The sequence below is a fragment of the Meles meles genome, chromosome 8, assembly GCF_922984935.1.
Source record: "Meles meles chromosome 8, mMelMel3.1 paternal haplotype, whole genome shotgun sequence".
NCBI lineage: Eukaryota > Metazoa > Chordata > Mammalia > Carnivora > Mustelidae > Meles > Meles meles.
In genome coordinates this window covers 36204360-36492717 of record NC_060073.1, presented here as the reverse complement: position 1 = coordinate 36492717, position 288358 = coordinate 36204360, and the positions used below count along the sequence as shown (strand labels likewise).

The 288358-nt window shown below is 39.3% G+C and overlaps 3 protein-coding genes across 5 annotated transcripts; all 3 read right to left on the bottom strand.

Moving 5' to 3' along the window:
• Positions 1-89651: 89651 nt before the first annotated feature.
• CCDC34 (coiled-coil domain containing 34) lies at positions 89652-114772 on the bottom strand. 3 transcript variants are annotated; one of them, XM_046016162.1, is made up of 6 exons: positions 114148-114772; positions 108284-108419; positions 100638-100745; positions 92389-92547; positions 91685-91826; positions 89652-90184 (listed from the first exon to the last, which is right to left on the bottom strand). In XM_046016162.1, the coding sequence occupies exons 1-6, from the start codon at positions 114486-114488 to the stop codon at positions 89967-89969; spliced, it is 1104 nt and encodes a 367-aa protein (XP_045872118.1). In that variant the 5' UTR covers positions 114489-114772; the 3' UTR covers positions 89652-89966. The 3 variants fall into 3 exon arrangements, with proteins under 3 accessions (XP_045872118.1, XP_045872119.1, XP_045872120.1); XM_046016163.1 differs by having other exon boundaries at positions 92389-92544; XM_046016164.1 differs by having other exon boundaries at positions 89654-90184; positions 114157-114767.
• A 4015-nt stretch (positions 114773-118787) lies between these two features.
• On the bottom strand, positions 118788-223821 carry LGR4 (leucine rich repeat containing G protein-coupled receptor 4). Its single transcript, XM_046014760.1, has 18 exons — positions 223632-223821; positions 167062-167133; positions 147435-147506; positions 146106-146177; positions 137939-138154; positions 137024-137095; positions 134805-134873; positions 133597-133668; positions 133343-133414; positions 132687-132755; positions 131134-131205; positions 130024-130089; positions 128982-129053; positions 127219-127290; positions 126798-126923; positions 125627-125742; positions 125291-125374; positions 118788-121816 (listed from the first exon to the last, which is right to left on the bottom strand). Exons 1-18 carry the CDS (start codon positions 223814-223816, stop codon positions 120540-120542), a joined length of 2856 nt encoding a protein of 951 aa, XP_045870716.1. The 5' UTR covers positions 223817-223821; the 3' UTR covers positions 118788-120539.
• A 14923-nt stretch (positions 223822-238744) lies between these two features.
• Positions 238745-249594, bottom strand: LIN7C (lin-7 homolog C, crumbs cell polarity complex component). The gene is made up of 5 exons (XM_046016901.1): positions 249540-249594; positions 246072-246190; positions 245473-245544; positions 243176-243385; positions 238745-242573 (listed from the first exon to the last, which is right to left on the bottom strand). Exons 1-5 carry the CDS (start codon positions 249574-249576, stop codon positions 242418-242420), a joined length of 594 nt encoding a protein of 197 aa, XP_045872857.1. The 5' UTR covers positions 249577-249594; the 3' UTR covers positions 238745-242417.
• Between the last annotated feature and the right edge of the window lie 38764 nt (positions 249595-288358).

Below are 288358 nucleotides of genomic sequence, written 5' to 3'. Positions count from 1 at the left end.
AGTCAGAACATACAGGGCTCATGAAGATCCTGCTTTAAACACAGCTGCTTTAAACACAGCATATAGCTGTCCTGAAACATTTCAGGGCTAGGAGTTATCTTCACCAGGTAAAGGAGAGGTCTTCACCAAGTGAAATACCTCCCCCTGACCTTTGGCAGGAATGGGAGAGAGAGACATAATGAAAATACACTAAATACACTAAATACACAAACAGGTCGGCAGAGGAGCGAAATCACAGGGAAAAGAGAGACCACGTGGTCTTTTGTTTGGGTCTGAGCAATGGCACATCTGGCAAGCCCCCTGAATTCTAGGCAGGGCTTACACTGCTGTCACACCCAGACTTTCATCATTAGGTACGAGCAAGGTGGGGCTGATGGTTTAGAATAAGAGCCCTGCGACATCTCACCAGGAAAGGACTGCATCTGAAAGCAAAGGCTAAGTAAGAAGTCACCCAATGACGGCCCCCACTTCTGGTCCATGAGGCCCTTGCCCCCTCACTGGCACCTCAGAATTACATTCCCTTGCCGAGGAGCAGTGTCAAGGGGCACTTGGGTGGCTCAGGCAATTAAGCACCCAACTCTTCATCTCAGTTCATGTCTCAATCTCAGGGTCATGAGTTCAAGCCCCATCTACTTAAAAAAAAAAAAAAAAAAAAGAGCCATGCCCACTACTGCGGAGATGTCTCTCAACTTCAATCCCTTAAAAAGTGTCCTCCTTACCTTTCTGCCATGCTAATCTCCATCACCTGGAGGAAGGCAGTGTTGGCCCTTCATCCAACTTTGAGATATCATGACTCTGAGACAATATGGTTGTCTCTTAACATGGATATCCAGTGATGGGATTTCCTGCAGTATTGTAAGTAACTTACTTTCTTCCTCATTTGACTTTTTATAGTGTCTGCTATAATGCATTTGCTTTAAATTTTTTTTTAATTTTAAAGGATATGGGTAAAGCGACTGGCTTATAATAGGACTTTGATAAAGAGTAATCACTGTTATTTGGGAATTAACCAGGGAGTTCCCTAACATTTCCTGCATTGAAAGCAGGAGTTCTCCACTGTCAAGAGATGACAGATTGACTTCCATTTTCTGGAACTGCCTAGTTTAACAAAAAAGTAAAAATAGAAAAATGGAAAAACAGAATTATAAAACATGATATATTTGAAAAGTTTCACTTAACAAATCAATGTTTTAAACACATGTACACATGTAAAACCACAATACAATAAAATCATGCAATTGATGATATAGATCAAGATTTATGAAAAACAAATTATGTATGGAACATACATTGTGTAGGCAACGTGGCCTAGAAAGGAGACTATGCTGTCAAGCTCTCCATGTACAAAGTCTTTCAGTCATGTCAGTGAAGCTCTGCAAGTCAATGGTATCATTTAGAGATAAAAACAAGTCTAAAATTGGGTTCCATTGCCAAATTGCTTTCCTTGGGCACCTCCTCCCTTTACCAACACCACTACATTCTGATTGCCATCAGCCTTTATTCCTCGTATTGATATCGGCATTTCTCAATGCAAATGTCTGAACTTCCCAACCGGAGGGAAAGGGTCATATAGTCTGCTGTGACTTTTCATGCTTATAACAAACATGTAAACTACAATTGAATTACTGATACTTTTTAAATGTCAAGTTTTTTAAAGTACTAACAGAAATACACTTTGCACTATAAATGCATATTTTTAAAAAGATTTTATTTATTTCCTTGACAGACAGAGATCACAAGTAGGCAGAGAGGCAGGCAGAGAGAGAGAGGAGGAAGGAGGCTCCCCGCGGAGCAGAGATCCCGATGTGGGGCTCAATCCCAGGACCCTGGGATCATGACCTGAGCCGAAGGCAGAGGCTTTAACCCACTGAGCCACCCAGGCACCCTGCATATTTTTTTTATCTTCCAACTTGCACATACCCTGGAGATCCGCATCAACTCTCCAAGTCTACTCTATCATATTAAAAGAGAAAAGCTCAAATCAACTTTTTTTTTTTTTTTTTTTTCTTTCTGTCCAACCCTTTTAAGCAAGGATAGCACCCCTTCTTCCACCTCCCCTCTTTGGAAGGCTAGCAAAGATCTCTTGGCAGCTGTTCTTTTCATCCCTCCAGGGGCAGATACCTCCTTGCATTGTTATTTCAGTTGATCCAATTGTGACTAAGCCATCAAATGCACTTTCTCTGAAAATTCAACTCCTGATCACTGAAAATTAAGAGTTTTGGATGATGGTCTCTGGCTTGAATCTTCTCCCATCTGGTTCTAGTTCAGGGCTGGCCTTTGATGGCCCTTCGTCTCACACCATGGCTCTAGGAGGGTGTGGAGACTGCTTGGCTCTCTTGCAGGTTGAATGGATCCAAGGAGACCTGGTTGTTTTTCCTAAAAAAGAACAAGGAGGGATTTTTTGCACCATGTAGATGTAAGCTAATCAACAATTTCTTCACAACAGGTGTGTCTTATTTGACATAAAGGAAGACCTGTTATCAAACACAAAGGCCTTTTTCATTATAACTTTAAGGGAACAACAGTACTTTTAAAGATAGAAGCAACTGGGGTCTTCATATATCTGTTGAGGATATTACAAAAGGTCCATCCCATCCTCGCCACTTCCTCATCCCACTTCCTTAATTGAAGCCATTACTTCTTGTCTAGAAAACAACAGCTTCGTGGTTGGTCTCCCTGCCTCCTCTCTTGATCTTTGCCATCTTCTCTCTGCTGTAAGCACAACTTGTTTGAAACACAAATATGAGCCCAACCACCCTCCTTGCTCAAATACCTGCAATAGCTCCTCACTGCTTATGGTAGAAAACACACATTCCTTAGCAAGCATGTCTAAGGACAGAGGGAGATAAAACAATAGAAACTTGTGAAAAGTTTTGTGTTTTTGTTTTGTTTTGTTTTAAGAACTCTTTTTTTCTCTCAGTGGAAGCTGAGTCACACCAGGCATAAGCATTATGTACTTTTGGTCTATGATGACAGGTTTAAAATTCTGACTCTGGGTTTTCCCTCATGCCACTCCTGGTGCCTGGAAGGACCCCAGTGCTGCTTGCCACTCCTGCCTCCTCATGTAGCTCAGTATATATCTCATAGAACTCAGGTCCCATGCTGATTCCTCCACGAATCTTTTCCTGGTAGTGGTGAGTCGGAGTTAGATGTCCATCCTCTGGGCTCAAGGTTACCTGTGGTCCCTCAGTGACAGCAGTACCCACACCACTACCTGCCTGACACTGCTGCTTCCCAGACTCCTCCATTATACCAAGACTTCCTTGACAAAAGGAGAATGTCTTTCACCTCGAGTAAGTACACAAAATAAATGTGTATAATAGGCATGCATTTAATCTACCTAGGACCTCCTCTTTCTGTTCTTGGAAATAATGGGTACTACCCTCCTTTTCAAGGAACTTCCCCTTCTCTACTCCTTGTGGTTCAGGCAAGGCTATTAAACCAGTGGACTCCACCACTGTCCTAGGAGGGCTCATGACCCGAGACGAACCTAGCAAATTCTTTTACCCAGGAATGGGCAGGGCCCCAAAAGAATAAAAGGCAACTGAAACTACGTCATCTTCTGGCAGCTCTGCAGAGTAGCCTCACGTGACCCAGGTCTTGGATTCTATTCTTCTCAAGGCTTTTGTATCAGTGAGCTTTTGCTGTATAACAAATAACCTCCAAAATTAGTAGCATAAAATAATAGCCACTTATTTATCTCAAAATTCTCAATATTTATCTCAGCAATTTGTACTTGGCTAAACTGGGCCTCTCTCCTGGTCTTGGAAGGATTCATACATCATCTACATTCAGCATTAGTGAACTGGAAGCTGGCTAATCTAGGGTAACTTCAGGTGGAATTATCTCTGTCCTGCATGGTGTCTCATCTTCCATTGAATTTATTCACATGCAGCTGCACAGAATTCCAGGAGAGAGAGTAGAAGCATATAAGACATCCTGAGGCCTAGGCTCAGACATGGCACACCATCACTTTCACTGCATTCCATCAGCTAAAGCAACCCACAGGACCAAATTCAAGAGGGTGGGAACTAAGACCTACTCCTTGGTGGGAGGAGTGGCAAAGTCACATTGTGAAGGGTGTAGATACACAGAGGGGTAACAAAAATGTGGTCATATGTGCAAACTACCACAACTTTGTTATTTAGTACCCTGTTAATCTTCCAATATATCCCTTTTTTCTTTCTTTTTTTTTTTTTTAAAGATTTATTTATTTGACAGATAGAGATTACAAGTAGGCAGAGAGAGAGGAGGAAGCAGGCTCCCAGCTAAGCAGAGAGCCCGATGCGGGGCTCGATCCCAGCACCCCGGGATCATGACCTGAGCTGAAGGCAGAGGCTTTAACCCGCTGAGCCACCCAGGCGCCCCCCAATATATCCCTTTTTAAATAAACTTAGTCAAACTCAGCTTCTGTTGTTTGTGCTTAAAAAAAAATATTAACTTATAAATGCTTGGAAATGAAGGAGAGGATGTGTTATAATGGGTCAAACTTTTATTCAGGGGAGAGTGGTGAAGGGCTTGTAGAAAAGTGACAGTCATAGAGCTAAAGGAATTGCAGAGTATACTACATACTTGTTGCCTGTGAGCACCCTGGAAATTAGGATATCACTTTCCTTTCCACCTTCCTAAGTCACCCTGTAGTCAGAGCCACCAATCTCTTTAAAATCTCTTTGAAATCTCTTTAAAAGTTAGATATGGAACAATAAGCCATGCACTGGGAACTGCTCTCTTATCACTACCTAAATTGAATTGGCTGAGTGTTTGTTAGGTGACTCTCTGCAGGTGTATATTAATATAGCCATCTGTTATACTCTGGATGGGCTTAAATATCGGACATAATTTTTTAAAGAAAAGATATCTCAAACAAAAGTCAAGTCTTGGGGTACCTGGGTAGCTCAGTGGGTTAAGGCCTCTGCCTTCAGCTCAGGTCATGATCCCAGGGTCCTGGGATCAAGTCCCACATCAGGCTCTCTGCTCAGTGGGGAGCCTGCTTCTTCCTCTCTCTCTGCCTGCCTCTCTGCCTACTTGTGATCTCTGTCTGTCAAATAAATAAATAAAATCTTTTAAAAAAAAAAGTCTTAAGGTTGATAGGAGTCTTAGATATGGTCTAGTGTTCCCCAATCTAAGTCCTTCCCATCTCCATGCTACTATTTTCCAATTAAATCTCCATTTCTTCTTCCCCTCTGTCTTCTTTTTCTTTTTTCTTTCTTCTTCTCCTTCTCTTTGTCATTCTCATTCTCCTTTTCCTTTTAGCAAGGGCAGAGGGGGAGGGAGAAAGAAAATCTTAAGCAGGCTCCATGCCTAGCACAGAGCCCAATGCAGGGCTTAATCTCACAATCCTGAGAGCATGATCTGAGCCAAAATCAAGAGTTGGACACTTAACGCCTGAGCCACACAGGCACCCCAAAATTTCCATTTCTTTAGGTGTTGATGGTGTTGATCAGAAGGACATCAGGAAAAAAGCAAGTTACAGAATTAGAATTAAACAACATTGAAGCATGAACGACTGATGTCTCATGTGCATCAATTTAAAGGATAATATCTAACAGTAGAGAAAAGATTTCTCAACTCAGAATATCTTTCGAAAGTGAAATCCCAGGAAGTATAAAGGAGACATTTTTAGGCGCTACAGGCAGTTTTGTTTTGTTTTGTTGGTTTTGTAGTGGTGGTGGTGGTGGTGGTGGTGGTGATGTAAATAATGAAAAAATAAGTTTCTGGGCGTACAGATGACAGTGGACTTCGGTGATGCTTAGAATTTTCTCTCCTTTGCCAGATGGACATAACAGATACATACAGAACATTCCATCCAAAAACAACAGAATACACATTCTTTTCAAGAGCACATGGAACATTCTCCAGGATAGATCACATGTTAGGCCACAGAACAAGTCTCAATAAATTTAAGAAGATTGAACACAACTTTTCTGACACAAAGGTATGGAACTAGAAATTAATAACAAGAAAAAAACTAGAAAAAACACAAACATATGGAGGCTAAACAACATGCTAGAATTTTCTCTCCTTTGAAAGACATGGTTACCTTGACCTTCAGAACATTCCAGAAGCTAATAATTATTGAAATTTATAATAAAGAAATACTGATGAAAATGGAAAGTTACTCAAAGTTTTTGCAGTATTAAACCCAATATTTAGGGTTTAAACAGCACCCTCAGATTAAATGAGTGCTCCCACAGTTCCATGAGTACTTCTCACCATCTGTAAACCGCAAAACTGTCACTCATAGTGCTGAGATTTACATCTTTGTGGTTGAGACAAGGAGGAGCCATATCTGCTCTCACCATGTCTCAGGCTCGGGACACGTGCCAGGGCAGCCAGACAGGATCTCTAAGGCTGAGTGAGATGGTGTGATGTTCTCTGTGTGGGAGGCCTCCTGGGGAGAGAGAGTGGTGACCTCACTGGGAAAATGAAAACAGTTCAATAAAAAATACTTATCTTGGAATGATCTGCCTGAACTTGAGACCAGTGAAGGGATTGTATTTCCAACACACTTTCAAAAAGAAAAGCCATTTTCCATTAATCCTGTATAGGGAAGAAATCCTACAGTACCTCTTCTTGACTGAGAGATGATGATTCAGGCAAAAAAGAGCTTGACTCTAGCTCTACATAAAGACACAGTAAGAGAATCACCCTTACCCTTAAAGAACCAATTATAAAGTTTTCCTTTTAAAACTAGCGCAGAAATTTTCTCCTTGGAAATTCAGCGTTAGAGAGGATTCAGCCACACAAGTAACCTCAACTTTTGGTCTCTAATATTTTCCTCCCCCAGAGGATTTCTCTCATGATACTTCCATTGCCACCTACAGAGACTAAGTGTGTCCCTGTGTTTGAGGCTTAAATGCAGGCAAAAGGAACAAAGGTATGGACATTTTGAAAGGACCTCTGCCTAAAATGCCAAAACACAATAGGAAGATTAATCAAGAACATGTTAAAACAATGTAGAAGCACTATCAGGCAGACAGTGGCCTTCTGATTCCTCCGAGTTTGACTTGTTCTGTTCTGAGCCCTGTTGCTTGCCTTTAAGGCTTGGAAATTCTTAGTTCTATGGCTCTTGGGTGTGTATCATTCAGGAAATTGGGAGTATCAGCTCTGGGGAAAGCCAGTTTTGCAGGTATTTAACATTCTGCCACCATTAGTACAACATTATCACCTCTTTAAATGATCTTTATAGAAAATTAACCCAGCCAAACACATTATATAGAGCAAGATCAGAGAGCAATCTCTTCTTTGTTTGGCTTATAGCAGGTTTAGACCCATGGCCTTGGTCTAATTAGAAAAGGGCTCTGGCTAGAACCACCCAAGAGAAAATGCAGTTTGGCAAAAAAGCCTGAGAGTCCTTGGTCCCATAGAACCCTAATCCCATAAATTTCTCAGCATCTGAAACTACAGGCACTGTAGCCAATAATTTAACTAATATGTTTCAGGGTCTTCTTTCCCCAATTAAAAAAAGAGACCCAAAGTCTGTTTCAGAATTATCTCTGAATATGACAAATCTTGAGTCCCCTGGTTCCCTCTTTGCTTCAAGAGCTAGAAAGCACATAGTCAAATCTGCTAGCCTTTCTTAGAAGTTGTATAAGATCTCCAGGTATGAATTTCCAAGTCGAACTTTGCCTCTGGATTCACTCTAACCTTACTTTTATCTCTTAAATTTGCCTCATTAACAATTTTGTGCACTTTTCCCAACTATGTAGCTTTGTTAGATACCTCAGATTCATTTTTCAACAACTCAATATCAGAAAAATTATCTAAGACTTGCAAAGGAATTGTTGGATGTTCTCCCAGTACAGTGTTCCTCTTCACAATCTACTGTCTGAACTATTTAGTTTACAGCTCTGCTGGGGCAGAGGGTACCTTGTACATTTGTGTTTGGTTGAGATGGAAATAATTCCCTTCCAGTGGAACACATAATCTCAGAATTTATGGTTTATGGCCCTGTTAAAAAATAACCAGTATTGGGGCACCTGGGTGGCTCAGTGGGTTAAAGCCTCTACGTTTGGCTCAGGTCATGATCTCAGGGTCCTGGGATCCATTCCCGCATCGGGCTCTCTGCTCAGCAGGGAGCTACTTTCCCCTCTCTCTCTGCCTACCTTTCTGCCTACTTGTGATCTCTGTCTGTCAAGTAAATAAAATCTTTAGAAAAAAAAACAGTATTATATCTAATATGTTTAATCTAATATTGGATACTTAGACTCTAAAATACTCTTTGGGGGCACCTGGGTGGCTCAGTTGGTTAAGTGGCCAACTCTTGATTTCAGCTCAGATCATGATGTCAGAGTCCTAGATTCAAGCCCCCAAAACAAAACAGGCTCCATGCTTAGTAGGGAGTCTACTTGAAGGTTCTAATAGTATCACTGCCCTTGCTTGCATGCACTCTCTCTCTCTAAATAAATAAATCCTTAAAAATAAAAAAATTTTAAAAATGCTCTTTGGACTGGTTTAAATATTTTACGGTTTTCTTCAGTGATTAATGAGTTAAATATAATCTTTGATGCATCTAATATTTGTATAAAAGTAATTAAAAAAAAAAACGTCCTGAAAAGTATATCTTAGCTGTAAGTAGAAAACAACAAATGGATAGTACTACATATATGTCAAAAATCTGTAGAGCTTTTCAGAAGAAAGAGTGAACTTAATATGTGCAAATTAAAAATAAATTACTTAGGAGGTCAGGGGAAATCCCAGATGAAATACAGAATGTGATAAAAGACTCTAACTAAGCTGGAAATGCATGAAACAAACCTCAGTAAAAGGGATGGGGGGAAAGGTGCTGACTAAGGGACTTTGGAAACAAGTAGACTCTGTATAACTGAGGGAAAAGGTAATTGTAACTAATGTTGTACTCTAGTTGATAAACCTGTTTCCTATAAGGTTATAGGTCAACAAATTTCTGATCATTATACATGTATACTGGAATTCACAGTTAAGTAAATGAATGGCAGATGGTAGGATCCAGGTTTCTTGTTGTCGGAGAAAGAGTTTAAAATAAGCAGAGAGGAAACTGCATCAGAACTAAAGATATCAGTATGAATTCATGTTTGGCTTAATATAGATACAGATGGTTTAATATAGAAATACTATTAGAAACATGGGTTTTCATAAACATATATTTCCTTGTTCAGTCAGATAAGAGGACATAGAAACAACACTTCATAGCAAGGAGCAGACTTAACCCCAAGATCTTGGTTTCTAATATCATAGAAGAATAAAAGGAACAGTGCTTCTTGGAGAAATGGCAGATTTTAGATTTGGGGCAAGAATTATGTAAAATAAATCTGAAGCATCTTGTAGTGCTCACCAAAATAAGTAAATAAAACAAAATGAGGGGTACCTGGGTGGCTTACTTGGGTAGGCCTCTGACTCTTGGTTTTGGCTCAGGTCACGGTATAAGGGTCATGAGATTGAGCCCTGCTCCAGACCCCACACTCAGCGGGGAGGGTGCTTGAGATTCTCTCCTTCTCCCTCTCCCTCCATCCCCCCACCCCCGCAAATATTCTCTCTCTCTAAAATAAATAAATAAATGTTTAAAAAAATACATAAAACAAAATGATAGAACTATGTCAAATTTGGGGATACAGGAGCCAAGTGACAGAGCTCCCAAACACTAAAGTTGGAATGACTTGAGCAAAAAAATAAGTAAAGTAACATTGGATGATTAGTCAAAATATAAAATAAATATCCAGTCCATACTAACATAAATAAATGTTTAAACACATAAACGGGAGAGAGAAGACAAATTTTACATGCAGAAAAATTCTACGTAATGTATGAAGATACATTGCCCTAAAGGAGGTGGAGAATAACTCCCCACTCCTTAAAGATGGACTGTCCATAGCGAGTTTCTTAAGAAGAGTACAGTATGGATGGGGGAAGTAACTTCATGGTGTAGAAACCTGACAAACACTACTTTAGCCCAAGTAACAAAGTCAATACCAACAGTCATAAATTATGTGATAGTACACATCCTTTATATGATACAATAAGAATGGCACTTTACCTCTATAGTCTTTGCCTAAAAAGGCATAACCCCAGCCTAATTATAAGAAAAAAAAAAAAGTCAGACAAATCCCAATTGAAGGAGAGTCTACAAAATGTCTGACAAGTACTCCTCAAAAGTATCAAGGTCATAAAAAACAAAGAAAGGGCACTTGGGTGGCTCAGTTGCTTAAGCGTCAGCCTTCAGCTTAGGTCATGATCCTGGGGTCCCAGGATTGAGCCCTGCATCAGGCTCCCTGCTCAGCAGGGCATCTGCTTCTCCCTCTGCCCTTCCCCTGCTCATGCTCGCACTCTCTCTCTCTCTAATAAATAAATAAATAAAATCTTTAAAACAACAACAATAAGGAAAGTCTAAGAAACTGCCACAGAGCAGAGAGGCTTAAGGAGACATGACTGCTAAATGTAATTTGGTATCCTGGATAGGATCCTGGAACAGAAAAATGACAGTAGGTCAAAGATAAGGAAATCTGAATAAACAATGGACCTTAGTTAGAAGTAATATATTAATATCAGTTCATTAACTATAAAAATATACCATAATAATGTAAGATATTAATAACAAGAAAAATTGAGTGTGGGATATGTGGAATTGTTCTATCTTTTTGATTTTTGTAAATCTTAAACTACCACAAAATTTAAAAGTTATTTAAATAAATAGGTGTATCAGACAAGCCCAAAGAGAAATAAATTCTGCAAAATATTTGTCAATGTCATGAAAAACAAAGAAAAACTCTGAAACTGCCACAGATCAGAGGAGACTAAGAAACACTACAATTTAAAACAATGTGAAATCCTGGGTTGGATCCTGGAACTTAAAAAAAAGAAGAAGAAGAAGATACTACTGAAAACACCAGTAAAATCTGCCCCCACACCCCCCTCCCCACAACAAAGTCTATGGCTTTGTTGATACCATGGTACTGATGTTAATTTCTTGGTTTTGACAAATGTACCATGATTGTGTAAGATGTTAGGGAAAGTTAGGTGAAGGTGTATAAGAACTATCTGTACTATTTTTGTAACTTTTCTGGTTTTTTTTGTTTTTTTTTTTTTTGTTTTTAATAGGTGAACCATGAGGAAAAACAGATATATGCGGACTAAAAGCATGGTATACCACTTTCAGTTGGCCAATAGAGACATAAAGTTGTGATCACTGGAACTCACATGTTTTCAAGAAGGAAATGATCACTAAGAGCTTAAGGAAGGCTGCCTGAATCAGTGATTCCCTATTGGGGAGGGGAAGTATAATGCTCTGGATAATTAATCTTATGTTAGCATTTGTCTGGGGATAGTTCAGGCCAAAGCTCAGGGAATTCTGATTTTCTTTGAACTCTTGGTGACAAAAACACCTCTCTTAACAATCTCAACAAGAGTGGTCTATTTCAGGAATTGGTGTTAAAAATGGGGAAAACAGTTAATAAGATCTCTTTTCCTACACGATCTAGTCATCTGCTCCTTCCACACACAGCAGGCCCAGGAGATATTCCCTCATGAACTTAAGAAGAACAGGTCTTATCTTACTGGCCATTTAGAAGGCCAACCCCCGCAAGATACCCACAAACAACCAAGATCCTTCTTCAGGCTTTTCCCAAGGTAGCTAGAAAGGGTTTCCTGGAATTGTTTACTAGGATGCCAGGAGGTCAGCCAGAGTTCTCAGTCGCAAAAGTCATTCATTTCTCCTCCCTTCCTAGAGTAACAATACCATATGTTACCCTCACAGAGCTGCTCACAGGCTAAACACCTGTCACATGCTAGCTACAGTACTGGATTCAGGGGAGGAGAGAGCAGATTCTGAAAAAAATGTAACAGTAATGAGGACAAGAAGGACAACACTGATAACAAATTTGTGAGCGCACATATTAATAACAGATCAAGTCTTAGCTATAAGCACCGACTGATTTGATCCTACAGTAACTCGGTAAGATAGGTTATTGTTTCCATTTTACAGGTGAGAAAATGATTTCTTCCTCCAGGAAACTGAAGATTAGAGTAACTTGCCTAAGATCAACCAGTAGTTTAAAAACATCAAAGTAGTTTCCTGTAGACCTAGAATCAAAAACCAGTTCTGATCCTTATTAGCTATGTGACCTTGGACAACTAATGTCATCTCTTTGTCAAGTGGTCAATAAACAGAGGATAAAATCAGCACAAATATATTGAGTGTGTTGGTCCATTAATATTAGTTGTCACCAGGGTGGGGATGGGAGGGACCTCAAGTGTACTCAGAACTTGCCAAACTGTACCAGGTGCCTTACAGGCATGAACTTATTTTATCCTCCCAATGCAACATCAGATAAGGACTTATTGTTTTACTGATGAGGAAATGGGTGTTCAAAGAGGTTCAATTAACTGTCCAAAGGTCACCTGGCAAGTAAGTGGTCTAGCAGCAATTTGAGTTCAATTCTATCTACCCTAGTCCCCTGAGTCAACCATTCTGTCAACCAACTGCCACCCACTCAACATTCCAGAAACTCCAGACAGCTCAGTTTTTTCTAGGTAACATATTTCTCATTTTAACTGAAGGCCTAACCCAAAAGAATTGCTAAACATGTTGTAAATTTATGGCTAAGAGAGTCTCAGTTGAATTAGGTGGACCCTTTCAGCATTGATAGCAAGTACCTTGGAAAGCAGAGAGTCTTCCCTGGGAGGCCAGAGTGCATTCTGAGAAGAGGAATCATGGAAGTAGACAGGAGGGGGGAGAAAGAAGGGGCAAGATATTTGAAGGCTCGGGAAGGAGCTTTTTGGCACGCAGAAGCAAACCTACAATTTATCCAACTAACCTTGCCTTTATCTGAGCCTCTATGGAGAAGACTATGTCTCTGGGCCTCAGAGCAATTTAGGGTAAGGACAAGAATGTTAAGTGGATTCCAGTCACTAAGCCAACCTCAAGTACTGTTAGTAAATGCTGGGGAAGTTGTATTAAGGAGGATCATGGGATTACCTAGGCTCAGCTGACAGGGAAAAAAAGTCTTGGTTCATTAGTAATTTCTGCCACAAGTTTGGGAGTAGAAAGAGCCTCACATGTGCCAAGAATTTGCCATTCATGTTTTAGGGGATACTGCAGCCTGGGCATGCTCTGCAGGAGAAGTTGACTGGGTTCAGGTCCAGGTAGGAAACCAAAATGTCCCAATGGCACCCTGTCCCCACCTATCTACCTTACAAACTATGGCAAAACAGCATTAGCAGCAAGAAAGGACTTAATTTTAATTCTTTTGGTTTTAATTACTTTGAAAATAGAACCAGGCCATCCCTGCCAAGACACTTTAAGAAGTACTAAAAACCAAAGAGATTCAGGCCAGCTAGAGAAGGGGGGGGCAGAGTTCCAGCCAGTTAGCCTCCCTTTGTGACCCGGTCACCATTCACCCCACCCTCCAGATGCCTTAATACTCATCTGTCTCAGGAGAGGGGGAAAAAGTGGTGAGCCAAACCTCAAGAGTGAAGAAGGGGGTTGGGGGTGGAAGCAAAACATGGAATTTCAGCTCAAAGCTCAACCATTGAATGTCTTAACTGCTGTCATTATTTTTTGTAGAGACCTCATGGGCTTTCCTGACCACCAGGAACTCAAGTCTCAGGGCTCGAGGGCCAAGGTTTTCTCTCTGAGGCCTTGCTATTGCCTTGCCAAACATGCTCAACCTACTGTCTCAAAGTCTACAATTTCTACCTCCAACCTCTCCCAGTGGGTCAAACTTTCCATGGCTAGACTATAAAAGGGGAAGCAGTCCTACCATTTCCTTTAATAAGCCATTTTTACAGGGTGCCAAGTACCCTTTAAGGAGCCCAGAAGCCCAAGCAGTCCCCTGGATTCCAGAAACTCCAGCCTAGTCCAGAAGTAGCAGAAGGCAGAGACCCGGACGTAGACCAGTAAAATTAGTCTCCAGGGAATCTGCTTGGTTCAGGCTACCAGGAGAGGTGTGTGATACTGGATTACAATTAGCATTGATTTAAGGCTCTGCTAGGTCCTTGCAGGAATGAGCCCAGTCTCTCCAGGGGAGTGGTCCTAGAAAGGAAATTTCTACCATCTATCTTCTAAGAAAGCTGGAATTTGTAACATAGTCCTATTGCTCTACTGAGCATCTTGATGGATTTGGATTCATAAAGGTGAACATGAAGCAGAGTTCGAAGTGGGAGAAAATTGAATGGTCCTACTTATTAGAAGAAGAAAAATGTGGAATTTGGGAAGACCATACTGACAATGACTGTTCCGGACTGTAGAGCTCCTCCAGTTAGGGGAAGGGAAAAAAGTCTGGCTAAGTAGATTTTTTAAACAAAAGAAAATAAATCTTGTGAATATGTTCTAGTGGTTGCCATTGGACCATGAAGTGAACAGGAAATATACTTTATTATGCTTGTCATTGAGATGGGAAGATTGTTTCTTACTGAACTAGTCTATATGTGCTAATGCAGGCACCATTCCACATGGCCATTCCATAGCCAAGTTTGGTGGAGATCTTAAAATGAAGGATGTTGGTGAGTTGGGTATGAATTTATACCAAGAGACAAGTGAATGATGACCTCTGTGCAAAGTCTTATCAGATCAAATGTGTTACACTTGGCCTTTTCCTCATGTTATCTAATATTTCCCATAACTATGAGGACCCAAGTTTTTCTTCTGGGGAGATATATAATATATATATTATATAATATATCTGGTATATTATATATATCATATATATAGTATATGTTTATAGTACACTCTCACACACACACATACATATATAATCTTTTTCCCAATTTGCATTTAGGTAATTTCTACTTTTCTACCCTTAACAGACTTTTTTGGATAGAAGCATAATTTTTTCAACCTTTATTGAGAAATAAGTGAGAAATAATCTGGTAAGATTAAGGTATACAGTGTGATGATTTGACACACATAGAGAAAATGACCACCACAGTACAGTTAGCACCTTCATACCTCACAAAATTACCATTTCTTTTTAGTGGTGAGAACATTTAAGATCTACTTTCTCTAACTTTCAAGTATATAATATGGTATTGTTAATTATAATCAGTCATGCTGTACACTATATTCTCAGAATTTATCCATCCTATAGCTGAAAGTTTGTATCCTTTGACCAGTATCTCCTCATTTCCCTAACCCTCCTCCACAATTCTCCTGTTTCAATGAGCTCAGCTTTTTTAGATTCCACATATAAGTAACATCACACAGTATTTGTCTTTCCATCAGTCTTATTTCACTTAGCATTATGCCCTCAAGATTCATCCATGTTGTCACAAACTGCAGGATTTCCTTTTTTCTCATGGGTAAATAATACCACACACACACTTCACCTTCTTTATCCATTTATTCATTGATAAACACTCAGGTTGTTTCCATATCTTGACTATTATGAATAATGCTGTAATGAACATGGGAATGCTAATATATATCCAAGATCCTGACTTCATTTCCTTAGATATATACCCAGAAGTGAGGTTACTAGATCATATGGCAGTTGCAGTTTTAAATTTTTGAGAAACCTCTACGCTGTTTCCCAAATGACTACACCAATTTACATTCCCACCAACAGTACACACAGGTTCCTTTTCCCCTACATGTTCACCAACACTTGTTGGTTATCTTTTTGATAAGTCATTGTAACAGGTGTGAGGTGATATTGTAGTTTTGATTTGCATTTTCCTGATGATTAGTGACATTGAATACCTTTTCACGTAGCTCCTGGCTGGGAGAGTCAATTCAGTCCCTGTGCCCATTTTTCAAACCAGATTGGTTTTTTTTTTGTTTGTTTGTTTGTTTGTTTGTTTTTTGCTATTGACTTGGATGTGGTCCTTACATATTTTGGATAGTAACCTCTTATCAGATAAATGGTTTGTATATATTTTCTCCCATTCAGTTGATTGCATTTTTATTTCATTTATCATTTACCTTGCTGTGCAGAAGCTTTTTTTTTTTTTAATATGGTCTTGCTTATTTATCTTGCTTTTGTTCTTTGTGCCTTTTTTTTTTTAAGATTTATTTATTTGACAGATAGAGATCGCAAGTAGGCAGAGAGGCAGGCAGAGAGAGAGAGAGAGGAGGAAGCAGGCTCCCAGCTAAGCAGAGAGCCCGACGTGGGGCTTGATCCCAGGACCCTGGGATCATGACCTGAGCTGAAGGCAGAGGCTTTAACCCACTGAGCCACCCAGGCGCCAGTTCTTTGTGCTTTTGGTGTCACATCTAAAACATGTTGCCAAGACCAATGCCAATGAGATTTCTCCCTACGTTTTCGTCTAAAAATTTTTGGTTTGATTTCTTACACTGATGTATTTTACTCATTTTGAGTTAATTTTTATGAATGGTGTAAGATAAGGGTCTCAGTTTCATTCATCTTCACATGATTATCATTCTCCCAAAACCATTTATTAAAGACACTATCCCTTCCCCCATTTAATATTCTTGGCTTCCTTGTCAAATAATTAGTTCACAATAGCTCCACTGGAACAGAATGCCAGGATCATGAAGTTTTGATTCCTATAACTTTGTAATATAGTTTGAAATAAGAAGTATGATGCTTCCAGCTTTGTTCTTCTTTCTCAGGATTCCTTTAGCTATTCAGGGTCTTTTGTGATTCCATATGAATTTTAGGATTGTTTTTATCTATTTCTGTGAAACATGACATTGGAATTTTGACAGGTATTGCATTAAATCTATGGATGGCTTTGGGTAGTATGGATATTTCAACGATAGTAATCCTCCTGTATGGGATGAGAGAGATAAATGAGCCTCTTTGGTAGAGTTCTGCATAGCTGGGGAAGAAGGGTGCTCATTTACATGCTCTCTTTTTCTCCCAAAGGAGAAGTTATAACTGAGAAAGTCTTTCTTGGCACTGAGCTGTGCTACCTTGGAAGAAAGGTGACACAAGTCAAGTTGAACTATTCCTCTTACCCTCTCCAATACATCCAAACTCATATATATTTTTGCTCCAGTGGTGTGCTGGAATTTCTCCACTGGACTCCTGAATATCCACAAAGACTCTCTTGTCCACGAGTCTAAGAAAGTGTCTTCCAGGGCTCTAGACCATGACCAATAGGGAACAGAGTCAGTTCATGGGACACTGCATGAGCTACATATGGGACTGACTTCTGTATGCCTATTACCCAATGCATGGCTTTTCCTGGGTTTCTTCGTGGTGGATCCCACAGTTCCCACAAAGGCATTTTTGTCTGTGGATTGATGCCAAATTGTTGAGGGGGCATATGAATGAAGGACATTTGCTGACACACAGAGCCATCATTCTGGACCTCTGGCCAGTCTCCTCCCTGACATACACACACTGCACTTCCTCCTCTGGTCCAGCTGCTCCGGCAGAGATTGTTGAATAAAACTTGGTACACAGTTTACTGGTTATCTTTGTCTGGGGCCCACAATTTTATTTTCAGTCTGAAAGATAATACCTCCCCCAAGCTGTAGAAGCCAAAAGGAATTTATTTCCTCGGAAAGGAGTTTTAGGAGATGCTGTATCAGTGGCTTAGACAAATCTAGTTTGATTACATTCTTTGTCTCCTTGTTTCCCCTTACACAATAGTCAGGGTTTTAAATGAGGGTTTAATGTGAAACTGAGTCTTTCCAGTTTCACTTTTCCACACTACTTTCAGTACAAAAGACCTACCTTTGAAAATGAGAGTGAGAATTGTCTCATTAATCATGAGATTTCAGATCTTTTCAGTGGGGCAATAAAAAAGATGAAAAATAGTTATTTTGGCAAAGTCAAGGCTTGAAAACACAAAAGCATACTAAACGGGAAAGTTTCTTGCAGCCATAGGGGGAGAAAAGTCAATTGGCTCAAAAAACTAAAAATGTGACAAACCTTGTTTGATGCAAAAAATAAAAGTTTTTAAAAAATTAAAATAAAAATGCCATATTTCATGGCATGGTTGGTATAACATAGATAAATGTTCTTTTTACTGTCCAAAGTCACTTCTAGGGGATTAGTTTCTTTAAAAATAAATCTACGAGGGGCGCCCAGGTGGCTCAGTCATTAGCATCTGCCTTCTGCTCAGGTCACGATCCCAGGGTCCTGGGATCAAGCTCCGCTCTGGGCTCCCTGCTCAGCAGGAAGCCTGCTTCTCTCTCTCTCACTCCTCCTGCTTATGTTCCCTCTCTCGCTTTGTCTCTCTCTGTCAAATAATAAATGAAATCTTTGAAAAAATAAAAATAAAAACAAATCTGTGAGTATGACAGCATGCTTTTTGCTAGCTACTAATTGTATTATTTATTCTCTCCCCTTTAACTAAGTGGGAAATCTCATTTTGTGCAATGAAATGAAAAACAGCTTTACATCTGACTTGATTTTTGAATCACAACTCTATTATCTAAACTTCTCTAGGTCTTAGTTTCTCCCTATATAAAATAGGGAAAATAATGCCTACATTATAGAGTTATTTGAGGGATTCAATGAGAAATTTTACTTTCTTATCATTACCATAATAAGTAATATACTTATTATTACTATATTACTTATTATATGCAAAGTACTTTATATATAACAATTTGCTTAACCCCTCAACAGTCAGTTCCATGTTCTATATACCAATACTAGCCCTATTTTACAGATAGGAAAATGGAGGTCCAAAACAGTTAAGTAAATTGCATAAAGTCACTCATGGTAATAATTATTCAGAGAGGTAAGTGTATGCAAAGGGAAAACAGAATATTTAATAAAGGTGAAGGCATAATTAAGGGAACTAGTATAATGATGGATCCAGGGACTACCCAAGAGAAAGTCATTATCACCTCTAGGCCTAAAGGGACAGGGGAAGAGATTGATGTGGCTAAAACCAGGTGAGAGCTGTGCATGTGGGAGAGATGGTGATAGATAGTGAAACCCCACCACCCCCAAACCACAGCCTGGCAGGGAAGGATATCCTGATCCCCCTTCTCTCCCATTCTCTCTAATTTTCTGCCAGCCTCCCATACCATTGGTCAAACTCAGATGCAATTCAGAGGTCAGGGGAGTGCAGGTGGCATAGAACACAGAGGTCAGCCACCCGGGGTACAGAATAAAGCTAGGAACAGACAAGAAAGGGCAAATAGAGAAAAACTAAAACTTGGTAGAGCTAGGATTGGAATCCTTATTCTAAACTCGCTCTCTTGCTTCCTGAGCATAAACCAGTAGTTAGCTTTTCTTCTCCCTACCTGAAAAACCAGTGTGTCACCTCTAAGTCCACATTGAAGCCAAATAGCCATTTCACTGGAAAACATGACTCATGATTCTAATAACAATTTGTCAGTGGAGGACTCAGAGCATAAAGAACACAAACGGTTCACTTCAAAGTATCCCTCCTCTTGCTTCTAGTCATAGGTTCCTCTTCCCTCTTCCTCTCTATACAGCAGTTTTTGGACCTTCCATCTTCTCCCTTTTATCCCCACGTGCTAACACCAAGAGCTCTCCTTATTTTTAAACCTGGCACCACCACCACCGACCCCAGGGGCTTCCTTCCACATTTCAGTGGGTTGAAGAAATTTTCTGCTAAAGATGTCTCTCTCCACAAAATATTCTTACATCACCTGCTAAGAAAACATGTGGTTTTTTCACTGCATACATATGTATAGGGCTTGGCACCAAAGAGGACTCCTAACATAGCACATGGTAATAGCAGTAGCAGTGGTAGTAGTATTGTCACTTTGCCCAAATGAGGTTAAACAGAAAGCTTACAGTGACTAGAGAATGGTAAAAATGCAAAGAGCCAAGTTCTAGGCAAAGAAGATAAAGCTTCCGTGAGAGCACCCTGAGATGCTTCCCAGAAGACACACAGCAACCTCACACAGCAAAACACATTTCTACTCAACCTTTTCATTATGGCTTTTGGCAACATTCTTTGCACTATTCTACTCCAGAATCACTCTCCTAGGCACCTTCATCCGCAAGGAGATTTTTTTCAAAACAAGTTATAGATGTTTTTCTTTTCCTTAGAAACACTCCATTGCATTTTATTTTTCAAAATGTTGAGTTTCATGCAATGAACATTTTATTCCTGGCCTTGGGTTAGCAGGATATAAGAAAGTTAAATAACCATGACCAGTGGAGGGATAATCTTTTGTTTTTCGATCTTTAAATAGACATTTTTAAAAATTACCCATAAGTCTTCTACCTTTTTAGATATGCGTCTAAAGCAAAGTACATTTTTCTGTCCAAATATATAGCAAGTTCAAGTTTGTGCAAATTACATCATTTTTGTTTGCCTCTACAATCTATCAAATGTGTTAAACACAGAAGACATATAAGGTGAAAGACATATTGTTTGCATGCTATTAAATCTTCATTCATCAATTTCTTTGTGTTAAATGGTACATGTTGATGCCTACAAAATGGGTAGCTGTGTGAGTGAGAATAAGAGTAGGACTACGAAGTGGAAATATAATGTCACGGATACAAGGTGGAGTGAGATTAGCAGTCTGTTTCACTGTGAAGATATAGGTGTTTCTCTTCTGCTGCATAGTTTCATTAAGTAATTTGGATACAATCCATGGATCTGTCCACATGTCACCACCTTGCTACTGACCTCCAAATCCAAGTTCCCATCATCTCTACTGCACAAGCTTTTGTATCAGGTACCTCTGGAGTATACCTGTCTTCATTATGCCTCAGCTGCTCCACAGAACTCTCGCTCCTGCCGGAACTCTCACTTGGAATGTTTGGGATGACTGCAGGAGCTACTAGTCATTCTGCCTCATGCAAAAACCTGGTAGTGCAGGGGAGTTAACATTCCAATGGGCAACCCTGGATCAATGGGGTCAGAGCTGAACAATTCAGAGGTATATTCCCACCTGGCCTTTTAGAGGTCCCCGGTGACATATACATCCAGTTTTCTATAGAATTTATCAACATCTTCTGTGTAACTGGATTCATTTTGTCCTCTTTGTCATCTAACACTGCCTAGTCTTCCACTTATGTTCCTTGGATCACTTTCCAAGACAAACTACCAATATGCAAGCCCTTGCCTCAGACTCAGATTTATAGAGGAAACCAGACCATGCGACAGCCTCCTAATTTTCCCCAACAACCTCCTTTAACCTTCAATAATCTGTTCTACAGCAGTCAGATCAGGTCTCCTAAAATATCAAGCATCCTATGTCATCCCTCTGTTCAAAAAGTTCTAATGGTTCCCATCACACTCAGAATAAAATCCAAAGTCCTTTCAATGTCTCCCAAAGCTCAGCATGATCCAACCACTTGTCCCCCTCTCAACTCTGTTTCATTTTTCTCCATACCACTTCCACCACATGACATTATATTGTGTATTTATCAATTTATGGAAATTGGAATTGGAAGGTATTGGAATGCAAACTCCATGGCAACAGGGACTTGTCTCTCTTGCTTACTACTACATCCCCAGTGCCTCACCATGTAGGTACCAAAAAATACTTGTTGAATAAATAAAGCGACACATGATTTTCATTATGCACATGGTTGTAATGCTAGAACTAACATTATCTCAGACAAAGAGAAAAAAAGAACTTGCCGTCAGCTGTTTTGTTTGAGTGACTTCAGGATATGTTTATCCAACAATGGGTGAAAATGTGATAAAAATGGCTAAGAAGCCTTGTGTCAATGATAGTCTTGGTGAGGATTGAAAAACAAAGGCCATTACTCTTGATCAAAAGCTAGATATAATCAAGGCTGGATTTTCCCAGGGATGTTTAGCTTTATAACTATAGACTTAAAGCTATAAAAACACCAGTATTATTGAAATGCCTTCAAGCAAAATTATTCTATTATTGTGAGTCTGAATGCTCCAGACCCAAATCCCATATTTGCTTTCTGAAATAATTATTTTTAAAGTGATTTTTTTAATAAAAAGGACTTCATAGGAATGCAACTATAATACTATAGCACAGATCATATCCCTGCTCCCAATGAACACAGAAAAGCCAAATATAATCCTTGAGAAAGCTTTCCTTAACACATAAAGGGGAATCTTATGGCGAAGCCCTCAGAGGTCACAACTATGATCTTAAAAGGAGATAGGCACCCAAAGAAAATATTACCTATTAAAACCATAATTATTAAAATTAAACATGGCTGACAACTCCAGAAGTCAATCTGGCATTTGGTTGGCAGCCACTAGGGTGACTGCCCCAGATTTATAGCCCCAGATTTAATACTATCTAATAGCCCCAGATTTAATACTATCTAATGATGTGAGCCTGAATAAATCACTTAACCTTCATGTCAAATGCTGTTGAGGGCAAATACTTTATCATTCATTATAGATCCTGGTATCCACCTCACACCTGGCACACAGAGGAAGTACCCAATAGATAAGAGCTGAATGAGTAAGTCTGCAGAACTAGGTGAGGCATAATCTGTACTCTTAAAGGCCTCATGTAACTTTTAGCAAGAATTAGTATGAATTATGTCTCTATTCCTTCTGAAGATATCCATTTGTATTTTTGCCAGCACTTTACTCCCTGGACTAAATTAGCTACAAATTTCCATGGACAACATCACTCTCATGAGGTATCCAGATTATCATTTCGAATTAGAAAATAATCATGTCTATTCAACAGAGATTATTGTGTAAGTAGATAAAAAGTGTTATATATAAGAAGTTGGATGTATGGCATGATTTTGGTTGAAAATTCCCTTTAAGCAGAAGACATGAACAGACATTTCTCTGAAGAAGACATCCAGGTGGCCAACAGACACATGAAAAGATGCTCAATATCACTCATCATCAGGGAAATGCAAATCAAAATTACAATGAGATGTCACCTCGTACCTGTCAGAATGGCTAAAATCAAAACACAAGAAACAACAAGAGTTGGTGGGATGTGGAGAAAAGCAAACCCTCTTGCATGAGTGGTGTGAATACAAAGTGGTACACACTCTGAAAAGCAAAACAAATCTGGAGATTCCAAAACATTAAATATAAAACTACCCTATAATCTGGTAATCGCACTACTAGGAATCCACCCCAAAAAATACAAAAAGACTAATTCAAAGGGATACATGTACCCCTATACCTATAGCAGCATTATCTACAATAGCCAAAGGATGGAATCAACCCAAGTGTCTATCAAGAGATGAACGGATAGGAGTGCTTGGGTGGCTCAGTTAGTTAAGCGTCCAGCTCTTGATTTCATGATCTCAGGTTGTGAGATCAAGCCCATGCCAGGCTCTGCACTGGATGTGGAACCTACCTAAGATTCTCTCTCTCCCCCTGCCCCCAGCCCTTCCCCCTTGAACGTGCATGTATTCGTGTCCTCTGTAAAAAAAAAAAAAAAAAAAAGAGAGAGACAGAGAGAGAGAGGTGAATGAGTAAAGATGTGGTATACACATACAATGGAATTTTATTCAGCCATAAAAAAGAATGAAATCTTGCCATTTGAAACAACACAGATGGAGCTAGAGAGTATAATGTTAAGTGAAATAAGGGAGTCAGAGAAAGACAAATACCATATGATTTCACTCATATGTGGAATTTAAGAAACAAAACAAATGAGCAAAGGAAAAAAGAGGGGGACACCAAGAAATAGACTTTTAAGTACAGAGAAAAAACTGACGGTCGCCAGAGGAGAGGTGGGGAGGTAAGTTAAATTGGCGATGGGGATTAAGGACTGCACTTGTGATGAACACCAGCTAATGTATGGAATTGCAGTCTCACTATATTGTACACCTGAAACTAATATAATACTGTGTGTTAACTACATTGGAATTAAAATTTTTAAAAATTCCCTTTGAAACCAAAGATATTACAATTGCTCTTCATGGAAGGAATATCAGATGCTGAATCAGGAGACCTAGACAAGTAACTTATGCTTCTGAGCCTCAGTATTGCGTTTATAAAATGAACACATCTGAGGGGATTAAAAAAAAAAAATCTCTTCCCAGGCTATACAAGGGCTGATCATTGTGAACACACCAATTTATTTTTTAGAGATATATCAAGGGATGTTTCCATTTGGTCTGCCCATGGGTCCTGGAGGAAGGGAGGAAAAAGACTATGTACCCATTATCCATAGTTACATAAAGGAGCCACCCAAATTTAATAGATTAAAATAACAATGTATTATTACCTTTCACAAGGCTGTGGGTTAACTGGGCTGAAGTGGAAGGTTTAGATAAACACTCTTTATAGTGTTGCAGAGATCAGTCAAGTGCTGCATTCAGCTGAGATGGGAATATCTAAATTGGCTCTCATCCTTCAGGGTCTTTCCAAATGGCCTATTATCATCCAGTGGTCTAGCTTGAGCTTCTTTGCAACACAGAGCCTAGATTCTAAAAGGAAGTATTCTAAGAGGACATGCTCCCGTGACCAGTGTTTATCAAGCCTCTGCTTGCATCACGTTTATTAATATCCCATTAGCCAAAGAAAGTCACTTGGCCAAGCCCAGAATCTAGGTGGAGGATAGGGGCTACACAAGAGTATGAATGCCAGGAAATATGGCTCATTGTAAGAGAAAGACGTACAAAATGGAGACAGGAATTTGTAGATCAAAATATTTCTGCAGAACTTAACCACTTTCTCTCAAGAAATCTGTTTCCTTGTTCCCCAAATCCCACCAAGCCACTGGAGGTCATTGCTTTTGGCTGGGGCAGATCAACCTCTTAAGAATCATGAAACATTTTCTCCCCAGAAATACACCCACGACATAATGGCAATTTTGGCATGACAGGAGTTATCTGGCATTCATCATACATGAAACATTTTTGCCACCATTAATCAGATTCATTCAGTAATTCAGTGAATACTGAGGGAGGCTGTATGGTCTGAAGCACTAGAAGAATGAAAGGAATAGATTTTGATTTTGCCTTTGAAAGGGTACAACAAAAACATTTAGTGAGGCCTTGAAATATATTCAGACATGTGTGAGCAATGAGATTGTGACAATAGAGAAGTATGATAAAAAAAAATTTAAAAACGTAAAAAAAAAACTTTAATAGACCAAAATATAACTAGAAGGAGACTTAATCTATGCACTGGATTCTAAAAACAACAATAATGATTATTATGGGGATTACTGATGCTATTCCTATTTTACTTTTTAAAAATCACTATGCTCTTACTTGCGTTAGTTCACTGAATCCATATATAAACTGAATCCATGCACCCCCATTTTAGAGATGGCAAAACTTGGTTTAGGGAGGTCAAGAAGCTTTCCAAGGTCACTCAAGAAATTAGAGGCAAAGGCAGGGTTCAAATCTGTGTGCTAATTCATCCAGCCACCAAACATTTATTGAATTCTTCCTCTGTGCCAGACTCTGAATTTTTATTCTACATTTTCATCCATTACATGTTCAACAATAGCTTCTCAATCATATGCCCAAAGGAGTTGAAAAGAGAATGAATGAATAGATGTTGGGGGAAAAAAAAAGAAAGAAAAAAAATTCAGTGAGATAAGTTTCTCCTTAGTTTAAGAATTGAGTCTCTGGGGGTGCCTGGGGGTGTCTCAGTGGGTTAAACCTCTGCCTTCGGCTCAGGTTATAATCCAGGGTCCTGGGATTAAGCCCCGCATCAGGCTCTCTGCTCAGCAGGGAGCCTGCTTTCCCCTCTCTCTCTCTGCCTGCCTCTTGGCCTACTTGTGATCTCTGTTTGTCAAATACATAAATAAAATCTTAAAAAGAAAAAAAGAATTGAGTCTCTGGGACACAGCACATCAACTTGGGGTTATGAAAGGTTGCACACGATTTACTCTCGTCCTTGGAAGCTCAGTGCATCGGCCTTCTTGATCTGGAGCTGCTGCCCTAATATCCCTCCTAATCACAGGAGGAGTTCCTGCCATGACTTTGAGATGCTCTGCCTCACTGCCATCATTTTTCATCATCACTTTCATTGTCGACTTAGATACCTCAGATGGGGCTGATGACCAAAGGGTCAAGTCTTGGGAATAAAGAATGAGAGAAATGCTGCAAACTTGAATCCTATATATTTTTTTAAAGATTTTATTTATTTATTTAACAGAGAGATCACAAGTAGGGAGAGAGGCAGGCAAAGGTTGGGGGGGAAGCAGGCTCCCTGCTGAGCAGAGAGCCCGATATGGGCCTCGATCCAAGGACTCTGAGACCATGACCTGAGTTGAAGGGAGAAGCTTAACCCACTGAGCCACCCAGGTGCCGGAATCCTTTATTCTTGCTTCAAGAGTTCAATTTTGGCCATAAGAACCCTTTCCCAGAGTGCTGAAACTGCATGTACTTCAAAAAGTATTGGAAAATCTCAGATATTCTCTAGTCTTTATTATGGAACATGAAAGAAGACTGAAATTGTTTTGGATGTATTCTCAGGGGGGAGGGATTCCAGTTAATCTTGATTAATAAATTTACAGTAAAACACACCAGCTCTGAGGTACTCAAGCATTCTGATTAAATGAAATTTTCCTGTGAAAGCCAGAGATCTGGCCCTTGGAGTCATGACTGGATGAAAAGCAGGCTTTCTTCATAAGAAAAACTAAAGAAAAATACAAGGCTGGAAAAAGGCAAGTAGAAGAGATGATAAAATATAATAGAAATTCATCAGAGAAGACTGAGACTAGCTGGGTGGCCTGTCCCTAATAAACATCACTGGGAGTTGGAGAGCTGCCTAGGAGTGGGAAGTGAGGACTGGGATGAGTAAACGAATGAAGAAATAGGGGAAGAGTATTAAGTTGCATCTTCTCCACATGGGATCTTAAGGAGAAGGGGTGCATTTCCAAGAAGGTGGAGTAAGTGCCGCCTTGTAGGTTTCATTTGACGAAAGCAAGAAAATGCTCTGGCAGCTCCATGACAGTAAATAAAACGTCTACCAATAGCCACTCCTTGAAATTCAGGAATATGAAGACTAGTTAGTTTAGAATGAAAAAGAGTAACCACAGGGGAAGAAGGAACTAAGGTATTACCACCCATAAACTCCATAAACCAAATGGATTTCTAATGTATGTTTTTTTATTAAATAGAGGGGCTTTCTCTGGGTGTTTGAGCAGTGGGTGATGGTCTTCTTTATATTTTTCTGACCTTTATAGATTAGGATAATAATTAATATTGCTTTTGGAGTCAAGGATATAACCATAATAGGATAGTGATGGGATATATAAGGAAGTAGTACTCAAGATAGGTAAGGTAAGCTTCAGCATTGGTCAGGAGAGCTGAAGACAGGGTTTGAACTTAAAGAGGTGGCTGTCAGAAGGACACTATGATGTCATTATCTGAGGACAGAGGAAAGGTAAACTAAAAGAGGAATTTTTAAAAACTTTACTTCATATTTTTTCCTAAAAATAAACTTCATAGAGAAACATTATCAGTATCATTCAAAAGACAGAAAGCCACAAACTTAGGAAATGAGATGCAAACATATTTTTAAGCCCTTTGGGTGATTAAGATATTAAAGGGTTGATTCTTCCAATCCCCAAAAGATTGTATGCCTTCTGTTATTTACAGGACATCTCCTAATCCCTATTTCTGTCAGAATAGGAGGTTCCTTAATAGAAAGCACTGATTTTTAGAACAGTAATGTAGTAAAGCCTTTGTATAAATGTATGTTTTTCATTATAAATGTAAAACCACATATTTCGAAAGAGAAGAAAATTTGCTCATAATATAACTTTGCATTGTCCTTTTTCCATTTGCTGTATATCACATAGCTGAATCATTATCTTATGTTTCTCATAGTCTTCAAAACCACCATGTAAGTGGCCAACTATCATATATCATAATTTACAGATCGTTCAAATAGGTTGAGTATATGAAGGCAGCAACACATCCAGTTGGAACGTCATTTAGACAGCTACAGAAAAATGTGTTTCTTGGTTAAAGCATTCAGCTCTTTGCTTTCTATTTAATACAAGGGTCTCTAATTTTTTCCATGGGCTCATTAAGTTATCAGTGCCTAAAGAAAGGACCCTCTCTAGGGACAATCAACATATTTGCTTATGAATTGGAAAAGGACGCAGCTAGCATATTTATCAAATGTGAAAGTGGCCCATGAGATGGAGGCATAACAACTGTGGTAGATGACCAATTCTGAATCCAAAAAGAATCTGATAGGGTGAAAGAATAATAGGATGAATCAAACAGGACAGCATTTCACAGAGTGAGAGAGAGTTAAAACGACTAAGAGTGTTTCTACTAGAGAAAAGAAGCTTAAGAATAAACAAGATCATGGTATGAAATATTTGGGGCCAGACTGGGGGCTGAGGGTCTTTATTATGGAAAGGGAATTTCAAATAGAATTATCATAAAAGATAACCAGGACTTTAAGGCTCAAATTTTAAAAATTACCTCACAACACATAGAGTGGTTAAATAAAAACAAATCTGTCAAACGAAAACAATCCACTGTCATTTGTTAATTCTTTCCATAAATATATATTTTTTAGTCTTTATTTATTTGAGAGTGAGAAAGCATGAGTCAGAGAAGCAGACTCCCTACTGATCAGGGAGCCCAATGCAGGGTTAGGTCCCAGGACCCTGAGATTATGACCTGAACCAAAGGCAGAAGCTTAACCCATTGAGCCACCCAGGCACCTCTCCATAAATATTTATTGAGCACACCTACTAGGTGCGAGCATCTTTCTAGGCACTGAGGATGTGGTGGTGAAGGAGGTGAGCATGATCCCCACCTCAGGGTGGCCCTAAGGGCGCCAAAGAGGGAAGATGAAATAAAACAAAACAATCAAATAAGCTAAAGAAAAAAAAAATTTACAAACTCTGTGTTATAAACAATTAAAGGGCCTGAGATAAAGATTAGTAAGAGGGATGCACTGTAAACAGATGGCCAAGAAAAACCTTCCTATGTACTTGACACTTGAACGGAGACTAAAGCATGAGCAGGAGCCAGTTACATAAACAGTAAAGGAAGGAGTGTTCCAGGCAACTGCTCGGGGGCAAAACAGTGTGTGTGTCTGAAAAAAACAAAAGAAGGCAAATGGTACTGGATCCTGGTGTGCAAGGAGGGGGATGGTGAGTAAGAACCTTTGAGAAATAGGCAGCCAACAGGCTTTGTGGGCATTGTAAGAAGAGTGGGTTTTAACCAAAAGGCAATGAGAAGTCGCTGGAGAGTCTTAAACAGGGACTGCCTTGACTGAGTTTTGTTATTAGAAGAGCACTCTGATGGCAGTGCAGAGCATGGGTTAGAGGGAGGCCGAACCAGAAGCAGCAGACCCGTTAGGAGACTCCTGCAGTTGTCTAGGGGAGAGAAGATGTGGGCTCAGCCCAGAGTGGTGGAAATGCAGATGGAGAGAAGTGAGCAAAGCCAGGACAGCATCCTAGGAGGAAGCGTGCACGAGGTCCCTGGAAGACTTCATTGCTGGAATGACCACTCCTCGATAGGCCATAGAAGGGATTCTAATCTCATAAACCCCCTTCCAACTCTGCAACTCTTCAAGAGACAGATTCTAGGAGAGAGACTGGCATGTGAACAAAGCACTTTGTGGATTCAAGAGCTTCTTCCTATTGATCTTCATGCCCAGGCCCTGTTTTTACAAAAATTTTAGTAATGAAAGACCCCAAGCTGGGCCCAATTCCTCCAAAGAGTTAATTACTGGCCTGGCCCTAGGAGGATCAGAATAAAACATGAGCATGTGGAAGGCATCAAGCTTACAATGTGAACATGAGCAGCACTAATGGGAACACTCCCTTGCCAGGCACCGTCCTCATAATTCTACAAATTAGCCAGAGCCTCTGGAATCCCAGTTCTGCAGCTGCTACACAGATGTGGGCTGAGACTAGGATGGGAGCAGAGAAAGGAGATTGGAGCATAAAGATGATTTATCCAAATCAAACCAGGACTCTTGGCATTTAAGGAAACGACTGCCATTCCTGTCTGTACAGTGTACCTGGAAAGGTCTTTTCGAAATGCAAATCTGATCATGTCCTCATTTCATCCCAACCTTAAAAGGCTGCTTAGCATTGCTTTTAGGATGAAGACCAAAATCCCTAGCATGGTCTTGAAGTAAGGGGAGCATATGTCCTGCTTTGCCCAGGATAGTTGGAACTTATGACTATTGTGGTCATTATCAAAAACCCCTCATTTTACTCTCATCAGTGCTTCCATTTGGACAATAAATCCTGTGTTCCCCCTTACCTACAAGGTCCCATATGCTCTTTTCATCCTCATTTCTTGCCATGCTCTGAGACACAGCCACACTGGACTTCTTTCTGTTCCTCCACCCCTCCCGCATCTCTTTTGCTATGGAGGTGTACATAAGCTGCCCTGCTAGCTGGAAAACTCCTGCACTTCCCTCCCCTCTGCCAGATGAATTTTATTCCCCTCCAGACCTTTCCTGAGCAGGAGAGTTATCCTTCAGCCTCTCTCTAAGCTCCATATATGTTCCTCTCCTCCGTAGCACCTATCATATTAGGTTTCATTTTGTTTACATTTATTTGGGTGGTTACTTTGATTAATGATCGATTATCTCCCATTTGAATGAGGGTAGTGACCATGTCTTCTATACCATTGAAAGTCAAATGCCAACCAGATTTTAACTGAATGAGTGGATGGATTTATTTGTTAATAAATGAGTTAGCAAACAAACTCCTGGTTCTTTACTAACTACTCCTGCCAAAACCAATAAACAAAAACAACAAATTTAAAAAACAGTGTATTAATACACTAGGAAAACAGTAAGAAATGACTTGAGATCTTTGGTACAGATTTATTGCTCTGTGTGTGTATATTCCAAGTAAGTATTGCCTTCCATACTGGTTACCTCTTACAAGATGGACCGTTATCCCAAAGACATAGCAATAATTCAGTGAATTTCTAAAACTCCTCTTTGGAACTTACCTGAAAAGTCTCTGTATATTCTAGTGGATCTCTTCAATAATGGCAAAACTACAACCTTCAGAGGGAAGTTTTGATTGTTGGAAAAGCCAACTGGCATTTTGTATCAAGTCTGATGAACGAGCATGGAGACCAAGCCAAATGGGTGTGATAAGGTCAAAAATGAAGTGAAACTTGACAGAGACCAAATCTCTATGTGTCTCCAAAACTGGCTCAGAAGGTAATTCCAAACATTTTGGTAGCAAATGTGGAAGAAGGAAAAAAGTATCCAATGGGAACTTTGAAAGATAAGCCCTGTTTTTTCATTTGAAAATGTGTAGAAAATCAACCTCCACGAATTCCTCAGAATGACAATCCCTCCTCCAAACTGTGTGGTGCTTTTGAGCTTACAAAGTGCTTTCCCCAAGTTATCCTTTCAATAAGTGACCACTCTAAGAGATTTGCTATGTTCATTTTGAAGAGCAAGGCAAATAGGTTTGAGGAGGTAGGGAGTGGAAAATGAGCTCTCCTGGGGTCATGAGTCATGAAGGCTTTAAAGAAATCTAACACCTTCCAGGACTAAGCACGACTGGAAAAACAAATACAAGTTCCCCAAGACAGCATCACAATATATTCCAGCCAAGTGTGGACACCCCTCAGAGCCCACCTGTTTATGCTCCTTCACCCCAGATCTGCTAGGTCCTGCCCCAGGACTGACAAACAAAACTCAGCTCTGAAATTCCATTAGCACCACCAGAATGTTTGCCTAGTAGCTTCTGGATGGAACAGGAGGAGAAAAAGCAATTTCTGAGCCTCACCTTAAATATGCAGAAGCCAAGAGCAAAGAAGAGTTACAGAGCCTAGAGCTTTGGACCTGCTTTATGTGACCTACTTTATGGCTCTTGAAATGCATTGGGAAGAATTGAGAATTAATATGTTGGGGAGTTCTAGAAAGCTTATGTCTTGATAGCTCTTCATCTTCCCACTCTTAACCATCTGGTGTCAAATCTAGTTTTAGTTTCAGAATTTCAATGAAATAAATTGGTATAAAAATGTTTTTCCTCCTTGCTACCACTAATACATTAGCCTTCTATTTCCAATACAGAGTGCAAGGAATTTCAACCATTTGGAACACGATCTCCTCTATCCTAAGTATGAGTCAGGAGACATTAAGGCCAAAGAAGTCACCAAAGATTCACAGAAATGCACTGTTCATTGTGTTGTGGGTGGCAAGAGAAGGTCGAGGAAGTCAAAAACAAATGATTTGGTCCCAGGTTGAGACAGTATAACAAGAACGACAACCATGACTGGACAAGTCAAAGTTTAGACCAAGCTGACAAAGGATAATCTTGGAAAGAGCACCAATCTTGGAAACTGCTCAAAACATTCCAGGTGACCAAAATGCCTTCAAATATCTAGTGTCTGGGCCATTGATTGAGGGGAAATCTTTTTCCTGGCCTCATGCCTTGGCAACAAATAGAATCTAAGGTGTTTCTCTCTCCAGCTTGTTAGATTCATTTTTAACCAGTCCTTAAGAAAGGTCTGCTCCCCCCTGGGCTAAGTGAAAGTAGATACTATCAATTTAGTGAAAGTGGATACTATCAATTTTTCTGGGAAGCAGGTATTAACTTGGGATGGTCCCAGAAAATCCAGAACTTGCCATCCTTCTTATAACAGATGCATTCTCTGTGGATGACCTCCAACTCACTCCATTTTTCCCAAAAAAAACAAGTGGAATGACGTCCCTTTCTGAGCCAACTGAAACCAACCAACATGTCCTCCAGCTGGTCTCTGAAAACATACAACAGGTCCTGAAACCACAAACCACATCACCCAGCATTCCTTGACAAACAAGAAAAGACCTGATATTTATCAGGACAGCCAGACATTTGCCTCTATGACTAACCATGTTATGTCCAGAGTCCCAGGGAAAGCCACCACCTCCCATTCCAGGCATCCAAGCCCTCACATATATACACCTGCCTCACCTCTAACCCCATCTATTTTCCAAAGAGAGGAGCACCTTCCATGACCATGTTGATGACAGATTTTCAAAGGGCTGTTTGTTTTAAGATGATGAACGCAATAGCAGTGCTTCTCGTACTTCAACGTAGGGTCTTGTTAAAATGCAGAAAGTCTGGCACAGGGTCTAAGAGTCTACAGTCTAAAAAGCTCCCAAGTGATGCTGAGGCTGCTGGCCAATGGGCCACATTTTGAGTACAAAAAGCCTATAGCATGTATTTTAAAGGCTTAATGATATCTTAGATATTTTTAATGCTGACATGAAGGAAAGCTTCCCAATTAAATATGTACCCCAAAAGCAACATGGTGGAAGAAAAAGTAGAAAAAGGGGGGAATAGAGGAGAAAATATAGGGGGATAGACTGAGAGGAAAGTGGAAGGGGAAAGAAAGAAGGGGAAAAGGGAAGAGGAAAAAGAAAAGAGAGAGATAAGAAGGGAAGAATAAAAATGCATTAAGTTAAGTTAGGCTAGAGAAGAAGAAAATAAGTATGGGTTCAATTGCTTTCTTTGGCATAAGTGGGAAGAAGAATTACTATTCAAAGACCCCACTCCTAATGCCATCATAATGGGGATTAGGGCTTCAATATAATGAATGGGGAGTGGACAATAGTCAGTCCATAGCACTATTTAAAAAATTATCCAAAACTTGGTGCCTCAAAATACTTCTTATTAACTCTCTTGGTTGTATGAGTTGACTGGGATCAGGTGGGTGGTTCTTATTTGGGATCTCTCATGCAGATGGAATCATGTGTTAGCTGGATGTCCAAGATGGCCCATTTGCATGCTGACAGTTGATGACAACCATCAGCTGGGAGCACAGCTGGAGCTGTCAACCAAAGTGAATACATGTAGCTTCTCCATGTGATTTGAGCTTCTCATAACATGGCAGCTGGATTCCAAGACAGACTGACCCAAGAACACACATTCCAAAAAGGCCCAGTTGACAGTTAAGTGATTGCTACATTACCTGTACATAGGTAATTAGGTACTGAATCTTGATGAAATTCAGCTTCTATCATTTTGGCAAGAGTTTTTCCCAGGTGACAGTTCCATAGGAGGGATATAATACCTGGTTGTTTGTCTTTTCATGATAATAGTCATTGATGCCTAGAAAAAATAGTTTATCAAGAGTTCAAACTTGCATTTTTCAAAGATCATTCTGGCTATAGTGCAAGTTATCTTTAAAAGGAATAAATGTAACAGCTATGTGCTGCTTCATGAGACTAACAATCAAAACCAAGTCAGAATGACAGGAAGATTTTGGGGTATTTCATCATGGCTTGCTTACCTTAATAGTGTATAAAAATAAGTAAGTTCAGTCCTAGTAATTTTAGGGTGGAGTCTCTTGGGTTTTCCAAATAAAGTATCATGTCATCTACGAAGAAATAGAGTTTGGCTTCTTTTTTGCTAATATTAATACCTTTTATTTCTTTTTGTTGTCTGATTGCTGTTGCTAGGTCTTTTAGTACTATGTTGAACAAGAGTGGCGAGAATGGGCATCCTTGTCGTGTTCCTGATCTTAAGGGAAAGGCTCTCAGCTTTTCCCCATTAAGAATGACATTTGCTGTGGGTTTTTCATAGATGGTTTTCATGAAATTGAGGAATGTTCTCTCTATCCTTACACTCTGAAGAGTTTTAATCAGGAAAGGATACTGCATTTTGTCAAATGCTTTTTCTGCATCAGTTGAGAGGGTCATATGGCTCTTGTCTCTTCTCCTATTAATGTGTTCTATCAGACTGATTGATTTGCGAGTGTTGAACCACCCCATCCCAGGAGTAAATCCCACCTGGTCATGCTAGATAATCCTTTTAATGTACTGTTAGATCCTCTTAGCTAGGATATTATTGAGAATTTTGGCATCATTTTATGAATGACTTTATGATAATTAGCCTTCATGACATGATTTAAACGGGGGCATTATTAGACCCATATTAGAGGTGGAGAAACTATAGACATGGGAAGTTATTTTCCAATCGAAGGCCACCCAAAGTGTCAGGGATGCAAATGAGGTCAAGAACCAAAACCTATGGTTCATCAGCCCTCAGTCTAAGCCAGGAGACATTTTCTATGAAGAATGTTTATGCTCTGATTTGAAAGTCTACATTAAAAGTGAAGGATAGAAGAGCACAAAAGAGCTGGTCTAAGTATTGGTCTATAATTCTCCTTTTTGATGAGGTCTCTGCCTGGTTTGGGGACCAAGGTAATGCTGGCCTCATAGAATGAGTTTGGAAGTTTCCTTCTGATTCTATATTTTTGAAACAGCTTCAGGAGAATAGGTATTATTTCTTCTTTGAATGTTTGGTAGAATTCTCCCGGGAATCCATCAGGACCTGGACTCTTGTTTTGTGGGAGGTTTTTGATCACTATTTCACTTTCATTACTGGTTATTGGTCAATTCAGATTGTCAGTTTCTTCCTGTTTCAATCTTGGTAGTTTACAGATTTCCAGGAAGGCATCCATTTCCCCAGGATGCTTAATTTATCGGTGTATAGTTGTTGATAATAATTTCTAATAATTATTTCTATTTCCTTGGTGTTAGTTGTGATCTCTTCCCTTTCATTCGTAACTTTATTAATTTGGGTCTTTTCTCTTTTCTTTTGGATAAGCCTGGCCAGTAGCTTGTCGGTCTTATTCTTTCAAAGAAATAGCTTCTAGTTTCGTTGATCTGCTCTACTATATTTCTGGTTTCTAGTTCATTGATCTCTCCTCTCATCTTAATTATTTCTCTTCTTCGGCTTGGCTGAAGATTTTGTTGTTCTTTCTCCAGTTCTTTAAGGTGTAAAGTTTATGGTTTCACTTATATGTGGAGCATGAAGGACATTAGGAGAAGGAAGGGAAAAATGAAACGGGGGAAATCAGAGGAGGAGATGAACCATGAGAGACTCTATGGACTACAGGAAACAAACTGAGGGTTTCAGAGGGGAATGGTTTAGCCCAGTGATAGGTATTAAGGGGGGCAAGTATTGCATGGAGCACTGGGTGTTATATGAAAACAATGAATTGTGGAACACTGCATCAAAAACTAATGATGTACTGCATGGTGACTAACATACATAATAAAATAAACGAACTCAAAGGGAAAAAATAAAAGGAATAAATTGTTTTGGCATACACTTTCACTGATACTATTCAATTACTAGAAAAAGATTTCCATTTAAAATTTTTGAAATAAAACGTAAAACATCTACTCTTGAAGATTAACAACAAAAAAATGCATATAACCCACAACTAGGATGGATATGTGTACTATTAAACATTTGGTTTCTTTAAATGCTTTTTTCTTCTCTCCTTTCTCCTCTTTTTCTTTTAAAGATTTTATTTATTTATTTGAGAGAAAGAGGGAGAGAGTGTGTGTGTGAGAGAGAGAGAGAGAGAGAGAGAGAGAGAGAGAACGTGAGAGGGGGGAGGGTCAGAGGGAGAAGCAGACTCCCTGCCAAGCAGGACTCGATCCCAGGAGTCCAGGATCATGACCTGAGCCAAAGGCAGTCGCTAAACCAACTGATCTACCCCGGCACCCTCTTCTTTCTCTTCTTTTCTCTCTCTTTCCTTTCCTTCCTCTACTAATAACCTCCTACCCTCCTTCCCCCGTACCTCTCTCTTACTTTTTGTTTTTTCAGGTAAGGAAATATCTTGAGATTTTTAAAAACTCAAGGCAGCAAATAAACATGTAACAAGACTACAAATACAGTGATAAAAGCTGCTTTTATCAAGACATTTTCTTAATTGAGGAGTGCATACCCCACGGTGGGAGCCATGGTCAGAATTCTTACCAGAAGGTGAGAGTGCATTTCAGCAATAAACCAAACCCTTCCTGCGTGACCTGAGAGTGCACAGAGCAGCCGAGAGGACAGAACGTGAGCAGTGGCGTCTGAAACCTCAGCTGGATTTCCAGCTCCAGCACATACTGTGTCATCACTGCTACTGCTCCAAGCAGGTGGTGCTTCTCATGCTTTCGCAGGCCTTCCACCCATATGTGGATGGTGTTCAAACGCAGAATCTGATTCAGTTAGTGTTGGCATGGGGCCCGAGATACTGCATTTCTGACAAGCTCCCAGGTGACGTATGTGCTGCTAGACTGTGGACCATACATGGAGAAGGAGGCCCTACAATCTACAGGAGCCACTGTCTCTCCACTGAAAGTCAATCCTATGTAAGTTTTTCCTATGTTGAACAGTACTCTCCCCACTGGATCATGAGCATATCAGGTGACATCATCCCTGCCTTAGTGATCCCTATTAGTTGAAAATGGTTCCTGAGTAACTTTATAATAAATGGTATCACTTACTCCTTGACCACAGGGTATTTATGGTAACCTACTTCAAGTAACGCTGCATGTGAGAAAAGAGATCCGGCACTGCCCTGTGCAAAGAGCAGACAGCAAGACAGTTTGCAAGCCCACCAAGAAGCAATACTCTTGTCTCTGTCCAAGAGAAGCCAAGATTTTACCACAGGTCTGAAGTCTGGGTGGCCCTTTGGGTTTCCAGTGCAGATCAGAAGCACACACCGAAAAATGACTTTATGATAATTAGCCTCCACAAACTGCTTTAAAGGGAGGCATTATTAGACCCATATTAGAGGTGGAGAAACTATAGACATGGGAAGTTATTTTCCCACCCAAGGCCACCCAAAGTGTTGGGGACGAAAATGAGGTCAGGAACCAAAACCTATGGTTCATCAGTCCTCAGTCTAAGCCAGGAGACATTTCCTATAAAGAATGTTTATGCTCTGGTTTAGAAGTCTACATTAAAAGTGAAGGATAGAAGAGCACAAAAAAGCTGTAGATTTGTTTCAATTTGGGATGATTTTGACTTTATTTATTGTCAAAAGCATTTTTCACTATCCTCATTTCTTGTTTGTCTTTCATTATTATGCCTGTGCCCATGTGACTTAGACATATTATTTAACCTCTCTGTGCCCCTCTTTCCTCACTGGTGAAAAACTGGAATCCTCACAGAGGATGAGGACATAATGCATGCAGGGAATGTTAGCAGTCTGGCATGTGGTAGGCATTACCTAAGTGTTAGTTATTCCTATACAGATAGCCCAATACATCTCCTCAATCATGATGCAGCTTTGCCCCTGGCTGGAGCCACAAGCTGCTCTGCTTTGTTCTCCTGGATGCCAGAATGGTGCTGAACTTAGAGTAGGCTCAAAAAATGATTTCCTGTCGGAATCCCAAAGACCAACAGCTTCTCTATGTGACTCAATTCCCTTACCAAGTTTCATACTGTATAGACACACCCCTCTGAATTTCCCAGAATATTTACCATTATGTACATGAGATATCTAGTTTCCAAGAACATTTCGTAAGTTAGCATGATTTTCTCAACGTTTTATAATCTTCGAAATGATTTCACAAACACCCTCCCATTTAAACCTTTTAACAGATACTACGAAAAAGACAAAATCTTAATGTGTCCCTTTTACAGATGGGGAAACTGAGCCCTTCTGAAGTAAAGTAATTCCCTTAAGGTCATACTGATTATTGGTAATAATAATAATAGCTACTACTACTGAGATCTTTGAAGACTTAATAGTAGATTAAACACATAAAACTGCTGATATTCTACCATGTTTAACCTACACGAAGAAGGTAACCTCATACTACTTAACCTAAATGAGAAGTGTATCATGTCATTTAATTCTCATATCAATCCTATAAGGTAAGAGAAAACCTCTATTTTAACAACAAGGGGAATGAAGCCCTGGAAGTAAATATGTTTACGCAAGGACAAGCAGTGGAGCTAGGATTCAAACCCAGACCAGATGAGTCCAAAACCCATACTAGTAGGTCTCCCACACCACCCCTCTAGTATACAGCTAGGAAATGGTGGAGCTTGCACTGCTAGCTGGATCTCTATTGATCCAACATTTTTTGTATTAAAAACATAGCATGTTTATACTAAATCTCCATCACAACCACAGAAAGGAAAAGAGATGAGAAAGCTGAGACTCAGAAAGTTTTCATGTCTTGGTCAGTCACACAGCTACTAAATGTTGGGGCTGGGACTCAAATAAGTTATGCACCTTCAAAGTCTGGGCTCATCACCATCAAATCAGTGGTTCCCCAATCACCTGGGGACATTTTAAAATTTCTAATGTCCAGGTGACTCTGCAGACAAATGAAAGCACAGCCCCTTGCGGTGGTACACAAGTTGTGGGCAGTTTTTGAAACTCCTAAGGTGATCCCAATGTGCAGTCAAGCTTGGGAACTACCGTACGACACTCCATCCCTTCCCACCCCAGTCTCATACCTCTTCTACCACATGCACCTACTGGCTGATAAAATCTGACCCTGAGGTCTCTGCCATCAGTGCAGCCACACAGTGTGATCTTTATTGTGCTTTGTACAGAGTGAATGCCTATTTCCCAGACACATTCTGCAGAGAGCTTCCAAGCAGAAACCAAAACAAGCCACAGCAAAGGGCCAATGACAGTACTTTACCACTGACAACAATCAGCTGTCACCAAGGCTGAAATGGAAACCACTTCATCTAGGGAGGCCCTTCACTCTCCTGAGTGCTTAGCTTTGGCTTCAGTAGACAGCCTGAACCAGGATGGCTGAACTTAGCTGGTGTCTGGCTGGGGAGAGAGAGGGGGGTGCTGGTCAGCCTTGCTGAGTGGAACAGCCCTCTGCCTTTCCCATTACTCACATTCGCCATATGCAGGCTCAGGGCCATGCTACCGAAGGTAAGCTGGGAGGCATGCATTCCCACCCACTGTGTCCAGCCACCACCAGTTCAGAATACTTCATCTTTATGAATTTCGCTTATTCTTAAAAATATGCTTCTTTGATTCCTGCAAGCCAAGTCCGTGGAAAAATAACGGAAACCAAATGCCAGGGAAATGGCGCCAAGGCAAACACATGTGAGCTCTGAAATAACAAGAGATACTGTGGTCACATCTGACCTTCTGAACTGTGCTATGGTTCCCTGCTGCTGAAGGGGTGCATGGTAATACTTTATTTGTAATGCAGAAGAGCTTGGTTTTTAAAGAGATGGCCTTTTGAAATTGTTAGGGGCTCAGCTAAGGGGCCAGAAATAATATTTTGAGGAATGACTTTTTTTTAAAGGCCACACTTTACTTTCCATAAGCTCAGAATCTTCTGATTTCTATCTGTCAATGATGAATATGCAAGACCTCCAGAATTTCTACAAGTGTTTGTCTTTTGGTTATACCAATATTTGGGTGCAGTCTAACATAGAAGTAGAAATGCAAGTTCACTTGTTTATTTTAGCAGCCTGCAAAAGATAAATGTGGAAGGACCTAGATGGAAAAGAAAAATGGGGGGTGCCTGGGTGGCACAGTTGGTTGAGAATCTGACTCTTGGTTTCGGCTCAGGTCATGATCTCAAGGTCATGAGATCAAGCCCAACATCCAGCTCTGCACCCAGCACTGAGTCTCCTTGGGATTCTCTCTCCGTCTCCCTCTGCCCCTCCCACTACACATTCTCTCTCTCTCTCTCTCTCTTAAATAAATAAATAAATCTTAAAGAAAAAAAAAGGTAAAGTAAAATGACCCAGGTCAAAAGTGAATTCAGAGAAGTCTGCTGGTTTCCACACTAACCAGTTTGGTTCCCAGCAGTGGGCAGTCTCAGACCTGCTGGGGTGCATGCTGCCAGCAGTTACATTCCTATGAGATGCCAGTAACTACATTCTTGGGCACACAAAACAAGTCACCAGGAAGAATCTGCTCTATGTTAGCATTACCAAGAAAAGACCACAAGCTACAGAGTTTATGCAAATGAAGATTGGTTCCCATGGAAAATATTCCAGTATTAAAATAATAGCCAAGTCTGTCTAAGAGTAAAACACTTATTTTCATACTGTTTTTCAGATAATGTTCTTTTCCTTTAGTTACATTATTTGCTGCCTATCTAGAAAATGTGTGTCTTAAAGAGAAAAAATACACAGTAAGACTAGCTTTATTGCAATTAGTGTGGGGGAATATACTCTATAAAAGAAATAATAGCAAATACTTTGTAGTACTTACTATATGTTCAGGCACACAGTAAAAATCTTACCTGCTTTTCATGTATTAATAGATTTAATCCTCACAAATAGTGATTGCTGTTGTGTCCTGAAGCTTTATTTTTATTTTAATGGCTGACATTTATCAATATTTTCATCTGTCCTTTCTCTTGTTTAGAAATCAAAAAATCAAAACATTAATAGAAAAAAATCCCCCAATCATAGAAATATTTCTCCTGTATTTTCTTTTCTTTTTTTTAAAGGTTTTATTTATTTATTTGACAGACAGAGATCACAAGTAGGCAGAGAAGCAGGCAGAGAGAGAGGAGGAAGCAGGCTCCCTGCTAAGCAGAGAGCCCGATGTGGGGCTCGATCCCAGGACCCTGGGATCATGACCTAAGCTGAAAGCAGAGGCTTTAACCCACTGTGCCACCCAGGCACCCCTCTCCTGTATTTTCTTTTACAAGGTTTAACTATTTATTTTTTTTATTTGAATTTATAATTTATCTGGAATTTATTTTGGATTAAAACATGAGGTAAGAATAAAATATATATTTTTTCCAAACAGAAAACCAGTCTTTCTAGTATCACTTATCCCCAATACTACTATCTTTTCCACACTGATAATGTCACATTCCTCATACGCTGACTTTACATATCTTTGTGAGTTGGGCTATGGGCTCTGTTGTCTATTCCTGCCACAACACCACACAACATTAATTACTCACAGTTTTACAGTAAGTTTATATCTGGTAAAATAATTCCAACACCCCTCCCCACCATCTTGTCTCTCTCTTTTTTTAAATTTATTTTTTTATGTTCAATTAGCCACTGTATAGTACATCATTAGTTTTTGATGTAGTGTTCAATGATTCATTAGTTACATATAACACCCAGTGCACATCACAAGATGTGCCATACACCCTATTACCCACTCCCCCCACTCCCCTCCCCTCTGAAACCCTCAGATTTTTTCCTGGGGCCCACAGTGTTTCATGGTTCATCTCCCTCTCTGATTTCTCCCCCTTCAGATTTCCCTTTCTTCCCCTATGGTCCTCCGTGCTATTGCTTATGTTCCATATAGAGTGAAACCATATGACGTCTCTCTGACTTACTTCACTCAGCATAATCTCCTCCAGTTCCATCCACATCGATGCAAATGGTGGGTATTCATCTTTTCTGATGGCTGAATAATATGCTTTGTATATATGTAGTACCACATCATCTTTATCCATTCAACTGTTGAAGGGCATTTCCTTTTTTTGATAGTGACCTGTGCCCTTTCATATCAAGCTTACAATTACCTGATTAAGTTCTAGGAAAAACTCTACTGAGATTTTTGTTGCAATTTCTAAGTTAACTTGGGAGAACTGATATCTGCTTGATACTGAGTCATCACCTCAATGAAGATGGTATTGTTTCTCTATTTCTATAGCCTTTTTCCTCACCCCCTGCCATTGACAAAAGGAATCTTTGTTTTATTTCTGATTCTTAAGAAAAATATTTTAACAATTCCTCCTTAGAAATATTTACTTGGGTTTTTAGTAGACACCCTTCATTAATTAAGCAAGGTTCCTCTATTCCTATTTTGCTTGGAGCTGGCTACAAGAGTTTTAATTATAAATAGGTATTAAATTTTATCAAACACTATTGAGACAATTACATAGTTTTTCTCCCTAAATCTTTTTAATGCCAAATCATTTTTGCATTCCTCTGATAAATCCAATTTTTTTCTTTAATTTCCTTTATCTATTTCACTCATACCCTCATCAATCTCCCCTCTGGCAGCCACCTGTTTATTCTCTGTATTTAAGAGCGCCCCTTCTTTCTTTGTTTACTCATTTGTTTTGTTTCTTAAATTCTACATATGAGTGAAACACAGTATTTATCTTTCTCTCACTTATTTTCTTAGCATTACACCTTCTAGGTCCATCCATGTTGTAAATGTCAAGATCTCATTATTTTTTATGGCTAAGTAATATTCCATTATTCTAATTTATATATATATATATATATATATATAGGATATATAGATCCTATATATAAATAAAAATTGGAATAATGGGATATTTATTATATATTATATATTATTTTATGTATAATATTTATATATATATAATTGAATATTTATATATATTTATATATTATTTAAATATATTTATATTTATATAATTTATATTTAGTTTATATAATTTATATAAATTTTTATATTTATATATATATATCAACCTTCTTTATCCATTTATCTATGGACACAGTTGCTTCCATATATTGGCAATTGTAAATAATGCTGCAATAAACATAGGAGTCCATGTATCTTTTTGAATTCATGTTTTTGTTTTCTTTGGGTAAATACTCAGTGGCAGAATTACTGAATCATATGGTAATTCTATTTTAATTTTTTTGAGGAACCTCCATACTATTTTCCACAGTGGCTGAATCAGTTTCCATCTCCACCAACAGTGCATGAGAATTCCTTTGTCACCACATCCTCACCAATATTTGTTGTTGCTTGTCTTTTTAATTTTAGCCATTCTGACAGGTGTGAGGTGATATCTCATTGTGGTTTTGATTTGCACTTTCCTGGGTGATTACGGATGTTGAGCATATAGTATTTTGCTTATTTATACACATATATTTATAAATGTGGCTAGTCCATAATCTTTCCTTCTTGTGGTCTCCTTGTATCAGTTGGAAAATATTCCCTATTTTCTGCTCTTTGATAAAGTTGGCATTAGTATATGTTTATCTGTTCCTTGAATGTTTAGCCAAACTAAACATGTTTAGTTTAGCCAATCTGGTTCTATGGAAGGAACAAGGGGTAAACTATTAACAACTGATTCCATTTCTTTAATGATAAAGACTGTACTCCTATTTCTATATCTTCTTGGAATAGTTTTCATAAGTCACGTTTTTCTAAGACATTGATCATTTCTGTCTTTTTAAATCTATTGGCATAATATTATCTTCTTGTTTACCTTTATCACAATCTGTAGTTATGAATCCCTTCTCATTTCTACACTACAGGGTTTTATGAACAATACATGAGAAACCTGTTAAGTCCTAATCACACTACCTGGAACAAAGAAAGTAGCTGTAATCAATAACCCCAAGCAGTAAGACCTATTGTTAGTACTGTTTATGGAGAACAGAACTAGTACCATATAACGAGGAGATAAATGATATGCAGTTGTACTAAGGGGCCCTCCATTTCTTATGGAGGGAGGGATACTAATATATCCTATCTAGTGCCAATTAAAAAGAATTGCACTCCTGAATATATGTGTGTATGTGTGTGTGTGTTTTGTATTGTTCAGGAGAAGAACAGTTTCAGTGACTCTGGCATAAGAAGCAGAGCATGTTCTAATGGGAGTTGGGTAACCAAGGCACCTTGCTGCTATTTATGAGAAAGCAAGATATTGTACTAAGGGAGCCAAAACAATTTCTCATCTGTGATCTTATCATGAAGTCTACCCTCCCCACTAAAAAACTACCACCTAGGGGCCATTGGAAGACATGTGTTTGGATTACAGAATTATTGTGCTGAGACAGGAAAATAAACAAGAGTTTTCTTACACATTACCAAGTATTGTTAAGGGACCAAAACACATTAAGAGACAAGGTCATATTGGATAAAACCAAGAGAATCTTGGTTGAGAGAATCACACACTGGTCAGGTAGGTTTTGGTGAGGAGAAAGGGGAGGGAAGAGGTAGTGAAGGGCCCAAAACATAGGTTGATCCTGCCCGGGGGGAGCCTTACATATCAGGTCAACTGAGGAACATCAAATAGAAAGGTAGAATGGTCCTGAAAGGCGGCATAGGAGAGGAAGACTGGAGTACAAATTTGCCAGTTTTAAATTTTGCTTTAGGTGATAACTAAAGAAAAGATAAATATTTTGGAAATTGGAATCATTTCTAAGATTCCTATGCAATGATGTGGTTGTGTGAAAACTCATGAGTAATCATAAATTCTTATCCTGAATTTCATCGAAGGCTTAAGTCAGCTTGAATATAAGAAAGAAATGCAGGAAATCTCAAGCTCCTGGAATGAAGCAACATAAAGGACTTATGGGCAGTGACTGTCCTGTCTTCTCCTGACTCACGCTCTGGCTGGCAGTGCCACTCTGAGCCTCGCCCCAGGTTTATTCCTCAAGCCAGATGTTGAAGACTGCCCTGCTGCATGAGGAAATTCCAAAGGTACTGGTAACCCCCAAGGGCTGGGCATGAACAAATCAGTTATTCAACAATATGTGTTATATCCATATTCTATTCAAGACAAAGGAATTGCTTCCAGTGAGTAAAACCAGGCAAGTGTGCAAAAGCCACAGAGAGACAACTGTTGACTGAAATTAGGAAAAACTTCCTAACAGAGGTGTTCCAGGATAGAATGTAACATACTAAAATCCCCATCATTAAATGTGTTTCAAGCAGAGGCTGGCTTGTAGAAATTCAGATATTAAGGAGGAGACTGGACCTGACAAGTTTACAATTCACTCCCATTTTCCAGTCCTATAAAACAGAAGAAATGGGGGCGCCTGGGTGGCTCAGTGGGTTAAAGCCTCTGCCTTCAGCTCAGGTCATGATCCCAGAGTCCTGGGATCGAGCCCCGCATCGGGCTTTCTGCTCCGCAGGGAGCCTGCTTCCTCCTCTCTCTCTGCCTGCCTCTCTGCCTACTTGTGATTTCTCTCTGTCAACTAAATAAAATATTAAAAAAAAAAAAAAAAACAGAAGAAATGACCACCAGTTACAATGAATTGACAGTTTAGCCAAGAAAACAGAAATTGTGGAAATAATAGCAGATTCAAAGCAACATAATACACCAAATTAAAGGTCCAAAAACTCAGTAGAGAAGTACCAAAATTAGCTGTCCTGAAAAAATTCGAGAGACACCCCAAATTTCTTCATACAAAGGAAGATTCATCCCTTTGCATAAGCAATAATTAGACAGGATTCCTGGTAGTGAAGATAAAGGTGAAGTATGCAGATGATTCAGAGCCAGAAGAATTGCTACACAAGTTCTCATGTAGTCCCCACCAGATACCTACTTACATGCAGTAGAGAACATGATACTTGCCAATAGATATTAATAATGACCTTAAATAAACAATTGCTTTGCCATCTTATAAGAAAAAGCAGATATGCTTGAATTCTGTTCTCTGCATTTGTGCACACTACAGGTCTTTTCTCAACATTTTTGCATTGCAGTACATTAGAATTCAAAGTCATGGCTTACCAAACTTAATTGTTAATTCAGAAGATAGGATCCATGACCTCATGATTTCCAATGGGCTTAGTATCATTACTTACCCTTTTTTCATTTCTGACAGTGCCTGCAGATCAGATTAGAGGTATTCTTAATCCTACTGACATGAGTCAGCTTGAAACAGGAAAGAGAGATAAAAATTAACGAGGCCTTGTTACTCAGTGTGGTCCAAAGACCAACAGCAATGTTACCACCAAGGAGCTCTGCAACAAAGCAAAACCTCAGCTCTTACCACCCCACTCCCTGAATCAGAATCTGCATTTAAACAAGATTCCCCCATGAAACAAAAGCAAAAATGAAAGATTGGTTACTTCATCAACATAAAAAATTTTAGGGTAAAATAAAATTTAAAAAAAAAAAAAAAAAGCTTCTAGGGGCACCTGGGTGGCTCCATCAATTGACCATTCAACTTTTGGTTTCCATTCAGGTCATGATCTCAGGGTTGCAGGATCGAGCACTGAGTACGGCTCCACACTCAGCACAGAGTATGCTTGAGTTTCTCTCTCCCTCTCCCTCTCCCTCTGCCCCTTCCCTCCCACTCTCTTTCTAAAATAAATAAATAAAAAAAATTAAAAAAGCTTCTACACAGCAAAGGAAACAATCAACAAATTTAAAAGGCGATCTATGGAATGGGAGAGGCTAGTTGCAAACGACATCTCTGATAAAGGGATAGTATCCAAAATCTTAAAGAGCTTATCAAACTCAACACCCAAAAACCAAATAATCCAGTTAAATGGGCAGAAGACATAAATAGACATTTTTTTTCAAAGAAGACAAATAGATGGCCAACAGATATGTGAAAAGATGCTCAACATCACTCATGATCAGGGAAATACAAATCAAACCATGATGAGATACTACCTCACGTCTGTCAGAATGACTAAAATTAAGAACACAGGAAACAATAGATGTTGCCAAGGATGTGGAGAAAGGGGCACCTTCTTACATTACTGGTGGGAATCCAACTGGTGCAGCCACTCTGGAAAACAGTATGGAGGTTCCTCAAAAAGTTAAAAATACATTAAATTTTAAAATCCTCAAAAAAGTTTAAAATACTATCCAATCAGGGCACCTGGGTGGCTCAGTGGGTTGGACCTCTGCCTTCAGCTTGGGTTGTGGTCCCGGGGTCCTGGGATGGAGCCCTACATCGGGCTCTCTGGTCAGCGGGGAGCCTGCTTCCCCCGCCCTCTCTCTGCCTGCTGCTCTGCCTGCTTGTGATCTCTGTCTGTCAAATAAATTTTTTAAAAAATCTTAAAATACTACCCTATTACCCAGCAATTGTACTACTAGGTATTTATCCAAAGGATACAAAAATACTGATTCAAAAGGGCTTATGCTGGATGCCTGGGTGGCTCAGTCAGTTAAGCGGCTGCCTTCGGCTCAGGTCAAGATCCCAGGGTCCTGGGACTGAGTCTCACATCAGGCTCCTTGCTCAGTGGGAAGCCTGCTTTTCCCTCTCCCTCTGCCCCTGCTCATATGCACTCTCTCTCCTTCTCTCTCTGCCAAATAAATAAACTCTTCAAAAGGGCTTATGCACCTCAATGTTTATAGCAGCATTATCTACAATAGCCCAATTCTGGAAAGAGCCCAAACATTCATCAACTGATGAATGGATAAGGAAGATGTGGTTTGTATATATATTCAATGGAATATTTCTCAGCCATCAAAAAGAATGAACTCTTGTTTTTTGCAATAACATGGCTGGATCTAGAGTGTACTTCACTAGGCAAAATACGTCAGTCAGAGAAAAACAAATACTATGTGATTTCACTCATATGTGGAATTTGAGAAACAAAATAGATGAACCTAGGGGAAGCAGAAAAAAAGAGAGAGGAAGGCAAACCCTAGAGAACTAACTGAAGGCTGCTGGAGGGGATATAGGGGACAGGCCAAATGGGTGATGGGTATTAAGGAGGGCATTTGTGATGAGCACTGGATGTTATTTCTAAGTGATGAATCACTGAATTCTACTCCTGAAACCAATATTACTGTATGTGAACTAACTAGAATTTAAACAAAAACTTAAAAAATTAAACAGATTCCCCCATTATTCATATGTGCCTTAAAATTTGAGAAGTGCTAGAGAACAAGGATTCTGTTGCCTACCTTCTGACCTTCACCCCCTAAAAGCTTTAAGAAGAAACAGTAGCATCTGGAAAACAAAAAAGGGAGATAATTACTCAGACTGTATTCATTAATGAAATCACTGATCAAGTGTTTGCATTGCTTTAGAAAATTTCCTACTGCTAACATAGTACAGCTGTGCTTAAAATGGGCTAGCAGACCCTCTGCTTTGTTCTGACCCAAGTCAGCTGATGAGCATCTGTTAGTCATTAGATGTCAAGGAAAAGGAGAAGAGAGACTTCCACAAGTGCCTATACCTGGAGAGGTGGCTGTTTCTCATAACCTACTGTCAACAAGCCTAGCAGGGCCTCATCCCTTATAAACCTGCAACCTCCTGCCTCTTTGTCCACGGAGGCAAAACGTTTCTCCTGGGGTACCTTCTGAGACATCAGTAGTCCCAAAGAAGGCATGGATGTGGTAGGAGAGGGAACTTTTTTCAGCATCCAGATGTGGAAAATGTATAAAACAAAAATAAAGTATTTCCTAGAATACTTCCTCAATTCAAAAAGGCCACTGATCACAGGAAACAACTTAGATTTAAGATAGCTTTTCAGGAGGGGTGGTCAACAGTTCTTTAAATAATCAAACATGATTCCGTTTTTAAAAAGTAAAATTGAGGAGGGGAGTGTTCATGAGAGTATATCCTAGCATCAAGAAAATTTGGTACATCTGTGCTTGATAGTCTCATTGGCCAGTTTTGCTAGCAGGTATTAGCAATTAAGTCTTTACAAGTAAGTGTTTACATGCAAATGCACATGGGAAAAAAATGGTCATTTTCTGCAGTCATCTATTTCACTGCAGGACTGAAATTTAACCCAGAGGGCAAGACGGAAGAGAAATATCAAGACCCCACCTTCTCCAGATACATTTGGCTTGAAAATCAGATAGATACAAGAGCTTTGTGCTCCTACGAACCTGTGTCTGGCCTGATGTGGAGCCTGAATCTGGTCACCTAACGTCCCCTATTTCATGAAGAAAAACCATCTGACCATGGGTGTATATTCATGGGCTCCGGAGGATGTGGTATTAGTCAGAAGCAGAGAGAGAAACTGAGGTCCTACAAGGGGACAAAAATTGCTCCAAAACACATTTTAAGTCAGCGAGATTCTGAGTCCCGTACAAGCTTAGCTTCTTTCCCTCTCTGACACCTCCTCCTTTAAACTGTTCTGGGTCCTCTGGTGTAACAGCCACACTCTTTCCAATAGGGGAGCTCTAATAGGAGAACTGCAGAAAGTGCCATCAGGAAATGCAAATTAACACTAGGCCAAAGGTAGACAATGGACTTCCCCATCCTGCCTGGGTACAAATATCCTCAAACCACCATTGCCACGTGTCATAGAATTTATAATGAATCGTCTTTATTGATGGAAAAGTGCTTTCTTCTTATAGCCTTCTGGAAAGTTGTTGTCTAACCTTTTTTTTTTTTTCCCACCATGGAGAAACTCAGAAGGAATAATGGGCGGGAAAACCCGTGTCACAAGAACTGTGGTTATATTTGCTTTTACACATCGTTCTCTGAAAAACAAAAACAAACAAACAACAACAAAAGAAAAAAAAAACAAAGACAAACCTAAATGGATAGCTATAAAATACAAAAGTTTTTTTTTAAAGAATTCGTCATAGAGAACTTAAACTTTCAAGGAGAGACGCCCCTGGCTTTCTCTCCCCTGAATCCTAAAGCTCCCTCTAGTGACCAAGAACTTAATACCGCTACAGGTATTAAGAGAGTAAACACTTTGTAAGGCTTCTTGTTTTAGATAGTATCCTCAAGTTTCTATAGCATTTGCACGTAGGTCTGAGCATTCAACACAGAAATGTAAAAAATAAAAGTATCCTTTCTCCCGTTTAATGGACAAGAAACTGAGGCTCAAATGGGCCAAGGCATGTAGAGTCACATGGCTGTAACAAGAGTGCTGGAGCTGGAGCCGGGCCTCCCATGTCCTGCTGCACTGCCTCGTGATCTGTGGCCACTGGGCAAAGTCATCCATGACCATTCTATGAAAGCACTCATGGAAGCCTTTTTAAGGGATCTACAGAAGTGATTCTTGACTTTCAGGAGGTCCCTTTGAGAATCTGATGAGAATTGTGGCCCATACGTAAACAGGAAATACATGGATCACCCTGAAGGGTATCTACTGACTCTCTAAATTGCCAAGAACCCCACGTTAAAAAGTTACTGACATCTACTGGATATAATCTTGAGATATCAAGAACTTAGAGCATGAACTTTGAAGTTCTTTACTCTTTCCTTTAATTATGATGTTTTCCATGCTTATCCAGTTACCTCTTCACCCCATTGTTCAGAGTATTTACAAGGATTGAACAAATTAGTATATATTTGCTAACATTTAAGGGAAAGCCTGCGGATATTGCCATCAAGGCATTCTAACTTTCCCACAGGCATGCCTGGGATTAGTGGCAAACTGCGATGTTTCTAGGAAAGTAGTAATTTGAAAGCATTTTTTCAAATGTAAGAGCATACCACAGTCTTCCAAGCTGGCTCTGTAGAGAATCTAAAGAAGCAACGTAGTGCATAATATATAGATGACTTTTTTCAGTGAACAAAAACCAACATTGCCTCTAAATTTTCAGCTCTTTTCATCCTAGCATTTCCAACGACTTTGGAAAAGCCCAAATCAACAATGATGGTTTGCTGGTTCATATAAGTCTCTCCACATGAGCTCCATGGGGGTAGGAACCATGTCTATATGGATCATTGTATTTCCAACATCCAACATAGCCACCAGCACTATAATACACTCAATAGATATTGGACAAATGACTATATGAATGGTCATCTCTGAGTGAGCTCCTCCGGGAAACTGCTCCTTTCCCTCCCTAATTAATTGGTGGCCTCTGGTTACCTGAGACATTGTGCTAAAACACTCCATATAGGCAATCTCAGGTTCCAGATCCTCGAATGTTCTGATGAAAAGTTCTGTCCTCTATTCTGTGACCCACACCCACAGTCTACACTGTGTTATAAACAAACCTAAGCAATGATTACCACTTCCTGCCTTAGCCCTCCCAGAAAGGATGGCACAGTTTTAAAGGGATGTATTAATCTTTGAGTAAAATGCAGCACTCCAGTGACAGGACCACCCAGCCATCAAGGCTATTAGGAAGGAGCGAGGAAGATCCTTCTGGATCATCTCACACAACCTCTACTCATCACACCCTTCCCTCCCTCTGAGCTTTCATACTGTAACTTGCCTCAGCTTCTCATCAACACTGCTCACCTGGTGAAATGTCACCCCAAAGATGTCTTCAGCTCTAGTAGTTAACAACTCTCACCTTTTCCATAGCAGAGTTCAGAACTTTATGACTGTGCTAGATTCTTTAAAATATATGTTGTTGTCCCCTCCTCTTGCATATGCAGCAAGGCCAGCAAGTGGGGTAGGAGCTGCTCAACTCAAGAATGGACTGAGATGTTTCTAGGGAAAGGGAAGTGGGAGAGAATTGGAAAGATGACAGCAGGGGAAGTACTCAGCTGACATTGCTGACTTTGAAGCTGACTTGAAGATGGAAGGGGCCATGAGCCAAGAAATGCAGGCAGGCTCTAGAAGTTGAATAGGCAAGTAGAGGGATTTTCCCCTGATGCTCCCAGAAAAGAAAACACCCTGGCAACATCTTGATCCCAGCCCAAGGAGAGCCATGTCAGACTTCTGACCTCCAGAATTGCAGAATAATACATTTGTGTTGTTTTAAGCCCCAAAAAGGGGGGGTACTGTTTCACCCTGCGGTTTATCCTGCCTACCTTGAGTCTCGCAAATCCAACTTTTTCAGCAGTTACTGACAACATCCCTATGAAAACATGGAGCTTCTCAATAAAGAATTACTGCCTGAGTCACAGCAAAGTTGTGATTTCATATGCAGGTGGAGTCTCAGCATAGCATTGACTTTCCCAGCTGCTCTGTTGGGTATCATATTTAAATCGAAGTTTGTCAAAATTTTGAGCACAGCCTTTGGGATTTTTGTTATATCAAAGTAGCACCTGAGTTAATATTTACTAAATACCCTTCTCTGAGTTGACTCAACTTTAAAACAGTGTTTTGCTTTATAAGTAATATCCATCAAATATTAGGTGTGATGTGCTAATTGCTTTTTATTAATACACATCAAAATAAAAACAAAACTATAAGTGGAGAAAACCTTTACATTAAAATAAATTCATAAGTATCAAAATTTACAAACAACTTTGCCTATGTTCCCAGGAAAATTGCTTCTAGGTATCCTCAGTGATGTGACTGTTCCACTTTGTGAAATATTTTTCTAACATTTTGCTCTCACCCTTCCCATGCCTCTACCCAAACTTACATTTTCACTCTCAGCAGGATATACAATAAGTCCCCAAATGGGAACACACTTGACTTCTCTGTTCTCTGCCCCTGCTTCCTGTTCCACTAAACTCCTACTCCACAATTCTTCTAGGAGAACTATTAGGTTTTGCTAGATGTCTTTGGAAGTTGAATCTGGGTTTTTGTGAGAGAAAAAGGTTCCACCTATTTGTTTACCTAAAAGGGAGTTCTTCCTGGCCATTTTGCCCAGTGATGCTATCTGAAGATCAGGAAGATCAGTTCACTGAAGTGCTAGAATGAAGATCTCCAATATGTAGTTACTAGTCTCATGTGGTTATTTGAATTTAAGTTAACAGAAGTGAAATAAAATGAAAAATTCAGTTCATCAAGATATTAGGCACATTACAAACATTCAGTTACCACATGTGGCAATGGCTGCCATATTGGACAACTCAGATATGGAGCATCATTTTTACATTAGGCAATACTGTTCTCAAATAATTACATATTAATGATATTTTTAGAAAGAGCCCATCAGACTTTAATTCCATCAAGCCTTCCACTTCTCACTCCATACTTCTACCTGAAAGCATACCTGCAACCGTTCTCATCCTTTTGCTTTCTGTGCTGCTCTCAGAATAGGGGTTGCTCTTCTTTCTGTTCAAGAAATGTCTGTTTGCATGTGCTCTGAAGACAACCTGATGTATTGCCTCAAGGATCTTACTCCACGAATTAAGCTCTCTTTAGCTTGATTCTACCTTAATTATTGTAAGTTGGGAAATTCCCCATGCATAAAAGAACATATAAGCACATCTGTTTGGGTTAAATAATCATAGAAATACAAGCCCGTGTGTGCCCAGGTCAACAGAGCACTGTTGTACCTTCAAATGGGGATATTTGGTATACACCTCCATTGTATCTCCCTCCCACCCAAGAGTAAGCGCTAGCCTTTCATTATAGTTTTAACACCTATGTATGGAGACTTAAGCAATGTATTGTTTAGTTTTAAATTTCATGTAAATGAAATTATACTGGTTATATTTTGTGAGGCATTTCTTTTACTCAGTATTATGTTTCTGAGATTTACCTCTTTTGGTGTGTAGATAGTGGCAGTTCCTTTATTTTCACTTCTGTTGAGTATTTCATTTCATGATAACTCACAAGATTCCTTCACTTTTATTTCTGTATAGTATTCTATTACATGACTAATCTACAATTTATTTATATGTTATTACTGTTGGATATCTGAGCTATTTTCAGCTTGTTTTTATCATAAGTAATACTATTTAGACATTCTTATAGTTGTGTCCTAGTACATATTAAGGATTTCTTTTAGGGAAATGGCTTTCAAAAAATTTTTAACACAACTCATAACCAAGAAAATGTTTTACAACATAATCCAACATTATTAATAGAATACAAAACCTTACTATCAGCAATCCAAAAATTAACAAAATAATACACCACCTTATCAGCAATACATCCTGATATTTTCTATTTCTATTCTGTTCTGTTCTATCATATTCTTGTCTACATTTCTTGTTTTTGTTTTTAAGGCTGATTCACCCACCAGTGTGATCTGACTGTAATAAAAATAAAATTAAAATGGCTTTAGGACATAAACCTAGGAATAACACTATTAGGTTGCAAAGCATGTACAGGTTTTAACTGTCCTAGGTAATGTAAACCATGTTCCAAAGGCACTCTCTCAATTTATACTCTCTTCATCAGGACATATAAGCTACATTATTCCAAGACCTTGCTAACTTGGTGACAAATGAACTTTATTATTTTTTTTCAGTGTTCCAAAATTCATTGTTTATGCACCACACCCAGTGCTCCATGCAATATGTGTCCTCCTTAATACCCACCACCAGGCTCATCCAACCCCCACCCCTCCAAACCCTCAGTTTGTTTCTCAAATAAACTTTAAAAAATTTTCTGATTTGTTGATATTACATGGTAGCACTCTAGTTGCATTTCCATAGTTACTAATAAGATAGAGCATATTTTCCTGTTTATGGACCATTTATGTTTCCTCCTCCCTGAAATACCTGTGTATATATTTTGGCCATTTTTCTATTAGGATATCTACATCTTATATATTCACAGAAGTCCTTTAAAATTTTTGAGGTGTTGATCCTTTTTGGAAATGAGTTACAAAATTATGACCCACTTCGTGGCTTGTCCCTTGACTTTGTTCAGTATGGTTTTTACATTTTTTTTTTTTTTTATTTGACAGAGAAAAATCACAACTAGGCAGAGAGGCAGGCAGAGAGAGAGGAGGAAGCAGGCTCCCTGCAGAGCAGAAAGCCCGATGTGGGGCTCGATCCCAGGACCCTGGGATCATGACCTGAGCCGAAGGCAGAGGCTTTAACCCACTGAGCCACCCAGGCACCCTCAGTATGGTTTTTAATGAACTGCAGTTATGTGTAATGTAATATAGTTGAATTGATCAGGCTTTTCCCCTGTGATTTGCATTTTGTTTGTTCTTTAATGTTTTAAAAACTCCTTCTCTATCAGAAGGTTGTATTAAACTGCATAGTCTTCTAAAAGCTCTACGTTTATCCTTTCACAGTTAATTCTTTCATCCACCAAAAATTGATTTTTATGTATGGTACAAGGTAGGGATATAATTTTGTTTTTTAATCTACATGGATCTTGCCAGCACCATTTATTACATGGTTGATCTTTTCTTCAGTGAACTGCAATGACTTCATCATGAATCAAGCTTGCATGCATTGTTTGGTTTGTTTCTATGCCCTCTATTCTGATCCATGGATCCATTTGTCTACCTCTGGATCAATACAATGTCTGAGTCATTATAGCTTTATAATTAGTCCTAGATCTTGGTAAGGCAAGCTCCTCCACACCTTGTTCTTCATAAGTTTCTGGGCTACTTTTGAACTTTCCTTGTGTCTTTTTTTTTTTTTTTTAATTTTAAGACACTATTGAAAGTGCAGTTGAGATTCAATAAACTGCACATATTTAAGATATATAATCTGATAAATTTTGACATATGTATACAACTGTGAAACATCACCACATTCAAAATAATGGACATATGCATTATCACCTCCCACAAATTTTCTCGTTTTTATGAATCCTCCTGAAAGAACTTCCTTCCCAATCCCAAAACCCCTACCCTCAAGCAACCACCACTTTTTGTCAGTATAGATTAGCTTGCATTTTCTAGAAATTTACATAAATGAAATTATATGGTATATATTCTTTTTAGTCTAGCTCCTTTTACTAAGTATAAAATTACATTGAGGTCCATCCATATTGTGTGTCTACAGCATATTATTTGTTCAAATTGCTGAGTAGTATTCCATTGTGTAATACAACTATTTGTTTATCATACAATGATGGACATGGAGTTGTTTCCAGGTTTTGGCTATTAAATATCCTTGAGTCTTCTTATACAGTAAAGTTATTTGGAAACTATTTGATTCTGTTGGTCTTGCTATTAAGGCTTGCTATGTGGGAAAATGGAAGCATTTATTCTCAGACTAATTCTGTCCCACTACTGAGGCAAAGTTCTTCTGAGTACTCCACTGAATGGATTAATGATAATGAGATTTTGGACTCTGGTTGGTGGAAGCAGAAACCATCACTATATGGGCCTTGTGATTGTATCCTGCAATCCTTTTGGGTGTTTTCTTTCCCCCCAGCCTCAGGTAGTTCCCTCTACCTGAAATCTGTGCATCAAGTATGCATGGATCAGTACTTAACTGAAAACTTGAGGGGGACTCTGCAGATCTCCAAAGTCCTCTTTCTGTTCAGTCCTGCCCTCTCTGGTATGCTTCCCTGCAATGTCTGTCACATTTGCTTCCCAAGATTTCCAGCTCCATCTCTTTAATTCAGGCTTGGGTTCTACCCCTGCACATGAGCTAAAAAGCCTCTCCAGGCAGTGAATTAGAGCAATTGTAGGGCTCATGTGGCTTGTTTCCCATCACTCAGAGATCACTGTCCTTCATTGCCTGATCTCCAAAATCTGAAAAATTTGTTGTTTCATGCATTTTTTCTTTTTTTTTTAAGTTATTCCTGGTAAGAGGATATATCTGGTCCCTGTCACTCCATTCCCTCTTGAATGGAAGCAAAAGTCTGGAAGTCTCATTGTGTATTTTGTGACTTTTAACTGTGAGCAGCAAATTTTCCCTAGGACTTTGGAGTAATTCTTTGAAACTTGATCTAGAGTTTATTTCCTTGAGAAAGGATTTATATTTGCTTTTGTCAGTGAGTTGAAAACTCTATCAGTTAAGGACCACTTTAAAATTAAATTCTTCACTTGAGTTGTGCAAACAAGAAATTCTCAAGCAGTATTCCCTGCCTCCACTCAACACCATTGTTGAGACAGAAAAGCTTTCTTACTACCTCCTCCTGCATGGCAAAGTTTATTTCTTTTTCACCTTTATACAGAGCCTTGGGAGTCCCAACTTTGGGCATGTTTCCTCTATTCAAAATACAACATGGGCAGGACCTACATGTTAGGTCTTGTCTCCCTCACTCTACGGAACTAGCAAAAGAAAAGTTCACCATCTCCAGAATTCAGACACACTATTCTGATGCGCTGACAGAATCAGGACTTCATTTGTACCTCTTCTTTTCCACTAACTCCCTCTCAGCAGGCAATAACACATTCAGTAGCTATTGCCATTACATACTCACTTGATTATGGATCTTCTCTTAGCTACAGCCTTCTTTCACATCTGCCAAGTTTTTAAAAGGTGCTGTCTACAGGTGTCTCTGTTTTCTAATCTTTAATTCATGCTCTAACCTACTGAAGTCTGTATCTTCTGCTAGGTCTCCAATAAAACTGGTTTTTAGAAAGCCAACAATGATGACTTCCTTCTCTAAATCCAATGGACACTTCTTATTCTATCTTACTTAAATAATCTGTACTATCTGGCATTTTGATCACTCTTTTCTTTTTGGCTTCTTTTACATCATTCTTTATAATTCTACTTCCATCTCCAATTTCTTTTCACTGGATTCTCTTCTTTTGTTCATTTCTTCTTAATGCTCTATAAAGAGTATCTCCAACTGATGGGAAACAAGCCAGATGAGCCCTACAATTGCTCTAGTTTACTACTTGGAGAGATTTTCCCCTGATTTTCTCTTTGTGGCATTATCTTTCAACACATCTCATGAACCATGTACTACCAGCTGCCAAAACTGGAACCATTCATCCTCTCTTTCTCCCTCCTTATCTTACTTGCATTGGCACAATGATGCCCAGAAGGACCTATACCCCAGACTTCCTAGCATTTAAATAGGAAGTATTTAAACATGACTACCTTACGGCCAACAATGTAGAGATGTTATATGGGGTTTTCAGGAAGACTACTTAAAAAGGAAGCTGATTCATCTGGGAAGGGCCCTTCTCAGAGGTGCTTCTCTCTTTCTTCCATCTTCTGTCCTGCAACATGGACATGATAACTGGAGATCCAGCATCCATCTTGAACAAGACGCGACTTTGAAACCAGAAGCTATGTAGTAAGGTGATAAAGCAGAAATATAGGAGCATGGCTCTCTACTGACCCCAGGGAGCCATATCAGCCTAAACCATCTACCTCTGGACTTCTTTTATGGGAGAAAAGTGAACTTCTGTGTTTAAGTCTCTGTTACTCTGGAGGACAGGAGAGGGTTATAAACAGCAAGTCAAGGCTGAAGTAACACATCTGCCAACTCTCAAACTTCGTCATAGAAGATTCTTTTTCTTCCTTGCCTTCCTCATTAAATAAATCCTGCTGACTTTGACCCCTACGTATCTCTCAAATCTTCTCTTCCCTCTCATTTCATGCTACCCGAGTTTACTTCAAAATCTCAATGTTGTTGTTTTTTTCTAAAAGATTTTATTTCTTTATTTGACAGAGAGAGAGATCACAAGTAGGCAGAGAGTGAGGGGGAAGCAAGCTCCCTGACAAGCAGAGAGCCTGATGCGGGACTTGATCCCAGGACCCTGGGACCATGACCTGAGCCAAAGGCAGAGGCTTTAATCCACTGAGCCACCCAGGCACCCCAAGATCTCAATGTTTTTTGCTTAGACTAACACAGTGACCACTGAAGCAGGTTTTCTTTCTTTTTTTTTTTTAATATATTTTATTCATTTATTTGAGAGAAAGCACAAGTCAGGGGGGAGGGGCAGAGGGGGAAGCAGGCTCCCTCCAGGGAACCTGACATGGGGCTCTACCCCAGGACCCCAGGATCATGACCTGAGCCAAAGGCAGATGTTTAATCAACTGAGACACCCAGGTGCCCTGAAGCAGGTTTTCTAAAACATAAACCTACCTTGTCTTTCAACCATTTAAAACCTATACACACCCATAACCTATGGAATAAAATCTAAAATCCTTAGTATTGCTTCCTCGGCCCTTGCCTATCAGATACCTGCCTTCTTTTCCTTCTCTTCCATTTCAAACCTTATTGCCAATAACATATATTATATGATGGGTTTTTATTAAACATACCAAGTGGTTTCACGCTTCTGTGCCTTTGCACATATTGCCTGTTTTCCACAGGATGTCTTTTTCCTTTTGTTCACCTTTTTGTCCTTTAACTTCCTATTCACATATCAGCTCATTAAGCTAGTCTTCTTTGATGCACCCCATCTCTCTCCCATGTTTCTTTCACTCTGTCATCTCTCTATCGTGTACATATTTACATCACTAAGTTTATTATGCAATAATTTTTGTTTATATTTTTGCCTTCCCTCCTACACAATGAGTTCTGAGAATGGGAAATACCCCACTCATCTCTGCATGCCCAGCAAATAGTGCAGTGGAGTTCCTAGCTAATTACATATGTGTAAAACTGTGAACTGAATAAATGAAAGTATGTTTTATGACGATTATGCATAAATTAATAAGTGAAGCATAATAATCATAATGATTTTCAAGAAAGTGTTTTCTCTAAAAACTGAAGAGTCAGGTAACAGAGTTTTGATAAATTTGATATAGATCAAAAGTCAGCAGAAAAAGGAATATAATAGTAATATCCTCCCAGTGGTAGTATTTAACAAATTCTGCAAGCCTGTTCTCATAAAGGCCTTAGTTAGTAAGGTGCTTGAACATATTTCAATTGTGATTATTATTAATGTGTAATTGTGTCACAGAGCACGCCCAAAAAAGTTATGGATGATGTTAAAGAAATCCTCGTGTGGCAGAAAGATATCTAAACAGTTTTAAAGATTCTGCTGGGAAATTAGTTCACAAAAGTAAAAAAAAAAATTAGGGTTTTCCTTCCTAAAAATGAGTTCAGTACACAGCTTCCTGAAGTGGTAGTTATTGCTTGAGATTGGAAGACAGCCAGTTAGTTGCATGAGCCCATTTCATCACTGAAATTGGAGCCATAAAGCTAGCTGTGTGACCCACCTTTTTTTTTTTTTTAAGATTTTATTTATATATTTGACAGAGACAGACATGGTGAGAGAGGGAACATAAGCAAAGGGAGTGAGAGAGGGAGACGCAGGCTTCCTCCCGAGCAGGGAACCCCATGCGGGACTCCATCCCAGGACCCTGGGATCATGCCCTGAGCTGAAGGCAAACGCTTAATGACGGATTTCTTTTTAACCTGCATGAAAAGCAAAAACTCTGACTCTCCTTCAAGAACTCAAACCAGATTTCCAAGAAGTTGAGCTTGGGTATTTGCTTGCATTTTATATAAATGTATAAACAAAGCAATGTTTTAGAAGAATCTGGGAGGAGTGTGCGTGGGAATTGAAACAACGGACACATTGTCTAGGTTTTCTCTGGTATGAGAGATTAAAGGAATGATCGTAGCTTCACACATACTGCATGTTTGTGCAGTAATTATGCTTTACAATTGGTTCTGGTTTCTCCATTAATGCCAAAGATTCCTTTTTAGAATGTGAGAAATCTTTTTGGCTCCAGCATACCAGTTACAAACATTCTTTGGTCTTTTTATGCTTAATGATAGTGTTTTAAAAGCTATACTTTGTATAAATCTGGTGTGTGTGTGTGTGTGTGTGTGTGTGTGTGTGTGTGTGTGTGTGTTGGGGCCATGGATACAGCTGGGATATAGGGGAAAAAAAGAGCAAATGGGGTTTGGAGGACTATGTTTTAAAAGTAACTCACATGGAAACCATTCACAGTCAAAAAAGAGACAACAAAATGTCAAAAGAAAAACAGTCCCAAAACTAAGTTTAGAATTCTTACTGATGAAATTCATTTAGGTGACAACAAAACCTCATTACACACATGCATGGGGTATATATCTAGCTATAATTGTCTACTGTTCTTCCTGATTTGCCTAAGAACATCCACTTGTCTGGCCCCAATGGTGAAAAAGTAGCAGCATTGTTTTAATGCATCCCACACAACAGAGTTTAAATTGAATTTGCTAAAAATTAGCTTATCCTTTTTTATTTCGTTCTGATAGGATGAAAGGTTTAGAACACTCTAAATGAATCTGGTATCTTTTCTACTTTTGTCCTTTTCCAATATTTATTAGTAAAGGTATCATGAAAAAAATGGACAAATTACTGTTACTCTGATACATTTTCCTTTTTTAATCTTTAATTTTATCTTTCTTTTAGAGAGACAGGAAAGGAAGGGATAGAGGGAGAGGGGGAGAAAGACAATTTTTTTAAGGTTTTTTTTTTTTTTTTTTTTTTTTTTTAATTGGAGAGAGACAGAGAGCAGAGCTATGGAGAGAGAGCACAGTTGCGGGGAAAGGCAAAGGGAGAGAGAAAAGCAGACTCCCCACTGAGCAGGGAGCCCGATGTGGGGCCCAATCTCAGGATCCTGGGATCATGACCTTAGCCAAAGGCAGACACTTAACAAGTGAGCCACCCAGGTGTCCCAGTAGAGAGAATCTTAAGCAGGCTCTACACATAGCATGAAGCCCAGTGCAGAGCCCAATGTTGGAGCTCAATCTCATGACCCCGAGATCATAAGCTGAAATGAAATCAAGAGTCCGACGCTTCACCAACTGAGCCGCCCAGGCACTGCCCCCCCCCGCCACTTTCTTTAGGTAATAATAACATAGCTACTGTTATCAACACCTATTATATGTCAGGTGTTATGCTAGGTATTTTCAAACACAGTTCTATTACTAACTAGCAAATTATGTTCTCCACACTAATATTTCCTTTTTCTTTATTTTTTAGTCAAGTATAATTAACATATAGTGCCATACTAGTTTCAGGTGTACAAGTCTATACGTTTCTCAAGGGTCATCAAGATAAGTATACTCCCTTCATCTGTTTTACCCATCCTCTACCCACCTCCCCTCTGGAAACCACCAGTTTGTTCTCTGACTTTAGAGTCTGGTTTTTCATTTGTCTCTTTTTTTCCTTTTTTGTTCATTTGTTTCTTAAATTCTACATATGAGTGAAATCACTTGGTATCTGTCTTTCTCTTACTTATTTCACTTAGCATTATACCTCTGGGTCCATCCATGTTGTTCTAAATGGCGTGATTTCATTCTTTTTATGGTTGAGTAATATTCCATTACACACACACACACATCTTTATTCATCCAACTGTGGATGGATACTTGGGTTGCTTCCATATTTTGGCTATTGTAAATAAACAATTTACAATAAATGTAATTTTTTTGCAAATTATTTTTGCAAATTCACACTATTATTGCAAATTTACAATAAACTGTTACAATAAACTGTTACAATAAACACATGGGTGCTTATATTTTTCAAATTAGTGTTTAGTTTTCTTCCAATACCCAGTAGTGGAATTACTGGACCATATGGCAATTCTACTTTTAAGTTTTTGAGAAACCTCCATACCATCTTCACAGTGGCTGCACCAATTTATAGTCCCACCAACAGTGCACAAGGGTTCCTTTTCCCTCTGCATCCTTGCCAACACTTGTTATTTCTTGTCTTCTTTATTTTAACCATTCTGACAGGTGTAAAGTGATATCTCATTATGGTTTTAATTTGCATATCCCTGGGGTGCCTGGGTGGCTCAGTGGGTTAAGCCTCTGCCTTCAGCTCAGGTCATGATCTCAGGGTCTTGGGATTGAGTCCCACATTGGACCCTCTGCTCAGCAGGGAGCCTGCTTCCTCCTCTCTCTCTGCTTGCCTCTCTGCCTACTTGTGATCTTTCTCTGTCAAATAAATAAATAAAATCTTTTAAAAAATTTTTGCATTTCCCTGATAATTAGCATTGTTGAGCATTTTTTCACTTTTCTCTTGGCTATCTGTATGTCGTCTTTGGGAAAATGTCTATTTAGGTCCTCTGCCAATTTTTAATTAGATTATTTGTTTTTTTGGTGTTGAGTTCCATAAGTTATTTATATGTTTTGCATATTAACCCCTTATTGGATACATTATTTACAAATATCATCTCCCATTCAGAAGGTTGCTTTTTTGTTGATGGTTTCCTTTGCTATGCAGAACCTTTTTATTTTGGTGAAGTCCAAGTAGATTAATATTGCTTATCTCCCTTGCCAGAGGAGACATCCAGAAAAATGTTTCTATGGCCAATGTCAAAGAAATTGATATGTTTTCTTCTAAGAATTTTATGATTTCAGGTTTCTCATTTGGGTCTTTAATCTATTTGAATTTTTTGGGGCGCCTGGGTGGCTCAGTGGGTTAAAGCCTCTGCCTTCGGCTCAGGTCATGATCCCAGGGTCCTGGGATCAAGCCCCGCATGGGGCTCTCTGCTTCGCAGGGAGCCTGCTTCCTCCTCTCTCTCTGCCTGCCTCTCTGCCTAGTTGTAATTTCTCTCTGTCAAATAAATAAAATATTTTAAAAAAATCTATACGAGTTTTTTTTTTTATGGTATAAGAAAGACATCCAGTTTCATTCTTTTGGAAGTAGCTATCCAGTTTTCCCAGCACCATTTGTTGAAGAGGCTGTCTTTTTCTCATGGCCTATTCTTCCTCCTTTGTCATAGATTAACTGACCATAAAAGCATGGGTTTGTTTCCAGACTACCTATTCTGTTCCACTGATCTATTTTTGTGCCAGTACCATACTATTTTGACGTATGCTAATATTTCCTTGAGCATAAGAATCTATATAATAAAAGTACATACACAATGGAGTTGTAAAAATTAATATAAATTACTTAGAATAATAAGCCTGGTACATAATAAGCACTCGGTAAATGTTCAGTATTATTATTTACTATTATTTAAATTAATCCTCGTAATACATCATAAACACTAGGTAAATGTTTGGTATTACTGTTATTTGCTATTATTTAAATTAATCCTCAGAACCACCTTTTGAAAAAGATATTATGATCCCATTCTACAGATGAGAACATTGAGGCTCAGAGGCTAAGAAAGTCCTCAAAGTTACCCAGCTAATAAGCATCACAGCTAGAATTTGAACCCATTTCTGCGTGTCTTTGAAGGCCATGCTCTACATTATCCTACGGTGCCTTCTCAACGTGCCAGTCTTTCACTGTTACCTTTGGCATGTGTTCTTAACCCCTTTGTGCCTCAGTTTCTTCATTTATAAAATGGAAATAATAATAGTGCCTACTTCCCAGGGTTGTTAGAGTAAGCACTCAAATAAATATTACTATTCTGATGTTTGTCAATGACATTGCTTTCTAAAACTTAGGGCTACCTTGAGAACTCCTATGTAAGATAAGAAAAAAAAAAAAATGACTGGCTATACAGTAAAGTGATGACTAATTTTAACCTCATCTTTCACCCAGTGACATGATTATTATACTAACGGTACTTTTAATCTGCTTAACATTTTATTCCTGAATTTCTCTTTGAACCTCTCTTGGAAGTACCTTAACATCTTTATGTAAAAATAACAGACCCAAACCACCTGAAATAACAAAAGTGGGGATTTTTTTTAAAGGGGATCTGTTTATTCTGGAATACCATAAAAGAAGTCTGCTAATTCAGCAGATTACTAGCTTCAAAGCAGTTCAACTTGACCAACTTGGAAGCCAAAACAGTCTTCTTGGTCAGCATACAAATGTGAATGTAACGACTAGCCTGACAAGTGCATTATAAAAGTTGTATGTAAGAGAAAAGATTAAAGTAGTGGGCAGGGAAAGAGTGACTCTCCATTGTGATGGGAGTCTAGTTCATGATTACAAATTTGTTACATCAAAAGCCATAATTAATATTTTATGTCATCCAATCTGGCTTATGTTCTCACTCCCAACTGGACATCCCTCCTCCTTTTCTTAAACAGCTAAGTATTTCAAATGATATTCTAAAATTCAGACAACTGAACAGGGCATTCTTCAAAAATAGGTGTGTCAAAACTAAAACTCGTAAAAAGAAAACTGAACTCCTACAAGGAATTATACATCAAATCTTCCATTAAAGGATTGCTTATCATGTTATATGTTATATGATAATGATAATGCTTATCATGTGTAGCATCATCAGCTCTTGATTATACACATTAGTAGAGGGGGACCAATGACCTAGATAACCCCAAAATCATTTACATGATTTTGAAATAAATGTATTTTGGTATTTGTATTTGGTCCTGGGTATGTCTGGAGTTCTTGGGATTGGAAATGGACACAACATAATGAGATCACACTGTTTGACTTAAAGAACTAGGTAAAAGTGTCCAGATTCTTGATCTGGAACTTGTCCCAGCTCTTTCTGCCTTCAGTTTTACCAGGAGTTAAGACTTCCTTTGCCAGACTACCAACCTAAGTAGACCTTTCCCTTTTTCATTCAGCTGTGTTTGTGGCTTATACCTCCCATTAAGTTAGGAAGAAACAGGAACAGAAATTGTTCCTTTCCAGTGCCAACAGGACCACACAATGTATGAAATGAGAAAAAACAAACAGATATTGGATATCTTAAATAGGTTACTGTACTCTGTCCTCTCATTTTCCTTTCTGCCCAAGCTGATTCCAGTGAGGTTAAATGTGATGTGTGACAGAATATCAGTCTCGTCCTTGGTACATATTTAGTTCTGTATAATTGACAGCTCTATTTTATTAGCTTGAGGTTGAAAAAAGCTCTGCTACTGCCAAGTCACACAGTGAATTATCAATCTATAGATTTAAATATAACCCCACAAGAAAAATATATGTCGACATCTTTGCAGAATAAATGAAAAATACCATTGCCCTGCTAACCAATCAGGGCCTACAAAAAGTGATAAATTTAAGAAGTGCAAGACGTCAAAAGGTCAGGAGGAAGAAAAGCATTATAATGTTGATGAAAAACACAGCCCCCAAACTCCTGATTTTTTTAACAAAAAGTGTTCACTCAATTTCTCGCCATTATTCCTTTATATTACCTAAAATATAACAAACCTGTTTCATTTCAATTACTTGCTACCAGCAAGCAATGTACTGTGTCACTTTCGTTTGGTGATTGTTTCATTACACTTCTGGATTACTTATTAACGCTGTGTTTATTTAACTCCTAGGACACAAAAGTCTGTATTATCTGAATGCAATACCTTGAAAAGCCTTTGTTCAACACATTCCAGAACTTGTTCATAATAGCAATAAATGATTCAGGATTTTTTTTTTTAAATTTATTTGACAGAGAGAGGTCACAAGTAGGCAGAGAGGCAGACAGAGAGAGAGGGAGAAACAGGCTCCCCACTGAGCAGAGAGCCCGATGCGGGGCCTGATCCCAGGACCCTGAGATCATGACCTGAGCCGAAGGCAGAGGCTTAAACCACTGAGCCACCCAGGCGCCCCTGATGCAGGATTTTTAAAATATCAGTAAACAGTAACTATAATTTGGAGGGTGTCATGCAGTAATTATTTTTCAACTGCATTTGCAGCTTTTGGATGAGAGAGTAGCATTTTGTTATATAATTATGTCCTACAAGTAACTTAAGTGTGAATCATACACAGTTGTGTTTTTAAGTGATTTCATTCTGTTTTACCTCAGCAATTCTCAGGTTAGTTGGGATTTGTTAAATTTCTAGGATTTTAATTCCATACCATTAAAACTATAGCATCAATAACATTCATTTGTAAACTCACATCAAGAAAATTAGCTTCCCAAATATTGAATTAAAGTTATAATTCAATAAATAGGCAATAGATGATAAGAATTAAGAGTACACTTACTGTGATGAGCACTGAGTAACATATAGAATTGTTCAATCACTATATATTGTACACTTGAAACTAATAAAACACTGTACGTTAAAAAAAAAAAGTGTGGTATTGGCAGACAGACGCATACATCAATCAAACAGAACAGAAAACCCAAAGAGACCCACACAAGCATGGCCAACTGGTTTTTGACAGAGGAGCAAAGGCAATTCAATAGACAAAGGGTTGTCTTCTTCACAAATGGTGCAGGAATAACCATAAGCAAAAACAAACAAACAAAAAGAAAAACAAAACAAAACAAAAACCAAAAAAAATGAAACCTAAACCTCATATCTATACAAAATTAACTCAAAATGGATCACAGATATAAATGCAAGACTATGAAACTTTTGAAAGAAGACATAGAAGATTTCAGGAGCTAAGTTTGGTGAAGAGTTCTCAGATATACACCAAAAGCAGGATACAGAAAATTAAAAATTGATAAATGAGACTTCATCAGAACCCAAATCTTTTTTTCTGTGAAAGACCCTGTTAAGATGAAGAAAAAATAAGCTACAAACAGGGAAATATTTGCAAACAACATGCCCAACAAAGGACCTATATCTCATATATATAAAGAACTCCCAAAACAATAGTAAAAATTCCAATTAGAAAAACACACTATATGAACAGAAATTTCAATAAAGAGCACATATATATGGCACATAAGCACACAAAAAATGTTCAACTTCATTAGACATCAGGGAAATGCCTACTTGAACAACTAAAATTAAAAAATAATGACAACACCAAGTGCTGGCAAAGATGTGGAGAAACTGGATCTCTCCTACACTGCTGGTGCAAATATAAAATGTATGGTCACTTTGGTAAAGAGTTTGGCAATTTCTTTTAAAAAATCAACAAGAAACTACTGTACAACTCAGCAAATGTACTCCTGGGCATTTACTCCAGAGAAATGAAAACTTATGGCCACACAAAAACCTGTACACAGTTATTCATAGAAGCTTTACTTGTAATATCCCCAAACTAGAAACAACCCAAATGTCCTTCTATGGGTGAAAGGTTAGACAAAATACAATGCATCTGCACCATGGAATACAACTCAGCAATGCAAAGGAACAAACTATTGATAAAAACAATGTCCTGGATGGATCTCAAAGGCATTATGCTGAATAAGAAAAGCCAGTCTCAAAAGGTCACATACTGCATGATTCCATTTATAAAACATTCTCAAAATGACAAATTATAGCAATGGAGAAAAGATTCATCGTTGCAATGCAGTTGAAAGGGGGTGGGAGTGATCACAAGGGAGTAGCACGACAGAGACCTTTGTGGTGATGGAGCAGTTCTGCATCTTGATGCAGTGGGGTGGGGGTGGTTTTGTGAATCTATACATATGACAAAATGGCACGAAACCATACACACATATCATAGTAATGTCAATTCCCTGCTTCTGGTATTATACTGCAGGATATCTAAGATGGAACCATTAGAAGAAACTGGGTGAGGGGCACACAAGGACCTCTCAGCGCTATTCTTCCTATGAACACATAATTGTTTCAAAATTGTTTCTTAAAAACTAAAAAAAAAAAATTGTAATTTATTAAATATATAATTTTATTGTCCCTATTTTCAACTTAAGTTGAACTTCAATCTACTTGAAATATCCCAAATGAAGGTATTAACATCTTCTCAAAGAATCCCAATGGTTCTTAAAATTTAGAATACATAAGACTACAGGATAGCTTTTTTTTTTTCCTTTTAATTGCAGATTCCTGGGCTCAACCATCAGAATGTATTAACGCATAAATGCATGGGTGGGTTCAAGCATCTTCATTTTCAACCAACACAACAGGAATTCTGATGCAGGCAGTGTGCAACACACATTTTTAGAATCACCAACTTATACTAGTATATTAATTAGATTTGAAAAGGAATTTAGTTACCATAGCTATCACACAAAACTTTTCTTTCCAACTGGCTATTAATCCTAATGACAAGTATTATACTAAAAAAAGAGTTTGAAATAATACTGTAATAATATTATATGGTTGTATGGCCACTTTAGAAAAAAGAGTTTGGCAATTTCTTTAAAAAAAAAAAAATTGGGGGGCGCCTAGGTGGCTCAGTGGTTTAAGCCTCTGCCTTTGGCTCAGGTCATGATCTCAGGGTCCTGGGATGGAGCCCTGCATCAGCCTCTCTGCTGGGTGGGGAGCCTGTTTCTCCCTCTCTCTCTGCCTACTGGTGCCCTCTCTCTTTGTCAAATAAATAAATAAAATATTTTTAAAAATTGGGGTGCCTGGGCTCAGTGGCCTCTGCCTTCAGCTCAGGTCATGATCCCAGGGTCCTGGGATTGAGCCCTGCATCAGGCTCTCTGCTCAGTGGGGAGCCTGCTTCCTCCTCTCTCTCTGCCTGCCTCTCTGCCTACTTGTGATCTCTATCAAATAAATAAATAAAATCTTAAAAAAAAAAACTGACATGACTACCATACGACCCAGCAAATGAACTCCTGGGCATTTACTCCGGGTAGCTATGCTTATCATAATGAGCACTGAGTAATACACAGAACTGTCGAATTGATGTGTTGTACATCTGAAATCCATATAACACTGTATGTTAATTATACTTCAATTAAAAAAACCATACAAAAATGAATATGAACACTTTTAAACTTGCTCAGCTTCATAACACTGAGTAGTTAGATATATTTAAAAGGGCATTATTTTTCTTTTTTTGGTTTGGTGAGTCACTAATGCAAGTATTTATTGCACGCCTGTTATACGTGCTCTGCACTGAAGCATATAAAGAATAAACAAAACTACAGTCTGTTCAGCAGAGCTTTATAATCTAGTTAGGGAGGCTTGATACAACCATAGAGAAGTTAAGTCATATTACTTAGAGTGAATGATTAAATGGCAAATAGGGCAAATCAGAGGAGGAGCAGATAGGATTGAAGTGAAAAAGAGGCCCTCACAAGAGTTCAGCAGCAAGGAGAGGGAGGTAAGACAGACCTTGAGGCCAAGTTAAAGGAAGCCAGAGGAGTGACTTTACATTTGAGTGATTATACTCTTAGACTGCCAGAAATACATGACATCTCAGCAATGCATAATTTCCCTCAGAGTTCAGAGATGCCAACTATAATTAAACCCAGATGCATATATAAAGGCACTGCTTACTACAAAAGGGGCAAAGCTCTATCCCCAATTTTAGATCTTCTAAAACTGCCCAATTTTTAATGTGAAAAATAGAAGAAAATAGAACCATCCTTACCACAATCAATAAATATTGATGTTTATTGATAAATTTGATCAATGATCAAAGTTGAAGAAGAAAAGATAAAGAAATCTAGTGTAGAGGTACATTAAAAAAAACAAAAAACAAAGAAAGGTTTTCATTAATTAGTTCAAGTTCTGTGCTGGAAGAAGGTACGGAAATGGAGGAAATGCATTGCCTGCCCCCATTACATACCAGAAAGCATAAATACAAAAGCCAATGGAAACAGGATGAGAAAAGAAGTAAATAAAGGGTGGGAGGTAATAGGCAATGTCAAGAAGTGTGACTGAAACAACATTAATATCCATAGAAAATGTTAAAAATATGGTATTTATTCAAACAAAACCCTGTACACAGATGTTGATGGCAGCACTATGCGTAAGCTTCAAAAGTGAGAAAGAACCAATTGTCCACAACCTATGAATGGCTAAATAAAAGGCAGTATGTATCCATAACAGTGGCATATTATTTGGCCATACAAGGAAAAAGTACTAGTAAGTTCTCTCTAACACTGATGAACGTTGAAAACGTTATGCTAAGTGAAAGAAGCCAGACACAGAAAGGTCACATATTATACAATTCCATTTATATGAAATATCCAGGACAGGTAAATCCAAAGAGACAGAGAGCAGATAGGTGGGTGCCGGGGCTTCTGGGAGCAGTGGAATGGGGAGTGATTGCTTAATTAGAATGGAGTTTATTTTGGGATGATGAAAAGTTTTGCAGCTAGAGACAATGGTTGAACAACATTGTGAAGGTACTAAATACCACTGAATTGTTCACTTTGAAATAGGTAATTTTACATTATGTAAATTTCACTTCAATTTTTAAAATCTATATACAATAACAATAAAGGAAATGTGGCAAACTAGAAAGGGCACATCTTATAACAAGCATCCATCAGCCAGTCCTTGGCAGGGGCCACCATAGCAGAATGGACACAGAGTGTTGTCGGATCTTACTTTTTGAGAATGAAAACTCAAGTTTTTGTGTAAAAACTCACTATTCTAAAATACTGCCAAAGGACACCTGAGTGGCACAGTCTGTTAAGCATCTGACTCTTGGTTTCTGCTCAGGTCGTGATCTCAGGGTCATGGCATTGAGTCCCAGGTCAATCTCAGGAGGGAGTGTGCTTGAGATAATCTCTCCTGCCCCTCCTGCTCATGCTCTCACACTCTCTCTCTCTTCTCCAAAGTAAATTAATCTTAAAAAATAAATACATACATGTTGACAACTAATTCAAAAAATTTAAACTATGGCAGCCAATGAAAATAAACACACAGCTAAATGCAGCCCACACCCCATGGAATTTGCAAATTCTGGCATAGCCCATTCCAATTTAAATCAGACTATTTTTAACAGTCCATATGCTCACTATATTGTTTCATGATTTTAAATTATTAGAGATATTAGAGATAGATTAATCAAAAGAACAATTTTGTTTGCCTAAGTGCATATATATATATATATATATATATAAAATAGTTGCTATGACAAGAAAAAGGCTGTTTCTCTCCCTCAATGACACCATGAAATTCGTTTCCTTTCATGTATTTAACTCAAAATTACGCATTTTTCTCTGTGGATGATATTCTGTTGGAAACATTCCCAAATGTAAGTTCTTCTCTCATTAGCAAAAGACTTAATATTGAATACTGTGTAGCTGTCTGTGCACATTCATAACCTGACTTGCTTTAGTCTTGATCATTATTCACTTTGACTTTATTCTTTTTTTTCTTTTTAAGATTTTATTTAGTTATTTGACAGACAGAGATTACAAGTAGGGAGAGAGGCAGGCAGAGAGAGAGAGGAAGGGAAGCAGGCTCCCTGCTGAGCAGAGAGCCCGATGCGGGACTCAATCCAAGACCCTGGGATCATGACCTGAGCTGAAGGCAGAGGTTTTAACCCACTGAGCCACCCAGGAACCCCAACTTTATTCTGTTTTTAAGACCTATAATAAAGTAGACTAAAGCCCTTATTTTAAATAAATTCCAGGTATTAATAACTATGTTTAAATGTTCTTCTACCAAATGACAAGTTATCATGTTAGAAGAGAAAAATGGCAAAATACACAGTATTTATAAAAATAAACAAAAACCCCAAAGTTCTGAATTTGTAAGTGTGAACTTCAGGAGCAGCATTTTTTTTTTAACTTTTTATACTAAAGTAACTTCAGATTTACAAAAAAATTGAAAAACACAGTATTAAGACTTTCCATATACCTTTCACCCATCTCGTCTACGGCCATACCACCCTGAACGCGCCCGATCTCGTCTGATCTCGGAAGCTAAGCAGGGTCGGGCCTGGTTAGTACTTGGATGGGAGACCTTTCACCCATCTCTCCCTTAGCTATAACCATGGTGTATTATTAACATTTGTACAACCATGGTACATATATCAAAACTTAGAAATTAACATTGGTACAATACTATTAACGACACTGTAAATGTTTTTCAGGTTTCTATTCCAGGAACCAATCCAGGGTACTTTGTTTAGTTTTTTCTGTAGGTTCAATCTGTGATGCTTCTCAGCCTTTCTTTGTCTTTTCTAACTTCGACTTGTTTTGGAAGGGTAGTGGTTAGGGTTTTTTGTGCCATGTCTCTCCATTCTGTTTTGCCTGATGTTTTCTCATGATTAGACTAAGTTATGTGTTTGAGAGAAGAATCTATAGAGATGAAGTTGCAGTTCCAGTTGTATCATATCAGGAAGTCTATATATCAACCTGTAATATTAACCTTGATCACTTGGTTCAGGCGCCTGTCTGCCAAATTTCTCTATATTCGCTTTCCTAGAAGTGAAACACTAAGTACAGCCGACAGTTAATAGGAGAGGAATTAATTTTCACCTCCTGGATGGGATAATATCAAAACATTTATAACTATGTGAAAATCACTACAGCAGTAAATGATATTTGGAGGGGAGATAGTTTAAAACTATGCAAATACTCTGTTTTTTGTTAAAGCTTCATTGGCTGACTGTGGCATTCATCAAGGGATCTTGCCTATAGCAGTTATTACCATGGTATTCTTTTTTTTTTTAAATTTATTTATTTTTATTTCTTTTCAGTGTAATAGTATTCATTGTTTCTGCACCACACCCAGTGCTCCATGCAATACGTGCCTTCCTTAATACCCGCCACCTTGTTCCCCCAACCTCCCACCCACCGCCCATTCAAGACCCTCAGGTTGTTTTTCAGAGTCCATAGTCTCTCATGGTTCACCTCCCCTTCCAATTTCCCTCAACTCCCTTCTCTCCATCTCCCCATGTCCTCCATGTTATTTGTTATGCTCCACAAATAAGTGAAACCATATGATACTTGACTCTCTCTGCTTGACTTATTTCACTCAGTATAATCTCTTCCAGTCCCGTCCATGTTGCTACAAAAGTTGGGTATTCATCCTTTCTGATAGAGGCATAATACTCCATAGTGTATATGGACCACATCTTCCTTATCCATTCGTCCGTTGAAGGGCATCTTGGTTCTTTCCACAGTTTGGCGACCGTGGCCATTGCTGCTATAAACATTGGGGTACAGATGGCCCTTCTTTTCACTACATCTGTATCTTTGGGGTAAATACCCAGTAGTGCAATTGCAGGGCCATAGGGAAGCTCTATTTTTAATTTCTTGAGGAATCTCCACACTGTTCTCCAAAGTGGCTGCACCAACTTGCATTCCCACCAACAGTGGAAGAGGGTTCCCCTTTCTCCACATCTTCTCCAACACATGTTGTTTCCTGTCTTGCTAATTTTGGCCATTCTAACTGGTGTAAGGTGGTATCTCAATGTGGTTTTAATTTGAATCTCCCTGATGGCTAGTGATGAACATTTTTTCATGTGTCTGATAGTCTGAGACAGGAATCCATCAGAATCCTAGAAGAGAACATAGGCAGTAACCTCTTCGATATCAGCCACAGCAACTTCTTTCAAGATATGTCTCCAAAGGCAAAGGAAACAAAAGTGAAAATGAACTTTTGGGACTTCATCAAGATCAAAAGCTTCTGCACAGCAAAGGAAACAGTCAAAAAAGCAAAGAGGCAACCCACAGAATGGGAGAAGATATTTGCAAATGAAAGTACAGACAAAAGGTTGATATCCAGGATCTATAAAGAATTCCTCAAACTCAACACACACAAAACAGATAATCATATCAAAAAATGGGCAGAAGATATGAACAGACAGTTCTCCAATGAAGACATACAAATGATTACCATGGTATTCAAATGGTGATTTCTACTGATTTCTATTTCCCTCATTCCTTGCAGATAAGATTTGTCCCTCCTCACCCTGTACATTTATTTATTTACTTATTTATTCAATCTATATGGATATGAATTTAGGGATATTTATTTTAGTTTTTAGATTATAGTCCAATGGCTTTTACTTAGTACTCAAATTGATCCAGCTTTGGCCACTAGCAGCTTCTTTTGGTTGGCCCCTGTGTCCTTCTGACATCCCTTCATCCCCCTCTTCCTTTACTCTTTGCTTTCTGATACTGTAAGACACTCCAGGCTTATTTGTCTCTTTCCTATTCCAGTCTTAAAATCAATCAGCCATTTCTCCAAGGAATCCTGGCTCCTTTTATTGAAGACTAGCATTAAGGAAACAAGATCTTGGGTGTGCCTGTCACTACTAGGTGGCATTGCTTCTCAGTCCTTCCAAGGAACAGAGCTGGGAAATATGTACATTATAGTAGCCACTGCAAACACATATATCGACACTTATATCTGTACTGACCTATTCATATAGGAAACCCCCACCCCATCCCATGTATTTGTTACTTTTTTTGTCTGTTAATAAAGAAACTGGCACCTGATTCTTATCATCTACAATGTATTTACATATTTGTTCAACCCTAGCAAATATGTAAAACGGTTTCAGAATTGCTAAACTGTACCTCTGAGAGAAACAAATTTGCGAGTGGTTTTTGACCAGTTCTTTTTGCCTTTATCCTTACAGAAATTAGGCAAAACACTGTTTTCCCAAGTTCTTTGGATCAACTCTTTTCTTTCCCATCCCTTTAGGGATACTAAGCCCTATATTTGTAACACAGTTAGGTTCATTTGTCACAGTCTGCATTCCATCCTGAATTCCCCTGACACCCTGGGTGTTTTGTTTTTTTGCAGGCAGTAAAAGCTATTCTTATGGTATACAATTCTATGAATTTTGAAAAATGTATAGAGTTATGTAATTCAACACCACAGGACCATATAGACCAGGCCTCTCACCCTAAAAATCTCATTGTGCAGGGGGCAGCATTTTTAATTACTTATCCAAACTTGTGGCCCTTTAAAAATCCAATATAAATGACTAAAACAATCACTTCTAGACTAATATTTTTTCATACTATTTACATTTTTTTCATCCAAAGTTCATGTTCCACTTTAAGAAATTGCTATTATTTATCAAAGTCTAAAATTCTCTCTTGAAAAGATATCCAGTTTCCATTACTAACAAGTATAAGTATAGATCAAACAAAGTTCATGTGGTATCCCAGGGCAATTTTCCAACATGTCCACTTCATTCTCATCTAGTTATTGTGAAAACATTTCTCTCTCTCTTTTTTAATATTTTGTTTATTTATTTGAGAAAGTGAGAACACAAGCAGGTGGAGGGGCAGAAGGAAAGGGAGAAGCAGACTCTCCACTAAGCAGGAAGCCCAATGCAGGGCTCGATCCCAGGACCCTAAGATCATGACCTGAGCTGAAGTCCGACACTTAACCGACTGAGCCACCCAGGCATCCCTAGTTATTGTGAAAACAATTCTAAGAAAAGTAGAAAAAACAGGTACAAAAATAACTTTCATAATATAAATCACAAATTTAGTATTTTTAAACTGCCAAGTGCTTTGAATTTTCCATGTCACTGCAATCCTATTAGGCTGAGATTGGTAAAGGTTGACTGTAACTATGCTCTTTCTCATAAAAATTTAAATGACAATTTTCTATTTCTGCGAGCCAGAATGTTTTCACTGCCTCTCTAAATTCTTTAATTTGAAATGGGAATAACTGAGGGCAAGTTATTTAAAAGAAGTGGAAGTCAGAAACCAGACAGGTAGAAATGAGGTAAGTCATGGTCACTGGTTAAAATTCGGAAGGAGGCCTTTTGAAAAGCCCAGGCACAGTGGCTACCAAGCCTAAGTGAGTGACACAGTTAGTCAACAGACAGGAATCCAGGAGAATAGACAATCTGCAGAGTGGGCTGTCATGGAAGCACCTAGGAATACCTCTACTCAGTCTAGTGCTCTTTAGAAGGAAAAAGCAAAACAGAATTTCCAAGGCCTCTATAGGTTTAGTTCACCTAAGATTTAAGCAGGGGGAAATAGTTCTTAATCCTCAAGTATATCGCCTGTCCTCTTCACCCAAGCTTTGGTACCTGACAGCAGAAAAATGTGTGTTAACATGTGGGTCCATGGAGAAGCTTGAGTAGGGTAGTTTGGGGTAGGTAATAGAATGAACTATGAGAAACTGTACATAAAATTGTATGTGTATGTCTGTTTTTACGCATTTTTCTGAGGACAGAGTCAGTAGATTTTATCCAATTGTCAAAAGTCTATGAATCCCAGAAAAAAGGGCAAGAACTACTTAGGTTTAGATTCTGGCTAGAGAGGTAAATTTGTCCTGTCTGATTTCTTGAAGGTTCATATTCTTCCTCAGTAGATATTGCTTCCTAGGAGCAGGCATTATATCCAAAAAGAACTTTATAGGACCCCTGCTATCTGACCCTCTCAGAGTACTGGCCCCACAGTCACTCCCTGCTTCTTAAAATACTCATTTCTCTGGTTTTCATAACACCACACCCATTCTCCTTCTACAATTCTGTCTCCTGAACTGGCATCTCTTAATGGCTTCATGTTTCCTGAAGACAAGTGCAGTCCAATAATAGGTTATCTGTCCTTTGTTTTCTGTCTATGCCCTTTCCCTTGGAGGCTCCATCCACCCTTTTCTGCTGATTTCTCCAGCATGTACTGTAATTTTGTACTCCCAAAATATGTGGGGATTTTCCATTTGGATAAATAGCACTCTTCTTCAATTTATTAAATATAAAATACAAAAAACTTTTGTGATTGAATAAATTACCTTTAAAAGTCCCTTTCAATATTGATATTTTATGATTCTAGCTTCTGTTAATCATAATGCCCTGCTCCAAATTACATTTGTTCAAATTCTCAGAGTAAATGAAATCAAAGAATTATAAAAATCATAATTCTAGAAAAAGAGAACAATCAGTCTAGATCCCTTAAAATAGCTAATGCCAGTGCAACATTGCAAAATTAATAAAACAAGTACACAGGGTCCTTGATAATGAAGAAGGGTCCCAACCTGGCTGGAGTAGTAAGTCAGAGAAGGCTTTGCAGAGGTAACCACAGAGTTGAGACTTAATGGTTGTTTTTAAAACTTCAGATTAGTTCAAAAGGGAAAGCACTGCTAGAGAAGGTAAAAGGCAAGGCAAGATGGGAACAACATCTTTTATACCAGCACCTTTCAGAAGTTTGGAACATAAGTACTAAGTACCAAGGTGAAAGATGAGATCAAAGAGATAGAACAAGATCAAAAAGTGGTCTTGTATTCCACATTAAGGTTAAGGCCCTTAGCAGGAGAGCACATAACAGGAATGGGGGAAGAGGGTAGTGAGAAAAAAGGGTGGTGGAGAAAGTGTTTTTCAAGTTGCCCAGACTATGAATCCTTTCCCAGGGGGAACATAACATGTCCAAATATGTTGAAAATCACCATGTATGATACTCACTGAGGATGTGTGTTATGCTGGTGGACACTGTGGAAGCAGGGGAAAGAAACGGTTGAGTAGCAATGCTTTAGATATGAGGGGGTCTGGGAGAGCTGGAAACAGAATAGTGACATAGTAGATGTACACTTCTGGGAGGTCAATAGGTTTCTGTGAACAGCATAAATATGAGGGGGACAAGATTAGAAGCACAGAGGCTGGTCAATCATCCAACTGAGGAATGACTAGGGCCATGGTAGTTGGGATGGAGAGAAGTCATATTTGGAAATATTTAAGTTGGAAATACTTACGACTTTGGTTTCCAAACTTGTCTGGAATCATTTGGGAAGTTTAAAAAAAAAAAAAAAGCTTGTGATTTAATTAATCTGGATGTGGCCTGGTCTTTGGAATTTTAAAAAGATCCCTAGATGATTCTAAAGTGCAGACACATGGAAGGAATCACTGGTTTAGGGAGTGAAATCAGCAGAACTCAGTTGCTAACTGGCTGCAGTTGAAAATATGAAAGAGGAATGTCGAGGATGGATGAAGCCCATGTTTCTAGCATTGGACAAATCAGTCAGGTATATCTCGATGAAGCATTACATGTTTCTTTTCAATCATTTTGTGACACTAATGCTTGAGGAAAACATTAACTAGGTAGGTCATAAAGCTTTGTAACATGGGCTATGGAAGTACATGGAAGTATGGAAGCCATGGGAATGGGCCCATCAGATTTATTGTCAGAAGCATAACAGACCAAGGGCCCCAGATGCAGTGCTCTGAATCTATCACAGAGTTCTAACCAAGGCCACTCTTCCCACAGGCTGCTCCCAGCTAATGACTGAGTAGCGGAGACTCTAAACCGGATTCATAACTACAAGATGTGGACTCTCTGATGGCTAACATGCGCTGGGGGCCTCATTAGCTCTGTTGAACTTTTCTTAGAATGTCACTGAAACCTAACCCTCTTTCTACCAACCTATCTTCTTTCTTTCTGGCCTCCACATGTAGGTCGGACCTAATCATGGTCTGATAGCTTTCCTGGCTCCTCGGACTCCCTCGCTATTTCTCTTACAGGCTAGTACTCACAATCTCTTGCATAACTAATCCTATCCTGGTGTCTGTTTCTCAGAGGATCAAAACTAACACACGAAGTTTTAACCGTTTTTTTAAATTAATTTTCCTATTTGATTCTTATGAAATATGGGAAACAACTCTCCATAATTTCAGCCAAAGATAACTTAAATGAGCTTCCAAGAAGCACATGAGCAAAGCTTTAGATTGAAAGTCAAAATATGCCTGAATTTCCCTCATCAAATTCATATGGAAGATTTCTGCACAGTCTTAACAAAGAAACCCTTTACATTAAAAGCTCCCATAAAGCATACACCTATCTAAAAACACTACTGCTACTTTCAAAGGCCAAATGTTCTATGAAAAAATTATAAATTGGCATCAAAAACATGATAGTAGCATGAGTAATTCTCCTTAACTGTACAACTTTTTGAAAATGTGTACCCTTATTTAATCTACTGTCAGGAAGTAAAATGTTACTTCCATTATCAAAAAATACTCAAAATGATATATAAAGCATCTTCTATGTGTCACACATTGTGCTGGGTACTTCACATGGTATGTTAATCTTTGCAACCATCTTCTGGAGAAAGTATCATTAAGTCCATTTTTTAGAAGAATAAACTGAGGCTTACAGAGGTAGAGAATTGTCTAATTCCTACAGCTTAGGGAGCAAAGCACATATTCAAACTCAAGAAGTCTACTGCTCCCCTGAGCCAGGCTGCTTCCTGGCAGAACCTGTACATGGACCAGAGGAAGGCATCCTCAAGTAAGTTGTGTTTGTCACTCTCTAAAAGGAGATGATATTGCTCTCACCATCCTTACTAGGGATAAGCAGTGACCAAGTCCTCATTCTACAATTGCAAAAATGAACAACACAGAAAACAGAAACAGTGCAGAAAGGGACTTTCACAATCGCCTTGTCTCATGTCTTCATTGGACAGCTAAATAATGGAGTGCCTGGGTGGCTCAGTCAGTTAGGCGTCTGATTCTTGATCAGATCTTGATCTTGGGATCATGAGTTCAAGTCCCATACTTGGCTTCACAATGGGCATGGCACCTACTTTGAAAAAAAAAAAATGCAATATGGACAGCTAAATAAATTGGTGAGAATTTCCTCTATTTTAACATACACCTTTTAAGATTTGCCTTTTAGATTTACCTATGTGGGCATTTTGCATCTCAGCCCACACCAACAGAGGAAAGCCCTGGGCTGAGGGAGTGGGAGTCACAGACAGGTAGGTGCTGTATGGTTGTTTTGGTAAATTTATTCAAACTAAAGTTGAAAACATTCCACTCCCACGCCACCAAAGAGAAACAAAGATTGCTTCCATCTCCCTCTGGCCCCCAGGTGGTTCCCAGGACCATGAAGCTGGTGGGAAGGGAGAGGCTCTTCTTTTTTTTCCAAGTTCACGTGCTAGTTCTATCAGCTTAGAGCAGGTGAATGAGAAAGGGAAAGGGGGAGGTCCTGTGGTTTCTGGGAAAGAAAAGTGCAGTTGTTCCTTGCCAACTTTTTTCTCCCGCACATAAGGTACAACTTTCTCCCTACTGACAGATAATTGCGTATTTTCCCTTCTCAAGTGTTCCTCTTACCCCTTCCAATTTTAAGAGGAAATTCAAGACCCACTGCCCTTTCTGAAAAATCTCAGGCAGGCTGCCATTATCAACAGTAGGTAAATATTCACTGCAAAGGAACTTAGTGTGTTTTTTTTGCCAGCCCACATATGAATTTAATTTAGAATACTAATGGGTATGGTAAACACTTGAATATTATTTGCTATGTTTCCTTTTTTGAATAAAGAAAAATTAGCTTTTAGTTTAAGTCATAAAGTGCAATTTGTTAGTGTAATGTAAACTACTTTATACTTTGTTCTTCATCTAGGCCCTTGGTATCACACTAAGCAAGTCTGTGAAAGTCCAAACTTTGAATTGCTAATTAGATCACTAGCAATTTGTTTTTTATTTTTTTTTATTTTTTTTTAATATTTTATTTATTTGACAGAGAGAAATCACAACAAGGCAGAGAGGCAGGCAGAGAGAGAGGAGGAAGCAGGCTCCCTGCGGAGCAGAGAGCCCGATGCGGGGCTCGATCCCAGGACCCTGAGATCATGACCTGAGCCGAAGGCAGAGGCTTTAACCCACTGAGCCACCCAGGCGCCCCAGCAATTTGTTTTTTAAATAAATAGTCCATCTGTAATACTTCAGACCCTGAAGCCACAGGTGGTCCATTTTTAATCATCAAACTTCAAGGTTTACTCTCACATAGATTATTTAAGGTTTTTCTGTAGAAATGACTAAGATTCTAGAAATTTCCCTTGTAATGTTGTAGAGGGCATCAATGTATACAATCCATCTGAAAGGCCCTTTGATATTCAAAAGCTGTCATATAACCTAGCCTTGGGTCTTTGAAAGAAAGGTTACCTGTGAGGGGTGCCTGGGTGGCTCGGCTCAGGTCATGATCCCTGGGGTCCTGGGATCAAGTCCCGCATCTCATCAGGCTTCCTGCTCAGCAGGGAGTCTGCCCCTCTCTCTCCCTCTGCTTGTACTCTTTCTGTCTCTCTGCCAAATAAATAAATAAAATTGAAAGGAAGGAAGGAAGGAAGGGAGGGATGGAGGGAAGGTGGGAGGGAGAGGTAGGGAAGTAGGTAGGTTACATGTGGAATCAATGTTCTAGGTCCATTCCTTCCTCTCCAGGCTCCAAAATGATTAAATGCTAAGTTTTGTTTATTCAGGGCCTCAAAACTGGGTCCCAGCTTAATAACTTCCACTTGGAAGTATTTCCTAACAAAGTTAGCTTCCTCCTGATGTGCTTCCATGGCTCATGCTTTAAGGTTGATCCTGGTTTAACTCCACCTCCACCAGAATGTAAGCTCTAACAGATCTAAGACCAGGTCAATCTTGTTGACCATTCTATCCCCAAAATCTAGCACTGTGCTAGAAATTCAATAAATATGAATGGAACAATCAAATAGAAGGCTTCCCTCATTCCATCTGAACCCTCATGTAGCATTTTAAATTATGGAAAATGTCTGTACTCCCTTCTCTAAAATTGCCTCTCAGGTGGGTGCACTCTCCTCTCATGCCCTCTCAACCTTTCCCATTACTCTTCCAGTGGCTTCTTTCCCACTGCCTTATCTTTATGTCAGTTCCCTACACCCCAGCCTAGCCCATCTTCTCCCTGCCAGCACATGATAGGCACTTCATAAGTATGTGTTGAATGAATGAATGCCATGCTTCAAACCCTCCTGGGGAAAGGTTATCCATCTCCATGGCTTCAATAATTATGTTAAACTGAGGAGGTCTAAATATCTAACCCTAAACTAAATTTCTCATCTGGGCAAAAAACCTGTGTCTCCACAAGAACTCTTATGTCAATATGCTCACCACTAAACTTAGGATTTCCAATTAAACAGCAGATGAATCAAATGCAATTATCTCCCGTTCCCTCTCCAACCTCTGCTAAAATGATGGCAAAGGAATTTCTTTTAAAAAAAGAAAAAAGTACAAATCCACAAGGGGAAGGAGAACAGAAGAGAATACAAGAGCTAACTGAAGATTTCAGTACATTGTTAGAAGGCACTGAATGGAGGTGAAATAACCAAATTAGGACAGTGTGGATATGGCATTTTTTAAAATCATCTCTAAGAATACTAATGATAGTTGCATTTCTTTAATTTTCTTTTCTTTCTTTCTTTTTTAATTGTCTGTTTCCTCCAGGTACCTTTTTCCCTTTTCTCTTTTACTGTTTAAAGGTTTCTAAAAACTGAAATAGATACTGGTGCACACAGAGAACTGACTCAGCCTACAGAAATTACACATGGAGACCCCAGGTACCAAGGAGAGCTCATACCCTAGATGGGCTGAAACACCCTGAAGTGATAGTTCACATAATGAACAGGGATATATAGCGCTGCCTTCCCAAACTCTACTCATGAAAACTGGCAGCAGGCTTATATGCCCCAGGAATATCAGCAGATTCTTCTCTTAGAAACTGAATAGCCTAAGGAGAAGACTTCCAAGCATTTGGAGGTTTCCTCAACAACAAATAAAATCTGCCATCAGTAAGACTTGCCCATGCCCACACAGCTTCCATGAAGCCTTTTTTTTTTTTTTAGATTTTATTTATTTATTTGACAGAGAGAGATCACAAGTAGATAGAGAGGCAGGCAGAGAGAGAGGGAAGCAGGCTCCCTGCTGAGCAGAGAGCCCAATGCGGGACTCGATCCCAGGACCCTGAGATCATGACCTGAGCCAAAGGCAGCGGCTCAACCCACTGAGCCACCCAGGCGCCCCCATGAAGCCTTTTTAATGCTCTATTCTTAAGTCAGAACAGATGGGATTCATAGAATGAACATAAATGTCAGACAGGGATTAACAAACATTTGAGGATCGAAAAAGAGAAAATGAAGGAAAAATGGGCACCTGGAGGAAACACAGCCAATTAAGAAGGGGAAAAATGCAATTAATGTCCTTAGATATGTGAAAAGATACTATATCCGTAAAATAAGTACAGGATGCTATGAAAAAGGAATAAACAGGAGAGAGAGAGAGTGTGCTTGGGATTGAAAATGAGGTAGCCATAAAAAACTTGCCCAAGAATCCGAAGATAACATTGAAGAAATCTTGGTCCCTCTCCTGGTGGGGGCAGGGCATGGGGGTGGGACAGAGATTTAAGGGGGGGAACTTAAAAAAAGATTAAGAGAATTGATTCAGAAATGCTAACTGCCTAAACAAACTGAAGAAAAAGGGAACAGAGAATGTTGTGGGGAGGAAATCATCAAAGGAAAAATTCATGTAAATAACCCCCCAGAGAGCAGGACCATGGAGGTAATGAGAAGTGAGGCAAACAGTTTTCCATCAAAAAACTTTCAGTACTTTCAGATTTTTTTTTTTTTTTTTTGAGAAGGGGTAGAAGGGCAGAGGGAGAGAATCTTCAAGCAGACTCCCTACTAAGTGCTGTGCCTGACACAGGGCTCGATCCCTCAACCCTAAGATCATGACCTGAATTGAAATCAAGAGTCAGACACATAACCCACTGAGCCACCCAGGTGCCCCAGCAATTTAATTTTTAAACCATGTGTATATATCATCTTCATTATCAAGTTAGTAGGAGGAAAAAGTCCTCTATTTCTTACCCCTACATCTATCCTACTTTTCTTTATTCCCTTTCTCCGTTAATAGTACCAAATTCAGTTAGGTCTGAAACAACCCTTTCCAATTCTACTCTGGAAAGATTTTTCACACATGCCTCCTCTCTATACCTACTGTCCTTATCTGATCCTGTCACCTCTCTGGGGACTGGTTCCACAATATCATTATTGTCTTTGGTCTCTACTCCCTACCCACCCTGCTCAAGCCATCCTGCTGTTGTCATACTTTTAAAAGCTTTGCATGCCTGCAGTGGACTGACAACGTTCTCTCTTTATAGTCCCTCTCTTTCAGGATACACCTCAAGGCTTGGAGTCAGTGGGTATGTTTTCCCTACCTACCCTGATCCCCATAGCCACTTGCAAACCACTTTACATCTCAACCCTTCAAAACTTACAGCACTTCTGAATATGTCATCTGACCACATTAGCCAACACTGCTCTTTTTGACTGTCATATGGTTAAGTTAAACCAGTTACTGAAATCCTAGCACCAAACTCACCATCTTCTCTCTACCACTACTGTCATAATTCCTGGCAATTTGAACATCCATATAAAAGAAGTCTCCCAAAATCCCGGCCTGTTGTTTTCTTAATTTTCTCAGTTCCATCAATATACTCCATGTAGGCCACCCACGGCCATGGTCATGGTCAGGATCTTGTCATCACCATCAACTGACTGCAAGCTCCTACCTCTCCAGCTTCCCTCAAGAACCTCCAGCCCAACATTCTGCAAGAGCACTGGAAACACTCAACTGAAAACCTCTTCCTCACCATCCACCACCCATGGTTAAATACCATGTTTCGGTGCTATAATCACTCCCTGGAGAATACTCTTTATGAGACTGACATGCTACCTACTGCGCTAATGAGGCACCTGGAAAAAACTCTAAATGATTTGCTCTTTCTCCCTCCATTCTGCTTGCCCTATTTGTCCAAACCTAATAAAGTCTTACTCTGCTCCTAATCCCAAGTAGCTAAACGTCTCCCCAGAAAAGGAGTAAAACATGATGGAGTTCTGTTAATTGGTCCAATTTTGAACCAAAAATATCAAATCACAAACAACACTACCCATCATTAAGTCCCATTAATTTCTCTGGTACATTTGTTTTCCCCTCGGCAAGATGCTCATTCTCTATTACCTCTACTTTTATCTCTCCTGCTTGTGATAACTTCTTGTATCCCTCTACTTGCCTCCCTTTCATGCTTCATTGAGAACCCAGAAACTATGAGACAAGAACTACCTCTCTCATCCTCCTACCATCAATGCTGTCAATCCAACTACATATGAACCAATATACTGTGTTTTCTCCTGTCAGCAGGGAGGAAGATTTCTTGCTTCCACAGGAGCCATTTAAGAACTACATTCCTAAAACCATCCTTGATCTCTCCTCTCTTCAAGCCCCCTCTTTTACCTGGATCATAAACATCAGCAGAGAAACATGTTTAATATCACCCATCTTAAGCAAAACAATGTTCTTGACCTATGTTTTCTGCCAGCTCCGATCCCACTTATCTCCTCTCCACAAAACTTCTCTTAAGAGTTGTCTTGATGTATAATCTCCACATTCTCACTTGCCCTTCTCTCTTCAACTTACTTTGATGTAGTTTCATACTAGTTTTTCTTATTATACATATTATATAGGAAACAGCATATGGTTGTTGGACTTTGACCTCTTGAGTTCCAATCCCTGTTCTGTGATTCACTAGGTAAAAAAGTAGCATAACTTGTCTATGTCTCAATTTCCTTAGCTATAAAATGGGGATAATAAAAGCAACTGTCTCATAGGGTTGTGGTGAGGACTAAAAGAGTTAGCACACATAAAAGCACACAATGCTGTTAGCATACATCAAGCATCCAATATTGAGGTCAATAATGGCCTTCCTTCACCTTATCGTGGCCAATTATGAAAGCTCTTTCCAGCTCTTCCTTATCTCTCAGGCAGCACTGAACAGACTTCATAACTCCTTGCTTCAAACACTTCCCATGGCTTCTGGGACATCACACTCCACTGGGTTTCCTTCAACTTCAATGAATGCTCCTTTGCAGGATCCTTGCTGGCTGTTCAATTTCTAAATATTGGGATATTGAGCCCTCTCTTTTTACTATCCAAACCCTCCCTAGATAACCTGATCCAGTTCTTTTTTTTTTTTTTAAGATTTTATTTATTTATTTGACAGAGAGAGATCACAAGTAGGCAGAGAGGCAGGCAGAGAGAGAGGAGGGGAAACAGGCTCCGTGCTGAGCAGAGAGCCTGACATGGGGCTCGATCCCAGGACCCTGGGCAGAGGCTTTAACCCACTGAGCCACCCAGGCGCCCCACCTGATCCAGTTCTATGCTTTTAAATGCCACCTATATACTGATGCTGCTGAAATTTATATCTTCAATCCTGGCTGTCCCCAAGCATCAGACACAAATATCTAACTGCCATCTCCACCAGGTTATTAAGTTAGTACTATAAAACAGAGATCTAGATCAGAATACTTAAGGACTCCTCTCTCCCCATCTCAGCCATGCATCTACTCCTACCACATCTTCTGATTTTTATAATAGTTATCATCATTCACCCAGCTGATCAGGCCCAAAAACTCGAAGTCATATCTGATGTTTCCTCCTTCCCTCAGCCTGACATCCAAATGTTAGAAGTCCTGCTTGTCTCACCACCAAAATATATCCCAAATCCATCCCTACTTCCTACCATGCTGCTACTGTCACTTTACTCCAAACTACTGTGATATTTTTCCTGGATACAGCAAAATCCTCCCCATGAGTTTCCCTGCCTTAACTTTTTGTCCCCAACAAGCCAGTTTCCCCACAACAGCCAGAATAATCTCTAAGTATATATCTGATCTCATCAATTCCCTCCTTAAAATCTTCCAGAGGCTTCTCAATACAATTAGAATAATCGAACTGGTGAACTCAGGATTATATGTGATCTGACCCTCCAACCTTAACTCCTATTATCTTCCCCATCACTCACTCCACTCCAGACATGCTGGCCTTTTTCAAACATAGGAAACTCATTTTCTAAAAAAATAGATTTATTTAAGAGAGAGAACACAAGCAGGGGGGAGTGGTATGAGGGGTGGGCAGAGGAAGAAGCACACTCCTCACTGAGCAGGGAGCCTGTTGTAGGGCCCAATTCCAGGACCCTGAGATCACAACCTGAGCTGAAGGTAGATGCCCAACTGACTGAGCCACCCAGGCGCCCAGCAAACTCATTTCTGCTCTAGGGCCTCTGTATAGGCTGTTGCCTCTGCCAAGGAATCTCTTTCCCCAGATTTTAGCAAGGCTAACTCAGCTGTATGTTACCATCCCAGAAAAGCCCATCCATCTAAAGTAGTGAACTTTCTCCTCCACCCAGTTACTATGTATCCCAATATTGTCTTATTTTCTTTATAGCATCCAAAGCCAAAGAAAATGCTGTTTGTTTACATGTTTAATTGGTTTCCTTATCTCTGCCATATAAGATCTCAAGAGGGTGAAGGGGGCACCTCTTATTCACAAATGAGCCTCCAGCATCTAGAATACTAATTAGCCCATAGTAGGTATTCAATAAGTATTAATTCAATCAATCTGAGGAAAACAAAAACAGTATTCACTTTTTACTTTTAGCATAGGGGTAAATGAGCATTGAGAAGCACTGACAAGTTAACTTACTGTTAGTATATCCTCAGTCAAGATCAGTATGTTAACCGAAGTCAGTTATTATATAAATCGATTATCACTAAAGAAAAAGAATATTGGTACATCTTATCAGAAATATGATATAAAAAAGAAACTTACTTGTATTTTTAGGTACTTCCACTAATTATTTTGTAACCCCATGATAAGTTTCTAAATTAGATAAGGTATTGAACACTGAAAAACAGAGGCGTCTTCCAGATATGTAGACATACAGTCAGGACTCACAGACTCAGGTCTACAATACCTGTGTTCTTTCTATCAGATCATGATTTTGACATTATAGACTATCTAGATATTTCAGAGCACTTCCAATCACAGTGGTAGTAGAAGTCAGAGATATTTTCAAAACCTCAAAAGTTATAGTTTGTAATGCCTAAAATATCAAGTACCCTGACATCAAAAAAAAATGGATTCACATTTAAAACACTAACATTCTGGTGATCAGGTATGCTAATTCAAGTTTTTGATTAATAAAATGGGATTTTAATAATAAATGAGTTTGGCAGTCAAAATCTATTTATAATGGATCATTGTAGTAGTAAAACAGGACCTCACACATCCATAAGATCAAGTCCAAATTCTGCAGCATAGACAGAGCCTTTTTACTCTGACCCCTGCTTCTCTCCTAGCTACTTTTCACAGCAGGTCCATGAGTATGGCCAGCCTCATGACCATTTGGAAAAATCTCTGCCTATCTTTTACCATCTCAAATGTCACCTCCGCCGTGTAGACTTTCTTAATCTCTTCACAAACTGAACTATCTCTCCTCTATGTTCCCAGATGATCTTTGAACTTGATTTTAAGCAGCATATTACAGTACTTAGTCTGTTACAGGTTTTCCTGACTAGCTTGACTGAATTAAAGAAATATGCTGTTTAAATTCCTAAATCAATATGCAAAATACCTGTCACAGAGTAAATGTTCGATTATAGTAGTCCCCCCCTTATCTGTGGGGATACATTCCAAGACCTCTCTCTGGTAGACACCTGAAACCACAGATAGTACCAAACCCTATTTATATACTGTTTTCCCCTATACATACACACCTATGATGAAGTTTAATTTATAAATTAAGCACAGTAAGAGATTAACAATATAGAACAATTCATTATAATAATAAACTGTAATAAGTTGTATGAATGTGGTCTCTCTCTCAAAATACTTATTATACTGTACTTACCCTTCTTTGGGACTGCAGTTGACCACAGGTAACTAAAACCACAGAAATCAAAGCCACAGATAAGGGGGGACTATTGTAATTTGGTCAAACTAATTGATCGATGATTGAACAAAGAAAGTCTGATCAGAATTACGGTTATAGTTAAAAGTTGCCTAAATAACTTAATCTATGTGTGAAATTGAAGGTTTCTTAAATACAAACATATATTAAACCCCCAAGAATTCAGGCCTCTGTATGCTTTGTTTTTAACACATAAAAAGTTTATTGCTACTCTGGCTAATTGTACATTCTCCCGACACAGGTGAATTTGTTAAAGAATCATCACCTGGAAATATCACTGTGTCTAAGAGGTCATCTTTGTTTACAGAAGGATCATCAAGCCTCTAAATCTCACCAATGACCCAATGAACACTACTGACTCCTCCCAAACTGTTCTCTGCTTAGAAGTTAATTTTCCCAGATCTCTGATGGTGTGAACACCCTTCAAAGATCTTACTCCTGTTTCTTTGTGTTGGTCAGTACCACTGTACATTCATCACCGGAAACGTGACAGATGACTAAACTAGCAGGAACATGGAATATGCTCTAAATAGGTATCACTTTTAAATGAACTTACTGAACTTTACATTGCCACAACAAATCTTCATTTCTTGATGGCTCCTAAAAAAAGATACAGAGTTTTAAAATTTAATAAAAAGTGCTGAGTGTTATTTTTGTAATCCTTTGAACCCTCCTTACTTAATATGTATTTACTAATATGATCTCTGCTTCAATAAAATGCCACTTAAACTTTAACATTAAAAAATAATGTACTGATAATCTTAATTTCAAAATTAGCCACCTAATTATAATTAATGTATAAGTATTTGTATAAAGTTTAGCAAAATATCATTAGTGTTTTAAGATTGCTACATACCAATCTAAGATCCAGAGCATATAACAATGTTTCAAAATTTACCTTTCAAAACTCAACCCTCATTTCTTTGTTACAAAACATGCCTCTAGTGGGTTATTTAAAAACATTTACAAATATTTACAAAGGAAAATACACCAAAAGTTATCAACAAAGACTGTTTTTGATTACTGTAGGAGTCTAACCCATTTAAATTCTTCTAAGAGTTATCTTGAGCATGCAGTTTAGAAATGCTTGTCTGAACAATTTAAGCTTAATCTTACTATGTTCATAAACACAAACACAGAGTATGAAAGAACACAACACAAATTGTTGGTTTTATTGGCATCACAATGTAGTTTTAATACAAGCTAAATGTAAACACAATTGTTAGATACTCAGTCACTTATCCTGGGAAACAAAATGCCAAGATCAACCTTGAAGCACTTACAAAAATGAAAATGTATAAAGGATCTTCAATTAGTTCTAAGGACAACATATATAAATGCAAAAATGGGAAAGTGCCAATAATCACATCAAATGCTGAGCTGTTGACTGAGGAATAAAAACGATTCTACTTTTAAAATTAAATAGCTTCAGGTAAAAGCATGCAATTTCCCACATGCACTATCTTTGTATTCTGCACAGAGTTCCAAGGCAAAGATTGCTTCTGGTTTTCTGAACCACAAGAGAGGATGATGACCTGCGTGGCTGACTTATTACAGGCCTTTTAGTCTTCTTTCCTGATAGGTCCTTAGCTTCTTTGGAAGGAGGCATATGAATGGGTTTCCATGGAATTGGATTATAAAAGGCTGGTTCTGGATAAGAATTTCCACTGTAAAAATCTAAAATTATTAAAAGTCAGAACAAAACAAAACAAGAAAAAACTTCTTGAGATCAAAGAAACTACTTATTTTTAAATTCCTAGAAAAATGTTACAGTACCAAAAGGGCAAAAATATCACTGACAAGCCAATTTAATCCATTTAAAATTTGAACTCTAATATATTTCCAAACAAGTAACATTTTTCAAATACAGTAAGTACTGCAATAAAAATTAAAATATAAGTGATAATTCTAAGTCCAAAGAGTGTTGTCAAAATCTACATAAATCAAAATCTACATAAATAAATAAAAACTCATATAAAAATTTTATTAAGAAATCACTTTTAGTACCCTTAAACTGATCAAAATCTTCATTTTCTTAACTCAGTCTAGGAAACCACTGTTTGTGTACTAGTTTTCCCTAGTCAGACACTTAATTTTAGAGAAAAGAAAGGTATATTGCATTATAGCTAAAGTGAATCAAAACTCTTGTTCAGAATCACTGAAATTCTAAATTATTATCAGTCAAATCTGATTACATATTATCCCTGTAATTTTGATTATGAAGAGTAGTAGAGCATTCGCAGACAAATGTTTATTAGAACTCATTAAAAATGCAAAATTTGATAAAATAATCCGTTATTGTAGCAAACAACTTCTAGTCAATATATATATTCCCACCTGAAGTTTTAACTTTACTAATCAATTGTTCGGTTAAAACCATTGCTTATTCCTCTTTTTTTTTCAAACAGAAAAAGAGAAAGCAAGGAGCAGATCATGCCTAGTGCCTAGTAGCTGTAATGGATGACTTTTGTGACACGTAGGAGAGGCCTAAACCCTGACAGCAGGAATGTGTTGTACAGACACTGGCAACCCACTTTGACTGCATAGATATGTCAACACACACTTCACCAAGATGGTCAAAACAAAGTCTGGAATATGTTCTATTGTGTGAACAGAACAGAATGGGGGTATTTTTAATAATAAATCACTTAAACAAGTGAAGGCAGCTGTCAGCAAGGTATGAGCTTCCAACATGAAGTACAAAGAAAAACATGCACTGCCATTTATAATCTGAGCAAGCCTAAAGGCCAACCGGTTTTGTGTCAGGTTCACGTGCTGCCTAGTATTCCACTCTGCAAAAGGAATGTACCAAAGACATTGGAAGCTCAGCCTCACAGATGGTTAGAAGAAGGGGAGGAAAAATGATCTCTTAAATATCCCTCATGAAGGCTTCAAAAACCAAAAACATAAGAAAGTTCTACGTGTTTCTAACTGGCAGAAATCATTACTTTGCAGTTTTGCAACTACTGCCTTTAAAATATATCTAATTTATAAGAGAATGACAAAAAAATTTATAGTATCTCTATAGGAACATAATGTGTTATAATCTTCCAAAAAATAGTAATTTGAAAGAAAAATGAATTTTACACTTATCTATTTATGTCAAAAGGAAACATAATGTATAATATTTGCTCCTGTAAGCCATATTTATCTAAGCCACATAACATAAAAACCAACCTGTAAGTTTTCCATTGGCATAACCATAGCTCTTTGCAGCTGGACGAGGTTTATTTTTTGCATTTTCCAACCATTCCTTAAACCTTTTCTCTGCTATTTCCTTTTTTTCCTGTAATTCAGCTTGCCGTTGTTTTTCTTTTTCCTTAAAAATGACAAGACCAAAGAATCTCTAGTGATGTTCCGTAACTAAAAATTCCATTCAAATTCCATTGACTCTTCTTTCCCAATAGCTTCCCACCCCAATGGCTTACTGATCATAAATACTAAATCATATTTCTATAAATTGATAAAAAAAATTAAACATGATCAGGGATGTAATCTAAAGGTGGTTGCTTCTACACAAGACATCAAACCCAAGAAGGAAAAATGCAATTCGCAGTTTTAAAATAGAACAGTAACTTACAATGTAATAAGACTTTCATAAAAGTGCGTAAAAAATATTTAAAAGCATAAGCCATGAAAAAAAGTTTGAACCTGACTGAAAATATATCAACAAGCTTATAAATATTCCTCAACCTGAAAAAGCCATAAATGCATATTCATTTCTGAAACTTCTACATAGTATAAAGAAGTAGGAATAGTTTCATGTCTTTGTTTTATGGTAAAGTGGTGCCTATTTTCTATTAGAAATGTTTTATACAATGTAGTTGGCAGATATGAATACTAAAGCCATATATTCCAACTGGTTACTTTAATATAAATACCTTTTCTTTCTTCTTCTTTTCACATTCTTCAGCATTTTTCTTCTTCAACCATTCTTGGTATTTTTCTTTTGCCTTTTCTTGCAAATGTTCTTTCTCCAATTCCTTTGCTGCTTTTTCCTCCATTTCCTTATTAATTTTTTGTTCCCTTTCTTTTCTCTTCTTAAATAAAAAATGAAAGAATTTCAATTTCATTATCTGTAATTATGCTCATATAAGCAAGGAGTTTTATATGCAGTAATTTTCTAAACTTCAGTTATTTCTTAAAAGAGATGGTAAAATAGTGGTTGATACAATGTAGCTTATGAAAATGTATAAGATACCTGCAATCGTCTGGTCAATTGTAGTCTACCAGCTTTGCTATAAATTTCATGAGGACAGTAACAAAGACCTTGCCCACCGAAGTATACTCAGAGTTTGTGACAGTACTAAGTAAACAGTAGGTGCTCAATAAAGATTTGTTGGTTAATGAACAGAAATTACAACCCATTAGACTGTTCTAAATCTTGTATTTTATAGTAGATGTTTACCTTCATTCTAAAATACGAGCCATATATGTACAAAAGTATTTGCCAATACAAATACTTAGATAAAATCTTTGTCATCTGTGAAGTACACAGCACAAAAAAATATAACATTTTGGACCATTAAATACTGTTATAAGGGCACATACAGACAAATCTCTAGCTACATAATTGTTATAAGTTCTACACAGACCAGAGGTAGGCAAACTATGGTCCATAGACCAAATATGGTCCTGTATTTGTAAATAAAGTTTTACTGGAACATGGCCAAACCCATTTATTCATACATTTATTGTCTGTGGCTGCTTTTGCACTACAACAGAGACTGTATGGGCTACAAAGCCTAAACTATTTATCTGGCCCTTTACAGAAAAAATTTGACTATAACTCAATGTTTTTTTCCTTTTCATTCAGAAGGTAATTTAGCAACCCACCTATATTCTAAATAAACCAACAACATGGCTTACTCTCCTTATCAAAGGTTTAGAAGATAATTTTCAAGGCCTAAGTGTATGCAGTACAAATGCCAGATGCATTACCCTTCATGGAGCAAAAGAAATATGATCGAAGAAAAAAATTCTTCCCTTGAAAGCATCTTGTAGAATATGTTAATGTAAGTAATTCAATTAACACCCACGTAACAAACATCAGTTCCATAGAATATACGTCAGATGCCATACAGGAAAGACAGGTTTTAAAATGCAAAGCCCAGTGCACTTGGGTGGCTCAGTCAGTTGAGTGACCAACTCTCAGTTTCGGCTCAGGTCATGATCTCAGGGTCATGAGGTCGAGCCCTATGTCGAGCTCCACTGCTTCTCTCCTTCTCCCTCTGCCCCTCCCCACTGCTTTCTCTCTCTCTCAAATAAATAAATAAATCCTAAAAGAAAAAAAAAAAAATCAAGCGCAAGATGCTATGTGTACTTCTGTCTTGCTGGTCAACCAACAGTTGCAACAAGGAATCCTTTCTTGCTGAGAACACAATTGCCATTAAAACAATACTGGACTTTACTTCATACTGTCAGAAAAGCTACAAGATTAAAAACAATCTTGTAGTATATTTCACTCACTGTCTGACTCATGAGACTCCTCCACAACCCCATCAACAAGGAGTCATCCAGTCCCTACGTCGTCTTCCATTATAACAGCTAACATTTATTGAGTGCTGACTCTTCTTATTACTTTTGTATATACTTTATACATATGTACTATATCAATTCTTATAACCACAATATGAGGTAGGCACTATTATAATCTCAACTTACAAATATGGAAATGAGGCACAAAGAAGGTAAGTCATTTGCGTAAATTCACACAGGTGGTAAATGGCAGATCACAGATCACATAGACATCAAAATGAATGTTAAGAATAATTTTATGTCAATTAATTCAATTTAAATGAAATGCCAAAGTTCCTTAAAATATATAATTTTCCAAAACTGATTCAAAAAGAAAATAGAGTATCTGAATAACGCTCTACTTATAAAAATAATTCAGAATTTAAAACCTTCTCACAAAGAAAACCCCAGGCTCTAATAGCTTCACTGCCAGATTTCATCACACATTTAAGGAAGAAATAATACCAATTACTACACAAAGTATTTCAGAAAATAGAAGAAAAAAGGAATACATCCAAACTCATTTTAAGAATCCAGTATTGTTCTGATATCAAAACAAGGCATGGAAGTCACAATATACGAATAGGGATGAGACAAGATAACTATTCTCATCATCAAAAACTTTAAATTTTTAGAGATACATTTAATGAAAGATACATAATACCACTATACCTTGAAAACTAAAAAAACACTACTGAGAGAAACTAAAGATGACCTAAATAAATAGAAGGAAAAATCATGTTTATAGATTTAAAATTTGATATTACTAAGATGGCAATTTTCTCCAAAATGATCTATATATTTCATGAAATCACAATAGTGTCAGGTATTATTAAAGCAAACATGATCAGAGAAATTCATAAGCTGATTCTAAATTATATATGGAAAGACACAGAATAACTAAAAACAATTCTGAAACAGAAGAAAAAAGATAGAAGATTTACACGATCTGATTAGAATTATAAATTCAATAATTATAAAACTACAGTAACAGAGTAGTGTGATACTGGCACAGGACTAGATCAAAGGGAGAGAAAAGGGTCCAGAAATGGACCCATATTTACATGGCCAATAGATTTTAAACAAAAGTTCCAAGGTAATTAAACAGGTAAAAGAGAATCTTTTCAACAAATAGTGCTAGAACAACTGGACATCCATATGCCAAAAAACAAAACAAAACAACAACAAAACAAACAAACAAACAAAAAAACTTGACCCTTAACTCACACCACACATTAAAATTAACTCAAAATATACATACAGGTAAAACTAAAACTAAAGTTCTACACCTTCCCAAAGAAAACAATGGAGAATATTTTCATACACTTGGTGTAGGCAAATGTTTCTTAAATAGGACACAAAACCCAGAAGCTACACAAAAATTTTTTAAATATGGAACTTTATCAAAATTTAAGACTTCTCTTTAAAAAAAATACTATAAGGAAAATTAAATGGGAAGAAATACTTGCAATACATACATGTGACAGGACTTAAAGGAATTTAAAAGAAAACATGCAACTTAAGAATAAGACATATAATTATTCCACAAAAAATTTAAGCACAAAACAAAAACAGGAAATGAGATGTAAAAATGGTTGGTAGCATTACAGACTGAATTGGGTGCCCCAAAATACTTATGTTGAAGCCTTAACCTTCAAAGTGACTATATTTGGAGATAGGACTTTCAGAGAGGTAATGAAGGTGATTAAAGTCCTAAGGGTAGGGTTCTAATTCCACAGGGCTGGTGTCCTTATAAGAAGAAGAGACATCAGGGATATTCATGCAGAGAGAAGGGCTTGTGAGGGTATGGAGACAAGGCACCCATCTTGCAAACCAAGTAGAGAGGCCTCAGGAGAAACCTTCACTGATAACCTGCATTTTAGACTTACAGCCTCCAGAACTGTAAGAAAATAAATTTCCACTGTTTAAGCCACCCAGTCTGTGGAATTTTTTTATGGCAGCCCTAGCAGATTAATACAACAAGCTTATGAAAAGATGCTAAATATCATTAGATCTCAGGGAAATGAAAATTAAAACAGCAATAACATACCACCACATAGTCACTTAACCGAAAAAGACAGACAATATCAAGTTTGGCAAGGATGTGGTGCAACTGGAACTTTCATACAATAGTGGTGAAAATATAAAATGATACAAGCATATTAAAAAACAGTTTGGCAGTTTCTTTTAAACACATACTTAACATACAACCTGGCAATTCAGTTCTTAAGCATTTAACCAAGAAATGAAAACTAATGTCCACAGCACAACTTGTACATGAGTGGTCATAAAATTTTATTCGTAATATCCCCAAACTGAAACAGCACATTTTTCCATCAACTGGTAAATGGATACACAATTTATGGTTACTGCACAGAATACTCCACAGAATGGTCACGGCTACTCAACAATAAAAATGTACAATCTTAATAGAGCAAATTTTAAAAACAAAAGAGGCCCAATGCAAAAAATATATATTCTACGATTCCATTTAAATGAAATTCTGAATAAGGTAAATCTAATCCACAGGGAAAGAAAGTAGACTAATGGTTTCCTTGGAGCTGGGACTAGTTGCGGGTGGGGAAAAGGGCTTGAATGCCAAGGGGCAGGGGTAAATTTTTGGAGTGACAGAAATATTCTCTATCTTACTGTAGTGATGTTTATTACACAGGTATATAAGTTTGTCAAACCTCATCCAAATTAAGATAGGGTTATTTTACTGTATGTAAATTATAGCTCAATGAAGTTGCTTTTAAAACATCAAAAAGAGGGGTGCCTGGGTGGTTCAGTGGGTTAAAGCCTCTGCCTTCGGCTCAGGTCATGATCTCAGGGTCCTGGGATCGAGCCCCGCATTGGGCTCTCTGCTCCATGGGGAGCCTGCTTCCTCCTCTCTCTCTGCCTGCCTCTCTGCCTAGTTGTGATTTCTCTCTGTCAAGTAAATAAAATATTAAAAAAAAAAAAACAACCATCAAAAAGACTTTCTGTAGAATTTAAGCTGGAGAAGAGAGAAAAGAATGCTTTTAGTTAGCACAAGAAGAGGAGAGCAGGCACTCAGAGGGATGCACTAAGACAGAGCAGCCAGCTACTAAGTGACTTCAGATTTTCTGGCACTCCAGTTCTATACCACACAGAGCACAACAATAAATCTTCCTTTTTAAGACAGGGCCCTGATAGAACCTTTGTTTCTTGTAACTAAAGGAAACTAACAAAATAACTGGGTGCCTAAAGTTTCAAAACCTCTATTTTGGTTCCTTCAGTAGTATCTGGAACATAGTGAAAGGGTTGAATGCATGAATGATGCACTGGATAAGTGTTATCATATGCTTTATCAATCTGAACTTTTTACATTGAAAAATTAGTTCCATGTTTTGAGAACTAAAACTAATTTTATTTTTAACTATTTCTGAAAACAGTGAAGGTAAATAAGGCCCTTTCACAACAAATGTGATAACACACTGTAAAAAAAAAAAAAAAAAAAAAAAACTAGAAAAATGAATTAGTATGGCCACACAAATGTAAGAGTACCAGATAAGATAAGCCATTTATTTGAAAAGGATTTAACAATTTAGTGTCATATTAGAAGAAACCAACTTTGCTAATGGATATATAAATTCTTTCTGTCTGATTGTTTTTGCTAGAACGCAGAGAAAATGACTTAGAGAAAATTATGCCACAGATATACCTAAAATGTGAATGAAGCTAGAGGCAGCAGGGACCACACACCATGAAATGTAAACAAAGATGCCAGACGGGAAGAGAAGAACCAGGAAAGCAGTCTTTACAAAGAGAGGTAAATCTAACTGAGACTGAAAGAGGAAATCTGATAGGTCTAAAAGGAAAAAAAAAAAAATTGAGTAATCAATTATTCCTTAACTTGCACAAGAGGTCTGCAAAATAAATAAATTTAAATTCTCAGAGCTTATTTTGAACCATTCTCACTCATACTTATGGAATCTTGCTTTCAATAATTGACGATTTATGTCAGGACAAACCATTTCCATCCAAAAGAAAAAAAAAACCTTTTTCTCAAGTAACTGGATTAGATCTACTGACACTAATTAAAATAGAGACTATATCATCTCTTAGCAGTATCTTACATTCTTAGACAAATAACAACTATGTTTGACTGGCATGGTAAAATGAGCTTAATGGAGTTAGAAGATAAGAGAAGCTTTTAGAGGAGAGAGCATACTATTCTATACATGTAAAACTGGTTTTATGGCTATAAACTGCACAAAATATCACACAGACCTTGCAAATAGTCACACAGACTTATTCTGATTTGGGCACTGATTCACAAAGAATTTTCTTATTGTATTATGGAATGAAGCAATCTTACAAATAATGATGATTTACTTCTGAAATAACGAACAAATACATTTACAGTTGTAACACAGACACTTCCAGTCAATTTCCTTCTTACAATACCTGGATGATGGAAGCTATGTCATCTTCAACTTACTGAAGTTACTGACCAGGTGCTCCTACTAATTGACCAGGTACTCTTACTGAGCATTAGATTCAATAATGTTAAGGATAATTAGAATTAAAAATTTAAGATTCTGTCTTATACTCTAAACATCTAACTAAACTCATAAAATTGGATCAAATAATAAAATCAATACCATTCTAAATATGTGAAAATCACAAAAGAAACAAACAGATAAAAAGATAGGTATTTTCAAAAATTCTAATTTGTGATCCAATAAAAGAATGTATTAAAACTGAAAGATAATAGATTTATTTACTCATTCCAATAACAAATGTTTACTGCATTATAAAGCATGATGCTAGATCTTACATAAAAAGTATTATATAAAAAATAATTCCTACCCTTAAAAATTCTTAAAATTACAAAGAAATTAAAGATTTTGTGTATACAAAATCCAAAATAGCAACAAAATAGATACAAAATACAAAGTGATATAAACTGAACCAGGATTCAGAGAAGGAAAGGGTTTCTATTTCTAGCATGTGATCAGTGAATGATTCATGTAGGAAATACTTTGAGTTGGATAAAGGTAGGGAGGAGGATATGATGAAATTCCATGCTGATGAAGTATAATATAAAAAAATAAGGAAGTGAGAAACAGAATGGAAATGTTTTCAAAATTTCTCATGAATACATAACCCTGGGGAGTGGGGAACAGTCTATTGCTTGGGATTTCTCTGAAATCTCCTGTGTATCTTAAAAATAACATAAAATTTTTATTCTATTCCCATTAAATATCTATTTTGCTTTAACACGAAAATAACATTTTTCCTCCCAAAAATTTCCAGTAAAACCAATATTCAAAGAAATGGATCATGATTATCCTATGTGCTCCCAAAAGAATGCCAGTAAGAAGCAACAGCATAAGATGAAGAGAACCACAGGTGGAAGAAGACATGGCTCAGAGAGCAGACTAGAAGATCTTTAACCAGCCAGGTCAGAATTGTTAAAACATTATTTGGAGGACTGTAAGGAATCATAAAAAATATATTTTGAACTGGGGAATGACATTTGATTTTTTCAGCAAGATCAGCCTGGCAACGCCACAGAGGACGGATTCATTCACTCAACAAATATTTTGGGGCATCTACTATGTGTGAGCCACTGACCTAGCTGCTGGAGAACTGAATAAAAAAGACAAAAGTCTCTGGTCTTATAGAGCTTACATCCAGTAGGAGAAATAAGCAGTAAATAAGTTGAAAGATATAATGAGACCAGACAGGAAGAGATCATAAACAGGAGAGTGGTGACAATAAAGGAAAGGTGGCATGAGGGGAAGGCATAAACAACAGAATAACTGATAATGCCTAGGTGACTGAGATGACAGTAGTACTCATAACAGAAAATCAAAGGAAAATGGGCAAAAAATGGGTTGTTATAGATTTGCAGGCTCAGAAGTACCTGTCAACCTGGGGCATCTGGGTGGCTCAGTGGGTTAAAGCCTCTGCCTTCAGCTCAGGTCATGATCTCAGGGTCCTGGGATCGAGCCCTGCATTGGGCTATCTGCTCAGCAGGGAGCCTGCCTTCCCCCTCTCTCTCTGCCTGCCTCTCTTCCTGCTTGTGATTTCTGTCTGTCAAACAAATAAAAATAAAATCTTGGGGTGCCTGGGTGGCTCAGTGGGTTAAAGCCTCTGCCTTCAGCTCAGGTCATGATCCCAGTGTCCTGGGATCAAGCCCCGCATCGGGCTCTCTGCTTGGCAGGGAGCCTGCTTCCTCCTCTCTCTCTCTCTCTGCCTGCCTCTCTCCCTACTTGTGATCTCTGTCAAATAAATAAATAAAATCTTAAAAAAAATAAAATAAAATAAAATCTTAAAAAAAAAAAAGAAGTACCTGTCAACCTAAGAGATATAAGTCCAAGACCCCAGGAAGACCGGCCAAGATACAGAATCTGTGACCACTTACAGCAAGAAACAAGAAAGCCACATGAGCGAAAAGGAAAAGAAGAAGAGAATAAAGGGTAAAAGACAGAGACTTGATAAATGTCCACAAATGTAGGGGGAAAAACATCAAGTCGAAGAATGAATCTGAGAGGAAAATAACAAAAACCTTTGTTATGAGGAGTAATGAAAAGAAAGACTGAAAAAGAGTCTTTATGTGGGTGCAGATCTTCCTCCTCCTTACCTGTTCATTCTTTTTCTGAACCCATTCCTTGTGCTTTTCTTCAGCAATTACCTTTCTTTTTTCACGTTCTTCCATTTCTTTTCTTTTTTCTAGCTGTTGATTTAATTCCTATGGATTTTTATTCAAACAAAGGCAGAATTTAATAGAAGTACTCAAATCACATATTAAAAACAAGGCTATATTAACCAAATTAAACAAGAATATAATTTCCTTTAGAGAAAACACACCGTTAGTGACAATAACTTACTTAAGTAACTAGTCTATGATGAAAAGAAAGCATTGGTAAAAACTATAAGTCACTTTTTAAAAATGCAAATAATTGCTTGGCAGCAAAACACTAGTTTCTTAGACTAAACTTCAGCTAAATAACTCTCATTGAAATCAACTTTCCCACACATAAATTTTGGCATCACTGTACGCTATTGGCAGAAGCTCAAGAGAATTGCAACTTTTTTAAGTTATAGAAAGCTTCTAGATTCGTAATGCAGATAAAGGATTGGAGTTAAATAATCCCTAAATTAAAATTTTGAGTCAGGGTTAATCAAAGAAGAAATATAAAGAAACGATTCAATTTTCTTAAAGAAAAAAAAAAAGAATCCAGATTTTTCTTCACTGATTTTATAGCTTCTGGAGTGTAAAACAAAACCACATTCATATCCCAGATTATTTAACTGCCTTGCTGTCACTCGAATCTACACGTTTGGGCATTTCCTCGGGAGAAAGAATGTAGAAGGTATGGCCAAATAAAACTTCGAGCTGAATGCCACCACTCTGTCACTCATCAGTTAAATTACTGCATTAGTTGAGAATGCTGTTCAAACTAGACTCCTAGGACTCTACTGCCATAATTACTGGTTATTTTTCTTCTCTCTCCTTAGATACTAATAATCAGATACTTTTATATATCTTTCATTGGACCTCACTCCTCCTCCCCATCCCTCCCTTTCCCAAAGACTTACTACCTAGCACCTGAAGGTGCTAGTGGGAAAGCCAATTCTTCAACTCTCAGATAATTCCAGTGTGTTAAATGAAATGAAGATAAAACTTGACACCAAGAACAAATCTTTTGGACTTTAGAACAACTGGTCACAGGATACCTATCTTCCATGACCTCTCATCCTAAAATTCTGCTGCACAGATAATAGCTGCCCTAACTTATTCAGAAAGTTTTCCAACTTTTTAAACACTATACACCCCTCAACTCCTCACAAAGTAAAATATTCATCTGGTTTTTAAAGGTATTTTTCATGACCTCTGCAGAGACTATGCCTTGATTATTCACTTAATGCTTTTTAGATGCAGTGTCTACTATAAAGATAGTAAGAACTAGATACAGATGAAATTCCAGACATCTCCAATCTAATGCGATTCTACATACATAAAAGAATTAAAGCACTACATTGTAAGGAGCTGTGTATAACATTTCAGAAAAGGGAAAGGAAGGGAAGATGAGATAAGAAATAGTGTGGACGAGGGCAGTCAGAAATAGATAGGAGGAGATGGCTTGATTAGGCTGGGGGTAGGGGCTGGACAACTAGAAAATCAGAATGTAGTACTAACAAGATGGGAAAAAAATCTTTTTGAGACAGACAGAGTAAACTAAACACTATGAGGCAGGAATACATGGCAAAGGCAATGATTCTGAACACTTAAAGCTGCAGACTGCATTTGAAAGGAGGAAAACATCTCTGAGGGAGCCGACTAGGAGGTTGCCACAGTGTAGGAATTGTGAGGGGAAGGTCTGAGAAGAGGTATGTGTATTTGAAAGGCAAGATACAGTTCTGACAACCAGATACCCAAAATTTTCCCAAAAAGTCTTATTATTAAGGAAAGTGATTAAACATACAACTAATAATGTGATTGATTATACTTATGTACATTTTTAAGATTCTTCATATAATTAAATTCAAAAATCAGGGAAAAAAAGGACACTTTGTGTTCAAAAATTTTAGTTGACATAAGAATTAAAGATGAAAGGTCAAAAGTACCTAGAAAATGCAAAACTGACCCAAACTGTGCTCTACTCTCAGGAAGTCTGGTCAAGTAATTTGCTGTCACAGAATATATATCCCTTTCTGAGACACAAGCCCTGCCCCCCAACACACAAGGCAGTGCCTCTCAGAATTCCCTGTTTACCACCAGGATAGGCCTCTTCCAGACACAGCCAGCACCCTCTCCCACAAGGCCCCCAGTATGTCTTCTGGGAGACCACTGGAGTTTCAACAGGATTATAGCTATTTTCCCACACAGTGAACACTTGATTATGGAAAACCAAAATCCAAAGAGGATCCAAAAATAAAAATATATTTTTATTTCAGTAGCTTTTGCTGACTTTCAAAGAACTTTTTATCACTGAAGGTAACAATCAGGAAAAAGGACAGTTTTGAGTTTCACCAGCTCTAAACCCTGCCCTACTTCTTTGTTAAGGGCTGATGAATGAAATGGCCCCTATGCAGGATTAGGGAAAAAAAAAGAAAAAAGCACCTTCACAAACTAGAATTAACCAAAGATTATAGAGAATTTATGGCAGTCTGCTAGGGAATTTTTTTTTAAATAATAGAAATTTAAATATAAAGGGCGCCTGGGTGGCTCAGTGGGTTGGGCCTCTGCCTTCCTGCTCTGTCATGATCTCAGGGTCCTGGGATTGAGTCCTCCATCAGGCTCTCTGCTAGGCAGGGAGCCTGCTTCCTCCTCTCTCTCTCTCTCTCTGCCTGCCTCTCTGCCTACTTGTGATCTCTCTCTCTGTCAAATAAATAAATAAAATCTTTAAAAAAAAAAGAAATTTAAATATAAAAATGTATATGATCTACAAAATCAATGCTAGTTTTTATAATACTAATGTTCAACATTTACTATATTTGTCATTCAACATTAATTACAAATGTAAAAAATTTTGTAAGCAGGTAATTTTGATGGATTAAAATAATTTTTAAAAGATTTAAAAATATTTTTAAAATAATTTTTAACTCAATGTTACATAGATGTCTGAAACAAATGTCTGTCTAAATGTCTGTTGCTGAAATAAAGTTTATGAGAAGAGATGTCTTTTTAATGACCCAATTATCCTTTAAATTTTCCTTTAAGTTTTCAAGGAAGAAAATAAGACAACCAGGGTAAGTTCAAAATTAAATACTAAGTTTGACCCATTTATTTCTATAATATATCTTGATATTATGGAAAAAAAAAATTAGTACTTGAAAATTGAAGAAGCAGGACCCATCCCAGCTTTGCCAGGAAATGAAATGCTGGCAGTTACTTTCTGGACCTCAATAGGAATCTAAGATGAACTGCTCTTTATGGTTAATAAACTATGCTTTTAATGATATGATTTATAAACAAATTAGAAATGCAGTAAATTAGGACAGAAGAATAAGAAAAGCATCACTTAGAAAATAAAACAAGGAAAAGGCATGAAAAAATGTGAATACCATAAAGGCACAAAATAAACTTAAAAAGTGAGAGTAATTGGCCTATATGTTATGATATCTCTGGCATGACTGATAGGCTAAGATCTTTGCTAAAATATTTTAATTGCTTTAGAGTTAAGTAATGATGTAGCCACAAGAAATTTTAAACTACTAAATACATGAAGAGATTTTAATCTTTCAACTAATTATACTCTGCTACATGCTTAATGATTGCGGCAGGGACTTCATATTCATTATTTTAATCTGTTCTCAAAAACGTATCTTCAATAGTTATTATTATCATCTGCTTTAACATGTAACAACAATGAACTTTCATTGAATGTCCTATATACTAGGCTGTATCCTTATGTTGACTTAACCCTCATTAACAACACTATGAGGTAAATATTATTCTTCCCATTTCATTGATAAAGAAATTGAGGCACAGCAAGTTTAAGGATATGACCAAAATCCATGTTTTGAATTCAGGAAGTACACCTCAAGAATTTCTGCTTTTAGCCACTCTAGGACTGCCTCTCTAAAATCTGGTTTATAAACAGACTGGGGACTCAGAGAAGTGGGTAACTTTCCCAAGGTCACACAGCTAAAATTTCAGCCTTGTTCTGTGTGACTCTGAAGCCCAGGCTCCCTTATGAATTTCTTATAATTTAATTAACTTCTTTTATTGTATGCTAACTTGAAAAATGACTTCAAGTGATTTTCCTTTCCTTAATGTAACAAGTGAATTCTAGTGAGGTCAGAGATAAAGCTAAATACCATAAACCAAACTCCACTTTACCAACGGCTCACTAGATCAGTGTTTTCCAAACTGTGAGTCCAAAACCAATTTAGTGGATTATGACTGGCCTTTAAAAACAAAACAAGGGCGCCTGGGTGGCTCAGTGGATTAAGCCGCTGCCTTCGGCTCAGGTCATGATCTCAGGGTCCTGGGATCGAGCCCCGCATCGGGCTCTCTGCTCCGCAGGGAGCCTGCTTCCTCCTCTCTCTCTGCCTGCCTCTCTGCCTACTTGTGATCTCTCTCTCTGTCAAATAAATAAATAAATAAAAAATAAAAACAAAACAAAACAAAACACAAGAAAGGAAAGAAAGAAAAGCATACCAAGTTTTGCACAAATATATGTATATGTAAATATACATATATGTATGGATTTATATGTGACAAGCAAAGTAGACTTCTCACCATGAACAAAATATTTTGAAAGCTACTGTACTAAATAGTCGAAATTAGTAATGTTAAAACTTGAGGCTGAGATAAGAGTCTGGGGTCTCAATAATACACACTAATCCTGAAAATAAATGAAAAACCTTTAAGAAGGCTATGATTGCAATGATATCAGTAACAACACTACTAAAACAATATCAGTCACAATATTTTGTCTCATTTAAACCAAAAGTCATGTGACAAAGGTATTACTTCTATTCTTATTGTATGGACAGGTAATTGAAGCAAAAAAGTTTGCCTGGCATCAAATCTTAAGGTCTTTCTCAAGCACCTGCCCTTCTAAGAGGAAACAAGTACTACTGTGTACTTTTCCAGGAATAAATTTATTTCTTAGAATACAATTATCATGCAATAGGGAAATAACAGAATGCACTGGTTTCTACAGTCATTTGAATTATGCCAAGCCTCCTGAATATGTGACTGCCTATCTAGTTCAAAATGCATCACGGAAATAATTAGTTTCAAAACTGTATGGAAAATCTATTCCAAGGAAGATCATGGAGGGCAATGCTTCAGATCCAAGGATTTTTATGGCAACATAGTTACTAACAGATTAAACTTAAATATATGATAATAATGAACAAATTAGCTATATTCTTATATCTATATTTTTAAAAGATTTTACTTATTTATTGAGAGCGAGCACACATGCACACGTGCACATGAGGGGAGGGGCAGACAGAAAGGGAGAGAGAGTCTCAAGCCAACTCCACTCCTATTGCACAGTGCAATATGGGACTTAATCTCACACCTGAGATTATGACCTAAGCAATCAAGAGTAGGAACTTAATTGACCAAGCCACCCAGGCACCCTATAGCTAATACATTTAAAATATATTTTAATAATCTTAGCCAGCCATTTAGAAATGATGTTGCAAAAATATTTAATGATATAGAAATATATTAACAGTGTAACAGGGAGAAAAAAAGGTTACAAAGAAGTTTGATCCTGTTTCCCTAGAAACAAGATATACACCTCAAATCTACTTGGGTTCTGTGATCAGACAGGGAGAATTCAGATAGTGAGTCTGGATACTACGGGATGGCAAATCATCCAAATCTCTTTCGTTGCTAGTTTCTCAACAGCAAATAGTAAGAGTTAAAAAAAATGAAGGATTCATGTGAAAATGTATCTCACAACACTTTTTTGAGTTTGGAGAGTGAGAGTTCAGAGACAATCACAAACACAGAGATGTCCAATAAGCAAGGCAGGTTGGCACAGAGAACTGAAAAACCCTGAAAGCCCAGCAGATTCCCATCTCCCCACACTCACTCACTCTAGGGCACATGCTCTGAGTAATATAAGGCTTGATTCCGGTCTCTATTTCATTTTGGCATCTTTTTAAAAAAAATTTTACCAAGTAGGGGCACCTGAGTGGCTCAGTGATTAAGTGTCTGTCTTCAGCTCAGGTCATGATCCCAGAGTCCCAGGATGGAGCTCCACATAGGGCTCCCTGCTCTGTGGGAAGCTTGCTTCTCCCTCTCCCACTCCCCTTGCTTGTGTTGCCTCTCTTGCTGTGTCTCTCTCTGTCAAATAAGTAAAATCTTTAAAAAAAAAATTTACCAAATAAACGCAGTTGCATTTACTTTAGTTAAATGTATATATAGTAAAGCTCTATTGTATGTGTCTTCATTTACACATTTGTAGATTTTTTAAAAATATTTTACTTTTTTATTTGACAGAGAGAGACACAGTGAGAGAGGGAATACAAGTGGGAGACTGGGAGAGGGAGAAGCAGAGCAGGGAGCTTGATGCAGGGCTCAATCCCAGGACCCTGGGATCATGACCTGAGACAAAGGCAGATGCTTAACCACTGAGCCACTTAGGTGCCCAGATTTTTTTTTTAAATATACACAGAAGAAAATCTGGAAAGTTATATGCAATAATATTAAACATGGTTACCTTTAGGTGGTGAAATTAGAGATTTTAATGTTCTTAATTATGCTTAGCTATATTTTCCAAATGTTCTTACGGTGAACATGTATTATTTTTACAATAAGTGTTATCAAAATAGACATAGCAAACTGATACAAATAAATGAAAAAATTTTGTTTTTGAGGATAATCACATTAACATTTTTTAGGGTATTTTTTTTATTGTGTTATTATGTTAGTCACCATAAAATACATCATTAGTTTTTGATGCAGTGTTCCAAGATTCATTGTTTATGTACAACACCCAGTGCTCCAGGCAATATGTGCCCTCCTTAATACCCACCACCAGGCTTGCCCATCCACCCACCCTCCTCCCCTCTAAAACCCTCAGTTTGTTTCTCAGAGTCCATAGTCTCTCATGGTTCGTCTTCCCCTCTGATTTGCCCCAATTCACTTTTCCTTTCCTTCTCGCCCTCCATGTTATTCCTTACATTCCACAAGTAAGTGAAACTCTATGATAATTGACTTTCTCTGACCGACTTATTTAATTCAACATAATCTCCTCCAGTCCTGTCCATGTTGATTCAAAAGTTGGGTATTCATCCTTTCTGATCGCTGAGTAATATCCCATTGTATATGTGGACCACATCTTCTTTATCCATTTGTCTGTTGAAGGGCATCTCGGCTCTTTCTACAGTTTGGCTATTGTGGACATTGCGCTATGAACACTGAGGAACATATGGCCCTTCTTTTCACTACATCTCTATCTTTGGGGTAAATACCCAGTAGTGCAATTACTGGGTCATAGCGTAGCTCTATTTTTAATTTTTTGAGGAATCTCCACACTGTTTTCCAAATTGCACCCCTACCTACAGTGTAAGAGGGTTCCCCTTTCTCCACATCCTCTCCAACATTTGTTGTTTCCTGCCTTGTTAATCTTGACCAGTCTAACTGGTGTAGGTGGTATCTCAATGTGGTTTTGATTTGAATTTCCCTGATGGCCAATGATGACGAACATTTTTTCATTTGTCTGGTATCCATTTAACACTAACATTTTAATTTTGACAGCAGCTCTAATTTGTGAACTCAGATTAAGCAAAAAGGATACTGTATAGTTTTACCTCCAGAGCTTTCTGCTGCAGACGGTCACGTTCTTCTCTTTCTTTGCCAACAAACCACACTTCCCATGGCGTTAGGCTGCTTTCTGGTAGGTGCTCCTGTTTCTGTTCTTCTTGGTGATCTTCTGACTCAACCACACTATTCCAAAAGAGAGAACACATAGCATTTGCACTCAAAACTCTTTGGCTAGGGGCACCTGGGTGGCTCAGTGGGTTAAGCCTCTGCCTTCAGCTCAGGTGATGATCTCAGGGTCCTGGGATCGAGCCCCACATCGGGCTCTCTGCTCAGCAGGGAGCCTGCTTCCCCCTCTCTCTGCCTGCCTCTCTGCCTACTTGTGATCTCTCTCTCTTTCTCTCTCTCTCTGTCAAATAAATAAATAAAATCTTTAAAAAAAAAAAAAAACAAAACAAAACAAAAAAAAAAAACTCTTTGGCTATACATTCACTTAACCATACAGTGAAAGCAGAATTTAATAATATATTTACAATATTGTGATCTTTATAAATGCATATATATGAATTATCTATAAACATACACTTAAAAAATCATGAAATAGAAGTCCAATATTTGAATTAGCTTATCTATCAAACTGCCTTGGAATTCCTTCATCATCTAAAATCACACTATTTAAAAACCCACTGGGAAAACTCAGACCCAGTCCATTTGCCTCAATGACAAGAATTTTTTATTCTTAAAAATCTCTTATCTGGACAACCAATTACAACACATGACCCTAATCATATCGTGGAGCAGACTTTTCCCTTTCCTCCCTTAAATAGTTCAGAGAAAAAAAAGAATATTTGTATATATGTAGAGAAAATGTGTTATGTGTTAACAATTAAGGATTCTGGGTAAAAGGTAAACAGAAATTCTTTTTTAAGATTTGATTAAGAAATTTTTTTTTTATTTAAATATTTTATTTATTTGACAGAGAAAGACATAGTGAGAGAGGGAACACAAGCAGGGGGAATGGAAGAGGGAGAAGCAGGCTTTCTGCCAAGTAGGGAGCCCAATGCAGGGTTCGATCCCAGGACCATGGGACCATGACCTGAGCCAAAGGCAGACACTTAACAACTGAGCCACCTAGGCACCTCTTTTAAGATTTTATTTTTAAATAATCTCTATATCCAACATGGGGCTTGAATTTACAACCCTGAGATTAAGAATTCCCTGCTCTATCGACTGAGTCAGCCAGGTGCCCCAGAAACTCTCAACTTTTTTCTAAGTTTGAAATTGTCTTAAAATAAAGTTACAAAAAAAAATACGGCTCTTGTATTCCTTAATGTTTTAGTTGACTCCCTTTTACCCATTCTTCAAACAGGGTGTCTACAACTCTCCATTTTGGTTAGTGCGTCTCCCGTGCGCACCTCTGTCAATCCGTCTCTTCCAGGTACATGGAAAAGTAACTACTCACACAAGCTCAAGAGAAGAGGTTGGGGAAATACTGGGCCTCAGCCAGATACACAAGCCTCATAAAACTGAGCAAAAGCGGAACCATTAGGACCCAAGGAAAGAAAGGTTGTTCAGAGCCCAGGTGTTTACAGATTCAGCTCCTTTTTCTCTTTAACATTCCTGCTTCAGGCCACCAACTGCCTCTCCCTCCACCCTGCACAACTTTTTCTACCTCATAGCTTCAGTTTACTCATTTTCTTCTGCAGCTTTCTTCATTCATCCATGCCTTCCTGCAGTCGGTATTCTGGTAAGAAAAAGACACTGCTAATGTATTGTTTATTTCTCATACACATCTTTCCTTCTCCAGACTTCATCTGCTTTCACAGTCTCAACTATCACTAGATACTGATGATCTGTCATCCCAGGGTAGATCTTTCTCCTGAGCTCCAGACTTCTTTCCAACCATCTAATAGACTGCCCCACTTAACTATAAATCAGCGACAACTAAGTCTAATCATCTTCTACCCTCTATCCACTACCCGCTCCACCAAGAAAAATTTTACTCCTCGTCTTATAATCTCACATCAGTGAAGAGTACCAATACCCACCCAGCTAGCTATGTCAGCAACCCAGACCTGCGACTCCTCCTGTGCCCTGTCCGGATTTAGTCCTTCGACCACCCACACCCACATGATTACCTAGTCATGTCTATTCTACTTCTTTCCATTTTCTCAAGCCATTCTCCTCTTCTCCAATCTTGCAACCACTGTCTGCATATAACTGACCTTTTTCCCCATTTCAAACCATTTTCTACAACTGTTGTCACATTCATTCTTCAAATGCATCCTTCCATCATGTCACTCTCTACCTCAAAGTTCGTCTGTGGCTCCTTTGCCCACAAGATGAAATCCAAACTCCACAGCCTGACACCTATGAATTACCTGCTGCCTATCTTTCCAGCCTCTTCTTATGTCAATGGCTGATCTGGACTATTTTGGTTTTGTTGAACTTAAGCAGACTGATGAATGTGCCACACCCTTGTGCTCTGTAGCTTTGTCTAAAACCGAAATGCCTCCATCTCCACATGTAGCCATGCAAGAGCTTAGATTTGGGAATAAAACATTTTGGGTGAATCTCTACCTGCTTCCTCCTGGCTAAGTACATTTCTTAGCTTATTTAAACCTCCATTCTCATCTATAAATATAGATGATAGATATAGATAAATATAGAAATATAGAAATAGCAGCAGAAGCTACCTCACGTGGACTACTGAATGAGACAATCTACAGAATGCAGACAGATTCTGGGCACTCAGTAAGTATTTGATACACGTCAGTCAGTAGGAGAAGGAGGAATATGGCTAATTCCTACTCTCCCTTTAAGATTCACCTCAGGCATTAATCTTTATTGCCTCACAGTAAAACTCTGCAAAAAATCTGGACTGAGTACCCTGGGCTTTCTGTCACTTGTCCATCTCTGCCATAGGCTATGAATTCCTTACAAACAGAAAGCATGTTTTAACTCATTTTTTTTATTTCAAGAGTCTAGCTTAGGGCCTAGAATATAGTAACCCCCTAAAAAATGTTTGTTGAAAGAGCACAATTAGAGATTGTTTGTTTGTTTTTCTTAAATGACATTTTAGGGGCACCTGGGTTGTGCAGTTGGTTAAGTGTCTGCCTTGGGCTCAGGTCATTCTCTTGGGGTCCTGGGATTAAGCCACGCATCAGGCTCTCCACTCGGCGGGGAGTCTGTTTCTAACTCTCTACCCCACCCCCTGCTCATGCTCTCTCTAATAAATAAATAAAATCTTCTTAAAATGACATTTTAAATCTTAAATTCCTTGCCTTAATATTTTTAACAAATGATAGCGTATATACTAAAAAAATGTATAGCATATACACTACAGCTTTACCCATAATCAAGAGATGCTCAGTAAACAGCTTTTTATGACTAAAATATTAAGGCATGGTTTTCTTAATGGATAGAATGATATAAAAACCAGGAGAGAGCTGAATGAACAGAAGGCCCAAGGCTTTATTATAAAAGACTCCAAGAAAATACTTGTCATCATCTGAGGTCAGCTGTGAGTTTCATCTCAGTCCTGTCCAACACACTTGAAGGTCCATGCATCCCCTAAGCATGGCTCTAGGTACACATAAACTACCTGGAGCTCATATCACCAGGCACACTTGATACCTGAGTCTATCTCTGTGGCTGATGAACAATGGACAAAAGGCATAAAATCCCAAACAGCTATGGGTTTAATCCCTGCTCTGTGGAGAGAATGCCCATGGCCTGGAACTAGGGATGAGGCCATGGGCATCATCCCCAAACTGCCAAGGGCACCAACTAAAGGTTAGAGGTAGGGAAGATGACTGATGAAATTTTGTAAACATTTATCTTCCTGAAAGGAAATGCTATGTTCTCTGGAGCATTTGAAGACAACCACTGCATCTATCTGTTCTCTAGGAGTGGGAACCAGGCATTCATTCAGCACATATTTATTGAACACCTAATACTCATCTGACACTTGGCATACACAAGGCCTGTCAAATCCTGCATTCCTTCCAGACCATATCCTCTCCCTTAGACTCACAGGGAATGACCTATGATAAGGTTGCGATAAGGAAGACAGCCTTAAGCCTGGGATGCTACCAGCTCATTTGGGCTTTAGCTAAAGTGAGACAAAAAAATATGTCTGGTGGGGCGCCTGGGTGGCTCAGTGGGTTAAAGCCTCTGCCTTCGGCTCAGGTCATGATCTCAGGGTCCTGGGATCGAGCCCCACATCGGGCTCTCTGCTCGGCAGGGAGCCTGCTTCCCTCTAACTCTCTCTGCCTGCCTCTCTGCCTACTTGTGATCTCTCTCTGTCAAATAAATAAATAAAATCTTAAAAAAAAAAAAAAAATATATATATATATATATATATATATATATATATATATGTCTGGCTCTTCTCCTGAGCGCTATTTGGTTAGGAGTTTGACTCCTGGAAGCTAATGCAAGGTCTCAGCAGCTGAGCTGTGATTTTGATAGCCATCATTCCATGGGTTGCTAAACTGTACCTACATTGCTCAGTCCTGTTGATTAGACTCAAAGATATTTTCCAAAGCCTTAAAAATTATTTAAAAAAATCTATGGGACCAACTCAATCCTGAAGAATGCCTACAAAGACCCACATGAAAATGGACTCCTGAAAGTCTATCAACAAGTTCTACTATCAGGTTGATCAGAGGCCTGTTGCTACAACCAGTCTGGACAAGTGGCTTGCTTGGTTACTCTTACTGATCTCCATTCCCATCAACGTACTTACTTTTACTTTTCATTCTTAAGAGACTCATTGCTGTAACTGTGTGTGAGTCATGTCATATGGTTCCATATTCCATTCATTCACTCTGGGTATGAATGCTTTACACTAAAGGGGGCTATGTTGCTGCTTACACATAAACCATAGGTTCTCTGGTCTGTTTCTGAGATCTCCTGTATTGTGCCTTACACAGCTTGACAATCAGAAACTTGTAAATGTTTTTCCGAAGGTGACGTATGAGTGTATTCCAGAAGGGGCCTACATTACTAAGCCTGTCTCAGAAAGTTATTCCGGCAGGGAAAGGCCCTTTGTTCTTATTTCTATATATCCAGTAATAGCCATGTAGCCTAGGGAAGAGAGAACATGATCTGTTTACCTTAGTACTAAACCCAGCTCTGCTAATAACTAGGTATATGCCTTAGAATCAGACTTTTTATCTGCATCCTGAGCCAGTGTTGTTATATGTAAAATGAGTAGCTTAATTTAGGTTTTAATTTCATGAGCAGAGGCCACGTCTATCTTGTTTATGGTCCCCAGTATCTAGACTAATATATGGCACAAACTAGATGTTTGCTGAGTAATTGTAGAAATAAAAAATTCTGGTGATTTTAATAATATATTTGGTTCTAACATTCTCTGATTCAATGATCCAACCTTTTCTGTGGACGCTGAGATTGACATTGCTAAGCTGGGCTGCAGCTCCTCATTTATGACCCAAAATGTATACATACTGCTCACTACAAGCTACTTCACGGGCAATCAGGTTTTTTCAAAACAACTACAGGTACTACCAAGGTGCAGTAATCAATTTTGGTATTCAGATTTTGAACAGGAGTTCTGGTGTCTGCATTCTGACTTTTGAATACTACCAAAATTCCCGAAATGGTAGCAAAATTTTGTGTTTTTGACACTAGGTGCGTTTTTCTGGGGAGTGAGACTGTAGAAATCATATTCTCAGGGGAAAAAAAAAGACTAAGAAACAGAAAATCTGGAGGCATCCGTGTGCATTGGCCCACAACTCTTGATAAGCAAAAAGGAGCAGCACCTCACGAGGAAGTGCCTGCAGAGCCTCTGAGGCAAGGCCAGGAGGGGGCTGGGCCGCCAGAAGGTGCTTAGAAGGGTCTAAGGAATCTTGAGAGGGACTGTACCGGCCGGCGGCCTCGAGTTTACCTGACGTACCCCTGTAACTCCACTCCTCTCAGGCTCGCCACCTTAGCCTGTGAATCATGAGCACCTTCATCCACGTCTTCCTCATCCTCCCCGTCGCCATCGTCGTAGTCGAACGGGAAGCTCTTGCGGCCGAGGGGAGACAACAGCGACATGGTGGAACTGCTGCAGCTCAGCGGGGGCGACGGCGAGCACACAGTCACCGGCTCCAGTCCCTGCCCCCGGGCGCCCGCCATGAGGACGGAGACGGAGCCAGAGGAGGGCCGAGACGTGGGCCCGCAGTCGGCTGAGGACCGCGCGTCGGAAGGTGGCGAATCGGCCACCCACCGCCCAGCCGCCCACATCGTGCCCGCCAAGTTCAAACCGGCGGAGGGGCGGCTGCGACGTGCGCTCCCAGCAGGCCCCGCGCGCGCCGGGCCGGCCTATCCGGTCGGGCACAGACCCCGCGCTGCCATGGCGACGCGTGGAGGCCGCGAGGGCTTTGTCCAGGCCTGCAGCGGCTTGCCTCGCGCGGGCCTCTGTCGGCCCGCCCTCCCCCCTCCCAACCCCGCGGGCCGCTGCTGCCCGAGAGCTTAACTCCGCACTTCAGCTCCCGGCTGACAGCTCCAAGGGCGCGCGTCCCTGTCTGCTGTGGCGCAGCAGTTCTTGTGCTAGAACTGTGCGGTCACTGAGCAAGGCAGAGCAAGAGGCGGAAGCCAAAACTAACCCCGTATCCTTACGAGGTCGGGGTTATAAGGCTCAGTAGTGATTTCTTTCAGCACACAGCGGTGTCTTATGAGGGGAGAGCGAACTTTGTCCAAGTTTCCGAGTGTATTCAAGAATGCACTTCGGGGGGGCGCCTGGGTGGCTCAGTGGATTAAGCCGCTGCCTTCGGCTCAGGTCATGATCTCAGGGTCCTGGGATCGAGCCCCGCATCGGGCTCTCTGCTCTGCAGGGAGACTGCTTCCTCCTCTCTCTCTGCCTACTTGTGATCTCTCTCTCTGTCAAATAAATAAATAAAATCTTTAAAAAAAAAAAAAAAAAGAATGCACTTCGGGGACGATCTTCCGTTGTTCGGTAGCACCTTGTTTGCCTGGCAACTTCAGGTAACTAGCTTGTGCGTGTCAATTTTGAGGTCTTTTGAGCCTCTAGTTTACTAGGGCCTGTGCTAAGCACTAGAGATAGAGGAGAAAAAAACCCTACCGTCACACGTTCATTATTTTGTGGTGTAGCATCATACCATTAAAATATTCTGTGGTAACACATTTTATTCATAACAAAAATGTTTTTGTGGGGCCTCGGAAGGAGCCCTGTCCTCTCAGGGATTGGGAATCGGGATGAAGGTAGCAAGAAAGAGGTGCTGGACAATAAAGCTGGATGCTTTACTCCTGCTGACAAAACTGTACGCTTGTAAATAAATAGAGCTGTTTGTCCTATTTATGTCATAATGCATATTGCTAGTAGAAATATCAGAGTGAAAACTGACAGAGGCCAAAATAGCACACAAATTTTGTTAGTAAACAGAGTGATAGAAAGTCCGTGATGAAATTTAGATCTGCAAAAGTTGACACAGGAGAAGTAGATACGGTAGAAATAATGGCAACCAAGGGCAATTCAGAAGGCAGTAGCTATAGTTAATAAAATACGACATGGTTAAAACTGTTTTAATGCAATGCTAACTTTTGTTAATTTTGTTAAAATTTTCAGTAAGAACAAAGTGAAAATGGAAATGGAAGAAAATTGGATTTTTTAAAAAACTATTTATTTATTTAACAGAGAGACAGAGAGAGTGCAAATAGACAGAGAGGCAGGTAGAGAGAGAGGAAGGGAAAGCAGGCTCCCGCTGAGCAGAGAGCCGGATGTGGGGCTGGATCCCAGGACCCTGAGATCATGCCCTGAGCCGAAGGCAGAGGGTTAACCCACTGAGCCACCCTGGTGCCCCAAAGAAAATTGGATTTAACTGAGTAATAAAATTAATCAAAACATAAAAGTGGCTTAGTAGTTTACATTCTCTACCCCAATTATTCAATTTTAGCATATCTGGTTAAAACCATTTATGAGAACCTCCTTAGAATCAGTAACAGCATCAAAAGGCCTAGGGCCACTTCAGGGCTTCAGAGGAGGTAAATTTAAGCTATTCCCAAAAGACATAATCTGACATACCTGAAGCAAAATAGGAAAAAGCACAAGTCTTAGTTTAAAAAAAAAAAAAAAAAGTGACCTGGATTTGAATCAGTGATTTTTTCTTACTTGGTTTCCTTAAACAAGCTGTTTGGCTTTTGTAAATCCTAACTTATTCCTTCGTAACATAGGGAAATAACCTACCTCCCAGTCATATTATCTCATTAATAATAAAGTTTCTGGCATAGGACCTGACAGAAAAATGGTAAATGATAAATTGTGTCATTTAAACTCCCAAACTTTCCCACTTTAGCCTCTTGGTATAGGAAGCTAAAATGTCATATACTTCTCGGCCTCCTCAAAATGTTTTATGAAACAAATTGTGTCTTTTCCTTGATGCTTCAGAATCCTGATAATAATGACCAACTACTGCATTATGCCATAGCAACACTGGAAATAATGAAGCAAAGAGATGCCTGGTATGGGTGCTGCTACGTGAACATAAATGAGTCCTGTGGTCTCCCTAGTGTCTTGTCATTGCTGAGAGTGAGAAGCCATAATCAAGTTTGGTAGACTTTTTTAAGATTTTTTTTTTTTTTAATTTGAGAGAGAAAGCAGGGGAGGGGAAGGGTGGGGGGAGAAGCAGACTCCCCACTGAGCAGGGAGCCAGACAGTGGGACCCCATCCCAGGACCCTGAGATGGTGACCTGAGCCGAGGGCAGACACTTAACCAACGGAGCCACCCAGGCACCCCTCAAGTTTGGTAGAATTACACATAAAAGTGTGTAAATAAGTTCAAAAGAAGGCCTCTCCCCTTGAGTTTTTGGGTGTTAACTTAATAACTTCTTACTACTCATTTATTTTCACTTTCATGATATATATTCTAGATAACTTTTTTTTTTTTCTGGCTTTGTAACCTTGTTATAAGAGTAACTTTTGCTTAAAAATCCCTGTCTGACTTTGTTACAAAAATAACACCATTACCACTTAGCCTTGTAGCAATATATTAGGCAACTTTAAAAATTTATCCCTGGACATATTGAAATATTTACAAATGAAGTGTCTTAGATTCACTTCAAAGTAATCCAAGGGGCAGGTATCCCTGGATGGCGCAATTGATTTGGCTTCAACTCTTGGTTTTGGCTCAGGCCATGGTGTCAAAGTCGTGGGATTTTGGACTTGGCATTGGGCTTCCCGCTCAGCACAGAGTCTGCTTAAAATTCTCTCTACAATAAATAAATCTTAAGTATATAATACTAATCCAAAGGGCAGATGGATTAGAGGGAGTTAGTAAATAGGTGAATGGGGTGGAGATGAAACAAGATTCACCGTGTGCTGTTGGTAATTGGCACATTTGGGTGATGGGTACCTGGGCTGAAGGCTGAAGGGATGGGAGGAATAATTACACTATTCCACTTTTTGTTGTGGTAATTCTAGACATATACTTAAGTTTAAAACAAATGAACAAAACCAAACAACTAGGTCTCAAGTTAAGAGGAACTGGGTGCTGGTTTGGTTTCTAATTTGTTGTGTGTGTCCTAGGTATTCACTTGAATTTCAAGCCCTCTATTTTCTCATCTGTAAAATGAGGGCTTCATGATGGTGAATATTTATATCTAAACATTTCGGCAACTGACTACATTTGGTATCATGCAGGAATTTAAATCATTTGCTTTTATTTATTTAAGCAATCTCTACATTAAACACAGGGCTAGAACTTTATAACCCTGAGATCAAGAGTTGCATGTTCCATCAACTAAACCAGCCAGGCACCCCAATCATTTGCCTTTTTTTTTTTTTTTTTTTAAAGATCTTATTTCTAAGTAATCTCTTCATCCAATGTAGGGCTCAAACTCATGATCCTGAGATCGAGTCACAAGCACCAGCTACTGAGTCAATTAGGCACCCCACCACCACCACCAATCATTTGCATTTAAATAAAGATCTAATTCATGGTGTTCTCTTAAATTTCACAATTTTTTTCCCATGAGTATGGTTCAGACTTAAGATAGAATAAAATCTTACTTCTAAATATCAGCAGTGTTCTTCGAACATTTCTTCTAATACTCTTCACTTAAACGGGATGAGACCAGAGAGGGAGACAAACCATAAGAGACTCTTAATCTCAGGAAACAAATTGAGGATTGCTAGAGGGGAGGGGGTGGAAGCCGTGGCTGGGTGATGGACATTGGGAAGGGTATGTGCTATGGTGAGTGCTGTGAATTGTTAAGACTGATGAATCACAGACCTGTACCCCTGAAACAAATACATTCTATGTTTTAAAAAAATAGTTTAATTTGCCTACTTTAACATTAAGCAAATTCATTAATATACCTAGTTACAAATTAAGGCAAAATAGATTGCTAGATTTCTAGAACTTTAATAATTCAAAACACAGCTTACAATGGTGTATCTCCCACTAGAAATAAATGTGGTAAATGCATGATTTACCACCTCTTTTAGATACCTACTATTCTATATTTTAAATGAATGCAAAGTTTTCAGTGACTTGAATTTTGGAGAAAAAAAAACTTTTAGCTACATATTTTTACCAAGTTATGATTTAATATTTATCAGATGTGTAAATATACAAACATGATAGCAACTTTAAAAACTTGTGAATAGTTGGCCCTACAAAATTACAACACACTGTAAATAAATCCCTCCCGCATTTTATACAAACTACATGATTTTGATATACAAAGATTCTGTTTTTATTACACTGACAATGTACAACCAAGACTATTTACAATGCAAAAAAGTATATAAACCACAATTTAACATTCTGCTACTGGCAGCCACTATAGTTTAGGAGGTAGCTTTAATTAAACGAAATGAACAGAAGCCACATTTCCCAACTTGTGTTCTAAAAATAATTTACATAAGATAAAAATTCATTATATGCACAGTATATACAGTTTAATTATTAAACTGCAATCTAGCTTAATGTTTTTTAGTATATCCTGAATAACTAATATGGCAGTGGGTTTGCTATTGATTTAGCATATTGTTCAAAAAACACACTGAACATTTATAACTTTAAGACTCCACATAGTGACATGTCAAAAGTCCATAGATAAGAATCAAGTAAAATTTTTAATTGTTAAAGACATAGGCCTAAGCTTTATTCCTTTTTCTTTTTCTTTGACAACAAATTTGTTTTGTCTCACAAGAACAGAATTTCTGAACTGTTGCATAGGCTCTTTTGTGTTTAAATCACAGTAAGGGGGAAATGTATCGAAGCTACCAGATAACAGCAAAGGTTTAGGAGAATCCGGCTCACTAAGAAACCATGATAAGTGCTTTTTGTCAATAATTACTCCCAATTTCTTCCACCTTGACACAATAATTTACCAGTTTATCTTCTGTATAATTCAAACTATCTGTAGATAACATACCAACAAAATTGGGAAATGTTGGTACAGCCAATGTTATTAAAGAACTGTTTATGAATGAGAACATTCCATGGAGCCATCAAATCCCTCAGATGCTTTTCAAACCCCGTATTAGTTAGTAGTTTATCCAAATCTACCAAACCCACACAACAATTAGTCCTTTACTTCTTCCTAGTGTGGTCACAAGACATTGAGGAAAAAAATCACTGTGACTGCACCAAAGAGATGCATAATGTCTGAAAACAAATGTTCAGCTATTCTTTTAAAATCTAACAGTTGTTAATATTGTTTTAAAAACATCTTCAGGTTTTAGATTAATAAGTCACTTAAAATTTATGATGCTATTATGTCAAAGATGGGACCCAAAAATGCAATTGGGTGATAATGCCTACTCTTCTACTCTCACAGTTCTACCTGGGAGACAATCCCTTTTTTGGCCCTGAAGTAAGTTGTCCTGAGATTAATGATGCAACATTAGGTAAAATTAGCAAGACTGTTTCTTAGTTACATAAAATCACATTTTCAAATATTCTTAAAAAAATATTAACAGCTGTTCTTCATCTTGTGCTTAATTCCGAAACAGGTTTAAATTTGCTTCTTACAGATCAGGAAAACCTAACGTTATATTGCTATGATATACATAAAATCTTTTTCAAGTTAAAAATTTGTTCCAAATAGACCACACATTGCTTGGACGTTGCATTTTTCATCGATTGACAGTTTAGGCACTTGTTCTCTGAAAATGTCTGGTTTAAGAAATAAACTGCCACCTTCTCCTCCTTCTAAGTGACACACCAGGCAGTGATCACAGAAGTGCTTCCCAGATGAAAGAGCAGACTAGGGCTCAGTCTATAAATGCTGTGATTTTGGTTGACGGGGGAAAGTTACAAACACGTCAATTCAGTCTTTAACTCTTGGTAGATTGTAAGCATAGCGCACCAAAGGGAATCCTCGACTCTGATAGAAGCAGGCTCGTCCGCAGGCCTGCACCTGGTCAGAGCTGTCGGAGACAAAGGAATCTTCTTCATCTGCATAATCAGAGTGGGCTGATTGTGTGCCACAGTCGGACCAATAGCTGTCTGGTCTTTGGCAAGAACCCACTGCCAATGCAGGACAGCTGTGTGATTTTATTAAGTGTTTGCATGACACTGGCTTTGTCAAAAGAAAGGATTCACAGCAGTCACACACAGTCAGGTTACCCTGCAAATGTGAGTACATGCCACAGTCATAGAAGAAATCCTGTTCTACACAGCCGGCTTGGCTACTGATGGAAACTGAAACCGATCCGCTTTTCTTGGTAATGTGTCGCTTCAGTAACTTCCAGTCTTCTTTAAACTTTGGGTTGAAGAAAACATATAGGACCGGATTCAGGCATGCGGGCAATGGGAAAAATATCAGAGTAACAGACTTCATTATTTCAGGGCTGATGGAGATTGCAGTGATCAGTGGCGCAAATGAGAAAAATGCAACAGGGCAGAAAAAGATGCAGTTGGTGAAGATGAGCCACGCGACATGCTTTATCATGCTAGAATGCGAGTTCTCTGAAAGGTCCTCTTTTTCCAAGTTGCAGTAAAGTTTGGTGTAGATAATGGCCATTAATAAGAATGCTAATGAGTTTAATAGCACTAGGGTTACAGTAAATCCTAACGATGGTGTTTCTCCTGTGGGGAATGGCAAACAAAGGGGTGATGCAGAATATTCCCCTCTATGGAAAAGCGGAAAACAGCCTGCCACTGCGGCTCCCAGAAAAGCAAAAAGGGCAGCAATCCGAAACTGTTTGAGATGATCGCTTTTCCCATTTTTCATTATATCTTTTGCAGATAAGCTTCTTTCGACAGCTGCCAACATTAATAAAAATATGGCACTTTCTGAGGAGAAAATAGCAAGAAACCCAGCTATTCTGCACCCATTGCCAATCTCCCACCAAATGCCAAATTCAGCAAATCTGCCCCAGGACACAGCATCCAGAAAAGTTAAGATGCCGGTATAAGCTCCCATGAATAAGTTGGATACAGAAATCAGGCCTATGAACAATTTGGAGGAAGGCAGCAGTGAACAAGACGCGAATGTTGTTAAAATGACAAGCAGGTTGAAAAACAATGCAACCAAGAAAATGAACCACACAGTAAGACGGATCATCCAACTTCCCAGTAAATATTCGCAGGGCTTAAAAGCACCTAAAACAAGAGAGAGAAATAAAAGGCAATTTAGAAAACACCCTATTCTCATATGCTATGGAGCTGGAGAATAGCTAAAGAAGGTTAATCTAGAATAATTAAATCTGGTACCAAAATTGAATTGAACCAAATTGAAAAGATTTCTATTTCTTAGCTATTTTAGACATTGGACTAGGCTATTTTATTTTATTTTATTTTTTTAATTTTATTTATTTATTTATTTATTTTGACAGATAGAGATTACAAGTAGGCAGAGAGGCAGGCAGAGAGAGAGAGAGAGGAGTAAGCAGGCTCCCAGCCAAGCAGAGAGCCCGATGCGGGGCTCGATCCCAGGACCCTGGGATCATGACCTGAGCCGAAGGCAGAGGCTTTAACCCGCTGAGCCACCCAGGCGCCCCTGGACTAGGCTATTTTAAAAAAACACACTTCAATTTCTTTTATTAAATATCTGGTAAACCCAAACAGTGATATATATATATATATAGATAGATAGATAGACATAGATACAGTATATATATATATATATATAAATTAAGTACAGTGTCTCATACATAAGAGTACTTGATATACTGAAGGCTCGGAATGAGATAAACTATGGTTTTAATTTAGGTTTCATGACTTGCCGTTCCTTGAGAAAGCAGCTTAAACCCATATAAATTTCATTTTCTTGCCTGTGGATATTAATGCCTATTTCATAGCATGGTGTAGCTTAAATAAAATTATATACATGAGGTACCTAAGCAGGTTACTAGGTACATAGCTGGCCTTCAATAAATATAAGGTCCTTATCTTCCTCTTTCCTAGTCCTAATACAGCTTTTGAAAATTATATATGTACATGCATGCATGTATACATCTATTTTTTTAAATGCTACCATTCGCTCATGACAGCCTTATTTTATTTTTTTTAAGATTTTATTTATTTGACAGAGAGAGTGAGATCACAAGTAGGTGGAGAGGCAGGCAGAGAGAGGGGAGAAGCAGGCTCCCAGCTAAGCAGAGAGCCCGATACGGGGCTCGATCCCAGGACCCTGAGATCATGACCCGAGCCGAAGGCAGAGGCTTAACCCACTGAGCCACCCAGGTGCCCCTATACATCTATTTTTTTCCCACATTATGGCTTTTAAGGGCAACCTGATGAAGAAGGCTAAGACAGGTATAATTATACCCACTTTTCATCTAGAGAAACTGAGATGTCAAAGTGTTCGATTGACCTGACAAAGGTTATTCAATAAGATAGTGAAGGGAAAGCAAAACCACATGGATGTTAAATACATACAAAGCTATATCCAATAAAACCCTGTGAAACTTACACTAGGATTGCAACAACTAATTTAGTAACTAAATTGTATGTTCTAATAAGGGGCTTTGACAGGCTAGTTATGTCACAAATGACAACTATTTTATTTTAAAATTAGTAAAGAAAAATAAAATGCTGTTTATAGAGCACAAGAAAACTATGTTATTACAGTTGGCTAAAACACACGTTATGATTTATCCTTCTGAACTGTCATGAAGTTTGATACATCCCATAAAGCATTTTAAATCACTGAGGTATTTGTAGACCTAACAAGTCATCTCTGCAACATTTATGTTTTATAATATCCCAAATATCACAAGAAGTTTAAAAAAAAATTTTAATTAAGTAATTGACTATTTTCATTACCCCCGCTCAGGGAGTGTTAAGAGAAAGCTTTCATGTTTATCTCTGTATCTGAACTCATGCTCCTTTCAAGGAAGAGGGAGTAGTAGCTCATCTGACCTGAGAGAACAGTTCACCCTTTGGGAAGTGTTTGGTAGCTGGAGGTACTTTCCCTCAAAATCCTGGGAAGGAGGCTCCACCCAGCCTCCTCCAGTTTTAACAGAAGGACTCCACTCTCCACTACTTCCTGCTTCTGAGTGAACACCTGGGTGTCTGTGTGTTACTACAACTGAGTGGGGAGGCAGGTCTACAGTATATCTCTTCTGCAGCCTGGGGAGAGGAGCTCAGACCAACCACCAACGTTCCTCCTGGCTGATTAAGGTTTAAATTCAGTGTGGAGGACATAGAATCCCTGCCGGTTCCAGTCTAGTCTCCCCTTTAATAAAGCTGTTCCCTTCTCATTGGGTTGTCAGTTCCTTAGGTCATCCTCCAGCACAAGGACCCCAGGAAGGGCAGTGAGCAAGCTGAACCCCCTTACCTTCCAGTGATTTATTTGGAAACTAGACAACATACATTGCTTAAGGTGAAATGATTCTTTGCCAATTCCATTCACTCACCTGGTCACTTGAGCTCATTCTCTACATGGGCACTGTACTAAGGAGTAAAAGAATATAAACATAGCCCCTTAAAAAGCTCATGATTGGGGCACATGGGTGGCTCAGTCTGTTAAGCGTCTGCCTTTAGCTCCGGTCATGATTCCGGGGTCCTGGGATTGAGCCCCATGATGGGCTCCCTGCTTAGTAGGGAGTCTGCTTCTCCTTCTCCCTCTGGCTCAGCCTGCACCCCTACAGCTTGTGCTTTCTCTCTCAAATGAATAAATACATCTTTAAGAAAACAAGGGGGGGTGCACCTGGGTGGCTCAGGCAGTTAAGCAGTTGTCTTTTGGCTCAGGTCATGATCTCAGAGTCCTGAGACTGAGCCCCACATCAGGCTCCCTCCTCAGTGGGGAGTTGGCTTCTCCTTCTGCCTCTGCTTCTCCCCATTTGTGCTTTCTCACTCATTCTCTAATAAATAAAATCTTTTTTAAAAAATCTACTTCAGGGGCGCCTGGGTGGCACAGTGGGTTAAAGCCTTTGCCTTTCGTTCAGGTCATGATCCCAGGGTCCTGGGATCGAGCCCCACATTGGGCTCTCTGCTCGGTGGGGAGCCTGCTTCCTTCTCTTTCTCTGCCTGCCTCTCTGCCTACTTGTGATCTCTTGTCTGTCAAATAAATAAATAAAATCTTTAAAAAAAAAAAATCTACTTCATAGCACAGAAGTTAGCCAATTATTTTTTCTTTTACAGTAAAATTCCAAATCCAAATTCATCTTAGATCAAGTCTAATCCAACATTACGTCAGAACAAAATATGTGGTCTCATTTTAGTAACTTTCCCAAGTCTACTAAAGTTCAATGAAATAAAGTACAATGAAAAGGAGAAGGAAGGTTCAATTAAAAAAAGGAGGGGGGACACTAAAAATCTTTGCAGATCAGTAACTTCTAGAACTAGTCCTAGAGTTAATGAAGCCCTCAATTTTGCCTCTCAATTTTGAATGCACATAACTGTCTGGGGAGCTGGTTAACACTGATACTGAGTCAATGAGTCTGGGACTGAGATTCTGTAAGAGATGAGTACAGTGTGTGTACACAGACCACACTTTGAGGCATAAGGCCTTATGACATCATCTAGTCCCGCTCCTGTTACCAAAAAAAGCACATTTCCCCACACATTTTAGATATATTTGCCTAATGTTCATTTAAAGCAAGAAACTACAGCAAAATGTGTTGGGCATACCTGTGGAGGGTGTACAGTGGATAATTATTTGACTATGTTCTTCATTCTCCACACTGCTCGTGACACCTGCTGCATCAGTGGGACCTGAATATATAACATAAACTCTGTTTAATTTAAGCTTTGTCCAGTTGAAAAGAACCATACTTTTCTGCAATCTTCTCTCTCATACATGATGTAAATTCAGCTGGCATGAGGCTTCATAACAAAGATGCCAGTAACACAGAAAATGCCATTTTCTCACATATTTCATATTTATCCTTCACAAATGATTACAATAACAGAGACTTGAATTAATGCCATAAAGAGCATTCTATTTTTAGAAGTATATGCACTTGCCTTTATCCTTTGCCACACTGTGGTCTTGGAGGCTGGTATCTTCCGTGTTTGAATGTGCATACGAGTCACAACCCCAAAATGCACAGCACTGATAAGCATATGGTACTGATAAAGACCTGGAAAAAATGGTAAAATCTACATTGAATAACAACTTCACAGATATGCTTTTGTTTTGTAAAAAGTACTTCAATCTTTAAGAGCCCCAGAGTCAGCAAGATCTGACTGTCACATGCTTTAAAAGCTGGTCATTAGTCTCTCTGAGCCTCCGTTTCCTCATTGGTGAAAGGAACTCTCCTATCAGATGTCACCATGACTTTCTCTTTTCATATAAGATATGCTTTTAAAAACTCAATTTAAAACAAACCATATTTAAAATTTAGCAGTAATACTGCAATTTAAAGTGAAGTTTAATCAGACCCCTTTTATACATGAATTAACCATGCCTAATTTATCATATGATACTGGCAGTTTGATTTAAAAATCAATGTCCCTGGGGCACCTGGGTGGCTCAGTGGGTTAAGCCGCTGCCTTCGGCTCAGGTCATGATCTCAGGGTCCTGGGATCGAGTTCTGCATCGGGCTCTCTACTCAGCAGGGGGCCTGCTTCCCTCTCTCTCTCTGCCTGCCTCTCTGCCTGCTTGTGATCTCTTTCTGTCAAGTAAATAAATAAAATCTTTAAGAAAAAAAAAAAATCAATGTCCCAAATCCTTTGTGACTTTATACCACTAAATGAATGTACTTTGTTCACATAACTGTAGTAAACATATTTATTCTCTTCTTCCATGGTACTATCCCCAACGCTATCTCTATGGTATCATGTCTTTATCAAATACTTTTTAAACGTATTAGAGCACTGTGCCAATTTTCTGTAGGTTCACACTTACAGGACTCCTGCCACATTGTTAATGACAAATCTGCTATATGAAAAACCAGTCTGATGAACAGCTATGTTCTCTCTCTGGCAGTCTCAAGGACTCTAATTCATGTTCTCAAAAACTACAGAATAATGCGCATGTTCTATTTTTTACCAAATTTGTGAGGACTGAAGAGAAAATACTCTTAAATTATAACCTCCCAGAGAATCTGGGAATGACAACAAAAAAACTAGCATACTCTATAATTTAGAGGGCCACCACAACTTCAACAAAAAAGAAAAATAAGTAAAAACACACCTGAGATTAACAAAATCCTTTGCTGCTAAGGCTTCTTTCAGCTTGAAGTTGCCAACAAGTTTCAGTTGATTTAGCCCATTCAGGCCTTCCGTAGGAAATGAAGTTAATTCATTGAAACTTATATCTCTGAAATATGAATGAGACTTCAAATTAACTCCTAGGATACAAGTTCACAAAAACATCCATACATGTGTAAACATCACAAATATTAAAGTTGTACAAGGAAGTTAAGGTGTAGTAAAACAATAGATCTGGAATGCTTCTTGCCATCTAAGAAGCCATTTCAATATGAATGCAGCTTAGCATTTACACAAGGGAACAAGTGAACAGAAAAATATTTCCATAGGACAATGCTAAAACACAAGTTTCTGTAGATGGTTCATTTCTTTCAAGATATTACTGCATAAAATCATCAACTTACAGGTTAGTTATTGACCCAAGCTTGGCAAAAGCTCTGTTGTGAATTTCATGGATCAGGTTTCTACTCAGATCTCTGCAATTACAAGAGTAGCATTGTTAATCTTTTCAAATAAATTCAAATTGCAGTTACTTTGACCACACTATGGAATCTGAGGTAGTCACAGTATCCCTGATAAGATAACAAATCTTATTAATCTTGACCAACAACTTCATGTTTATGTTGAAACCCTTCCCTTCACAAAAATCTATTTCTTGGAATGGGTTCCATGGAGCAGTAATTCTAGTTGGCATCTGTTTCAGAACAGTTGTGAATTTTCTCCACCTTATCCTTCTGGTACCAGTTCAAAAATATAAATGATATGATATAACCTTTGGTACTATTAAGTAGGTGAGGAAAAACTCAGCTCCTGACAAAGCTGAAAATAAAAACATGTTTCATAGTATTTGCTTTCTCAAAGGTCAGTGATAAGGCCCTGAGGGAAGACAAATAATCAATAAGTAAACAAGAGCATTCCAGAAGGCTTCAGATATCATTCTTTTCCGAGCAGGAAATAAAAATCCCATCAACACCAAAGCTGTACTATATTCAGAAACACACCCTGAGAAATTCTGATCTTGCAGATTTAATAAAAACGGAGAAATAATCTGCAACCACCCTTAAACGGAGCATTAATGGAAATTTAAAGGCTGGATAAATTCATTCCATTACCCATCTCCCGGATCACAGGACAACTGGACAAATTTGGTTCCAAATCATGAAAAGGCCAGCTTTTCATTGTTGTAGCTTATCAGTGCTCTAGAAGTGATGGCAGCTAGGAGCCAGTCCCCTTCCTCGCTACTGCCCAGACCCTGCACAGTAAGCCTGTCAGGCACAGGGAAAGATTCCAACCTCCAAAAAAATATTTTCCAGTAGAAAACATTTTCAGTGTCTTACTGGGGATCTACTGGAAGACAGGATTCAATATATGTAATTTCACTTCACCTTCAATTTTTTAAATTTGCTGTGTATTTTAAAAGTGGTCACTATTTTAGCATATTGTGTTTTCTGCACTAAAGTTCTGTGAAGGTGGGGACAAGGCCTGTTTTAGCCACCTCTCTATCCCCAAGTGCTTAAGTGAATATTTGGCACAAATACACACTCAAATGCAAATACATTTTTTCTAATGAGTGCTTCTGCTGCACATTAGCTATATTTGTGACAATACATACCACAGCATGAGGTTCAGCACATTTTTTTCTGTAGAGGGCCAGATAGTAAATATTCTCACCTCTAGGTCATATGGTCTCTACTCCCCACTACTCAACTCTGCCATAATATGGTGAAAGCAGCTTTAGACGACACTTATTCAAAAGGGCATGGTTGTGTTCTAGTAAAACCGAATTTACAAAAATCGAGGCAGGTTGGACCTGGCCCATAGGCTATAATTTGCCTAACCCTGCCCTAATGGATAGGCAAACCTCATTAGCATGACAAAAAAACAAGCTCCTTCTCGCAGGTTATATGTGTTATGCTTTTTCACTTACTAACATATAATATCATAAATGAGCTAAGGTAAAGGGTAAAAAATACTAACTAAAAAGCTAAAGTTAAAAAAAAATACTGAGAGTGGAGTATTGATAAAGGACCATGTGGTAAAACTGGAACAGTATTTACACGTCATAAATTGTATCTTTAAATATATCTGTCATGGGAATTATAATGATATATTAATTTGTAACTGGACAAAAGCTGTATTTGTTTCTAATAATCAGAGAGAAACTTACAGAATCCTCAGAGATATCAGGCCTTGAAAAGTACCTTCTTTTATTTGGTGGATCTGATTACGTTGCAAAGAACTAAAAAAGAGAAGAAGAAGAAGAAGAAGGAGGAGGAGAAGGAAGAGGAAGGGTGATGAAAGAAAAAAGAAAAAAAAGAAAATTATTTTCAATTTTGAAAGATAACATTTCTTCAACTTTTTCTAAGTTTAAATACTCATTCATAAGTAACAATGATTGATCTTGCTGAAAGTAAAAAGAACTCCCATTTCCTCCTCTGTAACGTCACAGAGTTAGATTAATTGGTATTCCCCTCCCAAATTATACTGGGAATTAATGTATACTATCTAAACTCCTTAACAACCTCACTTAGAAGAGCAGGAAGACAATATGGTAAAAAGGATCCAGGGGTGCCTGGGTGGCTCAGTGGGTTAAAGCCTCTGCCTTCAGCTCAGGTCCTGATCCCAGGGTCCTGGGATCGAGCCCCGCATTGGTGGGCTCCCTGCTCAGCGGGGAGCCTGCTTTCTCCTCTCTCTCTGCCTGCCTCTCTGACTACTTGTGATCTCTGTCTATCAAATAAATAAATAAAATCTAAAAAAAAAAAAAAAAGAAAGAAAAGGATCCAGGACAACATAACCATACCAAGTATTGCAGGAAGAAGGCTAGAGGAAGACAGGGATCAGAAACAGGAGAATTAACGCCTTCCTCTCCCTTCTCCCAACCAACTGCCACCAGAGCTTATAGATACACAGTAAGTATCCATGTTTGATTTCGCTCAATAGCCAGGAACAGTTTTTGTTTGTTTGCTTTTTGTATACATAGGCTTCCCCCTATAACGTCTCCCAGAATGCCTGATAAATACCTAAGAAATGCTAGTTGCATGACCATAGCTAGTACAATTTGACATTCATTCACAGGAATACCTGATTATACACTCTGTTTACTTACTACTTCTAATTTTTTAAATATTAAAGCCATTATTTAAAACAGGACATGTTCAGTGAATCAACAATAAACCACAGGAAAAAGAGTAAGCTGAAGACCAACTTACATTTCTTCCAGAGCATGGCAACCATTAAAGCTTGGAAGGTCTTTTATATTGTTGTAAGACAAGTCCCTTAAAGCAACAAAAATTAACAAATTAATTTCTATGTTATCAGAACACTAAGTTAAAAGGAGCTATACTGAGAAGTATTGAAAGCAGCTCCAAGATCTATAATAGAGAGCTGAAGAAAACAACTATTTTTTTCTAAGACTTGTAAGCTTCTAGAATACCTCAGTGATATAGTAGGCTTATGATTTGCAAATTTCAAGTATATAATATCGAATATAGACAATATAAAATATATTAAAAACATGAAGCATATAAAGTTAAATATACAAAAATATGGAAAATATATAAAATTATGTGTAAGTGGTAGAGTTTTTAAATATTTTTATAATATCATAAACAATTTCTCTGTTATTTAATTATAAAGCTGTGAGGGGTGGTATGCATAGCTCACATTTTCAAAAAAGTTGTATTAAATCATGTACAGGGACTCAATAACTCTCAGTTAATTCCACTGCAGTGTTTCCTCAGTAGTGATCACTGTGCTTGATACTCCACAACATTTAATGGCTTGCTTCATCAATCAGTCACTTATTTTGTTACTATCTCTCTCCACTGAATACTTATTAACAGCTTAGAAACTGAACTGTTTGTTCTTGTGACATTTTTACACCCTTTATTTACTTTTAATTTCCAGATAGTTTAAAGTTTTTGGAAAGCTCCGTGCTTAGCTGGTTCCTGACCCAAGAAAGATTTGGGCTCTGCTTAGGTTATGGATGAAAGAAAAAGACATGGAAAGCTGACACTCCTGGGGCTTCTAGGATAAGGACAAGGGAGTCCAGTCAGGAAAAATACCAAGGAAGAGCCTACTCTGGTTTTACTTTTTTCAAAGCAGAAGTCCTAAGATGTGTGACATATATATCACCCTAAAGCCAAATTGAAATAAATGTTACCTACCCTGGGGTCACCCTGCTCATTTCCATAAAGGGAACAAGTAAGACACAATTCTACCCTAAAATCAGCTAATGTAAATAGCTTATCAAAAATAAAACAATACATGTGAAGCACATAAAAGAAAAAGTATGAGAAGGGAAGAGGGACCCAACTCACAAAGTCCGAAGCATCTTTTGTTCTTGGCACAAGTTACTGGATATGCTGCTTATCTTTGTGCCTGTCAAGGTCCTGTGGAAAAACATAGTTCATCTAAGAAATGTTTCAAGTTGAGAGGGTAAATAAAATGCTATTCTCACATAGAAAAAGAAACAGATATTTGCCTATGAACTAAAGCCTGCGTATTCCGCTGCCTACTTACTCCCTAAAGTCAGGTATGTGGGGAAGTGGATTAAGCCTCCATTATGGATTTCATTTTCATAGTAAGGCAGAAAAGCCTTACTATATTGTTAATACTGCCCAGACAATGAGGTTGATTTCTCATGTGGACGAACAGAAAAATACTAATCCACAGCCACAGCCTGACTACAATCATGTGTAATACCACCTCATACCCAAAACGTGGGAAGCCAGCTTAGCATCCTGCATTCCAAACCCAGCCAACCTAACTCACCATTCTGCAATGTTCTCTTCCTCCCTCCCTCTCCATGTTCCTATCTGTAGTCAACACCAATTCCTGTGCTTTCTTCCGTTGTGGTGTGTCCAGCATCTGATTTCTCTTCATTTTTACTGCTATTATGCAGATCACACATGAAATGAGGCAGAGAGGAATAGCAGGCCACTTGGAGGAATGCCAGTGGTGTTAAAGGTGTCCATTTAGCAAGGGGATTATTCCTAGGACCTCCTTGTGGTTCTTCCCATCTCAAGTCTCTCTTACCCTAACACCACTTGCTGCCATGTACTCCACACATCCAAACCACCTTAATAGTCAAATTTAAACTTCTGAGCCCAGTGCTTCCAGACCACTTTTTCCTTACATCATGGCACATGTGAAAATCATACCATTTATGTGACCTACTCTGGGAAAGTTCCCTGTGGCTGGAGACCCTTAGCCAGCTCAGGTTCTTTCTGGCTTTCTGGAGGGTTCAGGTCAGCAAAAGCTCAGATCCATATGTATCTCATTCACAGACCATCCACTGGGAAGAATTGCCATAACCAAATGTTCCATGTTCAACGGCTGCCATTTAAAACCGTGACCCAAATGATTCTCCAAATTTCTCCATATCACACCACATTCCATTAAACACATGCAATTCTAGCTATACATGATCATCTGTATGCCACCCCTGAGGAAATTTTCAGTATTCCCCATTTTACTAAATCCTGCCTTTCTAAATAAAAGCCGCGGCTCTGGGAAACCTGACAGTATTCAGGTTTGAAAACATTACACCTTCTCCCTAAAGCTTTCTCTGATACTCTACATCAATTGCTCCACTTCTGAGTTCCTAAAGCACTGCTTCGAATTTAGCTTTTACTTACTGCTTATATTTTCAGTGAACTTTTCAGATCTAATATCCATGTACCAGGCTATCTGCTACCTGAGCTGACTGAGGCCAAACCCAATACATACCCATCTCCACGCATGCTATTCACAAAGAGAGATACAGGAACCAACACAAACCCTGCGGCCTTGCCAAAAAGCACCAGCACCCTGCTGGGCCCGCCCGCATGTTATATCTACACTACCCCTGTTCAAAAACAGCCACACTCACAGACTTTCCAGATGGATGGTTCCTGTCAGATTGGGGAACTGCTGCACCATGCTTGCGCCTCGAATGACTCTTCAAGAAATTGGGAGAGAAAACGTAATTTAAAATAAAAAATTTTCATAGATAATATTTTTGTTTTATTTTTTGAACAGTTTAAAATTACAGGGTGCCTGGGTGGCTCAGTCATTAAGCAACTGCCTTCCGCTCAGGATTGAGCCCCGCATTGGCCTCCCTGCTTGGCGGGAAGCCTGCTTCTCCCTCTCCCACCCCTGCTTGTGTTCCCTCTCTCGCTGTGTCTCTCTCTGTCAAATAAATAAACAAAATCTTTACAATTTAATTAATTAATTAAAATTACAGAACTACTATACCTCAAAATAAAATCAGTTTCAATTCTTGAAAGCACCTGAAACTGTGATAATTAGGCCAAGTATTCACATAAGTAAGAACCATCATAAATCTTCAGAATTGTCCTTTGGACTTTCATCCAAGAGGAAAAAAAAACAAAAAATGAAAGATTTTTGTCTTCTGGAGCTACAATAATACATTCTAGTTTTCCAGTAAAGCAACTGCATAGATACTCAGGTTGTCTTACAATTTGTATAATACAAAAAAAAAAAAAAAGAATAAAAATTTAAAAATAAAATTGGTATGATACTTACAAGGAATGCAGATCAGATAAATTGTGAAATGCTGAGTTCCCCACAAAAGACAGAGGATTATCATACAAATGTCTGTAAAAATACCCAAAAAAAGTAAAGTTTTCCTATGTTCACAAGCCATCCAACACTGCATCTATCTTCACAAAGTCCATACATCTAAAAGCCTGAATTTTCATTCTTCCTTGAGATGCCTGGCATCATACAGACATGCTTTACATGACTCTATATTAAAACAAACCTTCAAAACTACTTACATAGTTCTTAAGAGTGGATTGCCATCAAACGCTCCATCAGGGATAACAGAAATAGAATTACTATGAAATAACCTAAAGAAGAAGGAGAAAAATATTTTGAAACACGTGTCCCCTTGTGAAATAAGTTAAAACCTAAATATCTAGCCCTGTTCAGTATTATGTGAAACACAACTGATAACAACTATATGAAAATTCCAAAAGTGTGAGGAAACTGAAGTTTCAATTCCATCTCATCCTTTCCAGGACCATTTCCTAATTCCTCTTAAACCCATGCTTAAGCTGGTATCTCTCAGGTCTCTCATACACACTGAGTTGTTGCTTTCTCAACAAAGAACTTTGGACCATGAGTGAGAATCATAAGGTGTTTTAACCTCCATATTCCTCTGTCACCTGACATTCAGTCCTTAAGTAACGTGTGTCAGAGTATTTGCTGTCAATGGATGACCATACACAAGCCCCACGATGCCATGTACATTCCTGACCATACACAAGCCCCGCGATGCCATGTACATTCCTATCTCTGCCCTTGACAAAGCCAACATCTAAAATGCCCTCTTAACCCTTTTGGGTTCCTGGGTGGCTCAGCTGGTTAAATAATCTCAGGGTTAAGCCTGGGTGGCTCAGGTCATGATTTCAGGGTTCTGAGAGCGAGGCCCACATCAGGCTCTGTACTGGGCATGGGGTCTGCTTGAGATTCTCTCTCTCTCTGCCCCTCCCCCAACTTGTGAGCCCTCTCTCTCTTTCAAATAAACAGATCCTTACTATAAATAAACACACACACACCCCTACGCTTTTAACTCCAGTCAAATTCTTTCTCTTCAGTGCTACCTTTTCCAATGACCCCAATTCTCAATGAGGTCTTTTTTCGGGGATGATTCATTTACCCTCTTCATTTAGCACTTACTTCTACAGAGCAACTGCTCTCTGTATTACATGGTTAGCCTCCCCAGTGCCACTAAGACTCTAAGCTCCTAACTGGCAAGTACCATACATTATGGCTCTTGTTTCAGCAGTATGGAGCCCAGCACAGAAATCCAGGCTCGAAACTGTCTGCACTAACTAACGTAATCCAGTCTGTGTGATCATATGTGCGTCTGTGTATTGTGATATATGTAATGGATCAAAGAGGTTTTCAAATCTCACTGTTGGAATATTAAGTGGTGAGTCTGAAGGATACTAAGGTGTAGAGACAGCAAAATAATACTCACAGCTCTTTTAGGCTAGGAAGGGCTTTAATAGCCTGAGGAAATTCCCCCAAATTATTATAATTCAAGTCCCTAGAAAAAAATAGGAGAAGCATGTAAGGACACTGAAGAGTAGTACAATTTATAAGGCATTTTGGTACAAATGTATTCCTTAAAAATCACATCCTCTGGATGGTGATCTCTGCTCACCAACCATAGTGCCATTTAAAACCCTGTAGTTTCTTACACCTTTTCTTAGAATACTGAACAGAAAAAAAAGAATTGTAATTCATCTATGTTGGTTTTAAGTTCTTTTTACAAGGTCAAGGAATTCTCAATCACATTTTATTGGTACATTAAACAAATCATCCGAATGACATTTCTCGGGAAATTCACCATAAAACGGAATTTATAGAATATCCATTTCTAGGGGTGCCTGGGTGGCTCAGTGGGTTAAAGCCTCTGCCTTCGGCTCAGGTCATGATCCCAGGTCCTGGGATCGAGCTCCACGTCTGGCTCTCTACTCCGCAGGGAGCCTGCTTCCTCCTCTCTCTCTGCCTGCCTCTCTGCCTAGTTGTGATTTCTCTCTGTCAAATAAATAAAATATATATAAAAAAAAAAGTGGAATATCCATTTCTAAATTACAATAGCCTGAAACCAAGGTTTCCATTTGGGGTTTGGAGTGACTTCCTGAAATTCTGGCATGTGGGCAGCTGACCTCAACCCTACTATCAGGTGGATGACCGGAGATAAGTATGAACAAGGGGAAGGACCAGGATGGCTTCCCACCAATTATTGTCTTAAAGCAGGTTATAATTTGTTGAAAATGTTACATTAATTAGGAGAGAGAAAAGCCACAGTGATCTGTGCTAAAAAGTCTTAATTCTGAGTGTTTAAGTTTTAACTTCTTTTATAACCTAAAGAACATGTTGGCGTATGATTATCATGGTTGATTTCAGAATGAGAATAACTTAAAATCAAAGGCCCTGCTCTTCAGGGACCTATTTTGTTTTTCTTTTCTACATAGAAAGAAAAGCAGCAAATAAAAATTTAGCTGGAAAGAAGAGGTTTCCTTTTCATATAACTGGAAGAGTATACACGGTCTAGTATCAGAAGATCCACCTGGTGTTCTGGTTCACTGGTATTTACACAGTAAAGGAGAACTGAGCTTGGAACTATCTTCTTCCTCAAGAGCTTCAACCTTCAAATATCCATTGATGTTCACTATCCTTTGGTTATTTAGATAGGAAAGTAGATTAATAAAGAACTAAAAGGTTTTAGGTCTTCTCATTAACTGACAGCCAACCAGAATATTCAATTCAACAAAATATTACAAATCCTGAACATTCCAATCAAATGTTACTAACTAAATGTTACTAATTGGGACATTTTCTGAATCGTTTACTATGCCACAATAGCAAATGCTATAAATCTTCTCATAAAAACAACTAAAATTAACTAAAACAAAAGGATAGAGACCCTACTCTTAATTACACATAGCTGCACGATGTCTTTTGCTCAAACAGTGGTGCAGTGTGCAGTTGAAACAGCCAGAATTCCCAAATACTTTAACTAGCAAGAATAACAATGAAAGTATTCTAAGCAAAATGGAGACATTTATTTCATTTAGCATATAAGAAAGCAGAGAAAATATTCAAACCCCAGGTAAGGCAACTGAAATCATGGAAAAAACAAACAAAAGAAGATTTTTTTTCCAGAATTAATTTTATAAGGCTCAATGTTCCAAAACTGGAACATTTTAAATTTTAACAAAATCAAAATTTTTGAGAAAGTAGACGGCCTGGCAGATCAAGCTGCTTTTTACATGTACTTTTGAAAGAAATATCAAGTCCAAACTTGTGTACCATTTTTAACCATAAACTGAGATTAGTATTCCTAACTGTGTTATTTGATGGCAAGAATTAGTCATGTATTAAAGCCAGTTAATAGTGTGCTGAACTCGGGGCACCTGGGTGGCTCAGTGGGCTAAGCCTTTGGCTCAGGTCATGGTCTCAGAGTTCTGGGATCCAGCCCTGCATGGGGCTCTCTGCTCAGCAGGGAGCCTGCTTCCCCTTCTCTCTTTCCCTACTTGTGCTGTCTCTCTCTGTCAAATAAATAAATAAATCTTTAAAAACAATAGTGAGCTGAACTCAAGACCATTATTTTTTTCCTTTTCTGCAAGGAAATACAAAACTATACCATTAATATCACAACGTAACCATCTGAAATATGAATCAACTTACAAGGTCTCCAGGTTATCTAGTCCATCAAAACAGTGCTGACCCAAATTTTTAATTTTATTGTTATGAAGATGCCTATGGAGAAAATAAACATTGAAACGACTTTTACATCACCCAATAGCAACTATTTTGTTTTATGCATCTAAATTGGCTTTTAAAGGAACCATGCAGCTAAACATTTCAACACTTGTCTAATGGACAAACAAATTGCATATCTCTTGATATATGCTGCACGACTCGAATTCACTAAACACAGAAAGGATCTCTCATGGAAAAATGGTATGCACACTGAAGATTCTTTAATGTTAACCCATATCAGAAGAAAAGCTCTAATGAGCCTTTCATTATATGAAGTGAAATTTTGGTGAGCTCCCCTTGTGGAGGTGGGGGAACCAGCATGGAGGGGAGTGCATCACCTTATACCACTGAGAGTGAGTAACGGATTTTAAAAGAAATGCCATTTTTTTATGTCCAAGTTTTCAAAGATTAAAAACACAGAGAATCATACATTCTTTGAACAGACAAGTTGGTCAAAACATGAAGTATCACTGAAACTTATTTTCTGTGAGTGCCTGAAAACAATGCCACTTCTTTTAACACTGAATACCTTGCTGGTATACAAGTAAAAGCTGTCTAAGTATTTGCTGAATGTCACAATTTCTTCTTATGATTACAAATGGCTACATAGTTTAGAAAGATTCAACAGTTATCAGATGTTAATTTTTTAATTATCCTATCTTGTATTTTAAAAAATCAGCACATTTCATTTTGTCAAAAAAAAAAAGGCAACTCCCCCAAATATCTCTTCAGAAGTATAATAAAAAATGATGTACTTTCATAATAATTTGTCACAAGAAATCTGCTTTTGCCCCCCCAAGTTCACACAAATACATGGTATTTAAGGGGACAAATACTTACAGAACTACCAGGCTCGAAAGATTGGTAAATGCATAGTCAGGGATGTTTGAGATTTTGTTGAGAGCCAAGGTCAGTGCCTGCAGAGTGGGCAGATTGCTGAGGGGATGCACGGGCACTTCCGTCAAGCTGTTGTCATCTAGCCACAGATGTCGTAACTGAGCGAGGCCCTCAAAACTGTCCTCAGGGACTGAGGTAATATGGTTAGCATCTAAACGCCTGACAGAAACAGAAACAACCATGTTCAAGAACGAATTTTGGCAGAATGAGCCAAGTCACAGACAACTCTCAGTTTTCAAAACAGAAAGGAGTTACAAAAATGACCAGAGTCATGGCATTCCTTATTTCTTCAATTTCTCTAGAAAGTCTCATAAACTCTAACAACTTTTCTAAGACCATAGTATGGAAGTCCCTTCTTTCCCTTCCCACATAACAAAGGAATGAATGCAAATCTCAATCTCTCCAGAATCTTTGGCTAAGAATAACTTTATAGCAAAATGATGTCTGTTTTTTTTAAAGAAAACTCTCAGAAAGTTAAAGCTAGAATTTTATATTTCAGAATCTATGTAAATCAAAAGTACCAAAAAAAAAGAGAAAAAACTAAGCTGAGTAAATAAGCTACTGTCCTTAAAATTTTACATCACAACTAATATCTGATATTAAATTTAACTGCAATTTTGACTTGGAACCAAAAGGGGAAAAATAAGGAAATATTTACCCCCCAAAAATATTCACAGCAAGAAATTATCAGCAATCCTTATTACCACCAGGCATGTTAAAACTATAGGTGTCATGTACTGATCAAATAACCTTCTCTTCTTCTCTTAGCACTAAGTTCAAAATTAACAGTTACTAAGAAAAGGACAAACTGTCCACAAGAAAAATTAAACAGCTACTCTGATCAATGTTATTGTGGCCTTAGGGCTTCTTTTAATTTTTCCCCAAATTCTGGAGTTGAAGACATCTTGCTAATAGGATTATTCAAACTTAAAATTTAAGTCCCCATCTAAAAACCTGGAAAATTATGTCCTAAGTGCTACTGTCGGCACAATCAGGCATAATTAAGGGAACAATCGCTTTTGACACAGAGGCACTCTGATATAAATACAATGAAGGACGGTATGCACCAGGCAAATCACAACTGTTTGCATGAATCCCTTGATGCTATATCTTCACTACTTAAATTCATACCTTCCAGGCATGGACCTCTTTGGTGAAAATCAGGGAACACACACACACACACAAAGAAAAGTCAAAGTGACAGCATATTTTTAAAGACATGGATTTTGGCAGCTGCTGAGTTTAGGAATTTCTGACTTTTAGAGGGGTGCTTATGACTCCTGTTGCCTTACGCTGCTCCGGCTTCAGGCCTGCCATCACTGCCCCTTTCTCCTCCAGGCGAATGCTGAGCCCTGTGCCCAACCACCTGCTCCAGCCTCAGATTAGCAGGGATTAAAGACCCTTGGTCCTGGTGAGGGTCTGATAGTAGCTTCTTTTTGATAAAGTCGAGATAAGCACTAAAGACGACAGCACAGGGAACTGAGCAGCTAACTTAAGAATCCATTTGGGAAAAGACATTTTTAGGCTCTTTATTCCTTCAATTCTCTAGCACTGACCCCTGAGAAGAGACAGGCATCCTTCATATAAAGACTGGTAAAGTCCTGGGTATGGAGCTGCTTAGGAGATTTGCTTTAACGTGTAGATAGTATTCTCTCTCTCTCTCTCAATCACACACACACACACACACACACACACACACACACACACACACTTCACAACCTTGAGGAACTACCACTTAGGGAAAGAGAGACACTGGACCTATAATCAGCCATATAATGTAACTAAATGGTTAATGCAGGGACGCCTGGGTGGCTCAGTGGGTTAAGGCCTCTGCCTTAGGTCATGATCTCAGGGTCCTGGGATCGAGCCCCACATCGGGCTCTCTGGTCAGCAGGAAGCCTGCTTCCTCCTCTCTCTTCCTGCCTTTCTGCCTGCTTGTGATCTCTGTCAAATAAATAAATAAAATCTTAAAAAAAAAAGTTAAAAAAATGGTTAATGCAATTAAATTCTACTTGCAGCTGATTTAATTATCTGCAATTTATTCAACACATCTAAACTGAGTATCTTGTTAGGCACAAAAGATAAAAATGGTGAACACCTACATGAGGAAACCTGTCCTCATGAGACTGACATTCTAATGGAGAATGACCCCCAATATAATACACTTTAAAAGTGATTATAGAGTGCTTAAGTGCTATGAAATAAATAAACAGGGTCCTGAGGTAAAGACTAATAGGGACTAAGAGAGAAGGGTAGCTACTTAAAATGCACTGGTCAGGAAAACCATTTCTAAGAAGGTGCTATTCAAACTGAAATCCAGAGGGCAGAGACTCAGCAGAAATGGTCCAAGCAACTCCCAGAAGATCCCAGTGATCAGAACACAGGAGGGAGCTGTGGAGGGTCTGGGGAGCCATAGCTGGGGATGCAAACAGGGACCAAGTTATATAGACCCCATAGGCCAGGCAAGGGTTTTGGGTTGTATCTTAATTGTACAAATTGAAGTCCCTTTCCAGTTTCTCAGCATTAGAGCACTTCAAAAGTGTAAATTGCTTATTTGATCATATTGAAGATAATGTGCATTCATATTCACCAAAATAATGAGCGAGGCTTGCCTACATATGCACACAACACTCCACCGAAATTAACCCCTCTATAAAAGTGTTTCATTAAGATGTGGTAAAATACTATAAGGAAAGCTATCTGTACCTTTTTAGCATAATTTCAGTATTATATACACAATTTATGCTCCTGCAGAATTCTGTACCATGTACCATCATAGAAAAGAGACGGCCTTAGCTTAGGGCAAGATATTCAGGCAAGTTTTGAGTTAAGCCAGTAATGAAACTATCTACTATGCAAAATAGTAATATAACAATAAACACACCAACACAATTTCCTCTGTACTAAAAATTTCCCCAAATTGTAAAGTCACACATAAGTAAGAGATCAAAAGGAAGAACTCTGGAAAAAATGAGACACTTAAATAAGAAGCTAAATGAGGCAAAGGATTTGTGGTGACTCAGTGGTTAATCCTTACACCTCAGTTCACATGCAGATGTTGGGGGGGCATACTCATAAATATAGAGTTTGCCTTACACCAAGATGAATGTTTCACAGAGAAACAGTCTTAGAATTATGGCTTTGTACCAATGACCTAAATAACTTAATATTCATCCTAACTAAGAGACCAAGAAAATACTACACTGATTCAGTAGATGCATGAATAGAATCAGATATCTCACGTGTGGGGAAATAACGAGGGCTTGTGTAACATATTCTACCCTTGAAACTACATCTGGCAAGACAGAACTACTACTTTAAGTGTACTTTTGTTGTTAAAGGGTTAATGTCTATTAACTGAATTCCCTTACTATTTTTGTCTTTAAAATGTGCTTCTATTCCCTATTCTCAAAAGCCTGTTTTACATCTTACTGAGACTCACATACTTTTTTTTCTTGCCTTAAATGAAATTACAATAACAAATAATTCCATATGCAGATTTTACTGAGGAATGTCTGTTACCAACATCTACTTGGTATAATCAAAAGCTTTCCCTTTTTCTCTCTACTTCTAACTTACTAATGTATATATTACAGTGTTACATTTTGTTACCAGTTTCAACTATAAATTATTACAATAATACTTTATTGTGGAAAACCTAGGAAATTGAGTCTTTGAAATCCTCCTTTACCATTCAATAGAAGTGTGATCTAATTTAAGGGGAAAAGAATCCACTGGAGCAAATTCTGACGTATCATTTAATAGCCTGTTCAGATAATGCCTTCGCCATTTTCATGGCTTTGTGAAAGGGTATCATGCTACCTTTGTACTCACTCTGACAATTCACTTTCAGATTTTATAGTCATCCTCATACGCTTGCATCAAACTACTTCTGGTCAATTTCAACTCCCCCAAAGGAACTTTGCTCCTTCTGAGCACTACTTCAGAACCACAAGGAAATCTTTCATGTAATTCAGGTCTGAAGATCAGATTTGCAAACTGAACTCAAGTGGCGATAAGACTGTTTTACACACTGACAGAATTTCAATTGTATCTAACTTGACTGCTACACCCACTATGCAAACAAAGTACATTTCCTTCTAAGTAAAACAGGCCGACACTTAGCTCCTTGTGTTTCAGGTGCAGATAAAAACATCCCAATGCCTTAAAAAAAAAAATAGTAATTGGCTTTGACTCCTCCCACCTCCCATCCCAATTTTGGAGATAATTTAAACTAAGCAATTTAAACTATGCAATTCACTCAATGAGTGATGAGCACAACATGCTTTTTAAAAATATTATTTCAGAGGGAGAAACCTACTGTGAAAAACACTTTAAATCATCTAAATTATCAGTAAATGTCAGTGGACTTTAATGTGCTTATTGACCACAATCTATTTGTATGTTTTCTTCATGGTTTTTCTGTTCTAAAGCTCAAAGATTTTAGCTTTGTCTTTTTCAGCCTTCTAACTAAACAAAAGTAACACAAGAAAATGACTATTTAAAATGTTTAATGAATCTGGCTCTGAGGGAGGTAAGATGGCTCCCTTTGTGTACATCTGTCCAAGGTCAGAAAGTGTGTAGGGATGACACAGTCACATGTCTGTGAAGGAACTCATTCCAACTGATTCACTGAGGGAGTCTACTCAGAGTCTACTCAAATAGTTACGGCAAATAACAAATCCTATGTTCCACAACTTGGCATTGTGGCAAAATTAGCTATTTAATATAATTCTACCTTAAATTAAACTTCTTTTTAAACTAGAACTTCTGAGTGGATCAGTCGGTTAAACGGTTGCCTTTGGCTCAGGTCATGATCCCAGAGTCTCAGGACAGAGCCTTGTGTCTGGCTCCCCATTCAGCGGAGAGCCTGCTTTTCCCTCTGTCCCTCACTTTGTTCATTGCTCTCTCTCTCTCAAATAAATAATAATTTTTTAAAAAATAAAAAAATAAACTAGAAATTAAATGAATGCCTCAGATACTCTTTATGACATTAGATACATTATTAAAGTTTAACCTTTAGATTAAGGTTTATTATATAACTTATTATTAAGGTATATTATTTATTATTAAGATACATTTTTAAATTTTAACCTTTACAGTGTATAATATGCTTTATAGTACGTATTTTTTTAAAGGTTTACTTATTTATTTGGGAGAGAATGAGAGCGCAGGCAAGTAGGGGCAGAGGGAAAAGGGGAGAGAGAATCTCCAGCAGACTCCATGCTGAGCACTGAGTCTGGGGCTCGATCTCATGACCTGAGCCACAATAAAGAGTCAGATGCCCAATCAACTGAGCCATCCAGGTACCCCTTTATTGGTACATATTTATTTTATTTTCACATTAACTAGGAGATTATCTAATCTAAATGAAAAGCTAATCTAATTTTCAGAGATGTGTTTTGGATACAGTTAAAAAATGGTTTTATATCAGTAAGCAGAGACAAGCAGCTCAATCATTTTCAATCAAGTCTTCTGCTATAGGTGTTTCCTACAAAAGCATACATTTAAAGTTATTTCAGGGGCGCCTGGGTGGCCCAGTCATTAAGCGTCTGCCTTAGGCTCAGGTCATAATCCCAAGGTCCTGGGAGGGAGCCCTGCATCTGGCTCCCTGTTCGACTGGAAGCCTACTTCTCTCTCTCCCACTGCCTCTGCCTGTGTTCCCTCTCTTGCTGTGTCTCTGTCAAACGAATGGATAAAATCTTTAAAAAATAAATAAACAAAAATAAAGTTATTTCAAAAGGCAATAAAAAGAAAAACGTATGGGACAGATGAGTAGATTACTCAACTACATGATATGGTTAAAACCTAATTTTGTAACCCAGAACATATACATGTGCTATCTATTACAATTTTTTATTCAGAGTGATTCTCAAAACTTCCATACACATGAGAATTTCCTGGGGAAGTTTTTTTTAAAAATATAGCTTGCTAGATCTTACCTTTAATGAGAAAATACCAATACTTCCAAGATACAGCCTAGGGGTCTGCACTGCAGGTGGTCAGAGGGCCACACTTTGACAAACCACACCTTCCTCCCACTGTATTTGCAATTAGGCCAAACAGTGTGCATTGGTATTTGTTATTCTAGGAGACAAACTAACCAAGTTCCTTGTTTCAAAGAATACTTTATTTATTTATTTTTATTTTTTTTTTTTTTAAGATTTTATTTTATTTATTTGACAGTGAGAGAGAGAGATCACAAGTAGGCAGAGAGGCAGGCAGAGAGAGAGGAGGAAGCAGGCTCCCTGCCTGATGCGGGGCTCGATCCCAGGACCCTGAGATCATGACCCGAGCCGAAGGCAGCGGCTTAATCCACTGAGCCACCCAGGCGCCCCAAAGAATACTTTTTTTAAAGAAGGTAAAATAAAATAAAGAATACTTTTCCATTACTATCAGACATTCCCATCACCTGGTTTTGTAAACTGGGTAAACTAAGAATCAAAAGAAAGCACTGATAAAATATATCATTATTACTACTAGTAGATTCCACAAATGTTTCTTGAACACCTATGACATGTCAGATATTGTTACAAGTGCTTTTCACATATTCACACATCTTCACATACGGCAATTAATGAGCATGCTGCTGTATGGAGAATTTTAAGTAACTTGCACAACCTCACATAGCAGGTTTAAGTGGCAAAGCGGGGATCCCAAAGCAGACAAGCTGGATAAATAAGCTAACGGCTTTTCTTAATCTGGCCAAAAAGCAAATTGTAATAACCACACGCATCAGTTCAGTGCTTCTCGCTGGATCTTCCAGTCCCAAAGATGAGAAAAACTAAAGTTATAGCCCTAACAACACCAGTTTATAACATTCACTCTAGTCATTAACAAATATGTTTATTTAATATAAAAATTCGTTGTTTCTTCAAAATCTTCCATGTGTTTTTCATGGTTCTGGTGATACCACTGCTGCTTACCTGATCCACTGCCAGAGCGGGAAGGGAGGTATATGGGTTTGTGCATCAAAACAGTGGAAGCATGGGGTGCCTGGGTGGCTCAGTGGGTTCAGCCTCTGCCTTTGGCTCTGGTCATGATCTCAGGGTCCTGGGATCAAGGCCCCCATTGGGCTCTCTGCTCAGAGGGGAGCCTGCTTCCTCTCTCTCTCTCTCTCTCTCTCCGCCTGCCTCTCTGCCTACTTGTGATCTCTCTCTATCAAATAAATAAATAAAACTTAAAAAAAAAAAAAAAACAGTGGAAGCAGTGACCACTGTCCTCCAGGTTCATATACATACATGCATACACATTCACACACACACACACACACACACACACACACACACACAAAGGAAAGAATGCAAAAAAGAACAAAGTGAAGTGCTATATGAAAAAGTTTTTGGATAACTTGGGTGGCTCAGTCGGTTGAGTGTCTGACTCTTGGTTTCAGCTCAGGTCCTGAGACTCAGTGCCCTGTAGGGCTCTAGTCTCAGTGGAGAGTCTGCTTGGGCTTCTTTCTCTCCCTCTCCTTCTGTCACTGCCCCTCCCCCTGCTCACTCTCACTCGCCCTCGCCCTTTCTCTTCCTAAAATAAATAAATCTTAAAAAAAACACACACACACAAAAAACAACTTTTGAAATTAATAAAAACCAAGCTTTTGAGCATGGTAAAAACCAAGAACTGAAAACTTGAACACTCCACATAAAACCAAACTCTCCTCAAAAAGAAAAACTTGGGAAGAAGGCAATACAAGAGACTAAGTTACCAACCCCAATGTGACTTCAAGGTCCACAGATGAGGAATTATAATCAGTTTGGTCTGATTATCATTACTGCCTAAAACAGAAGCCTCTCTGTAACTGTGACCATGATGGCGTAAGACTCTAGAACTTCTGTACACATAACTCTGCCATAGAAGCTTCTGGAATCATAGCTAGCGTAGGCCTGTAACTTTTCTCCCAGCGTCTGAGATAAGAGAGGGAGTAAACTGAACCACCTCATTCTCTCTCACCAAAGGGCGTTTTGGTAACAGCTCCTACCCATCTCCAATTTTATCCCAGGTGAGAGAATAAATCTTCCCTTTTCCTGGGATTCCAGTTCTTTACACATTTAGCAGCCAGAGTGGTCTACTCGTGATTTAGGATACAGAAAACCAAAAAGCTACTTACAAAGACTGCAAAGCACTCAGTCCTCGAATGGCTTCACTGGGAACTGTTTTCAACTGATTATTTTGCAGGGTTCTGGAAGGAAATTTTTGGTTAGTGAATAACAGGCAAATGTCACTATTTTTTCCTAGAAGAATTCAGAGCGTTTTTATCCAAAAAATATTTCCAGTGGCAGGAAAGGGGGAGAGATTAAGGTGGAGAGCACCCAAGGAAAGAAAACTGCAAAAAAAGCAAGAAGCATTTGCTATGAACCCAGAAATGAAACCTGAGCTGCTATCCCTAAGCCATCTCTTAACACAGACCTACTGGTATGTATTTCCAGGGGTGTTTCACTCTTAGGAATTAAAGCACCCTAATTAATGTTTATCACTGTAGGGACTGTTACTATTAATTAGGAAGCATAACAAGTTAACTGAGAGATATAACAAGCAAACCTATTGGAATCCCTAGTGCCTTTTCAAATTGGAACAAAGCAGAGCCCAGAAATATGGACCTTGGGTCAAGTCAATTTTTTCCAAGAAGACAGCGATCCTGAGCTCTTAGGGAGCAGCAGACATGTCCTCAGTGAATGGTGGGCCAGAGCAGAAAAAGAGCTTTAAATGGTCTAACAGTTAGAGAAGAGAGGCATAGATCAGTACCAAAAATGAAATATTTATTATTTTTGCCTAAAGCCATTTCTAATCATATTAATAAAATGACTGCTTGACATGAGTCATAACCACAGAATGGAATGGTAAAAGCCACATATAATTCCCTGAACCAGGGGTGACTTGCAGAGGGTTACCCAGCAAGCTAGTAGCAGAAATGGGGCTGAGAGTCCATTCACCTGTTCCCCAACCTGCCATAGTCTAAACCCCTAACCACTGCCAGGAATTTATTTCCTGGTCCCTCACAGACCCTATAAATGACAGGCATCTTAATTCCTTTTAGCTTTAAAATGATTATAACATTTTGAGTTTTTGTAAGCCTTTTTTTTCCCCTTTAGGGTCAGCTAATTCAAAGTTCTTACAGCTATACAATAAGTAGAAACAAAACTCTACATTAAAGTTTAAATATGATTTTGATTCAATCCATTAGCCCCACAAAAAGCCTAATACATTCAACTGTAATGCAGTGAAGGTCAGAACACCTATTATTTAGAGTTTTAACTTTTGTTATCTAGACCCAAGGTTGCCTAAATCAACCCTCGCCTCCCACACTACCCATTGGCCACTCCTTAAATCTTTTAATCCTGAACTAAAAGAAACTGTGCTTACCCTAGCTCCAAGCATGTTGACTATGCAAAAAGAAAATACACAGCCAGCTGCGGAACTCTAAAATTGCATTACTTACAGAACTTTGAGTTCTTTCAACCCAGACAAGGCCTTTGGGTGGATAAAAGAAAGGTCGTTGCCAGCCAATCGTCTAGGGAAAAAAGTAGCAAAGAAAAAAAAAATAGTAATTCAGGCTCTTAAAAATTCAGAACTCACAATAAACTAATCTGTGATTAAAGCTCTATGTTAAACATTTCTCAAGTCTATCTGACATTAAACATGGACTTAAACCTTTGCTAAAGCGATCCCAAGTTTCTTCCAATGAGATAAATGTCTCTAGAATTTTTTTTAAACTCCCAATACAATAATTCAAACAGGCACATTTTTATTCTGGTGAGGTCAAGCAAGCCAAAACACATTAAACCAAATTAAGTTTGCTATTCATGGTCACTCTGCAGCTTGCAGTGTTTTCCAAGTGCCTCATAAATACAGACCACTGGTCAGCAGGCAGGAGTGTTTATACAGAGAGAGCAAACCAGTCTGTTTAGGAGGAATGCCTTCTGGAGGCAAGTCAGCCTGTTATCTCTCCATTACCAAGGGCGGCATTTTCTGTGCAAAAGGGAAGCAAAAAGTGAAAGTCACTGTAATCATAAATATCCAAGCAAAGGCATGTATGTGCATATACACACATATACATGTATATACACACACACACACATGCATTTGTTTGTTTGTTTGTTTAAGACATGTTTTCCTTAAGAAATTTTAAAGTGACATATTTAACTGGGAATAAGAGTGAGGAAAGGATAAGAACTCTTTGGGTCCTTCGTAAGAAGATATCTGAGCCCACAATTTCTACTGAGCCCACTTTCCTTCCCGTTTTCCCAGGCACACAGAAATGGGAGAAAAAGTTAAACAGAGGACTTTAGGAAGAAGAAGCAGGGAGTAAGGCAGCAATTCGTGAAGTAACTTATAAACAAGTGAACTGAAGGAAGGTTTTCAAGCATTGATTTAGAAATGAGAGCTGTGTGCCCATATCTTAAACACAGGACTGTCCCTGTTTCCTGGTTTCACCAGGGGTACTCTCTCAAACAAGAATGTGTATCTGTGATTTTTTTAATGCTGTCTCCCTCCTTGTTTCTTAGGATCACATAGTCATCAAGTCATATTAATTCCCCCTTTAAAGGTTCTATTTTCATCCCTTTCTCTTCTCTCTGCAAGCACCCTATACCCCTGAGCTGTATTCCTCAATTCACTCATTCACTAAAGTTTCATTCATTAACAAATATGAGTGTCTACTAAGTGCCAGGCCTAGGACGTCCTCTTCTCAGACCTCCGCCCCACCCCCATTTTCTTAACCGAGTGAGCCACCCAGGCACCCTACCTCTAGTGCCCCTACTTTCTAATATGATGCTCTTATATACCCTGATTTTAGGAACACAAAGAAAGCTCCTTCATTTGAAGTCACTGAGGTCTCAAACTCTACCTTTTAGATGCATTATTTTCTCTGGAACTCTTTGTCCCAGTTAAAATGCAAATAGCCCTGGAAAGGACAAAGTTTGATCCTTGCCTATCATTAACATAGAAATGTGCCCTGAAGGTGTGTATTGGGCAGGGGTGACGGGTTGCAGGTGGAGAACCAGAGGACTCAGAAACCAAGAGTGAGTACATAAAATTATTTTCTTCCATTGCAAGGATCACAATGCTGTTTTCTCAGGCAACACCACAGGTGTAACACAGGGTTCATGCCCCTCAATGAAATGCCTCCCAAAAAGCCTTCTCACCACACGCTTTGATCTCACAAGGCACCCAGCACCTTTTGAGACTTCCCAAAATCCAGCCTCAAAATAGCTTACTTTGTACCACCAGTCTTTTGGCCTTTTACCTCCTAGGGCTCACCTGATGTAAAATGAGGGACTGGAAAAGACAGTTTTAATACTTCCTATTTCTCCTAGCAATCCTCTAGGTTCTAGAATAGTCCACATAACCACTTGTGTTTAAATGCTTCACCTCACAACCTCACCTTTACTCCTTGAAAACCCAACTCCAGCTTTACCTCCCATGAAGACTTCAGTTCTCATGAACACATCTCATGTGTAAATTCTGAGAACTCGTAACTCAACACAGGCTATATTCTATAGGTTGTTTCTGGCACATTAGTCTTGTAGGTCAAGTACAAAGAGTGTCCAGAACAGGGCGTGCACCTCAGACTTCTGTTACTACCCACCAACATGTCAACTCATTAGTCAGGAACTGTTTTCTCAGAAGTTCCCCCTCGAAATTGCTCACCATTCTGATGCCATAGCATCCCAGAGTCTACCTTAGAGCAGGCTCAGTGTGAGCTCTGTCAGGGGACTTTCTATGTCTCAGATCCACTAATTAAGATTCCATTGATAATGCTGACGGCTGAAACGGAGTGTTTAAAAGATCACATTTTAAAAAAGCAAATTGTTAAAAAAAAAAAATTGAATTGTACCATAAGGGGCAATAGCCTTCTTCCCTCCTAGGGCTGCAAGTAATGAGATGACTATGACTGCTCCTCCAAGTTATCTGAAAGATGTGCCTTAAAGTCTGGGGTGCCTGGCTGGTTCAGTCAGTACAGCATGTGATTCAACATCTTGGGGTTATAAGTTCAAGGCCCATGATGGGTATAGAGATTACTCAAAAATAAAATCTTTTAAAAAGGGGAGAGAGGGTACCGGGCTGGCTCAGTTGGAAGGGCAAGCAACTCTTGATCTTAGGGTTGTAAGTTTGAGCCCCACATTGGATGTGGAGATTACTTAAAAATAAAATCTTTTAAAAAAGGATTAAAAAAAAAAAAGCTCAGGTCTACGAAAAGACAAAACTATAACAGAGTGAAGTTGTTGTGGGAGTCTTTCTTTCTTTCTTTTTAATTTATTTATTTCTCAGAGAGAGAGAGAGAGAGAGAGAACACAAGCAGGAGGGAGTGGCAGGCAGAAGGAGAAGCAAGAAGCCCAATGTAGTACTGACCTAAACTGAAGGCAGACATTTAGACCAACTGAGCCACCCAGGCATCCCTTGTCATAGGATTCTTAATTTTTTGCCTCTACTATTAGTTTTTAATGTCCCCATATCTATGGCTTTTCCTTGAGGAGTTCAATCTATTATACTAGGATCATAAAAGAGTATTTTACAAAATAACAAAGGAAGTGGCAAAATGCAGAGCACCTGATTACCTGTACCTGTCAACAGAAGAGAGTGTTGAACCACATTAGCCAGGATACTGGTTTCCTTTTCCCAAATCGCTGCCCCTTTTTGAAGCCAAGGGAAAACTAACTTCAAAAATTATCCTCTTGGGGTTCCTGAGTGGCTCAGGGGGTTAAAGCCTCTGCCTTCGGCTCAGGTTGTGATCCCAGGGTCCTGGGATTGAGCCCCTGCATAGCCTGCTTCCTCCTCTCTCTCTGCCTGCCTCTCTGCCTACTTGTGATCTCTGTCTGTCAAATAAATAAATAAAATATTAAAAAAAAAAAAAGGATCCTCTTATCATTAATAGAAATGACCAAGTGAGCTCTCTGCATGTGGTTTCTCCTGAAATTACAAGCCCACTATCTGGAGAAACAAACACTTGGGGATGCAGCACACGGTGATGATGGAGAGCAAGAGGGCACACTACAGTGCACTGCTGTGATTATTTTGTTGCTCACTAGAATACCATACCCTGTGGAGCCTTTAGGAATGTATCAACCCAGGCTCGCCATGCTGCTGTGTTCATGAATAACAAACACAACAGCTTAGAAAAGGCTCTACAGACCCAGCAATCACATGCCCCTAAGTCTCATCCCATTTTGCCGCTTTCATGAGCCAGAATCTCTTATAGGGGACAGCTGGGGATGCTTCACATCCAAAACCTCAGATCTGGAAGACAGCAAAGTGAATAAGGAACAGAGTTAGGGACAAAGTCCTAAAAACTCGGAAAGAAAAGAAACCTACGTAACAAGCCCACAGTAGTAGCAGGCACCAAGATACATGGTTTATGAACATTCTCCCGTCCTAATCATCTGGTTGCTACGGCCCCACTTCTCTGAGCTCCTGAGGGGCTGGGCGCCGCGGCGTAAGTCACACTGATGGGAAGTGGAGTAGCCAGCATTCCAGTTCTTGCCTGGCTAGCTTCAGTGCTTATGCAAGTCAGTGGCTCCAGTGTGTCACCAAGAGGTTGGGAAATAATTCCCAGAGAGGTGGAACAGAGTGGACTTGGGCTTGAGCCTCGTTCTGAGTATCAACAGCTCTCTACCAGTGCACGGTAGAGAGCTGTTGATACTCAGAACGAGGCTCAAGCCTCCCAACCAGGGACTTTGGCATTAGGAGCTCAGAAGTGCAACTGTGGAGGAAATTCCAACAGACCAACAGTGCCATCCTTCCCACAGCCAAAGATGACCAGTGGGAAAGGGGGTAAGAACGGGATCCCTGAGTGCGCCCAGGGTGAGGGCAGGCCCTAAACTCACTGGGACTTTATTTAGGACGTAGAGTACTCTTGGTTGTGCTTCTTTTAATGCACCTCTCATGGAAAAAGAGGTGGCTGGTCCTGAGGAAGAGTCCACAGTCTTCCTCTACTAGCAAAGACCAGCCACTTCCCACTCCATACCTGGGTTAGTCTGTGCCTGACCCAACAGTTTTCTCAATGTCTCCTTTCATGAGGACATACTGGCTGGCCCCAGAAAACCTTTTTAATTTGCTAAATGAGGATATACGGATATCTACTATTACTACTCTTCCAATGGCTATGAAGACCTAAGGGGGAAATAATCATTAGTGTAAGAACAGAAAGGTGACCACGTACGATTTTCTGCACGCTAGGGGTACAGGTGCCCCTATCACTTCTTCTCCCTCTGTACCCTGTAGCTCCTGTCGCCAAAGACCAAGAGACTCCTTGTTCGGTTTCAACCCATTCAACTCTTTGACTCTTCCTGCTGTCACCTGAGTCTAAGCCCTCAATTCCCCTCCACCATCCACTGGCTTACTGCCATGAACCTGCCCAAGACTCCGGCCTCAACCACTTAATTATAATACTGTGAGAGCTAAATCTTCAAAAAGCACAATTCTGAGAATTTTCCCAAAGGCTTTCTTTTTTTCCCCTGCTGACTTAGCTGGAACTTCATTATGGAAGTTCCATAATGGAACTTCCGGTATGGCTTCCTTTCTTACCTGATTCTGCAAAGTTGCCTGTGTCCTCCAGTTTAGCACACCAGGCTTTTCCACCTCTGACTCTTTGCTCATGACACTTCCTTCGCCTGAAATACCCTGACTCCAGTCTCTGCCAAGTGAAACATTACTCATCATTACTGTCCAACTTGGATACTACTACAAATATGAAACCATCATGGTATCAGCTTCCTTTGATTCCACTGGTACTTAGACAAAGCTTTCACCAGGCACCTCTTCTTTTGCTTCTAGTTACTAGAAACTTGTCACACCTCCTTAAGTTGTATTATATGTCCCTTGTGGGCAGGGACCTAATCATATTCATTTTGTACTCTCTTGCATCGGACCTTATGTGTAGCAGACACTTGGTATTTGCTGTAATGCCTCAGCTAAGCCCCAGTAGGAGTCTGGATTTTACTGTTTATCCTCTGTTTTCTGCATGTTTTCTCCTCTTGCTTCATTTCTGCTCCCCTACTGCCCTTCACTCTCCTGACAAGAAAGAACTACTTGGCTAGCTCTTAAAGTGCTATGACAACAATTTTCTTTCTTAACATCTGCTGGGAGTATGCTTTCTTAGGGAAGGGTGGGGGGTGGACCTTAAACACGGGAACACCAATCCACTGGTCAACAGTATTATCTCAACACACTCTGAGTTGTGCACATGATCACACAAAACTAAAACAAGTCTAGCAGGACTTCAAATGGGGACACAGCCTACCTCAAAGCAACTCCTATTTATTCTGCTTGTTACAACAGTCTCAGAAGCAGAGAAAGTCAGGGAGGGGAGAGACAGACAGAGGGTGGAGGAGAGGGAAAGAGCAAGCCATTAGACTTCTGCTCTCCCACTGAATCTGGAACCCTTCCAGGAAACAGGATACAAGTGGCTCAGTGTGTAATGTCTTTATGAATCTGTTTTGTGCACATTTATTATTCATAAGGTCCATGGATTCACATTAGCAGCTCTTTCCAGGGGAAGCTAGAGTTTTCAATTATATCCTCTCTTCTTAATGCATATGCTACATGATATTTTCAATCTGCTGTCTGTCCCAGAAGAGGGAAGCAGGAACAGCACTGGTTAAATGGGCACTGGCCAGTGGTGGGTATGAACAAGGAGGCCACACTTCAGTGTGTAATCTGCACCAGAGGGTTCATGCTTTCATGAAATGTGCTGAATTAGACTGGGATTTCCTCACTTGGGAAGCAATTTAAAGAAAGGAGAGAGGCAAGTGTGGAACAGATAATAAAACAGTTGGTGTTATTTCTCTAAGAAAGGCCTGGATTTAGGTTTCTTCTGGCCTATTACAGAAATTTCACTGTAGCCATTTGGCTGGAATTCTGGCCAAGAACCAGTGGACTAAGGACTGCAATCTACACACTGACTAGACATAGGCACCGAGCTGGGAGGAGGGCAGACGAGGCCTCCGTAGCTTGCAGCAGCTGTCGTGAGGAGCCTGGCGTGGAGAAAGCGGGAGCTGAAGCAACTGCCGCATTCGGGGCCCCAGCCGGAAGCACGCGTGCACAAGAACAATAGAGAGCTGTGCTCAGGGCAATTTCTCTACCACACTACCGAGAGGTCGGGGAGTAGGGGACAAAGGCCCCCACCCATTTGTGCGCCTACCTTCCCTTTTCAGAAGGGGTTACCAGCTGGGCTAGCACTACGCTACTGTCAAGGTCTGACAGAAAAGTACTTGGCGCACCCCTCTTCCCTTCTGAGCTATATTCATCTACCCCTTCCCCAGGGTCTCCTCTCCTCCCTCACCACTTCCTTCTATACCTATGTTTCTCCGCACCACAGATGAAGCCGCACATAGGAACTGCCAGACTACCCCCAGGTCCGTCCAGGCTGCCTCTCCTGCAATGCCATTAAATTCTCTCCAGCGGGTGGGTCAGCACAGTGCCATGCTGCCTGCAAAGTACAACAGACACAAGCATGGGCCGGGGACACCGCCTCCAGAGAAGGCATTTCTCGTTCAAGACTGAACTGAGGAAGAATGGCCACAGGAAAGTATCTAACGGGAGGTGTGAGTGGCCTTCTCTTAATAAATGTAATTTGAAATCCACAGGTTCTAAAATGTTGGCAACCATTTTAAAGTAAAAGCAAAAAACACTGCAACGCATGCCTCTAATAAAAGTCCCCGAGCATGTATTTATTTACATATTAAGGCCCTACTGTGTGGTTGGAACTCTGCTGCCTCCTGTGAAAAATAAAGACCTCAAGAGGTGCACTGGTTTCCACTGATGGATATTTAGGATCAATATATATTGACAAAAAGGTGGGACGCCTGGGTGGCTCAGTTTGTTGAGTGTCCAACTCTTGGTCTGGGCTTAGGTCATGATCTCAGGGTCATGAGCTGGTGCCCATGTTGGGCTCTGTGCTCAGTGGGGACTCTGGGAGTCTCTCCCTTTCCCTTCCCCTCTGCCCCTCCTATGTGCATGCGCGCGCTCTCTCTCTCTCTCTCTCTCGCTCTCTCTCTAAAACAAATATATAAATCTTTAGAAATGTATGTACATATATGATAAAAAGTAACATTACTGTAGCACCTCTTCATTTTTATTATCCTACTCTACTGGTCCTCATCACCATCTTCCTGTTGTTTTTTTAAATAGAACAAAGTGCCTATGTTTCCTTTGCGCCTTGCCCAAGGTCCTATACCACAGCTAAATAATGTAAATCCTAGAAATAAGTCAAGGTAAATAAGTAAAATAATGTAAATTGCAGAAACAAAGCAATGTTGCTTTGTGTATTTTCTATGAATGGCTTTAAGAGAAACAAAGGGTGTAGTTATTCTCTTAGTAAATACAAGGGCTAACAACTCTATAGCCACCCTTGGACATTCTTCCTATCAAGGTTAAATAAACTTCATCTGACAGTGTTTTACTCACCCTATTTCTTCACATACCAGGAAGTTTTATATCTTCATATAACTTTTATGGAAGTGCACGTAAAAATGAAATGTTTAAAGAACATGCATGTATTAAGAACCCTTATTAGAGAAATTCCCAAGGTTTTTAAAGTAGATTTCCCTCAGAGAAGAGGAAAATTATTTCATATATCTACTTGAATATACCTACATATATCATAGGTAAAGCAATAAAACGCTGGCAACGGTTACATTTCCTGAGCAGAATTATCTTGACAACCTCTGGTAATAAACACACGCAATATCCACTCATATGAGGAACTATGTTATAGCTTTTAAAAAGTTTTACAACTCACATCCACCAGCAAATATTGACTTTCGACTACAAGCCAAGCACCATAGGTTTGGCAAGGTAAGTACTGAGTTTTCCCAAGATACTTCTCATTTCATTTCTTTTAAATAAGGATAATTCATTAAACATAAAACTTTAATGGAATTTAGTTTTAGTGTAGTCTGATAGAGTTTCTGACTGCAATAAATTCAAAAATAGAAGAAATCTTTGTCTTAACATTCCTCCCTCAATTTCAAGCTCAAATATGTGGTTACCTTCACCGGGTCATATGGAAGGGTATGACAACAGGACCCAGCCTTAGGGAAAAGTCAGAGGAGCTGGAGAGACAAGTGCACACTGACATACTTTGAGCACAAAATAATAGAGCACTCAAGCCAGCACTTCGTGGAGAGGAGCACAGAAAGTGCAAGAGGAACTTGGAAAGGAAAAACCAGGGAAGGCTTCTGTTGGCAGAAAGGGCTCAAAATGGACCCGTATGAGAAGGGTAAGATGTGAAGAGGAGAGAGAGGAACCACGCATATCAAATACTGATTCATGCCTTCCTGGCAGAGCCCTGGGTTGTTCAAGTATCATTTCCTTCACACGACATAGCTCCATGAGTAATCACGATTGGTTTTAACCAATCATACTGACCCCATTCCGGTGACTTGGTTTAGGGCTGGACCTGTGAGCCCAGCTCTGGTTACAGGAAGTCTGCGGGGGTTTCCTGGGAAGGTAGCTTTCTTCCTAAATGGGGATGCAATAGAAGGGATAACTCTCTTCTCTTTCTGGGGGTTAGGATGTCTAAATATACTATGTGAAGTGACTGAAACCATGGTGCTACCCTCACCGGAGGAGCAGAGTAGGAAGAGAGAAAGTGGATTCTTGAAGATGTGACCTAACTCCATTAACCAGCCCTAGAAGAGTTCTACCATATGTAGGTCTTCACATCAGGCAAGATAATACATTCCCTTATTGTTGAAGCTACTTTGAATTGAATTTGTTTCTTATAGCCAAAAGTACTTTAACTAATTGCCCAATCAATAACCTTTCTTCCCTTCTTACCTGTTAATAAAACTATGATTTTGGTCTAGACAACAATAAGCTCAGTTCAAAAGCCATATTTCCCAGCATCCTACTATTAAGTGTACCCATGTGACCAAGTTCTAGCCAATGAGATGTGTGAGCAAAAGTATTATATGGGAGGCTTAAGATGGTTTCTGGAAGCTGACCACTGGGAAATATCTTCCTGTTTCTTTCCACCTTCATCTTTCCTATTGTTAAAAACTGGGTCACGATGGCTACAGCTTATGTAGACAGTTATTTTATGATCTTGACATGGTAGCTATAGAATGAGAAGTGCAGAGTATCAGATCCTACAGCCCTGCTGACTTTGTGACATACCACAGTAGTTCCCTAGATGTGTGTGTGTGTGTGTGTGTGTGTGTGTGTGTGCATGCACATGCACCCTACATGTTTAAGCCATTGTTGTTTGAAATGATGGGTGCTTACTTTTTCCTCTTATATTTCTACCTTATCTTTCTAGGCCTCCAGATTTTAAAAATCAAGTATCCATTTATTTTATGATCATTTTCTTATAAATTGTGTCTGTGATACAGACTTTTTAGCACCTCCAACATTATCTCCTTTGATATAAACACATAGTCCTAAGAGGTAGTGAAAATTAAATTATGCTAGTAGAAAGTCAAATACATGTTCACTTACTTGAAATCACTACTATTTTTAGTCAAATGACAAATAATTAGCTTTGATTAAAATATATAAATAAACCAGCAAACTGTGGTTTCAGTTGCTTCTCTACACTTTCTGAATCCCACAAACCTTTTAACAATGAACTGCTTGATTCGCCTGCTTGATTTCCCCTAGTCCCCTATGAAGTCCTGACCTGTCAAACCCAAAATTTGAGTACACCCCATGTTTCATCATCTCTACTTCTAAACTGTAAAAACTGCAAAGCACTACAAGACGAAGTTACAGAACCCGTTGCTTCCACTATAAGTTAATAATACTTAGGCTTTAATTGAGACCCTTCTATATTCTTCATTGGTCCTTTTTTCATTTCTGATTGGCCCAATTAAACAAACATTTCCTACAATATGTGTAGTTACTAGACTCTAATGGGCTGAAATAACTGGTTTCTTTCTGCCAGTCTTCCTTCCCCCTTCTGCTTCCTTTCAGGGGCACTGTCCACCTCAAGTAGTCCCAGTGGGTGGGGATGAATTTATAAGCCAGACTGGACCATGCCATCCCAAACAAAGTAACTAGTTCAAGAAGAAGCACATGAAGTGAGCCTGGCTAACTTAAGTCCTCCTAGGAGTTTTCTGCGGAAAACAGCAAGGAAGACTTTAGATACTCATTTTGGATCTCAAGATGCAAAGACGTGCTTGGGGCTACCGAAGGTTTGCTTTTCCACCATATGAAGACAGGCTATTTGCAAAAGGAAAGAATGAAGCCAAAACACAAAATTAGAGGGGTGCCTGGGTGGCTCAGTGGGTTAAGCCACTGCCCTTGGCTCAGGTCATGATCTCAGGGTCCTGGGATCGAGTCCCACATCAGGCTCTCTGCTCAGCAGGGGGGCCTGCTTCCCTCTCTCTCTCTGCCTGCCTCTCTGCCTACTTGTGATCTCTTTCTGTCAAGTAAATAAATAAAATCTTAAAAAAAAAACAAAAAAAACCCACAAAATTAGAGATAATCAAAGTTAAGAAATGAAGAGCATGAGAAAACTCTCATAACTTTTAAACCTTGAGATTGAGTACCATCTGAAGCCAACTCCACCTCTGGACTTTCTAGTTCTACATGAAACAATAAATCCTCTATTATGCCTCAGCTGGGTTTCTGTCTCTTAACCCTTGGGGACTCCTGTCAAATACAGTACATATTCCAAGCTTTAGCTACTCTCCCCAAACCAGAAACCACCTATAGCAGTCCCCAAATGCCAGCCTCTTGATGCACTTCTTGACCCCAAAGTTAATCTCACAACCTCACTGAAATGAGTCTTTAAAAAACTTAAATTCAAGGCCTTTTCTCAGTATCTGGCCACAGGCACCTTTCTCTAGCCTGTCAATGTTGATCCTTCGTTTCTTGTGAAAAATCTCTCCTCCCACAGCTCCTGGGGCACAGTTTTGCCCTAGTTCTCCTGCTTCTCTGGCACTTGGTTTTCTTCCCACACCCGGATTCAAGTGTTTCCCAAGGAGTTGTCTTTGGCTTCCTTCCCTTTTCTTTTGCCCTCTCTCTCTTGGCAAGCTCTTTCCATCTCATGTTTCCAGTAATCACCTTAAAATAAAAGACTCCCAAATACATACCCATAGTACTCTAATTCTATAATCTATACCCATGAATCTCTATTCTGGGCTTCATGCCTATACTTCCAGGGACCCCATTCATATCTCATCTAAATTCTATATGTATATTCAAAAATAACAGCTTCTCTTCCAAACAATTTCTCTTTCTGTATTGTCTGTATGTCTGCATCTTTATCAAAGCGCACCAGACTCCTGATACTCCTAAATGAAAGTGTTACAGATGTCATCCCCATCATCCTAGCTGAGATGTCTCTTATTTATTTATTATTTATTTTTAAGATTTTATTCATTCACTTGACACAGAAAGAGAGAGAGGGAACACAACCAGGAGGAGGGGGAGAGGGAGGAGCAGGCCTCATGCTGAGCGGGAAGCCCGATGCGGGGCTCAATCCCAGGACCCTGGGATCATGACCTGAGCTGAAGGCAGATGCTTAAGAACTGAGCCACTCAGGAGGCCCTGAGACATCCTCTTGATTCTACTTCCATGTACCTTTCACAGAGGTTCTGGGCTCTTATTGCCTCTCAACTGCCCTAGTTCAGATTCTCATAATTCTCACCTGGACTATTGCCATCAACATCTTCATTTGTCTCCCTGCCCTGTCTCAATCACAAACATCCTACTGTCTACTATGAGATTACCTTTACTGAAGGTCATATCTGGTCAAGTCATTTCTTAGCTCAAAACACTTCAATAGTCACTCAAAGGCTAAAACTCCTCATTCGTCTGCCAGGAAACAGGCACAAGACTGGGGCTTCAGTCTGGCCCCAAACTCCTTTCTAGGTTTCTTTCCCATAACTTCCTTTCAGGAAATCAGCGCTATAACCAAACCAAACACCACATCATTCTGAACACCTGTACCAGTTTTTATATCTTTTCTCATACTCCTTCTTCCCCATCTCCTTACTCCTTACTCCTACCATCCCTCAAGACTCTCCCGAAATACTAACTCTTGGATGAAGTCTTCCCTAATCTTTCTTAGTAAGTAGAACTTCCTTTCTCTTTTGAACTCTCCAAACTCTAATATACCACCCATTTGTCTTGAAGGCAAGGATCTCATTTAATTCAACACTGAACACAGGGCTCTACCTAACAAAAGTCTGTTGAGTTAACAAATCATTTTACTAGTCTTTCCCCTCCTCTCCACATCTACAGGGGCATTCCCTGGGATGAAATCCAGGTCCATTAATGACATGCTATGTAACCTCGGGCAAGTTACTTAATCTCTCTGAGGAAAATCTCAGCTTCCTCACCAGGAAAATGGGACCGAATATGTAGTTCAACATTTTATGAATTAAAACAAAACAATGTCTATTTGGAGAGTGAGGGCTACCCAATACATAGCAGGTTCAATTAGTACGAGCTCTCTTCCCATTTTTCTTTTTCCGCCTTTACTCCTTGATCTGACAGCTTTCCAAATGACACATAGGAATTAACATGAACAAGCCATGTCCCTCAGTGAGCTCACTGTATAGTTTCCAACAGTAAAGGGCGTGATCTTTGCTACCAAATCATCCCAACAGAGCGCTAGCAAGTGGAGCAAGAGAATGCACCTAAGAACAGAGTATTTTTAACTTTCAAACATCACCAGAGCAACTGAGAAACTCTTTTACATTCTGGGAAAAAAACAGTTTTTGAAACTTAAAATAATTATCAAGACACAGCAACCACATACAACTGTGGCTCTAGACTGTTTGCTGGACCAGAATTTTATTTTTCTTTTGCTATAGAGAATTACCAATGGAACAGTTGTCAAATTTGAATGAGAATTACAGATCAGATGATAATATACATCAACACAATTTTTTTGAGTTTGGCAACTGTACTGCAATTATTCAAATTAATATCTTGGTATTTAGAATAGCTGCAATATTTAGTGGTAAAGGGGAATTATGACTGCAACTTACTCTCAAATGATTCAGGGAAAAATGTACATATATTTTAGATCTCCTATTATGTGCATGCATATGGAAAGAGAATAGTAACATTTGGGGAATCTGACTAAATGGTATGTGTGAAAATTCTTATGCTTACATTTCCTAAGTCTGAAATGTTATGTATGTGTGTGTGTGTATGTGTGAATACCTGTTCTATATTTAAGTATTGGCCAAATTAATCTATTTGGTTTTGATCCACTGTTTGTATCTGATTTGAAATCTCCCTGTTCAAATTATTCACTAGTCCTCTTTTGCACTGTAATGCCTTAATTTAGAATTAATTGTCCTACAGATGAAGAAAAAAGATGATGAGTAAGCTTGACTAGTACTCAGAGATCTAAATTTTACTTGAGCATTGTGAGTCTTCCAAAGTCAAAGTACATTTTGAAACAAATGGAATTATCCTCATCTGCTAGAATGTATTAAACAATAAACTGTACAAGTGCCAAAGCTGGCAATGGTTTCTACCTGCTATTGCAACATTTAAACTCGAAGTAACATCCATACTTTTTTGGTGGCAATTATGGAAAAGCAGCTGGATACTCCCTCTATTGTTTCCAATTAAATCATTTTCACAACTCCACATTTCAGCCATTTCCCAAATGCCTATCAATGCCCTGCAGGTCTCAACGAAATCCAAAAGTGGTTGTACCGGTGTCATATCAGACTAGATTCTGTGGATAATAAATTAATATTTTCTAAGAATCCTGGCTTTCCTTTGACATCGCTAACAGAAACCTATATTGACCCATTCCAGCTTCCATCGCCAAGCAAAAGAACCTCTCTCTGAAATACTTCAAGAAAAAGAAACACTGCAACGTTTATGAGGATTGGTGAAATTTACCTCACTCTTGTGGACATAGCACTTTGGCCACGATGCACTTTGACATAAGTTATTCCGTTTTTCCTTCACAATACTACTGTGAGGAGTTACATGTTAAAGAGTAGGAGGCCAAGGTGCAAAAATCAAGAGACTATCCCAAAATTTCAGATATCGTATGCATTGAATTGAACGTTTTTGTAAGAGAGATGTAGGGGAGAAATCAGTGAAGGGCATCCAGTCGTTCAGGGCAAAAATCTAGTCAACTCCCTCCTGCTCACCCTCATATCCAATTCAGCTCCTTCAGGATTAAGTCTAAACTGTTTAGCTTAAAAAGTCCCTTTATTAAAAAAAAAAAAAAAGTCCCTTTATGATCTATCTGGCCTCATATTCTGATACTTCTCCATCTTTCAATATTTCAAATTTCTCTATATTTCATTAGGAATACCTGTTACTAAGTATGTTTTAACATTTCTGAAATGTCTACCTCTATGTCTTGGCACATGTTAAAAGGTTCTTTCTGGAGCACCCAACCTTATACACATCTGGTAATTCCCAGAAGTCCTTCAAGACTCTGTTGAAGCTATTTTTTTTTAAAGATTTTATTTATTTATTTGACAGAGAGAGATCACAAGTAGACAGAGAGGTAGGTAGAGGGACGGGGGGAAACAGGCTCCCCACCCAAGCAGAGAGCCCAATGCAGGGCCCGATCCCAGGACCCCAAGATCATAACCTGAGCCGAAGGCAGAGGCCCAACCCACTGAGCCACCCAGGTATCCCTGTTGAAGCTATTCTAGGAAGCCTTTCCCAAATCCTAGAATCTCAAGTAATATATTACTTTAGGCTTTCATTGACCTTACACACATGTCTCTCACGACACACATGTCTTCATCATGCTGTACCAAGAGATAGTTCCATACCTTCCTCCAGAACCATGTTGTAAAACTGAGCTTTCTGCAGTGTTAGGAATGTTCTATTGTCTGTGCTGTCAAATACAATAGCCCCTAGCCACAGGTGGCTACCAAGTACTTGAAAGATGGCTAGTTTAGCTAAGGAACTGGATTTTTTATTTAATTTTCATTATTTTAAAAGTAAAACTAAAAAGCCACGTATGGCTAATGGCTCTTGTATTAGCACAGCTACAGACAGACTGTCACCTCCAAGGACGAAGACCATACTTACCTGTTTCTGTACCCCCTGGAACCTACTACAGAACCTGGTACAGAGCAGGATCCAGTGTTTGTTGAAAGAATAAGTGAATATTTAAGTATCTATAAACACTTCTTATGTATTGCTGGGAAGTGATTCCACCCAATACTCCAAGCACTCTGAATCATCATATAAAATTTGGCCAACCCGGTCACATCTTAATAAAGTGCACCTCATTAACTGTAATGGAAAAAAAAACACATTTCTCTCTGCCTGTCTCTCTGCTCTCTGCCTACTTATGATCTCTGTCAAATAAATAAATAAAATCTTTAAAACAAAAAAACAAAAAAACACCAAAATCTCAGCAAATCATTCATTTTGACTTAGGGCACCTCAACTTCACAATCACTCTTAAATGACTTCCAGATGAGTTCTGGATAAATGGTTACAAGGTTTATGAACTATTACCATAGTCATGACAGCATCATTTTGGAATGTCAAAATCAACTACAATGTTCTATAAAAAAAAGGAGGGGGGGGCTTTTTACCATGCTTTTATTAACATGGAAAAAAATTCCTTTAAATGCCTGAAGTATTCCCGGAGTATTAAGGACTATTCTAAAGTATTCTTTAAAAATACCCATCAGCTCTCCTAACTGAATTCATTTTTAAATCCCATCCAATATTTGGAGAAGATGTGCTCCATCATTGCCAAAGCAGAGTATGGAGACAATGTAGCCTACCCACAAAGCACTAACAGTCAAGGGCAATTTGGTGCCAATGAAAAGTCTCAACTGACAGAATTCATGAGCTTGACATTGGTGATTTTAAGAAACCCAAGATGCGAACTTCACAAAGCAGAGACTAAGCATGTTTGACTCCATATCCAGGCCCTCACCACACAACCCCTCAGAGTGGAGTTGTCAGTCCAAAGCAACATGGAAGGTGGTCTGCACCCAGGCACCCCACCCAGAGCAAGCAGAGCCTCTCTCCTATCTAGTGCATCACACAGCAGCTATATAACGAGTGAACAACCACTTGTAAATGTCCTTTCATTGCATCATTACTTCCGTAAAGGGAGACTAATCCTAAAGTCTAAAACTTTAAAAATAAATAAATCGATTTGTATAATATATATTTATAAACATATAAATAAGAAATAAGTATAAATAGGTAAAGCATCTTAAAAGCTTGACTGGTGGGAGTCAGGAGGCGGGGGCTTCAAACACATAGTTCACTCTTTTTTAATTTAAATGTTAATTTAAAAATGACCAATTAGGGGTGCCTGGGTGGCTCAGCGGGTTAAAGCTGCTGCCTTCAGCTCAGGTCATGATCCCGGATTCCTGGGTTCGAGCCCCGCATCGGGCTCTCTGCTTGATGGGGAGCCTGATTCTCTTCCTCTCTCTCTGCCTGCCTCTGCCTACTTGTGATCTCTGTCTGTCAAATAAATAAATAAAATCTTTAAAAAAAAAAAAATGACCAATTAGGGAGTGGGGTGGGCAAAAAGAGTCAAGAGGGTCAAAAGGGACCAACTTTCAGTTATAAAATAAGTAAGTCATGAGGATGTAAGGTATAGCACACACTGACTAGAGTTAATAATACTGTATTGCATATTTTAAAGTTATTAAGAGAGTAAATCTTAAAAGTCCTCATCACCAAAAAAAAAAAAAAAATGTGTTACTCATGGGGATGGATGTTAACTAGACTTACTGTGGTGATCATTGCATAATATATACAAGTTTTGAATCATTATATTGAACACCATAAAGCTAGTATGTTATTAGTCAATCGTATCTCAATAAAAGAATGAATAACCATTTACTACAAAATAATTAATGTTCACTATAGGAAACAAGAGAGGCAAAAATAAAATATACATTTAATTTTTTTAACCCAAAGATAACACTTAGTATTTCACTGCTTTTTTTTCTTACACTTTTAAAATAGTAAAATAAATACTAGCTACAATTTGCATAACACTTGCTCTGTTTCATGCACTGTCCTAAGCATTTAACATCTATTAATTCATTCTGTCTTCACCAGAATACTATGAGGGAGACTATTGCTATCTGTACGGTATAGACAAAGAAACTGAGCACAGGGAGGTTAAGTAACTTGACCCAGTTCACAAGCTTAGAAGTGGCAAATAATCTCTGTTCAATTTTTGCTGTGGGAACATTGTGTTCAGCTAAGTAGTGTGGGAAGAAAAATTTTGCCTAAACTATTAAATCCTTAACTGCTGTTTCAGTGCTCTTGTCAGAAGCAGGAGAGCACATACAACCTCCATGGCTTATATTTGACTCCTGTTCCCCCTGCTGGGGGAGAGGCTGAGCTAAGATAGGAGACATTCGCTGACTTGGATCTAATACTCAATAGCTGGGCTGTAGGATATAATCTGTAATATGAATGTAGATTCCTTCAGGGTTGTATCTCTTTGATGTTCTTAGTATCAAACTGTAGCCTTTTTACCTCATGTATTACATAATCTATTATCCTGGCCATTAGATACCTATATTTAGCTTGATTTAAGTCTGATTTTTTTTTTTCACCTGGATTCTCAATATAATTCCAATTACTTTAAAATGTAATTGTGCTTATTTTGATCACGAACTTCAGAAAAGTCTGGAAAGCAAAACGATACGGAGGTTAAAACAGATGGAGGGGCGCCTGGGTGGCTCAGTGGGTTAAGCCTCTGCCTTTCGCTCAGGTCATGATCCCAGCGTCCTGGGATCGTGCCCCGCATCGGGCTCTCTGCTTGGCGGGGAGCCTGCTTCCTCCTCTCTCTCTCTCTCTATGCCTGCGTCTCTCCCTACTTGTGATCTCTATCTGTCAAATAAATAAATAAAATCTTTAAAAAAAAAAAAAAACAGATGGAAAGGGATGTCTGGGTGGCTCAGTCGTTAAGCATCTGCCTTTGGCTCAGGTCATGATCCCAGGGTCCTGGGATCAAGTCCCTGCATTGGGTCCCTGCTCGGCAGGAAGCCTGCTTCTCCCTCTCACACTCCCCCTGCTTGTGTTCCCTCCCTTGCTACTTTTCTCCCTGTCAAATAAATAAATAAAATCTTAAAAAAACAAAAGAAAACAGATGGAAAGAACTTCACCACAAAGTAAACTGTTAAACTGGAAGTGTGAGCTACAATTGATAAGTCCAAAAACATTCTTAAAGGTGTTTGAAGAGACTGGGATTATGTTCCATGCCTTCTCCCAATCCCCAAAAGTCTTGTGCAAATGTCCCAGGAGACCTACACTCAATTTTCTGCTCACTTGCAACAATACTGTCTCCTGCATCATGACCCTAAAATTCCTTGTATTATTTTTTATGGTTGTGTTACCCACACAACAACTCCTTTGGCAACAATGGTAATTACCCTAGCCTTGTTATCTCAGGATAACACTGTAATTAACTTGTGTCACTGTAGCATTCATGGTTATAATAATTGTAGCAAAAAATTCCAATGAAAGTAACATTTTTAGTTTTGGCATTCAAAAATAACTTCAGCAATTACACTGCTTAAAAAAATCAAGTTTCCCCGAAAAAAAACATGATTTCCGGAGCACCTGGTTGGCTCAGTCAGTTAAGCATCTCCCTTTGGCTCAGGTCAGGATCCCAGGGTCCTAGGATCAAGCCCCCCCGCATGCCTTTGGCTCACTGCTCAGCAGGGAGTCTGCTTCTCCCTCTCCCTCTGTCCCTCCCCACTGCTCACTCTCTCTCTCTCTCTCAAATAAATAAAATCTTAAAAAAACAAAAACAAAAAAAGAGGGGCGCCTGGGTGGTTCAGTGGGTTAAGCTTCTGCCTTAGGCTCAGGTCTTGATCTCAGGGTCCTGGGATCAAGCCCCACATCCAGCTCTCTGCTCAGCGGGGAGCCTGCACCACCACCCCCCAACCCCCCCCCCACCACCGCCTGCCTCTCTGCCTACTTGGGATATTTCTCTGTCAAATAAATAAATAAAATATTTTTTAAAAAGAAAAGAAAAAAAAGAAACCACGTTATATCCTCTGCACAAATCTCACTGAAACTAAGCTATCGGAATGCCCCCTAAGAAACATTAGACTTTTTGTAAGAGCTTCAAAGGGAACAGGGAAACAAACACACAAATAAAACACATTTCGTAAAATATTACTTACAGCTCCTCTAGAAAAGGAAAGTTCTTAAATGCATCTTCTGGTAATTGAGTAATGTTGTTCATACTGATATCCCTGGAAAACATAAAGTTAAGATTTTTGACTAAGTGATATTAGACTTAAAGAACTTAATTCAACAGAAAAATAATTAAGTGCTGGCCTTCTATAAAGAAGTGAGAAAAATGAACACACAAGTCAGACACAGGAATAGCCACAATCTGGCTTCCAAATGCAAAGTTAAATCTTTATGATAAATTACGTTCCATAATTTAGAAATGAACATAGACATGTACCCGGATCCTGGGTTTGCCTTTCCCACTTTTTAAGTATTCAAGGAAAGGAAAGGGCATGGAAAGGGAAAGGAAGAAAGAGGCCTCAAACTACCTACAAGGAGTAGGCCAGTTTGATTCCCCAGGGCTCTGGTATTCAAAGTGCTGCACCTGATAAAAAATAAACAAATGAATGCCCTGGGGCATGATAAAAGATTTGCAGGCACAGGTCGCTTCTTAAGTCACTGTCAGGGACAATAAAACAGGTTGTAGCTGTATTCCAGTCATATTTTCTGCAAAACCTGTAAAAGTCCTCCAGGTAATAGCTGAGAGGGGATTTCATTTTTAGCCTAGGAACAGATGCAGCCCAGAGACATGTGGATACATGACAGGCATGCTGTCCATTTCCAGTTTTTCCTTCCAGAAGCAGCAGGAAGGAGAGAACTCACTTGCTGATACAACTTGACAACTAACTAGTTCAAACAGTTAAAAGAAATACTTTATTAACCATTTTCTTCTTCCCTGGCAACTGCCTTCTCAACTGGTTTTCTCTTTCCACACTCTGTGCAACATGGACACGGTGAAAAGCAGGTTACCGCAGCCTCAGAGGGAAAGTCCCAGCAAGCACTGGGCCATTACCTCACTCAGGTTCCTCTGCCTCTTGTCTGTGGCTGTGCCCTCAGGTCTCTCCTTTCTAAAAATCACCAAGAAAATTCACAACTGTGACCGCCTCAACACATACAAAGGTAGAAGCGAAATCAGCAAACAATAAAACACCAAAATCAGCTAACAATAAAAACACAATGATTTTTATTAATTTGGTCAGGTGAATCGTCCTTTAAAGGAGCCGACACCTTCAGTACCAAGGTACGTGAATCCTTCTCCCTATCTTTGCCACTCACTAAAATTTGGAAATGGAATTTGCACCACTCTTTACGAGCCCTTCCCAAGGCAAGTCTGGAAACCTTCCTGGCTCGGGAATTAACAGTAACAGCAGGCACAAAACCAGCAAAAGCAGTGGCAGCTGCTATGTAGAGAATATTGAAACCGTGGTTAAGACTGAACGAAAGATCTTCCCCTACAAATGAGAAAACTGGGCCTTCCTGAGGTATTGAACCTCCCTAATGTTCATAGGAAATGTGAACTCCAGAGTCCATGATTTTAACTGCACACTGAGTCTTCCCAAGGTATCATGCGAATTCTGTTACTTCTCTTCATTAATTGTCAAGATAGAAAGCAAACCCACAGTCCTATCAAGGGTGAAAGTGAGACGGATACTGCCCACAAGACCTTGGTACAATCATCAGTGAATCTTTCTTTTTTTTTTTTTTTTAAGATTTATTTATTTGTCAGAGAGAGATCATGAGTAAGCAGAGAGGCAGGCAGAGAGAGAGGAGGAAGCAGGCTCCCCGCTGAGCAGAGAGTCTGATGTGGGACTCGATCCCAAGACCCTGAGATCATGACCTGAGCCGAAGGAAGAGGCTTAAACCACTGAGCCACCCAGACGCCCCCAATCATCAGTGAATCAATTTAAAAAAAGAACTATAAATAGCTTTAGAATTAGAGGAATCGAAGTTCATATAAATTTGAGCACGAGGGGCACCTGGGTGGCTCAGTGGGTTGAGCCTCTGCCTTCAGCTCAGGTCATGATCTCAGGGTCCTGGGATCGAGCCCCACATTGGGCTCTCTGCTCAGCAGGGAGCCTGCTTTCCCCTCTCTCTCTGCCTACTGCTCTGCCTACTTGTGACTTCTCTCTCTGTCAAATAAATAAATAAAATCTTCAAAAAAATTGTCTTTAAAAAAAAAAATCTTCAAAAAAAAATTTTGAGCACAAAACTGTTCTAGAGATGAATCCTATGTCCATAGAGATTCCCATGCATTCCAAAATTTTATCATTGAAAGTAACTCAAAATCTATTAAAGATAATTTATAAGAAAAATAAAATTAATATACATCTGAAGGAATTTTTTTTTCAAGGAATTATGTTTTTTTTTTAATTTTATTTATTTGACAGAGAGAAATCACAAGTAGGCAGAGAGGCAGGCAGAGAGAGAGGAGGAAGCAGGCTCCCCACGGAGCAGAGAGCCCAATGTGGGGCTCGATCCCAGGACCCTGGGATCATGACCTGAGCCGAAGGCAGAGGCTTTAACCCACTGAGCCACCCAGGTGCCCTTTCAAGGAATTATGTTTAAACACAGGCCCTAATGGTACTTTCTTTAGTCAGTGAACAATATCCTTGGGCAGGGGAAAGGAAACCCTTTGTTTTTCATAAACACTCAAGCAAGATACTGGAGAAACAGCAGCAAAATCGGGATCTGAAGCAGCCTCAACTCCTGCTACTGCCACATAGCCACTGTGTAATCCTGGGCCTCAGTTTTCTCATCTGTAAAATGGGAGCGCTGAACTGACTGGTTGAGTGGCTTCCCAGCCTGAAATTGTATACTTCTATGATTCACCTTTTCCTGCAGTTTTCATGGAGGGGCCCCTCCTCCCAAATGAAAATATATGAGGTTCGTTTTGTGGAAAAGGCATGCTTCGGAAACATTTACCATTAACACAAAATTTAAAGACTACTGGTTTGCCATTATAAAACCACTGAATCATTCCCACTGGAAACCCATTTGCCCTTAACCAATAAAATCATTCTTAAGAATACAACAAAACGTTTAGTCACACTGAAAGGCAAAATAATAATCTGAGTGAGCAATGATTCTGTAAAATATCACACAGCGTTGATGCTCTTTAGCCATTCCAATAAATGGAGAAAGAAGGACAACACAGTTTATTATCTTACAGAAGGAGGCACTCCATACAGTTTTCTCTGAATTCATGCGAATATCACAGTAACAGAAAAATGATGACTTGCCTCACCATAAAACGACATGTACTTAGAAATTACACCACACTATTCTCTGCACTCCAATTTTTTAAAACACATACACCTATATAATTCTCTCATTTTTCCCCCCTAAGAGTAACAAGACATGACAGGTAGTTCTGCTGTGAGCCATAAATGCAATTAGTAGGACTCCATATTTACAAACTAACATGTTTTAAACATGTGGTGAGGTTTTGTTTCAAAGTTTCAAATTCAGGAGCGACACTTGTTTCCAAAATGTTCTGAATTTCACAAAACTAGAGAGGCTCTACCTTTATAGCTATTTCCCCTCATCTTTTCTGGGTTTAAACAAAACATTTGAGAATAGAAGGAAAAAGAAGAAGAAAAAGATGGGGGAGACTACAAGATGTTATCTCCAGAGAAGCTCTGGAAACTTGTGGTTACAGATTATAAGGTGGGTGGGTACTCATTTAAAATAATGAGGGCTAATGGTGATAAACAACCTACAGACAAGCCTTAGAGAGGATTCCAGACCTGACATCACCAACACTAAGAGTTTATGGTTGAAAAGGATGCTGGAGATGATAAGTTAACTGTAACAATTTACAAATGGAAGCCCTATGCTATAATTACAAACATCTCGGGCTCACAGGCCATATGAATCATTAAAACACGTAAGTTTAAAAAATTATATAGAAAATGTTCAGCTAAAATGTAAACCTTGAGATCAGTGGTTTGACATTCATATGAGCAACACAATCTTAGAAGCAACCTCTGGTATCAAACCCACTGATTTGCCATCCTGGGTCCCTATGAAGGAAATAAATATAACAGAAAACAAAAAAATTGGGTGTCTGGGTGGCTCAGCCAGTTAAGCATCTGCCCTCGGCTCAGGATCCTGGGAGAGAGTCCAACATCCGGCTTCCTGCTCAGCCTCTCTGAGCCACTGCCTGTCACTCCTCCAGCTTATGCTCTCTCTCTCTCTCACTGCCCAATAAATAAATAAAATCTGAAAGAAAGAAAGAAAGAAAGAAAGAAGGAAAGAAAGAAAATGAATGAATTATACAAGGTCAGAACATCACCAACTCACAAATGCCTCCGAGGGCAATTTCAAGAGAGGTGATGGTCTTCCTTGGGTTCAGCCTGGTATAGTTGGAAGTACACAGGCTTGGAACCACAAAGACCAAGATCTACCTATGAATTTACTAGCTGTGTGATCTTGGGCAAGCTGTTCATCTTTTCTGAGCCCTAGCTTCTTCATTTGGAAAAAAAAGAGTCAGGAATAACTAAATCTTGTAGACTCCTGAAGATCAGAAAATGTCAAGTTACACACAAGAAGCTAAGTAAGTAATAAGGTATTAGCTTACTATCATCCATATTTGTGTTGCTCCTGGAAGCTGGCGGTCTGAGTCCAGTGCAGTGAAAGCTAGCAGGCCGAGCATCACACCACCTTTGGTGGTCTTCCTTCCCAGAAAGAAACCAGTTTTACACAAGAGAAACACTCAATGGTGCAGAAGACCTAAAACCAGGAGTCATTCCAACTACGAAACTAGATTCTAAACTCCAGAACTCCAAGAGTCAAAAAAAAATTTTTTTAAAGATCTTATTTATTTATTTGACAGACAGAGATCACAAGTAGGCAGAGAGGCAGACAGAGAGAGAGGGGGAAGCAGGCTCCCATCTCCCCCGAGAGCCGAAGGCAGAGGCTTAACCCACTGAGCCACCCAGGAGCCCCCAAGAGTCAAAATTTTTAAGGTAGAAGAGCCCTTTGAAGTCACATACTTCAGTCTAAAAGAAAAAAGTTGAGGCCCAGGTGTTGACAGAGTCAAGCACTTGAAAGACAGGGGAGGGAAGAGGAATGGGCAGAGAGGAAGGAAGGAAATTATATTCTTAAAGGAAATTTTTAGAAGGACAATCCATTTTCTAAGGATTAGAAGGGCTTCATACAGTTATAAGCAGAGAACAGAATCCAGAACTTTTAATGGGGTGCTTGATTATTATCTTTTCCATATATATTTGTTCCATAACAGACTTCTTCATACTTAGTTCTCTCAAAGTACACCAACCAGAACAGAACAAATGTCTGCATATTAAACCGACCCAATTTTTTCTAATTTTTTACCACAGACATCAGAAATACAAAAGGTGAATTACCTCACTAGAAAAATAAAGCTGAATGCTCAAACACCAGCAGTCACTGGTTTCAAAATTAAAATTTAAAGGGTACAATTGTTTAATTGAAACTGCTAAATCTCCCCAGTGGTTAAACTCTCATCTTTTTTCCCTCATAAAATTCACTACCTCTAATGTATCTACAGAGTAAAGAGCAACATCATGTTTCAACAAGGTACCTTTTTAAAATCCCCATAAAATGCTCCAGAAGCAAGCCTAACCTGTTTGCTGATGGCCAAGCATGTACCACCACCGTATCCGCCACCGCATGCTCACTGGGTCTGGGCCTCCTGCCACAGAATTATTTAATTTTCAATATACTGTGACTGACCCAATGTTATCTAAATTTGAATAAGCCCTGCTATTTGTACTAGATAAAACCGTACTGCTACTACCACACTGTTGATTATATCTCAAACACTATCCAGCAATTTCAAGTCACTAAATGACATGCAGGTGCTGGAGAACATAGGGTTCTATAATGTGTTCTCTAGGAAATGGTTGTGTCTTTAAACTCAATAATCATATGTTGATACTGAGTACTACTATCCCAATGACTTTTCTAGGGTCTTTTGTAATTAGCCAAAAATTTCAGATGGGTCTCCCATTCACAGATGTCTACAGTATGAACAAAAAAGAAGACAAAAACTACACTTGAAAAATGCTTCTGGTGGAACTGATTTGAAGGGAAGGTCTCTCTTGCCCACCAGCACTGCTGAGACACACAGAACACCAGAGTTCCAGTCAAAGCCCACGAAGAGTTCTTTTCTGACACAATTCTGTATCTCTAGGCAAGCAATCTCTTTTTCTCCCTATTTCTTTCTTTTTAGAACAAAAGTGATCTATGTGTATTTTTTTTTTTTTAACAGAAATACAGGGGTGCCTGGGTGGCTCAGCCAGTTAAGTGTCTGCCTTCGGCACAGGTCATGATCCCGGGGTCCAGGGATCCAACCCTGTGTCTTCTCCCTTTGCCTGCCTCTCCCCCTGCTTGTGCTCTTCTTTCTCTCTCAAATAAATGAACAAAATCTTTTTTAAAATGATTTTTTAAAAAACCCTGAAATACAGAGAAAACCATCCACAATATCAATTCACAGAAATAACCACTGTCCTATTTCGTGGGTGTCATGACAGATTTTTTTTTCTACATAGAGTGTACGATTTTAAAAATGCAAAATCCTACAGTTCTGAACATGTTTATCCATCAGCACCTAAAAGTCTTCATTTTCAAAAGGAAATAAAAACTTTCCTGAAAATATATTTGACTAAAAGTACAAATATTACCATCTAATAGACCCTGATGCTCTTTTTGGCAGGCCATACAGCATGAGATGAGAAAGTCCTTGTTAGTGAAAGCCACCATGCCAATGGAAAAGAGGTGAATTAAGGACTTGCCTAGAAAAGGAGATATCGTGTCACCCATTTAACATTAGCCACATATGTGCCAGGCAGCCTGCTAGTACGTGAGGCTCCTTGTATCAGAAGTTGTGCTCCCAGTTATTTTCTTTTTTAATTAAAATCCATCACTCCAGTCTCCTCTACCACTTATCACTATATATTATTGCAACATCCAATTAAGTTTAACTTTTAAAATACGCATCATTGCATTCTGAAAGCAACCAGAGCAGCTATGTCTATGTGAAGATGCTGCTCTTTATACTACAGAAATTAGGCCAAAACAGTTCATACGCCATTTCGCTCAGATGTTGTTCCCGAGGTATCTTCCTGACCTTACATGGTTTAGCACTATAGGAGTCCAGCTAGATGTCACAACAGACCGCCCTCTAATGCCATGGGCAACATTTCAACTGCAGTTTTAGGCAGCAAGAGGAACTGGCTTCATGCTATCTGGACCACTGCGTGGTGTTTCAAACACAAAAATGCAGTGATTTCCAGGGACAGAATCCAAAACTTGCTTCCCTGCAGGCCTGCAGTCCTTAAGGAGGTATCTGCTACAACCCAGCATAATGATACTTAAAAATAAATTTTAATTACTGCAGAGAAAAGTTATCACCTTGTAATGTCATGATCTATTTAAAGTACTTGAATATCCTTATATATAATCTTCTTAACAATACAGAAAGTCTAGAGAAAATGCCAACTTCAGATCTTAAAAAATGAAAATTTTTTTGCTATAGGAGATATAGAGAACAATGTTTAATTCATTTTACGATCATCTACTCTAGTGGATTAAAAACTCCCTTTCAGGCCCTTTTAGAATTTTTCTATTAATGACTATATTGCTATTGCTAAGAAAATGAAAAGACATGAAACAGACTGGAAGAAAATATTTGCAAAACACGTAAGATAAAGGAATAGTATCTCCATGTAGAAAGAACTCTCTAAACTCACTAAGAAAATAAACCTGATTTTTACGTGGGCAAAAAGATTTGAACAGACACTTCACCGAAGAAGATTACACAAATGGCAGAAAACACCTAAAAAAGATATTCAATAGTAGCCAGTGGGGAAATGCAAAATAAATCACAAGATACCACACCACACAACCATCAGAATGGCTAAAATGTGACATGCCACCCCCCCCCCCCCAAATGCTGAACATGCCAAGTACCAATGAGGATACGGAACAGCACGAACTCGCATACACTGCTGGTGGGAATGCAACATGGTACCACCACTTTGGAAAGCAGTTCGGCAGTTTCTTCTAAAATTGAACATGCGCGGGGCGCCTGGGTGGCTCAGTGGATTAAGCCGCTGCCTTCGGCTCAGGTCATGATCTCAGGGTTCTGGGATCGAGCCCCGCATCAGGCTCTCTGCTCTGCAGAGAGCCTGCTTCCTCCTCTCTCTCTGCCTGACTCTCTGCCTACTTGTGATCTCTCTCTCTGTCAAATAAATAAAATCTTTTAAAAAAAAAAAATTGAACATGCGCTTATGACCATATGACTCAGCAGCGTGAGGTATAAGTAACTGCCAAAAAAATGGAAAGAACCCAAACACCCTCCAACTGGTAAAGGGATAAAGAAACTCTGGTGTATCTATACAATGTTAATAACCCCAACAACAAAAAGATTACTGATACAAGCAGGAGCACAGCTGAATCTCAAATACTTTATGCTACATCAAAGCCTGACTCCAAAGGCTATCCACTGGGTTCCACTTATATGGCATACTAGAAATGGCAAACTTTTAGAGACAGAAAACTGATGGGTGGTGGCCAACAGCTGGGGGGGGGGGGGGATGGAGTGGGAGAAACATGGCTACACAGGGGAACAGAAGAACTTTTTGGTGTGATGGAAATGCTCTATATCTTGATTTTGATGATGGTTATATGATTATAGGTATCCAAACTCTTAGAACTGTATGATAAAAAGTGAGAGTTTTACTATATGTAAATCAAACCTCAATACCAGCCTTTTATAAATAAGAACATATATATTACTCCTCACATTTCTTCCACAGGAAAAAGAATTAATCCTATGGCTAGAAGTTCTCTTGCCCAGGCTGACCCAACACCAAATGATGTCACACACAGCCACCCACTTAGAGCAGGACATCGGGCGAAGCCCCTTCGTTCCCTCTTTACTAAGCACCTGCTGGGTTTGTGCTTGTGTGCTGAGCACTGGGTACATAAAGGCAAATAAGACAGAGTTTACCCAAAGAGCATTCTGAGACAGCAGCAAGGCAATAATAAATAACAAGTAAACACTGTGATATGTGTGGCACAGCAAGGGAAGATAATCAACCAAACCGGGAGCAGGGGAAAGACTTCTAAAGGCAAGGCTGTTGTGCCAAGGTATGAAGGGAAGATGTTACTTTGTAGAGCGCTGGTATTTCAATCTGTGCGCTCACTCATTAGGTTGGCACCGTTTCTCAGCAGGACACAATTGGCATGTTGAGCAGGATAATTCCTCATTATTCAAGACAACCTTGCTCACTATAGGGCACTTGGCGTCCCTGTTCCCACCAGCACACTAATTAGTGCAACTAAAAACACTTCCCAAACACTTCCAACCTTCCCAAAGTAAGTTGGTGGCCCAGAGAGGAAGGTGAAATCCATTTAGCAAGTAGAACATGGCATTAAAAAAAAAAAAAAAAAAAAATATATATATATATATATATATATGTATATAGAAGAGCTAATATCAAAGTACGTCACATAATAAAAGAACCAGCAGGGCACCCGAGTGGCTCAGTCAGTTAACTGCCTGCCTTCAGCTCAGGTCATGATCCTAGGGTCCTGGGACTGAATCCTACGTTGGGCTTCTTGCTCAGCGGGGAGCCTGCTTCTACCTCTGCCTGCCCCTCTCCCTGCTTGTATTCTCTCTCTCTGATAAATAAATAAAATCTTTAAAAAAGAAAGAAAGAGAACCAGAATTGTTTCACAGCAATCGTTAGATTTTTCCATATATACTGGTTCATGATGAAAATGTAGTCGTCATTGGATTCATGGGGAAATAAATTTGAAAGACTCTGAATGAGATAACTTACTTGTTTGAGTAGGGGCGCCTTCCAGGCACAGGGACAATCACATGTGAAAGCATATTGAATGAGATAAAACCAGAGCGGTTAAAGAGAGAAAACTATCCAGGAACTTGAACATTACAAACTAGTAGAACTACAGGTGGCAAGAGAAGCTACCAAGATTAGCAGAATGTACATCCCCCAAAGCCTAGCTGATGTGACCTCTAGAAACTGGAGCTGTCAGGGACTCCTGGTTGGCTCAGTCAGTTAAGCATCAGCCTTTGGCTCACATCATGAGCCCAGGGTCCTGGCATCAAGTCCAGCATCCAGCTCCTTGCCCAGCAGGGAGCCTACTTCTCCCTCTGCCTGCTGCTCCCCCGCTCATGCTCACTTGCTCTTTCTCTGACAAATAAGTAAATAAAATCTTTCAAAAAATTTTTAAAAAGAAAAAAAATTTTTAAACAAATCAGAGCTGCCGAAGGAACTTTAAGCATATCAAGTTTGCAGCAGAAAGATATTTCTGGCAGCCATATATTACAATGGGAGGAAAGGAGGGAAAGATGAAATTCAGCCCTTCTGGAACACAGCTCCCTGACTGTAAAATATTGTGTACTTGCTACTTCTCAGGTCCTTTCCAAATCTATCATTATGACTCCTACTTTGGCATTCCTGATTCTGCACATTCCATGCATAATTAGTAGAAAATAAGCAACTCTTAGATTCATGTTTTTCCTATATGCGCAGGCACATTTGCTTGTGTTAGCAAGTGTGTGAAGCACAGACTTTTAAAACATACCCCCTTCAGAATTACAAGGGTTCAGCAATTAAGAAAGACGCATGACTTCATTTCCAAAGGTAATATTTTATGCTGTAATTGTTTATGCTCTCAATGAAGCAATACAGCCTAGGAGACGTTGAAGGGTGTGTTCTTCAAGGAGATGCTAACCCAACAAGTTAGTAAAGAGGGAGAACAAAACACTGGTGTGAAAATACCACACCACAACGAAAGGCAGGTGTGGTTGAAATTATACATCCTTAAAGGGTTACCTTTAAAAAATAAAAGTGGTCAGGCTAATTCAATATTTTCTAATATTGAAACAAGTTCCACTTGTTTCTGGAGATTTTTGTTTTTGTCTTTTTAAACAGAGGCTTGTTCTCAAGTGTGGGATGTGCACTAACGAGAAAAATATAAAATGCTCGAAACTTGGAGTAATGTTTACTAAATGGCAAAGAAGAAATGAATGCCAAAGAGAAAAAGAGCATGACTTTTCTTTCTATAGTTCGATCAAAGACCCTAGCATCTGGCATCACATGGAACAGACACGGGTTAAACTCTAATATTCTTTGTTTTCTTGCTACTTAACGGGTGTTCTCAGGCATTCTTTGGGTGTCAACAGCTGTTCTGGTAACCCTAACGATGACAAAACAGTGCTCATTACCAGCCATGACACACAGACAGCATGGTATTTCAATAGTCCATTTAACATCAACAAGAAGTATTGTAAGTATTGTCAGCTGGGCACATTGGAAACACTCAATTACTTCATCCCAGCCAACAAAATGCACTATTCATAAAGAAATCAACGCAACAGCATTTATTATGGTAAATATTCTAATTAACTAAACGGTTTATATTTTATTATGGCTACACTTATTAACACCACTGATAGGAAAAACATTACTTCATGGTCCTGCCTTCAAACACGCACACCCATGAAAACTTCTGTTTAGACGCGCATTTTTTTTTAAACTTCAACTCACAACCAATTAATGGCTTATGAAATCATTTTAATGGGTCACAGCCAATTTTTTTTAATTTAAATAGGAAAGAATAGAATAAATTAGAAAAAAATAAAAGTATATCAAATGTAGTAACAGAAAGTATTGGTTCGAGGAATTTTGGTGCAGTGTATGTGTGTTTCTGTCTTACTGACTACAAAGTCTCAAGTCTGTATACACTTGTCTTTGAAATATAGTCAGAACCATGAATTCAAGGGTTTGGCTATTAAAGTCAAATATTTCTTATTCTTCCCCAACAGCACCCCCCCCACACACCCCGACGGAATCACAACTGCAGCTGCTTTCCCAGCACAGGATTGGCTCAATGTATTTAGTAATCTTGAAAGTCTTCCTTTATCTATAAAATTCTCTCTTGGGGGAGCCTGGGTGGCTCAGTGGGTTAAAGCCTCTGCCTTTGGCTCAGGTCATGATCTCAAGTCCTGGGTTCGAGCCCCACATCGAATTGGGTTCTCTGCTCAGCAGAGAGCCTGCTTCCCTTCCTCTCTCTCTCTCTCTGCATACTTGTGATCTCTGTCAAATATATAAATAAAATCTTTAAAAAAAAATTTTTTTTTAAGTTTCCTCTTGAAATTGCACTGCTGCATGCCATAGATTTTGGACCATTGTGTTTTCATTTTCATGGGTCTCAAGGTGGTTTTTTTTTTTATTCTTCTTTGATCCCTTCGTTGACCCACGGGTTGTTCAGCAGCATGTTGTCTGTTTCTACCTGTTAGCGTCGTTTCCATTTTTCTTCTTGTAATTGATTTCTAGTTTCATTCTGTGGTGGTAGGAAAAGGTATTTGAAATCACTCAACCATCTTAAATTCATTGAGACTTGTCTTGTGGCCTAAAATGGGATCTAGCCCGGAAAACGTTTCATGTGCTCTTAAGAAGAATGTGTGTTTTGTTTTTGAATGGAATGGTCTGTATGTATCTATTAAGTCATCTGTGTTAAGGCCAATGTTTCCTTATTAATTTTGCCTGGATCATCTATCCATTGATGTAAGTGGGGTGTTATGGTCCCCTACTGTTAGAGCACTACTGTCAGTTTCTCCCTTGGTGTCTATTAATGTTGCTTTATATATATGTGGGGTCCAGATAAACAAGTGCTACGTATTCTTGTGGGAGTAATCCTTTTCTCATTATGCAATGCCCTTCTTTGTCTCTTGTGACAGCCGCTTTTTTAAAGTCTATTTTGTCTGATACAAGTATTACTATCCCAGCTTTATATTTTTATTTTCAATTACACAAAATATCTTTTTCCATCCTTTCACTTTCAGTTGGGGCATGTCTTTAGATCTTAGGTGAGTCTCTAGAAGGCAACATATAGATGGGTCTTGTTTTTGATCCATTTCGCTATCTTGTGTATTTTGATTAAAGCATTTAGTCCATTATAATAAATTAAAAAATAAAATAAAGGGCTTCTGGCTGGCTCAGTTGGAAGAGTATGAGATCTTAATCTCAGTCATGAGTTTGATCCCCACTTAGGGTATAGAGATTACTTTAAAAATAAATAGGGGCACCTGGGAGGCTCAGTTGTTAAGCGTCTGTCTTCGGCTCAGGTCATGATCCCAGAGTCCTGTGATCGAGCCCTGCATCAAGCTCTCTGTTCAGTGGGAAGTCTGCTTCTTCCTCTCCCACTCCCTCTACTTGTGTTCCTTCTCTGTCTCTCTCTCCCTGTCAAATAGATAAAATCTTTTTTAAAAAATAAACTTTTTTAAAAGTTTGTTTTGTTTTGTTTTGTTTTGTTTTGAAGAGAGAGAAAGAGACACACACAGAAGAGAGAGTATACACATAATGGAGGAAAAGAGCAGAGAGAGAATCTTGGGCAGGTTCCGCATCCAGCATGGAGCCCAATGCAGAGCCTGATCTCACAACCCTGAGTTCATGACCTTGGCCAAATTCAAGAGTTGGATATCAACTGACTGAGCCCCTCAGGTGCTCCTAGTCCACTTACATTTAAAGTAATTACTGATAGGGATGTGTATACACTTCTGTTTTTGACAGCATATTTTACTTTTTATTTTGTGTATCCCTTAACAACTTACTGTGATTATAGCTGATTTTACTACTTTTGTCATTCACACTTCACACTAGCTTTATCAGTGGCTGATCCACCAACTTCGCTGTACATTTGCTTTACCAATGAGATTATTTTCTTTCATTTATTTTCTTATTTCTATGTATGGCCTTTTTTCCACTTAAGCAAATCTCTTTTGTTACTTCTTATAAAGCTGTGTTAGGAGAAATGAACTCCTTTAGCTTTCGCTTATCTGGGAAACTTTTTATTTTCCCTTCTATTCTGAATGACAATGTTGCTTGGGTAGAGTATTCTTGGCTGTTGGGGTTTTTTTCTTTTCAGCCACTTGAATATATCATGCCACTCCCTTCTGGTCTGCAGTTTCTGCTGAAAAACTGCCTGATAGTCTGTGGGGTTCTCTTATACAGAACTGCTTTCTCTTGATGCTTTTAAGACTCTAGCTTTTTTTACATTTTAATTATAATATATTTTGGTGTATACCTCTTTGGATTCATCTTGTTTGGTACTCTCTACTTCTGGGACCCAAATGTCTGTTTCCTTCTCCCAGTTAAGGAAGTTTTCAGAGGTACCCCTTCTCCAAATAAGTTTTCTGCCCCTTTCTCTCTCTCTTCTCCTTCTGGACCCCTGTGATATGAATGTTAGTCTGCTTCATGTTGTCCCAAAGTCTCTGAAACTAGCTTCATGTTTTAAAAATTCTTTTTTTCTTTTTGAAGTACAGTTCAGGTGATTTCCACTACCCTGTCATCCAGATCATTAATCCCAGCTCCTGTATCATCTAACTAGCTGTTTATTCCCTCTAGGGTATTTTTCCCTTCTGTTATTGTCTTCTTCATCTCTCACTGTCACTTTCTTATATTGTCTAGCTCTTTCTTGAAGTTCTGTGTTCATCCATTCTTCTCTCTGTAGGGGTTCCTAGAAGTATATGATAAATCACTGTTTGTACATCCAATAATCATCCTAGACAAGAATAGCTCCAATTTCTAAGACACTGGGGCACTGACTTCATTATGGGGAGACAAGAATAAAATTCTAAATGATAAGGTCTAGGCCTAAACTCAGAGACAAGCTGAGATTTCACCAACCTATTAATGCAGGCTTTGTGGAGCGACTGTTTCCCTTCAGGTTATGAGGCATGCGGTACCCCTCCCAAACACACATACCACACACTCTCCCTTCTCCCCTCTGATGGCCGTTTTTAAAAAGGCTTATAAAACGCATTCTATCCTTAAAGGAATGACTCAAAATTGTAACTAAGATGACTCAATCATTTCTGTTGACTACAAGACAACAGACATTGATAATGATGGTTTATAAAAAGATATTCCCTTGGGAATGACTTAACAACTCATTAAAGTCACTAATGATTTGTTCACCATAGAAGAAGCTATGCAATCAGATCTGAGATAGTCTTAAATCTTTGAGGAAAGATTCTCAAATTTGGTTTTGTAATACTCCTGGACATCTCCATTTGTAGCAAGTTTTTGAATTCTAACAAGTCCCAAACACAAAACTAATTCCTTTTAATTCAGCAATCAACATAGATCATATGATCCTTTATTTCTTACCTTGGACAGAAAACAATGGACTATCTTGAGATTTTTTTTTTTTAAGATTTTATTTATTTATTTGACAGAGAGAGATCACAAGTAGACAGAGGGACAGGCGAAGCAGTCTCCCTGCTGAACAGAGAGCCCGATGCGGGGCTCAATCCCAGGACCCGGAGATCATGACCTGAGCCAAAGGCAGAGGCTTAACCCACTGAGTTACCCAGGCGCCCCTTGAAATTTGGTTATTAAAAAAAAGAAAGACACAGATACACTCCAGGAACTCCAAAATATGTTCAGAATTATTGTTTATGTTGTTTATCTAAGAAAATCTCTCATTTCTGGAGTTGACAATGCTTGTTGGAGCAGTTTTGCTATTAATTGGTAAGAAGAGAAGAAATAATATCTTAGAAAATAAACTCCTGGGGCACCTGAGTGGTTCAGTCTTTAAGTGTCTGTCTTTGACTCAGGTCATGATCCCAGGGTCCTGCGATTGAGGCTCACATTGGGCTCCCTGCTCAGTGGGGATTCTGCTTCTCCCTCTCTCTCTGCTGCTTCCTCTGCTTGTACCCTCTTGCACTTGCTCACTCTCTATCAAATAAATAAAATCTTGCAAGAAAGAAAGAGCGAAAGAGAAGTAAATAAAGAAAGAGAGAAAGAAAAGAAATTACTAAAAAAAAGCAAATACTTAATACTGTAACCACCAGTGAAACCAGACACATATTTCTGACTCACACTCACACACACATACACACACATTCCAAAAAGAGCTTAACCTATAATTAAAAATTGTAAGATTGGAAGGTCAATTCAGATACCAATAAGCAGGATACCAATAAACCCAGTCTGCCTGAGACCACCCCAGCTTACATCTATTGTTTGGCATAATTAATAATGGTGCTCCTTTTCCCTCTCAGAGGTACAGTTATTGGAATGATAAATTAAATGATCATCCCACTAATAGCAGTAGTTTTGACTGAATGACGTTGAATGAGTTGTGATGGGAAGAAGTGGAAATCTTGGTTTGGATTGCCTTGGGGATGGTCTGAATAAAAGGCTAATTCCTCATCAGTATAATACTATATGGATAATCATAATATGAAAACACACAACTTATTAATCATCTGTAGAGTTTGTAAACATCACTTTGGTCAATTTCCTGCTCCTCCAGCTGGGTCAGATACTCTATTACGGCAGGGTGTGTGTTTTGCTCCCTACTGTGTCCCAAGCCTGTGGCATACTGTGTGGCCACAGTCGAATGAATGACATGCCAGACACTGTCAAACACTTTAATGGTCATGGCAGCAAATACATACTTAGCATTTCCAAAAAAATAAAATTTAAAAAAAGGTTTAATTTTCCAGTCATCTAAAGGAAGTCAATGGCCTAGTTGTGGGAGGAAAGAAAGAAAGGGCATATAAACCATTCTCTTTTTACAAATTTTTGTAATTGACCTGATTGTGGAACAGACAGTCAGGAACACAATATTTCTTATGGACAGCAAAGAGTGTTAATGACAGATTTCCTCCCAAAGTCTAATTGCTATAATCAAATAGTAACCCTATACGCAAACATATTTGGTAAAAAGCAAGAAAGAGAGCAAAGTGTTCATTTAAATACAAGTTCCTGGATTTAAAAATAGCTTGGGAGGAATGATGTAAATTTGGATTTCAGTAAAACTAATTTTTCTTCCTCAAAATTTTAAAATACAGGCTTTCTCCTAAAAATAGTATCTTACAGAACCACTGAACTAGAAAGCATAGTGGTTAAATGCTTCCCCCAGAAGCCAAACCAAATGCCCTGGGTTTGCATACAGCTCTGCTCTCTCACCAGCTATATAACCCTGGGCATGTCCCTTAATCTCCATGTTGCCTCAGTTTCCTCAGTCAAAATGGGGATAAGACTTCTGACTTCAGGACATCATTGTGAGGCTTAGATGATGTGAATTCCAACTCGTGCACAGCCCAGCACCTAGCTCACAGCCAAAATTCAATCAAACTCTGCAATTATTATTTTACTGTTATCATCACCTGATCACCATCTAATCTCACAATTTCATTTTAATAATGAGGCAACTGGGGCCCAGGGAGGTTAAATAATTAATTAATTAAAGAACCAAGGTAAAAGGGAAAAAAAAAAGGAAAGAACCAAGGTCAGAATCAAAAAGATAAATCCCAAGGGCGCCTGGGCGGCTTAGTTAGTTGAGTGTCCGGCTCTTGATTTTGGCTCAGGTCATAATCTTGGGATCCTGGGATCCAGCCCATGTTGGGCTCCACAGTCAGCAAGGGGGTAGGGAATCTGACTGGGATTCTCTCTTTTCTTCCCCCTCTGCCCATCACCCCATTCATGAGGTCATGTTTTCTCTCTCTGAAAGAAAGAAAGAAAGAAAGAAAGAAAGAAAGAAAGAAAGAAAGAAAGAAAGAAAGAAAGAAAGATCCAAGTCCAGGGATCTTTCTACTACCCTCAAAGGGAACATGTGGCAGTGATGCTTTTAGTGATATGCTTTGGACCTCAGGAAAACAACTTCCCCAGGAGCCATGTGCTAAATGGTGCTTAGATTCTGAGGTTAATGGGTAAGCCACTGGCAGAGCCCCGCACTATCGTTCAACTAATGAACAAATGTTACAACCAAAACATGGAAACAGATAAACCAATACTACCCGTACTCAACCAAGTAAATGGATGACAAGTCTCTTACTTACTAAGAATACTGGTCCTTGAAGTTTAAAATGAGGCAAAATTGCAAAAGTGGAATTCTGTTTACCTTTATAAGCTGTGATGCATTGACGGTAATATGTTAGTTGTTTAAAGAACTTATACCTTTTGCTGTTGTTGTTCAACAAATCTTTATTGGCACGATGAGTAAACTGCTCCTTCTGATCTTAAAAAAAAGAAAGGTAGAGAAAGAGAAGGGTCTCCAAAGCTACAAGAACTGCCTGCAAGGGCAGGCGGATTCTAGAGGACGGAACAGTCGGGAAACTGCAAGCAGACTGACCTGGCTGGGACGCAGAGTTCAGATGAGGGGCAAAACTAGAATGATGGCAGGGGCCCAGATTATTGAGGACATGGATTGCCCATATAACAAAGAGTGTAAGAGCAGAAGCAAGAGGCTCTGGAAGATTTTTTAAAGGAACATGAAGAAGGCTGATTTGCAGAGAAATTCTGGTTGGGTGGGCACCGTTTTTACATTCTACATAGCTTTACAACTACCTTTACTAAAATTCCATGTGGGCACTCTGCTACTGGCCTGTTACTCTGATGGTGGAAGCAGCAGCCTCATGAAACTGATCGCCACGGATACTGTAATAATGCGTGAGGTGATGATCTGTGAAGCTGCACAGTATTCCCTTTACCAGAGCCGTTGGGGGAAAGTGCTCTCTGACCTCAGTTCAGAGAACAGCTATGTTTCTCCCGCACAACGTGTCCTTTTTATCCTATGGACAACGTGGAATCTCTACCCCTTCTACAGGGTACTAAGATTCTCTAAGCTTAAACTGTATCCCACCCCCTTTCACAAATGTACACCTTAGGTGCGTAGCTTCAGTAATTCCTGTCTGCAAGTGATCCTTTCTTGTTCTAATTCAAGTCTGGGATGGTCTTCAGCTTCTCATTCACTTATTCTGTATTTTATGTTACAGGTTTCCGTAAGCTATCTTAAATTCTTTTTGGAATAAGGTGGATTACGCTAGCATTTTGTAAGCATTCCCTGGGTGCCTGGCATAAGCCAACAAATGTATAAATGCATCTGGTGGTGGTCTGGAAGGCGACTGCAGAGGCAAGAAGGGTGGGGTAGAGAGCAACTGTGAAGGATAAGGAGATCTAGAACCAAAACAGCAGTATAAGGGACAGAGAGGGAAAGAAAGAGAAGAGCCCTCTTTGAGGCAGAACCAGAAGAGCTTCATGATTAGAAGCTGAGAAAGAAGGGTGAACCTTGGAGAGGACGCCGTGGTGGTTTGTCCACAGAGCTGGGTCAGTGATGCCGTCATGATCTGGGGACGTAACGGGAGGGAAACATGCACTGGGTCTGTTTGGTAATAATGTGGTGTTATCCCCAGATGGCTGTCAATTCAAGCCCAGAACTGAGGACACGACAAGGAGGAGGTAAAGATGTAGGAGTTAGCAACAAGGAGAATTAAAACTGCTACAGCAAATGGCATCGCCTGGAGAAGAGGTGCCCAGCAAGAAAGAAAGTGCCTGAGAAAAAATTTTTTAGAAACAAACTCAATTTGAGAGACAAATAGGAAGGGAATGACCAGGAAGGTGAGGGAAGAATCTCAAGAAAAAGCTTCAAGAAGATGAAGTACTACCCTGTCAAATGCTGCCAAGTAATCAGTAACTCTATTAGCCACGGGATTTGGTAATTAGATCATTTGTCAATAGGTTTATCACAGCATGAATCTCATGAATATTAACCATAACTAGAATTTTTTTCCCCTTTTATTTTGGCTCTGGGAAGAGAACAAAGAAAGGGAGAGAATTTCCTGAGGTAACTGGGCAAGATTTAAAAGAGAAAAGGAAAAGTAACACAAGGTTTAAGGAGGATGTGTGTAAACATGTGAGGAAGAGCCCGCCTGAGGTGGAACTGCCTGGGCTCAGATCCTGACAGACAGGGAGAGGGGGACCTACACGGTGCCTCTTCCTCCTGCAGGGGCCAGAATGGGCAGGGGCAGGAGAGTGGGATCCACCTCCGGTCAGCAGCTGAGGCTACCAGCAGAGCACACCTCCTGAGGCAGCCCTGGTGTCCACAGAGCCCCAGATATCTGCGTCTGTGAGTCCCGGGCATTGACTCCATTCTCCACATCCAGGGGCGCGTACTCTCAGCTCACTCTCACTTTGAATGTATTCCTTCCACGCCTACATCACAACTCTCTATTTTGTCCTAATGTGTTTTCCCAGCTCTTGCTTAGCTATGGTAATTAATTCAAATACACCATCACTTAAGTGCCAATCAAAGTTCCATCGAGATCTAAGAAGAACAATAGTGTGCGTATACGCACACTCTATTAATTTAAATTACCAGTTGAGTCACTACATGCCAACAATTAAGCAATGACACACACACAGATTACACTCCACATTAATACAGCTAAGCCAGACCTCTCAGAGAATGAGTTGTCCCGGGTAGCCGAGTTTTCCAGATAGCTGAGGGTTCACTCCCAGGGGAACGGAGGCGCAGGCATTCAAATAACTCTTGGTAACAGCTATTTTTCTAAAATGCTCTTTGTACTTCTCTGCTTTCTAAAACAGCATGTATAATATATAATTTCGCTGTTTCCTGGGCCCCCACGAGGAGCTTCCAACATTGTGATAAACACCAGAACAACAGGACAACAACTCCATCTTCTCTCCCCACCCTCTCTCTCCATGGGTGGACCACTATAGGAGCCTCCAGCTGGTCTCCTTGCTTCCACCATGCTTATCCCTCTCCAATTCAACCTGCACTTACACCCAAAGCAATCTTTTCAAAGCAATTCTTTTTTTTTTCTTTTTTAAAAGACTTTATTTATTTGACAGAGAAAGAGAGATCACAAATAGGCAGAAAAAGAGAGGGGGAAGCAGGCTCCCCGCTGAGCAGAGAGCCTGATGCAAGGGCTTGATCCCAGGACCCTGAGATCATGACCTGAGCTGAAGGCAGAGGCTTAACCTGCTGAGCCACCCAAGCGCCCAAAGCAATTCTTTTCAAAATAAGAATCCTCTCCTTAGGATTCCATTTGCTCTATACATGTGGGCTGTTAAACATTATGTCCATGGCCTATTGCTTATTAGCCCAGGTCTTGGGCAAATTCTAAGTCATGGGAGTTCAGGACCAAAATACTGTTCTGTATAGGAAAGCACCGTCACTTTCTCATGGACAAACAAAAAGACATTCCATATGTCAGGGGCACTGATCTCACTTCAGATGAGCTGTCTTTACAGTCCCCTCAACACCCCTTTCCTCAGAGCCCTTTCCAACTAAACAACCTCTCTCTCCCCAGTCCCCATCTTTGACCTTGCTTTCCAATACTCAGAATTAAACAAGTACTGTGGACCCTTAACCAACACAGGGGTTAGGAGCACTGATCTCCCTACCTACTCCCCAAATAATCAAAACTCCAAGTACAACTTCTGACTCCCCACTTAATGGCTAACAGCTTACTGTTGACCAGAAGCTTTACCAGTAACATAAACAGTCAAGTAACACAGTTTGTATGTTATGTGTATTATACCCTGTATTCCTACAATAAAGTAAGCTAGAGAAAAGAAAATGTTATTGGCGGGGTGGGGGCGGGGGGGATAAGTGAGGGACAAAGGGAGAGAGAAAACCTTAAGCATGGAGCCCAGCTCAGGGCTCAATCTCATAACCCTGAGATCACGACCTGAGCTGAAATCGAGTCAGACAATTAACTACCTGAGCCACACAGGCACCCTGGAAAGAAAACATTATTAAGAAAATCATAAGGAAGAGAAAACACATTTTCGTGAAAATACAACCACTGTTGTTCAAGGGTCAACTGTATTTGCTTAAAAGGTTAGGAGTTTTCTGGAAGACAACTGCAGTTGAATGCAACTGCACAGAAGGTGGGAAAGTAACAGGAGAGGGAGTGTGGGGGAATGGCTCTCGGCTGAAGGATCCATCCCAGACGAGGCCCAAAGGCAAATACAAGGCACCTATTTCTGCTACTTGAATGATATAAACAGAGGAAAATGAAGAAAAACAGAAATCATGGGAGAGTAGCTGACATGAAACAAAGGACTTTTAAATATACACAGAGCTTACTCACAGCAGCAAGGATCTCAAATATCCAAGAGTATCCTACAGCATGGCACTGACAAGTCCATTCCCTTGCTCAAGAGCCTACAGGGGCTCCCCATTGCTCATGGTGCCAAATTTAAGCTCCCCATCCCCGTTGGAAGTTGAGATACTCCCTTAACTTGAGATCTCAACAAGTCGAGATATACCTGGCTTCTCCTACACTCCCCTGCTCTGGCGAGGTCTGCTTCCCTCAGACCTCCTGTGCGCCCATCCCTCCCTGCCACCACAGCCCACTTTTTCCCCACTTTTGTTCACACTAGACAAGTGATACTCAAAACATGGAGCCACTCCATAAACTGTTAAAATGCCACCATGAGGCCAGCAGAGATACTCAAAGTTCACATCTTAGCAAATAGATAAAAATCATTTTATACCAAAAATCGAATAATAGGGATGCCTGGGTGGCTCAGTGGGTTAAGCCGCTGCCTTCAGCTCAGGTCATGATCTCAGGGTCCTGGGATCGAGTCCCGCATCTGGCTCTCTGCTCAGCGGAGAGCCTGCTTCCCTTCCTCTCTCTCTGCCTGCCTCTCTTGTGATTTCTCCCCGTCAAATAAATAAATAAAATCTTTAAAAAAAAAAAATCGAATAATAAAAACTTTGGGTTGGTATTTTTCCAATGTATTTTTTTTCTTTTTTCCATTTTATTTTTTCTAAAAGTTCACCTTTGTTATGTTTTACAAAAGTATCAAACCACACTATATCTGAAATTAAACAAAATTGGTCCATCACTACAGATATTTTAAGGAACAATGCCCTAGACTCCTAGACCTAGACCCCTCACACAGGACACCCCTCTACTGTTTCCCCCCGGAACCAAATCTAATTTTCTTCAACGTCTCCTCAAAATATCCTTCCTGAGGAATCACACTCAATGTGGACTTTCTTCCCAAAATGTGTAGCCATCATCACTTTGGCTGCTGAGATTTTTTTTTTTTTAAGGAACTAAACAGATTATTTGCCCTATTCCTGTACAAATTCCTTATGCTAAAAACCCCTGTTTTATTTGCTTAATGCTTCTCTTCACCTACTGCACAACACAGAGACAGCACAGTATAGTGGTCCAACTTCTGGGCTAAAACCAGACTTCAAAATAAAGTCAAATTCCCCAGGGGTCTGGCCAAATTCTGGCCATGGGGCCTGAGACAAGTCCCTTGACTCTTCTGAGCTTCCGGTTTCTCTTCTGGGACACGAGGCTGGCGTGGTATGCAAAGTCTCCCCAATTCTAAAATTAAATGATGTTTGTCTGTTCTTAGAAAGACTCTCAGGCTCCTCATGGGCAGATGGGAGAACATCTGCTCTGCCACAGGGCTGGGGAGACAGGGCGGTGTTTTTCAACCTACAGAGCCCTCTGAACTACTACTGTGCACATACTAGGTGCCCATGCAAAAGGCTTGGCACACAGAGAATTTGCATAGTCTACCTCAAAACCTGAAGGCTAGGAAGCAGAGGGACCTCAAAATGCTAACTAGGGGAACCACTAAAAATACAGGCAATTTGGTCTGGAGAAGATGAGCTTGAAGGAAGGAGCCAAAGTTCTCACGTGGATCAGAGAAGATGAATCTCTGTCACTGCCGGTGAGAGAACTAGGCAGATGAATAAGCAGATGCTAGAGATGGGAAAGGAAGATGGAAGGAAATGAGCAATTCCCAAGAGTCTAATACATGCTCAGTGTTTACATCTGTGTCCGTTTCGGTAGTTAGAACTCTGGCCTCCATAGCCAAAGAACAATAATATTTGCAGTAGAAGCCTAGCCTTTCCACTACCCTGAACGAGCAGGCAGCATATACCACAAAATGAAACAGGAAAGAAGACTGTGAATGCCTTAGAGCTGTTCAGTAGGAGAAGCCACTACCTAGTCATCACGAGAAATACTCAGGCAGTGGCTAGAAGGCCTCCGACAAGGACACAAGACAAGATTCCTATAATGGACGGGACTTTTAGAATTCTGGAACCACACATCACTAGAGCACTGAGTCCCCGGCCCCAAATCCCACACAACTGGGGAAACCAGTGCAGGACTGACAATTCTTCAACATGTGAGAACATTTACAATATATCCATCAGGTTATTTTTAAAGGGGCAGGAGGGATTTAATACCAAATAAGCCAAAAGGGCATAGTTTTAGAATAAAAGATGGCCGTTCAGGTGACTAAAAGCAGACTTATTTAAAAACCATGACATTCCACAATAGCCAAACTATGGAAAGAACCTAGCTGTCCATCAACAGATGAATGGATAAAGAAGAAGTGGTATATATACACAATGGAATACTATGCAGCCATCACAAGAAATGAAATCTTGCCATTTGCAACGACATGGATAGAGCTAGAGGGTATTATGCTTAGTGAAATTAGTGAAAGACAATTATCATATGATCTCCCTAATATGAGGAAGTTGAGAGGCAACGTAGGGGGTTTGGGGGGTAGGAAAAGAATAAATGAAACAAGATGGGATCGGGAGGGAGACAAACCATAAGAGACTCTTAATCTCACAAAACAAACTGAGGGTTGCAGGGGGGAGGAGGGTAGGGAGAGGGTGGTGGGGTTATGGACATTGGGGAGCGTATGTGCTATGGTGAGTGCTGTGAAGTGTGTAAACCTGGCGATTCACAGACCTGTACCCCTGGGGCTAATAATATATTATATGTTTATAAAAAAAAAATTATAAAAAAAAAACCCATGACATCACCTCTGCTTTTCATATTTCACCATGCATTCCATCACACAGGTAGGTGGGAACCAACACCCTTCCATCAGATGGCTTTTCTGACCAAAAATTTTAACTCAGAGATTGTGGTGTTCCAACTGGATACAAACTCTTTTAGTTCCTCATAAACGATCAAATTCTGTAACAGCATTATCCTTTCTAGATAACATTTATTTGACCACGTGCCACTTCTGCTGAACAATACTACTTTCCATTTCCATTTTTTTTTCCAACAAAAAGAGGTGGCACTTAGTGCCACGCACTGTAGCAAATGGTTCACATACTTTATCCTCTCAACAGCCAGAAGAGAGATACCATTGCTATTCTCATTTTACAGAACTGGAAATGGAACTGCTTCAAAATGACCCAGCAGAGGTGGCAAGCCAGAATTCAAACCCCCAGGCAGCCTGTCTCCAAACCCTGTCTCCACAGTCACTATACCATAATGCTTTAAAAAACAAAAACAGTCAAGCACTAACGAATTATTTTAAGAAATGTTCTAAAACCATCTATGTATCCAGGAAATTTATCCTATAAGAATGGGAGTTTCACCATAAGAGACTCTTAATCATAGAAAACAAGCTGAGGGTTGCTGGACGGGAGAGGGGTGGGGGAATGGGGTAACTGGGTAATGGGCATTAACAAGGACACGCGATGTAATGAGCACTGGGTATTATATACAACTGATGAAATCACTGACCTCTATCTCTGAAACATTAATGTATTATATACTAATTAGTTGAATTTATATTAAAAATGGTAATAGGGATGTCTGGGTGGTTCAGTGGGTTAAAGCCTCTGCCTTCGGCTCAGGTCATGATCCTAGGGTCCTGGGATCAAGTCCCATAAGGGGCTCTCTGCTCAGCAGGGAGCCTGCTTCCCCCTCTCTCTCTGCCTGCCTCTTTGCCTACTTGTGATCTGTCTCTCTGTCAAATAAATAAATAAAATCTTTTAAAAAATGGTAATAAAAAAGTTAAAAAAAAGAATGGGAGTTTCATTTAGTTTGGTGGAAAGCAAAGACATTTATATAACTAAAACATGTATTGCATAGTTTTTTCCTCCATAATTTTTCATCATGTATGTGGGAGAAAAAAAGAAGTAAAGAAAATCTCAGGAAAATGTCTGACAGCAGTAAAGATGTTTCCTTACAGCCCTACAATTTTTCTAATTATAGTTTACTACAGGGTAGTGAAAATCACTACTAGGCCACTTACCCTTGTCACAGGTATTAACATAATATCAGTTGTTCCCAATGTTATCTTGCAACTATCACACACTTGCAAGTAAGTATCATAAACATCCAGGCCTAAATATCATGTGCTTGCAAATCTTGTATCTGTATGACAGGCCTCTTGTTTGGCTGTACCTTAGCCAGCCAGTCTCTGCACTATAACCAGGAGTAGGTTTAACCGGGGGGTGGGGGGGGGGTGCTGAAGGGAGGTTGAGAGGATGACACCAGAAAATCTGGCACACATCTGCCTGTTGGGTTACTAACTAGTTTTAATTTCAAATACCAACCCCCCTCCCCATTTTATTTCAGTTCTTCTGTTGTTTCCACCCAATATTTAGGCAGCAACATGAGCCATAAAAGTTGGAATGGATCTAAAATTTGGGGGATGGCAAGGCTAAAATGTTTGGCCCAGAGTGCAAACTGCCACTTATGTGGCTGAGCCAGGACAACCAATGTAAACATGTAAGTTAGTCCAAATATACACACACTCGTTTTTATTTTAAACCTTATTTTGCATCTTAGCAATTTCTTCCTTAAAAATAGCCAAGGAACCCTACTGTTTTGGCCAATTTTTTTTTTATAAATTGCTGTTTTGAAAAGAAATCATAATTATCCAAGCATGGTGGACAGACCAATGACATGCCATTTTCTAGCATTGAAAAATTTTCAAAATGATACCTAAGAACAATCGCTACAACCTATGTATCTCCATAAAATGCACTTTCTACAGAGTGCTTCATTAATAAACAGTGAGTTAAAATTGAGAAAGAGTGTCTGTTTTTAACTGAATGCCACATGGTCAGGTATTTTCCTGCAAAAAACAGGAATTAGGCCTGTACTTCTAACCCTTATCGTGCTAAGCATGGAAAAAAGATGTTTCTACTTCTAAAGTCTACAGATTTTTTACCTGAATCTCACCTGAGTCAGATGTTTGTGTGTGTCAATGCTAAATGAAGCCACAGAAATGATCTAATTCATCCAACCCCACCCCTGCCCCCAAAGCTTGTACTGATGAGTAAATCTAAGGCCCCAAATGGGACAATTGCATTTTAAAGCCACACCACCAGAATGAAAACCAAAATCTAGGTCTCAGCATTTCCTGCATTCCTCCCAATACAAACTGGTAATTGATGTGTATTACATACAAAATCTAAATCTAAAAAATTCAAGAAAGATAGCAAAACAAATGCAAATCTACAAAGAATATCGTTTTTCCTTACCTAAGAACTGAACAATGTATAGCAATGGTTCTCAACCATTAATTTTGGTTGGGTAATTTTGCCCCCTGAGAGACATTCAGCAATGTCTGGAGATAGTTTTAGTTGTCACAACTGGAGAGGTGGGGGTTGTTGCTGGTATTCAGTGAACAGAGGCAGGGGATGGTGCTAAACCTCCAACAATGCACAGACAGGCCCTGTGATGGTGAACTGTGTGTGTCAGTGTGACTGGGCTCCAGGGTACCCAGACAGTTAAACATTCTGAATGTGTCTGTGAGGATGTTTCTGGATGAGATTAACACTTGAGTCTGCCAACTGGATGAAGTTGATTGCTCTTCCCAATGTGGGTGGGCCTCACCTTATCTGTTGAAGGCCTGGTTAGAACAAAAGGTAGAATAAGGGGAAACTGCTCCTTCTGTCCATCTTCAGACTGGGAAATCAATCTTCTCCTGCCTTGGAATCCAGACTCAAACTGGAAGTACATTATCAGCTCTCCCAGGTCTCTAGCCTGCCAACTGCATCTCTTGGGACTTCTCAGGCTCTGTAAGAGTCAATCTCTTTATTAATCCTATTGGGTTCTGTTTCTCTGGAGAACTCTGTCTCTATGAATCTGACTATTCTAGGTGCCTCATATGGATGGAATCATAAAACATTTGTCCTTTTGTGACTGGCAATATTTCATTTCAATATTTCAATAGTATTTCATTTAACATAATGTCTTCAAAGTACATCCATGCTATAGGATGTGTCAGGATTTCTTTCCTTTTTAAGGCTGACTGCTATTCCACTGTGTGTATGTACACATTTTGTTTATCCATCCGTATCAATTGACACTTTTGTGGCTTCTGCTTTTGACAAGAGAAATAAGGCTGTTATGAAAACGTGTCCAAGTATGTCTTCAAGACCCTCCCTTCAAATCTTTGGGGTGTATATTCAGGAGAATTGTTGGATCATATAGTTCATTTTTAAATTTTTGAGGAACTTCCATACTGTTTTCCTTAGTAGCTACATCATTTTACATTCCTTCAAGTGCATTCTGAATTGGCAAGACCACCCATTTCTGAAGTTTTCTTCTGTCTACATTTCTCTGCTCTACTTCCTTCCTAACTCCTAACCCTTTTATGAAGCAGGTAGTGAACCAATACTTTTGAAACTGGAGTACCCTTAAAGAAACCGTAGGGAATGATTTTTAAATATGAATATTCACCCTCTATTTCCTTGAGGTACGATTTCTATAATGCTTCTTAACCAGGGTGAAGGGCTATGAAGAGCATGGAAAACATACAAAGAAAAACACCTGCATGCCCAGCAGAGGACCCTTCCCCAAATCCATTATTTTAAGACTTCAAGTAATCTCAGGGAGCCTGGGTGGTTCCATCAGTTACCTGCCTTTGGTTCAGGTCATGACCCCAAGGTCCTAGGATTGAGCCCCGCATCAGGCTCCCTCCTCAGTGGGGAGTTTGCTTCTCTCTCTGCCTCCCTGTGTTATGCTCTCTCAGATAAATAAATAAAATCTTTGGGGAAAAAAAAAAGACTTTAAGTAATCTCTACACCCAACATTGGGCTTGAATTTATAAACCTCAAGACCAAGACTCGCATGCTCTACTGCCTGAGCCAGCCAGGCACACCACTCCAAATCCATTTGTTACTCCAGTCTGTGAAACCTGATACAGATAATTCCCATAAAACTTTGAGTTTTCCATGTGGCACCTTCTTCAAGAAAAAGACTCTTGGGATTTTTTTGTGATCTTGTATTTATTGAAAAGATTCTGGTTTTACGGAGCACACAGTACTACGGTTAAGTGTGCAGTCCAAATTCAGTCATTTCCAGGAGTTAACTCTTGGAGAAATGCAGCTTGACATACTTACCTATAGGACAGTAGGTCCAAGATGTTCAGAAAGAGTATGAATTCCAACTAATGTGTAACTCTGGTCCCACAAAGACCCTTAGGCTTGTCCTGGTTTTTAACTAAAAAGTATGGTTAATACAGCTACATAAAACTGTGTAAAAGTGTAATGAGGTAATCTTTCATAGACCTAGGACTTCTGAAAACAGTTGGTTCTCAAAGTGTGTTCTTAGGATGAGTGGGATCAGTTATCACCTAGGAATTTATTAGAAATGCCAATTATCGGGGCCCACCCCAGGTCTACTGAATCAAAAACTTGAGGATGGGGCGGCTATCTGAGTTTTACTTAGCCCTCTTCCTGGTGATTCAAGTACACATTACAGGGACACAACTGCCCACAGACCCTAGAAAGCATTTTTATCCTCCTGCTGTCTAATGACCTTGTGAAGCAGACAGAGTTATGTAGTGTCTCTTTTTAAAAATGAGGAAAATGAGGCCCAGGTCACCTGACTTATCAACATAGCTAAGGAAATGGAGAATTAGAACAAATTAGTTTTAGTATTATGTAATGTGTAGGGCTAGAAAAAAATTGGGTATCACATAGACAAGCAGTCTCATTATAGAGATGAGGCACCAGAAGCCCAGAAGGTTACATGATCTGAGTAAGACCACACGGTATCATAAAGGAAAGCTCATTCTCCAACAAACCACTTCTCTAATAATAACTACCTCCTTAAACGATGAGTCACTTTTTATGTCCCTGAGGCGTGGGTGGTCAGACACTTGGTTGAGACCTACTAGGTATTTCACCAAAAATGCAGCAAAGATGACTAAGTAGCTGTCACCGTTGAACAAAAAGACAACTCTGAGAAGACAAGAGGATGAGAAGGCTAAGGACTCTGGCGAGCAACTGAAGGAAGGGACAGCAGACCTTCATCTGGCCAGAGAAAGAAATGAGTACATGGAGAGACAGTAAAAGGATCACAGGATCTGTGGACATAATGAGGTGGAAGACTTCGCCTAATGACAGGCATGGAGAAACTGAGCTAACAACAATAACGGACACTTAGCAGTTTGGGTGGCTAGCAAGGCCCAGAATATGGCCATGAGGAATGGCTGAAGTGGAAGTGCACCAGGGCTCCCCCCAGCATGGTGAAGAGAAGTGAAGTGAGAGGTAAGAGCATTGAGAGGATTAGCCATGTGGGGTAAATCGTACAACTTACGGTAGTGTAGGGGTGGCCAAAATGAGAGGACCATTTCTCCATTCAACTCCAATTCTTTTCTTTTTCCTTTTAAGGATTTATTATTATTTTTTTATTATTATTTTTTTTAGAGAGTGAGAGAGAGAGTGTGTGTGAGCAGCAGGGAGGGACATAGGGAGAGAGAATCCCCAAGCAGACAAGCAGACTCCCTGTGGAGTGAGGAGCCTGACATGGAGCTCAATCCCAGGACCCTGAGATCACAACCTGAGCCAAAAACAAGAGTCAGACACTCAACCGACTGAACCACCCAGGCGTCCCCTAAGACTTGCCTAACGGGGACCAACAAAGAAGCCAGTCGATGACAGTACCAGTGAGGTGTCAGAACCGAAGGTCATGCACCACAGGAGGAACAGAGGTTGTAAGTGAAGAGGGAAGCTTAGTGACCTACGGGCAGCAGTGAGGAGTGGCAAGAACTTCAACACTAAGATCTTAACGGTGTGGAAAGATGAGCAACACAACCAGAAGTTTGCAGGAAGAACCGGTGAAGAGGCTGCCGGGGTAGGAAAGACTATTAACCTGGGGAGAGCGTCAGAGAACATGCAGCCAAAAACGCGGGATAGAGAAGAGGAACGGGAAATCACATCGGGGCATTTGAGGCATAAAACCCAGCTTTAACACCACATCTTCTGGGAAGTCTACAATCACAGCAAAATTAGTCACTTTCCCATGGGGATGAAAATGCTTCCGAAGACGCCAGGAGCTAACGAACTGAACAGCGTGTTCAACTGAAGCTGAATCCCACGCAGCTACACAACTAAGATACCTTGCTTGTCACAAAAATTTATTTTGTTTTTACAATTTGGGGGACCTCATCTTTCCATTTTAATGTAGTGGCTTCTATGAAGGTCTTTAGAATTGTCAATGATGTAATCATCTTCAAAACATACCTGAGAGGAGGTAATGAGTTAAGTGTTATTATTCCTAGGTTGCCAATAAACACAAAAGTTGAGCTTTCCCAGGATTGCAAAGCAAGACCCAGCCAGGCCTGAGAAGACTCTTAAATGAATTGTGATAATGGCTCACAAAGACCAAGTCAACATTCCAGGCTGTTGGCAGATGCTCTACAATGCAGGGAGGGGTCATGATGGTTCTATCCTAGGCCAATGAAGAAGAGAAAGCTGCAGAGGGAAGCCATTTATTCTCATTAAATTATACCCAGAAACTCAGCCCTCTACTACTTGAAAATCTGGTGAGGAAAAAAAAAAAAAAAATGACTTGGATAAGAAGCCAAGTTGCTAGATTTTTGCCTTTTGGCTTCAGATTTCAGTATTAGGAGCCACCCAGGCAAAAAAAAAAAAAAAAAAAAAAGAAAGAAAAGAAAAAGAAAAAAGAAAAAAAAAAGGAATTTATGCAGAGCAAACATTTCCTGTGTACCAGGCACTGTGCTAGACACATGCTCAATCATTTAATCCTCACAGCCACTCTGAAAGGCAGGTATTTTAATCCAACTAAGGGAATAAGCTGAGAAAGATGAAAAAACTTGCCCAAGGAGACTGGACAGGGTGCTCTGTCCACTGCACCAGCATGCTGCAAAAGATAAAAAGGAAAATATAGAGTCTCACCCAGGGAAATCATGGCTGACCCCGGGGACTCCAAGACCCCCCCTCCTGCCCAGCTATCTAAGAGGATATCAGAGTAGGGTGGATCTGAGAGCTGACCCCTGTGCCCCTCCCTCAGCTACACCCCATTATTACACGTTCATTTAATACCAAGGCACATGGGAGAGTCCTCTCAAGTTACATTCCTACCACCGAATGCTGGAGAGGCCAGAAGGCTGCACTAATGGGTAGGTGGTCTCTGAGACCCATTTGTCCCACCTAAATAGTCTATATATCAAAACAGCTAGCGACTCAGGCAACACCACTGTCTTCCACTAATTACTCTGCAACTTTAACAAGTAATGGGGGTGGGGTGTGCTTGAGATTGGGGAAAAGTTGAAGAGGCTTACAAATGTACTTATTAACAAGCATCTGACTTTTGTGCTGGAATCCCATACGCAAAAAGCTGTTTATAATGTGTACATATATATATCACCCGTACACACATAAACACACACACCGATGTTATTAGTAAAAAGAGAACTGCGGTACAGCTAGAACATTAAAATCGCCCTTTCGTGATAAATTCCAGGGCATATTCATAACAGGAGTCAGACAGATTTTGTTTTCCACCACAGAGTTCTATAAAAATAAACTGTCATCACAACATCCTTGTGGTAGTAAAAGGCCATATTTGCCTGCAGTTAAATCCAACAGCAGCTGCTCTATGGAAAAAGACGGCCCAATAATTGGCTTCTTTCACCTCTGTTAATCACGAACAAAAGTGTCATTCAGTTTCAGAATGGACAAAATGCTCCAATGGATGGTCAGCTAGCTGAGCCAATGGGGTGGAATAACAATAACCCTGTAGCATTTTCCTTTTTCCTTTTGTTTGGTCTTTCAAAGCCCTTAATTAAGACCAGCACAAAGCACCCCTACAGGCTTTTTTCAATGAGGCATTACACGCCTGTTTTCTTGTATTTAAAGAAAAAAAATAGCAGGGATTTTCTGAAACACATTAAACAGAATACACAATTTCCATTTATTTGCAACTGAAATACTGTTAAAATTTTGGAGCTTAAATATTATCATCAGTAACAAAGCAAGTTCTTTCCATTTCAGGCTTGGGGAGTGGACAGTGAATAAGGGGTTGTTCAGAAGGGAGGTGGGGAAAGCCAGAGCTGGGGGAGGAGAGGAGAGTGCCAACTCAAAGAAGCCTCGCAAAACCATTTCCTCAGAAATAAAACTGTTAGCAGACATAATTTAGAAAGATCTAGACTGGGCTCTCAAACCTTTCAACAGATTAACATACACACATTGAAAGAAACAGCAAAACGCGTGAGACATTATTCGAGCAAACAACTGGACCACAGAGATCAATGGTAATGCCAGTCATGATTGACTCTGCTTCTTACACATTCCTTAAAAATATAGGATATTTTAGAAAAAGATCAAGTATTTTTACAATTAAACAATCTCTATAAGACCTTTGTACAATTCTATAATTGATTTCTGCCTCTAAGTCTCCCCCCACCGCCGCCAATTCTGGCCTTCACAAAGCTTCACATAATTATAGTGGATAAGAATCAGAATGTCTAGCTTTAAAAATATCCATAGCCTAATTAAGTTTTCATTATTCAATTTTCTTTTTGCACAACTTAAAAAAGGCTGTTGTGTTCATGTTCAAATGCTCTGAAATACAATCTTTCCGGGTTTTAGAATGCTCTGAAAATATCCAGTTCTGCCCATAATTTGTTCTTCCCTCCCCCTCTCACAAATATCCTGAGTGACAGCTTAATGTGACAGCTTTCTTGCCACAATTCACCAAAGGGGAGTGGCAGGTAGGGTTCTTGGAGAATAAATACCTAACAAAGCCATCATTCTGGGGAGTTACTTCCAAACTGTCAATCCAATCCATCAAGTGGAATGTGCTCTACTATTCTCTTGTAAATGTGCTTATTTCAAACAAGGCAGAACTCCGGCAGCTGCCCCACAGAAGACTGAATGACCCAGCTCAAATGTCACCTCTGCTGCGAAGCCTTCCAGCTCCCCAAAGCAAAGTAAGTTCCTTTCCTCTTTGCTCCCACAGCCTTTGTTCATCCTTCCTTATGGCACTCCCACACTGTATTTTGTGTTTATGTCTGTCTTCTCCACCAAAGCAGATCACCCATGGAAGCTTGTGAGCTTGTGAGCCAGCGTGGTGGAGTGCAGGATAACCCAGGCTCTGGAGTAAGACAATCCGGGGTCCAGTCCTGGTTAGAGATTATAAAACACATGACCTTGGACCTGCTAATTACATTGTGTGCCTCCGTGTTGTCAGCTTAAAATGAGAATAAAGAGAACGCTTCTCCTACAGAATGTAAAGCTCTTTGCCCAATGCCTGGTATATATCAAGAGTATGACCAATGTTGGGGCCTGGGTGACTCAATCAGTTGAGCATCTGGCTTTTGATTTCACTCAAGTCATGATCACAGAGTCGTGATATCAAGCCAGACCTCTCGCTCCACACTCTGCAAAAAGTCCACTTGAGTTTCTCGCCCTCTGCCCCTCCCCCCCACTCACGTGAGTGAACACGCACACACTCGAGTGAGTGCTTGCTCTCTCTCTCAAATAAGTAAATAAATCTTTAAGAAAAAAAAAGAGTATGACCTATGTTAAAAAAGGAAGCAGAGTCCATATCTTTTCTCCCCCAGCAAATACAGTAGCACAGTTGGAAAGATAATAGGCATGCATTCCATGTTCACGGAAACAACTTTTGCTAAACAAGTTTATTTATTAATAAAAAGTCACAAGTGAAATACAATTCCCAAAGGTAATCTTTCCACATCCTTCAATTTATTCAACACTTAAGATATATTTCATGGGGCGCCTGGGTGGCTCAGTGGGTTAAGTCTCTGCCTTCGGCTCGGGTCATGGTCTCAGGGTCCTGGGATCGAGTCCCGCATTGGGCTCTCTGCTCAGCAGGGAGCCTCTCTCTCTCTCTCCATCTGTTTCTCTCTCTGCCTGCCTCTCTGCGTACTTGTGATCTCTCTCTGTCAAATAAATAAATAAAATCTTAAAAAAAAAAAAAAGAATATATTTCATGTGAGGGGCAACTGGGTGGCTCAGTCAGTTAAGCATCTGACTCCTGATTTTGGTTCAAGTCATGATCTGAGGGTGGTGAGATCAAGTCCCATTAAGGTCTCCATGATGGCAGTGTGGAGTCTGCTAAAGTTCTTCTGTCTGGGGCACCTGGGTAGCTCAGTTCCTTAAGTGTCTGCCCAGGTCATGATCTCAATGTCCTGTGATAGAGCCCCACAATGGGCTCCCTGCTCAGTGGGGAGTCTGCTCCTCCCTCACCCTCTGCCCCTCCCCCCACTTATGTTCCCACCCTCTTTAATAAATACATTAAAATCTTTAAAAAAAAAAAAAAAAGAAGATTCCCTCTCTGTCAGCTCCTTCCCATACCCCCTTCTCCCTCTCAAATAAGTAAGAGTATGTTTCATGCAAAGAACAAATATAGGCAAGGGAATAGCTAAAAACATATTAAGTGAGATCTGTTTCTTGCCCTCCAAGAGTTTACAAGCAATTCTGAGCGTGAGGCATCTAGAAATATATGCCTATTACATTCATGGCTGATTGTGTTTCACAATATATTTGACTAATGTGCATTTTCTCAAGTGTATTAAACCATCAAATATTTAAAAGACTGTGTACAACCAATGTGTCTCATTTAGCTAAGGGAAGTAAGAGTTTAAGGATGTTATATTTTACATACTTCAATGAATCCTGTAATTCTTACTAATTCTCCATGTTAATATAGTGAATGCATTGGTTCCAAGCCCATGCTCTCTGGTTCTATGAGAATAGTTACTACTGTCTGGAGGACTGTAAGAGTTAAAACTACTCAGGCATGAGATTTTAAAAATCTGGGCCATGACCAAATGCGTAGCAAAATCATTGTTTCCATTACGTTCTTTTCAAAGACTTTATCATTAGGTACAGAATCATTTGTTTAAACACTGCAATTTTAGTAAGACCTAATTCAATGAAATCATGACTAATTTAAAACCCTTACTGAATTAAAATAAATTATGCAGAGTTTTAGCTGCACTTTAGTTGAAAAGACTGTTATGGAACCAAAATGATTTTGCTGGACATTTGTTCTTGACCCAAATCCTTTTGTCATAAGACACTAATTTCATGAGAATCTGAATACCGCATTAAAGCTATCTATACATATTTGCATTTGACAACATCAAGGCAAATTCACCACATCCCACTCTCTTTAGAGAGTAGCCATAGACCAACACAAATGGGTTCCTCAAGCCAACAGCTGGGACAAGCCCCCTGAAGGCAACAGGGCACCGCCTCTTACCTCCTCTCACCAGACTAGATCACCAACAAACATCTTTTCTCACACTCTCATAGATATTTCAAATTCAAACAAAACCAAGAAAACCCACCATGATAAACTTTGGTTGCATTTCTTATTTTTCCATGGAAATATACAAACAGAGGGGGGAATATCTCACCCAAGTGTTAATATTTAATGATCATAAGCTAACTAAGCTGCAACAACAAATCAATCTATGTCAAGAGTCTAATTATCTTCATCCAAGAGAGTGGTATCCGTCCTCTTAACACTGGCCAGATACTTACTAGCAATAAAATAATCAATGCCTACCTAAATATACTGAATCTTTAAATCATCTTTGGGAGTTTAAGAAGGATAATATTGAATTTATTATTACATCAGAATGAAGTTTAACAGAATTCTATTTCAATCATTATGTGGAATTTTGAAAGTATCATTTATGAGCCAAATTCTGTTACTTGAGATAGTACTTCACAGAAATCAAATGGCAAATGTCTGGATTATGCTGAGTATTTTAAATTCTAAAAATACTCTAGGAAATATATTATGGAAAGGTTTCAGTTGTTTCTGCTGGGCTTCCCAATTTTTCAGCAATTGCAACTGTTATATGACCTACATCTCATCAGTAAGTATTCCTCTGATTTATTTCTTATGTGAACAAAATTAGTTGTTCTCCTAAAAACTGGTCACTTAAGGCAAAACAATGTCTTATAAAGCATGGAAATTGAAAAGTAGAAGCTGGCTATATAAGACACCTCCTGTAAAAACATTTTTAAGGGGCACCTGGGTGGCTCAGTGGATTAAGCCGCTGCCTTCGGCTCAGGTCATGATCTCAGGGTCCTGGGATCGAGCCCCACATCGGGCTCTCTACTCCGCAGGGAGCCTGCTTCCTCCTCTCTCTCTACCTGCCTCTCTGCCTACTTGTGATCTCTGTCTGTCAAATAAATAAACTCTTTAAAAATAAAAAATAAAAATAAAAATAAACATTTTTAATTAGTGGGATGAATGTGATATTTTACTTTCTAATGAATTAACTGTACCTCCAACAACACAATGGCATGTAAGTATTTTTATTGTAGAATATCCAATTACCCTATGATGCCATTGTTATTCTAGACCTTCTTTGAGAGAAATGGAGCGGTTAATATTGTTTAAGGAATGGAAAGGGATAGGATGTTGAAGCTGGGTGACAGAGGCCTTAGGAGTAAGGCGCTAAAACCATGCTGTCCCATTTCCCACCACCTCCCCCAGCCCTCAGTGATTTTAAATAAACCTTAAAAACTGCCTATAGAGACATGGGAATTTTATTCTACTTGAAACAAAGCCCTGGGCTGAATTAATACCTTCAACTCCTCCCGGCAGAATATTTTCAATTCCTTGCATAAAATAGACACTTTCAATTCCACAAACCTCCACTTGGAAAATGAAACAGAACTTCCCGTAATGTTGTTGCCGTGAAATAAAAAAATACTCTAGCAGAAAATTTTTCTCTCATCTCCATTCCTTGCTTTAGGGCTCTAGACGCAACGATGCCTATATTACAAACTAACCAAGCTAAAACAAAGACATTTTTTTGGCAACGCTGCTTAAATCTATCTCTTTCTTCCAGCAAGTCAGATCCCCATGTTGACAGTGACACCTTCTCCAGTGATCTCTTCTACACTAGGACTGTATGGGGCTGCCTCAGAAAAACACTTCTTTCAAACACCAAAGGTTTTTTTTGTTGTTGTTTTTTTAAGAATATAATGTTATTCCAAAGTTGGCCTAACTGTCCGGCTAAAATAAGGAAATGTTAAACTGAGACAGAGACCACGTGGGCACTCTTTAGTACTGTTCGGTCATGAGCTTTTCTTCCTGCAACTTCAGACACACGTATCACCCCACTGGTCTAACGAGGGACATCCACCAGGCACACCACTCAAGAACTGAGGCCTAAGTCATTATGTCAAAGGTATAAATTATGGGCCCAAAGACAGCTCGAGGCACTGCTGGGCATGGAAATGCTTTCTGAGCAACCATGTTGTTCCAAACAAACTAAATGCTTAAGAGGCTAAAGGACAGTGGAGGCAATTATTGGAAGGAAATTTCTCACTAGGCCAGAAAGGAATAATTAAGTCTTTGCACGCTAAATCACATCAGTGGGGTTAACAATGAAGTAATCAAGTGTAAATGGTGACAAAGCCCATCTATAGGACTCATGAAAGGAAATTAAGGTTGTGGGTAATCTAGACTATTGTTGCTTAAATACCACAAAAATTAGTCCCTAAAACTTCATTCATTTACCCTCTCTTTACACAAATGTGTGTGCTTTTTGTGGGAGGCAAGAAATTGGTTAATCCAGCAATTAAGGCAAATATACTGAATCATCAGAAGTAAAACACCACTCAGCTACTAATTCACAGGCAGAGATCCAACACCATCCCCATGCTACTTAGACTGTACCAAGTGCTTAGAAACAAAATCCCTCCATAACAGAAGGGCATAAGGGTTTTACTCAAATATACCGCTAAAACCTTCTAATGATAAACCCAATGCATACTTTGTATCTTACACTTTTCTATGCTGCGGTCATAGAAGAGAATTCTCACACACACACACACACACACACACACACACACACACACACACGGAGGAGACTTAAGGAAGGAAGCTGGGGAGAAAGACGAGGACACATGCCTCATCTCCCAACAACCGCTCAATACCAATTAAAATGGGTTATGTTCTAAGGGAGCAAAATAATGCTGACCTGAAAGTTAAAAAGTCTAGATTCACTTACCATCTGTAATGATGTGGATGGAGCTAGACTGTATTATGCTAAATGAAGTAAGTCAGTCAGAGAAAAACAAACACCCTATGATCTCACTCATATGTGGAATTTAAGAAAGAAAACATGAACATACGGGAAGGGGGAAAAGGAAAAAAACGAGAAGGAAACAAGCCATAAGAGACTCTTCATGACAGAGAACAAACTAAGGGTTGGTAGAGGAACGTGGGTGGGGGATGGGGGATGGGCAAGATGGTGGATGCATATTAAAAAGGGCACTTGCTGGGAATAGCACTGGGTGTTGAACCTAAGGGATGGATCACTGAATTCTACTGCAGAAACCAATATTGTCCTGTATGTTCACTAAATTAAAAAATAAGTAAATGAAAAAAGAAAGTCTAGATTCAGACTTAGGCTCTGCAATCTCAGTTTATAATCTCAACTCAGAGACTCAATTTCCCCATCTTATTTAAGAAGGGAGGCCAAAACAAAGATTTCTCAAGACCGTAAATTGATTTGGTATATCTGCTGCTGTTGTTGTTGTTGTTGTTGTTGTTTTTAAAGATTTTATTTATTTATTTGACAGAGATCACAAGTAGGCAGAGAGAGAGGAGGAAGCAGGCTCCCTGCTGAGCAGAGAGCAGGATGCGGGGCTCAATCCCAGGACCCTGAGATCATGACCTGAGCTGAAGGCAGAGGCTTAACCCACTGAGCCACCCTGGCATCCCTGCTGTTGCTGTTTTTAAATAACTTCAGACTCATCAAAATTTGCAAAAATAGTACAGAGTTCCTGTGCATCCTTCACCCAGCCTTTCCAAATGGCAGCATCTTACATAAGCATAATGCATTAGCTAAACCAGGAAATTCACTTTGGTGCATTATGAACAGACCCTACTCAGATTTCACCACTTTTTATATGCATTCATTTTTTTTTAAAGATTTTATTTATTTACTTGACAGACAGAGATCAGAAGTAGGCAGAGAGGCAGGCAGAGAAAGAGGAAGGGAAGCAGGCTCCCTGCCAAGCAGAAAGCCCGATGCGGGGCTCGATCCCAGAACCCTGGGATCATGACCTGAGCCGAAGGCAGAGGCTTTAACCCACTGAGCCACCCAGGCGCCCCGCATTCATTTTTAAATTACATGTACGGATTCATGCAGTCACCACTACAATCAGAAGTAACTGCTCCGTTACCAGAAAGGAAACATGGACATATTACTCTACCTGAAATGAAGCCCTGGGCGGAATTAATGCATCCAATTCCTCTTGGCAGACTATTTTCAATTCCTCGAAAAAAAAGTGGCACTTTCAATTCTACAAATTTCCACTTGGAAGAAGAAAAAGAAATTCCCATAATGTGTTGCCGTGAAAAAAAAAAACAGAAAAACTTCTCAAGGAAAATTTTGTTCTCACCTCCACTCCTTGCTTTAGGCTCCAGACCCATTACATCTCTACTATAAACAAAGCAAAATAACAAAGAGCCCTTTGCCATCCCTACTCCATCACTCCCTCCAGCCACCCCTTTAAAGTCACCCTGCCATCCTCCCACCTCTAACCCTAGGCCACTGACCTGTTCTCCATTTCCATAATTTTGTCATTCTACAGTGTTTTAAATGGAATAATACAGCTTATACAACCTACAGAGATTGGCTTTTTCACTCAGCATAATACCCTTGCAGATGTATCCATGTTGTTGCATGTATCAGTAATTTGATCTTTTATGGCTGTGTACTATTCCACTGCATTGACGTACAGTTTATGATGGCACATTGATTTTATTTTCATGTTTAATTATCACTATGGGGTGAGGAAGAACTTTAAGTCCTCCTTTGCCATTGTTTAAGATGGTTCATATTCCAGTAGATGCTATCTTAATCAGTAATTATCTTAACCACCCCATCCAAGTCTTCTCTGACTGTCCCTATTTAGTGAGCCCCCTTTACCCTGCTTTATTTTTTTTTCACAGTACTTAATATTACCTGACTTCATATGTTCATTGTATTTATTTTTCAACTGTCTACCACCACCACTATACCATCCCATGCCAGGGTAAATCACATGAGGGCAGGGATGCTGTCTGATAATTCAGTCTCCAGCACCAAGAACAGTTCCTAACACATAAAGTATTCATTAAATATTAAATGAGTTAATTTTTTGAGTATTGACTTATGGTCTCAATAATTACTTTTTTTAAGATGCTATTCATTTATTTGACAGAGAGAGACAGCAAGAGAGGGAATGCAGGCAGGGGGAATGGGAGAGGGACAAGCAGGCTCCCCATTGAGCAGGGAGCCTGATTCAGGGCTCAATTCCAAGACCCTGGGATCATGACCTGAGCCAAAGGCAGACACTTAACAACTGAGCCATGCAGGCGCCCCGATCTCAATAACTATTATTTTGAAATTGAAAGACCACTGATTCCATGAGCCATTATACAAATATTAGTGGCTCTCAAAAAATAGTTTTGAACTGATAAAATTATTCGTGGGAAACCTTTTTATTCACCTGCATAAAACAACTATCTCCTATAATTTCAACAAAGTACTGGGCCAATGAAAGACTATACAAAATGCAAAGGAAAAGCACAGAAGATTTTACCATCTGACAAGCAACTCAAGCCAAAACTCTTTTTAAATGTTAAAGGTTTATATAATCAAGGAAAAGACCATCTTTTCTGATAATGTGCTTGTTTTGTTTTTAACATACTCTGGAGGGCTACCAATGGTTCTGGACAAGTCATACAACTATATGTAAGTGGACTTCTGCCCTGTTAAATGAATTTCAACCAGATCAACTGCTTTTGACTAGGCTTTTTTTCTTTTTAAAAATTTTATTTATTTTAAAGATCTTATTTTATTTTAAAGATTTTATTTAGGCTCCAGACCTACTACATCTCTACTATAAACAAAGCAAAAATAACAAAGAGCCCTTTGCCATCACTACTCCATCACTCCCTCCTGCCACCCCTTTAAAGTCACCCTGCCCTCCTCCCACCTCTAACCCTAGCCCACTGACCTGTTCATTTCTCTAATTTTGTCACGGGGAGGAGCAGAGGGAGAAGGGTAAGCAGATTCCCTGCTAAGGAGGGAGCCTGATGTGGGGTTTGATCTCGGGACCCTGAGATCATGACCTGAGCTGAAGGCAGATGCTTAACCCACTGAGCCACCCAGGGGCCCTGTTCTCAGCTAGTCTTAAAAGAACTGCACTGAAGGGGGAGGGAAGGTCTGAAAACATAAGCAAAAACTTGGTATTACAATTTATGTAACAAAGGTTTAGCAAATAATAGATATCAGGCCTATAAACATATAAATGTATGTCTGGGGGTCGGGGGTGGGGGGAGAAAGGACTTTTTGTTGCCCAAATGGACAGAAAGACCTAGAAGAGGGTTAGCACCACTGTACTAGATGGCCTTTAAGATTTAGAAGGGTCCAAGTCTATATTCCAAGGGGCTGAGAACTCTTCAAGCAGAGAACAAAATAGATCTAACCTCTCTGGAACTAACTCCTTATCTGTAAAATGAGCAGTTCGTGATATCCTCAACACCAAGATAGATGGATGCCTACATCTAGAAGGGACACCACAGGACACTGGCATACCACCCACTCAACCAAATGACCCTGGTCTGAAAAACCGAGATCTGATCCCCAGCTACAAAACCTCGTTCATTACTTCTGTGCTCTCTCCCCTGTGGTTTCTTCATCTCTAAAACAGCGAACAAAAGTGTGTGTTTTAGAGGGCTATTAAGCATAATAAATAAATAATTAAAAAAAAATTTTAAAGTGTTAAACCAATAACACACAAAGCACTTCCCATATCATGCCTGGTACTCAATAACATGTATTATTATTAGCATCTAAGTTGATAACAAGATGACAATGATGGTTTACCTGAATGGGAAGACAGACCATAAAGAAGACCAAGACTGCAAAGTGAATTAAATGAAAAAGGAGAATGCTTCCAGAAGAAAACCTTTAGAGTCACCAAATAACGGTCCAGCATGGGGCTGGCTGTCATCCCTTTCAAAGTCAAAACTGTGGCCACAGATTCAATCATGAACAGGCCTGCTGCTAAAGAAAAGAGCACCCAGATCCAAACAAGAGCCCATCCAGTCCGTAAAATATTAATAGCTTAATAAACATCAGCTCACGCAATCAACAAACACAATGTTCAAGTCAACGAAAGAGTACCAACTAAATTAGTACCAAGTTGACTAAATGAAATGCCTTGGGGGGGAAAAGGCTCATGGGTGATTCACTTTTATGCTGACTTCCCTATAAAAACACCTTCAACAGGAGAGGCAGGAAATTCCAGTGAGTGAAAGGGAGCGGCTATATGGAAACCATCACAGTGCACACTTCGCTTGTTCATTTACTTCAGGATTTTGGTTCAACGGAGCACATTCAGAAATGTGCGCTTTAAGAAGCAGAAAAGCGAGTATGCTAATGGATCCTCATATACCATCTCAGCAAATTCCACAAAGAAAAAGAAAAAGCAAGCCAAAATGCACACAACTGATACTTACTTTGCGGACATAGAAAAACACTATTAATATAAAAAATGCAAAAGCTTTGAAACAAAGAAGTACAAAAAAGCAAAGACACTGAGACATACTTTCCAAAAAAAAAAATCTGCTGTGAATAAAAGATCCTTTAATTTTATATAGTAAGTACATTTTTTTTCATGTAAGTTACTCCTAAATCCAGTCAGTCTCCGACTATATGTACAGGTCTGTATGCGTTTGCAGGATGCTTTATGTTCCGTTCTGATCTTTTTCCCCCTGTAAAAATCTGTAGCTTCTCACCATTTCCTTTCTCATTTTACTTCCCCCTCTTGTAATAAACTGTCAACAATTCAAGCAAACTACAGGAGGTACAAACAAAGAGCAAACACCTGAGCTTCACAAAGTACCACCCACTACCTGTGGGACGTTTGAGCAAGTTACTGAACCCTTTCGAATCTCCGTATACACAGCTATAAAATGGGAACCGTGCCAGGGACCCAGAATGATTACCATGGAAATTACAGTTAACACATGGAACATGCCTGATACACCAGGAGGCCCAGCAATTCTCACCAAATTTCCATTTTTTGAATCAGACTTTCCAAACACGGACATGCTAAAAATTCAAACGTTTGTCACTATAAGCAAAATGTTCCACACTGGGAACATTACTCCACAAGTCCTCCTCAAGGGGTATCATAGTAACAGTCAGATGCCATAGAGGGAGCTAAGTATTCTCTTTTGGGGTGCCGGGCGGGCTGGCTAAGTCAATAGAACATACCACGCTTGATCTCAGAGTTCTGAGTTTAAGCCCCACTTTGAACATAGAACTTAATTAAAAAATAATAATTCCACTCCTTTAAAAAGTACATGCACTGAAACAAAATCAGGGTTTTTTTTGTTTTTGTTTTTTTTTTACAAAATCAGTTTTTAACAGCGTTTGCTGTTACTACATACATTACCATGCTAAGAATATACGGATATACAGAGGCTCTAAGTAATTGGTAATATCAAACCTTACTACAGCTCTAAGACATCTAAACCTAGACCAACCTTTTATTAACATACACTTACCACTGGACCTAGGATCTCACTCCTACATATTTACAAAGGTGAAATGAAAATCTACGTTCATACAAAACCTCTATGTGAATATTTATATCGGCTTTATTTGTACTTGCCAAAAACTGGAAACAAGGCAAGTTATTTCTCAACTGGGGAATGGACAAATAAATTGTGGCATGTCAATGCTGGCAGAACTGTACACTAAAAAAAAGGGTATATTTTAGAACTGAGAGATTCGAGAGAGTTTTCCTATGATATGAATTCAAAGTTATGAAAGTTAGTTAAGTAGTCAAAGTAGGAAGATGGAACACCCAAGATTAAACTAGTTATTTTAGGATAAAAATATGAAGGCACTAAAAGAAAGGGGAGGACCTCAAATAGACTCATTAAACCTAAGCTTTTGAAAATGTAACCTCCCGAGAGAAAAAAAATTTAAAGGAAATCTATGATAAGAATTTTAAAAAGGAATTAGAAGAAAATGTGAAAGGCAGTAATTTCTCTCAGCACATTGTTTTTACAGCTAATGTACGGTAATGATACCAAGAACATCAGAAATACCTTCTAGATAAGATGTATATATACATTCAAATGTTTGGCTCTTTCTGGGATAAAACAGGAGTTCATTTCCTTTCCAGTAAATCCACTCCTGTCAGAAACAGCCCACATGTCTAGGAAACAATGAAACTAGAATTTCAGGCTGGAGTAACTTGGGTGGAAAAGACCCTGATGAAATATATGTCGTCTCCTCCACCAAAGTCATGAATCTTCTCATCTAGGGATGTCATAGGTTTTGTTTTTTGTTTTTTTCTTCATCTGGAATGCCACCTCAGCCAGGGTTGTGCCAAGGGCAAATTCTTTTAACACAGAAGACCTGAAAAAGACAACAATTGATTTACCCCTCTTTTTTACGTTCTTGGGCTCTCCTGCCACACCTACTGACAAGCCTCCACAGCGTGGATTCAGATGCCACAAAGCAAAGCCGTTAATGCTAGCTGAACTGAAACAGAGTCCCTAAGTAGAAGGCTGGTCTTATGCAACAGAAACCTTTAAAGGTCAATGCAGCAGTACTTGGCTAGTAGAGAATGATCAATTAGCCTTGAACTGACAAGAAGATAAACATGGAGGCAGACAGTCCTCGAGGCATGCTCTCTTGGGAATCAAGCAACCTCAATCCCAACTTGTGTATCTATTAAACACACACCACATATCAAACCTGGAAGAACAGCATCCAAATGTCCTGTACACACACACACACACACACACACACACGTATATGCACACAAGTTCCCAATGGTGAAATACATGAATAAGTCAGAAACCCACCATGGAAGCAGGTCATACAAAGTTAATTCAAACTGGTATTAGAAATTGATTTCTCCAAAATACAACATTCCATTTTCAAGAATGTGATGGGGCTTTGGAAAACACAGTTTGATTGCAAGCAGCGGAGCCTGTGGTTAGCACACAGACTTGCCAACCTACCATGAAGTATGAAGCTTTCTGCTGCATGCCCTCACAGCCCCAGACTGTTTGCAAAGGACAGGAATGAAATATTCCATATGTTTTCTTTGTCAGTGACATGGCTATTGAAAGCAAGGCCACGGTAGTCTCCCTGCTGAGGGACTGGGTCAGGCTATTCATGTGTAACCAGGCAGATGTCAAGATGGTAATGGGAAAAACATCTCAACCATTTTTTTTTTTTTTTAAGAAAGAGACCCAGGGTAGGAAATGCACAACTGTAGTTGAAACACTCAGAGGATCTAAATGGGCTGTGAGCACTGCTACATTTGCTAGCTGCTATTCTGGCTTTACCACTCATTTTCAAATCAGGTCTGAATCAAAACCCAGAAAAGTTTTTAAAGTTTCTGAGAATGACTTAATGGTGCTTAACAAGAATGCTATGTCACTTTCTAGAAATACAGAAGATCTTAAAGAGTGGACTTTAGTTCTAAAATGGCTTTATCCACAAAACTTGAGCATTAATCTCAAATGTTAAAAAAGAAGACAGAGATATCCAAATATCCAATAAAATATCACTTTTAAAGCAATTAAAAGAAAAAGTTCTCTCATAATCTGAATGTGTCTTAGAAACCAAGTGGTGGGAAGAAACAAGAATGCAGCTAAACTGTCAGTCTTGAATAACTCTTATCCATCCCCAAAATGGAAAATGATCTGAGAAACTACAGTAGGCAGTCATTTGGGAAGTAGGCTTCCCAAAGAGTTAAGCACAGCTTAATGAAAATCCCCAGTGTTCCAAAGTCTAGAAGTGGAAAATTCATATCTAAAGATCACACTGATGGGGCGCCTGGATGGCTCTGACAGTTGAGCATCAGACGCTTGTGTTTGGCTCAGGTGGTGATCTCTGAGTTGTGAGATCAAGCCCCTTGTTGGGCTCAGCTCAGAGTCTACTTGGGATTCTCTCTCCTCCTTCCTCTGCCCCCCCCCCAATAAAAGAAAATAAAAAAATTTAAAGACCACACTTACACTGCCTAAGGTCACATGTCTTTTTGCTGTGGGGAGATACACCATGTCCCCTGTAAGGATAGCACCTTTCTACTTGACCAGCCATCTCAGGAAAGCTGTGCCAATCACAGAGACCCAGTGGAGCAAACATGATATCCCCTGAGCTCTCTCCTTCAGGGAAACTGTAACTAACTGCCCACCCCCCACTTCCAATCAGAATTTCCTGTTAAAAGGGGAGTAGTACCACCTATGAGAAGATATCTTGATAAAAGTGCATATATATATACTCTTTCTCCACCTGGATCTTCATGGTTTTCTGAATGAAAAAAAATCTGCCAGGTAAGCAGACATTTCCCCATTAGCACAATGGCTCACCTGCAAAGTCTACACAGGCTTTGGACCTGGTATACATTCAAAGAAATAGGAAAAAGGGTCCACATACACACAAGCAACTGCTTAGTTGCGTCCAGAAGAAATGACAACAAATCGGCCGTCACTCAGACAGGTCATGCTAAAGTTTCCCAGGTGTGATCCTTGAAGACAAAATGAAGTTGCCTCTTTTTGCAGACGGAAGAGTCAATGTTCAAAGTGGTTACATGACATGCCCATGCTGATTTGGGAACTCAGGGGTCTTGATTCTTTGTGCCATACTCTCAAAAACAAAACCTTTTTGAAGGCCTGCTCACAAAGACAGGCCCATAAAAAGACGACTCAAGAATAATGACATAAGGCACCTGGGTGGCTCAGTTAGTTAAGTGACAACCTTTGGCTCAGGTTGTGATCCTGGAGTTCTGGGATCAAGTCCCACGTCAGCCCGAAGTGTGCTTCTCCCGCTGACCTCTCTCCTCTCATGCTCTCTCTCTCATTCTCTCTCTCTCTCAAATAAATAAATAAAGTCTTAAAAAAAAAAAGAATAATGACATAAAAACCTGGATTACATGACCACGGACTCAAAATGACCTTGAAAAGAGCAGAAGGCCAACAAGAAAATTTTTCTTTGTTACAAAAAAGGGAAAATATTAATATTAAAAAAAAACTAATCAAATGAGATGAACTAGCAGAAGTAGCACAGAAAAGATGAAAAGTGAAATTATAAGAAACTTCTAAATATCAGTAAATCCATGTGCTATTTTTACAACATGATTCTAAAATATTTGAAGTGTATTAAGTTCACTTAATATTCCCTTAATTCTGATCACATTGTATAAGAATTCTGTCTATGTTTCAATTTCTCAGATAAGGAGAGTTTGAAGAGGACCAAAGGGAAATTATCACTTTGGAAAATGCAAAGACTGGATGAATTGAGTGCCTAAAATATAAGAGCATATGAACAGTCTTCTAAGAACATTAAGAAACCTAAAAGTTGGTCAACGTTATTTTCTCTCCCCGCAACTTGAAAAAGAGTCAGTAGACTTCGGGGATAAAAGCACATTATATGTTTATTAAAAAATTAAAAAAAAAAAAAAAAAGTCGGTAAACTTCATTTTTTTTAAAGCAAACTCTATGCCCAACATGGGGCTTGAACTCACAACACATTGAGATCAAAGGACACATGCTCTACCAGCTGGGCCAAACAGGCACCCCAAGAGTTAGTAGACTTTAAAGCAGAGTTACTAAGGTTTAAATTATTCAAGAGCTCGTGATCTTCTCTGGAGACTTCTCCCACGTGAAAGCAGCCGTCTGAGATGGTTTCCACACAAGAAAGGTGACAATCTAGAACAGAGTGGTGACCTCTGGTCTCCTCTCTCTTGGGAAAATCTTGTCTGCCAACCCCTTCTTCTGTGATCCATACGGCTTCTCCAAGGGTCTCTTAGCATTTTCTCTTGGGAAAATGGGGAGAACCCAGAAGTTTACAACACAACCTAATCCCTAGACTTTCAGAGAAACCCCTGCCAACTTGGAAGTACACTCCCTGTCCTGCACCTTTAAAACAAGAACCATGGGACACCTGAGTGGCTCAGTTCGTTACGCACCAGACTCTTGATTTTGGCTCTGGTTATGATCGAAAGGTTATGAGATCGGGGCGCCTGGGTGGCTCAGTGGGTTAAGCCTCTGCCTTCGGCTCAGGTCAAGATCCCAGGGTCCTGGGGTCGAGCCCTGCATCAGGCTCTCTGCTCACAGGGAGCCTGCTTCCTCCTCTCTCTCTCTGCCTGCTTCTCTTCCTACTTGTAATCTCTGTCTGTCAAATAAATAAATAAAATCTAAAAAAAAAAAGAAAGGTTATGAGATCAAGCCCCCATCAGGCTCTGCGTCTGCTCGAGATTCTCTCTCTCCCTCTCTCTCTGCCCTCCGCCCTCCCCATGCTTGCTAGCGTTCTCTCCCCGCCCCCAATAAACAATAAGTCTTTAAAAATAACAAGAACTATGACGAGTGTGAGATTGGGAAATCGACCTATCTTCCTAGGAGAAGAGTTCTAATCAAGTTCTTCATGGAGGTGTTGATGTCACCCACTTACACTAAGTCACTGTCTGCAGTTCGTACTAGCAGCTGCATGTGAAAACTTCACAGCCTGAGGGAGAACAGAGAAGAGAGACCGGAAGCAATCTAGGCTCATTCCTCGGCTCTGCGCTCATCAGGCACCAAGGTAAAGGTACCCTGTCTCAGTCAGATTTATGTCACTTTTCTTAGGAAGGACAACTTCCCCAAATAAAACCTTAAAAATGTACAGGACTGGGAGACTTAACCTCATGACTTTTCTGAAGGAGGTTCTGAAATCTGATTAAAGCATCAAAAATATTTTGTTGTCAGGGTACACTAAGATTTTCATTCCTTTGATGGTCAGTTTTATATTTAAAACTTTGTTTAAAAAAAATAAAAGGCTACATTTTATTGTAAAAATAGAGGAAAAGAAAAAACAAGCTAAAGGGGCTTACATAACCTTTTACTTCTCTTGATTTTTAATACTTAAATACAAATTAATTTTGAAGGATAAAGTATCGTTAAGTAACTTGAAATATATTAGATATGCTTCCTCCACAAGTTTCTCACTAGCACAGACATCAGACCAGCCTGGGATCTAAATGGCCCAGCTGCCTCCCAAAATATCTATGGTTTACATTTCCTTACAAGGCTATTCTTACATTCTTATGGGCCCACATGTTGCTACAGGGGGGCGAATCAATGCCTTCAGAACAGAAAAGGCCTTTCAGAACAGAAAAGCTAGGAAAACCAGAAAAATATATTTCTTAAAGATGTTCACTTCTTGGACTTGGACTGCTTAGAAGGGCATTCCTGTTCTCAATTACTTGCATCGAAAAAAAGAGATGCCCAATGCCAAATTTTGCTGTCAACTTAGTGGAGAGGGGGAGAACCTGGCTACTGTGACAGTTAAAATAGGTAATGGTACCAAACATGCTTGAGATTAAAAACAACCACCCCAAACATTCAGAGTTTTAACTGCTTGTACATGACACAACATACTTCACTACACTTGAAGAACCTTGCTTAAAAACAGTGCCAGCCATATACAAATATACACCATATATTTGTTTAAGAACAAATACTTAGGGGCATCTGGGTGGGTCAGTGGGTTAAGTCTCTGCCTTTGGCTCAGGTCATGATCTCAGGGTCCTGGGATTGAGCCCTGCATCGGGCTCTCTGCTGAGTAGGAAGTTGGCTTCTCCCTCACTCTCTCCCTCTGTGTGCTCTCTCTCTCAAATGAATAAATAAATCTTAAAAAAAAAAAAAACAAAAAAAAAACGAAAAGAAAGAATACTTGTCTGTTGGGGGGGTGAATCCAGAGTAGACTACTACATAATTACATCGTGCCATTTAAAAGAGGTACTTGAGTACAAACTTGCTAAAGTCTTTAGAAATTGAGGTTATTAAATGTATATGAACTATAAAGTCATGATCTGTCTTTTGGTAACATTGATTTCTAAACTCAGTTTGGAACTCACCCAATTTCAGACCATAGAGGGTGCTACCTGGCCTACAGCTGGACCATCAAGTACTTAAACACAAAAGAAATGCCTAGAAAGGCAGACAAATTAGCCATTTGTGTAAGAGTACTGATTTGCTAAACTTTAGTCCTAGCATTTTTTTCTTCCCTGGCAGAACTTAAAAATAAAGCATTTTATCATCCTAATGAAGCTCTGCAAAAAAAGCTATAGTTCACTTAACAAAGTTGGGGGAAAAAAGGAAAAAGTTATCCGTATTCTTTTATATATAAGAAAAGCTGTTGGCATTGCCAAAAACTCGAAGGCTGCTTGAGACAGTTAAAGGCAAGCTGGCTAACACCCTTCTAAAGCCAAATCCTTGAGATCTAGCTTAAAAAATTAAAAGAGCAAAGCTGTCTTATCAAGAACACTGTGAGTTACGTTAGTTACATTTTTCAGAGTGAAAGGCACATCTGGCAGGGTTTAACTTTTAACCCAAGTATACCAACAAATACTGTACTTTTATGGAAATTTATCTTTTTTATAGAGAAACAGTGAGAGACAGTCTTACGAAAAATTTCGATAAATCACTAAAGGACTCTGAGAACTTTACTTGTTTAACAGTTAACACAGGTTCAGAGAAACTCAAAGCAGTGAGAGACATTTGCCATCATCTAGTCCAATATCCATCACTAATTGGTAAGAAAAAGTGGGAATGAAAGGATAGGCACAAACAAGGAGACCAGAAACCAAAATCCAAACTTGCAGGCTCTCAGTACTTTCACTGTTATAAAGATGACTAAAATAAGAATTTGAGAGAGAGAGACTGAAAGAGGCCAAGAAAATGCCTAAACTTGCCTGGATCCACCTACCAGTAAAAAACTTTGATCTTCCCTAAGAGATTAAGTTGTCAAATGTTACCTTACGATTCTAATGTTAAGAGCCAAGTGCCTGGACATTAAATGCTTGCGATACCATAACTGTCACAAGCATTCAGTTCGACAGAAATCATAAAACATTAGTGGTAACTGCAAAACCTTAAGGAGCCTTGGATAAGAGAATTACAGGTTCAAGTCCTGGGTATTGTTCAGACCAGCACATTGTTGCCTTGTGAGGGAGTGAGCTCCCCATTCAATGGAAACATTCCAGCAGCGCTGGACAACTGAAGAAGTTTCCTGGGTGGTCGAGAGATTCCATGATTCAGACAACTATACTTCCCTTACCCAAGGGAGAGGATGCAAGAAATGTATTAAAAAAAAAAAAATCAAATTCAAGAGAAAGAAAACTCTTGGCAATAAGAGTTGTTTACTTCCTTGTTTTACAGGTGGCGAAACCAAGGCCCTGAGGGGTTAAGCATGTCACCCACTCAAGGTCACTTGTGCAATTTATTGACAGGTCTGGAAACCAGCTCTCCATATTCCCAGCAGAATGCTCTTGCTTCTCTTGTATTTAAAGAGAACCCAGCAATTCAGCTGGTTTGTAAAATGAAGAATCTAAACTTAAAGATATTCACATATTGGCTTTAACACAAAGTTCACTTGTATGTGATATTAATGCATTTCTAGGAAGACACACTACACAAACTAAACATTGAAACTTACAGATCCTAATGCAGAAATCAAGAGATACCAAACTACCATCAACAAAGGTATAAACATGAAGCCATTGATGACTACTTGCCAGAGAATATAGGAAACATCAGAGAAAGCAGAAGAAAATATTTTCAGATGATACTATTAAAAGAAGAAAGTTGTTTGGTGTAGTGAAATCATATATCTTAAGGAAAAATCTAAGATCAGGCTTCCAAATGAAGAAAAAAATAACATTATTTTAAAAACACTTCAAAGCCTCTCAGGTAAACCATCAATTCTATATAGAAAGCTCCATAACCTGCCCGATGTAAAGGATACACATGCCGTGAAGGCTGGCGAGATTATGACTAATTATATGGAAGTGAGGACATAGAGTAACTTTTTGTACAGTATCCAAATTACTGAAAGAGAATGATTTTATTTTCCGAGTGTTAAGCCATACCCACAGGAAACAAGCAGGGCTATTCTACCCTAGCAAAGTGCCTTAGCTAGTCATGCATTCTGCAACAAGTCTCCATGGCAAATTTCCTAACACACACTTCTAAACACAAAGAACTCCTCCTCCAAGTGAGTGGTAATGAAGAGGCTTGTGCAACTTCACCCAGAACGAAATCCTGCAGCTCCTGGGATCTTTTACGAGACGATCATAACATTACTGTCACCTTGCCATCCTAAGATTATGTAAGAATTATAAAATCATATAACTTCTGGAAGCTCCAGGCGGCCTTAGAAATAATCTAGTGAATCCAATTACTTCATTTTTCAGATGAGAAAACTGTTACCCACCCCCCCCCACACACACACCTCAAAAAAAGGAGAATGATTTGCCCGAGGCCACAAAATTACTTAGTGGCAAGGTAAGGACTACGATCAAGGGCTCAGACCCACCAGTGTCTCCATGAAGCCACAGAACGGCCTGTGTCATCAGAACACTGGTGACCAGACATAAGCCAGGATGTGGCGATCTGTGCTCTGAGTCCACAGCACCCAAACATTGAGACAGTAATACAGGAGACGCATGTGCACAAACTTCTCCCCAACACCACTGGGACTTCACCTCTTTCTCTCAAGCCTCTGGGAGTACAGGTGATTAAGAGTGACCTGTTATCATTACTATACGAATAACCTTGAATCCCTTTGATAAAATAAACTTTGGAATTTTAATACCAGTAAGATGACTTCCTTTAAAACACCTCAGGGTGAATTGTGACAAGCCAGTGTATTGTGTGACACAAGACTGAGAACAGCTCTTGCAAAATATAAATCACCAGTACAGGTGCAGCAAACAGTGTGAACACAGGAATCCCATCAACAATACTGGGGATTACATCTGACTCTGCCCCCAGACTCGGATAAAGCAGCTTTCAGCAGGAAATAGACACTGTTGGATGGAACAAGTTTAAACGAGCCTAACGGAGAAGCGGCAGTATCCTCTCTCTGGGGCTTTCTCAAATCTGGACAAAAGACTAAATGCTGAGAATGCTGAATTTGGCAATCCTGTGTGGGAATGATGTCTGAATTCCAAGCCCCGAGTCTGCCTTCAGTGTTGGCCTTAAGTTATTCTCTCTTCACTGCAACATTTTTAAGTGCCTCCTGTGTACCAGGCTCTGTGTACTCCAAGCTGAGTAAAATAAAATCTCTGCTCTTTGTGGGTCCCAGGGTCTCCAAAGTGGAGTGCACACACCCCCGGTGGAGGTGAAGATACCATATATACCACTGGGCCATGAGAAGAAAATAAAAGAACTTTGATTGGCCTCATCTTTTTTTTTTTTTTAAAGATTTTATTTATTTATTTGACAGACAGAGATTACAAGTAGAGAGAGAGGCAGGCAGTGAGAGGAAGGGAAGCAGGCTCCCTGCTGAGCAGAGAGCCAGACGTGGGGCTCGATCCCAGGGCCTCGGGATCATGACCTGAGCCAAAGGCAGAGGCTTTAACCTACAGAGCCACCCAGGTGCCCCTGGCCTCATCTTTTTAACTTGTATCTGTGTTTGTAATTTTCTATGCAATGCTCCAGAAATTAGGAAATGGTGAGCAAAAGTTTGGGACCATGGATCTAATCCCTTGCTATGTAACCGTGGCTCACTAAAGCTATAATGGGACAGCAGATCAGAAGTACCTGGAAAGAGTTCCCAGATGATCAATGAGACTGTCCAAACCCCCAGCACCTGCCTATCCTCAACATGGCTTTTGAGATTCACTAAACTAGCTGGTCTCTCAAAATGCAAACACACTGCCCTTGAAATGCCCTTTAAGTGGGGCAGTCACATATACTTTTGAGGGCGAAATGAAGAGACAGGGATGAAATAAGGAGTTAGTTGTCAGGAGGTCCAATCACTCTAGCTATAGGTCACAAGTAGAAGAGGAAAATGTAGCACATTTGCTCACCACAAAAGCTCAGAAAGTGCCAGGATGGTGCTAGCTTAGGCAACCTAATCTGGACAGTCGCCAATGACTTTTGGTTCCCAAGCCTCAAACAGGGAGTTCTGTACGGCTCCAAGTTGAGAATATGGCATTTGACTACCTCCAGTGAGTTCTAAAGGAAGATGATCTGCAGACAGGAACGTGCTCACATAAAAATGTGTTATTTCTTTGTGGTTTTAGGTACTAATGCAAAACAGCCCCTTTGCTTACAGGACAAGACTGCTCATCAAAACTGGTGGAATCTACTAAACAAGGTCTTCACTACTGGTCAAAACAGCAAAAAGATGCTTTTCTACGATTAGAGAGGCTTAGAGAGGCTTGAGAGGTCAGATAAAGGCACCTCTCCTGCATGAATTCCCTAAGTGTCAAGAGAACAAGGAAAAAAAGAGCCCCATCTCTACACAGTCTTCTTCCCCCACTTCCACTCGAACCAGCCCACTTAATGTAACTTTTTGCAAACTGCTCTCCACTGCAAAATGAACTTCCTTCGGTAAGTTAAATTTCACCATACTGGAGGAAAATGACTTCAAATATGTAACTAACACGTGAGAAATAAGGAGGGGGAGCTGGAGGCCAGAGAATGAGGCAGATTCCAAGTCAACAGGCTGCAGTACTCAGTAAAACCCCATTGGCAGAGAGCAAGCCGAACGCCTCCCACCACCCACCTGGAAACACGGCAACGCTCTGGCCTGCACAGAAAGGATTTCTTCACGGGGTCAATTACTCCTTTAAAATTATTTATTTCTAAGAGGTCCCCTTCCTTGGCTATAAGGCAAAAGGAAATTCCCTTCACCACAGACCTCTCAGAATCCCTTCCTCAAACAGTGCTTTCGGGGCTCTTGACTTAATCACTCCGCAGGTCACACAACACACAAGCGCATACACCAAGCCAGTGACCCTATTTTTTTTATTGGTCGTATTTGCCAACACCACCGACAACACCTATTTCAGTTTGCTCTTCTTTTCTGAAGGGAATGTCTAAAGCCTCAGGTCTCCCTTTGAGGAGCGAGATTTTAAGAAGTCAGATCCCTCTGAGTGACTTTCCCAGCCCCAGGCAGCTCAAAAGAAAAGTTCTGGAGATGAATGTACAGCAGAAAACTGCTGCCTTCCATTCTAGAAGGTTGGGCAGAGAATATGCTCTGGAGCTTTGATTTTCGTCCAACATCCTGTACCTCAGGTCAGCACTCCTTCTTTAAAAGGCCTTCTTGGGGAAGAAGAGTATTTTCACCAAAAGAAACCTGCAATTTCCCCCCTCCTTCCGTCTTATTTTTGCCTTGCTCCCCCCCGCGCTCCAGAACCCTGGGCGTTTGTCGGGGAGTCCACGGTGGAACTGAACCGAGGTCCCAGGTCGCTCTACCTGGATGAGGCCGAACTGGAAGGGGATTGACCCTGAGGCACAGGTGTCTCTTCTCCCCACATGCTGGAACCCAGAAAGCTCCAGGTGTTTCCCCACGAAACGTGCCTAGGTCTGCAGACCCAGGCCAAGTTCTAGGCGCCCTCAGCCTACCGACTACGAAGCTCTTGCCAGCTGAGCGGGGGCCCGCGTGAGAAGGGAAGGTCTCCTGAAAAGGCTGCCAGGGGCAGGCGTTTCCAGATTCCTTCCTCCTGCGTGGCCCCAGATACACTTTCCGGGGGTGGGGGGGTGACTGTGCCCCAAAAGTCTGGGGTTAAAACGCTGCTCGCGGCTCGGACCCGGACTGGCGAAGTCTGGAAAGCCAGCCGCGCGGTTGTGGGTGCTGAGCACCTCCACACCAGGTGACCCGCGCCCCGCTCCTCGGAACAGGGGTGGGTGGGGTGGGACAACCACCGACTCTGCTCCCCGGCAACCCCTTGTCCCCCCAGGCCCGCCCCCCGGCGCTCTCACCCCCGCACTCACAGCGCTTGGGTGAAGGCGCTGAGCCCCTCGGGCACGGCCGTCAGCCCCTTCCCGGAGCAGTCCACCCGACGGTCGCCGTCGCAGCTGCAGGGCGCCGCGCAGAGAGGCGGCGCCGCGCCGCTGGGCTCGGCCGAGCCGCGCAGCCCCAGAGCGAGGAAGCAGAGTAGCCCCAGCGGGCCCGGCATTGCTGCGGCCGCCTCCCGCGCCGGCCTCTCCCGCGGCGCCGCTCACTCTGCGCGCCTCCGCTGCCCCCCGCCGCCCCGGGGCGGCCGGCCTGCGGGCTGGGGCGGGGGCTCTCCTCTCTCGGCGGTCGCGCGGGCTCGGCCCCTTCAACAGTCCGCGGCGGCAGTGCAGGGACGCGGCGCTCCGGAGTTTCGCCCTTCCCGCTGCTCCATGGAAGCGCAGAGGCAGCCCCGCTCCTCCGGCGGCTCAGGCCAGCCGGCCTGGCCGTGCGCAGCTGCCGGGGCCGCGCTCTGCCATCGCACCCGCCTCCCCGTCCCCGGCCTCGCGCCGCAGCCGCTCTTCAAGGTTGCGGAGCGCAGCCTTCAGCCATGCCGGCCCCTCGCCCCAACCCCCGCCCGGCTCTCGTACAAACACCCAGGCTCCAGCTCGCTCTCTCGCAGCCGCGGCTCAATCTCCTCCCGTCCTTTTCCCTTCTAGGGTTGCACGCTCGGGTTCCCAAGCCCCCAGCCGCTGGGTTATGCAAATCACTTAGGTACATGCAAAACTAACCCTTCTCCCGGAGCGCCATTGGCCCGCAGAGGTCTCGAGCTCATTACTATGCAAGACGGGGAGCCGCCACTGGCCAAGAGTAGGACCAGAGGGGCGTGTTTATCGGGCGTGAGTGACAAGGTGGTGCTGGTGCTGGTGCTGGTGGTGGTTCAAGGCAAAATCCCCGACTTGGCTCGATTTGCGTGGCAGACTGTGGATGGAAGGTGGAAGGATCCGAAGACGTAGAGTCTGTTTTTCCCCTCCCCCACCCGTCTTCTTCCCTGCGCAGAAACTGGATCTCCTAAATTGGATGACCTGAAAAGTAGAACTTGCCTCCAGCCTTCAGTTAAGTTTCAAATGACTCTCCGCTCTTCCAGAGGGTGAGGTCTTTGGGAGATGTGCAAATGGGAAAAAGATTTTTGAGAAAGAGGAAGTCTCTCTTCTTCTGACATAAATTTTTAGGTTTTAGCTATATACGGAATTAAAGCCGCGTACCCCCACAAGCCTCTCACTTCACCTGAGATCTTTACACCTATTTTGATAGGCACTGGGTAGCTAAGGCTTAGCAATGAACCACCGATGATACCAAGTTTTGGGGATCTCAGTTCAGACGGCTTTCTCACGTTCTTTAAAATCCTAAAACACAGAAATCTGTAAGGGACAAAAGAGGTGATGTTTCTGAACACTGGAAAATGTCTCCAGACAAGAGAATGTTTGAGTGCTAGGTAACTACCACTGAGAAGTCATCCAGCAACTTTTGGTGTCAGGTAATTTATCAGCATTCCTTCCTCTTGTGGACTTCTGTGGCTTAACAGACCCCACAGAATCATTATTTGCAACAAATACTGCTTTATGGGCACCTCTTTTCTTACTTTCTACTATGCCTTTGGTTGCTTTACCATCTATATTAGGCACAGTTTTCATGAATACTTTAAGGCAGATGGGGTTAAAAATGTCACTATCATAAAGTTTACCACTCATGTCACCTAAGTAAAATTAAGGAAAATGGAAATAAATTGATACAGACCTAAGAAGTTTAAAATGAAATATTGCCATCATCTTTGCATTTGAGAGTTTATCTTTAAAAATCATGCCTAGCTGGGCATATGACTAATATACTATAAATTGACTTATATGCTAGATAGTCAGTAAATACACACTACACAAATGATCCCTGAAAGGAGAGTCAATATATACAAACATGCCTTGACTTCCAGTTTTTAAGAATGACATATTTCCTCTAATTGTGGGTCTGAAAGAGAATTCAGAGTTATATGGACAACCCTTTGGTTTTATAGATGAGAAATTCAAAACCCTCCAGTATTGTGAGCTGCCCAGGATCATCACAGAGCAACTCCTGGTTTCCTGGCTCCTTGTCTCATGCCCTTGGAGCCTTCCCTAAATTGGTGCCCAAAATCATTTCCATTATTTTCCAGCAACTCTCATGAGAAAGTGAATTGAGGAAAAATTGTAAATTGGGTTTCTTTAATTGGTTCTCTTAAGACCACTCTTTTTATAACAACACTGAAAGATGACAGAATTTCTCCTGCCAAGATATCAATCACTTTCTTAAGCTGTTTTAAAACAAGAATTATAGATTATACTGGTTGATTTTTTTTTTTTTTTACTCAAATAACTCATTTCCTTTCTTCTAAGGTAGTGAGTTTTAAATTTCAAGAAGCGTAAGAATCGCATGCAAAGCTTGATTAAAAATGCAAAGTGAATTAATAGACTTGTGTGGAGCCCAGGAATCAGGGTTTTGATGCCCATCACATGAAAGTGTTATAGGGAGTCCATAAACCACATTTTTCCTTTGCTTCCAAGGAGTAAGATATTAGGGCTGGCAACTTCAGGGAAAAGGGAGATTCGGATTTTGGAAAAAGGAGAGATGTAGATTTTATTGAAGAATAAATTCCTATTGTCTATCAGGTAAAGAAGGTGAGAAAAGAGATTTCAAATTTGCAGTTTGTCCAAGAAGACAAAATTTCAAGAGCAATGGACTTGAGTAAGGAAGAAAAGACGTAATATCTGTAAAAGTGTTAATATCTCTTGTAGTTCCTATAGTACTTGTGCTTTACATTAAAGATAAATTGGCCAGTTAGTCTTCACTTCTTGGGTAAGATGTCCTAAGACAGCAAAACAAATAATTTTTTAGATTCTATCCCAGATAACTAGAGAAAAATGATCGGTTGTTAAATAAACCATAAGGACCTAGAAAGATATCAGGATGAACCAAAATGTGTTTGCAAGCTAAAACTCAACAGAGACTGTTTCCAGACCAGCTCGTCTGTCCCATTTTTCGTAGCTGTGGATGAGTGAATGTGCAGCATCTACAGGCTAAAGAAGAGGACGCGGAGCCCGGCCTCAACGCTTCTGCACACTCTACAGGGCACTTTTGGGCAATGGAGAAGGCACCCTTTTTGGGTGAAGCTCACCTTGGGGCTTTTGGGCAAAGGGCACAACGAGGCTTATCGACTAGTAGACAAATTAGACTTTGGTCCCATTCACTTCCTCACCCAGGTGCTCTTGTAAATACAGAGACTGTGTAAGTGTACGCAGAGGCTCCGCCTGCTGGGCCAAGGTGCTCCATCAGGGAAATAAAAACTGGGAGGTCCTGGGGGCTCTCCCATAGTGCTATAATGATTGAAAGTCATCAAACATACAGAATTTCACTTGTTATGAATTATTTCCGACTTACAGAAAGAACAAAAATCTGAGTTCACAGTAATCAGCTTAAGAAACAAAATGTTGGGACGCCTGGGTGGCTCAGTCAGTTAAGTATCTGCCTTTGGCTCAGGTCATGATCTCAGGGTCCTGGGATCCAGCCCAACATAGGGTTCCCTGATCGGTGGGGAGTCTGCTTCTCCCTGTCCCTCTGCCTGCTGCTCCCCCCCCCCGCCCCGCCTGTGCTCTCTCTCTTTCTGTATTAAAAAAAAAGGGGGGGGGGAGAGAAAAACAACGTTACAGTTGTATTTGTAGCGCCCTTTGTACCTCTCTCCAGTCTTCTCAACTTGGGAAGTCAGCCTTTTCCTAAATTTTGTAATTAATTTCCATGCTTATTTTCAGTATTTTCATGCTTTTTATATGTGTGTATCCCTAAGTAATATACAGTCTTGTGTTGCAAATATAAATAATATAATTCTGTATTCCTGTGCATCTTGCTTTTTTCACTCAATTGTGAGCTTTATGAAATATATGTTCATGAAATATGTGGTCCTTTTAAATTCATCTTTATTATTAAATAGTATTCTATTTAAAGAATGTACCCAGTGTTTATCCATTTTATTGTTAATATTAAACTTATTTCTATTTTTTCTAACAATGGTACCATGAATATCTTTGTACAAGTCCCCTTTTTTGTGCATTCAAGAGTTTCGCTAACATGTGTCTTTTTTATTTACGTGTATTATGTATGTTTATGTGTATGTGTGTGTGTGTCTAGGAGTGGATTACATGCACTCACCATTACTGAATGTTGTAAAATTCCTTTCAAAAGTGATTGAACTGGGGTGTCTGGCTCTTTCAGTCATTAAGCATCTGCCTTCGGCTCTGGTCATGAACCCAGGGTCCTGGGATTAAGCCCCACATTGGGCTCCCTGCTCAGTGGGAAGCCTGCTTCTCTCCTTCTCCCACTCCCCCTGCTTGTGTTCCCTCTCTCACTCTTCCTTTCTCTGTCATATAAATAAATAAAACCTTTAAAAAAAAAGTGATTGCACTTACTTGTGCTTCTCGCAGCAGAGAATAAAAATTTCCATTTCTTTATATCCTACCAGCACCCGATATTGCAGGACTTAAATATTTATAAATCCAGTGCATATGAAATGCAATCTCAGTGTAGTTTAAATTTGAATTTCCCTGATTACAGCTGCATCTTTTCTCTATTTACTGGACAATTCAGGGTGCTCTTGTGTGCATTTGCGTTGCCTACTCATTTCCTTTGCCTGTTAATTTCCTCTTGGTTTGTTCATATTTGTTTTTATTGTTTAGGGCCAGATAGTTAATACTCTGGGCTTTGTCAGCCATATGGGCTCTGTCACAACTATTCAACTCTGTCATTGTAGCATCAAAGCAACCATAAATAACACATAAACAAATAGATGACGCTGTGTTCCAATAAAACTTTTTGGGCAAAAATAGATATTGGGCTAGTTCTGGCCCCTGGGCCATAGTTTCCCAGCCCTGTTTTATAGGTGCAAATCCCTTATTGAAATCTGATTATTTTTGAAACCATTTGCAAGATTATGTGAAATTCACGGAGACATACCTCAAAGGTCATTTTTTCTTGTAAGTTGAGATCAAGAAAAACTTTCAAATTTCTGGTCCTATGGTGAGCTCATCCTGAAGATTATATTTTAGAATGAGCTAGGAAGAGCCAATTGCAAGCCAAAAAAAAAAAAAAAAAAAAAAAAAAAAAAAAGCCCCTCTTTCTGGAATGAATGGTCCAGAAAGAGTCCTGGGCACTCAAGGTTTACCTTGTTACCCATCCAAAAGGCACTCCAAAGATTTTTGGCCTGAGGCAATCACATGACCTATGAAAAGGAGATCCTGGCTTTATAAAAGCATGGGTGCCAAACCTGTCACCCAAAGTTAGAAGCTTGAATATGTATATTAAAAATACATATGTTGGGCACCTGGGTGGCTCAGTCAGTTAAGCAACTGCCTTCAGCTCAAGTCATGATCCTGGAGTCCCGGGATCAAGTCCCACATCAGGCTCCCAGCTCAGCAGGGAGTCTGCTTCTCCCTCTGCTACCTCCTCATGCCCTCTCTTACTTGCTCTCTCTTTCAAATAAATAAATAAAATCTTAAAAAATAGTTTATATTTTTATTATTATATTCATATTTACACATGCAAACACATAGATGTGCACAGGTATCTATATGTACATATACATGCATAAACGTTTCAAAACATGAGAGAGTCAAGGAATAAAGAAAGAATATCACACCCATCAGATATATGGTATGTATCTAACAGCTGACATCTCAAGAGAAATGCTATTGTTTCTAAGCTCTGAGTCCTCCACATTTGCATTTGGGGCAAGCAGAGCCCCCATACTGGTTTAGAGGCTTGCCAAACTCATGCTATCCTGGTCTTAAACAAGTGCTTTCACCAACGTGCCCCTTTCAGCGTCCCTAGAGTGATCCTATTATGCACAGGACCTATTGTTTAGGGATAATTTAAAATAACAACAATCACTCTGAAGCACACAAAATAACAATGGAAAATTGCTGATCTATTAAAAGTTGTGCTGTGGCCGGATTTGGGCTTCTGAGCCCATTTTCCTCTACTGCCACATGAGCAGATCTGACAGATCTTGGGATGTGAGGACTAGTGTGTGTGTGTGACTGGTGTGACTGACTGAAGTCCATTTTTGAAATCAGCTCTTTTCAAGACATCACCAAAGAGTTCTCAGTTTCCTGACCTGGTTGGACATCCTGGGATCAGAGACCCTTTTCAGTACTTCTGAAGACCCGTATTGACCCCAGATTTCAAAACATTTAGATAAATATCAAAAATATTTTCCTATTCATGCCAATCCTTTCTAAACCTGATTTTCTTATCCTGATCTTTCCCTTTCAAATCAAACCCAAGAGGTGAATGACATTCAAAGGAAACAATTTCCGAATGACAGAACCACGTGTAGATCCCAAGGCCCGGGTGCATAAACTACTGGAGAGGACCAGAACTAAGCAGAGGTAAATAAGCATTACAGAAGCCAGGCATTGTAACAGATCGAACAATAAAAGAAAAAAAAAATCAGAAAAATAGAAATCTAGAAAGATTATCACCTGGTCACTCTGAGAAATTGTTAGGAGCAAAGTACTAACACAAAGTTCAGTCACAGAATTGGGTTCCTTTTTACTCTTTCAGAATTCCAAATAAGAGTTTGAACATTTTAGGATGACCATAACATGAGACAAGATTTCAAAGGACCACAGGCAAAATGCTGGCATCCCACAAACCAAGTGCATGCAGAAGACCAGCGCTTGGGAGTAGTTTTTACCTGGCAACTGAAATATCCCAGAAAGCTCTTCTTCGTCTGCATGAACATATTTGGAAAAGAATCTAGGAAAGAAGGCAGTAAGAGAGTTTAAACTCAAAGAGAAGCTGTGGGAAGGTGGGGAGAGAAAACATCCCATTCTGTAGATTCTTCCTATTCCTGACTTGGACGCTTAATGTTGTGTCAAGAAGGACACTACTGAACACCTCACAGGTAATTGCAAAAGCTTTCTTTTTGTCTAGTGACAGTTACCATGATTCTCTTCAAAATAAGGAGTGGCAATCACAATGAAAACTTTTAATCACCCTAGGACTTTTGAAAATGTTTTTAAAACATTTTTTAAATGTTTATTTTCTTTAAAGATTTTATTTATTTATTTGACAGACAGAGATCACAAGTAGGCAGAGAGGCAGGCAGAGAGAGAGAGAGAGGAGGAAGCAGGCTCCCCGCTGAGCAGAGAGCCTGATGTGGGGCTCCATCTCAGGACCCTGAGACCATGACCCGAGGCAAAGGCAGAGGCTTAACCCACTGAGCCACCCAGGCGCCCCTAAAGCCTTTTTTAAAATAAGATCTGAGACAATGCTTTTAAACAACACAGGCAAACTACCAACCGTTTATAATTTTCATTTGAGAAATGAGCAAAGACAACTATGGAGACCAAGTCAATGGTCTTAGACTTTAGGAGGACGCCCAAAACGCTATTCTTGGAGTCTAAGAGCAAACTCTTGGCACTATTTATTAAACTTTTTGTGTCGTGTTAGTGTTAAAATATATGAATTCCGTTCATAGAATGCAGTGAGGAAAGTTAAAAAAAAAATTTCAATATGAAAGTGAATAAAAGACCTTGAGGTGGGGCACCTGGTTGGCTCAATCATTAAGCATTTGCCTTCAACTCAGGTCATGATTCCAGGGTCCTGCGATCAAGTCCCACACCTGGCTCTCTGCTCAGTAGGAAGCCTGCTTCTCCCTTTCCCACTCCCCCTGGTTGCTCCGTTCCCTCTCTCGCTGTCAAATAAATAAATAAAATCTTAAAAAAAAAAAAAAGGACTTTGAGGTGATAGAGAAATATATACATCTTTTCGAGCCCCATAAACTCATTGACCTGGGGATCAAGAGTCACATGTTCTACCTACTGAGCCAGTCAGACGCCCTGAGATGAAAGAAACATATCATAGTAACTTGGCCAGTTTGCTTCTTTTATTTCAGAATAACACAAACTGTAAAGATTTCCAACATTCTCTGGATATTTTCCCCCAGGGAATTTTTAGCAAGTATCTACTCCTCAGAATCTACTCTGCTAAGGAATAGAGTTTAGATTAATGTAGGCCAGTCTATATGTAAATCACCTGGGGAAGATGTTTAAAAACTCCCCCTCCATTGATTCTGATGTCATAAGCCTGACCTGGGGCTCTGGATTCTCAGTATTTAAAATTTCCTGATTTTAATGTAATCTCCCACCCGAATTTATGACTCTCTGGTAGAAGATTGTGCAAGTTTGGGTCCTTTGAGAAGCAAACACGGATAATAGGATAGCTCATGCCAGAAATTTATTAGGGGAAATATTTCTGAGGGAAAATGGGGAGAGGATGGACAGAAGGAGACCGTTTAGAGCCATTAGACTGAGACACAGGTTTGACTCCAGGACGGGAGAGAAGCAAGGACAAGAGGTTGGGTGAGTCTTTGAAGTATAGTTGACATGGATGGAACTGGAGGGGATCAGGCTAAGTGAAGTAAGTCAAGCAGAGAAGACAATTATCATATGGTTTCACTCTTTTGTGGGACAGAAGCAATAGCACAGAGGAACAGGGGAAGGGAGGGAAATCTGGAGGGGGAGAAATCAGAGAAAGAGATGAGCCACGAGAGACTATGGACCCCAGGAAATGAAGTGAGGGTCTCAGAGGGGAGGGAGGAGGGGGTGATGGGTATTAAGGAGGGCTCGTGTTGTGATGAGCACTGGATGTACTATACGGTGGCTAATTGAACATAATGAAAAATAAACAAATAAACGCTTTCTGTAAGGGGTCAAAAAAAGTGCAGTTCTATCAAGGTTTGGCAAAACAGTGGGGAGACCCGGAGAGAAAATCACCATCAGAAGAGTGCCTTGTCTCCTGAGTAAGCCTGCTTCAGGGTCTTTGAGGCCGTGCTCAGTCCCTGACTGGGTCCAGCCCAGCGAAGATGTGTGAAGGATTTCCCAGCAGGACTGAGAGTCAGTTAGCCTCCCCATCGCCAGAGGGGCACTTCCACGGCAGCCTCACCAAAGAAGGTACGGCAAGGAGTCCCTCCCTTTGAGCAGCTTGCAGTCCAACTTAATTTAGGGAATTTAGAAAATTTAGGATTAGAAAGGACCTTAAGGCTTGTTCAGTCTCCTGTCTGAGGCTGAAGAATGTGCAAGTATCTCTGCCACTCTTGGATATGTCAAGCGTCAGTGCACTCACATGCCCATTTGTAGCGTCCCTCTTTGAGCAGATGGGCTGTTTAGAAGTTCCATCCTCTGTGGTGCCAAACTCTTTCTCCTTGATACGTTAAAATACTCAGAAACACAAAGAAATGTGGAGATCCTATGTAAAATCCCCTCGTTCAACAGTGAGAAATCAGGCCCACAGAGGGTAGCTAAATTACCCCCGGCTACATACCTGGTGAATGGCAGATCTGGAGCTAATCTGGAGTGCCTGCTCTTTCTCTCTCTCTCTCTCTCTCTGACAAATAAATAAATAAATAAAATCTTAAAAAAAAAAAAAACATGGACGCTACAAATGGGCATGTGAGTACTCTATAATTGGTTTAATTTGTGTTTTTAATTTAGAGGGAAGAGAGAAAATTTTTTCACAAATGTAGTGTCATGCAAAGCAAGTTAATCTCAAGGCCTCAGATGGTCTTTAGTTTATTTAAGGAACGTGCCATGTCCTCTCTGAAAGGACTTTTCTCTTGATCAAACATCCTGTTTGGGCTTGCGTGAAGATAAGGAGGAGGCGCAAAGCCAAAGACAATTTCCAGTCAACTCGAGTTGTTGGTACTGAGAAGCCCTGCAATAAATAATACTACAGGAATCCTCCCTCCGCACAATCCCTGACAGCCTATAGAGCGCATGGTAGGTAGATGGTCACATTGGTTGGTAATTTGTACAGATTTGTTCTGTTTTCTTTCAAGGTGTATTTGAGTTTACTCATTTACGTGTTTTGACTTTTATAAAATACATTTAAAGATTAATTTTGCATGTAAAAGAAAAGATTGGGTACATTTTCCCCCCCAAACAAGAGGAGAGGTTATTAATCTCGCTGCAGAAAGTCTGCAGAGAGGTCAGGCCGCGGGGCAAGTTGATGTGGCCACTCAGTGATGTCATCAAGAATCTGAGGTTCTTTCTATTGCTTCTTGTTCTCTCTTCCGTATTGGCTGCAAACTCCGGCAATCCCATGGCTGCGGCAGCAGTTAGGCTCCAGAGAGGAAGATGTTGAGTTTCACACAGGGTCATAGGGAAAAACCGGCAGGATGGTCCGGAGACAGAAGACCTCAGCAAGCAGAGTGTTTGGGCCACAGCTAGATTACAGAACTCAGAACAGCCAGACAGAAGACACGCAGAGGGCACCGTTGGGGGACGTGGAGCTTCTGTGTCTTCCTTCTCCAGGGGTGCTGCTCTCCTCATACTTCTCCACCTGTTCACCATCCTGAGAGTCAAATCAATAGAGTTTAAAATTTTTGGCCTGATCTTTAGTCAGCAAGAACGGTTAGAAATTTCTGAAATAGAAACAGTAGCACTTTGGTGCCATCTTGTGGTGAAATATGAAAAGGCAGGAGGAAACCGACTATCCACATAGAGTATAATAAATCTGTGAAGTTCTCCCCATTTACAGAAAGGAGGTGGGTAAGAAAGGTGTGTGTGTGTGTGTGTGCACTACTGCCTCCTTCCCTCCTTAATAAGATTTAAAATGAAAATATTTATAAAAATTCCAACACTTCCAATATTTGCAAATTTTAAAAATGGTTTAGATGATGGTTTAAAATTTTGTGTTTTGTTTCCAACCATTCTTCTCATACAATTATTTATATGTTCATGATTTACCTTGCTGTGGGGACATCACACCTTCTAGGTTTAAATTCTCAGTGTCTACTTCTGCTTATATGCATGGAAGCATTCATTCTATGCTAGATGGCATGACGATCCAAGCTGTAATCCAGGAAAAAGAAAGAGGCATTTTTGTCTTGGCTCTGCCCATATCCATCTAGGGAGTGAGCGAGCTGTGCCCTTGCAGGATGGAAAGATGAGAGCTGAGCCATGATCCAGACTAGGTAGATCCATCTGGCTAATTTGAGGAAGCATATTTACTTCTAAAGCCTAAAGTATATGCACTTGCCCAGTTTTTAATAGAAAGTAAGCTCTATGAGGCAAGGGCTTCATTTTGTTCTCTATTGTATCCATATCCCCTAGACCGTAATTGTCACATGGTAGACATTCAACAAATATTTGTAATATGAGTAAAAAATGAAGAAGACATTTTGGTACCCATTTGCCAACTCATTTGTCTTACTTCCTGCCATATTCAGAGCCATAGTGGGGGAAAAGCAACCCTGTTTATTGGACCCTGTTGAAAACTGAAGTCCCCAGATAGTCACATGGGTAGCTTCTGCAGTTCACACCATTCAGGTTTCTCTTCAAATGCCCATGTCCTCAGAGAGACCTTTCCTCACTTGCTAAAATAGCATTCTTTCATATTACTCTCTCAACAAATATTGTCTGTTATGTGCCAGGTACTGTTCTCAGCTCTGGGTATAGGACAGTGAACAAAACAGAATTCTGCCTGCCCTCAACATTTATGATTTTGGGGAGGGAGTACACTGACAAGATAGACAAATACAGATCAGCAGAGGGTGAAGGAGATTCCAGGCAGAGGGAACAGCAAGTGTAAAGGCTTGTCATGTGTTTGGAGACACGAGAAGAGTGGCAAATAGAGGGAGCTAAAGTAACTTTCTTTGCTGTCTTCCAGGAACAGGACCTGGCACGTTAATGGAGTGAGGTAATAAAGGATTGATGAAGATATTATCCCTATAGTATCACGGTCCTTTCTGGACTATTTGTTTTAACATCAAGATCAGCTGACAAATTGTTGTTTTTGTATGGTTCCAATGTAAATTCTTAATCTAGCTGGGAATCATGGAAAGTAAACCAATTCAACAAGGTAGAACAAATCACAATCCTATACATCATGCTAGGTAAATGACAGAGTGGTGATCCTTCTTGCTGTCATGAACTAAAATTCTAATGGGGAAAACACAATGAAGTGCATGATATAAGGCGTTGCCACATTAACAGAGGATGAGGAACGCATCTTTGAGTGGAGTGAACAGAAGCCTTAATAGAGGTGGTAACTTCAGTTTATACCTGAATGGGGAGCAGCAGCCAGTGGGAAAACCAGAGGGAGAACCTTCTGGTAACAGGCCTTTGGTGTGGGGTCAAGCACACGGAGCAGGGGGAGGAGATGAGGCTTGAGAGGAAGTGGGGAATGAAGTGGGCAGAAACTTTCCAATCACTGCAAGGCGTTTAGATTCTATCCTAAGTAAAACGAAGAGTTTTCAGGATGGAGCAACACAACTGGTGCTGGCTGCATCCATGCTTTTCAGTCAGGCCTGTGGATGCTCAGGAGGCAGTACAAACCTTTACAGGGTGAAATCCCCCTGGCCATGGGCAAACTCTCATCATGTTCCACCTGGGGCAAGGGCTGCCATACAACGCTACTTCCCAGTGCTAGATCTTTTACCTCTGCCAACTCCTACGGAAGTCCTTGAACTGAGAAAGATGCAGCCAGGCAACAACTGGCAGCCCTCAAGGAAGGAAAAACAAAGTTCTGAGGGGCTTCAGATGGCCCTTTGGAGGTACAAGCTCAACAGAGCTGCATGGGAGTCTAAGGAAGCATCAAACAGAAAACAAAGAACCCGGCATTCCCCCGCTCCAGAGGTGAGGAATCTTCTTCTCCTGGTCAAAACCACTTCTACTGACACCTTTTTATCACACATGGGGACAGTCATATTCAACTTTGCTTCTGTACCTATTTTTGGTAATTAATGCCATCAAAACGTGGATTCTCTTACACACGAGTTTTCTCGGGTTGCTGAAACAAAGTACCACAAACTGGACTGGGTGGCTTAATTTAATCTCATGGCTCTGGAGACTGAAGTCCAACATCCAGGTGTGTCTGCAGGTTTGTCTCCTTCTAAGGACTGTGAAAGAGAATCTGGTCATACCTTTCTGCTGGATCCTGGTAGGTTTGCCAGCAATTTTTGGTGCTCTTTGGCTTATAGAAGCATCACCCCATTCATCCTCCCATGGTGTTCCCTGTGTTGTATTCAAATTTCCCTTTTTTAACTAAAATACCAGCCATGTTGGATTAGGCTCTCCCCTAATGACCTCGCTTTAACTGGATGACCTCTGTAAAGACTCCATCTTCAAGTAAGGCCACATTCTGAGGTACTAGGGGTTAGGACTCCAACGTATCTTTTTTGGGAGGCACACAATTCAATCTGTAACACCTTAAAATGCATAATCAAAGTTAGATAGCATTTTAACTCTGGGCACAAACCTATGTCAAATAAGAGATACCAGAAACACAAATTTCCCCCTATTTCATGTCGATTGCACTTTTTGCCAAATAAAGAACAAAATTAAAGGTTTGAGTTTTCGAAACTGATTAGAATTACTTTTCAGAACTGCCAAATAAGAGCCAAATAAGGGGAACTTATCAGCAACCAATGGCTAAATTTTCTTTTTATCCCCCTGGTTACAGTTCTAGAGGTTGTAACAAATTAGATTTCTTCCATACTTCCTCCCCTAAAGAAAACATAAAAAAAAGAAAAAAGAAAACCTTTTTTTTTTAAGATTTTTTAATTTATTTTTTTGACAGAGATCACAGGTAGGCAGAGAGAAGGGAGAAAGCAGGCTCCTCGCTGAGCAGAGAGCCCGATGTGGGGCTCGATCCCAGGACCCGGGGATCATGACCTGAGCCGAAGGCAGAGGCTTAACCCACTGAGCCACCCAGGCGCCCCAAAAGAAAATCTTTTTATAGGACCAAATCTGGACAGTCCAAAATATACCTCTGCAATTGAGTCTTAGGAGAGCCCTCACACATATCTTGTTGATATAAAGCACATAGTCCTTTAAAAAAAAAATTAAATTGATGGAATAAAATTTACAAATGGGTTCTGTATGAATTTATCATTTGCTTACCATATAAAGTAATCTTAAAAATTCCATTAGGTGGAGGTTATCTTCCACCAAATAAATAAGTGAACAAAAAACTGGGTCACCACTTCATTAATTAAAATGTGAGTAATTAACAATAGTGAGTATTTTAAAACCAGAATTTAAAGATTTAGAGAATCGGTATTCTAGCTTACTAGTATTTTAAAGAAACTGAATGCTAACAATTAAGTCCTTTTTGTTATATCCCTTGTGGCTTGACACATCTTCAGGCATTTTAAAAATACACGATGCTGAATTATGGCTTTTGTATGTCTGACACCCATTCCAGCAATCCACGGTTTCTAGAGCTAGGTCAAATCCTTCCTACAAACTGCTTCTTTGATTAAATTAATCCCTTACTTGAACTTAGTGTGATTTTCATTTTGAATGTGGCCTTAATCCTCCACCCCCAAAACCCCACTACTTTTAGAATTCCATTAGTTCTTTGATCCAAGTGGACAGAAATCTGAAAATTCCTTATGAATCTTCTTCCTTATGAAGCTTTCAAACATAATTTTTACTTATCTTTAAAGATTTTATTTGAGAGAGAGAAAGCACGAGGGGACAGGGTCAAAGGAAGCAGCAGGCTCCCCCCTGAGCAAGAATCCTGATGTGGGACTGGATCCCAGGATGCTGGGATCATGACTTGAGTGGAAGGCAAGACGCCCAACTGACTGAACCACCCAGGTGTCCTTCAAGCATAATTTAAAGGCTGTTTCCTCATCATCAAAAGTAAGAACTTGCTAATTTTAACTATGTGGTCACATGTCTTCTTTCAACTACTAAGTTCCCTTAAGCTTTTATATGCAAATAACAGCAGATACAAATAGCACTCACTTCGCCAGGCACCTTTTAAGGGCTTGACAGATAATCATCATTTATAGACATTCTTATTACACATGACAGATGAGGGAACTAAGGTCCAGAGAAGTAACTTCTGTTAAGATTACACAGTAATGCTGAGTCTGGGATTCACACCAGGGTAGTGAGCCTGTACACACTGTGCCGTCAATCACATGCCATACTGCCTCTCTCAAAATAATACAAGAGAATTTTTTCTTTAGTTGTATTTTATGAAGGCAAAACAAGATACAGGAATTCAAAGGTTCACTCAATAGTAACTACCATACATTATGCTTTTTACCTTATGTAAAAGTTATTTTATACAGAGCTTTCAGAAACACATTTATTGTATAAGTTATACCAATTTTTTTTTCAAATCCAAATAATAGGAACATAATACAAATTTATTTTAAATAAACCTTAGAATCACGATTAACTTGGTAAATGAAGTCATCTATTGAAAAAGTGTTAAATCCATTTGGGTCTTATTTCCTTGCCTCAAACTAAAGAATTGAAGTAAAAACAGACTATTTGCTGATATTTTTAGAAACTATGTCCAGGTACAAATTAGTTTGGAAGTTCTTGAAAATTAATGAGCAGGCAAATTGGTTTTCTCTGCTATTTAACCATTACAGAACTACAACAACCACTGAAGAAACGCTATTAGTGGAATTCTGGACAACAGAAAGTATAAAACACCAGACTGTTAGGAGAGACAACAAAATATAAGTTAAAAAATTCATAAACATACATTTATTCAGGAAATACAATTACCAGAGTCTTGGATAGTTCAGTGATCATTCCACATTATAAAATATTCATAACATGTATTCTTTTAAGTCTACACCAAGTCATGCTGACATTCTTTTCAGAGAAGCCATAGCCATTTCTTCTATTAAATGCTATAATATTCATTTAAATTGTAAACAAAGTACTTGAGCCAAACTACTTAAGTACTTGAGAAAAAATAACTAAAAAATTTAGTAGAGGAAGACAACGATTTTTTAAAAACGCATCTGAATTACCAAACCCCAAAGAACCAGGCCATTAAAATCTAGTATACGAACGGATAAAGTGGCCATATGAAGACAGCACATAATTATCAATGACAGTATTTCTCACCTGCAGTTTTTAAACATGCTTTCTCAACTAATAAACACTTATTTTTGTTAAGGTTTAAAGGCAAAGGGGCAGAAAGATGACAGACATTAAAATTTTACATTTAAACTACTAGCAGATTTTAAAAAAAGATAAAAGATAAACTGTAATTACTCCCCAAATAAGGAATGCCAAGTATCTTTTATTCTTAAATTACTAAGGAAGATACTCAATTACTATATTTGCAGCTACCTAAAGGTAGCCGTAATTTGAGTTATTCTACTCTGATACTTCCAAACAGAATCCAGTGTAATTAGAGCATTTTATAAAGGGGAAAGCAAGTAGTTCTCTACCCTAGATGTCCTTTAGAACTACCTGGAAAGCTTAAAAAATTATCTGGCTGCACCCTCGGAGACTCTAAACTTACTCAGTATGGAATGCGACTCCTGTAGTGCTACTTCTTAAAAAGCTCTGCAGGGTGTTCTAATGTGCAGCGAGGGTTGAGAACCACTAAATCCACCCCTTTTGAAATACCAACAAAATAGGTGGAAATTGGGTAGTTTATAATTTACAAATAAGAAAACGTATTATATACTTGTAATGTGCCTAGTTACGTTCATGAATCATACATTTATTTATAAGATGACAACTCCCTTCATTCCCCTCACTATATACTAGACCACTACTGTACATCTTTGCCACTGAATGACTGTATTTTTTTATGGTCAAGATTTAAAATTCCGGGATACACTGTGAAAACTGCATTAACAAAAACAAACTACTGCTACTCATGCTCAACAGGAGCAAGCAAAACTACTGTATTTGGCTCCTTTAAGCTATCTTTATTTTAAGAATTATAAATAAGTGCCAACCCACACAATGAACAGATTGTGGATTACTGTAGAAGGAAAAAAAAATAGCTTACTCAACTTACTAAGTTTCAACACCAAAAAAGATTGAACTTGGCTGAAAGTTCTGAAACAGCTGAGATACTGAACCAGGAAGCTATAATTTATAATGAAATGTTGACACACCCTTAAAAGCTACTATAGCTGTAGCTATACTAAAATAAGATTTTTCAGGATTTACTTACCCTGTAATGCAAGAATACGAGCATAATAATATTACTGCTTTTATATGCACCAATATCTCTCTTTAATATGTAAAGCTCTACAACAAATACCTCTAATAATTTTACAATTAAATTAAAACAAGTCCATAATTCTACACTACTTTGGTCTCAACATTTTAAAAACATCAATTAATTTTGAAATTACACAATTTAACAACATGACCCTATCAATACAAGCACGTTTTGTAGTGGACTAAAGACACATTCAACCATGCAATCCAGTGTTCAATACCTAAATGATAAATAACAATGCTGATTGACTTTTATTCTGAAAATCACTGAAAACTGGAATAATCTTGTAAGACTCACAGTGCTCACAAACATGCAGAAAAAGGTATACATTTCTATTCTTCCTGAAGGAATGTTACAAAATGCCCACTTTTTACACAGGGTTGGTAATTAGGATAAATTCCTTATACATTTCAACCCATTATCTTCTTTTTAGCATCTGTCCCTTAAAATTCTTAAAAACCATACAAACGTTCCTATAAGTTGTGACTGAAAATGAACTTCAACTCTTAATTTCCACCTTGAAAAAGACCTGTCACAGTCCTACACTAGTAGCTGCCTTTCAGTTAAAGAGTGACATCCAGTGGACAAATGAAAGTATCTTTCAGAATTCCCGTCATTTGAATCAAAGATCACATCTCTGAATTCAACCACCTCAGTACGAATGAGTTCCTACTCATTTTGACTTAAAGAGTCTGCGGATTCTTATATATCACCTCATAATTTCTATGTACCTTAAGTATCTCCTTCTATCTTCTTCCTACTTAAAACCAATTTTTAAGTTGAGCTAGTTAAGAGTGTGTAACTCTTGAGGCTAGTGAGGTTAAGAGTATTCCTTTTTTATTTTGCTTCTGCTATTTACCAGAACGAACTAATTGGCTCATCTCTAGGAATGGAAAAACCAAAATATAAGAAATGTAGTTAAATAAAAATGAACAGCATTAAAAAAATTTGCAAAAGATGAAACCTGAACCTGTTTTTGCATTTGTAATTTAAGATAGGTTGTCGAACATAAAGATATAATCAGTAATGTTAACAACCAAATTATATCCTCTTGCCTCACTGCTCAAATATTATGAAATATATATTTTAGCAATGATTGTTTCAGTGTTTAAAAACTTTTATAAATCAGTATAAATGAATATTCATTATACGTTATGTTTAAATAAAAGTAAAAAACTTCTACTCTGCTGTGTTATGATTTACCACTGATTATATATATTATGCGTGTGTTCAAAGTACAAAATGTAGCAGTGGTGTTAACACTGATAGTGTAATGAACTGCTGTAGCTGAGACTGTTAACGTTTAATTTCTTGGAAAACCGTAAAGAAATTTTACAGGTTAAAAAAAACAGAGTAAGCAAAAAAAGAATAGGAGAACTGTTATTTTTAAATAAGCAGCCAAATGAAGAAAACTTTTTTTCCTAAAAAAAGATTAAGAATGTAAAAGTACATTTTAATATTAAAAAAGCATTTTTAAAAATCTATAACAACTTTATGACAAAATCTGCATTTGAAAAAGGCCTGTAAAAACAGTAGGACAGAATTGCCCTCATCACCTTTCACTTTTTCTTGTCAGAAAAAAGTGTATGCATCTCTGGAACCACAAACAATGTTAAAATAGGTGTTTATAAAATGGCAAGGAGGATTTCGCAGGAAGTTTCTGTTTCTTTTTTACAATCACTGGCATTGCGGCCATCAGTAGGTCACAAGTAAAACTTTTCTAGCTAAAAGCAAAATGGAATATAAAGTTTTGAATTGCATTAGGTCTGTTGCCTGCGTTTTGCTGATCTCATTTTTTCAAAGCGCGACTCCATTTCTTCTAGGACCTTGGGTGTATATCGTACTACTAATTTAACCTTTCCCTGAGCTGCTTTCAGCAGTTCTACAGCTTTTTCATGATGTTCTCCTTCAACGCTCTAGGAAAAAAATAGACATGAACATACATACAATTAATATTCAGGTTTTGTTAGGTAACTCAAACACAAAATGTTTACAATACATATAAGTAAAAAAGTTTTAATGTATCATCTCAACACTACAAACCTATGAGATAATCTGGCTTTATCATTTTAATCCATGTGAAATCTTCTGCTAAAATCGTATTGCTTTTAGTCCAGGAACTGGTTTTAAGTTCCAAATAATTACTCCGAATACCAATTTATTTGCCCTATTATTTCACTAAGTCAGAAGTAAATTAAGCAATGGCTCTACTATAAGACTAAAACAAGGGCAGACTTCTAATTTAATGTACTTCCTTAACTACTAGAGAGCTTAATTACTTCATAAAAATCACACTAAGCATTGCGAATTTACATTGGAAAAGCAACAAAACACACTTAAAATGCCTTAAAAAGTATCAGTGTCCTAAATAGTACTGCCCAGGATTCTCCTAAGGGATATCTGAACTACAAAGCTTCTTTGGTTCTCCCCCACCCCCACCATCTTGTTTCTACAACTCAAATACACCCCCAAGTGGTTACAATGCATTACTACAAATAGAAATAAAATTCATCCATACCACTCCATTAACAGAAAGGAGCTGATCTCCTCGCTTGAGGCCCCCATGTCTATCAGCAATTCCACCTGGAATTATTCGAGATATATAGATTGGAGAGTTTTGTTCTTTGCCTCCCATAATATTGAATCCAAGGCCTTCTTCTGTTTTTGGTAGCTCAACAACTCGAGGATGAGAATGTCCTTCGCTGGCAGCAAATGCAGCCACAGTAGCCTCAAAGAAAAGTTTACATATTTAAAAATGTGAACTTTATTTGTGTCAGTTCTTTTGTCTCTTTTTAATTTTTTTTAAAGATTATATTTATTTATTTGACAGGAAGATACAGCGTGAGCACAAACAGGGGGAATGGCAGAGGGAGAAGCTCCCTGCCGACAGGGAGCCTGATTCGGGACTTGATCCCAGGACCCTGGGATCATGACCTGAGCCAAAGGCAGATGCTCAACTGACTGAGTCAACCAGGTGCCCCTTTTTGTCTCTTTTTTATTTACTTTTGATGTCTGCATGCTCACAAATTCACTGGGAATTAGAAGAAGATAAAACTGAGTGCATGGGGTTTTAGGGATGATGACTGGAAAGAACACCCTGGCTGTATGTAGGAGGTACTGAGATTGGTTAGGTCACTCAGCCACCCAGTGTCCAGAACTTCTGAGCAGCAACAGGCAAGCAGGCTTGCCTGGCAGATGAACACTGGAGCACTTTAACAGAAAACTCCTCCCCCAGCATGCCAGCAACCCTGAACTTTGGGCTCAAGAGTCTGGCTCTTTCAGGAGTTTGTGTACAAGCAAAACCTATATACATAATAACCCGTAAGGAGATAAGTGTTCTTACACAGTCATTTGGGCTGCTGTAATATATAATAAATGACAAATTAAATAATTCACTGCCGAGAAAAAGATGGGTACATATAACCATGAAATTTTTTGTTGCTTTAGTTAACTACCCAGTTACTACTAAAATCCCACAGAAGATGAAACAAAGTCACATCTTCTTTAAAACTTACAAATTTAGACTAATCCACATTAATTCTAACACAAAGCTGTGATTTGTTTTGTTCTGCTTTTAAAGGTAATGAAGTAATCTGGTACCATTTTTCATGACAGATCAGGGTTCATGAGCAAAAATGGGAAGGAGAAGAAGGAAGAAATCAAGATCTATTGAGAATCACTAGGTTCCAAGGTCTGAAAGAAGCTTTGTTTTGTTTTGTTTTTTTTTAAAGATTTTATTTATTTGACAGAGAGAGAGATCACAAGTAGGCAGAGAGGCAGGCAGAGAGAGAGGAGGAAGCAGGCTCCCTGCAGAGCAGAGAGCCTGATGCGGGGCTCGATCCCAGGACCCTGAGATCATGACCTGAGCCGAAGGCAGCGGCTTAATCCACTGAGCCACCCAGGCGCCCCAAGAAGCTTTTTTTAGATAACAGAACTAAGGCCCAGAAATTCAGTAAGCCATGAAGGTCATAAAACTAAGAAATTACAAGCCAAGTTTCTATACTTTTAGAGCAAATGGTAGATATCTGATAGGCTTATTTTGAAAACTAACAGAGTATCTTTCAAGTCACACTAAACTGTCTCAAATACAGAGACAAGAAATTTTTTTACACTCTTCCAAACTATATCCACATGTTTAAGTGTTTATATTCAACAGAGAATCCAATATTTCCTTTTATGGACCAGTAACTAACAAGGCAAAAGTACTTGATAATGAGTAAATCTAATATAAGTTACCTAATGTTGATATTTATTTTAACAAAACATGATAGACATGTTCAATGCTAGAAATACTGGAAGAAACCACTGGGACAGAAAGAAAAGATAAAACCTGCCATATGCAGCCCTGAGGAGGTAACCTACTAACAACATTAGCCCGTATTTGCAGGGTTAAGGTAAAGGAGAAAAGCAAAGAGCAACCTGAAGGAGTACCCAGTTCTACCATTTGCTGTTTGTGTGGTTTGAGAAAAATAATCTAATGTTTCCTCACCGATAAAATCAGAATATATACCTCAGAGTTTTGATGAAAATTTACATAATGCTATATGTATATTATATATAACAACTATGTATTACATGTGCATTATTATTTTTGTGCAAATGTATTTTTAATGCATTATCTAAACCATATGATAAAGTATTCCTTGTAAAGCCAATAAAAAAATCTCTTATCTTTGTACGTGAGACAAGTTTAGTGCGGCTTGAAAGATACTCTATGAAAACAAGCCTTTCAAATATCTAATAATTACATATTTTAAACCTTTCATTTATGATGAATTCTCTCATTTTTACTAAATAACAAAAAACAAAAACTACCTTTGCAGTTGCATTAGCTCTCACTTCAGGACTGCTACTGATGTCCACAGTCTCGTAGACATGTTCATATACCTGTAAAACCCAACATCATCATGATTTAAAATCTCAGGATATACCACATTTGAGTTCTAAGTCAATTTATTAAGTGTGTTCAAGTTTTAGGCAAAGTTATGCCATCTTGATAAAATGTTTTTCTATTAAAAATTCCAAAAAATGAAAAGGTACAAAATTCCAGTTATAAAATAAATATGGACATGAAAAGTATAGCATAGGGAATATAACCTTAGTATTGTAATAACATGTCTGGTAACAGATGATGACTACACTTACTGTGGTGAACACTGAATAATGAACAGAATTGTTGAATCAACATGTTGTACACCTGGAATTCATGTAACATTGTATGTTAGCCATACTTCCAAAATTTTTTTTCAAAAAATGAAGAGGGATAAGTTCTAGTATTTTTCCAAAGTTTGTTTTCTTAAGAACTTCTGAACCCAAATCTCACAGTAGTATCTCATACCTAATTAACTCAAGCTTTTGGTAAATTATTATTATTTTTTTTTAAGCTTTTGGTAAATTTAATACCATTTACTTACCTCTCTTACAGCATTGCAGAATTCACTTTGAAGGACTCTTTGTAAAGCCTGAAGTTTCTGTGGTGGTACCTCTCCACTCCTTTGCAGTTTTTCCAGTAACTCAATTGCTCTACAAATATCTAGAATTAAACAAACAAACAGTGATAGATGATTTTCTCTGAAGATTCTTTAAATGCCTTGTAACAAGATTCAGTCCCCAAGGATTAACCAGAAAAATGTAGAATATGGAGAAAAAACAAAACATAAGAGCATGAGTTTGTGTGTTTGGTGGGGGGAATGGGGGTTGTGAACACACATTAAGAGGGAGGAATGCAAAATCTGAGAATGTTTTTATGTAATTAGGAACTTAACATTGCACACACAAGATCTGAAAAATAGTATCTTTGAAAGATGGAGGAAAACTGAAAATACTAAAATGTCAAAGGAAAGGACAGGTGTTCAAACGTGACAGATACATGAACTGTACTGCTTCAAAATGCTGACAGGTCTTTCTGGAACTAGTCAATAAAAATTTATCTATCATTATTAGTAATCAAAGCACAGAGGAGTGCAAGGACTGTGTGCTAGTGAAATTCCTGTTCATTTCCCAAAGAAAACTATAATTTATATGTGGATACGAGCCATCAATAACAGATGCAGTTAGTGCCAGGGACACAGTTAAAACAATGGTATAAAGGAACAAATTAACTGTGGTCTGCTTTCAGCTTATAATCATTAACACAGTATTTTAATTAAGATAGGCTCAATCAAATGCATATGTTTACAAAATAGAAAAATAAAAAGTTTTGTCAATCTGGCCTCAATATTAGCTGTGTGATCTTGGGCAAGTTACTTAATGTCTGTGCCTCAGTGTTTCTGCTGTAAAATGGAAGTAACAGTACCTTCCCTATAAGACTTACCTGACAAAAAAAAAAAAAAAAAAAGACTTACCTGACAAAACCAAAAAATACATGTCTGACTTGTAGCAAGTATAAATGTTAAGTTACCTGGACATCAATTAATCACAAGAAATAGTAAGGGGTTGTACACATTTACACAAATATATTAAGCATGTTAGGAAATTCTCATTGGGAAGTGTGAGAGTATTTTATGAAAATTAAGAAATGTTACAAGACTCAGTTATACTGGGGCGCATGGGTGGCTCAGTCTGTTCAACATCTGCCTTAGGCTCAGGTCATGATCTCTCGGTCTTGGGATGAGCCTTGGGTCAGGTGCCGTACTCAGCAGGGATTCTGCCTCTCCCTTTCTCTTTGTCCCACTCCCCTCAACACTTGCTCCTGTCCTGTGCTCCCCGCCCTTCAAATAAATAAATAAATAAATAAAATCTTTTATAAAAAGACTCAGAGTCATGTCTAAAACACTGTTAGTAACTGACTCTATTTTTTTTTTCTTAACTGTTTTTGTACCCCAGGGGGCCAGAGTACATATTACTTTATTATTCTTTGCCTCCTTCTGAAAGGAAAAAGCTCTAAACTTTGTATTATACCACAAGTCTGAAACTTTTTCCTTATAGAATTAATATGGCCTTCTTTGTGAATGCAACTGCAAAACTAGGAATAAATATAGTGAAAAAAGAAGTAGATTTTCAATTTCAGGTAATAAAAGCTTAAAATGATGTTAATCAAATGCAATGGAATCAGACTTTCCCCATTGTGATAACCCACCACTAGGATGACTGGTGAATAGGGATTGTTGGTTAATGGATTCTTTTAATTTACAAAGTTATGATATGTAAGCTACATAAATATTTTGAATTAACAAAAAAATCTTTACTGAGCCTAAACTGTACCCAATACATGCTTAAATGTATTCCACTGAATCATGTTTTGATTATTTAGAAGACACTCAGATCTTGATCATATGCATTAATTTTAAACTGTAGGACAGTTGGGAGTGTTTGTGAATAGAGTTTGTTAAACCAAATTCTAAAGAAAACAGGTGATGTAATCTTTCTTATCCTGCTAAATGGCAACCACTAGCAATTCATCCTACTAAGCTGCTGAGCATTCTATTATAGAACTGAAAAGAACTCTGAAAAAGAAAAAAAAAAAAAAAAAAAAAGTCATGACTACCAAAACTAAATGCCAGAGGTGAAGTTTCACACTTTGTGCTGCACTTAGAAATACAAAAGACCGCCAACATGTTAGAAACCTGCAACTGGCTTTAAAGAAAAACACCTACTCCTCTGTTCACAAGGAAGAGAGTTGTTCCCACCTTCAAAGCACAGTGCCATTGTGCTCAAGAGGAAGATGTCACAGTCTTAGGCCTAACTTAGTAAGTCTTCCCAGAGTAGCTACTCCTCTGTCAAAAATGATTCTGTAATGGTCTGGTGGGCAGGAGGGAAACAGTATCATTTATAAAGAGACTTACAAATAGTGAACACCAGAAGGAATAAATAATGTTAAGTGAGCATCTGTGTGAAGGTATGAGGAAAGAGGTTTCTCTAAATACAATAATTCCCAAAATATATTTTTTCTTGGGGTAGAAGTTACTTAATATTCAGGCTGTAACTGCAAATGTTAATATTTCGAAGATATTTACAATCGCCACCCTGTATTTTGTTTACTACTAGTACTCAAAATATTCAGTTTGTTTTTGACTTACCAATAACTTCTAATACTGGTGTGTCAAAGACATGCTTGAAATAAAGGTCTGGGGAGGAAAGAGTGGAATGCTGAAAATATGGAACAGGAGCCTGAAAGGAGCATAGCCGTATCTTGTCACTAGCTCTTCCGTATCTAATTACTCAGCAGAACAGATTTTACTCTCTTTGACAGTCTGCTCTAAAATGCAAGCAACCAGCCAGTTACCAGTTTTAAGATCTGTAAAAAGAGGGAATAAGACTATACGTTCAGTATTTTACAACCTACCACTATTCCAACTAGTTATGTAACCTTCTTCCCAAGACCAAATCAGCAGGATGGTTTTTAAAGCACCTTCTCTGTACTTGGGAGGGGCACCAAAGCCAGGAAGTAGCCCAAAACAAACACAAGTGAGGCCATGGTAAAAATAAAGTCGGAGTTCGTGCGTAAATATGGATTCTGTGGTAAATGCGCTGTGTGTCCGGGATGTCTGCGATGTGAGAGTGAAGGCGGGGACACCGGATTTGGGCGTGCAAAAATAAGGCCAGCGAGCACAGTCGGTTCCAAATGGGCTTGTGATGTTTGCTTCTAGGCGCCCCGTCTGCTGTGCGCACCCAAGGAGCGCGTGTGCGGCGTGTGTATGCGACCGCGGACAGGTGGTGTTTAACTGTACTGTGCCCCGGCATAGTCCATGTGAACAGAGCAGGGGTCTGAGTATCAGTCAAGGGACCACAAGCGCCCTCCCAGGGGCCAGGCGCAGCGACTTCGGCGCCAGGGACAGCCTGGATCCAGATCTCGAAACCCGGGTCACCCCTCCTCCCCTCCGGCAATACGGCACTCTTTCACTCCCGCTGCCCACCTCTATCTCCGCCTCGGCCGTACTCACCCCTCTCCAGCCGCACAGGTTCCCCCAACGCCGCCATCTTCTCCCTTTGCCTGCAGACCCACAGGAAATGACGACATAGGGTGCGGTGGAGAGGCGGGGCTTAGCGGGAGCTGGAAGGGGACGGATTGACAGTGTCGCGAGACTAGGAGCGGAGGCTCTGAGGGTAGTGGGGGCGACAGAGGAGCAGGGTTCTTGGCGATGGTCTTGCGCAGAATATTAAGCGGTCCCGAGGCTAGCTAATTCCCCGGTCTCCGAAGGTGGAGAGTCAGCTTTCCTGACTCTTGCTGCCTGCGTCGGACTCAAACCTTGTCCCACTCGCTTGGAACCTTTGGCTCCAAGTGAAGTGTGGCTTCTTGTCCTGGTTTGACCAGAAATGGCTGTAGGAGTCGGGACTGCTTACTTAATCTCTTTTGGCCTCAGTTTCCCTGTCTGTGCGACGAAAGGGCCTATCTCCAAGCTCTTTTCCACTCTTAAACTTTGGGATTCGGTGACAACGTGTGTAACGGGATAAATTCTCTTTTTGTGGCAGCATCCCTTTTAATTTTAAAAAATCAAGGCATGAGTCTTCCCTGCAAATCTGTTCGAGAGTAAGGATGGAAAGTACAAAAAAGCATGAAACACCTGGAGAGCAAGAGAACAAGGCACTTTGGTGCACCTCAAAGGAACAATTAAAAAAAGCTGATCCAAAGTCTTACGTAAATGAAATATGAAGCAAAATTCCTTAATGCATTATAGATTCTTAGGACGGCTTCTGAAAATTAATGAACCAAGAAAAAAAAACTAGTACTTAATTTAAATGGAATGTTAATTTGCTCAATATTTAGATCACACTGACATTCATTTAAGCCATAGGCTCTGCTGTTACTGTATTAGGTGCTTTCGTGTACAAGTTTTCAACACTTCATGATAGGATTGTTTTAACAACTTCCTGGTTATGTCCTGCCCACTCGTTCCATTCAAGTATAATGTTTTCTTCTAATCCATCATGAATGTCATCATTAGGCTCTTTTCCCCTTGAACCCTGATTTCTTCATTAAAGTTTTCTCTTCAGAAACTTTCAATGGTTCCTCCCTTAGCCCCCATTTCCTATTTCTAAAGATTTGCATACTCTGACACTTAAAAGTTATCCATCTAATCTCATTTCTCATTATCCCTCGAGTGCAACCACCCCTCCAGTCAGGGTGATATATTCAAAACCATGTTTATTCTTGCTTTCAAGTCTTCACTTATGTGGTTCTTATGGAGAAGGGCCTTGCTCATCTCCTCTAATTCTCCAAACCGTGTTATACACCTTCAAACTGAACCCATCCTCCTGGTCTGCTGAAGAATTTCCACTTCTTACTAAGCTTCCCTCTCTTCAAAGTGTTCTTCCTTGGTCCCTGATAGTCCTTATATTCTGCAGTAGCACTCATGTGATTATGTTTTACTCATTGTTATGCCACAAATATTTTCAAGAAATGTTTGCTAAATGTCTAGTGTCTACCAGGTGTCTTGCTAGGCACTGAGAATGTCACATGGAACAAGACAAATGCAGACATTGCCCTTATTTCTTCAAATATTTTCTTTTCCCCCATCCTCCGTCTCCTCTGCTTTGGGGACCCTATATTCATGTACATTCCATTGTATGGCACTGTCTTACAGCTCACTAGTGCTCTATTCATTTTGTTTTTTCAAAAGTTTCTGTCTCCTTTTTTGGACATCTAACATTCTCTTAGTACCAGTGGTTCATTTTTCACTTCAGAGGTGATAGTTTTTATCTGTACCAGTTAGGATTTAAGGGTGTGAGTGTTTTTCTACACTTCCCATGTCCATCCTTACCATGCCCAATCTTTCCCACAGCTTCTTGAACATATAGAATGCAAGTATAATGACAATTTTAATGTTTCTACTTTAATTTTGTCATCTGTGCTATTTCTGGCACTGTTTCTATAGACTGATTTTCCCCTTCATTATGACTCATAATTTCCTGTTTCTTTCATGACCAGTGAGATATATATATATATATAAAGAGAGAGATTATCTATATCTATCTATATCTATCTACCTATCTATAATGCCAGGCATTGTGGGTGCTGGATATTTTTGTATCCCTATGAATATTTTTGAGATTTGTTTCAAAATGCAGATAGGATTCTTGAAAACAATTTTGTCTTTTTGAGGTTTGATTTTAAGCTTTGTTAAGTGGAACCAGTACAGCCTTTAGTATAGGCCTAATTATGTCCCACTGTTGAGTCAATACCATTCTAAGTTCTTTACCCCATGACCCATGAATTATGTGATTCTGTTTTGATTGGCCGGAACAGGAATAATTCTCAGTAGCTGGGACTGGGTATTGTTTGCTCCTTTTGGGTGATTCTTTCCTTGTCCTTGGTAATTTCTTCTTCTTCTTCTTCTTCTTCTTTTTTTTAAGATTATTTATTTGAGAGAGAGAAAGAGAGTAGAGGAGGGGCAGAGGGAGAGAGAGAGAGGGGGGAAGCAACTCCTTGCTGAGTGGGGAGCCCGATGACTGATAATGCAGGACTCAATCTCAGGAGCCTGAGATCATGACCTGAGCTGAAACCAAGAGTTAGATACTCAACCGACTGACCCACCCAGGCAACCCATCCTTGGTCATTTCTTAACATACATAATCATCACAAAATTCCAGAATTCCAGGGATAAGTAGAAAATCCTCTAAGTTTTCAGAGAAAATAAAAAGATTGAAAAGTCACATTCTAAGAATTAGGAATCAGACCAGTTACAGATCACTAATTATTTAAGCATAGGAAAGAAAGAAAAAAGTTTTAGTAGCTACCGAGCAGGGAAAATATGAATCAATTAACAATCCATTTGTATTCAATGCACAAAATAAAAGAATCAGTATTTGCGTAAGGAGAGATCCCCTAAAATCCCACTCTGTAATTCACAATTCTCTTGACTACTGGAGTTGAGAGACTAGAGTCCAGCTCCTTCACTTTCCAGAAGAGAGGACTGATTGCTGCCCTGTGTCCCAAAGGAGGCAATTGTGAGCACAAAACAGCACGGAGCTATTTGAGTTTTATGCCTCCATCAGGTTATTGACTCATCAGGTTATTAAGACTCACTTCCTAATCAAGAAGTGGCTCTTCCTGTGGAAGAGCTCCTCTTTACCTGTTGCTTCCTCATATTATTTTCTGCCTCAGAGGTGGAAAGGAAGACTCAGAATAGGAACTCTGAGTGGAGACAAATCCCAGTGAAAGCTAAGTTGTGCAAATTTTTCTTCATGTGAGGAATTAAAGTCCTAAGTAGGCTGTTGGGTTATGAAAGCATTCCTAACCCAAGACATTGCAAATACAATGCACTAAGACAGCATCAAGTCAGAGAAGAAGGGAGTAGGTGGGGAAAATTGGGGGTAGGAGGCTGTCTAGAGAGGGAAAATGGAACATGGAAAGTAACATGAGGAAGCCAGACACACCAACTGGAACGTCTTACTATTTTTTTTCACATTTTATTGTTTTATTGCCAGTTGAACTATACACAAATAAGCACTACTATACAGAATAGATATGTAAAAACAGTTATGTCTTAGTACAGAGTAAAATATTGCTCTTAAACGAAGGATTCTACCAGTACTACTAAAATCCCCATTGTCTTTCTTTTTCTAATAGAGTCCCTGTAATATACTCCTTAGTAAAGTAAAATTTCAGATCAGTGACTTCCTTTATTTGAAGTGAAAGAGATTGTCAAATGTGAAATAGCCTACATGTTTAAATAAACTAAACAATATATAAAAACACTAGTCTCATTAATTCAGCACAACCATATGGGGAAATCTCTTCAAGAGCACCTGTTGAAGAAATATTTTCTTGATTGAAGATCTCAGGTGAAAACATAAAACCCCATCGTGTAGTACCAGAGATCGAAAGTAAAATCCTACTTATTGTTAGGATGAGCTGCAGATTATATTAAAGTGTAAGGGTTTACTTTTTTTAATGTCAACTGTCTCATCATCACTCTACAGTACATGTAAAGGCACAGATTGATGTATTTTTCTGGCATCTTTCTGACGCACCCTTGCCCTAAATAAATCTGTTTGCCAGGATCTTGTCGCTTAAATTAGCCATCTCAAACTCTTGGTCCTGCCAACACAGGCGATTGTGCCAATGTTCTCAGCATTTACTGGCACACGAGCTGTTGCCTTTTCTTTGGCTTTCTGTGTGTACCTGGGGCCATCATCCTTCCTTCACAAGACAGCACTCTGGCTATGTATCCCTGAGACAGACCTCAGGATTGTTTGGACTCATTCTGGTTCTCTCCAGGGTGTGCATCCTGCATGATATATTTTCAGCCACATAATATATTGTTCAGAATTTGTCATGCACATACTTGCAGATTGGCAGAGCCACCTGCCAGAGATGAGAACCTTTTAAGTTGTTGTCAAACGTCATAAAATGTGTTCCATGATTAATTTTGTGGGCACAGATTGGTTTTTGCACAGAGTCCAAAATTTGGGATATGTCACAGTGACTAAATGGCACCGGCATGCTGAATGAATTTGGAATTTGTTTTGTCAAGTGTGGGAGCAGGCACACAGATGGGCTTTGATCCAGTGGTGCTGCTTGGAATTCTCATTATAGCAATGATGTCATTTGTCACGTAGAGTGGGTAGTGGTGCTGCCAAATTGTGGACAAAGCATGGCAAATGACAAAGTACCCAGGCCAAGGAAAAGGACTTATGGTAGCACAGGAAGTTTTCACTACTAGCTGACCTCTACTTACAGGACATAAACATTGTGTCAGGGCTGCCAAAAATATGCTTAGTAGAAATAAGCAGGCAGAGAAGGAAACTTCCAACTGAAAGGGCCCTGTAAAGAGGGCCCATATAGCCGGGGAAATCCTCACTTTACAGAGAAAAATCAAGTAAAACAAACATGCCCTTGCTTTTTACATTAGGCTGTGAAAGAAATCTTTGAGCTATAAGCAAGAGTCATTCTGCAAATCCAACCAAACCCGAGCCAAGGCATTTTGCTTTATAGGAAAAGCTTTGTCTACTCGACAGTTTAGCAACCACATTGGAAAATGGAAAAATATACACACACACACATAAAACCCCCAAATCTCATAACGGCAAAGAAGTACAGCAATTCTCACCAACTATAAACCGGAATTCTCTACCCTACAGGGCTTTAAAAGTACATTCATGATGCAGCTAAAGCAGTGTTTAGAGGGAAATTTATAGCTAAAATGCCGATATTAAAACAGGAGAAAGACCACAAATCAATAACCTAAACTTTAAGACACTCAAAAGGAAGAATAAACTAAACCCAGAACAAGTAGAAAGATGGAAAAAATAAAGTTTAGAGCAAGAAATAAAAGAACATAAACCAGTATAGAATAGAAATAAAAACAAGTAAGAAAATCAATGAAACAAAAACTGGGTTTCTTGAAAAGATCAACAAAGTTGACACACCTTTAGCTAAACCAGGAAATAATGAAAATTCAAATGATTAAAATCGGAATTATTACCAACCTTACAGAAATAAAAAATATGTTACATATGTATTATAAATAATATATATTAAGTATAACTATGCATACTATATGTAACTATGTATATATTATATATGACTATATATATTCATACATCTAATTTATATGATTTGTTGATGTATATTGTGTGTGTGTATATATTTAATTTTCTTCATACCAGAGACCCACCATGTAAATTTTAATTCAGAAAGCCTTGCGTATGAAATGAACATTTTCATTTTCTGGAAATTATGAAAGCTTTTGTGATGCGCTTTCTTTGCTGGGAACTACTGACCTAGCACATATTAGTCATTCAGAAATAGTGCTGAATTACAATGAAATATTTATGTATCAGTTAATATTAGTTATGGCTTCATAAAAACTTGGAAGTCCAAAGTAATAGTGCATTTAAAGTAAGTAAAGAAAATCCAGAGATAGGTAATTTGGGGCAAGTATGATAGCCCCTCATTTTCATTAGGGATCCTGGTTTCTGTCATTTTGTACCAGCATCCTAGGACATGGTTTTGATCATTAAGTTTACTCATGAGTTAAGATGGTTGCAGGAGTTCCAGTTATTACATGTGAGTTTCAGGCCAGAAGAAAAGGATATGTTTTTGCGTAAATGGAGCAATCACCCTATTCAAGTCAGCCTCTTTTTTTTTTTTTTTTTTTTGAGAGAGAGAGAAAGCACGAGTCGGGGGGAGGGGCAGGGGGACAAGCAGATTCCCACTGAACAGGGAGCCTGAATGGGGCTCAACCCCAAAACCCTGAGATCATGACCTGAGTCAAAGTTGGACACTTAACCAACTGAGCTACCCAGTTACCCCAAGTTAGCATCTTTTAAGCAGCTTTCTGAGAAGTCTCACATAATATTTTGACTCAGATGGCTCCAGCTTGCTTTGACGGAAATGGGAAATTAAATCTTTTATTTTGGAGGTGCATGGGTGGCTCAGTGGGTTAAGCCTCTGCCTTGGCTCAGGTCATGATTCCGTGGTCCTGGGATCGAGCCCGCATCAGGCTCTCTGCTCAGTGGGGAGCCTGCTTCCTCCTCTCTCTCTGCCTACTTGTGATCTCTCTTTGTCAAATAAATAAATAAAATCTTTAAAAAAAAAAAAAAGTCTTTTATTTTGATTGCCGAAGGGCCCAGCTATGCAAATTTCTACCCTGTCCCTGGGGAGGAAGAGGGAAATAAATGTGGAGATAATACTCTAGGAGTCTTTGCTATACTTTACTACAGCTTCTAAAACCTACTTGAAAACTTAGTTCTTAAAGCATTCTAGGTCAATAAATTTATTTCCCTCCATTGAAAAGTTTCAGCCAGTTAACTCAGAAGTATTTACCAGCAAGTGCTATGGAGAGAGGAGAAATGCCAGGTGTGTTCCTACCCTCAGGGAACTCTCAAGTGATTTGGGTGAATGAAACCTATATAAATTAATCAACCTACCAGCATCTATTAAAGTGCTATGTTTTATGGTTTGGACCACCACTTTATATTTACATTTTAAACTCAAAAAAGAAAATCATGTTGTGCTCAAACTGACTCAAACCAAAATATTGACATGAACCACATTACTTTATTAACCTAAACTTAATCTGAAAATTAATGTTTACTCAACTATAAACCATTCCAAAATGTAAATATTTTTTTAAAAAACAACATCAACAACAACAACAAAAACTTTCCAGGATCCATTGATCTTAATGTGTCTTATAACTTGCCAGGTATGCACAGAACCTTGCAAAACAACATTAGGATTGTTAGCTTCTCAGTCTTGCAGGTGATGTGGTCATCAAATGGCCCTGACAGTAGTCTTACCACTGACTCAGCAGATTTGTCCTGTTTACCCACTGTAGTAAGGCACTGTGCTGGGTCCTAGAGATACCGGAAAGATACTCTGCTCTCAAGGGACTCACAGACCCACAGAAGGCAACAGACAAATGAACCGTCACAGACACAAAACAGAGATGGTGTTAATTGTTGTTATTGTTGCTGCTCCTGTTGCTTCAGTTGCAAGGGTTTTAGTAGAGGGCAAAGCGTGTGCAGTAGAGTGGGGTGCAATGATTTCTCATTGGTAGTGACCAGAGAAAGCTTTAAAGAGCAGTGGTTCTCAACCAGGGGTGATTTTGAAGCCCAGAGAACATTTGGCAATGTCTGGAAGCATTTTTAATTGTCAGATGGTGGTTTGGGGGGTGAGGGTTGCTACTGGCATCTAGAGCATAGAAGCTAGTGATGCTGCTAAACATCTCACCTTGCCCAGGACAGCTCCCCACCCCCTCCCACAAAGAAGTATCCAGCACAAAATGCCAAGAGTGCCAAGGTTAATACTGCTTTAGAAATACTTTATTTCTAAAGCTTTAGAAAGGAAACATTTTTATAGAGATCATTAGAATTTTAACAAGTGGGTAAGTGGGAGATGGGAATGCCAGACAGAGGGCTATGTGAGCAAAGCCATGCAGGAAGAAAATGAATGCCCTGTTTAGAAAGCAAGGAAGGCTTCAGCAGAGTATGTGGTATACACCTCAGGATGGGGAAAGTATGGAAGAAAAGGAAGCTTAACATTTAAGTTGAGGCAGATTGTGGAGGCTCCCGGATACTTGGATTTATTCTTTGGGCTAGAGTGAGCCACTGAAGGATCTTAAAAATTGAAGAGCTAGGGCACCTGGGTGGCTCAGTGGTTAAGCCACTGCCTTCGGCTCAGGTCATGATCCCAGGGTGCTGGGATCGAGTCCCGCATCGGGCTCTCTGCTCAGCAGGGAGCTTGCTTCTCCCCCTTCCCTCTCTGCCTGCCTCTCTGCCTACTTCTGATCTGTCTGTCAAATAAATAAATAAAATCTTAAAAAAAAATTGAAGAGCTAGAATTAGAACTACAATTTAGACATATAATCTGAGGGACGGGGCACCTGTGTGGCACAGTTGGTTAAGCATCTGAGTCTTGGTTTCAGTTCAGGTCATGATTTTAGGGTTGTGGGATCCAGCTTAGCATGGGTGTCTGCTTGAATTTCTCTCTCCCTCTCCTTCTGCCCCTACCCCCTCACCCCTGCTCTCTCTCTCTATCTCAATAAATAAATCTTGAAAAAAAAAAAGAGAAATATAATCTGAAGAAGCAGCTTTGATTTTTTTTTTTTTAATTTTTTTCTTTATTAGACAGAGATCACAAGTAGGCAGAGAGGCAGGCAGAGAGAGAGAGAGCAGGAAGCAGGCTCCCGGCTGAGCAGAGAGCCTGATGTGGGGCTCCATCCCAGGACCCTGGGATCATGGCCTGAGCTGAAGGCAGAGGCTTTAACCCACTGAGCCACCCAGGCACCCCAGCAGCTTTGATTATTATAGCAGATACTAAGAAAATTGCTTTGAAGGAAGAGTCATCTTTGTTTGGGTGTTGTCTGTTGTTAAGCTCTGATTGGAAAGCACCCAAACATCAGAGAAGAAAGGAGAAATTCTACATAATTGGACTAGGTGTTGGTGCTGGTGTGGACTGGTGTGGGATGGGTATTGAGGAGGTGAGGAGGCACAAGGGAATGAGAACTGGAGGTGGGGGAGGGGGGGCATCACTGAATTTTATACTATGAAGTCCTTCCTTGTGTCCTCTAAATCTCTAGTAATGTTTTCAAACACCACAACATACCCGTATTTGGATTTCTCATGGAAGAACACTAAATTTGGATTGGCTGGATGTTAGGGGAGAAGGGTGGTGAGAAAGGGGCAGTGCTGACTAGAATTGGGGCAAAGAATTTGGTGGTTTCTGTAATATGTCATTTCACCTCCCACTCCATCCTTCCATGTTCCTATAGCTGCCCCACAAAGCAGCTCGTGCTCCCAAATACCCCATGCTTCCCTGCTCTTCTTTCTGCTTGGCGTGCTTTTCTTCTCTGTTGAGCACATTTCTGCTTCCTCTCCAAATCCCTTCAAATGTTCCATTATCTGTGCTGCACTTCACACAAATATCAACATCGTTTTGTGTTTACTATGAAAGTGGTTATTTTTGCCAATCAGATAGTGAACCCTTAGGTGAACCTTCTTACCCTTGAGGTCACTGGAAGGGCGAGAATGGTATATTATTGTCCTCTGACTCTCCAGCAGGTAACAAAGTATCTGGTATGTTTCCTATGCTCAGTGATCATTCAATGAATGTAGTGGAGTGAAGTCGTTGAACAGCAGAAACGTTGTAGCTCTGGGCCTACATTGCCTTTGCATGGGTATTGTAAAAACTACACTTTTCCTTCTTATCAATATTATGCTTTAAACTTCATTTTCTAGCTTAAATAATTCTTTCTGATAGATGATATTCTACCAGGACTAAAAAACCAGAGTATGGCTTTAAGCCTTGAGTGAATGGCCTAGACTCATGTTTCAATACGCTTTTTAGAATGCCTGCATGTTATTAATTTAACATCGACCTGCTTATTAAGATTCCATTATTAAGGAAACAATTGTAAAAATCATAAGAGCACTTCTACAGATTTTAGCCACTGACTCATGCTGCTAGTTCTCAATTAGCTTGACCTGAACATCCCTCATTCAGAGTATCAGGTAAAATTTAATGTTTTTAATCATTAGTAAACATTTATCTGATTTTTTAATGTTTTTATTGTTGCTGTTGATGTGAAGAAGGTTCTATACAGGAACAGCTGCATATATGGGACAATGCCCAGGGATGGTTTAAAGACCCTTTTCCAAAATATCTTTCCCACACTAGTGGTATGCAATGCCTCTGGTCTCAGCAATTAGTAAGTGTTTCCTTTGAGCTAAAGCATGAAGCCTCTAGTCATACCAGCTTCTTTGGGGACAGAGTATAACTTTTGCGACATCAAAAACCTGTATTTGGAATGTGAATTTGGAATGGAATTCTGGACCTGGGAGGGTGGGGATGTCCCTTTGATTTCCATTGCACCTACAAGATCAAATTCTATTCTCTCGTAAAGTACTTTGGTGTGAAGATTATCAGCAACCCTTTATTACTGCAGTCATCTGCTGACATTGGGTCACTCCATACTTCTTAAAACTTTAAGCTCTGAGCTCAGCCTCACTCTTTCCAACAATGTGTCTGTCATAATTCTTGGTGATTTCAATCACCATATTGATGATCATTTCAATATTCTGGTCTCTGACTGCCTTGACTTCTTCTTCTCTAATGATCTCCTTCTTTCTCAACCTTAGCTACTCATTCCCACAAATGGGTCACTCACCCCTTGCTCTAGACCTTGTCCTTGTCAGTAACAGCAGTAACAGCTACCCTTCCATAATCTTTTTTTTTTTTTTAGATTTTACTTGTTTATTTGAGAGAGTGAAAGAGGCAGCGAGAGAGGGAACACAAGCAGGGGAAGTGGGAGAGGGAGAAGCAGGCTTCCGGCCAAGCAGGGAGCCTGATGCAGGGCTCAAACCCAGGACCCTGGGATCATGACCTGAGCCAAAGGCAGACACTTAACGACTGAGTCACCCAGAGGCACCTACACTTCCATAATCTTAAGCATTCCATTCTAGGACCACATCTCCTATCTTTCCAGTGCAAATCTCTGGTGCTCTGACTTGAAGATTCTTTGACTGGACAATGCGTTTGTCTTATCTTTTCACTGTCTCTCATACCCCACATGTCCTTACTTACTCTTTATCCATCCTACATTTTATAGTCTATCCTAATAGTCACTCACTTTACACACCCTTAACTCCCTGGAGCTTCTCTCACTTCTGTGTCTTTCTCTGGCAAAACTCCAGTCCTGGTAATTGGCAACTCTCTTCCTTCTCTGTGCCTGTTTTCTGATTGCTGAATGTAGCTGAAGGAAAATACCCAACTTGACTGCATGGGCTTACTTGAAACTCGTGAACCACTAAACTTGATTGGACTCAGCAATTCTAACTCTTTCCCTAATCTAGTAACTCTCATTCATATCTTATGTCTCCTCCAATGTTCAGCCCTTTTCTTCCTTCATCATTCTGAGCTGATGATCTTAATTCCTTTTCATGAAGAAAATGGAAGCAACCAGAGGAGACCTTCCACATATTGCTTCCATCACTTCCACCAACCTACTGGTATCTATACCCATGTTCCATCTTGCATAAGCAACTGTTCATGTTCCTATCTAAGGCACACCTGCTCTTGTGTACTACGTCCCAAGACCTCACACCTGCTCAAGGAAATTACTCAAACAGTTTTACTCAAACAGTTTTAGAGAGGCTTTCTTCTTCACTATCAGTTTATTTCCATGAGCATATAAATAATGCTATATTTCTCATAGTAAAATATTCCCCTTGATACCAAGCTTCCTTCCAACTACCTTTCCATTTTTCTTATCATCTCTACAACTCCCTTAACGACTTGTTCATATTTGTAGTCTCCATGTCTTCTTTCCATGCTCTCCCATGAGCCACTATAATTAGACTTTTATCTACACTGTTCCACCAAAACAGCCCTTGTCAATGTTTCCAATTATTTCCCTTTTGTGAAAGCTAATTGTCAGTTCTCAGTCTTCATCTCACTTGAAACAATTGACTATTCCCTCATTGAAACATCTGCATTTGGCTTCTGGTGTATCACCTCTCGAGTCTTCTCTGAACTCAGTAGACACTTTTTGTCTTCTTTATTTTTTAAATGATTTTATTAGATTTTAATTTGTTTATTTAGATAATAAAGATTTTATTTATTTATTTATTTTAGTTGATCGATTTGAGATTTCTTTAGTTTGAGTTTTCTGTTAGAAAGAAAGAAAGAGAGAAAGAAAGAAAAAAAAGGAAGTTTCGGCTAGCGTCGTGCGTCGTGGCAAAAAGAAAAAAAGCTGTGAAGGGACTGGGGAAGTGCTCCTGAGACAGACTTGTCAGTAAAAGCATGGCTGAAAAGGGGCATTTAACTAAGACCTGAGTGGTGAAATGAGGCCAGCCACGCAAAATCTAGAAGAACATTTCAGTCAGAGGGTCCTACAAACCTAAAAGCACTGAGGCAGGAATATCTGAAGACCCTAGAAATGCCAAATGTGTCTGCATGTGTAAGAGGGAAGTGTGGGCAAGGACCAGCCAGATAGTGCTTTGCCAGTTACAGGGAAGGAGTTTGGATTCTACTTTATGCACATGGGGAAATGTCTGGGAGGTTTCAAGATAGAAGTGACATGATCTGATTTAGATGTTTTAGACAGAAAACTCTGTCTCCTGAGTGGTGAAGAGATTTACATTATTATATTATATTATATCATTATTATTGTTCTTGTTTTTATTATTCCAGGGGACAGAAGCAAAAGCAGGGAGAGCAGTTAGAAGATTTTACAGTGACTGGGCAAGACATTCAGATCCTTTCCATCACATGGCTCTACCCTTCTGTCTTCTTAAGTCTTTTCTTGAGTTCAAGGGATTTCTGGAGGAGGAAAATGCATCTTCCTCATCTCCATATCCTCCCACAGGCCCCGCTATGCGACACTAAGCCCTGCTCTCAGGAGGAGACGCAGTACATGTTGAGTGAATTATAAGGCTCTTCACATCAAGGCTCAGGAGTGTTTTTTATATATTTGTCTTCCTTACACATTGTATTTTGTCTGTCCCATAATTAAGACTCAAACAATGTGTGTTGGGGGTGGAGTAAGGCCTTGCTTCAGACAACTGGTTTACTGAGAGGGATCCTTGCATAGCCAGAGGCAGTAAGGAGGGTTCCTTACTAGGGTGGAAAGTAGGGAGAAGGCAGAGAAGGTAGAGCATGTTGAAAGAAGGGAGGCGGGTAGGGACACCCAGCTTTGAGCACACCAAGGACAGGTTTGTCCTACTATTTAATTTGGCCTAGGGCTGGCCTGCTTCCACTGATGGTGATGTGATTCCTCCGTGTGGGAATGGCTGAAATGGTTTGATCACTATGGGACCATAATCCATCATCCAAATCCTTTATTAAGGAGATCTTTCTGTTTGGCCTTGTACAAAGCCAAGTCTACAGGAATTTGTCATCCAGCATCAAAATGCTCTCTGTCGATCCTGATGCTGCAAGTCCCAGCAAACACAAGGACGGCAGGCTGAATTCAGACTTTCTGGCACTCCTCCTTTCCTGGCTGGGACAGATGTCCTCAGGGCTCATCTCGGGCTGGCAGAGAGTTAAGTGCTGGGCTGGGTCTTGGCCGTGCTGCATATGCTGGGCTTGAGTTTGATTCTGTCCCAAAGAGGTCTGCGGACCAGAGGGATAACATTTGGCACCAAGAAAACAACCCAGGTGTCTGGCTGGTTTTCAGTCTCAAAAGCCTTGTTCTTTTCCTTCAAGTCACTACAACCATTTGAAATCCATCACTCATCACCCAGAAGTTTTAGTGCCTTTGGATTAGTGATATACACCCATAACTGACAATCCACTGGACTCCCATTTTTGGCGTCTGAACAGAGCCAACAGGGCTGGTTACAAATTTGTTGTTAATTACTGTGTGTGATCACATTACATCCAAGGCTGGAAACACTCTACTTTGTTATTTTTTATTTGAAATGTATAATTTTTTTTAAAGCATGTCATTTTTTCTTTCTAATTAGGACATGGGGTTTTGGAGTGGCACTGTTGTGTTGTTATTTAGGGATGCTTTTCCTGGGGAGGGAGAAGAAAAGATTTTCCTTTTTCTATCAACAATTGTTGTTATTTCTGCATTAAGAGGATGGAAACTTGGTTCCTCCCTCATCCCCTTCAGGCAGAGTCCATGGCTCAAATTCACAAAGATTGTTGATTTTGACTTTGGTTTGCCCTCCTCTGTTTTTCCCCTTTCATGTTACCTAACACAATAGGTAATTTCTTCTAGCCAATACTCCCTAAGGGTGGGGTAACGAAGAGAGCCTATTTTAGGTTTTTTGTTTGATTGGTTTTAGTTTAGGTTTTTTGTTTGTTTGTTTGTTTGTTTGTTTTTTAGCTTTGGGTAATCTGCTTCTATATTTACTGAAATAAACCAAGTTGGTGGCACATTCTCCTTTGTCCTTGCATTGGAGTTGAACTTAAAGTTTCAGTGGTGCCAAAATGAATCACACACTTGCATTCTAGTAACTAATTGCAAAACACTCCAGGGTTGAGCCCAGGAACCTATGGAACATGGAATGCAGGTGCGTGTCATTGCTGTCATATATTAGCTACGTGCCACCATTTCTTGTATACTGCCCCATCCCCATAGAGAGCTGATGTCCTTTCCTTGTAAGTAAAACGGGGATAGTAAGAAAAACGTAGCTTGCCACATGCCATAGAATCACTGGTGATCAAATGAGATCGTGGCCATGAAAGTGCTTTATTTCTACAAATGTAGGCTATGGTTAGTATCATTTCCTTATTGTTTTTTGTTAGCTAGCTACGTGGTATAGCCTACTTTGTATTTCAAATGTAGGAAGACTGTTGGTCCCATTTGAGTTGAAGACCCAGTTCCAAGCCCCAAGAAAATGACAGGAAATGAATCAATATAAGGAAAATTTTTTTTGGGTAGTTCATTCAATGATTATGTATGTTATTTATATTCTTTTCGCTGGGATGTGGGTTGGATTTGGCTGAAATAGAAGGCAACATTCTAAGTCTTTTGGTGATCAGTCATTTCCATCCAAATGGCCACTATGCAAAATTTGACTTCTCCTGCTTTTCAACAAATGGAGGACAAGAAGGTGTAATTCATCCTAACTATGTAGCAATAGGTAGTCTAGGCATTACCTTCCAAATAGCTACTTTTATGTGATAAAAATGAGTTTTGAGGGGAAGAGCTTTAAGCCTTTTAGTGTATTCTTTGTTTTCTCTGTTTTATCTCTGTGAGGAAGGTGGATAAACCGAGGCATAAAGATGAGCATAAACTCCCCAAAGCCACAGAATTGTTGTCTGAGTTGTGACAGTTCCTCACCTCCTTCTTTTTCATTTACATATTTTAAATGTTTTCTACAAGCTTTACAAAAAATAACTGAATATGTCTATGTTTATAATTTTCACACTGACTTTTAATTTATTTTATTTTTGGTTAGTGTTCACTCGAGGTTTGTGAGGGTTTAAAGCTGCCTGCTAAAAGCTGCTTTCTCTGTCCCCAAAGAATATGTAAACCACTTCTGTGGAATCAGAATCTGCTAGTGAAGCCCATCTTCAAGCAGGAAAAAGCAAAAAGAACTATTATTTATTGAGTGTCTGTGCCATGCTGGGTCTCATGGTAGGCTCTTTACACAGGTCATTTTAATCTTTGTATCAACTCCACAAATTACATAAAATTATCCTCATTTTACTGAGAGGTCATTGAAGCTAGTGAATTGCATGATTAGGATGTAAACATACCTGTGCTATCGGTTCCAGTTTATGGCATTGCATTTGAAACATTTAATCTTTCAAAAATTATAGTCCTGTCTCCCACATGGATAGACTCCATTGTATTTGATTTTTTTTTAAAAAGGATCCCTTCCATCTGCAAAGTAGGAAAGATTTAGCTATATTTAAAACATGAATCTTAAAAACTGCTATTACAAATACTTTATTAATAATTTGTAATCAAAATACAAAGAAAAAATAAAATATTAGTATTCCTATGTATGTCATTGTATGAAGATTTAACAGCTTTCATTATGACTTAAATCAATACCCCAAACTGCATTATATGGTTTTTTATTTTTCCTTTTTTTTTTCAAAAGATTTTATTTATTTGTTTGACAGAGAGAGAGATCACAAGTAGGCAGAGAAGCAGGCAGAGAGAGGGGGAAGCAGGCTCCCCGCCAAGCAGATAGCCCTATGCGGGGCTCAATCCCAAGACCCTGGGATCATGACCTGAGCCAAAGGCAGAGGCTTCAACCTACTGAGCTACCCAGGAGCCCCTATACAGTTTTTTAAATTAAATTAAATTAAATTAAATTAAATTAAATTAAATTTATTTGACAGACAGAGATCACAAGTACGTGGAGAGGCAGGCAGAGAGAGAGAGAGACAGGAGGAAGCAGGCTTCCCCCTGAGCAGAGAGCCCAATGCAGGGCTCAATCCCAGGACCCTGGGATCATGACCTGAGCCGAAGGCAGAGGCTTAACCCACTGAGCCACCCAGGCGCCCCCATTATACAGTTTTTAATAGAGTATGCAAATAGTACCCATAATTGTTCTTTGAATTCAAGGGTTCTCTGGGTAGAAAGATTTCCTGGGGGCTGGGGAGCCATAAGCTTGCATTGTGACCAAAGGGCGTTGAGTAATATAGACTCTCCCGTGCTCTACAGCATTCATCACTGAAGCTTCATCAGTGCCTGTTTCTGCCTTTTCACGGGTGGGGAAGTTGTAGCATTGTTGCCCAAGGTAAGGTCCAGACAGGTTTTAGAACTCCCGCCTCGTTAGTGTTAGCTTTTTCAGCCAAATCTGAGCCGCTTGAAAATAAAATACCACTTTGAGCACCGTGTGATCACCCCCTACTGGAAACTTGGCAGTGGTACCCACACCAAAAAGCTAAGGGACAGAAGAACAGATGGACCCTTTTAAATTGTTGTTTTGTATTTACTGGACAAATACTATGTGCCTGCCCTTACAAATGACATCATCTAATTTATACCTCATAATAGCTCTAAAAGGAAGATATACTTATCCAGTTTTTTAGACAAGAAGTGCTTAAGCTCCTGACCCCAAATCATGGGAAACAGATTCAAACCTAGGTCAGCTTGCTTTTTTTCTACCATATCAATAGCTCCTCCTTGGGAAACAATTCCCAGAATTTTTTTCACAGAAAAGTTATCAAATATAATAGAACAATTAGTTTCAAAGGAGATATAAAGATAAAAAATGCTTTTAGAAACCATTTCTAGTCTGTTGTTGGACATTTTGAAGTTCGGGATTCATATTAGGTAGTCCTTTTACAAACCCATTTGATTTCCCTTGGTCTGCCACTGACTGGAGTTGCTGGATTCAAGCCTTCACTTCCAGTGTAAGGTGTAACTCTGGAAAATGGAGGCTTTCACCTCAAACAGCTTAGGATAAACTGAAGAATTAAAGATTGGGGAATTTAGTATCATAGAGGGATAGGTAATCAGACTGGGTCACTTACTAGTTATGTGATATGGGGCAAGTTATTTTCACTTTGCCCCTAGTTTTGTTAGTCGTAAAATGGAGATAACAGTACCAATCTTGTGGCCATTATTGTGGTGAGAATTAAATGTTCGGAGTAGAGTACAGAACTTACCACATAATATATACTCCACATATGGTCATTAATATCACCAACAATCATTATATTCATTTTGTCATCAGAATCACAGGTCAAGGTATGCTCACTTCATTGTAGTTACAATTTATGTTATTACCTGTTATTGTATATTCACACATCACCTAGCAAATGGAAAGTGCGACTTGACTTCCCATTACTTGGTGTATGATTTGGAGGGGATGGTTTGGATATTGCATGGTAAGGTATTATCATACTGTTGAATTTGAAAATGACCAGAGTATTCTCGTTATAGGGATTAGGATCACACATGAACCGTGAGCTCATTTGTCATGTCAATCATTCAGTAAAGTTGGAACCCTAATGAGTGGCAGGACCCAGAGAAGAACAAAGTGAAAAGTTTCTCTTAGACTAAATGTACTAACTTACCAGGAGATAGCTTCAGTGTGGTGGGTGGAAAGATGGCACCCACACATGGAGGCATTCTGCTTGAAGATCAAAGGAAAGGAAGCTGTTAAAAGCGTTTTGAGGTGGGTTGGATCCCTTTGGACAAGAGCAGTGTTTCCTGAAATGGATTCTGTAGAATTCTTGTCTCATGTGGATAAAGTCTCCAGGGTCAAATAAGAATGGGAAGTTCACCATGTTATATTTGTTTCCCACTTTAGGAAGTCACAATGGCTATGAGATATTTAAGGCTCTAAAAATTCTGTGAGAACGGACCCTTTTCCTATTCCTGCTTAATCATGGGTGCTTCCTTTGCTTCCTTAACTTTTCCCATGGGGAAAAAAAGATTTTTTAAGGCTTTTGGGGTGCATACATATGTCAATTTTGAAAATGAGTGCAATAGTAAAATGCTTACTTTTAACATTTGATTTATATAATTTGATGATATAGCTATTCATAATGTCATTATTGGAGAAAAATATATATTGAGAAGTACTGGTTTCTTGAACTCAAATTGCGTAAGTTTTTTTTCCCCATTCACACTTTATGAGAAAAGCGTCAATGTTTTTCCCATTACTAGGATTGCTTTATGGTCATCTAAAAGTTTTCTACAGCATTTATCTTCTCACTAGTTTGAGGCACAGCACCTTTTAAATGTGTATCATCTGCCCCGGTAATCTTTATTCCTAGTTTCTAGTACCCATTTGTATAACAGCAGGATGTTGCTTTTTAAAAATATTCACCCTGCAGATATATATTTGTGATTGTTATGTTACAGTATCTTTAGAAAATGTTTTCTTACAACAATTAAAATTCTGACATTTATAATACCAGGAATAATTACTAATTTTTGTTGAATTTACCATTTGAAGATTTTGTCAGGTAACCTCTACAAATTAGACACTTCAGATTAGCATTGATTCATGGGTCTATCCTAAGTAGTACATTGTTGTTAAAAATAAAACATTTATGAGAAAGTCCAATAATAGAAAAGATTGTGTAAGAACTGGACTATATAACAATTCTTTCTTTTCTGAAGGATAACTTCAAAAAAATGGTCTCATACATATAAATTTGTCTAACCTATCATTCTGTCCATGTGTGTGTGCACCCATGCACATGGCAGAAATACCTATTAACATTCTGGGAAACACCCTCTTGGCAATGATGGACTAGTGGGTAAATGCTGTCATGAGGATTTTTGGTGGGATCAGGTGCTAGTAAGTGCTATAGTTGATAGAAATTATGGCCTGAAAATTTTTACTTATAACCTTATTTATCTCTTATGTTTTCTTGGTCCTTTTATTTTGGTTCTCCCTCAAAATTTAGTCAAGTCTTTTAAAAAATCATGGCCAACAACAATCACATGAAAAATGCCCAACATCATTTGACATCAGAGAAATATAAATCCAAACTACAAAGAGATACCACCTCACACTGTTCAGAATGGCTAAAATTAACAACTCAGGACAAAAAAACCCACATGTTGGAGAGGATGAGGAGAAAGGGGAACCCTCTTACACTGTTCATGAGAATGCAAACTGGTCTAGATACTCCAGAAGACAGTGTGGAGATTCCTCAAAAAGTTAAAAAATAAAACTACCCTATAACCCAGAAATTGCACCATTAGGTATTGGTTTTTAAAAATTGATTTATTTATCTGAGAGAGAGAGGTAGGGAGAGAAAGCACGACTGGGGTTGGGGGGAGATGGATAAGCAGGCTCCCTGCCAACATGGGGCTCGATCCCAGGACCCTGGGATCATGACCTGAACCAAAGGTAGACGGTAAACCGACTGAGTCACCTAGACACCCCTGCACTACTAGCTATTTATCCAGAGGATACAAACATAGTGATCTGAAGGGGCACATGCCTCACAGTGTTTATAGCAGCAAAGTCCACAATAGCCCAACTGTGAAAAGAGCCCAGATGCCCATCAACAGATGAATAGATAAAGAAGACGTGGTATATATATATACAATGGAATACTATGCAGCCATCAAAAGAAATGAAATCTTGCCATTTACAATGGTGTGGATGGAACTAGAGAGTATTATGCTAAGCAAAATAAGTCCGTCAGAGAAAGACAAATACCATATGCTTTCACTCATATGTAGAATTTAAGAAACAAAACAGATGAACTTTGGGGAAAGGAAGGAAAAATAAAATAAGATAACAACAAAGAGGGAGGCAAACCATAAGACTCTTAACTGTAGGGAACAAACATGGTTACTGGAGGGGAGGTGGGTGGGAGGATGGGGTAACTGGGTGATGGGCATTAAGGAGGGCACTTGATACAATGAGCACTGGGTATTATATACCCATGAAACTAATAATACAGGATATGATAACTAAATTGAATTTGAATAAAAATTTTTTTAAAGAATCCTGGCCCAATCACTCCATAACTTGAGACACTTGACTCAGAGCTTTAATTGAGGATGGATACTCCTTTCAGGTCAGGATGGCAGTGGGTTGGCAGTAAAACTACAGAATTCCTAGGGGAGAGTAAATGCCAGCAGATACAGACTGACCCCTCTTATCCTGTCATCCCTTTCTCTATGGAGTCTCAACCCTGACTGCCTATTAAAATCTCTCTAGAGATTACTACATAATGCCACCTGAAAACATTTAAGTTTTAAGTTGAGTGGGTGTGGACCCCAGGCATTCGTAATTTGCAGAGTCTTCCCTAGGTTGGAAGGGTTAAAACCTCTAGGAAGGTCATCCATTCCCTTATGTCATCCTCCTAAAAATTTGTGGAATAGTGAGCTGTTGGAACTAGAAGTTGGATCTGAAGTGAGAAAGCATCTGTATAATGTGTTCTCTTCCTTTATGTATCTCCTCCCCCTCCCTGTCATTTCTAATGCGTCCCTTGTAGAACTAGACACAGAAAGCTCTGGGTAGCCCAGATGGAGAAGCTGTACACTCCGGATTGGATGAGATGTTATTGGTAACAGGCAGTCTCATTTCTGAATTGAAGTGCTGGGAAAGCAGAAAATTTCATTCTGAAATTGAAGTGCTCAGCTAATGTTTCAGTCTTTTCGTTGTATTTGTATCTTTGACAAGTGCCTGCAGTTGGGGTTACACAATCCCTTCTCTTTCCATTTCCCCTCTCTGGGTCACCTTCCTCCCTGCGTTATTTCCTCTGATGGGGAAAGACAATCAGCAGTGACCCTTTTTCTCAGCCCTTTGCTGCCTCCTTGCAAGTAATAAAAAGGGTAAAAGAGAGAGTAGGAAGGGAAGACCAGAGTCCTCCTCCTATGGAAATGGCCTGTTCAGAAGGCAGTCAGTTCTAGAGATAAAAGCCAGGTACACCCGTTGGGGGGGGGGGGGCAGTAATAAAAACAGTACTTTGCAAGGGTAGGACGTTATAACTTTTAAAACATCCATCACTTTTCCTTTGAACATTCCAAAGAGACTAATGGAACAAATAGCAACATCCTCATTTTTGGATGAAGAAACAACAAAGATACTGTGAAGATAAATCAGTTCCCTATAAGAACATGAACAAGGGCAGAGGTAGGACTAGCACTTGGATCTTCAAGTATTATTCACCCGAGGAGTCTCCAGATCTGGCTACTTACTAGAACAATCTGGGAAAATTGTAAAATCACACAATTACCCCAACTCATCTGTGAATTCTAATTCAATAAGCCTAGGTTGGAGCTCAAGGAATCTGTAATTTAAAATAATTTCCCCATTGTTGTTCTCAACTCGGAATAAACTTTAGAAACACCAAGGGCCTTAAAAAAGAAAACAAGCAAGCAAACAGAAAAACCCATTGTCCAGGGGCACCTGGCTGGCTCAGTCAGTAGAGGACATGACTCTTTTTTTTTTTTTTTAAAGATTTTATTTATTTATTTGACAGAGAGAGATCATAAGTAGGTAGAGAGAGAGAGAGGGAAGCAGGCTCCCTGCCAAGCAGAGAGCCCGATGCGGGACTCGATCCCACGACCCCGAGATCATGACCTGAGCCGAAGGCAGCGGCTTAACCCACTGAGCCACCCAGGCGCCCGAGGACATGACTCTTGATCTCAGGTTGTTGGATCCCCATCTCAGTTGTAAAGATGCTTTAAAAAAACAAACAATAGATAAGCAAAAACCCCCATTACCCAGATTAAGTCAGAATCTCCAGCGTTGGCAACCAGACGTCAGGGTTTGTAGATCTGCCCAGGTGCTTTTGGTATGCTACCAGAGTTGAGAAACACTGCTCTGGACCGGAATGTTCCAAACAGTTTTCCAGACTTCATCATAGCAAGTAGAGGAATATGAGTATAGGATTGGGAGTGAAAAGACTAAAATTCAAGTCATGACTCTGCCTCTTGGGAAAGGCACTTCATCTCTCTGCATCTCAATTTTCTATTTTATCAAGTAAAGAATGATGGTTCTTAACCTCTCAGAGATGTTGTGAGGATTAGATGAGATCACACACATGAGACCACCCAATACCATACCGTTATCACCAAATTCCCAAAGAGCACCTTTAAAGAACGTGCGGTTCTCCTCCAGATGTTTCTTTGTGTCTAAGTTTCCATCCTCAACTTTGCGTGGAGTTAGACTTCTAGTGCATGATGCAGTACTCCAGAAGTATCCACTAATGAAATAAGGCTTGGAAGTTGGAGGTATGTTCTCAAGGCTTCTTTTCACTGTTGTTACAGGTGCGTTCGGCCCTCTGCTTGCTGGAGTTATGAATCTGCCAGTTTGCTAAATGTTTACTCAGAAGGGCAATTTTGTTTTAATGTTACAAGAATACTTCAGCTATTCCTACTCACCTTTCCCGTTCTTCCGTCTAGCTCTTCGAGTTCCCCTGAATGTGCCCCCAATCACCTCTTGTTTACTCCCATTCAGCGTATTAGGAAAGGTTCTAGTATGTGTTTCTTATTCAGTAAATGCTGAGTGCACTCTAACCCCAGCCCACTGGAGAACAAACAAGCCATACTCTAAACACCCACTCCCTGGCCTAACAATTTGTACCAGTTGGAAGGGAATCTTCTAATGTTAGGAATTGTAGTGTGAGGATCATTTCATAACCACGAGCACAGGCAACAGCAGTCATGAGATTATGGATGACTCATTGTCAAAGGAACACTTGAATCATCTTGATCAACCCCCTATATTGATCAAAACTTCTGCACCAAACACGCTGTGCCATTACTCTTCTAATTGATTGTTATTGCTGGTTTGTCTTGACCACATCAGACCTATTTTTAAATCTCTCACAAATCCCCCCTCACCAAGTAAAATACTTTTTTTTTTTGCAAGCACCTTTCTCTTATTTCTTACATGTTTACTTTATCGTTTTTAAAACTAGACAGTTAATGAGTTGAGGACTAAGATTATTTCTTATTTATCTTAAAGCAGTACCTGATACATAATAGGAGCTGGTACACAACATAACCATAAACCATTAATCCTCTATTCTTTCCCAAGGAAGGGGAGCTGTTTCTAGCAAGCTAAGGATACAAAGATTGGCTTTACCCTGTGTTCTAGCATTCTGTGAATCCAGAAATTCTATCATGATATGTATAGTACATAGATATTTTAGAGAGGAGGGTAAAAGGGAGGAGAAGGGAGAAGGAGAAGGAGGGAAGAATGTAGGGTAGAAGGGCAAGAGAGAAGGTGAGAGAGAATACCACATGCTAGATACCATTCTAAAATTGAGGATACAACAATGAACAAAACAGCCCAAAATACCTACTCTCATCCTACTCTCATGGAATTCCTGTGTGTGTGTGTGTGTGTGTGTGTGTGTGTGTGTGTGTTGGAGGAACAGACAACACCACCAAAAATTGAGTAAGCACAATAGAGCTTGCTAGATGGAGATAAATGTTATAAAGAAAAGTAAGTAGGGTAAGAGCATGGAATACTGCATGGAGAGTTGGAGGGTCATTGGATTTTTTTGGGGGGTGGGGGAAAAAGAGTGAGCAGGGGAGAGGCAGAGGGAGAGAGAGAATCCCAAGCAGGCTCCACTCCTAGTGTGGAGCCAAATTCAGGTCTTGATCTAACTATCCTCAGATCGTGACCTGAGCTGAAATAAAAAATCAGATGCTTAAGTGACTGAGCCACTCACCCACCCCATGGGGACTTTTGGAATTTTAAATGGAATGGATAGCCAAAGCTTTACTGAGAAGATGAAATTTGGGTATGGACTTAAAAGAGATGAAGTAGGAAGTCTTGAGGCTATTTGGCTGAAGAACACTCCAGGTGGAAGTAATGGAAAGTATAAGGACACTCAGTGGGAAAAAAACCTGAAGACTCCCCAAAATGGCATGGAGGCTGGTAGACCTGGAGTGGAGCCAGTGCAGGAAGCACATAGGAGAAGAGATTGTAGGGATGGCTCAGGGATCTTTTAAGGCATTGTCAAGACTGACTTTCAGTCTTGATGGGAAGCTGTTAGAGAACTTGATCTGAGTTGTGTTTAAAAGGGCCATTTTGGTTACTGTGATGCGAATAGTGGTGGGTAAGGAAGGAAAAGAGAAAATCAGTTAGGAAATTCTGGCAGTAGGGCCGATGGCTCAGACCATGACAATGGAGGAGGAGATAGGAGAGGTGGAAGAATTTAAATAGATTTGAAGGTAGAACTAACAGGATTTGCTTTTGGAATGATTATGAGTTACAGGGAGAGTCAAAAATCATCCTGAGTTGTTCTGAGCAACAGAGAAGATGGTTGGTATTGAGAAGGGGACACCTATAGGAGAGGAAGTAGAAGATGACCTGTTTGTCTTTATCTATCATCTACCCAGGCCCTACTTTATATATGAGATCAAAACTCAGGGTAAGTAATTTGCTAAACTTCTTATAGCTATTACGTGCTGATCGTGGGTTTGAAGCCAAAGTTTTAGACTTCAAAACCCTTATTTCCCCTACCCAACTAAGCCCTTTTCATATATTATCATATTTAATCCTCACAACATCTTTATCCCCATTTCTTAATTAAACAAAAAACAAAAACCAACAACCCAAACCCTGAACTTTAGGGAGTTTAAATAACTGACTTAAGCCATGTTAAGAGAGAGAAAGATTCAAACCTGGTTTCAGTTTTCCAAACCGATATTCTTCCCATGAAACCATTGGATGGTAATAGAGATTAAGTGCATGTAAAGTATACAGCATACTCAATGTTTGGCACACAGTATGTTTTAAATAAATAATAGCTGTTACTGATTGATGTAGGTCTCATTTGTGTATACTGTGTTCTCTCCTAAGTTCATTAAAATATAGGGCTTAAAGTAATTCTTTTGTAACCTCAGACACACCAGAAATGTTTATTAATATTTATCGAGTGACTCACATAGGGTGCAATTGAGTATATTATAAACAACACATTCCATGGACACTTTCACAGTGCAGATTGGCGTTTCCAAGCAGAAGAGGCATAAAGGTAGGAGCATGGGTGACTGAAAAAAAAAAAACCATAAAGCTATCAGAGTGCCTTTTAGTAGAAAAAACCAAGAAACTTTGCAGGGGAGGCTCCTATACTATTGCAGAGAATGCCTTGTCCAGTCTTTGCTCCCTGACAGCTCTTGCCTATTATTACTCTGTGATTAATTCTGCACTGGACTATCTAGAGAGTTTATATTGGAATCATTTGTTCCCCTCTCTCAAATGGGGTGATGGATTCATAATTCTTGCCTTGCATTCAAATTAAATCTGATGTGCCCTAATGCTTCTAATTCTAGGTCTGAGTATTTTTCTACCATACAGAATTTTCCATAAAAATTTTAAAAATTTTTAGATGCTTGTCTAAGAAAAAAAGGAAGTTCTCAAATCAATAACCTAGACTTCCATTCAAAAAAGAAAAACTGGAGGGGACGCCTGGGGGGCTCAGTGGGTTAAAGCCTTTGCCTTCAGCTCAGGTCATGATCTCAGGGTCCTGGAATCAAGGCCCACATCTGGGTTCTCTGCTCAGCAGGGAGCCTGCTTCCCCCCACCCTCTCTCTCTGCCTTGCCTCTCTGCCTACTTGTGATCTCTGTCTGTCAAATAAATAAATAAAATCTTAAAAAAAAAAGAAAAACTGAAAAAATAGGAGTAAAACAAACCCAAAGCAAGCAAAAAGAAGAAAATAATAAAGATAACATAGAGATCAATGAAATTAAAAAGAGAAAGTGATGGAGAAAATAAAAACAAAAGCTGAACCTTTGAGGTTAACAATATTGATAAGCCTTTAGAAAGACTAACAAAGATAAAAGATAATCCATAAGTTACCAACATCAGGAATGAAAGAGGGGATATTACTATAAATCCCATAGATGTTAAAAAGATATTAGGGAATACTAAGAACAACTTTATTGACACAAATGTGAAAACAGATGAAACAGAATAATTCCTTGAAAACAACACACTCTCAGAACTTGCCCAAGATGTAACAGATAATTAATTCAGTAACAAAGAAATTGAATTTGCAGTTAAAAGTTTCTATAAAAGCAATCTCTAAGTACAGATAGTTGTCCTGACAAATTCTACCAAATATCTAATGAAGAATTAACACCTATTCTACACCATTTCTTCCAGAAATAAGAAGAGGAAAGGACATTCCCAATTTATGAGGCCATCATTACCCAAACACTAAACCTAGGGAAAGATAGCAATAGAAAAAATTAAAAAACCACTACAAGCCAAATATGCCTCATTACCATAAATATAATGAAACTCAATAAAATATTAAGAATTAAATATTTCAATATATAAAAACAATAAAACATCATGACCAAGTGGAGATTCTAGTGAGAATATGAGACTGGTGCAGTGTTGGAAAATCAGTAAATATAATCCACCATATTAACAATCTAAAGAAAGAAAAAAAAAATCACATGATCATATCAATCAATGCAGGAAAAGGATTTGACAAAATGTAACATCAATTAATGAGAAAGACTCTCAACAAGCTGGGAATAGAAGAAAAAAATTTTAACCAATAAAGGGTATCTATAAAATACATAACTAACATATTTAATGGTGAAAGACCGAATGCTTTTTCTTTAAATTTGGGAACAAGGCAAGGATATTCACTCTCACCACTCAACATTGTATTGGATGTTCTAGCCTATATAATAAGGTAAGAAAAAGAAATAAAAGGCAAGTATATTTTCAGATGACATGACTGTCCATGCAAAAAATCTCAAGGAATCCATGACAGAACTTTTAAACTAGTGAGTTTAATAAGGTTGAAAGATACAAGGTCAGCATACAAGAACCAAATGTATTTCTTTATACTAGCAATGATAAAATTTTAAAAATTACATTAGCTCCAAAGAATTAAATACTTAGCTACAAGTCCAAAAAACATGAAAAGAGTCTGTATGCTTAAAACTACAAAAATATGTGATAAATAAATGATAAAATAAATTTTAAAAGATCTAAATAAATGGAGAGATTAATTATTTATGGTTTGAAAGAATCAGCATAGCAAAGATGTAACTCTCCCCAAATTGGTAGATCAAAGCTCGGCATTATTTTTATAGACACACATAAACTGACTTTAAAATGTATATGGAAAACAAAGGAACTACAGTAACCAAAACAATTTTGGAAGGCAATAGTAATGGAGAAATCGCACTATCAGATTTTAAGATTTGTTATTAAGCTACAGCAATCAATTCAGTGTGATATTAGCAAAATGATAGACACAGATCAATGGAACAGAATAGAGAACCCGGACATAACCCACACAAATATGTCCAAGTGGTTTTTTGCAAAGTTTTGGAAGAGATTCAATAGAGAAAGCCTTTCAATAAATGATGTTGAAACAATGGGATAACCGTATGCAGACAAACAAACAAAAAACCTTGATCTTAACCTCAAACTTTATATGAAAATGAACTCAAAATAAGTCATAAATCTACATGTAAAACATAGAATTATGACATTTTAGAGAAAAAAATAGGCAGAAATATCTTTGTGATTTGGAGTTAGATAAAGAGTTCTTAGATGTGATACCAAAAGCACAATCTGTAAAACAATGGTGAATTCTGTTTGAGCAAAATGAAAAACTTTCACTCTATTTACGGCACTATTTTGAGAAAGAAAAGACAAGCTACAGACTGAGAAAAAATATTTGCAAATCACATATCCAACAAAGGGCTTGTATCTAGAATATAAAAAGAACTCTCATAACTCAACTGGAAGAAATCTACCCAGTTTTTAAAAAACAGTGTGTTCCTGAATTGGGAGACTCAACATAGCAAAAGTTTAATTCTCAAATTTGTCTATAAATTTAATTCATATAAAGATTCCAACAGACTTTTTGAAAGTATATAAAAGTTCATTTCAAAATTTATGTGAGAATACAAAGGAACTAAAATATCCCAAATAATTTTGGATTTCAGTAAAAGGATGGCAAATAAGCATATAAAAATGTTCATTAGACACTTGGGAAATGTGGATTAAAACCACAATGAGATGGTCCTGCACATCTATTAGAATAGCTAAAATAATAATAAAAAAAATTATCAGGGCTGCTGAGAATGTAGAGCAACTGAAACCCAATTAATTGTTGGTAGCAAAATGAAATAACCACTCTGGATAACAGTTTGGCAGTTTCTTATAAAATTAAGCATATAGGAGCACCTGAGTGGCTCAGTTGGTTAGGTGTCTGACTCTTGATTTCAGCTCAGGTCATGATCTCAGGGTCCTGGGATTGAATGGCTCTGCACTCAGCAGGGAGTCTGCTGGAGATTCTCCCTCTCTCTCTGCCCCTCTCCCTTCACATTCTTTCTCTCTCTCACTCAAATAAACAAATAAATCTTTGAAATAAATTAAATTAAATTAAATTAAGCATATATTTACCATATGACCCAGTAATCCCATTCCTAGGTATTTGCCCTACAAAAATGAAAACTTATGTTCACATAAAAAACTGCCCATGAATATTTATAAAAATTCTATTCATAATCACCAAGAATTGGAAACACCCAAATGTCCTTAAATGGGTGAATGTATTAACAAACCATGCTGCATCTGTACAACAGAAACACTATTCAGCAATAATAGGAACAAATTAGTTGTATACAAAACAGTTCAGATTGATCTAAAAGATGCTATGTCTATTTAAAGAAGCTGCTTTTTTAAGAGTTTATATTCTGTATAATTCCATTCATATGCCATTCTCTACAAGACAGAACTGTAGTGACAAGGAAACGATTAGCTATTTCCAGGGCTAAGGAGTAAGGAGAGGGTCTTGCTACCAAGGGACAACAGGAGGGAAATTTTTTGGAGCAAAATATGGAACTGTTCTGTACTTTTATTGTGGAGGTAGTTACAGAAATCCATACATGTGTTAAAATTCATAGGACTGTATACAATGAGCTATTACATTATATGTTAATTTAAAAATAAAGTGGAGCACCTGGGTGGCTCAGCCAGCTAAGCAACTAATTCTTGATTTCAGCTCAGGTCATGATCTCACGGTCATGAGCTTGAGCCCTACATCAGGCTCTGCACTCAGTGGGGAGTCTGCTTGAGATTCTCTCTGTCCCTCTCTCCCTCTGTCCCTCTCCCCACTTGTGTATGCACTCTCTCTAAAATAAATAAATCTTTTAAAAAATAAAACATAAATAAAAATAAAGTAAAATAGTGACTCGAGGATTTTTTGTTGCTGAAGGACTAAAGGAGTTGGAACTTGAAATAAGATTTTCCAAATTTGGATGCATGTATTTCCTAGGTAACCTATATTCATCTATCACCTACAGAGAAAAGGAGAAAGAGTGAGTGTGGTGATGGGGGAGATGATTAGTTTACATACATGTCCATATTAATGAAGTTGGAATATATCTTTTGGATGAAATCTAATGACTGAGCTCTGTATATGTTAATCTTAAGGTATTCGTGGGATGTTTCTGTTGTCGATGTTTGTTATATACACAACTGAAATGCAGGTGAGAGCTGAGGTGAGACATTCTGTTTAGGAAATTTGGGGTTTAGATGAAATGACTCAAGGAGAATGCAGACATCGAGACAAGGACTGAGGATGAAACCCAGGGACAACGAATACTGGAGGGGAAAGAAGAGGAAGAATTCACGAAGGAGATTAGGAGGAGAAATAAGGCATCAGAGGAGAGAAAGGGGTTTATGCAGAACAAGAGAGTTCAGTCAGAAGAGGAGTCAGACAGCTCTGATGGCATGGCAAGTAGAAGGTAAGTTGATTTGGCAACTAGGTCATTGGTGATTTTGCAAAAGCACTTTTAGGGTTGAGGCTGGGGCAAAAGCCAGAGGCACATTGCTATAGGTATGAGAGGTAGGGAAGTGCTTTCACAAACCTTTGGCTTCTCTGGCTTTGAATCTTGAGTAAGGTTTTGGCGTGAAGATTATCTCACATCCAATCACCAAGTCAAGGTAAATCAGAATTTCAAAATTAAAATTTTCCATTCTGCCAGAAATGAAAAACTTGAAGCCAGTTAGTAGTTATGTGGGCTTCAACATAACTTTTTATGGGCTTCGACACATCTTTTTATTGCAAGACTCAAAGTGAGTAAGTCGGTTCCGCCTTGCCAGTTGAGCCCCTACAATGTTGCAGACAATGGAAAATATAAAAACTGCAAGGAATAAGAACTGAGTTTATTTAACCTAACCTTTTCTTTTGAAAGATAATGAAACTGAGGGCTCAGAAATGAAGCCACTTGGCCAAGATTATGCTTAATCTGCTCCCCCTCTTTGACATGGCCATATTTTAAGTTCCCCAATTTTCCCGTTAACACAAAGCTACTCTCCACCACAAGCATTGCTCACATACAGCAATACACATACTCTCACATTTGGTCCTTTTCTAACTGTGTTTGTGTTGTTGGGTGAACCAGAAATTATGGGGAAAAGGGAGTTTCCTTCCCTGGTGGTAAATGGGCTGCAAATCAATTGTGCGGATGGCATGCGTGTGGTCTTGAGAGATGTGTCCACTTGTTATAAACAGAAAGAAGAGGTACAAGGAAACAGACTGCATTTTGAAAACAAAGCAAGACCTCTGGCATAAAAATACTGGGGTGGGGGGGCGCCTGGGTGGCTCAGTGGGTTAAGCCGCTGCCTTCGGCTCAAGTCATGATCTCAGGGTCCTGGAATCGAGTCCTGCATCGGGCTCTCTGCTCGGCGGCCAGCCTGCTTCCTCCTCTCTCTCTGCCTGCCTCTCTGTCTACTTGTGGTCTCTCTCTGTCAAGTAAATAAATTAAAAAAAAAAAATACTGGGGTGGGTAGATATACATGAACAGATATTGGACACTATCCTTCTAGAATTCTCTAGTAAAACTCTGAAAGTTTCTGTAGTTTAGTGAAAGAGATTTTTCCATTGCCATAATTCCAGATGATGTTTGGGGGGAACAGGGAGTAGGACAATTTGGCTGGAGTTTGGCTTGAAGATAAATTAGAGGAGAGAAGGGATGGTCTTCAATTAGAGACTAAGTTTAGGAACATTATAAACAAGCAAGTGAGTACTGAAGTTAGATGGTGGATCTCTGCTTGAATTCATTTGGTTACCTACCAGTGGTATAACTGGTGCCTTGACCTCTGTAAGTCTCAGTTTCCTCCTCTGAGAAATAAGTAATGTGTTAGTGCTGAAGAGAATACATATAACATACTTCCTACAGTGCCAGATTTAGTAAATGAAATGTTTAATAAATGTTAGGTGTTACTTTTTTTAATTAGGTATGTAGCTCCATTCTGTAGGAAATAGTCAAAGACAATACAAGCCAACATTTTTGGACACAAATAGTTACTGTCTTTTGTAAGTTGATCTTTATGTGGTTTAAGTTGATATGACCTGGTCCTTCCATGGGAACTGTAGAGATATTTACAGTTGAATGCAGAGGACTGAGCTCAACTGGGACACCTGATGAGACAATACTAAAGATATAAATGGAAAGGCACATTATACTAGGAGGTTGGGGAGTGGAGGAGAGGCATAATTGTCAAGCAGCATCAGTGTCCACAGCAGACTGGGCCATTGGAAGCGGTGGGGGTGAGGGGGGAGGGCTGGAAGGCAGGAAGGATGGAGGAAGGCAGTTATTGAAACAAAAGGGTCCTAGAAACAAAGAGCAGCATGAGTAAGCTGCTGATTGAATTTCTCTAGGATGATGAGGGGATTATAATGTTCTGAGAAATTACTTAAGCTTAGAAAGAGGAAGTAGTAGGATCTCTCATCTTCCTGCCCCTGAGAATTTAGGATGTTGGAGACCGTGTTTCCAGTGCTTTTTATTCATCCATTCCTTTTAAAAAAATGATTAAATAAAGATGACAAAATAGAGGTGAAAAATGCCTGCTTCATTTGTTTGTTGCAATTTACTTGTGGACTCTAGAGTAAGGATGTGATGGGGCAGGGAGTACAAGTTAATTCCTTTCATCAATCATTGCTTTAACTTAGATATTTAGCCTGTATGCTCTTTACAGATGCACACCAACAGAAGATACTCTATAAAATTCATTTATGAGGACTCAAAAAAGTTTCTATTCCAGTCATTATTTTTTTTAAAAATTTGTTTATGGGATTGTAATTCAGTTACCTCTTCCCTGGAAGTAAAATTCCTGGGTAGACCAGGAAGCTTACTAACGAGTCCCAGCGGTCCCCAACCCTAGCTGGACTGTAATCAGCTACAGAACTTTAAAAAAAAAAAAAATGTATGTGACTGGCCTGGGCTCCACTCCAGAGCATTTAAATTAGACTCTCCAGAAGTAATTTCCTATTTACTCTAAAAGAATCTAAGATTTAAAAAAAATAGAGTTGGCACAACATTTCTTTCTCTTATAATGAAATTCTTGGCTTAATGAACCTTCCATGAATAACTTTTAGAGTATTAACATTTTGCTATCTCTGACCCTGCACATCTATCCTGAGGGAGAGAGCAAGAGGAAATGGTCATAGATGGACCCCCAAGTGTTGATGCATTGCAACAATTTTTTGATTGTAAAAATGAAAAATTATCTAAAAGTGTGATAACGAGATTTTTTAATTGGAGTATAATTAAGATAAAAGAATTGAGGTACAACCATTTAATGGACTATTCTGTAGTCATTAAAAATAACGTTGTGAGAGAATTACCTAATACATATACAGTACAGGCAATTTATTAAGAGAGAGAGGGATGTTATATAATAATGTTGAGATACACTCCTTTATAAAAAAAATACAACAACTATATAAATAGAAAAAAGACTGGAGGAATGTATTCCAAAACAGTAAATATTTTATGATTTTAATATTTAAATATCATAAGTATGATATCAAATAATATCTAATATTATTTTCTGGATAAATTCTGGATAAATTCATGGATGCATGAATTTTTTTTGCATGAATTATTTTTATAATGGGAAAATGTTATTAAATTAAAAGCAGCTATAGAAATCTAAACATCTGAAACATTACTCTATAGAGCTGCTCATTTGACATATTTAAAGTAATGGCCACCAAAAAAAACAAAAAGTAATTATCACCGTTATTTTACGTAAACTACCTGTGTAAACAGGTTAAAGAGCCTTACAGGAACACCTTTGACTTTTCTGTAAAAATAACAATGGTCAAGTCCTTATGCAATGTATGACTATGACTTAGGAAGAAAAGTCCAGAACAACTGCCTTCATTTGGCAAAGACAGAGAAAGATGGGGTTTTAGGCTCTATGATTGGTTTTTGCAGTTGTTCTGAACTAATAGGTTGTTTTCTTCCTCAGTGTTTTCTAATTAGGAACAGCTGTTCTGAGCTTTGCATGAGGTTTCTTCTTCCTCTCAATCCTCCACTCCTGGAAGTTAAATCGATCTCTGTAGTTAAGGAAGTGGTGGACTAGACAAGGTGGTGGACTGGCAAATCTGTAAATTTCATCAGCTTTAAAACATGTGATCTATGTGTCTTGTGGAAGAACCGGACTTTTCTGATAATGGTGGTATAGTATGAACACTTCCTTATAAAATGTCTTTCAACATTAGATTGGGAGAACACAATAATCTTAGTTGATTGGACAATCCATGTAAACAATCATAAATGTGAGCATATTTCCTTCTCCCAAACTGGATTTCAGATCAGCTTAGAATCTAAGGATGAATTCAAGACGGCTGTTAGAGGATATATCATTGTCCTGTGTGAAAGGAGGACATGAGTGTGGCTGATCTTAGTCACTCTGTGGGCTAAGCAGAAAGAAGAAAGAAAATATTCTCACTTTCTTGCATATGTTTCTTAGTTGTTTTGTGTAAGTTGTTCCCAACCAACGAAACCAGAAAGTTCCCAGGGCTCCTGTCTCTGAAGGAAAGGTGCATTCAGATGGAGTGAGCCAGTTGTGTTGCCTTGAGGAGTCACCGATAACTTCCAGAGTCTAACCTCTGTATAGCCACTGTCATTCCTGTGAGCAGAAACTGGTTGAGATTTGGAGTGTGCAGAATATGACTGCAGATGAATATTTGCTGCAGATGACTCCTGGAGATCATCTACTTACTTGGGTAAATTCCCGGACAATAAAGGTACATACCAGTTTATCCAAAAATACCCAAAGTGGGAAAGGTGGATTTGAACTTTGCTAAGCCAATGATTTCTCACCATTTTCTCTCTGGTCCTCCCATAGGATGCTATTTCTTATGACAAAACTAGGGAGAAGTATGGGAGGAAGACAATGTCTGCTCCTAAACACTCAGGGACTAATGGAAGAAGATCCCATGAAATTGTCACTGTAGGAAAGGAGGAAGTGGCAGGGGAAAGGTCTAGAGGGGAGCCAACTGACAAACAAAGCAATTGCCAACCTCAGGTATGGGATGACTGGGTCTGCCTAGGGTGATAACAACTCAGATGGGGAGAAAGGGCCAAATATGAGAAGAACACAAGGGAAGATTGGATATAGATTTGATAAATTTAATGTAGACTGGCTTCCTCTATTCTTCCTTCAATTAGATGAGAGTAAAAACTCTTAGCCCTATTTCTTGCATTTGGTAAGTACTCAGTAAGTAGAGCTTTTACTGATCATGACTAAAGAGAAAGGCCTTACATTGGAATAGGCCTTGATGAATCTGCCATGACCCCACTGGCAGGCCAATATTATATTTTTGTTGGGCTGCCACAGGGTAAGCATTGAAGGTTTATTCATATATACACTGAAGATACATTATTATGTTAATGTTCCTGTAGAATAGATGGATACCTGTCTTTAAAGATATCACCTGCTTTCTCTCCCTCTCTCAACATATTTATTTACACATTATACACCAGCTTCCCTCTGTATTCCCTACATAAGGTAGAAAACATTTTGTGGATATAGATATACTTGCATCAAGCTATCACAAAGTTTATACGGACTTAAGGCATATTAGTTTTGTCTACATATATATCTCCATATTGGACTATGAGTCTATATGCATACCTATGTATTATTCTTTCACTCATCATGAATTTCTGGCTCTCTACAGAAAATGACTGTGTAGTTTGTGATCAATGGAAGGACAAAAGATTTGCATATTTAAATTGTATTCAGTACATAGTCCATGAATAAAAATGCCATAACTTAAAATATTGCCTTTGGTATTTGCATAATATCTTCATTACTGTTGAACAAAAACTGGTCAACACATTCATTTTGTGAAGATAACTTTTATAAATGTGATGAATGAGATATTGTTTCTGTACTCCTTAAAATGGCAATGTAAAGAAATGGGATCTCTTTTCCCTAGAGATGAGACTACCCCAGGGGTATTATATTTCCAGAATGGATACTATAGCAATAGTGAGAAGCTGCTGTATCTCATTTCCAATGAGGCCACAAGAGAAAATGATTGTAGCAGGAAGCTGTGGTTTAGGCTTTAAAATGCCTTTCTTGTGAGGCAGTATAGAAGGAATGAGCCATTAAAGGAGTTTATGTATTCTCTCTCTCTCTTTTTTTTTTGATATTTCAAAAAGGCAACCAGTTATCTGAAACTGGTTAAGTCAGTCTATTCCATAGCCCGTTCTAAGACATATCCCCTTCCTACTCTCAAGAATCTTCTGATGAGGTGGTCGGTGGATCTCACCAGAAGGGGCTGGGCTTATACCATCATGACCCCAGTGCCTCTTTGCTTCTCCCCACCACCTCCTGGGAGGACAAGAAATGGGAATTGTAACCACAGGAAATCAATAAGGAACATCAGAGACACCATGTGGCCTGACATTAAAATGTGAGCTGGACCTACCCTATTTACTTTCTCAAGATATCACTAGAAAATATGTATTTTAACAATGGGAGCGGAAGATGAAAAGCAGCCCCGGAATAGAGGAGGGTTGTGACTGGCCATTAGGTTCAAAAGTAGCGAATGAATAAGTAGAGGAAACAGTGGCGGAAGAGAGAAGGTTGAATAGATAACAAGAGAGAGAAAGCTAGTCGAGTGTTCATGTGACCTAATGAGGGAGGAGCTGCCTAAATTGGTGATGGCTTTCCAGACTGGAGTCAAGCACCCTACCCTTTCTCTCTCTGTATCAACTGGATGATTTTTTTCCACAAGGAACAGAAAACTCAAGTGAAAGCAATTTAAACTGGAGGGCATTTATTATCTCACATAATGCAAAGTCTGGAGACCAGGGTGGTCTATACTCAATGCTTTGACTTTTGACCAAGGCAACTCCCTCAGGATGCCAGACACCTTTAGGAGCTCCATTTATCAACCTTATTTTCTCAGAGATGTATCTCCTGCAACCTCCTAACCTGTGCCAGTGTCGACACAGTGGGCACCCTGAGGTCTCTCTCCATCTTCCAGAGTTTTCTGGGTCTGTTGTTGTGTGGAATCCCTTCTTCCCAGATTTCTTATCTTCGCTTTTCCTGGTTTATTCCCTTCTTTTGGTGGAATATATTCCCCAGCAGGTTTCTGAGAAGGGGTGCATGGGAAATTAATTTTTTGAGACATCGAAGAGTTGAAGCGTCTTAATTTTATCCTAATAGTTGATTGATAGTTTGGCCAAGTGTAGACTATGGTTTGGAAGTAATTTTCACTCACAGGATAGAAGGCATTGCTCTACAATGTGTTACTGTAGAGAAGTCCAATGTCATTCTGATTCTTGATACTGAGTATGTAATTGATTTTTTCCCTCACCTCTATAAATAGACTTCCTTTGTCCCTGGTGTTTTAAAATTTCATAATGATGTGCCTTGGTGTGTTAGTGTGAACTTTTTTTTTTTTTTTTAATTGTTTGGCACTCAGTAAAACCCTTCAGTCTGGAAACTTACCACATTAAGTATGGGGTTTTTTAAAAAAAAATTCTTTCATTATATCTACTGCCATAGGTTTTCTTTTTGTTTTCCAGAATTTTTGCTCTAACTGCTGCTTCTCTTCCATCTTTTTTTTTGTTTTACTTCTTGTTCTATTTTTAGGAAGATTTCCTTAGCTTTACCATCTAACCCTTTTAGTGAAATATCTCCTATCTCTTATTTTTAATTTTCAAAAGATCTTTCCTGTTCTTTGATTCTCTCCCTTACCTCTTTTGTAAAAATGAAAAACAAACAAACAAAAAAATACACAAAACCCCAAACCTCATCATGTTCTTGTTTGGTAGATGCAAAATTTACTCTTATCTCTCTGAAGACATCAATGATTTTTTTCTCCCTGTATCATAGCTCTGTCTTCCAAATTGTTTTTCTATATTTGCCTGGACTCTGCCCTTCATGTCAGGGCCTTTCTCAAATGCCTGATGATCCTTTGCAGTCTAATCTTACTGGAGAGTGGACCACTAAAAAGCTAACTGTAAACACTTTGTACATGCTTGGGCCTTGTCAACTGTGAGCTGCCCTGCTGTGTGTTCAGATGGGGTAGACTGACTGAAAGAATCCTTGATAACATGATTATTGGTTTTTTCCCCTCAGGTGGACAGATTATCCAAAAAAGAATCTTCCAGTCTCCTGTCTGAAAATGTATAATCCTGAGTGTCAGCATTTTGGGGACCCAATTTATGGAACAGGTGTGACTGTGTGACAGACATTTCACTGTCTCCTTGTTTTCAATCCAGCCACCCTGTCTTCAGCTTTGCTTGGTGATCCTTAAGAAAGAGATCCTCTCTTGCCTTTTGCATTGTCACCTCTCAGTGGGAGGTGGGGGGAATTACCAGATGCGCAGAGGGGATTTGCAGATGTCTTTTTTTTTAACAGATTAAAAAAAATCCTTTTGTTTTCAGCCTGGTTTTTACTCCGATCCCCAGAATTTCTGATACTTTGGGGCAGTCTTGTGAAATTAGATTTTTTTCTCAGCCTTCTGCACTGATGGCTGAGGATTCAGCTTCCTTGGGTCTGCTAAATCAGTTTCTACATTTAAAAATTTTAGCTTTAAAAATTTTGGTCTTCTTTCCTCTCTTAGTTTCTTTGTTCTTACAGATCTATGCCTTGGAGGAATTTTTGTTTACTATCTTTTTAGTGGGGCTTTGGAAAGAACCAGCAGGGAATACACATATTTAATCTGTCAACTTTATTGTGAAGCCCTTTGGACTTCTCTTTTTAATACTAAAGACATTTTCCCAGAATTTCCCACTAGACATACTACATGGGGCTACATGCGAATGCTTAAACCAATCACTGGCAAGGGGATGAGGTCACTTTGGTTTAGAAAAACAGCAATTCACTCCTGGCAGTGAGAAGGAGCCCGTTCCTTGAGCACAGGACCACACAGAGGGCGGAAAACTAGAGTGTGATATTCAAAATATTCAACATCAGATAAAGCATGGCACCAAGCAGTCAGCATGGACACAATGCCCAAAGGGGTGAGTAAAGCCCCAGAAATACCAAGTGAAATCTGATTCTGCCAGCAAGGAAGAAGATGGGAAAGGATTTGTGTGGGCCCCAATGGTGGCTGCAAAAACCTTGGTTCTTTGCGCCTAAAGAGCAAACATAGAAAATAAAATG

Bases quoted from the DNA above. Each gene is read 5' to 3' on its own strand.
- CCDC34 (XM_046016162.1), bottom strand. From the start codon at position 114,488: ATGTGGGCGGCTGGGCGGTGGGTGGCCGATTCGCCACCTTCCGACGCG. The intron at 91,827-92,388 runs GTATTTATATTA...GTCATTTTTAAG, and splicing joins AAAAGAAGAAGAAAGAAAAG to GAAAAAGAAAAACAACGGCA. The intron at 90,185-91,684 runs GTTGGTTTTTAT...TAATAATTTTAG, and splicing joins TGCCAATGGAAAACTTACAG to ATTTTTACAGTGGAAATTCT.
- LGR4 (XM_046014760.1), bottom strand. From the start codon at position 223,816: ATGCCGGGCCCGCTGGGGCTACTCTGCTTCCTCGCTCTGGGGCTGCGC. The intron at 138,155-146,105 runs GTAAGTAGCTTT...TGTTTCTGTCAG, and splicing joins CTGAGTGCTTTGCAGTCTTT to GCGTTTAGATGCTAACCATA. The intron at 129,054-130,023 runs GTAAGTTGGTCT...TCTCTTTTTTAG, and splicing joins TGCCATGCTCTGGAAGAAAT to TTCTTTGCAACGTAATCAGA.
- LIN7C (XM_046016901.1), bottom strand. From the start codon at position 249,576: ATGGCGGCGTTGGGGGAACCTGTGCGGCTGGAGAGGG. The intron at 246,191-249,539 runs GTGAGTACGGCC...GTTTAATTCTAG, and splicing joins ACCTGTGCGGCTGGAGAGGG to ATATTTGTAGAGCAATTGAG. The intron at 245,545-246,071 runs GTAAGTAAATGG...TGGGTTTTACAG, and splicing joins TCTGCAATGCTGTAAGAGAG to GTATATGAACATGTCTACGA.